Raw genomic sequence first — 276,645 nt, 5'->3', positions numbered from 1 at the left:
TATTTCACGCGTGTTTGGAAAATTCACGTCGCGCGAAAACAACCCTAAAGGAAAATTAAAATACGTTTCGATGGCCGTCGAAGTACGGTGAATATCGATCGTGAACAGTCGCGTACATTTCGAACAATTTCTCGGTGCTCGAGCGCTGCGCAACTTGGCTCTTTCCATGAGAAAAAATATATATATATATATATATATATATATATATATATATATATATATATATATATATATATATATATATATTTGTAAACGAATGTAAACGAATCACAAATCCTCGTTGATCGTCGAATAAAATTATCGATCAAATATCGCAGAAGAGCTTACCCGATTACCTTACCGACGATCGAGAACACATCGTTTCCAATTGAAGTTTCCGTTTAAAATTTTCCGCGCGTCGTGTACGCAATTACGATCGAGGATCGGTTCGATCGTATCGAACGTAGTGAAATTCGTTGTTTCGAAAGCGGTAATTGACCTGTCCAAGATGACGCCAGCTCCAGATCTATGCCCTCGTGTTTATCCAGAGGATCCAAGATGCACGGCGATTCTAGATCTTCCAGCGTGGCCGCGTGTACGTATTGCGAGGCCGCTATCGAGCACTCAGGAAGAGAAACAGAAAGAGGGATCGGCCGGGCGCGTATAGGTGGAGGAGGGCTCTTCGTGGCCGTTTCTAATGGGCAAGGATTTCCTTACACACAAAAGCCCAGCGAGGAGAGTGACTGATCGTCGCGGGCGCCGCGAATAAATTACGTGGCAGCCTATGCGGCTGCATAAATTAATTTCAGCCGGTCTGGCCATAAATATTCCCCCCTTCGAAATCATTCTCCCACCCCGGCGCTCGTCTAAGCGCGGCGTAGAGCGACGTTACCCCCGTCGCGTTGTAATTTACGTCGATACGCCCTGTAAATAGCCGTTCCCGCGTACGATCGGCTCTACGTATCCGCGATCGGGTCCTCCCGGGTCTCTATCGATCGGGAACGATCGACGCGTTTCCGATTCACAGCCACCTGGAACGATCGACCGCTTACTCCGCCCGTGATTCACGTCGGACGCAAGGTCGCCTCGAACGAACCGATAACTTCGATCCGGTAATTATTTACCGACGGCATTCGTTTCGTCTTCTCGCTTTCGATTTCGCAAAGTCTGCGTACGCGTAATTTACGACACACCTGAGATCGAGTATCAATAACGACGCGACTCGCTCCGCTATGTAAATACTTATCCCGTTTATTTGTTTTCGTTACGTTCGCGTAATAAAGACGTCCAACGTACGATGCATCGACGGAACTGGCTACTCGCCGGATAGTAACTTTCGATCACCGATTAACCGATTCTATCAACGATTCTCCTCGTGAAATATTCCTACGAACTGTCGTCTCGCCTTCTCCGAATATTTAACGCAACTTCTACGCGCTCATCGATCCGCTCGCGTACTCCAGAAACGTTAATAAGATCGTTGGCCGGTTCTTCATCGGTTTCATGGGATCTATTATTTTTGCGTTATCGATCGGGAACTAGGCGCATTCCTTTCCAGGGTGGAAGAATATAATTTGGACGAGACTCGTCGACGAAAACGGGCCGTCATTAATTTCCGCGTAACGATTCGCAGGGTGGCGGAACGCGAAGCTATTGTTAGCGGACAGATGCGGCGGATCGAGGGCCGGTGGTGCATTGCAATTCACCTTCGTCGTTCGTGCTTGAATGCGTCGTCATTATCGGTGCGTAATGACTGCATTGTAACGCCGTCAAACTTATTATCCGCTTTATTCGGTAACGCGGGTCCCGGGCGCAAGTCCATAAAACGTCGCTCGGAGGCGCCCGGCGGCCTGGTTTCGCGCGCCTTCGAATTTTCCAAACTTCTTCGCCATTTTCTGCTGCCATTGTACGCGCAGCTGCACCTGCTCCCACCCTGTAAGCATTTTGTGCTCTCGTGTGAAAGTTTTGAGCTGCCGCGAACGAAACGTGGAACAAGACACGAGAGAAAATAGGTCGGAGCAATTACGGCTCACAGCTGCGTATTTTTCGGAGACGGGCAAAATGTCTTATCCGAAGAAAAATTTTGATCGATGAACGCGAGATAAATAAATTAAGGGACAATGTTGTCCGACGGGAAACATAAATTTACGCGTATGTAAATTTTTTAAGTTTCTACTTCGTTTACTTCGGATCCCCTTGCGAAACGAAAGAAAGAAGAGAGAGAAAAGACATCCAATTGGGTACGCGTGAATTTGAACAAAATTTATTAGTTTACGTCGGTGTTGGAAGAATTCAAAACATGTATTATCTACAGTACGGGATCCAAACCGAGCAATGTCCAAAAGTACGAAAGATACATACATCGAAACGTAAGTTCGAGTCGGAGTACGTCATTCCTTAATTTGAACTCGCGTTCGAACCGTCGACTTCGTAACTGTTGCGAATAAATTCGACTCGCGCGTTTTCCGTGTCAGTTTCACGGTAATTTTCCTATTAAAATTCGTCTGGGACGACGAGAGGAGTTTCCACTCGGGACAAGTGTATTTAAACGATGAAAAGTCGGAATCGGGCCCCGTCGGGTGTCGTTTTCCATTCTCTGTTGACGCAGTGAGCTAACAAGTAGCCATTGTGAGCCCCGTGTCAAGATGCTACTTCACGGTGCGCTCCTGAACGGACCCTCTTCACAGACGGTTTCGCTCTTTCGTGCAGCTCACCAGATTCAATGTCTATATGCGTCAGTGATACTCACCGCGTAAAACACTTTTCACTCTCTTCGATCGTTACCTCGTTTCATTGCCAATCAAATTTTCCGCGATCCACGACCAAAGTTTGCTTCTCGACGACCAATACCGACCGAATCGCGACGAAAACGACGATATCGTTAAAAGCACCAAGAACAGGCCGAATTTTGCGTCGGTCCGATCGAACGACGGATCGTTGTATCGATTCAACTTTCGTTTGAACTTGCATTCGATTTTCGTTACGTAGAAGACGTTCTTTCTCGCGATATTCGGTGTAGCGTGGCACCCGTCGGGACGTGTTTGTTTTTTACTGAGTACCACTGATAGATTCTATGTATAGATCGCCGAAACACGCGTATATTTCGACACTCACACAGCCAGCGGGGATGCAGACCCACGGTGGTACCTCTGTGGGGTCCGAGCTTAACTTTACGATCTCTTGAAATCCCTTCGGGGCTTATGGGTCCCACTACGAGGCTAATAGAACCGAAATTATAACAGGCCGATGAGCATGCGTCGACTGCTCTTATTCCGCCCGGCTGACGGATCGAGGAAAAGACGTCAAGGGCCGAGAGGGGGGCAGTGAAATCGGGAACGGTGTTGTTCGACGGTCCAGGGAGCCGATTAAAGGATCTTTGGATACTTTTTAAGATCTTCTAAAACCAGCCTCACGGAATCTCGAAAACCAAACACCAGCACCGGCCGAAACTACGAAACACGATTTTTGATTAAATATAGAACACGTCGTTGATCACTCGAGGTGTCGAGCTGTTGGAGGTAAGTGCATCCAATCGCGACACTCCCGTGGAAATCGTTTACGGTTTAATAAATATTTTCCTTCCTTTTTTTTTCTCTACGCAATCACGTATCTTTTTACATTCGTTCTTATCGTCCTCGTAGAACGAATATGGATTCTCTTATAGTATTACCTCAGAAAGGTTCGAACACGATAAATGAAATCTTCGCCCGCAAATACAGATCGCGGAAATTCTCTCTGTTTTTCTTCGGGAAAGAGGATGTTCGAAAAAATTTGTAAACCACTGGTTCGTACAGTTAATTTCGAGCGATAGGGCAGACAAGAAACGTAGTAGAGCTCGGACACAAAGAATCGGGTCACGTGGAACAGCCAGATGCTCTTTTTCAGGATCGAAGACGATCTCGAGGATAGACGAAGGTTCTATCCGACAATGTTACGCGCCCGAACCGGCAAATATCGGCACAAAGAGACCGGGTCGACCTTATCTGTCATCGGCGATCGCTGATAGAGCTAATAGAACTGGACCGATGCTCGTTTTGAAATAATTACTCCCGCGTATCGTTCGACGATCTTTCTGAGCGGTTGCAGGTAGTTTCGTAAACAGGGCTCTTCTTTCTTGCCGAAACGGAGCCGACTGTCTTGAAAATCCTCTTTCTCGACGATATCCCGCTTAAAGAAAATTGTATTTCGTGTAAAACTTACTTACCGAGATGCACCGTAAATATTGACCGATTCTCGGTTACGTCGCTTTGACTCGTCGCTGTCTTCGATCGCGATGCACTCGCTTATTTTCGAGACTCGTGTCGAACGAACGTACAGTTTTCAAGGCTCAAACCGATGGAGATGGAAAAGAACGTTGAACGCAATGAAAATTTTTACTTTCGAGCCACGGTCCGTGACCTCCTCGACGTCAGATGTTTCTAATCGTCTCTGTCGATGATCGATCCAATTCCAAAGTAAGACGTTCTCTCGTCGCAGAGGATCCAACGGTTACGGGATAACGTGTAAGGATTCACGCACGTGAACGTATATAATATTTTCCTTTTATTACTTTAAATAACATCAACTTTACTCGATTACAGTTCGATCGTACATCGTGATCTTCTTACTTGTCTATCATGCCAACCCTTTCGTTTCGCTCTCATTCACACACATACGCAATAATACCAACCTCTCGTTCTCTCGCGTTCACTCTTTGCTTCTCTTAGCAATTTGTCTTAGTTAGTTGTGCAACGTTAGGCTTGTCCGCTAAAATACACGAATGAGAAGTACTCGGGGAAGAACTCTCGGTTATTAATAATCGTCCTTGCATCGTGAAACATTTTCCGCGTACAATAGTGTGTATGTGTATGTGTATGCGTGTGACTATGTATATCTCCTCTATTATCGTTCTTTTCGCACGTTTCCTTTGTTCCTGCTACTCTTCGTCCTTATTGCTGTCGCGGATAGACAATTTGTGCAAATGTTGGAAATTTCAATGCGGAACTCTCCGCGATTAACGGCAAATTGATCCCGTACTAGGACCGTTGACCCTTTTAAGAGGACCTGGAACTCTGAAAACTGTATTATGCGAACAATTAAATTTCATTCGTGGCGCTCCGTCTTGCTCGATCAACGATACGCTTCTTCGACGCAATTCGATCAAAACGACGACAAAGATCGATCGAAAGGAGCAACGTGATTACATTCGCGTTTACATTTTGCGACGACGACGAACGAAAAAAGGAAAAAGACGAACGATCGGTCTCCCGTAAAACTTGATCGTATAAAATGAGATAAAAAAATTGTCTCTACGCCTATGTGTGCATAATTCGCGGCAACGGCTCGATTTAAAACTGTGGAAACGACTCGTACGAATAATTGAAAGTACGGATAAAAGGTTGCGTTATTTTACAAATTGATATCCATCGTGGAGAAAAATGTACATCTGTACAGATCGAATGTACATTTAAATAAAATTGTATAATTGACCGCGTGTACGTTGCATAACTCGCGATAAAAGTTCGCTTTGTAAAAGCATAATTCGAGTCGAACGACAGTTGCTCGTTTATGGAAACCGCTCTTGGACAACGTAAATCGGTGAACGATATCGGTTGGAAAAAAAAAAAAGAAAAGGAAACGATGCACCGAAATTAAAACATTTCGATCGAGAATTCGTGCTCAACGCTGCGCACGAAAAGCCCAAGCTTGTTCCCTCTCGACGTTAAACAAACGTTCCAGGAGAGAAACGTACGTATCTTGTGTGTTTCAATCCGCGCTTGTGTGCATTTTTTCTAGAACGCGTGTGTGCAGCCCGATGGCGAAGAGTACGTGTATACTGTGGCGTACAAAGCATAGATTGTGCGTGAATCGAAACATTTTGGCTCGCGATCGTCCAACAGACTGCGGATGTCTCAAAGAGAACGTCGATACCGAGAAATACAGCGACGAAAACTATCCAATCTTTTTTTCCTACCGTTGCTCTCGTAGACGTTCTATGCAAACTGCAAGAAACAAATCATTTATCAAATTCCTATTAACAATCATATCTTCGTGCATATTTTGCTACTGCTTCAGATTACCGTGTATGTTTGTTGTTTCTTGGACTTTCCCCGTTCGACGAATAGTAAGTTCGAATATCGTAAGAATGATTGAAAATAAAAGTTGTCCGAGAGGCTGTAAATTGAATGGATCGCGGTTTTCTCGTATACCGTGTGGCGTGAACGTTCGGTGCTGCTAAGAGTGTCTCAGATGTGAATTCTATACAAAAGCGCATATCTCTCTCACACACACACACACATACACGCACACTCTCTCGCTCTCTCAACCTTTCTTTCACTCTCTAGTTCTTTGCTCGTTAGTTTCCTCCGCTTCTCGCTCTTTCCCTTTTTGCTTACCCTGTTTCGTCCCGAGGACTATTTCTAAAGGGAAATCCTTTCCCTCCTCAGCGTCCTAGATAAGAATCTTACAAGGCAATGTCGCAGCCAACGGACATCTGCGCGCGAGATGCCTCTTAAATAGAGAACCGATAACTCTTGCTTTTCTATCCCCACCAAACTCTGTTTTGTCAACTCTCGGTGTGATACCTATTTTTCCTTCTACTTTAACTCGCCGTTTCCTTCTCGCAATCGTTCTCTCTCTCTCTTTCATTCTTTCGCTCCCTTGCACTCCGGTCACACACTTTTCTCTGACACTCTCTCGTTTCTCGTTTTTACGTTTATGTACAGACTGCGAACTGCGATTAAATGATACCTTACTGGCTAACTTACGCTACGACAGTGTTCATCTTATACCGGGTGCGCGAGAATATCTTCGAGCACTCGCGTGTTCTTCGCGGTTTCAACAACAATTTTCAACGTTTCCGTGCAGATCGTTCGAAGGTTCGAAGAATCGTGATTGAATATCGAACGGTCCTTGCGTGTGTGATATTTCCGTACAGCGCGGCTTCTTTGACGCGTAGACCGAGAAAACGATTTTGTAAAAATTTATTGTACACCGTTCGCGCGTAAATAAAACTAACTCCACGTGTAAAGTTCAGACGTTATTCGTGGACGCCGATGTATTGTAACGTTCCGAACGTGTAAGCAACCGACAGCTAATAATAAATTCTCTCAGCTTCTTCTACTTATTACCAGCCAGCTATTTTTCAAATACCGGGGAAAGGATATCGCTTTTCGTCGGTACTAGAAAAAAAAAACTACTCTTTGCCATTTGGATCGATAATGTACATTGAATTCGCTTCCGGACACGGAATCCTCCGAGCGCCTCGAGCGAAGTAACGATTCGTAGATACGAACAGCTACGGTGCTCTCTGAAAAGGTGTTGCTGATTCTATTCGCGATGCAAAGATTGGCACCAGGCAATTGGTTGGCAGGAAACAGCTGCTCCGCCTACTACGCGCCGTTTCAGTCGAGCCAATTTGCATACCGTTCGAATCTACGCGCTTCTTCCCGCTCGCGAACCGATCGAAATTATTTTTCACCGAGAAATTGATTAAGGTGGTAATTTCCCTCTTGACGATGTCACGGGGCGTCCTTGCTACGAAACGAAGCCAATTCTCGACGCGAACTCTCGATCGATCTGTACGGAGATAGCTCGCGAATCGATGGTGAACCTGGTGTTTCGAACGAAGTGAATCCAGATTGGTTGCAAAGAAGGACCATTTTCTTTCGAACGAAATCGCGTGTGGAGTCGAGATCGATTCGCGATTCGCGAGCACCCGGCGCTCGTCTAAGACAAACGAGATTAACTTAATTTCCTCTCGAATGCGCGTGTACGTATATGTTTCATGTCTGTGTGTATGTATGTACGTGTGTGTATGTGTATTATCTACATATGTACACAGGACAAACACAGAAGCGTACGGTGTAAGAAGGTTGTGTGTAAAGAGCGTGTGTGGTTCGTTATAGCGACGTTAATTAATTAGCGGATGGCTCGAGATCTGTACACGCCTCGGGGATTGTTTCCGACTTTGTCCGCTTCTCGGTTGTTCCTCGGACAACGCATTGTTGCTCCCGAGAATGCTACGGGTTCGTCGACGTTAACTGACGTTACTTTTCTACACGTTGACGGACGCAACGAATTTCGATATTGTTAGTTTTCTTTAACTTTTCTTTGAAGGGGATGAATTTCACGGCACGGTCGCTCTGTTGTATTTTAATTCTTTTCCCTGGTTTATTTTACGAAAGATTACCTCGTACATTGCGTCAACAAATATTCTACGTTTGCAACAATTCCGAAAATATATTAAATCCTACACCAATAAAATGTCACAACTGTGCTCAGAGGGGTTAAAATCATCGATTCGTCGAGAAAACAAATTGGAGAAATTAACAAGGGAAGGAATCGTTTAATTCCTGGTAGAATTGTACGTAGAAATAATTTGTTTCTGTAAAAGACACCGAATAAGTTACCTTTACACGTTACGGATAAAAATTGAATATTTCGGTAGGCGAGTCTCCATCGATCCTTCTACCGGTTCGATGCGTTGTAAGTAGACAGGTCCGAGAATTTGGGGAGAGTTAACGTCGTCGTTGCAATCTCGTTACTTTCCAGATTCTTGGACGAACGCGTCCAAGGCGTTCGTAGAGCAAGTTCTCGAAGTTGGTGATGGCAAAATGAAAGCCAAAGACTCGAGAAGCGATCGACACTGCAAGACGATGTTCGCGGAAGCCGTCCAGGGTACACCGAGGCGTGAACAGTCCGAACCGACTACTGGTAACCGTAAATAACGTATGCGTCTTCTCTTATGCTCAGGGCCTAGGTACGGGCGTTAACGCTACGAGATTAGAAGGGGGATGATGAGTCGGTACCGCGAAAAATAGACACGGACGTGGCCGTGTTTCTGGAAGTGTACGAGCTCTGCCTTGTCGCGCGTAAGGCGATACGCGAAAAGAAAAATGCTAACATGTCTTTTGCTATTTCACCCGGAAGCGTCCTCCTCCTCCTCCCCTGGTGCCTCGATCTTCCCCGTTTCTCACCGAGCCCCGTACTCTGCTGCCGTATTTCCTTTGCGAGCGGGGGCAACGATTCTCGAGAGAGCACGGTTCTCGGATTCCACGCGAAAGTCGAGGTAGAACGGTCGCTTCGGTCAAGATACTTCCGACATTCCTCTTCGAAACGCTTCGCGGAAACGTCCCCGGGATCGTCGAGGATCGAGGATCCCGTTGAACCGTTCCGTCGAAACGTTTTCGTGATCGGACGTGTCGAATCGATGCCACGAGGATGTCGCGTCTCTCTTCGTCCCCTATCGTAAATTCGGTTCGATTCGAGGCGAGTTTTCCAGCGATACGATCGACCGTGAAACGTTTCGACGAGCTACGGATCGATCCCGATTCGCTAGGAAGAAAAACGGTTCTCTAATTACCTAGATATTCTGCCGAGTACGAGTGCAGGTCCTTTCGCGGGGAGGAACGTCTCCCTGCGAAGAGTCTCGGTGGTAGCTGGCGAACGGTTCGGTTGTTCCAAAGGATAATTCCGTGGCAGATCCTTACGAGTCGAAACGAGTCCTCCGTTAAGTTTTCTCTTGGTTCCTCTTGCCCTGACTGCCTGGGGCCCAGGGTCACAACGAATGATAATCGCCCAGCACGAGGCCGCTGTGATAACCTCCGTGCGACGTGGCCATTCCCATGGAACCCATACCTTGGTAAGCCCCCATTCCCATGCCGTTCATCGACATGGTGTTCATCGTGTTGACGCTCTGCATCGTGTTCGGGAGCATCGTCGACGGACCCATCGGACTCAACCCACCCACCGAAGGAGCTATGGCACCCATCTGCATCGACGTGGCCGTGTGCGGAAGCGACTTCTGGAGGTCGACGGAAGTCGGTGTACCGATCAGGTAGTCCTGGAATAGAAAACACCCGACTATTCGAACATCAAGACCGTTAAGAGCACGACGGTGATCGATAAAAGGCTTCCGATAATCGTAGTAGGTGTAGGCGGACCGGTGTTAAAAAGGTGACCGATTTCGTACGTTTCGTCGATACGTACTGATCCGGAACGTTTCGAACAAACCTTGCCAGAAATTACAATAGCCACCAAGTGTCCAACAGCTTGTTCTAAAATCTAGAAATCGCTTCGGAAGCTCGTGGACTTCGATCAGCAAAATCCCTCCACCAGGAGCGGAATCCCTCCACGCCGTACCAAATTACGCAAACGATTCACTATACCTGTGGACTATAGTACTGCATATAGTCCAACTGGCTCTTCTGCTGGGCGCAGCTGGGTGGTGGCGGCGGCAAGGTCGCCGTGGGATGTACCAAGCCGTGAGTACCGTGAGCACCGACCTGGAGATGATGTTGCAGCTGATGATGAAGGTTTCGCTTGTCGTCGCCGCTCTCGCTGCTGGTGTCGTGGTGTTGCATGTGGTGCGTCGGCGTGTGAGGATGGCTCAAGGTCGGCCCGTGGCCTTGGTGGTACGAGTGAGGACTGGAAACGGACACCGGGGGCGGAAGCTGGTACATGCCCGATGTTTGCTGGTGCTCCACCATCTGCTGTTGTTGCTGCTGTTGTTGGACCGCGCACGCCGAGGGTTGCTGTTGCTGTTGCTGTTGCTGACCCACCGCCTGCCTCTTCGCCTCGTCCCCGCTCTCGCTGCTCGAATCACCGAGTCCTCCGCCGTGGGACTTGTCCTCCCTCTGACCGCTGCGACAGAACGCGTTCAATACGTTTAATCCACGATGCTCCCATCGAATTCGAAACAACTTTGAATTAACAATTACATCGTACGCGATATTACCGAAGAGGGCCCGAAGAGGGCCCGACGAGAATCTTTAAACGCGACACCGTTATATTCGAACCACGCTTGCGTCTAACATCGGTCGGTTCGTCTCTCCAATCGCTCGACCGTAACGATCGACCTGAGAATCTCGTTGTCGCAAGCTCCGCTCTGTCCCTGACACTGGTTCGCGAGCCACTAAACGTACACCAGGAACGGTAAACACAAAACGCAATTACGAGAAGGAACTTTTACGATAATCCTCGGAGCGTTTTACCGTTCCTTATCGATCCGAGGTTCGTCCTCTCGTTACCGCTAACGATACGTGTGGGCCAGCCACGCGGCTGTATTCCAATTAATATACCGAGGCGATCGTCTGGGCGCAGCTTATTCGCACTTTCGTAATTCCTTGTATCCAACGGCCTGCGGTCCGTCGTATGCGCGGTCGGTCCGCGCGCACGGAACGAGCCTAATATAATTACGGAACGAAACACAGCAGCGCGCGCGCACCCGGCGGGACTCGCGCGCAGGCGCGAAGGTGATCGGCAGCGCCTCGAAGCGGAAGAGGATAGGGGCTCGGAATAATATCGGGTAAGATAATACCAGCGCCGATGCGTAAACTACCGAGAGAAGAGGGTACGCGTTACGTTGCGCTTCTACTTCGGTACTTGTGAATTAAGGGTGGACGCGAGCGTCGGGGAGGAACCGAGTAAAACCGACGGAAGAATAGGAATATAAAGCGGAGAAACGGGGGAGGAACGGGGGGGAGACACTCTCGGGCGTCTCGTAAACTCAATTTAGCGGGCTGGACCTCCTCGAAGTCGAAGCACGTGGGACCGGACGAAGGCCCCCGCGCCTCGCTCCCTCGCTCCCTCCCTCCCTCGCTCTCTGACCGCTCTCTGACCGCTCTCCGCCTCCTCCTCTACCCACCCGCCCCTCCCTCCCTCCCTCTCTCGGTCCACGTTCTGCGTCCAGGTACGAGCAATCGTTAAGCGCTTGTTTTACAAGTCGTTTAGACGTGCCCGCCGCGATACGGCACCGTCCGCCGCAAGTGCCGCGACACTTGTCTACGGGGTGTTTTCGAGAACCGGTCCTCTCCCACCCCCGTTCGCTCGACCCGAAACGCTACCGAGCTGATAACGGAGACGGACGCGATTCCTGCTCGTCCCTACCCTTTCGACCCGGAATACTCTCCCCGTACCCCGATTACGGCACGTGAAAGAACAATCCGGTAACTTGTTTCACCGGGTATCGTCCTCACGACGTTCTTACGATTCGAATTTCCAAATCTACGATTACAAATTATTTATTCGACGAATATTCTTCCTCGTTTCGCACCGCGATCTATAATATTCTAAACAGTTTCGTGCGTCACGGGACCGCTTCCTCGTAGGTTCGAAACTTCGCCGTCTACCGTGTAAAATTCGACGTCTTCTTTCAACGATGGTAACCGATCCACCAGCAACCGATAATGGAAGATCGGGGAAACGGTGCCTGGAAGGAAGAATCTCCTCCGAGCTCTGTCGCGAAATTATCGCTGCCAGGATCACACCAAGTGGCACCAAAAAAGGATCTCGAGAAAAAATCGACGACTCTCGCCGAGGGTGATCCTTCGAGAGAAAGGAGAAGGGGGGGGGGGGTGTGCGCGCGGGGGGAAGTGGGAGACTAGTCCCACCGAGGCAACGATAAATCCGTTCGGCAGGTGAAAATCTCGTTCCGGCGTTCAGCCCGGTTGCAGGGGAGTCCGTTCTCGTCCCGGGACAAGAATTATTTCCACGAGACGCGATGCAACAGATCCCACACGTGGAACGACGTAGTTCCGAGGCAAGGACAAGGTGGATAAGCTTGTTTCCACCGGTACTTTCCGCGCCACCCGTTGGATGCCAGGGTCCATAACCTCGACGAGGTGTCCCCAGGTATGCCTTATCCGAGCCGAGATCGCGCAGTAAATTTATCCGCGTTGCACCGCGGCCACGAAAGAACGGAATCTTTCGGGCATTATTATTTTCATTAGGATTTGTGACTCATCGCGCGTAGGAGACATTTATTCGGTGGACCCCGTTCACCGTGACACCTACCGCTCCGCCAACTTGGATCGACGTGTTCTATCTACCCCCACACACGCACACCGCCCTTGGAATTGTTCTCGGTGATAACAGTGGACGGAACATTGTTCCGACACACACCGGTGGTGGTCGTTCGGTGAACAAATCGATGCTAATTTTAAACCGTGCGATCCACTTGTCGCGATCGAATCGATTTTGCTTTATACTGGGTGGAACGGAATCTCTCCTGCGTTATCGTTACGCGATTATTAATTTTTTTGTATACTATCCCGGTTCGATGTACACGCGGCGGAAACCTTTTCGAGAGTATCCTCGATAGTCGTTCGCGACGTAAACAGTAAAAATAAAACGCGGTAAATTAATCTCTAATGTATTATATTTCGTAATTGAAACAAGCGAGGCCGTAATAGAAATTCCTTCGCCGTATTTTTAAGCGGAAAAATTTCAATTAACCACCGACGACGACCATCAATTCCGTAAGAACGTAAACAAACTTCAAGATCGAGAGGCGGATAATTTTTATCGCTCTTCTTCTTAATTATTTTCTCGTTTGAAAAATATGCGACACGATGCCAACGGCAACAACAACAACAACAACAACAACAACGCAACAACTGCAAAGTGGCCCGAAAAACGTGGTCTGCGATTTTATGGCATCGGCATGGCCGTCGGTTTAAACGGCGCGGAGATAATGATCGAAGGCGCGGCTCGTTTTATTAATCGGCCAGTTCGTAAATAAGCTTCGCTTCGAAATTCCATAGGGTACCCCCACTCGTGGCGAAGATCGATTCGTTCGCTCTCTCGGAAACTGAAAACGGCCAGAAACGGTTTCGACGTGGGACCGTCGTCGTGAGACAGATTCTATCTTACAAAACGAGAAACAACGTCCGAGATGCATCCTCAAAACTGCCTTCGAGCCACGGGATCCCCGAGCAGTGCAACCTTCCATGTTAAAACGAGTGATCTATGATAGTTGACCGTTCGAGTCGCGGCAACAAGTTGAAGCCCGTAGCGGGAAAATTATACGTATTTGGATAAAGAAACTAAAACCGAATTCCAAGTATTCGAACGTAACGCGACGCGACGCTGTTCGCAGTGGAGCTGTGGTCTCGCACGGATCCTTCATCGGGACGAATCGTCTCGTGGAATTCATTTGAGAAAAATGTGATTACCGAGTACCACAGCGACGAACCCTGACCCCGCTCGTTTGCGAGAGGGCGATATCGTGCGGTGGCTCGAATAAAGTGTGCGACAACGCAGGGGCGACAGAGCCGATATAATCCGATTTTACGAGGCGGCCACGAGAGAAAAAGATTCAAGGGGAAAGAGAACGAAGGGTGGGAGGGAGCGAGAGGGAGATCCTATCTCGACCCCGTGCTGCTCTCTCCCGGCCGATATAAACTTAGACGCGAATTAGTGGAATCGCGCAAGCCGATACCATCTCATTTCGGTCGCCGTGGCGAGCAACGCCATAGGAAATTTATCGGGAAATTAAATTACGAATTATGCTAATCTCGCCGGACGACCCTTCCCTCTGTCCGTCTACTCGACGCGCGAACGAAATACGCCGCGCGAACGCGGCGGTTGTCGTTCGACGTTGCTGTTCACGACAGAAACGATCGGCCGGGAGAATCGCTATGGTGCTCGACGCCGTCTTTTGTTTATAATGTATCCCGTAGGGTTTTCGTATTACACGCGAGATGTCGCGCGAAACAGCGCCACCCACCGCCACCTTCGGGATATCTCTCGTCGTCGGACGATGAAAGACGATGCCCTCGAATGTGGTGCAATAACATGAATTGCGACAAACTGTCCCGGTGCACGACACGTCTCGGGACGTTATTAATTTCCACGAACGCGTCGAACGATTCACGGACCGCGGGGCGTGGACGATTTCGTCTCGTTTCTTATTCCTCCCGTACGACGTTTATCGGCCGCGTGAATTTTTAGACGATGTTTCTTCCGGTTGGCGCGATTCTCGACGACGATCTTTCGCGATTCGCTCGATTACCAGCCAGTCGGAAAGGAATTTCGAGGGCGTCAGACGTAATGTCGCGTTTTCAACGATCGTCAGCGTGGCGTCTCGCGCGATCGCGAGCGCGAGCGCGAGAGACACGCGTGGAACATACACACCCGTAGATTCCTCTGCCTCGAGTCTGGAAGAGGGAGTGGGAGGGGAGGAGAGAGAGAGAGAGAGAGAGAGAGAGAGAGAGAGAGAGAGAGAAGCGGCCGGTGGAAAGCCGGCTAAAAGCCGAGCCAAGAGATCTGAGATTTCGGGCTTCTATTCTGGTCGGAGATGCGATCCGATTGCGCTCGTCGTCGCGTTAGAAACGCGAGACAATATTATTAGACTCGTTAGAAAAACGAGAAAAAGAAACGGAAACCCTGCGGCGTCGAAACGACTCCTCGCTATCGAGATCTTAATTGACGCTGGAGGCGAAAATTGTACGTCGATAAATATTGCGAAGAGAACGATTCAACTAACGTTACTCGACAACATACGTTTTAATTGTAATACTCCAAGGACTAAATCTTGGACAAAAAACACACTATACGCTACACGATCGTTTACTGTACAAAGTTAGCTACGTATATTGAATTCTGTAGCGCTCAAAAATTCCCTAATTTTCGTTTCGCTTAGAAACACAAAAGACTCATCGCAATAGTACCAAACCAGTTTACCTTCGAGGGCAAATCTTTTCTTAATCGGTCGCAAGTAATTCCGGAAAGTACACGGCGAACCCGAAGATGCAAACTTGACTTCCTCGTGGTACTTTCGTGAGATTATCTGCGAATTAAAGGGGCACGGGTATTATCCGTGAAAGAGGCCCGTTCCCTCGGAACAGAGGAGCCGATGGCTGCGGATTACCCGAGGCAGCCGAGAAGGCAGGAAGGCAAACTCCTCCGCGGACGAAGGGGCCCACGGACGTAGAGCAAATTGAAAATCGGTTGGCTAGTTTGTCGGGAAACGCAGAGAGGATTTTCCCAAGTATACCGTGGGCCCCTGTAGCTCGCGCAGCCTCCTCCCTTTCCTCTCTATCCAGTCTGCTCGGCAGGTGAGCACGTCGAGGAAGCGTAGAAGAAGGGACTTCGCCGGCAGCTGATTCCATAAGCAGATAGGAAAGAATTTCTTCGGCCTAAAATAATGGGGATGCAGCCTACCGTGTACACACCGCCTCTGTTTACAAACTTCGGCTCACCTCTCTCTCTACGGTCAAACCGAATGTCCAGCTTTTTTTTTCTTCTACCTGCCCCCTCCTCCTAACCTCCCCAGCTACTTCCCTACCGTCGAATCCGCTGGTCGCGCAATTTCACGGGAAAACTCTTCCCCCGTCGTTCCTTTCCCAACTTCTCCGGTGTCTGTTTCTCTCCGAGTGTATAAAAATAACAACGCGCGAGAAGCAACGTCTTCGAACGACCGGGAAACGGTTCCTCCTCCTCCCCCTCCCCCTCCCTCTCCCTCCTGAGCGCGAGTCACTGCTCGACATTGGAAACGACGAAGACCACGTGACTTTCGAAAGCAAATAGATCTTTCTCTTGGTCCCCACGGCCCGTTATATATTCGTTTCGCGATCTATCGATGTGATTCGCGACCCGTAGTTCGAGAAACGTTCATGTACGAAGCAGCTGTAATCTCGCGGCGTCGAGACCTCGCATTCCGTGGTTTCCGTAAAAGTAATCGATGGAAAAGATGGTCGCGAGTGTGTATCGTAAATTGGCGCTTCGGTTTCAGAGTTAACATTGCCCGTCGATCGAGCGGTAATTCACCATTATTAAGTACGCGATAGAGCGATAAAATCGCGGCAGGTAAACTCAGAAGTCTTTCGTCGAATCGCAGGACCAAAGCGTTAAAACGCTTTCGGTGTACCGGAATTCTTTAATCCGGATTACTTTGAACCTGCCACTCGGTAGTCTTCCTCGTCTATACGAGACCGCGTTACGCGAACCAACGAATCCGTCTGTCGTCTATTCTTCAGCTTCACATTTCACGAACGGAAATACCAGAGAAATTTTCATATCGCGCGTGAGAACTCGATCAACGATCGTGTCGACGATCGGTCGATCGATCGATCCGTTCGCGCGATACAGATTCAATCTAGCCGGAGATACGGTGGCGGAACACCCAACGCGCGTCCTTTATTTCATTAGAATATATGCAAATCGATCATCGACGCGACGAAGAATCCAGATAAGCCGAATCGGCGCTACTTGTCGGAAGATTTACGATAACCGAATTAACTTTTTTTTTTTTTTCGTAGAACTCGCGCGGATCGAGTCTTTCGCGGAAATAACCGTATCCGACGCCCGATTCCGTGTAAATCGAGTCGGCGGTGAACAACGTGCGATAATATTTCTCAAAAATAACTCGTGTCTTAACGTGCCGTTGACCACTCGGTAGCGTGTAATTTAACGAACGTTTCGGGCGACGATTCTAAATTCTCTCGACAACGTTTCAATACCCACGCGATAGAGAGGTTATTCAAACACGAGGATTCCTGTCGGTGAAAACATCGGAGACGCCGAATGTATTAATTTGTCTCGATCGGTGCCAAGCGACGGAAGGATCCTCAAAGCACCCTTATGTCCCCGATTGAACGTACTAATTCCAAGCTCGTCGTTCGAAACGGAATCCCCCGCGCCCGTTAAGATGAACGACGCGATAATTACGAAGGTAACACGGATAACGAAACGAAAGACGAATAGCCGGCAGAGTTCAAGCGGAAGAGTTATCGACCTCTAGGTGGCGGTTGCATCGAAGTCCGCGGCGCAAAATGAATGGCGCTTTTATCCGACGGATCGACTTGTTTCGACGGGAATAATCGCACGGAAGAATGCGCTTACAGGGTGGTTGCCAGAAAATCCACGTTTTCATGCCAAATTCTGCGCGGCGCGTAGTTTCTGCCCGTTGGAAGAAACGACGACAAACGTTCGATCGTAAATTTCGCCGAGGATCCAAGAACGCTCCTCGAAACCGCGCACGCGTGCATACCAGTTGGGCACCCCGATAGTTCATTAGACGCCGCCGACTGCATTACGAATATCATAAAGCTCCCTTTGATTTTCGTCCTCTCCCCACTCCGGAGATTTCCGCAAAAACCGCCCAGTCTTATTTAGAGATCACACACCAGCGATACGTATTACCATAAATTGGAAACGCGAGAGGCGAGCGCGCAGCCGGTGCACAGGACTCTCTCTCTCTCTCTCTCTCTCTCTCTCACTCACTCTTTCTCTCTCCGCTTCTAAGTTATTGGCCCTGGAAGAGAATAAATCCTGCCGCGGCTGCGATTCACACCAGAGCCACCTCTATTTGCACCGTCTTTTCTACAATCTATTAAAGCGACGGGGGCGCCACCCCGCGTTCTCCGTTATGACCGTATTTCTCGACGCTTCTATAAACCCGCGATCCTCGTAAAATGCGGCTAATACCGTGCAATAAAATTCGTGGTCAAGGACTGTTAGGATGAGTTACGCGCAAACAGGAACGACGCCGCGTTGCGCTCCCTTTGACTGCGATGCGTAACAAGCATATTTCGGACAACGCTCTTTCCGTTGTGACTCCCGCGTGAGACACGGCTCGTCGAAAACCTCCGTTCGTTTCTTTGGACATTTCGCGGGAAATACGAAGAGACGCGATACACGTACGCGATGTACCTAACCTGAAAAAAAGCGATCGTTCCTTGAGAAAAGAATCTATACCGAGTACGAAGGGTGTGAGTGTTCCTTCGTTGAAGAAAAATGATAAAGATTGAAAAAGTAAGAGATTTCGTTGCCACCGAGCTTTCGTAACGCGTCTTTCTGTTCGTCTATTTCCACAATTACCCGATGCGAACAAGTTAGCGCAAAACATATATCTTACAGTCTGAAACTTTAGCCCGTATAACGCGGGTCGTGCACGCGGGGAAGAGGTGCGCGGGCACCACAAAGTTCGAAGCTTCTTGGCGTACTTACATAAGCTTTGTGTCTCGAGCTGACGAGTAACTCGACACCGTTTAAGGGAACGTGTGCGTGTACCGTTGCATACGTAGGTACGTCATACGAAAATGCTTCCGCTGGCGGGATGCTACCACGAAAAAGAGGCGAAGAAAAAAGAACCGCGGTCGGATATAGACGTCGAACGCATTCAACCGAAGCGCACAACGGGCTACGGTTTCCGACCTTCGCTCGTGAAACGGACGCCAGTCGTCGAACACAGAAAAGTCTCACGAGTGGTTGTTCTGTAAACATGGCGTCCGATATCTCGACAAAGAGACGTCCGATGTAACGATGTCCACCGTTTTCAAACTTGCACAGGTCGTTGACTATTACCAAAGAACAAAGGAAACCGAATTTTCCCGAACCTTCCTCGCAACGATATTTCAGACGTCCACCCGGACGTTTACCCAAACGTATCGGCCAACAAGATTCTCGGACGTGTTCGTTTATCATTCGCGACCGCGTCCACCGTGCAACGTGATTAATATTTAATTATCGCGCGGGTGTTCCGTCAACCGAGTCATTCTAGACCGGTTGCCTCGGAGAATCGTGACCACCGCGAACCGAAACGACCGCCTCGACGAGAAATTCGGACGAGACGGTATCGAATACTCGGTTCGGACCGTTTCGGAATTGCCGCGATAAATTGCAATCGGTAGCTATTAAAATCACGGGAGCAGCGAGGTATTCTTGGACGAAGAAAAAGAAGGAAGATTGGCCGGCGTTGCTCCTAGGCGAAATGTCGTAACGAACAATGAAGTTCAAATGTTCCGTGCCACCAGCGCCGGTGAAACGATAAAAGGAGCTGCTAGAGAAGACTGCCAGTTTCCTCGTGCGTTTCGCGTCTTCCTCTGCGATTTACCGTTCTGGATCGTTTAAGTTTTACTGCGACGAGCGAGCGAGCGGGCGGACAACCTCGAGAGGAGGAGGGACAGATTTAATTCGTCTAGTAGGCCCGTTGTGCAACTAGACACGCGAAGATCCAAGGAAATCGTTCGACGATCTGCGACATGCAATTTCCTGCACCGACACACGCGTTTCCGTATCTCGTTCCCGGCGAGGGAAATTCGCCACGGCTCCCAAGGTCGAATTATCGTGAATTGTTTAACGCGCCAGCGCTCTCTCGTAAATCAAGTTTTAAGTCTCGTAATATCGTCGATTTATTCTCCACCGGATGCAGAACGCAGCTGTGAACGTTTTATTTTCCTCCCCGTCGAATTCACTTCCTCGCGATATGCACGTTCCACACTCGATTGGTTCCGAACCGTCTTCCCCTGTTCCCTTTTGTTTTTTTTTTCTGCCGTTTCTTTTCGACGAACAAGGTAATGTACAATTTTGAGGTCGTTTCGCCAAGATTTCGATTCGCGGAGAGTACTTTACCCATCGGAGTAACGAGCGAGTTATCGGGGTACGGTTTAAGATAACACGTGTCTCGATCAATCTCGATACCGAGAAACAATTATCGAACAGCTTCTCTGGTGCATTTTTTTCCGCTTCTCCCGAGCAACTGTACGTAAGATGAATCTTGAATCGAGAAAACCAATATTTCACCGCTGAGAAGGATCGAAATAAATCGATCGAAACGTTCGCCAGAGAACATTGCTACCGTTCGATAATTATTTCGCGCGAAGGAATGACTAAAATTGTTATTTCGCACGTGTTTCCACGTACGTCGGAATACGTGTTCCTCGATGTCGTCCCGTTCGGTTCAGCTCTTTAGATTCTCGAGCGAATTGTTCGGTACTCCCCGTACAAGGAAACGAAGTTCGTCCTGCGAGTCGTATGCACCGTGTGCATACGCACGCGGCCGAGTGGTGCATTCTGGGAATGCGTGCATGAATGAATGCCCCCTCTGTCGCCAGCGAGTCGACAGAAGAGAACGAGGGAAGCTCGAGGAAGGGAAAGAAGAAGACGAGATGGAAGAAGAACACGACGAAGAGGAGCGGACCGACCGCAGGAGGATTGTTCTTTTTCAAACGGCAGCAGCACCGGACGACCGACGCACGACGACGAGGCGGGCCCTTTTTGGCCCTTACGTGCCCATATGTGGCCCCCTTCTTCCCTCGGCCTGTCAGATTTGACGTGGTCTTCTTTAAAGCGGTTTTCACCGAGGGCCCTACCCGCCTTTTTTGTCCGCGTGTGCCCGAAAATGGCTGAGGCGACCCAACATGGCCGGCCCTTCTCTCTCTCTTCGGCGAAAAAGGGGTCGAACCGTCAGGGAGAGTCCTTTCCGTCCTCGTAGTACACATTCACCGAACTTCCACCGCGGTATCAACGCGTCTCTCTTTCTTTTTCTTTTTTTTTTCTCTCCAAACGCATCCTTTGTGCCGTTTGATAGCTCGAATTAAAAAGTATTATTCGCGACGCGTCCCTCTCCCTGAAGAAAATTCACTTAGCAATGACAGACTTCGATAGTATGGTCCTTCGAAGATGGTCTCTTATCGTCACCCAGCATTTTTTCGTAATAATTCTCTGAATTTCTCTATCCGTAGGATCTGTATCCTTTATCATTCCAAGAACAATCCATCGATTACCTTTATTCACCGGACTTGCTTCAAATAAATACTATTTAGACTCTCGATTTTATATAATATTTATCGGTGCGAATTTAACATTCTTCCTCGACACTTTTCAGGAATAATAAGTATACCTTTGGTTACTCGAACTATCCTGATTCTTACTATTGCAGAAACTTGGTTTCGATGCTCGGAGCGTTATCGAGTACAACTTCTCCACTCGAGTGATTTGCGTTCGCGGTAAGGAAAGAAACCCTCGGTGGATTATTTTATTTCTGGATCGAGGTTCGAGTTTTCAAGACAATTTGTAAAAATTATTACACGGCAAAAGACTGCCCCAGGGACCTTCCAAAGCAACGCCGGCCGCCTCGTGAAACGCAAGTTTATTGTACCCAATAACTTTGTGTTACGTAAAAGCTACACGTTAAATAGATCCGCGGACGGGAGCTTCGACTTTATCAATTCCTGGCAAGTGGATGACACAAAGCTACCTTGTTCAGCGGCTCGTACGTCGACGCGTAGCTGTCCGCCCGTTAGTATAAATAATTTAGATAGAAGTTAAGCGATTCTATTTTAATGAAATAATTTGTCGCGGTTCGGTATATTTTCCACGAACAAGGGACACAGGAGGGACAGGCTGGATTATTCGACCATGCGTTTCTGTGCACGAGGAAACTCAATCCGGTGAAACAATTGCGTGTAAATTTCAAGGGAATCGCAAGAACGCTATTGGTTCGTCTCCGGTGTACTCTTACGATCTCGTCGATAATTCCACGAACGATCGAATTGTCTGATTATTAGCTGAAATTTTCGGTCCCTTTTTCCGGTGTTGTATCGTACGCGAGAACGCTATTGGTTCATCTCTGGTGTACTCTTGCGATCTCGTCGGATCGGTTGCTCGGATAATTCCACGAACGATCGAATTGTCTGATTATTAGTTGAAATTTTCGGTCTCTTTTTCCCGCGTTGTATCGTACGCGAGGTTGCATCGCACGTGACCGTCGCTCGGTTACTTACGGATCGAAGGCTAGACGACAGGTGCTCTATTTCGAGTGAACGGTTCCTCGCGAATCGACGCAGCGACTTCCTCGAGAAACGCCCGTAACTCGTCGACGCAGAAATACCGTCGACCGATTGACGTTAAAGGTCGTCACGCGTCGAGTTTCCGCCGGATGGTCGTCGCGACGTCGCTCGTCGCGCGAGAACCTCGCTAAAACTCGACGACCGAGGCAAAGGACGAACGAAACCGGTGTATCGGCGACGCACGATCGTTGCGAAACAAACCGAGGACGAGAATTCGCGATCTCGTTCGAAGTGTCGTACGGAGCGTGGTTGTCGCGCCAGATCCTAAATCTGAATGAGAAATCGTGTCGCGTAGATGCGAGGCGCGGCCGAACGCGAATCCGTCAACCGGGTATAAACGCGTAAACCGTGAAAACCGGCTATTTATAAGCGCCGCGGGAGAGAATTCACGAAACCGCCGCGAGAAACGAATGAATGGAACGGTGGACCCGGTATACACCCATCGGAATTTCGGTTTCTTTGGATTACATCTGCCCGGTCGAAAATTCCACGAGACCGCCAGTATAACGTGATTCACCGGTGATAATTTTGTCGCCCGATTGCTCGCGATTTTCAAGCGTCGAGGCTACTGGCCCGGGGAAAACAAATTCAAAGTACAGACGGAACGAGTCGTATCACTCGACTCGCTCGTATATAGTTTTATTTTTATTTTTGACCGTTTGAGGTTCCGTCCGTTCCTTCTATTCTCGAGAGGCCTTTGTGGCCGCTGGACGACCGTAGATCGCAACCGTGTCCCTCCAACTGTCGCAGATTTTCCATCGCGAGATATCTCGCTCGCGTTGATTCGAACGATAAGTTTCTACGCACCGGATTCGAGCTACGAAATCATCCCCGTTACTAATCCCTTTTCGCCAATAAGAACCTACCAATCATCGTGAACTTACCTACGTATGACCTACCAATCATCGTGAACTTACCTACGTATGACCTACCAATCATTGCGAACTTACCTGCGTATGACCTACCAATCATCGTGAACTTACCTACGTATAACCTACCAATCATAAAGAACTTACCTACGTATGACCTACCAATCATCGTGAACTTACCTACGTATGCCCTACCAATCATCGTGAACTTACCTACGTATGACCTACCAATCATCGTGAACTTACCCACGTATGACCTACCAATCATCGTAACCTTACCTACGTATGACCTACCAATCATCGTGATCAACGACGACCTACCGATCACCTACAAAGAATTCTCAACCGATCGATAACAATACTCCGTGCAGAGAGAGGCGTTCAGTTGATCGCGATAGCGATTCTAGACACGGATTTTGCAATATCGCGAGGAACGTGTCGCGAATTCGCAGACGGGACGTTGAGAATCGCGACACGATGGGAAATGAGAATTCGGAAACCGGACGGGAATCACGGTGTACGAGAGAGTGCCGCGTCGGACGAACCGACGCGAAAGTCGCCTTTTTCGTGCAACGGTTCGTGAACGTTGGTAGAGCGTGCGAGAGACACACGGTGACGAGAGGAGATGGGTTCTCTGGTTTCAGATACGCAGAGCGCGTTGCCCAGACACCGTGCATGCTGTAACCGTAAACCAGGCAATGGTACGCGGGCAGTATTCGTAGCTATTTCGGGGACGTCGGCATCGCGAGAACGATTTCAACGAGTGTCTACACGCTTGACCCGAACGCATCTTTATTTGTGCAACGAAAATTCACCATCCTCGGCTTCCGGTCACCCTTCCCGATCGATTTCCACTTTTTCTATTTTTTCGAAACGAAAGTCGACCCTCGATACGCGGATCGATATCGAGTTCAAAGCTTCTTCTAAACATCGTCGTCGTGAACTTTCCTGGACAACGATAACGATTCTCGAGTCTCGCCTCTTGCGTTATCGTTCGATTACGTTTATATTTTACCGGTCCTGGTGAATAACGTAGATATCTCAAATCGGACAAATTGGTCCATCGTAGGTGTCGATAATTACACGTGTATATTGTAAAACAAATTTTACCGGATAACGACAATAATAGTAGCGGTAGGTCTTTGTTTCGCTAGAGTTGTACGCAATATGAACTGAAGGATTGAATGAAATATGATACATAGAAGTAGAGATTAAATATTCAGTTACGGTGTGCAAAAGCGAGGTGCAGCTATACTCGCAAATACGTACTTCGTATAAATTTCAATATTACGAACGGTATGAAAATTTCGATCGTTTTATAGCTACGAAACTGTTTGAAAACGGAATCGTATCTATCGAGTTTGCTACGTTACGATCTACGAGAATTATTCCTATCGCTAGTGTCCTAAACGTAAATAAATCCTACAACACCGAGTTACTACGTTCGCTTATCGTACGACTTTTTTATCGATCAGTCATGTATCGTAAATCCGTTCCCGTTAAAGAGTACCCAATTTGTATAGGTCATCCTCTGTTTACATCGAACGGCACAGCGACCCGTGATTCCTCGTTCAACGATCTTTCGCGTGAAATTGGATTCGTAGAGCTCGCGGCGCCAGGAGGAATTCCTGTACGAGCGCAAATATCGACGGTGTTTAGCGAACTTCGAAGAAACTCGACGTCACAGTCGAACGACAAACGCGTGGAGCCACGAAGATCGTGATTCATCCGCGCGCAGCGGGAGACGAGTGTCCGCGAGCGATCGCTAGCGAGCGCCAAGAGGAGAACAGGGCGAGGTCTTCGACTTTGATGGAAGTCGATCGGTATCAAAGCTCGACATCGACTTTGATGGAAATCGATCGCGATCGTCGACGTGTCGAGGAGTCGCTGCGTCGACCCACGCTACCGGCTGCGGCCAGCAGCCAGACCGGGCTATAACAGGCGAGAGGCGATTCGTCAGCGTTCTCCTCAAGCACGGGGATCCATCTTTTTGGCCCCGAGAGAGACTCTCCAGATGCATCCGTGTCGCAAAAACTAGCGCGCCAATCGTTTCCTTCAATTTTGAACCTATATTTTTTTCATATCCAGCTCTCGTTTCCTTCGTACGCGCTAGCTTCGTCTCCCGAATCGTCTTTACTTCCATCTACCTTTCTCTAAGCACATCTGCTTCACCACTCGTAACTTTTACACTCTTCTTATATTATATCCTTCCAGTTTTCTTCTCTTCCTCGTTGTTCACATTTTCATTGTTACGTCAACTGTTCCAATTCTTCACGTTTCGACTATTTGCGCCCCGAAAGTTCTTTTTTAACAAAATAATTGTCCAACCGCAGAACGGCGAGTTCGATGATCGAGTCGGGCGCCATGTTCACGTTGGTACTGACAAAAAGCTAGTTGAAGTAGCGCCATCCTCTTTGTCACCGTGTGGGTCTTCTAATATCCTTCCAGTTTTCTTCTCTTCCTCGTTCACTTGTTCATTGTTACGTCAACTGTTTCAATTCTTCACGTTTCGACTATTTGTGCCCCGAAAGTTCTTTTTTAACAAAATAATTGTCCAACCGCAGAACGGCGAGTTCGATGATCGAGTCGGGCGCCATGTCCACGTTGGTGCGCACAAAAGGCTAGGTGAAGTAGCGCCACCCTCTTTGTCACCGTGTGGGTCCCCTCGGTTTTCAGAAAGAGTCAATATTGGCGCAGCCACCCCCGTGTGTCCAACCCTTACCGAGAGACCGACAACCGCCCGTGCCCCCTACCGTAACGCCCTCTCGACACTGACTCCATTCCCTTTTTCCCCATCTGTCCTCCACATCCGGGAAGTGGCATCCCTTCCCGAAACCCTGGTCTCCATCCCCGAGCCGTGTCCACTCCAATCTCACGTGCCTCCATCTTTCCACTTCCACTCGACGAAACGAGTTAATTAAAGCCGAATAACGGACATTTAATACGACGACTACCTTTTTGTCCTATTCTGTATTTTTATCGATTTAGAGGTCAGAGTCGTGTCGTCGGTGTCTCGAATCGAAACGTACACCACGTAGTTTCCTTCTATCCTATCTCGTTCTATCTTTGAACAACCAAAATCGTCACCGGTGCCTTCTACGCGAGAAGAGTCCTCTTCCGCGGAGAACGATCATCGTTGTTCACGACTTGCGCGAGAACTCGACGAAACGCGCAAGAAACCATCGCGTGGAATCAATTACGTTTATTCAAGTGCGGATAGAATTCGTCAAAGAGCACGGTTTTTCAAAGTGTCGGTTTTTTTTTTCCAGAACGCTTCCACGCACCGAAATCGTCAATCCCGTTTCACAAAGCGTGTAAAGTTTCCACGCTGGAAACGATATCGCGGCGAGTATCACTTCGTTCTGAGACGACGTCGCTGTCGTAATACAAGAGATCGTTAAATTCAATTCACGGAAAACATTAACGGAACCGTGCGTGTCGTCAACAACACCGATAAAGCGTCACTGCGCGAATAAACGAAAGAGGTGGACCGTCTCTATCGCGTGTATCGCCAAATAGATAAATTAAACCCTTTTTTTTTCTTTTCTTGCGCGAGAAACTGTACCGAATAGTTCGATAACGTTTCTAAAAAAGCATACGTATTTTTTCCAACGTTTTGTAATTTTTGTATCGTCTGTTTAGCGACGCTAGATTTTTCTTTATAATTGTTCTCAAAGGATAGATATAATAAACGCGACTGATGTTTATCGCCGGCCACCGTCGCGCGGCGAGAAGAAATATGTACGTGGAAACAATCCTGAATATTTCGCAGAAGTATCCCCTTTGAAGACATTCCGCGGATGCTTCCACTTGATGTATGTTCATCGTTTAACCGCGACGCCACCTTTGGGTGACGATTACGACCTCCTAATTTTACGAGCTGTTCTCCTCGGTTGAATAATACCCCGTTTGCTTTGTATTAAAACGAGGAAATATTTTATTCGCCCAACTATCGCAATTGCGCAACATTTCTTTCGTGTAATATCTTCGCAACTTCGAAACTCTTCAATTTCTTTACGGGCTATTTTCGCGCATTTTTTTGAAGCTAGAATCGCGTATAAAATTTAACACACTGGAATGGTTGACGCAAGATGGAATATTTCTTTAAAAATATCCAACCGACGTTAAAGTCTGAATTTTAAAACGAGAAATCGGTTATCGCGGATTAACGTGATCGAGTGTGGCCACGAAAAGGGATCAGTTAATAATACACCGACGGATTAACGATCAGTTTCTAAGATTAAAGAGCGTTGAATGTTAATAACCCGTTATACGAACATTGTCCAAGTTACAAAAAGATTTTTCCAATAGCATCGATCGGATACGGGAGCCGTACCGATGAAATTTTAACGAACCTAGCGAGACACTGATCTCGAATTTTAAGGGAATATCGATGGAGATTAAGGGACGAATTCGCGTCCTCCATTTTCCCGGTTATTCCTCGGCCGGGTCTCGATTTATCGTCGAACGAAGACGAGGGTGTGCTGACAGTAACCAACGAGGGTGAGGCTGGGGCGAGTTTGTGTTGGAGTGGGTACATTAGCAATGTTTTGTTGACACTGGAGAACAACGACAGAGCCATTACTGAGCTCCGACCCCACCGACTATGCAGCACGGCTCCTCTTCGATCCATCGAACCAAGGAACCCTGCCACACGGTTGGCGAAGTGGATTAGCTAACCCTGCATTTCTATTTCCTGTTTCTCCGTCAGTATTCATCACTCTACAAAGTCATTCCGTCGATCGAAACTTTCGTAACAACGAAATTAAAAAGAACCTCTGTTTACAGTTTCCGTCCAGTCCTTCCAGAAGGAACTTTTTCTTTTTCAATGGACGTAAATGGACAGTCGTAGAATCTAAGATCGAAAATTTGACGGTCGAAATAAAATACACTTAAGAAAACCATGAAACGATCCCGGAGAATATTTCACGAAACTGGATTCAAGGGGGGACAGTGTATCGAGAGACTATTTCTGTGAATTACACAATCCGTAATAAAAGAATCGTAAAAGTGAGAACGAAATAGACAATACGTTAATTTAATTTACTGCTTGTTGCGGTGATAAAAAATTTGAACGGGGGCATCGAACGCTATGCGCGGTGTGTATTCGAAAAAGAACGAGACATCGAGTACCGAAGATCGAACGTATCGTGGTACGCATTAACGTAACAAATTTCTGTAATGTGGAACGTAGCATCGGTTTAAAGATAACGCGAAATATATATACATAGGCAGAGGTAAAAAAAAATATTATTATAAAATTAGAACACGATAACAGCGAATAAAAACTTACGTAAGACGAACGATCGTCGTTCGTAACAACAGACAATTTTCTTATTACGTTAACGATTATTACGAGTGACGATCATTTAGCTTACGTAAGTTTTTTGTACGATTATCGTGTTCTTAATATTGTACCGATACTCTGTTCCTTTTATCGATATATTTCGTTTCGTTGGTATTTCTTCCACGTCCATATAATTTTTCGTTAGAACACAAACGACCCAAAAAGCAAGCAGAAAAGTTTGAAAGGAACACGTCTGTATGGTACGTAAATTTTCTGTACAATTATCGTGTTCTTAATATCGTACCAATGTTCTGTTCCTTTTATCGATATATTTCGTTTCGTTGGTACTTCTTCCACGTCTATATAATTTTTAGTTAGAACACAAACGACCCCAAAAAGTAAGCTGAAGAGTTTCAAAGGAATGCGTCTGTATGGTACGTAAGTTTTTTGTACAATTATCGTGTTCTTAATATCGTACCGATACTCTGTTCCTTTTATCGATATATTTCGTTTCGTTGGTACTTCTTTCACGTCGATATAGTTTTTCGTTCGAACGCGAACGACCCAAAAAGCAGGCGGAAGAGTTTGGAAGGAACACGTCTGTGTGGCACGTAGGGACTCGACGGGCTCTTCCGGCTTTATTTATTTTTGGCGGCGCGATGTTGTTCTTAACCCTTCGGCCGGGCGAACTGGTTATGTGCTCTCGGGTGTTTCGAAGATTAGAAGCGTCTGAGGAGCGGCCTTCTCCTTCGCCCAACGAGATGATGATATTAGAGCCCGGGGGTATAATAAAGACGCTTTAAGCGACGTTTATAACAAGAACGCCTTTGCAACGAAAAAAAACACTGTCGCAGCACGTGCAGAGAGGAGAAGTTTATTTTTGTCTACGAGAAGCGAAGCCACACAATGCAACGAGACGCGTCCCGATACCTCTGTCCGACGTTTTATGCTCGGAAAACAGACGCATACGTTTCGAGACCTGTACCGGGACGATTTATTGCACACTTTTCGTGACGAAAACACCGACCTGAGATTCGACAGTTCCCTTTCCAAACGATAACGATGGTGATAAAACTATATTTAAAGACGGAGGAAAAAGAAGGGTGACCGACGACTCGAATACAAGGGCACAGAATTATTTCCCGCCAAGTATTTTATCCACTGCCTGCAACGGTCAACCGGTGACTCTCTCGCAGCGCCTATGCTCGACCCTTTTCGCTCGGTTGATACATTTCATTTGGTAAGATAAAAATTCAATCATCGCCACCCAAGTACCTTGAATTGTTGCAAATTTTTTAACGTCGAGTTCAAGTTCTCGCGTCGGTTCGTTTGGCAGCCCGAGCCGCGCTAAATTTAACACATCCGAGCGAATAATTTAAAGGGAGCTACGTATGCAGAAATTTTCGAAATACGTTAACTTATCCGTATACGCGATAAACGTTGATACGATTAATTAAAGTAGTTACCGCCGGTTGAAACCCGTAGTATACGATTAACCTGGGAGTCGGTTCATCGTTATTTCGTAATCGCGAGATACGGTAATTGGAATGCAACCTTGATCGAGGCACGACGATAAATTCACCGAAACGAAAATACAACACAGAGGTAGACGTTTCGAGGAATTAATGAGTAACACGTGCGCGCACCGAAAGTACCAGCGATGAAAAAAGTAACCGAAGCGGGCGGGCAGCGTTGCGCGATAAGAATTGCTTACTGTCGTGTCTAAACGGCACGATCTGCGCGGGTTGTTTACATTTCACGGTGCCTTCTAGTCCTTTGTTAGATAAAGCCTCGACTACCCTGCACGAGGTTCTTCGTCGCGAAATCACCGCTCGATACGAGAAGAATGCGTTCTACGTTCCGCAAATGCGATGGAACCGACCGATCGGCTTGCACGGTTAATCGTACTCTATCAATCGGAATCACAAATGCTCCTGTACGTTTAAAATAATATAAAGAAACTTTCTCGATGCCGATGTACACCAGACGCAAGATAGAAAATAAAAAAGAAAAATAAAAGACTCGTCCGTGGTGTACGAGTAGGTTGCATCTGTGATGTAAACAGGTTTTATTTTGGCGCAGGATATACCCTACGAGCGTAACAAGAACGAGGCCTTGGACATAGTTCTGCGATGCTGACCGAGAGGTTCTCTCGTAGGACAAAGTGAAAAGTTCCACACGTTTCGCGGAAAGTTCTTCCCGTAGCTTCGATGGCTTCTATGTAACAATGGTCTCGCGATCGCCATAGAAAACGAAGATCGCGTTTCGTGGGGATATACCCTTGAAAATACTATCGTCGCCAGTTTCGAGTCATTGTTACCTTCTCGACGTTGCTGTCGAAGGCAGAAAAACGTTCGCTCTGTCGCTTGGCAGCCACCGGTGTCCGATGACCGAACGTGCGCGCGAACCAGAGGCATGCGAAGGGAAGATAACAAAAAAAGATGCTGATTGCGAGATTTCTGGCGGCGCCGTCTGCCCGTTATCTTCGCCTCCTTTGTTCTATGCGACACACCTCGTCGTCCTCGGATGTCTTTCTGCGACGGACGAATCGGGAGGATGCGACTAACGTTCCTTGGGTATCGACGAACCGTTCGAAATCGACACGAGGATTTATTGTTACCGTAACGTGCACGTAGAATCGTTGCAACCGAAATACTCTCGAAAATCTAAGAAACTGTAATACTCATGGAAATGCAAACCGAAATATATCATCCTTGCAGAGTGTCTTTCTTTTTACGGATGTACGAAGAAAATAGATTGCATTGTGCCTTAGGTATCGACGAATCGTTGCAACCGAAATACTCTTGAAAATCTAAGAAACTGCAATACTCACAGATATGCAAATTGAAATGTATCGTCGTTGTAAAGTGTTTTTCTTACGGATATACGAAGAAAATAGATTGCATTGTGTTTTAGGTATCGACGAACCGTTCAAAATCGAACCGAAGATTTATAGTTACCGAAACGTGCACGTAGAATCATTGCAACCGAAATACTCTCGAAAATCTAAGAAACTGTAATACTCATGGAAATGCAAACTGAAATATATCATCCTTGCAGAGTGTCTTTCTTTTTACGGATGTACGAAGAAAATAGATTGCATTGTGCCTTAGGTATCGACGAATCGTTCGAAATTGAATCGAAGATTTATAGTTACCGAAACGTGCACGTAGAAACAACTCGTGAATCGTTGCAACCGAAATACTCTTGAAAATCTAAGAAACTGCAATACTCGTGGAAATACAAACCGAAATATATCGTCGTTGCAAAGTGTCTTCCTTCTTACATATGTACAAAGAAAATGGATTGCATTATCTCGGTAAATTCTCGTCTTGTAATAAATGACAAAAAAAAAACTCAAAATATCCCTCAACGTATATCTTTGAATATTCAAAGAGCGTTTAAAAATCCCGTAGCGACTTCTCGTTATGCACCGAGGGGTTTGAAGAACGTCGAGTTCTGAAATCGATAGCGCACGGTTTTCGCAAACCGTGAGAGTTGATTTGTCGAAGGTTATTGCCTTCCGCGGCAGAAGTTCCGAGTCACGCGAACCTTTGAATAAATCGTCTGTTCTTCGTCCGTGCGTTATGTATCGTGGCCTAAACGAGGCCGTTTAATCGTTCGATAAGAGCTCCCGCGGGAGAATACACCGTGTGCATCCTGGAGATCGACCTTTTTTGCTCGACACGGGACGCCCACGAGACGCCCCAGTCCCGTGGGGCCTGATACCGCTAACGTTTCCGCCCCTGCACGCGTGATCCAGCTTTAATTTACATCAGCTTGCGGACCGAATTACTCGCGCTGCCTGAAAGAGGAAGTCTGTTTAATTCGAGGTAGCATCGCCCGACAGAATTTTCAAATCTTGTTTAGTACGTTGTTCGAACCCGCGCGAGAGAAACTCGCAATTCAAGCTTCAAGCTTTGGCCAGGCTTTCAAGCTTTTCCTCGATTATCGACTCAAAGTACAGGGAGTACACTGAAGATCAGTTTTTGAACATCGTACACGTTCAGGATCGTCGAGATATGAATATTTCTCAGCGTACCTCGACAATTGTTCTCTGTCTGGTAACCTCAAACGGTTACACCCTGTGTAATTGACACTTTTTAAAATTCGACCAATTCCGATTCCCCGTTCACTAAACCACTCTCTCTGCTACCGATTGAGTTGTCCGAATCGTTCACGGAGATTTCCATCCCAAATCTAATATTCGAGAACGGCTATCGCCTCTAATATATCAATCGTGAGATGGCGCTGAGGGTTATCCGAGACGTTCGCGAACGTGGATTTATTAGGTTCGAATCGAGTAGATTTATAGCACCTGTGAGGCAGCAGGAATGTAATATTCCTCTAATGTTTGATATAGTGGATCGACCGTTCTCGGACTACGGTCACCAGACGAGCTGCGCGTATTTCTCGATAGAACACCGAACCGATGCTACCCGATTGTCTCGTTTAACTTTCGCGAAAATTTCTCGACAATTTCGTTTAAGGTACAACCATCACGAGCACTCGAAAAAAAATGACCAAGAAGGGAATAGCGGAACAACGATCGAATAATTCGGCTCGTTCGATATTTCGGTGCAAGGGGGTGGTGTACAACGAATTACGCCGAGGGAGAGCACGGGAGGGTGGTATGAATGCTTTGTGGGATTTCCTGTAATTAATATGCCGCGAATGATGCCATGCGTATCCACGATACCCCCAAAGCCATCGGATAGGACTATAGGAGCCACCACCGCGGTTCCCTTCCCACCCTCTGCCGCTTTCTCTGTTTCTCTCTGACCTTCTGTCTCCGTTCATGGGAATACACAGAAGCCATAAGAAATTCGATACGTTCCCCGTGGCGTGACACGGCTGTGTACCGGACTGGGCCTCGCCACGGTGGTGCTTCCCACTTCCTCCCTCGCGAAATTCTCTGCGAGGAGAAGCGCCGTCCGTCTATCCATCCTGGTCACCGATTCGCATCGATGGATTCACCGAAATCAAGGGACCCGGCGGTTCTTTCTTTCTTTTTTTTTTCTCTCTCTCTTTTCTTTCGAATATTTATGGTATCCGATGGATTCGAGAGTCTCCGTTACGCCGGGCGTCGAGTGTCGCTCGTTCGTCTCCGTCGCGCGTCGTTGAACGAGTTTCCCGAACCGGAAGTACCGATACCTCCTTAGAAACGATCGGTCCATCGAACAGGAATTCTTCTCGCTCGTCGTCAAACGGTTCACGAGGAATCGATTTCATCTCGGACAATGTTTCACGCCCGATCGTAAACGTCTCGAAGATCCAGCTTCGATTTATATTATCGATTCGCGGACAGATTAATACCAAATAGGAAATATACGACGAAACGTATGACGGTGTACAATTTTGGCAACACTCTGCTGCGTTACGTAACCGTACCTAAATCGATCGAAACGGTCGGGATTGTTAACTCTTTCCAGCCGAGAGTAACGAAGCTTCGACAGATCGTGTTACCTCGTCTCGAGTCGAAAATTGCGACCGAGAGGAGAACGAAAATTGATCAACGAACCGGGCACGACGTATCTGGGACGAAAAGTTCCGAAACTGTGTGGAAAAAATGTCCGAGATTGCGAGGAAAGGCATACACCACGCGATGCCAAAGACACGCGCGCGGAGCGTCTACGTTACGCAGTTATGAGGCCGTCTTCGAGTTTGCTCGGTTCGTTTCTAAAATCGGATATAGAGCAACGACCTTCCAAACAACATGAAACTCCTACGCCTGCGCCCTCCACGAATTCCGCGGATATCAACTCGGCCAACGACGATTAACTTCCAACAAGGCCACCCGCGAAAAAGAATATTATATATATATGTATATATATACATATATTATTGCAACGATGCTTGTATCACCATTGGCATTTCCAAAGCTTCCGAGATATCCGAGCAACGCTACCAGCGTCGCGTTCTTCGGTTATTACAAAACGTTACGTAACGAGTTGCTCTATAGTTTTTTTTTCGTAAGTTTCGAACGAAATTCTACTATTTTTAAATCTACGAATACGTCAAGCTGCGTTCAATTATAATTTGTACTATTAGATAATAGTAGTATTTAAATTAATAGTATAATTTGTAGTATTCTAGTATTGGAATATCCATAAGTAGTGACATTGCTACATCGAATTAAATATACATATAATACTTCAAGGTAAAGATTCCACTTCGCGAAGACTCTTGATAGAGAAATAAACGAAATTTATAAAATCTGTTAAATATTAAAATATGTCAACGTTCAGAGTGATACTTAACCACTTGGAAAACCGATTCGAATATAAAATTGAAGATTTCCATTGGGAACTTACGTCGCTCTACTCTTTCAACATTGCTTCGACTTGTGAATAGTAAAACTAATATAAAAAAAAATATTCGATCGTAAATTCGGTCACTTTTTGCTAACATAATATCAAAGAGTATCCAAGTGTTGCAAAGACGGTGGTGCAAACTTATGGGTACTCTTAATGTTTCGACACTTTTTCACGAGCATACTCTATCGGTCGAATTTTAGTTAACTCGCCAAGTGTAGCAATATCGAGGAGAAATAAAACAAATACCTGTGTTCTGCTGCCCGATCCCTTTGTCTCCGGTTCTTGAACCAGTTACTGACTTGCGTGGTGGTGAGGCCCGTACTCTCTGCCAGTTCTCGCTTCTCACGTGGTGACGGGTAAGGATTGGTGGCGTACCAATCCTTCAATACGCTCCTGGATTTCTCCTTGAAGCAGTAGGATGTTTCTTCGCCGTCCCAAATTGTTCTAGGCAGTGGAAACTTGCGCCGCACGCGATATTTCCCTGCAATTCGAATATCAAATCCGGTCAATTCAAACTCGGACAATCGCAAAAGTAAACTATACGCATCGTGGGCTAAGTAAGCGACAACTAACGAGCGTTAATCCCGCTAAAGAATTTCTCATTCGTTTTTTGCATTACTGTTAATCCTACCGTTTAGTAACATAATTATTTTTGTATTGCCATGGGAATCACATGTTGCTACCGTTAATTACAAACAATCGCGTCAAGGGTGGATTACGTGATTTACGTTAAAGACACTGAGGTTCTAAATTACCGCGCGGTATTTTTGAAACGGCACAACACGGTGCACGCAACAGACTCGATTTTATTTCTGTCGTTCGATCGCGCCACAAATATACCGTGCATTGTTTTGCGTTTCCCTCGAACGAACGAGCGCAACCGATTTCAATCGGTTCGGCCGGGGGAGGGAAGAAAAAAAAAAAGAAGAGTCGTATAAATAAAGATTATACACGCGAGAGCTTTCTAAAATAGTTGCGTGTTGCGGCTAAAAATAACAAATTCGAAAGAACTTGTCGGATACGTAAAGACAAATACATCTACCGCTGTTGACCGGCACGAAACGTTTTCGGTCCAGCTTTAAGATCATTACAGGAGAGCAAGCTACTATTTCGTTTCTCAGAACCTTATGCCTCTTTCAAACAGTCCGGAAATCTTCGTACGAGTCTCACCAGGCGACCAGGCGACCAGGTTTCTCTCTCTCTCTCTCTCTTTGCTCTCTGGTTTTAGCGCGTGAAGGATCGGATGACACGAATTGGTTCGCAAAAGTAAATGGAAAGATCTAATTAGAATGTCAGCTCGTTAAATTCGCCATCCTTCTGTTTACAACACGCGACAGAAATAAAACTGGCAGGGTTCGCGCGATATTGCGGCGCTCTAAACTTATTCCTTCATAAAATGTTTCCTTCTCCGCCATTATAATCGCCAATGAAACAGATCCAACGTTGTTACAACCTTCGCGCGCCGTTGACCGTATTTTTAACCCGCGTATCACCGATGTCAAGTAAAATTGACACACAGAGTCGACGGAAAAAAATAATAATAAATAAAACGTATTTAAAAATCGATTAAATAGCGATAACCGAAAACAGAGACGGGGGAAAGAATTGAAGCAACGTTTGACGCTTGATGTCTGCTATTAATGTAATATAGCTTGTATAGCGTGTAAAGCATTTTTGGAATTAAATTTTATTTCGGTTGGTCGTCCCAGTTCCGTCTCGTTTAATAATGAATCAAGGAAGACTATGTTTACAAATACTACTAAGTAGTGCATCCGCTATTAATCAATGTCGCAGTCGTACAAATGTAAATGCTTGTACGTTCCAAATGTTTTACTTGAAGTTAACAGCAACGATCACTAGCGACCAACATGGCGGCGAATACATCAAGACCTTAAAAATCTTATTCAAAGTATTAGGTACCACGTGAGATTAAAATGACAGCTAATCTATCTTCTTCAAACGGGATATTTTTCAAATTACTTTTCGATCGTATTGTTTATATTTTATGGGGTAATAAGCCACTTTGAATTTTAATTACATAGAAATGGATACTTTATCTCGGGCTGTGAGAAGCCATCGTTCTTCCGACACAGAGTTGAGCAAAATTTACCAAAGAACGAACGACTAATCTAAAACATTTTTATCCGGATAAAAAGTTGACCGTTATTCTCATTAGTTATTGAAAAAAAATTGTGCCCAATACTGGTCTAATGTGCAAAAGGTAAATGATACTAACCAACTGCACCAAGAGGCCTTCCTCTCAATCTCTCGGCCTCGATATAATGGGCCTTGAGCCAGAGGTTCTGCAGTTTTTGATGATTGTGCGGGTTGAACGTGTGACTCTCCAGGATCCTGTAGAGTTCCTTGAAATGGCCCCGGTGGAAGGCAACGATTGCTTTGGCTTTCAGGACGCTCTCGTGTCGGTGCAACCTGGTGCACGACGGAAGGGACCACAAGAACCTGCCAAGCCTCTCCACGGAGCCTGCCTGCTGGAGAACCTGGACAGACGACACCATCGCCTTGAAGACGATAGACAGGGGGGGCACACTGTTAGTCGGCAGAACTCATCCCGGTCTCCTCTTATTCTAGTGTATCTTGTATATGTTTTTTTGTTTAGTTCTAATATTCGATTACTTGTCTCTTGTTTGTCTTTTTTCGCGCGCGAAAAGGGCGTTTCGTAGGAAAATGAATTTGGTAAAAATCTACTATGAAAACCATTGTTTCACCTGTCAAAAATGATCATCTCGATCCACCCGTTGTTGACAACACTCGTATGCACTTTTCACGAGCCTCGGTATTATCGATGCAGGGCTCGTAACGCGTGAAAAACGACAAAACCAAAAGGGAAACGTTAAATTCTCGTTAAACGTAAGTATCGGACACGGTCGAGCAACAACATTACACGCTAACGCGATCGATACATACTTGATCGTTTATTACCTCCAAATTACCGAAAACGAGCCTCCATTAAATGCGACGATGGTATTAGACTCGCGCGCACCTGCCACGGTTACTTCTTCATTCGCGTCGCCGTATGCCATCTAGTTTTCGCGCGACCATTCTGACGAGCGATTAATCACGATGCGCGTGAAATCCTGGGCATAATGAGAAACGAGCCGCGTCGAAAGCCCAAGAGAAATGGACGACAGAGATCGTGATCGGACCTTAATGACGGTATACGAAGCTTTCGATTGCCCGACGACAAATCAACCCGACGTGTCGAGCGAACCGAAACGGTGCCTTCTGTCTCGTTCCATCGCTACTCGACTCTCGTTCCACTTAACTACGAGAACTCGAGAGGATCGATTTGTCTTCGCGCGAGTCTCTCGAAACAGGTAGCAAGGGAAACGATCGGCGGCACCCGGCGAACGTAGAAAAAAAATTACAGATAACGTTCTTTCTCGAACATTAAATCGACGGTTATTTCGGATGATACAAGACAACTAGCGCCCACGTCTCACGGGGTAATCGCGAATTAACGCCACACCATGGATGATTGGTCAAGTGACATCTCACGGATCGCCCGTATACTTTCACTTTTCGGACACGCTGCGCGAACCGAGGTTTGATTGTTTAATAACTGTAAATGTCAAGCGCGCGGGTATGCTTTTAAACGATGGTTTGAATTATTGGGAGGCGCGATCGTAAACGCGCTTTAGACCACTCTCTAAGCCTCCTTTCTTATTATGACTCGAGCGTAATTACCCGTTAAACGATTCCATTCCAAGCCGACGGCGCGGTAGTTTATCGAAAACGCAAAACGCTGTCGTAAATTACGGAGAATATCCATGTGACGTGGGCAAGGAGTTAAACGTCTAGCCGTATGTATAACGTACATATGGGAAACGTGTGCAAACGCGGACTCTCCTCGCGCATCCTTGCTTTTGCAACTCGTATCTCCAACCCTTCCGTTTGATTACGTTTATACTCCGGAAAAGTTAAAATTCCGATACCCGATTTTTTTTATTAATTAACGAAAACATGTGCGTACATGCGATTGTTCACCGATGAAACTTCTCTTACGAACATTTGTCGCAATTTTTTGCGTATATAACGTTTCGCGCTTGACGAACAAGGTCTCGTTTTACGGTGGCCAGAATAATATGTTCGAATCGAAAGAAAGAAATTCCGGCATACAGGCAGGACGTTCGACGCGAGGAGTGTAAACGTCGCACACAAAACAATTTATGGTCGCAGTAAAAACGCATGAACTCCATTAGCCGTGAGATACGCAAGTGAATCTTGGCGTGCGGTGCTGTACATTGTTGTGCACGATATCGCCGGGGTATAGACAATTTTAGGGCCAATTTCGTCATCGCGTTGCAAGGTGCATAAATTAATGTTAAGGATACTGTTAAGTATCTTGCGAACAGCCGTTCACGGTAGCTAAGAGGTTAAGTGGTGTTTCCAATATAATTTTTACCGACGCGGCACATATAACTCTTCCGTTAGTGGATGTAAACAGACACATACTCAAAAATTACGTTACTCGCGCCTAACTTATCAAATCGTAAGAAACGCGGTTGCTTCGCACCCTTCCGTCGGACAATGCTAACCAATACTGCGCGCGAAAATCGAGTCGACCAATCGCAAGTAAGAAGTGTGAGGATAATAGAAAATTTCAGGTCGAGTAGTTTCGGGTAATTTTATTAGAATGGGGTTAGGATCCTGAAAGTCCCTTGCTATACAAGATTACTCGGGCACCCAAAGCTCGCTAGATGCAAGACAGATTTTGTACGATCGAATCGGGCACTGAAACTTTTCACTCTCGAACAGTTTTCGAATTCTACATCTTATTCAACTCTTCGATAACATTTCACTTTACAACGTTTCGTAAAAGTTAAAGTTTCTGCACCTTCTTCCGTTACGGCAAATTTATTTTCGACAATTTTATCTTTCATCTATCTTTAATACTGGCATCGACTGCTGTTGGTAACCAATCGAGTAAGAGAATTATCGTTCACTCTCGTACCCAACTTTGAAAACGTAGCGCTGCGATCGTGTATGGGAAATGCATAATATTCTAATGCCCGTTCCGAGTAGCAGGAAACTTTCAGGACCCGACTCGACCCGAGTTGTGTTTCAAATTTTCGAATCGAATTCGAAAGTTTGAAAATTCTATGAAATTTTCCGATATTTTCACACCACGAGTCGCAATTACAACACAAAACGATTCAATTTTCATCGAATAATCGAACAATCATTGCTTGGAAAGCTTACCTCGCAAACGCAGGCAACTTGATCCTGCGTGAACCCAAAACTCGGAAGCTGTCCATTGCTACCGCTACCGCCGCCGCCGGCAGAGCTTGCGGGACTATCCTGGGGACTGTAGCTGGCTGGTCCTGTTCCAGGACCATACGTACTCGCTTCGATGGGTCCTGCTGAGTGTCCCGTAAGAGGCGTCGGCGTCCCTTGCGGACTATAATCGCCGGTCGAGCCCAAAACGTCCGCACCACCAGAAGAAGGTCCCATCGCGCCTCCGTTTCCGGTGGTTCCTCCGTAGGCCATCATCGCATCATTTCCGGGGCCCACGGCGGAGACCCCTTGCACACCGTTCCCTCCACCCTCCACCGTGAACCACTTCTTTGCTTCTTTGCACTTCGTTTCACTCACTGTTCTTCCTTACCACGCAATCGAATCCTCCTCGATCCCTCGCAAACAATCCCCGCACCGATCGTTCGGCCGACGGACGGGACCTAGTCCTATCGAGAATCGTTCCGACGGCGGATATTTAGCTGCGCGCGAGCGACTGGGTGAACCTAACTCGACGACGATCCTCATACCTCTCTCGGTCATCCACGGTACTGTTTCGCGCACGATTTCCTGCGAGGCATCTTCGAGTAAACCTACTTCTTGTCACGTCGAGTCAAAGTTCAGCGACGAAGTTCACGGCGAATGGTACTTTGGAAAACTGTTATCTCGATTTTCTAGTCGATCGTCGAAAGAATTGAGAACGCGGTTCGGTAAGTGGTCGTACACGCCTCGAAAGAGGAGAAAGCACAGGGGGCAAAAAGTATACGCCAACACGGGAACAACGAACGAGATTTCGTGATGGTGTAAACGCGTCGGAATATGCAGGAAGGAGATATTTTTAGGCCACCGCTGGTAGAGAGTTGCTGCAAGCTCGACTGCCGACGAACTCCGCACCGGGATGTTTCTCGTGTTACGAGAGGAAAAGAAAAGGTATATACCGTGAAATAATAAAATATCACTCCAGGTGCGGTTATTCTCTAATCTGCTTTCAGACTGGTACCACCAGCAGCCGGTGGACCGATTGCTACACAAACTCCGTCTCTCTTTCTCTCTCTCTCTCTCACTCTGTCCCTCGCCCCGCGTGCCGCGATTATCTTGCGTTACTGCCTCCGACTAGATCCGATTATGGCAAGTTTCTCTTAGAGCGCCAGGTGCGCCCTCCTTCAAGATTATTCTCCCTCTTTTCCCTTCGACTCGCGTCTTTTCTATCTCCTCGTGGCAGGTTGCACCGTGAAATCCACGGGCTCGTGTTTCCGCGGGCCGTGGTAGGTGTGTATTTATAGGCGCTTAGTATACTCGCGTACGAACGCGCACCGGCTATTATTAGGAGCGTGTTAAATAGTCCGTTTTCTCTGTCCCTCTCTCTCTTTCACCCTAGGTTCTTGCTGCTCTCGAGCCTCGAGAAAAACTTTTAAACTGTCGTCGACTCTGGAGAATCTCGATAGCACGCGACAACACACGATGCACTTGAACGATCGAATGCACTGTTTATCTCGCACCCGGAACACTCTTGTTGAACGACAGCACGCGACCCAATACCAACGGCCACACGCGAGATGGTACGTCGAGCAAAGAATCGACTCGTGGCATCGAGGACTGTTCGAAGAATGATAACGAAACGTCAGATTTGCACTCCCTCTCTCTCGTGACCGGGCGAAAGAGAGACGTTCTCCTACGCACGCACCAGAAGGGACTGCCGCTCCGGCGTGCTCCGAAACCGAGCCACTCTGTCATGCGCAGCTAAGCGCCGATTGGCCGAGGCGTGGCCCGGCTGACAGCTACCTGATGCGCGCAACCATTGGCTGCTGGGCATGGCCACGACCACCATCCCGGCTTGCTATTGGTCGAATCTTGCGCGGCGATAAATAAGCCTTATTACACCCCCAACTTGTACTCGTTTCTTTCTCTATTGCGAGTGTAGTTGGAGAGATGCGCAACCGAATCCGACAAATCCATCCCGAGACGGACGTGGGTCTTTCCCGTTGCTCGTTAAATTCTAGGATTGACCGACTACTTAATTGTCCTCTGTGAATATCTCGCGCGACGATGCACAACCGTGGAATTCGTCGGCGCATCGGATTGCGCATTCGACGAACTTCACTCGAATAGCCGTCGATACGTTACCAGCGATTTGGTAATCGATCCTTCGAGTCTATTCGTCCTAACGACTCGAATCGTTAAGATCGATCTGTTTTTTTTCTTTATTCTCAATACGGTCCATTTTTTCGCTCTAGAATAAAATGGCTCATCGTTCTGCATCCATACTCTGCGTACAGCATTTAAACGTAACAGTAATACATTGTCGTGAAACTTTATCCAACTTCGGATATTAAGTACTTGGGCTTTTATCTTTCTTCTTACCTGGAAGTATTCGTAAACATGCGAGCGTCGTAAATCGATTTTGCACCGTACCTACGTCGATATTAATAACTGTTCTTCAGTTACGCGACACGTAAATCGAAATGTGACGTTGTTGCTGTTGCAGTTTACACAATACCAACCGGCATAAAAAACGCATTTTACCAGGCATAATTCCAGAAGAATCGATAACCGTTTTCGATCGGTGTTCGGTACAGTTGACAATGTCAGTTACATAACCTCAAAAATCTACACCTTGAAACTACGTAGCTGCTATTATCGACGAGAACTCTCTTCAATTGGTCTACAGGATAAAAATCTTGCAAGACAAAAATCACCGAAGATTAGAATCAGTGCGTGCAACTGAAAAAACTAACAACCTTACGTAACCTCTAAACCGAACAGGATATTCTTTGAAATCGATATTGAATTAAAAAGATACTAAATTAAACGAAACATACTAAATCAGTTACAATGAGAACATACCCTACAAATAAATTTGACTTTACCACTATTATTATATACCGCATTTTTATTCGTAATTTTCAATGTAGTAATCTTTATGTTTTCAGTCATTTTTTTTGTGCCTTATTTATTCATTTTATTAGAATATAAAAGGGAGGGCACAAGAACGGACTAATAAACTTGAACGAAATATGTCACTAGATCATTTGCAGGATTTTTGACATGTATTTTTTCCAACACTTAGGTTAGAGGACGATCGTATGGCATAGTAGACAAAGAACATCTTGTTTTTTCAGACCGCAAGGACTTTTAGAAAAACAAGACCTTGCTCCTTAAAATAATGCGTGTCCGCCAGATTTTTCGGACAAAACGAGGATGTCGTTTGCTTTGCACAAGCCGTCTTTTTCTTTTTTGATTGACACGGGACACGTCTTCGGTGTAACCATGTGCGATCGTGAAAAACCCTTCTGTTCTTGTTTCGCCACTTCCGTGACTGGAGGACACTTTCGACAGTCAAAAAAAAATAATAACCGTCTATCTTGTCGATGGGAGCTGTCGGATATTCCTGGAAAAAGTTTCAGACAAGTGACTCCCTTGACATGTGCCGTATTGAAAATATTTTAGTTTACTTTTAAGTATTTTCACTGTGATTGTACTTTAAATATAAGCTGAAAGAATTAGTCCATATTCTAAGGGAACAATCGATCTTATTTCGCAGATTTTGTTCGACAAAGTACCGTACTACGATAAACGAGTAAACGTTAAAATAAAAATGCGTCCGTGAACGATTTTCACTGGACACGAAATCATTTCCGAATTCTAACGTGTCTCGGTAGCGACACTTTCATCGGAGTTCGAATCATTCCTATAAAATTGACACATTTCCAGCGGTTGTATGCGGTTCTCTCCGACGGGGTGCCACCCGCGGCGTCGCCATTCATCCTGGACACATGGCCGAAGCGGTTTGTGGTCCAGGAAGAAGTCGTTGACATCGTAATGTGACGTCTAGATGCTTACGGTTCGTCCCCTTTGAGCAACCGTGAAATCAACCATTCGATCTTCTCGATGACAACTCGCTCGAAAATATCTGATTAATAACTCGACGTTTAGGTCAAAAATCTCTGCCGTGTGCCATAGATATACGGTGTTTGTTATTACATCCGGATAAAAATTACACGGACGGTCATAAATAATTCGGTTACCCGATGAAAATAGAGAGCTTTCGAAGAGGTTAGGTTCCCGTATAGTACACAATTTAACCGGTCACTCGCAAGTTACGTGTCACTACTTACTAATAAAGCATTGGCCGTGCCATCTGCAAATTTGCTGGACGAACTACCATTGGAATCGACGTCAGAGAAGGATCGAAGATCGAAGTTTCTATCGAAGGCGAGATACTACGAGCGGTATTTCGAGCAACGGAGACACGAATTTTCGATGTCTCGCGGGACGAGCCGGAAGCCGGCGAAACGGGCACAAAGCGTCGCCATTGACATCGATTCCCATTGTCGTAGAGAGCGGCACGGAGACACGAGGAGAGAAAAAAATAAGACGAAAGGAGAACGCGGGGACGCGAAAGGACGGCGCGGTTGCGCAACAATGCGAAAACGCAAGAGAGCATCCGACGAAAAGCACCGTATCACGTTCCCATAAGTGGCGGAGCGCGGGGATCCCCGCAGAGACGTCCTCACGCTTTTCTCTCCCCGTCTCTCTTCGCCTTGTTCCCCTCTTGTCTACGGGGTATCCTCCTCCCTTTCTCACTCTTTTGGCAGCGCGTTCACCGTGTGCACGACGCATAAAGGGGCCGAGAGAAGAGGCGCCAGGTATATACGCGCGTACGAAATATTCCATGGTGACGGCACCCCGGGTATCCCGCCGCGAGACCTGAATAACCCATAATTGCACCTCCTGCTACCCCTCCATTCACGCGCGCGCCTCTGTCGTGCCTCGTTCATTGTACAAAGACATCTCGTAACTGCTCGCGAGACCCGGTTCACCGACCAACTTTGCCCATTTGATGTTCGTCGCTGGAATTGTTCGAACCAGTGTTTTCCAAAGTAGGGGTCGCGAACGAAAAATTCTTCACGTACGTCTATCTTCTATCGACGATCTACGAAGTAGAGGTAACTCGTGACCGGTAACGGGGTCTTCGACGACCCGTACCGACGTTCCACTGTCGATAAAATAAATAGGTTTTCGGAGACCCCGTTACTTTCTGCAAAATATAAACTAAAATTTTAACCGATATCGATATTAAAAGTAGCTGCTAGATTAAACGTACACGCGTGTGCCAGTATCTTCGAAGAAGTTGTATATACATACGTAGCACTTATTTCATTCAACGATACTAAATTTTACAAAACTGGTTTACAAAAAATTTTACTCGGAATCCCTGAAATCGGTTTATACCTAGTATCTGGGTGTAAGGTTCTCTTTTTTTTTCGACGTTATTTCAACGATGGAACCAGGACAGGAACCAATTGCCAGCAAACGAATTGTCATCGGGTACCACCTCCTGATTCTCGATAACGATCGGTACACGATTGTCCGTAAGACCAAAAATATCCTCCTCGTCGTATTTCCAGTTGTCTTGCCACTGATTGGAAAACGATTCGTGCAATTCGTCGTTGGAACGACTGTGCCTCTCGGTGGAATACGATCGATCCGATAAATTATTGAACGATTTATTATCCAGTTTCATGAACGTAGCCGTCTTGGCCAAGCAGTTCGACGGTGTACCGATAAACGTTAATTCCGTCGGCGATGCCGAATATTTGTCGTTGTTTTTGTTCGACTGCTCCTGTGTGCAAGGGTTGAGGACACGTTTGGACCCGTTGGACAAAGTCTTGTTATCATCCTTACCCTTGCACTTTTCCATCTTGTAGCTGTCTTTCTTGCACTCCTTCGTCTCTTTTTGTTCTCTTTCTAGCCTCTCCTTCACGGACTCCTCCGAAGACGCTGACTGCTTCTTATCTACAGTGGTACGATTAAAAATTGCATTTTACTATCACCACAGTTACAATACAATACAACCCTATTCCCTCTAAAAAATCAATATTTCATCGAACGTTGATCGCAATTAGATCCATGTACGTACTAAAAGCAAATTCATCGAGAATATCACAGAGACGAGTGTATCGAAATCGATGGTTCAAGTTTTGGGCGAGTGTGGATACAAATAAACATTTATCGTAGATCCTTGAATCTTTAACGGAAAATTATACGTTAATTGTGCCTAGCTAAAATTGAGACGATCAACTTTGAAACACTCTCGTATGTATCTTAACGAATCGTAGCTCGTTCTTCAATGGAACAAAAAGTATGAAATTGAAATTCTTACACGGAAGAACGTAAACGACATTACCTTTGCAGATCAGTTCCCTCTTCTTGGAACAGTCGGCGGATTTGCTCCCGGTTTGTTTGCAGGGAGTCGGGGTCTCCGGTTTCGATACGCTCCCGGTCGATTTGCACTCGTTCTCGACCTTGCGCGGTGTCCCGCACTTGTTTTCGGCCCGTTTGTACGATTTCTCGTTCTTACTCGGTGTCTTGCACATATTTTCGCAAACGTTCATCTTACTCTGTGCCTTGGACTTGTCCGCGGCCCTTTTGCACACAGTTTCCTCTCTCTTGGACATATTTTTGGTCTGTTTGCACGAGGTGTTCGTCTTGCTCGAGATTTTACGCATGTCCTCGATCCGTTTGCACGTGTTCCTCGTCTTACTCGGTGTACTGCACTTGTTTTCGGCCGGTTTGCACGAGGTGTTCGTCTTGCTCGTGGTCTTACATTTGTCCTCGCTCGGTTTGCACACGTTCTTCGTCTTACCCGGGGTCTTACATTCCTCTTTGGTCCGTTTGCACACGTTCCTCGTCTTACTCGGGGTCTTACATTCCTCTTTGGTCCGTTTGCACACGTTCCTCGTCTTACTCGGGGTCTTACATTCCTCTTTGGCCCGTTTGCACACGTTCCTCGTCTTACTCGGGGTCTTACACTTGTTTTCGGCCTCTTTCTTGCACTTGTTTCTCGAGGTTTTCCGATCCGGACACTTGGTGGACGATTCCTTCGAGTGGATTTCGTTCTTCCATCCAGGTGGCGGCGAGTCCTTGCTCCCGTAGTATCTGTTCTTGGACGGAGAGCCGAACAGGGTCTGCTTGGACTCGTTTCCTTGCAATCTCATACCGATCAGGGAGAATCCAAGTGTCGGTACAGATGAGAATCGTTTCGCGAAGTTCGATTGCTTCTCGCCGGCCGATTGGGTGTAATTTCGTCTTCCGTTGCATTTCGCGGACCTTTTCCCGCATACACGTTCCTCGGATTTTTCTCGACCGCAGGACTCCCTTCGTCTCGGTTTCGTGCAGATCTCCCGACCTTGATCCCTCTCGGCACAGGTGTTCCGTTCTTGTCTTTTGCAGGATCTTTCCCTCTGTCGATTGCAACTCCGTCGTTCCCCGTGGTCTCTTCGATCGTACCTAAAAATTTACAAACATCGTTAACACATCGTATGGTCCGTATGCGAGAAAAAGACTGGTGTTTACAATCGGTCGAGATCGCTAACAAAGATCGAAAACGGCCAATAGCGACGATGCGTCGCGTGGAAATTGTTAGATCGTAAATCGAAATAGTCTAGTAAATATTGGACATCTTCTAACGAACAGACAGTACATTTACCTTCGGACACTTTGCATCGATCGTTTTACAAAAACTTAACTCCGCAACGAACCAATAAACGAACAAGGTACCGTTCAAAGAACCCTAAGAATCCCTACCTATCTCTGTCGCAGGATCTCTCCCTGTTGCACCTGTTCGCGTAACATTTCCTCCGAGGTTCGTGTCGTTCCGATTCGTTCGACAGGCACGTGGGATCGAGTTTTCTCTTGGGCCTCCTGTTGTTCGTCTGTTTGTACTTTTGCTGGGATTGGGGACACTGAAACTTGTCGTAGTCGCAGTAGACCGGCGTCTGGAGTTCGGTACAACAGTGACGCTTGCAGTTCTTGGGTACCTTCTTGCACTTGGGTCTCGTCTCCTGTTCGCAACGTCTGTTCCTTTTGTTCGTTCGTGATTTCGTGCACACCGTTTTGCTTTCGGTCGTTTCGTCACGATCGTCGCATTCCTTCGGTGCCAATCTCCTCACACTGGTGCTGATACTCAACGCGGAGTTGTTGATAGCGTTTCGATCACGATGAGACGGTCTTCTCGTTAACGACGCGTTACCAGATGACGATCGTAACGCGACAAAGGGCGGAGAAGGACCTGGTGGTTTCCTCCCTCCGCCAGCGGAGTTCCCGGACATCGAGGATCCGTTGAAACTGGACCGTGCTCGAGACGCATCGCTTCCTCGGAATCCGAACCGCGTCGCGGCGTGGACCGACGACTCGACGCCAGGTCCGACCAAGGGACTCGACAACTCGAAAAGTGGCGTCTCAACCTTGTTGATCGTTTCGTCGACAACGTTCAGCGAATGTTTGGTCGGTTTGTTCTCGAAGAAGGACTCCCGCTTGTAAGGAGTTGGAGCTAAGGACGACACCGGTAAACTGTCGAGAATCTTCTCCCGCGTTTTGGGAGAAACTTGAGGATCGATCGTGAACGATGCTCCTTGCTTTTCGCTCGTTCTCGCGAGATACTCGCCACTGACAGGTTTCTCGTTCGCGATGGTACCTTCCTTGGATTTTCCAGCCTCGATCACCGTTTCTAAATATTCTTTAACGGACTTTTGGGTATTCTCGGTTGGACGAAAAGGGTATCGAGGGATCGGTTGCGCCCGACACTTCGTTCGAACCGTTTCGGGCTTCGAGATCGGTAAATACTTGACGTTCTCCATTTTCACGGGCATTGGGAGCAGTTTCTGCACCGTTGGTATCGTCTCGCTGTATTTCGCGACCCCTGCATCGTTGGACTCTTCGAGTTTCGCTTCGACGATGTTCGTGGATTCGAGATGCTCGATTTTCTTCGGTTCCTTGTTCTCGATCGATTTCGTCGTCAGTGACAATGTGTCTTCCATCGCGTATTGGAGTCCACTCGTAGTCTTCGGACGAATCGGGGCTCGATCGCGAGGTCTCGAAGCCTCGATCGTGGTCTTGGGTCGCGTTTCGCACAAGTCGTTTCTCGGGAGGACATCAAAGTCGTATCCCGAGGATTCACCGCCTGGCACGAACGCGAAATCCCCAGCCTGCTCGTTCCGTAACGTTTTGTAGCCCTTCAGCTTCCACTTGAGCGTTCTGGGCACAGGAGTACCGTCCAGCAGCGACACCAGGTTATCTTCTTGGAGAGGGTTCGGGATCCTTGGATGGTTCACCGAGGATGGCTTCAAGTCGAACGAGAAACCGTGTATCTTCGGGGATAGCGGCAATGATGAACCGATCCTGGACGCGTCGACTGTTTTCGAAACCTCCTCCATCGTTTCGTTCGGCGAGATCATCGACGAGGACACCATATCCTTCGAACATTTTTCCACGTCCTGGCATATCTCCTCTTTCGGTGTGAACTCGAAGAAATTCCAGAATCTACGAGAGGACACGGTGGTGTGCAGATGGGACGACAGCTGAAATAATTGGAAACAACGGGAGAAGGTTACGTTATCGAATCGAACACGGTACGAAAATTTTGTAAATGAACGGGAGAGAAGGGTAGAGTTGGAGAAGGGAAGAGTTGGAGAAGAGAAGAGTTAGAGAAGAGAAGAGTTAGAGGAGAGAAGAGTTAGAGAAGAGAAGAGTTAGAGAAGAGAAGAGTTAGAGAAGAGTTAAAGAAGAGTTAGAGAAGAGTTAGAGAAGAGAAGAGTTAGAGAAGAGAAGAGAAGAGTTAGAGAAGAGTTAGAGAAGAGTTAGAGAAGAGAAGAGAAGAGAAGAGTTAGAGAAGAGTTAGAGAAGAGTTAGAGAAGAGAAGAGAAGAGTTAGAGAAGAGGAGAGAAGAGTTAGAGAAGAGAAGAGTTAGAGAAGAGAAGAGTTAGAGAAGAGAAGAGTTAGAGAAGAGAAGAGTTACCTGAAGATTCTTCGAGGGTAAAACATAAGGGAGATCTTGCAATACCAATGTCCTAATTCCGTTCATTTTCCAGCGTGATCGCACCGGTTAACGTGTATCGGGGAAAGTACCGTGAATCGTAGAATTTTTCACTTAAAATTTTGAATTTACGACTATAATTTGGAACGCGCGCCGCAGACCGTAACGTCAATCTTGAGTTTTCATTTTGACGGGAAATGACAGAACATTTAGCCAAACAATCGGTGATCGGAGCTGATTCACGGCTCGTCGAAACAGTTGCGGATCGATTCGACGCGTCCATTGAAACGCGTTCACAGTTGTCGGGGTTTCGTTCGGACGACGAACAACGAATCAAAATTTAACAATTACACGATGCACAAATAACAACAAACATAGGACACGTAGATGCGCCAAAGTGCTGTTATTGCAGCGAACCTCGAAATCGGGGAATAATTTTTTTTATTTCCATACAGCCGAACGCACTTGTATATAATATTTGGACGGACGTTTATTCGGATAACACAGCGGGTACAATAAATATTTACCGGTTATTTAAACGATAACAGTGCCCGTGTCGCGTTGTATCGCACGATGGGCTCCTCGCAGCTTGGAACATCGTGCAACGAGCTTCATCGACGTCACTGTTGTCGTTCGTACAACGGATAAATGTTCATTCGTTTCCCTAAGTTGTTCGAATAATCGTTGCCTTACGTTCGATGACACGTGCAACGAAAACGAACAATTTCTTGTCTCCTTTAACGATCGACTTTATTCCCAATCGGTGGATTTACGAACATAGATCATTTTTTTTTCTCATGTGGATCGTGGATGTTAAAATGGTCGCTGGAAACATTGCGAAAGCTTCACACGGCGAACGTGACCCTGCGTTTGCGACCGGCTGACTTTTTCCCAGCGTTACGTTTGTTCTTCGGATAGGCGAGGTTCAGTCCCTGTAAAAAGTTTTCACGGTCCTTCCGTGGAAATCCTTCGCCAATTTCCGAACGATCTTCGGCTTGGGTCGGTTGCATCGCACCCCGAAAACGACGTTCGAGTTTTCCCTGTGAGGCCGGATCAAACGATTCTGCATCCTCGTGCGTGGATCCTGCGGCAATAGAACCTCCACGCAGCCGATCTCTTCTTTCGTTCCTGTCAGTTGCTCGTAGATCGATCGAAAAGGTTTCCATGGTTTGCCCGAGTTCGTGCTGTACGACTTCCGGTCGGACAACTGATTCCACGAGAACAAAGATCGTAACGAATATAAAGATCGAAGCATCGTTTAACCATTGCCTTGAACGTAATTACGCGCGCAAGATCGTTCAATCGGGTTGTTGATCATAGAATCGAAGTACCAACGAATAATTCCTCAAACTCGGAACCAAAGATCGGAACGACAACCCTCTGATTTTGTTCATGACCAGTTCGTTCGAGTCCCTTCTCTTTCCGTTCTTCGAAGAATTTCGTGCAAATATCTTCCGCAAAGCCGTGGTATCGTCGAGCGTGTTCCAACAGGGATATTCGAGTCGTCTACATTATCTCGACACGCTGGGAACGAAGAATTTTCACCGCGCGCGTGAATTGCGTTCCGAAAGACAAAGAACGGTGCCGGAACACGACGTGCAATCGATAGGGTTGTCGATCAAAAGTTTCTTCGACAAAGTGAAGTTGCTGTTCGGGTAAGGGAGCCACCGCTGGGATTATTATTTGTCGGTATTTTTCCGCGTACGAAGATTCGAAATATAATTCGTGGCTTTGGAATATCTACGAGACAATACTCGAGTGTTCAATTATTCGAACCAAGTGGAATTATTCCAACGATTCAAAGGTGTTAAATTATTCGAACGAAGTGGAATTATTCGAACGAAGGGAAATTATTCAAAGATTCAAAAGTGTTAAATTATTCGAACGAAGTGGAATTATTCGAACGATTCAAAGATGTTAAATTATTCGAACGAAGTGGAATTATTCGAACGATTCAAAGATGTTAAATTATTCGAACGAAGGGAAATTATTCAAAGATTCAAAGGTGTTAAATTATTCGAACGAAGGAAAATTATTCGAACGATTCAAAGATATTAAATTATTCGAACGATTCAAAGGGAACGAAGGTTTTTTTCGCTCGAGGAAAATTACAAAGTCTAAAATTGCTCGGAAAACCGCGTGTATTGTTCTTCGACGATAAAGATAAAAAAGGTACGATGCCGCTACGGTTTGTTAGCCGACTGGAAAACGGCGCGTGAATTCGGAAGTTCGGCTGCGCGATTTCGAGACCCGGTAACGAGCCAAGTTCCCGTCCCAGGCTCGATACCACCGACGAGTAATTTAAGTGCGCGTCTCTGCGCCTGATTGCATATCGCGGAACGTTGCTTCAGACGCGCGAGGATAATGTCTTAATGAGCGGAGCTCGATAGTTCTCGAAGCGCGGAGGGAACCGAAGTACTTACTTAGAGTACGATAGGGAGGAGAGAGGGTTGCGTTTCAGCGGTTTCGAAAGGTACTCGATTCAACGTTTAATCGAGTCGCGCACGAAAAGGTCCGCTCCTCGATGCTTTTTCGTCGTCTCGAGAGACGCAGTCGATTTTTACCAAATTCGTCTCGAAGTTACCGACACTTTGTTTCTTTCCATCGTGTACAAACCGTAGACCGATGTACACAACGGGAACGGATTACCAATCTCGACGTATTCTCGAAAAGAACTAGCCCCTCGCTCGTACGAATCAAAGGTATTCGATTCGAGGGAACGAACATTTTCCAAGCTCTCCTATGCTCGTTTTTTCGCGCGACTCGCGAAACGCAACGCGAAGAGGCCAGACCGAGTTCCATTGGAGCATGCTCCGTTCCGGAAATAAACGTCAACGGCGAACAGATCGATGATTCGCGTCCATGGAAACCGCGAATGGACCAATGCGAGGAGAGAATTCTCCTTTCCGGACAGGCGCATCCGCCTTATCGCTTTCGCGTCGCTAACGACGCGAAAGAAACGCGACGCGAAACGAACAACATTTATTCGAACGGGAACGCGAAACGGACAATATTTATTTCGATCGCGTCGACACGGTCCTCGGTTAACCGAGAAACATTCTACCGACCAGCGAAGACGTGCAAACGAAATATTTATATTTAGACACCGAATTGGTTAATATTTCTAAAATTCGTAACCGATGTGTTCGCTCGGGTAGAATTAATTTCTGGTAAATTCATTGCGCGCAATTACGAACGATTACGAGCAATCACGAACGGTGGTAACTGTCGAACTCGTTCCAAAGGCTGGAAACACACGCGAGAAGAGATACGAGGAGTATCGATGACCCTACGAATCTTTTTCAACGATTTCGATCGTCGAACTGCGCGTGTGCCGATAAAAGAGAAGAAGAATTCAAACGAGGAGGTGTAACGTACGCAACGCACCGGGGCGAAAGTTTCGCGGTCGTTTTGATTTTTTCGTTTAATCGATCCGAGCGGAAACCAAAAGGAGACACTTGTTTGTAAACGAGTTCCAGCTGTACGGATGCTCCTCGTGCACCGATTCGATTTTGTTTCGAGCTTACTGTCAGATCGGTCAGGTAGTCCGACTCCGTATTACGTTACCAGCAACGCTCGCTCGAGTGCATTCGCTCGCGTTGGTGGCTGCACGTCACCTGACTTTAACTTTGTTTAAAATTAATTAAGCCTGAGGTGTCGAGGGGGACTCGATCTCGCGACGTCCCGACGATACCGAAAAAGAGAACGTGCCAATTTTTCTTTCGTAGGTCGGAACCGTGCCGAAAAATATCGATCGAGGTAATCGCTCGTGGAATCGCAACGGAGAATGTAACATTATTTGTTACACGATATCGGAAGCTCGCGTTCGCGAATCATCGAGGCTCTCGACGTTCGCGAATATTTCGAGCGATCCAAGAGTTAGGATTTCGATCGCGAAGATTCGAGATGATCGAATTTACGCGCGACGATGAACATTCGAAGAACGAGATCGCTCGCGAAAGGCGGAACTGTTCTTAACGCTCTTCGACATCGAGTTCGTTCGTGGATTTCCTTATTGTTTGTATAATCGATAAATCCCACGTCGAGAGGAACGCGTACAGGATGCTTCGCGATGGAAAAAGCATTGTAATCTACTGCCGTTCGTGGGCGAGGTAGGTATCGAGCAAGAACCGGCAACGAGACACTCGGAAGATCGTAAATCTTCCGGTACGAGCGCGACTTCCGGTTTTCCTCTTTCGAAGGATCGTCGTTTCGTTGCTCCGTACGGAGAACCTTACGGGGAACTTTCGCGACTCGTTCTTAGAATACGTAATTACGCGAGTGATCTCGTACGGTATTTCCCGCTGAATCGAAAGCGAGAAACTATCGAGCGCGATTGTATCGTTAGTGAGCGTCTTCGACGAGATTCTCGACACTTGTAAAACCGTGTGTCTTTGTTGAAACGGTTGTGGTTAGGGGAACGAAAACAAGTGCGAGCACTGTTTAGGTATATCGTTTCAAAGTTTGCGAGAAGTATTGGAATACTTCTTGGACCGATGCAGCTTTTGAAAAGTCAAGACACGGAGGAGGGGGTTGTTATATTTTTGTGGATATTTTTCGGTCTTCTACCGTTTAAATAAACGTTCCATTTACTTTTCTCTTGTGTTCAACAATTCCATTATTCCACGTACGATTAAAGACTCTTTGTGTCTTTCGTCGACGACTTCAAGATTCGTCTTGGAAACGTTCTCTCGCGAAAATGAATCCGGAAGACTCTCGAGGACGATTTCATCGGACTCAGTTTCTAATAACTCGCTATATAGGATGTTGAAATACGACTTGGACCGATGCGGCCCTTGAGAAGTCATTGGATTTGGATATTTTTCGGTCGGTGTCGCGACTAGTCGGTCGTTCATCGCCATGCCTCGCCGTACGACTCTATTATCTTCTACTATTTAGATAAACGTTCTAGTTACTTTTCTCTCGTGTTCAACAATTCCATTATTCCACGTACGATTAAAATCGGTGTCTTTCGTCGACGAAGAGAGTCACTGTCTCAATTCGTCTTGGAAAGGTTCTCTCGCGAAAATGTTTCTAATAACTCGTTATACGATGTTGGAATACGACTTGGACCGATGTAGCTCTTGAGAAGTCATTGGACTTGGATATTTTTCGGTCGGTGTCGCCATGCCTTGCCACACGACTCAATTATCTTCTACTGTTTAGATAAACGTTCCGTTATACTTTTCTCTCGCAATTCTTCTATTTAATTTTCTCTTCACCGGTTCCATTATTCCGCGAGAAGAACGACGACGGGTACGCAGAACGAGACGCCGAAAGTAGGAGGCGAGGCGTCGCGCAGAGCCGAAAGTCGATGTTATTGCTCACGCGGTTCTCACAATGTGATCCTCGTGGCGGCGTCAAAGTGGCAATCGTGGTCCCGACGATGGTCAGACCCGCGGTGTGTCCGTGTACGCGTTTCGCGTATTGCGCGCTAGCTAGCCAGCTAGGCGATTTCGTGCGTTCTCTGCTATCCGAAACCGATGGGCGTTGCTCCATCGTAACGCGATACGTTTGTACTCTCCTGCGCGTATGTAAACGCGTACGCGAGGACCTCACGTACACGCACGTGTTTGCACACGATGCACGGTGAACACGAGCGCGCCAGCGAGCGAGCGAGCGAGCTAGCGAGCTAGCGAGCCAGGGAACGTCCCTCGAGCGTACCTCGTTGATAAGGGTAATACGCTTCGCGCGTATCGCTCGAGCACACGGATAGGTGCACGCGTGTCCAAATAATATTCGAATAAAAACGATACCGTTGCGGCGAGCGCGTACACGCGTGTAACGAGGGGACAACGTTACGCGCATCTCGAACGCGCTACGTTCTTATCTCGCGCCGGTAACGAGTCTTTCGAAATAACAAGATTATACCAATTTCCAACGCGCGCGAGTTTTTACCGCACGGTGAACCTGTTTCTCGCGGGTTTCCTAAGTAGACAATAACGAACGCCCTGGATGGTAAACTCTCCGGGGACGGATGTCCTAATCAGACGATTAACCAACCGAATTGACTTTGCTCCTCTTTTGAGATCTCTACTGTGAGAACTGTTTCATTTTTTTCGAATCGGGGAAACAATCGTCGGGTACACCGTGGCCAAAAATTCGGGGTGCATCGTTCGTACACGAGACACAGAACGTAGACAGGAAACGGTCTCTCGTCTCGGACGATCGTACGCGAAAACACTTTGTCCGCGAACGGGGGTAAACGCGGGTCGGTCGACTACCGTGAAGTGGCACTGGTGTCCCCCGAGGAGGGTTAAAAAGATATAAAGCTCGTCGGTGGGTTGACGGTCCCGCGGGGATATACGAGGCGATGGGACGGTGTTATTCCCCGCGACGATAGTTATTGCTTGTACAGCGACGAGTACGGCGAAATTCTTAGGTGGGAAATACGAGTACGGGGCACGGGGCACGGAACTATAAGAATAGAGGAAAAAGAATAATCCCGTCGTGGGAACGAATGGGAGGAGAAACAGAGAGAGAGGAAGAGCGAGAGCCGGACCGAGCGCGAGAGGAGGAGGAGGTGGACGGAGGTGGGAGACGAAGGAGAGTAGAGAGCCCTCGTGTCGATCCTATCGGAGCCCCGAATCTCGGAATTCGAATTTGTCCCCGTTATCTGCGGATTCCATCGTAATTGCTTATCTACGAGGCGCTTGCTCGCCGGGGCAGCCATATCCACCTACTTTATGCGACGCGATGCGTCGCCTCACGAGACACGCATGTATGCAACGTTCTCGCGTGTTTCCGTCACGCGAAACCTCCGGCCAGCTTCGTGGACGTTTATCGCCGGTAGGGAATCGTATACACGTCCCTCCTTTGTTTTTTCTTCGCCCGTGCCCGTGCAAGCGCGCGCCCTCGCCCTCGCCCTCGCTCTCGCCCGCGCCCTCGCCCGCGCCCTCGCCCGCGCCCTCGCCCGCGCCCGCGCACGCGGCGGGCATTCTTCGCGCTTTCTTCCTCGAGCAGTTCCGGTGGCGCCTTCCCACTGGCATTGTTTTGATACGGTATCCCCGGTTTCGCAGCCCCCTTCTGGTTCACGGTGAGAGTACACCGAGACTGGGTTCGATTCGGTCCAAAGTACGAACTTGACTCGTGGTGCATCATCTGGACTAATATCTACCGGTACGAGTTGGATTCTTTGGTATCGATCTCGGACTATTTCGGATTATAATTTTTAACATATATCGACTTGGAAAATAGTACGGTTTTCTCCGTAATATTGATCTTAGCTTCTAAACCTTAGAAGCTAAGTTTTGGATTCTCAATCTCTACCAGTGGGTCATCTATTCGATAAAATTAGTCCCGTGTACCCTGTTTTCTGGGTAATATTGATCTCAGTTTGTAAACACTAGAAGCTAAGCTTTGGATTCTCGATCTCTACCAACGAGTCATCTATTCGATAAAGTTAGCCCCGTGTATCTTATTTTCTGGGTAATAGTGATCTTAGTTTCTAAAGACTAGAATCTAAGCTTTGGATTCTCGATCTCTACCAACGAGTCATCTATTCGATAAAATTAGCCCCGTGTACCTTATTTTCTGGGTAATAGTGATCTTAGTTTGTAAACACTAGAAGCTAAGCTTTGGATTCTCGATCTCTACCAACGAGTCATCTATTCGATAAAATTATCCCCGTGTACCTTAGACCGCGCGTCGATGCGGGAGTTAAATGAATTCGTTTCGGTGATAATGAGGTCCGATACCGAGGTGTACGGTCCGCCTGGACCGATTTCGGAGGTAGACGGAGTCGAAATTGACCCGATAGACGGTAAGAACGATCGATAACCATTGCCCGTTACGGATAAATTGGCGAACGATCGAGGAAGTAGCCACGGTAGTTCGCACCCGTGGAAACTGTCCGTGTGTGGTCCTGGTTGTCCCTGTCCTTCTGTTTCATCGCTCGAGTCCCTCTCCTCGGAGCGCATCGCCAACGATGACGTTAGTAACCCGATATCACCGCCATCCACGGCCCGCAGACGGCTTCCATACAGATGTTCCAAAGGGAATAGGGCCGTACAGAGGTGGCGTACCATTATCCGTTTATGGAATGCCGTTTCGCATCCACCCCGCGGTCGACACCCATCGTCGACCATCGATAACGGTAATCGGTTTTGCTAGACGCGCGTCGAATCACCGACGATAGCGAACTACCAGCCTGCGGCCAAGTTTCGAGCCGCTGCGTACGATGTAACAGGATTTTTCAGTAATTATCGTATTATCTCGGGTAACCGGTGGATCGTGGAAGACGGTTGCTAGTCGGTCAAGCACGCGGAAGAACGCGTCCAGCGTCCACGGTTGAGGAGAAACTGTAGTTTCGCGGAACGAAATCGTCTTATTCGCGCAACAGGAGACTCGGTTGCTCGGTTGCTTACCAAACGGACTCTGGAAACTTTCGCTAATCGCCGCACCGATCCGTACATCGCGAACAGAGTCGTCCTGTAAGTGTCTTTCGACCTAGGTAGGTCTTTCGTTCGATCTCGAGAACGGTGTCACCCCTGTCGGTGTGTACACACGCCGGGGTTGGTGTTCGCAACTCGGTCGGTTGGTCTTCGAACGTCTCGAGGAACGCGTTCGGTCGAAAAACAGTTTGGATTTTCTTAGAAGGTGCGCACGGTGATCGATACGGGAACGAACCAGATAGAGATCGCGAGCACCTGTTTTAAACGGGCGAACAGACGAAAGTTTTGACCACCCTCGCGGGTGAATTTCAAGGAATCGTTGCGATTCTTGGTAGCGTGGAGGAATCACGAAGATAGAGAGTTGGGAGGGAGGGAGGGAAGAAGGCGGAGGAAAGGGGCAGACGGTAGACAAATGAGTCGGGCCGCGGGTCCCTGCGACTCGTTTAATCAAAGTTTGGGATGCGTGTTGCCTCGGTCCCGAACTAACTACGTCCGATCATGCTACGAGTTCGGCTAGAAAGCAGCCTTATTGTCTCGTACCGAACGCTCGCTCGCAGTTCCTGCGACGGACACGTTCGACCTTTAATGAAAATTCTACGCGCTCGCTCGCTCGCTCGCTCGCGCGAACGGGAGTAAGATCCCTGTACTTAGCCGGTTCGACGTCGGTCCCTGTCCTCCGGCCGTAGTCTCGTTTCTTTGAAAAAGTATCGAATGACAAGTAGGGTATACGCCTAAGCGATGATCTAATCGACTGGTTTCGTAGCGCGGCGCTCCGCCCCTCCGCGATAGGGACCACCACCGAAAGGGAACTTATTAAACTCGTTCGATCGTGGAATCGTAGACGCGGGCCCGCTCCGATCGAAACGAGCTGTAGATCGGCCCGATCCCTCTATCCGCGTTTCAGCCCGAGAAATCTAGGGCTCGTTCGCGCCTGTAGTTGTCGGCCGGTCGCGTTCACCGCGGCGTAATATCAATAATTACATACGGCCAGGCGCTTGAAATATCGGTTTCCTTCACCGCAAGAAAAGTTCAAAGAACTGCCACAATTTCGCAATCTATCTGTCGCAAAACCATGACCCCGTTTACCATAAATGACGCCACTGTCGAACGCCCGGCTGTTTCACACCTTCTTCCATTTGAATCGCCCCTGGATCCAAGGTGGACGAACCGATCGTCCGAGACCCGGGTTACAGGGGGGTTGGGGAGGGGGGCTCCGCGCGAACAGGACCGATACAATTGCGCGAGAAGCGGTGTAGCCGAGCGAGTAAACGCGCGGAAAGAGCGAAACCGGGGAGAACGAACGGAAGAAAAAGGAGAGAAGAGGGAAGAAAAAGGGGTGGCGGGGTGAAAAAAGAAACGCGCGGAGGAGAGGAAATAAAAGAAAGCGAGTAAGCGGGCAGAGGGGGGACTAGAGAGAAAGAGGTGGAGAGAATCGCGCTGTCTGGCCACTCTATAATTTGTCGGGGTGAGTTACCGCCCTTGTCTTTGCTTAGCGCTGGGCGTTCGTTCCGTTTGGTTCTCTCTCTGGTGATGCTATCGGCGCATACCTCGCTAGACAGGTGGCCACCCCGTGACACCCACACACCCGCCACGGGCACGCAACGACGTGCACCGGGCACACGCACCACGCCGTCTCCTGCCTCGTGAATCGTGCCGCGTCGCGTGCGTGCGTGCGTGAATGCGTGTAAAACGCTCCTTTCTCTCTCTTCCTCTCTCTCCCTCTCCGTTTCTCTTACCGTCTCGTCCTCTGTCGAAAAGTTATCACGTCGGACCGCCTGTTCCACACCCACGTATCCGCCGCGGGATAATGCTAATTTCGATGGATTAGAAGGACGCGACCCGTGGATCTCGATAACGGGCCGTCACTCTTACCGGATCGGTGGAAATTATGGGACGTCGCGGCAAGTGTGGGAAATCATGGCCAGTCGTCGTCAGTGAATCATTGTTCGTCACTTTTTCGAGACGGAGCAACGACGTCGCTGTTCGATCACGAGGATACGCGATCGCGTTCGGAGCGTATTCCAGTTTCACGATCTAGACTTTTAGTCGACGAAAGAGTCGTACGGAACGTTCCGGGAGTAAACAATCGAGCTTGCTTCGTGCTACCCGAACGGTGCGAATCTGGTCGTCGTTGTTATCGTTCGAATAGTAAACAGTAACTCAACGATGTACGAAACGGAAGAAAGTGTTTACGTATCGCAAGGGAAACGATGTCCTCGTTCTCGAGATCGGTAGTTCGAGCTTTAGCGATTGAAACCCCCTCCCGTGTTTAGGGCACTCCGTTCGGTGCGTTAACCCTGCGTTGCTTCCCAAAGCGTTGCGTTTCGAAGTTACCGGTGTTGGTTGGGGGTTCGAACTTGGAACAGTTTCGAGCCAAAGGGCACGAGGTCTTTCCTTCGTCGAAAGACGAGGGGTTTCCGTGTAATTTCCAGGGTTCGCGTCGACCTTTCGCGTTTCCAGGGAAACGGGTCCGCATCGATGGGGAAATTTATGCGCGTCCTGTGAACCACGTTCGATTCCATCCTCCCCCGATGAAAAACAACGGTATCTACGTCTCCGTTAAGGGGGCAGAGCGGCATTGAAAAATCGACAACAGGAGTGACGAGATCGAGGATGCCGTTTCTCGCGGGTCAGGTGTGCACCGTTGGCAGCATTGTTTTTTCGAGGTGACGAGGGGCGAGAAAGGGTCAGGTAAGACAGCGGGCACCACGCGGTGTCGTGTCAGTGGGGGGCCCCCGAAGAAGGGCCCCGATGCCCGCCCACATCGCGGCCAAGTGCCGGCGCCCTATCCGATCCCGAAATCCCCGATCTTTCGGCCACGATAAACCTCGGGCCCGGATATTTATTATTTGTAATTTACGTCGTGAGATCCGGCTCGTTAAGGGAACTCAGAGGCTAGAATGTTCACGTCCGCGAGACCGCCGCGTTATCACCGCTCGTTGATCGCTACCCTTGGAGAAAATCTATTTAGGCGTTCCATTATCGGTTGCGCGCGACAACTTCGTACCGAACGGTCCTCCTTCCAACCTCGGTCGGGAAACATTTGTAAACAAACCACTACCCCCTAACGGGTTCCTTGCGTTCGACGTGGATCAACCGCGCGGAACGCGGCCAGCTTACGAAACGGACCATGTGGTGCGACGATCGCTACTTCGAGGAAAACAAAATCTGTTCGTTCAGATACTTGTGAACAGATACTGTTCACCGATTGGTAAGTTGGCTGTCGAAACGGTCGAGGGGGAACGAGCTCCACCTATTACCACGATATCGCTTTGGATTACCAAGTGCGACCGATTCGACAATAACAAAATGAGTCCGATTTGAAACCGTGTCCACGTTTGGACTTGCAACGACCCTGTCGAACTGACTATCAACGGTGAACTGTAACGCGCGCGGTAACGGAGCGTCTACTTTCAATTCAATCGATCGATCGGGATCCGTTTCCATAGGTTAACGAGTATCACCCCGGTGATCGACGATTCACCGAAACTAGGCGAAAGCGAAACGAACCGATACGTACGGATCCTCGCGTCGATCGAAGGCATCGGCCGGCCGTGATTCACCGAATCGCTCCACTTACTCGGAGGCAACAAACGAGAGTATCTCCGAGGGGATCGTCGAACTTGGTTACGGAACGAAAGAGTCGAACGGAGAGACACGGACGAAAGAGGGAGCGAGAAAAAAAAGGGGCACCGAGACAAAAACGCGGAGACGAGGAGAGAACCGTGATGGAGGTGAAGAAGTTTGCCGAAGAGAAGAAGCAGAAGGAGACGGAGGTGGGGAGGGAGGGGAGGGAGCGAAAAAGAGAGAGGCACCGAGTAATTTAACACCGGAAGCGTCTTGAGCGTGACGCCACCCTGAAGGTGCAGGATACGCGTCGAGGATAGGTAGGTAGGAGGTGGGGCAAAGAAGGTGGAGGCGATGGCGATGGTGCAGCCAGTCGGTGGGAGTCGGTAGGTACTCGAGGCCGCCATGCAAGGCGAGCTTCCTTCGTGCGGCTCCTCCGTCTCGTTTCCTCCGTCTTCGTTCTTAGCGTGGTCTCCGTTGGTCCCGCGTGGTTCGCCGTCCTTCTCCGCGGGTGTCTTTCCCGCACCGTGTGTCCAGTCGAGCTTCCTTCGTGCTTCTATCTGCTTCCCTCTAGGGCCCGTCTAGAACCTTCTGTCTTTACCGTCGCGCGGACAGAGAAAGATAGATAGATAGATAACGAGAGAGAGAGAGAGAGAGAGAGACTTTGCTCCGCTCGATGCGTATGCCTTGCGGTGCCACCTCCTTTTTTTTCCCGAATACAGTTAGACAGATGCACGAAAAATACCTACGCCGCGTCTGGCTCGTCTTACAATTAGGGGAATAGGATGTCTGGCTCGATAACGAGTCTGACCCTTTGCGTCTCGTTTCCCTTGCGGAGTTTCGGGTCCGGTCGGACACTCTTTTCGTTTCTCCTGGACTTTTTCCAACGGACGCGTATCCCGATGTCGTCCACCAACGGTGGTTCGCGTTTACCTCGCGGCGAGGCTACCGTTGAGAGATTCCGAAAAGTAAACGTCCTAACGCTTCTCGGAGTTGCACCGTTAGATCGAACACCGATTTTTTCCACCTTCGACACGGTACTTTGTTCGTTTACCAAAGGGTAAAAATTTAAACCGATGGAATCGGTGTTTCTCTCGGAGGGCGGTTCTCTCGGAGGAGTCTTCGGCCGTGTGCTCGCAACGAGCTTCCTTCGTGAGACTTTTCCGTCTGCTCTGGACGTCCCGTTCTCGTCGTCCACTACCGGTCGTCTCTCTTTCTTTCTCTTTCTCTTTCTCTCTCTCTGTTTCTCCCTCTTTCTCGCTCTCCCACCTCTCACCGTCCCCTCCGCGGTGCGTCGTTGGCTGTCGGTGTGTGACCGATCTTACGTACTGCGGAGCATGTACACGGCTGGGATGTAAGTACGTACCTACCTACGCCCAAAGGGATTGAATTACCACCGCGAGCCCCTATGTGGCAACTCTCTTACTTAACCTACCGTCGGGAACTGTATCGACACATTTTTCTTCCACGGGGTGTCCCGCAAACGGACGCGGCCGTTGGAACGGCGGCAGCCTGTACCCAGCTCGAACCCCGGAGCGTGAATTTTAACGATCACCGTCGGGTTCCTTTCGATCCGCGACGTTGAGAGCTTAGACCGGATTCGCGACAGGTGCCTTCGATTTCGCGACGCGTTCATCGCGCCCGTGAGAACCCGACTTCTCGATCGAGGGACAGCCCGGTTCGATCGATCGCAACAGAATCGGCACCGGTCGCTCCACGAACCATTTTACCCGAACGAGACGGATTACCGGATCGTCTCTCGAGACTATTTTTCTAGATACAAATCGTACGTTTGGAATTCTTGCTCTAGATTCATCGAGAAGATATCCTCCTTTGAACTAACGTTGCTCTGGATACACGTTGCGCAATGTACGCGCAAAAGGACACCCAAAAAAGAGGAACGTGCACGAAATTTAGGTGACTAGCTCCGACTGACCCCGATCGTCCACTCATTCGAGTCCTGTTTTCATTTATCGATAGTCCAAGATTCCCAAAAATCTAGCCTTCCAAAAGTCTAGCCTTCCACAAGTCTAGCCTTCCAAAAGTCTAGCCTTCCAGAAATCTATCCTTCGAAAAATCACGGAGAAGAAACGAATCGATCCGCGACCACCAAGAATCACCGTCTCGAATCCACGTTAGGTGGTGCACAGCCAGAGTCCCCTAAAAACCGGGACATGTGCGAAACTAAGGTGACAGGACGGATGGTAGGCGTGCGTAAGGACAGACGTACACAGACGGCCGATGTCGATGGTGGCAAACTCGCGGAGGCACGGAGGAAGATGAGGTCGGAGGTAACCCGACACCTGGCCGCACCGAAGGTAACGTGAGAGCCCCTTTACCCGCCTCCGTTCCTTTTCCTACCACCTCTTCCAGCCTCCTCTCCGGCTGCTCGTCCTCCCGTGGCCACGATCCATCCTCCCGTAGACTCATCCGCGAACCGTGAATCCTCCGTAGGGACCGAACCCGCAACGCTCATCCTCTGTCTCCTTCTTACTCCGCGCGAGAGCCCCCGAGCCGGGAGGCGCGGGAGAACTCAATTATGTCCCACGGGATGAAGATTGTCGGCAGCCTTTTTCCAACGACGTGGGTACCTTTTATTCTCCCGGTTAATTAAGATCCGGAGCGTTTTGGGAAACGAAGAGACCGCTCGCGTATCACCGTAACGAGAGTAACGCGAATTTTACACCGAACCGACGGAACCACGATCCTTCCAAACGTATCGGGAACAGTGGAACGTGTCTCTTGCTCGGTATCGCTCGATGGAGACTTTCCTTCCACGTTGCGTTTGTTCGAAGTACGATTCGTTAAACTTTTACCGGGAGTGTAAAGACAATTTGTACAGCTTCGTTTGGAAACTATCGAAAGAACTCGCGAGTGTCGGTAAAGAATCGACGCGTGATCGATTCTTCTTTCCAGGTTGGGGAAACGATACGAAATCGTACACTTTTTTCTCGAACGTGCCAACGCGTCTCTGTAACGAACGGTCGCGTTACGAGTAGATCAAGGTAGACGTAAATCGCGTTAGAATCTCCATCCTGGTGTCCATTAACAATAAAACCATTAAACTCGGAGACCTTCAATTACGTTTTTCTATTCTGAAATTCCTTCCCAGGCTTCTTGCATCTTTCGCGAGCAATTAAAAGTTCGTAACGGCGTACGCGGCTAATTAAAACCCGAAGCCATTACGGGGCTCGCGGAAATAGCGAAGAACTTCAAGGTATGTATTCAATTTTGCTGTTTTGCCGCGGTTAAATGTTCATGCGTGCGCTCGCTACGCGACGGGGCAAGAAGCGAGCAGGAAGTATTTCGACGGTGTTTTGCAATAACGATTCGTGCCGCGAACGGATGAAAAGAAAAAAAAAAAAAAAACACGGAGAGGATGTTACGTTCCGCGACGATCGAAAATAATTCGAAACCTTTCCGGAGGATACCGTTGTTTAACCGCGACGAATTTGCGATACCGATCCACGTGGGATTGCCTTTCGATCGTGTAATTTAGATCGCGTTCTTGCTCCGAATCGTTGTTGCGAAGCATCCTCCATTTGTAAAATCGTTCTTGACTTATCGACCATAGGGTCCGACGGCCCCTTTTGTAATTACTTCGGTGGATAATTAAAACGGTCCCTCGACGCACCCCGGCCAAGTTTTGTGCACCGGTATCGCCGTCGGAGGGTGTATAATCGATACCGACATCGAGGGGTGTCCGTAACGGGAAACACCATGATCGTAACCCATCCCTTCTGCCGCCTCCGCGTATCATCCCCCTAAATACCCCGCACCCTTCGATAAACAACCGCGAAGCAACCTAGATACCTAACGACGGTCCCGGGTTTCGCATTAAAAAAATAACTAATTGGACCGACGAGATGTTCCATTGAATCGTTTCCACGACATTCAGAAATAATTAATCGTCCACTGGCTAACGAGGAGCACTGTTACGAGGTGTATATCGGATGTTCTAGACCGTGAAGCGAATAGATTATAATAATTCAGAACGAAGAATTCTGTTCACGATGGAAGAGTGTTTCCTAGCTGCAACTGGACCACTTTCGATATTTCTCGAAAACGACGCAAAGAAAGGAAGTTAACTTTGATTAAATTTTAACGTTAATTTCTTTCGACGTATTTTTTAATACGACTCGAAGAAAAGATTCGTGTCGAAACGTTCGTCGTAGCGTAGTTGAGAGATCTCGATTCGCGAGGCTTGTTGTTGTTTTTTTCTCGCGTTCGTACCCCAATGTGGTGTACGTTACACGTAATTAACCGTCCACGGCTATTTGTCAAGACACATTTTTCGCGAAGAAACGGTGATCGCTACCGACAAGCATTCCGAAAACCTATTATCGAACCCATCGCCTCTGGCCACGTGTTGATTCACGTGCGCATCGAGAAACGTGCGTAACGTCGTACTTCTCTGCGCGATACCAAAGAGGACACCGACGAAGGGATGGGTGCAAACAGCGGGGCGATGGTAACCAGCCAAGGGTGTCGCGTAACGAGATCATAGCACCAAGAGGGTAAACTCGTGCGATCCTATCTTCTCGTCGCTTCCGATTCTCTCCGATTCGTGGTTTGCAACGGGTCTAGGGAAAGACAACATTTTACCAACAACTTATCTCGCACACGATGAAACCTTCGAGTGTCCACGATCTCGATCGAAAGAAACAAAAAATTTTACAATCGCGTCGAGTCCTCTGATATCGAACGTTTCGACGTAGAACGGTTTTACTTGGATTTGTTTGAATCAATGCAACAATGATTTTAAGGGTGCCAGATGTCGATGTCAGTTTGAAGGAATGTTTCCATATTGGCGCGGAAAGGTTTGTTTTCCTGTTGGTTTTTCTTTCTAGTCAAGTTCCAAGTCGAGAGTCACGAAGACCACACGATGACATATCACTGTATACTTGTTTCTTCGGACTTTGTATTCTTATATCTACAAAAACTCTACTACTGGACACGCGAGATCCCTGTATATTATAATAAACTATATACTATAATCTAAACTTTACAACTGTCGTCGTTCACATCAAGACATATCACTGTATACTTGTTTCCTCGGACTTTGTATTCTTATATCTACAAAAACTCTACTACTGGACACGCGAGATCCCTGTATATTACAACAAACTATATACTATAATCTAAAGTTTACAACAGTATTCACTTTTGCTCTCGTTCGAAAAACGGCGACCTACTTTACCGCGAAACGAGCAAGGTTGTCCCGGTGCGTTTATTCTCGTTAAAAATCCGGAGACTCGGGATTCTTGTCACGGATTCTCGGATTTCGTTTGCGTCGTCCAACGACTTTCGATCGTTCCGCGCTATCGAACGACGCTACCGAATCGTTCGCTGAAAGTGCTCGGACGATTCTCAGGACGATCGACAAGGTTGGAGGAAAAAGAGCGGGCAGCTAGACGCGAGTATCGGGGGCACCAGACGATGTGGAAGAAGGGGCACCCGTCTCGAAATTGCACGTTCGAGCGCAACGAATGCGACGGCTGAGGTGGTCATGGTACCCTGCGCGGTACCATTCCTCCGTGGTAACTGGAGAACGGAGACAAGTATCAGTTACGAGGAAAACTTCCGTGCACGCATTAACGACGTCGTATGTCCTCGCGTACGACGTACGAGGGTCGCGGTGTGAACAGGTACAACAACAGGTCCGGGGGAAGATCTGGGTCGTGGCGTTCGGTTAAATGGCCGCTGAGCTAATTGCCCGGCATTACGCTCTCGCGGAATATACGAAAACGTACGTTTAGGGAAAACGAGACCCCGCTAGCCTGATCACCGATCGTGCCTCGTTGGATTTGCTCGTGAATGGACGATCAGATAACGCTTCGGATTTTGTGCTCCGAGTAGACCCATTGGAACATCGAACACGAGTCGGTGGAAAATAGATTGTAGCTCTGTTGCAAGGAATTTGAATAATTTTTACCGTTCGACGTACAAGAGTGTTCGATACCTGTCCGTCTACGCGTAACAACGACATCGTGCGAAGCCTGCGTAAAACCTGCACCGGATCGGTGTAAGAGATTCACAGCACGTGAACATTATCAACGACATTAACGGCACGTGGCGTTGGTGTATTATAGCCGATTTTGGTTTCGAATCCCGGTGATGCGCCTTTCGGGACGTATCAAAGGATAAAAGGGTGGCACAGGTCACGTGGAAGGGCGAGCGAACGAACGAACGCACGCGGATCATTACACGTATTAACGATCCCCTCGTTATCGCGTCTAAATGCATCTGGATCCTTTGGTTCGCACACGCGGTTCACGTCGCGGATCTGTACCTTTCTCACACATTCGTTTCTCGATTTTTTCGTTCACGAACTCCTTCAATCGCGGTGTTTCTCCGAAATTGTTCACGACGAACGAATCGTGTGATACGATACTTTTGTAAATTTTTTTCATCGAACAAACGTCGAAAACAACGCTCCCGGTGACATGGTTTTAGAATCAGCCTGTACAACGTCGAATTTGAAGCGTTCGGGGTCATCGTTATGGGTCCAGCGACTCAGGGGTCGTAGCTATTGGGTTCCACGACTCGGGGGTGGTCGCTGTCGCGTCTCACGACACGGGACTCGTCCCTGCCGGGTCCCATGAAACGGGAGTCGTCCCCATCGACTATGACCAACCATCGTTGCAACCCGATGATTGTTCGACAATTTGGGGACTCTCGATGTCGGGGGTACTTGACCGAAACGAATTTGCAACGAGAGGGGAACCGTTTCGCTGTGCTTCGATGTACCAAATTTCCTGTTTTTTTTTTTTAAAGAACTACGGATCCGTTCGTATCTGAAAATAAATTCGATCGATCGAATCACCGTTTATTGTTCCTAGGGAAAGATCAATGTATCGCGAAACTTCCGTGCAGCGGTCTTACGGTCGATTCGTGCGGAACGTGCTAAATTTAGCGACGATTCGTAGCTGGCGAACCGTTCGACGCGCGAACTCGAGCCTCGAGTACGAAAAATTGTCCGTGATGCGAGTCGGTCGGTTTTCCCGAAGAATGGAACTTTTGTCCCGAGGTACGAAAAAATCACGAGTCAAGGAGGGTTAAAGGGAGAAGTTACAACCCCGATTTAATTTCCAACGGTCGGCGACCAGGCTAGCCAATTTCCTCCGGAGCAGGCTCGCGGAGCGTTGGTAAATTGAAAATGGTAATTTCAGCCTACATTTCGCGCGTCGTTACGTGTCCCGCGGAATGACAAATCGCAGGACGATAATTCATCGTCGTTTTAACGCGGTCGCGCGTCGACCCGTTAGGAAATCGGCGACGTGGACGACGGTACGTCGTTGCTGCACCACCGTGCTCTCACCGTCTGGTAATTAACCCGGGTTTGCAGAAGGCCAATTCGTAATCTGAAATCCAATTTCCTAGTCGCGCGCGGACACGGGCCGGTGGCGTGCGTTGGCACCGCGCAGACCGAGGGATCACAATGGCCTCCCACGTATTTACGAGTTTATGGTCAGCATTATGGTCGCGTGACTTTGGGGACCGGTGCCGTTGGCATCCAGCAATGCATCGGTAATGAATCGAGCCGGCCGAGAGGCAATAGTCGTAAATAGCCGGCTACCTACTTACTCGGACCGCGAGAGAGGAACGAGGAGCTGGCAGAGGGACCCGTGGTAATTGTTTTGCCAACGTTTGGCTCCGTTGTTATTGCCGGTCATGAGACCACGAGGAGCCGTGAACCGGTGAACGAACCGAGCGTTCTGTCAGCGGTCTCGCACGAGAACTCGAGCACCGTGTTTCGTCGACGACTAGCGTGCAAACTTACGGTGATCGCGAGTACCAACGACTGGAAGGTTATCGGGGCTCGAATGGGACGAATTATAGTTGTTGGTGGTAGTATTCAAGAATCCAGGGTGCGTTATCGGTACAAAGATTATTCTTATGCTTTGCAACTATGCTACACAGCCCCGAGACGAATTACACGAGTTATTCCGCGAACTATCGGGATGTTGCCTCGTGCAAATGCGATTTATCGTACAAAGCTGGGAAATTTGTCATCTGGAAAGAGTTTCCCTCTACGCACGTTACGGTAGAACCTCTTTGTTCGAAGCTTCGTGTGCTCCACGATCGAGAGACATTTACACGAGGCTTAGATTTCGTTGCTAGTACAATCTCGATCGCGAGGTACCGCGCGTTCCTTACAGTTTGAGAAACACTGGTAACTTGTAAAGTTCACAGAGAATCGACCGGCTGATCCAGTTCGAGGAACGCGTATCGACGCGAGTCTCGCAGCGAAGTTCGCGACTTCGCGGGGGCACCGTATATTTCGAGGGTCCCCGTGAATTTCCGGTCGTATCTCGGCGTGATCTTCGCCGCGCGAGCGGGGAAGAGAGATTCCTCTCGATCCGGTCGAAGACTCGCGCGGGTAGACAACGCGTCAGGCGACGAAGGAGGTGGTCGATGAAAGAGGAGGGGGGTTGGGATGAACCTGGAGGGGAGACGCAGGGACGGCGAGAGTGGCGAGCGTCGAGAGAAACAGAAAAGAAACACGCTACACTCTATAAATACGAGCGGGTAATTGATTCAGTAATAACTAACTCAACCGAGCCAACGTGAGGCGTCCTCTCTCGCGCATTCCTCACCCTGTTCCCTTCTTCGTTTCCTCCTCGACCGGAACCCCTTCTTCCTCCTCTTTAGCTCTTCTCTTCTCTCTCTTACTTTTCTCTCTCTCTCTGTTTCTCTCTCTTCGACTGCATCGGGGTCTTGCGTGTTCCACGCATAAATATGTATGCCGGTAATAATATAAGCAACCGCGGTGGTGGTGCCTGTTTGGGGAGAGAGGCGCTTTCGTATCGCAGGACCCCGGGGTACCATACGTCACGCCCTTTTTCTCGCGCGCCACGACACCCGGTGTATCGATGCACACCGACCACGCCGTCCTGACCACACCGTCAACCGTCGTGATCGCTTTTGGATACCCGGATGTTTTCTTTTCCAGCGTTGCGTCACAGCCCGCGACTTCCGTCGGTTTCGGACCACGACGTCACCGACGATGCTCCCTCGACTCTTCGCGACGTTTATTTACGAGAGGAGAGGGGAATTGGTTCGACCTCTGCTGCCGACACCATTAATCCTAGAGAAACCGTCTACGAGATTTATACGTTTCACCGAGATTTACGATTCGGGGAAAGAATACCACCGATCTTGCTCATCGCGATCAAATTTTATTCGGCGTTGACCTCTTCCAGGATACCGGTTTCCGCGTTACTCGAGGTATCGGTGAATATTTGTAGCAAAATTCGACAATGTTGTAACCGTTGCATCGAGGATACCGGTTTCCGCGTTACTCGTGGTATCGGTGAGTATTTGAAGCAAAATTCGACAATGACGTAACCGTTGCATCGTCTCAACGCAGACGATCGTCGTTGGTTAATATTTCAAGAAACGGGCAAAAAACAACAATTTTCCAAAACGTTCGCTAAGAATTATTTCACAGCCAAGAAAACACTGTGTCCATTGGATCGATTTCGATACTCGTTTCTCGCGATATCGGTATTTGAAGAGAAATTCGACAACAAACGATCGTCACTGGTTAATATTTCAAGAAACGAGCAAGAAAAACAATTTTCCAAAACGTTCGCTAAGAATTATTTCACAGCCAAGAGAACACTCTGTCCATTGGATCGATTTCGCTACTCGTTTCTCGCGGTATTGGTGAGTATTTGAAACGAAATTCAACAACTACGTAACCGTTGCGTCGTTCCAACGCAGACGGTCGTCGTTGGTTAATATTTCAAGAATCGGGCAAGAAAAACAATCTTGGAAAACGTTCGCGAAGAATTATTTCACAAACACGAGAACACTCTGTTCATTGGATCGATTTCGATACTCGTTTCTCGCGGTATCGCTGAGTATTTGAAACGAAATTCGACAACGATGTAACCGTTGCATCGTCCCAAAGCAGACGGGTGTCACTGGTTAATATTTGAAGAAAAACAATCTTCGAAAAGGTTCGCGAATAATTATTTCACAGCGAAGAGAACACTGTCCGTTGTATCGATTTCGCTTCTCGTTTCTCGCGAAGGAACCGCGGCGGAGGGCAAGGGTCGCGTGGAACGCGTTCTCCGTCAGCAGCCATAATTCTATATCAGTTCGCGGGTTAACCGATAATTGCGTAACACCATTCATATTCCAGCCGGCGCGTATTAATTCCTGGCAACCGTAATTCTTCGGGCGCGCGGAGCCGTCTAGGTGAAACCACCCGTTCCCGGTGAGCCAGAGGTTAAGCCGAGAGGTGGCCAACAACCCCGGCGTTCCGTGCTCTCTCCGATCCTTATCTCTTATCCGTAAAGGAGGAACCGCGAAGAGGCCTTCCTAGGTGCCACCGTTCCACGTTACTCTCTGCCCGCACAATTAGAGATACAGGACGCTCGGTTATTATCCGTCGGCCGCGAAGCCATTGCAAATATGTTGCATATAGCTAACAAGACGCTGGCTCAGCCTTGATAAATGCCAGCCGGCGGGAACGCTATCAGGGGTGCCGCGTTTCTCCGCGCAGATTTTTCACGCGATTCTTCAACGCTCGGGAGAAAACCGGCAAGATGGGGGAATATAAATTTCAACTACCACGCTGGAGAACGTACAGTGGCCCTCTCTGTGGTCGAGTATTCTTCTTAAACCATTTACGCCTTGCTTTGAAAAAATGTTCCTTCACTCGATGGAACATTTTCGTTTCGCGGAGGACGACTTTTGTATGAGAAGTCTGCGAGGTAATCGTTTGCGACTCCGAAACGAATAATTCCGTTCTACGTGGTCGCTTCAACTTTCAAAAACGCGAAAACGAAACGCGAGAAGAGAAAATTTCACGAGAGACTTCTCGAGGATCGAATCTTTGCGTGTAAACTCGCGAGCTAGACTTTCCGACGGTTCGATTCTCGCGACAGCGTCGAGACGAGGATACGAGCGATTTCGCGAATGTTGTTAAAAAATATCAATTTCGAATCGCTTCGCCAACCGTTGCGACTCGTTGTTCGACAACGCCCAGAGAGCTCGTCGTTACATCGGAAGGGATTTACGAGGAACTGGTAGCAGTAATATCTGCCAAATGTATAATTAATGGTGAGCCGACAGACTGGTTCGAAAAATGCTGAAACTCGAGCTCCCATTGGGCGCGGTCGCTTCTGGGACGAGTGATTTCGTCGCCCCAGGGCCGGCCAGAGCATTTCGTGATCGATCCGCTGATCGATTGTTCTTCCTACCTGTTCCCGGTAATCGGAAAACCTACAGCGAATCCAGCGTACGCCTATCAATCGAGGAGGCGATGTTTGCCGTCTGGAAATCAATCTTCCAGTGGTTAGATTGAAAAAGGCTTACCCCGTCGGCTACCGAGCACTCGGAATGGCTGACCAATTATCGTCTATCGCGTCCGTGTCTCGTCTTTCGTAAGAGTAATTATTCACCGACTGATTCGCGACTCTGTGAATTAATTAATATCCGAACGATACTGTGCGACCCGTTTCTGTTAGATATCTGCCGTAATATTACATTCGATCGGCGTCGTTTGAAAAACTTTGTTTCTTCTCGAACGATAGGGACGTACTCCAGATCTAACCTAACCGGTTTCGAGCACAGAGTCGCGACAGTGAAACATCCGTCTGGGTGTGATTTAGAACCAAAGAGAAACGTCACAGAAATCCATCGGAGTATCGTGATATACGACGTTCGATAATTGCGATACGAAACGTCCTTTCTTCAACGATGAGAACTAGGTTGTGGAAACTGGAGATCGAAAGATCGGTTCTGGACAAAAATTGCGAGTCCCATTGGAGCGACATTTCGGTCGGTCTGACACCATATTCCCTTGAACACTGTATTTAGGGATATTCTCGTCTTCTATGTGCAGGGTGTAAGAAAGAAAGTACATTGGACGATTCTACTTGTTACTCTTCCCAACGACGAGAACATTGTTCAAAAGTTCGCGAGTATTTGGAGCGACGAAACCTTTCGAACGAAAGATTCGAAACTCCAAGTTGTTGATCGCGCTCACTGAACGCGTTAACCCGAGAGTCGTCTTTCCAGCTCCTCGCTGTACCGTTCGATCGATGGGAAACAGTGGCGGTTCGAAAAAGTGGATCGTCATCGAGAGCCGATAAGAAGGATCGAGTGGAAGCTCGTGGAAGACGGCCCTGGCTCGCGTATCCCGGAGGGAAGGAGAACGAGCAAAAGGGAGGAGGCAGAAGCGGACCTCACGGGCGAAACTGGTGTGGGGGCTAGGTGTTAAAACACGGTAATTAACAACGAAGAACGCCGCGGAGAACCGACGAGGACGAGAGAGACCACCTTCGGCCGCTCTCGGTGGCTACCAAGATTTACTGCCAAATGGCGGCGTATTTATGAACTACGCCTCGCGCAACCACACCGCAGGGACACGTATACAGGCGGCCCGGTCGGGGCTGTGTAATCACGCGCACGCACGAAGACAGGCTGGGCCCCGGCCGTAAGGGCCGCCGAGTGGAGTGCTAACCGGCCATCGATCATGTTTCGTGGATAGTTAGGAGCCATGAAACATTCATGCACGATCGACCACCCATCGCAGCCTTCGTCTTTGCGCTCGAACGGGCGAGCGCGAACGAGCGCGCGACCGAAACGCGTTCGTTTCTCCTCCCGTTCTCCACATTCGCGGGAGACAATTTTCCTCCTTCGTTTCTCCTCCAGTTGTCCACATTCGTGGGAGACAATTTTCCACGTTTGTTTCTCGTCCAGATGTCCACGTTCGTTTCTCGTCCAGTTGTCCACATTCACAGGAGACAATTTTCCTTTTAGTTTCTCGTCCAGTTGTCCACATTCGTGGGAGACAATTTTCCACGTTTGTTTCTCGTCCGGTTGTCCACGTTCGTTTCTCGTCCAGTTGTCCACATTCACAGGAGACAATTTTCCTTTTAGTTTCTCGTCCAGTTGTCCACATTCGCAGGAGGATACTTTTCCTCCTTCGTTTCTCGTCCAGTTGTCCACATTCACAGGAGACAATTTTCCTCCTTCGTTTCTCGTCCAGTTGTCCACATTCTCAGGAGACAATTTTCCTCCTTCGTTTCTCCTCCAGTTGTCCACATTCGTGGGAGGACAATTTTCCACGTTCGTTTCTCGTCCAGTTGTCCACGTTCGTTTCTCGTTCAGTTGTCCACATTCACGGAAGGACAATTTTCTTCTTTCGTTTCTCGTCCAGTTGTCCACATTCACAGGAGACAATTTTCCTCCTTCGTTTCTCGTCCAGTTGTCCACATTCTCAGGAGACAATTTTCCTCGTTCGTTTCTCGTCCAGTTGTCCACATTCTCAGGAGACAATTTTCCTCCTTCGTTTCTCCTCCAGTTGTCCACATTCGTGGGAGGACAATTTTCCACGTTCGTTTCTCGTCCAGATGTCCACGTTCGTTTCTCGTTCAGTTGTCCACATTCACGGAAGGACAATTTTCTTCTTTTGTTTCTCGTCCAGTTGTCCACATTCACAGGAGACAATTTTCTTCCTTCGTTTCTCGTCCAGTTGTCCACATTCTCAGGAGACAATTTTCCTCGTTCGTTTCTCGTCCAGTTGTCCACATTCTCAGGAGACAATTTTCCTCCTTCGTTTCTCCTCCAGTTGTCCACATTCGTGGGAGGACAATTTTCCACGTTCGTTTCTCGTCCAGATGTCCACGTTCGTTTCTCGTTCAGTTGTCCACATTCACGGAAGGACAATTTTCTTCTTTTGTTTCTCGTCCAGTTGTCCACATTCACAGGAGACAATTTTCTTCCTTCGTTTCTCGTCCAGTTGTCCACATTCTCAGGAGACAATTTCCCTCGTTTGTTTCTCGTCCAGTTGTCCACATTCGCAGGAGACAATTTTCCTCGTTCGTTTCTCGTCCAGTTGTCCACATTCGCGCGAGACAATTTTCCTCCTTCGTTTCTCGTCCAGTTGTCCACATTCGCGGGAGACAATTTTTCACGTTCGTTTCTCGCGAAAGCATCGAACGTACAAGTTTTCCAAACTTAACCCAGACCTAACCCAGTCATAACCCAGACCTAACCCAGTCCTAACCCAGACTTAACCCAGTCCTAACCCAGACTTAACTCAGACCTAACTCAAACCTAACCCAGACTCTACGTAAGTTGTCGTTTTTTAAGATTTAAAGAAGACCGTGAAATCGAAGAGATCTCTATCGTGAGAAAACCTAGGTGACCCCCGTACGGACTACCAGACGAAACGTTTTACCTAGCAACGCGATGTGTTCTGAAATCGTTCGGAAAGAATGCAAACGAAAGATTCGTTTCTTTTCTTAACAAGAGACGAGCGGCCCGTTAAGTGTTCGATAAGTAACGCGACGAGGCGAGTCGATCGGTAACCAGGGTGGAACGCTCGCGATAACTTCTCGTGGAAAAATCCTCCGCGAGGAGTACTCGCGTGGAAGAGGTCGGTCCTCTGTGTTCGCCGATCGTCGCGGAAACGAGGCGTGATCGACGATCGTTCGTTAGCGGAACAGACCCGGGCGATGTTAACTCCTTCGTACGGGGACGCGGGCCGCAAACGAGGCCTGTTTAGACGGCTGTAGGAGCGCCGACAGTACGATGGACGGCCGCGGAGAAAGGAAGGCACGGGGAACGAAACGGGAACGAGGGAAGGTGGAAAAAAGAGGGACAGAGAGGATCACGGCGGCGGCGGCGGCGGCGGCGGCGGCGGCGGCGGTGGTTGAGACGCGGGGTGGCGAGAAGGGAAGGGGGCACGTCAGACCCTTGGGCCGTCATAAACAATAGCGAGTAATTGATTCTCTAATAACTTAACGCGCCAGCACGAGGTGGCCACTAACAGCCTTAGGTAGACATAATGTATTATAGCCAGCAACAACTCGACTGCCACGGAGGAGGCTTCGACGAGCACGGCCTACGAGCGCCTACGAGATTTAAGGCTCCGTGCCGATAATAAAGCAGCCACCTTGGAAAATGGCAACAGCCGAGCCGTTGTGGTTTGCTGCCCGCGCGAGGAAACCCACCACCTTCGCTTCGCCCGAACGCGATATACGATCTTTCGCGGCGATCTTTCTTACCCGGTCCGGGCAAAAGTACCGATTTTGTCAAGGGAATATCTCGACGAGTCGCTGTTCCGTCGGATACGGAAATCGATGGGAGGGTGGGCTAACCGCCGGATCGGAACTCGTACACGCAACATTGTTCAAAATGATTCACCGAATTTCACGGCTGGGTATACCTCCAGGAATATTCAACGAGCAATTTCTTTCATTTTTTTTAATTTTTTTTTTACCTTGCTCGCGCGTTGCTCTTTTCCGTTTCGCATAACCCGTCGACCGTTGTGTATATTTGTGCGTGTAATTTGATACGCGACAGTGGCAGCCAACTACTTAAGGTAGATCCAAAAATTGTAAATTCTTTTTTTTTTCTGCGAAGGAACACTCAACACGAAGGATACACGGTACTTTAACGGATATTACTTTTCTCGGCACCGTTCCGGTTGGAAATACTCAATTTTTCGGTCTTTTTCCTCGGGTCGGTTAACAAATGTTTTTCCCGTAACGTATTCAAATTTCACGTTGATCGGTCGAATAACTTTCACCACGGTGTTCGAACGCGTCGAGAGTTCGGTTCCAAGTTCTACAACATTAACCATCCCGCGAATTATATTTTTATCGAGAGTTCAATTTTCGTAATACGTTGAATCCGTCCAATTACTTCGAACAGTGTATTAATTATAGTAGTCATCGATACCCGTGATAATTGGAACGCGGATGCTACAAAATTGAATTTCCGCGAATCTTTCGGCAGAATATTCGCAATTAATTGAGATTTAATTAACGCTAAACTGAAAATTAATAGTCAGATTACATCGCAGCGGTTGGTAAGAAAGAAAAACAATATTTCGAAGAGGGAATTCTCTTCGCGGAGGATAAAAACGAACCTGTCGAATCTTTGAATTTCGAACGAAAAATTCGCAAGGTCGTCTATTTTTCCAAGCGTACGCGGCGATAAAAGTTGACAAGTTTTTCAACGATTTTCCGTATATTCGAGAATCGATCGAAACGGGACACCCTGTAGCGACACGTGCGATATAAACGAAGCCGATGACAGGGAAAAGCGAGGAAAAATCCGTGGCGTGGCACGGAAAAGGAGGTTTCGTTGTATTCGAAATAGAAAGAGCCGGCTCGAAGCGTGGGGTTCCCGCACGGCGGTACGACGTGGCCTGTCATTAGGCTCGATATATCTCACACCGGCAACAACACATCGCAAACAAGAAATGACATCGAAGCCTCGGTTCTCGCGGCCATTAACGCGTCTGCGCGTACCTGCAACTTCGACGAACGCCTCCTCCAACCCTGCTCGACGCCAACCCCGCAGCAACTGGTACCTGGACAATTCGTGAGAAATCCCACGACACCGTCAACAACTCTCGCGCGCGATCTTTTATTAATAATAACGATAATGCTACGTGTCGCGCGTGGATGTAAACCAACGACCAAAGAAACGTGAAAGAAGATATAAAAAAAGATACCGAGAGTACACTTTCGATATCTTCAACGATCGTATCGAGACACGCTCTTAAAGAACCTTTTGTTTTAAACGAGATAGACAATTTTCGATGTTCGTCGATCCACTTTATCGTTTATATACGACGTACGCGCGGAAATACAGAATATTTGTCGCGCTCGGTTCGAGATGTTCGAGTATTACTTTCGAGAGATTGGTCGCTGAGTAAATTCGAAGTAACGAACCGGTTCACGGGCGCCCGGTTCTCGAGATAATTTAATTTGGAATATTTTCCTCCGGGTTAGCTCTGGTTGCACCGATAATTACCCCAGAAGCTCCACCCGTTTTCGCGAAGCCATCGACGTGCCCCCTGTTTCGCGAGTCTGACTTCCGCGCGGATCAATTTTTTTCATTTATCCGAACGCGCAAACGGACACGCGATCCCTTCTTCGGTACCGGTGGAACCATTCGCGACACCCTTTATGTCGAATCGACGCCATCGATTTCCTCCAGAAACTGCGAGTTCTTCCCTGAGTCTCCTACCAAAGACACCTTTACCCGAGGAGCGGGAGGGACAGAGGATTAACCGATATATTTAACGATAGCTCGTCAACAACTCGGCGAGTCTCGATAAATGGACCTTTCCGAATATATTTAAGAATAACTCGTCAACAATTCGGTGAGTCTCGATGAATGGACCTTTCCGAATATATTTAACGATAGCTCGTCAATAATTCGGTGAGTCTCGATGAATGAACCTTTCCGAATATATTTAACGATAGCTCGTCAACGACTCGGTGAGTCTCGATAAACGAACCTTTCCCAATTTTCGCGTACTTCTTCGCCCGAGGATTCGCGTCTCGATCGATAATCGCTTCGATCTCGATACTCGCAAGAATTTTCCGCCTAGTTTTGCCGCGACTATCGAGTTTCTACCGCAGTTGGTCGTGTATTTGAGCGATCGAGCGCAGACTCGCGTCCCTGCCACCGGAGCGATTCGACTCGTCGACGAGAGAGTTCCGTCCCGTAAACCGAATCGCGATGGCAACTTTCCGAACGAATTTCGCGTAGATTCCGGCGAATATCGTCCCGTCGTCGACGAGAACCTTTACCAGCCCGGTTCGAGCGCGTCGTTGTTCGCGTCTAACGCTTTTTGACAGTTCCCGAGGCAACGCCGCCATCGTGGTAACCACAAAGTTTCAATAAGGAGGCTCCGGATAAACCACTCGGAACCGGTATACGGCGTATACGCAAAGGCCGTGTAAAAGCGTTGCATGAGATAGCACCGTGGAACGCGAGCGCGCGAATAAGGTGTACGTCAACGTGACTAAAGAGGCCTCGTTACCATAATCGTCGACGCAGAAGGGGCCCCGGTGTATTCTTAAATCTGGCAAGCCAACACCTAAACACGGTCATCATCGGTTCGCGGTATAATAAGATCACACCGTGGCTGGGCCCCGAACGAGCCGCTCGTGACCCTCGTGCCTTGCGATATACTTACGGCACCTTTCTTTCGTCTCCCGCCAACCTCACCTTCCCCCCTACCCCAGCAACTACCTCCTCGCCGCACCCTCCCACGTCCCCGAGGGGAGAGAAAGGACGAACGAAGAAATTATCGGCGGTTTAAAGATGATTTTCTGCACGGTCGACGCCTCCCCGGCTGGCCCCTATACACATGTACTTTGTTGCCTCGTTATTAAGGCTATCTCCGAACGAATCACTGTAATACGCCCGTAATGTGCGACAATTCCGGTGATTTGTATCGCACCACGCGGAAGTTGCAACAGGTCGTCGTCGTCGTCGTCGTCGTCGTATCCACGTAACCGACGGGAATTTTCATCCACAAAGTGGTCACAGTCCGAACGATTTATTTAGAATCGTCCGTGTGCGAGCCTCGAACGAAAAACCGATACCGCGTCCCGTAACTTCGGCTCGAGCGTGGATACCTCGATAAACGTAATCACTCGGACGAGCTCTATAATCATCAGGTTCCTCCATCATATTTCTCTTTTTTTTTTTTGTGGATAATCTTCTTTTTTTCCAGCGACTTTTGGAACATTTTTCCCGACAACGACACGCTTTTCGAACCGTTGATCACGAATGTGTACATTCGTGAAAGAATTTTCGTTCTTCTCAATCGACGAGTATAGCTTGTCCCTGTGTAACGAAGATTCTTTCAGTAATTTTTCAATGTCGCGAAAGATGTTTTCGCGGTGTCGTTCGATGGGGTTGATCGCACCAACGGTTACGGTTCGTTAAGGTCACGGACGCGCGGTTTGCATTCGGATAATTTGGTTGTCACGAAATTTTACGAGCCGATCACCCGGTACCTGGTACTCGATACCCACGGCACGTCCCTCGAACGGCAGACGAGGACGGAGAAAGAAATTATCGGCGATTTAAAGCTGATTCTCTGATCGGTCGACGCCTCCTCGGCCGGGCATACACCGGGTATTCTGTAGCGTGGTTATTACGGTTATCACTTTCCAATCACTGTAATACGCTCTTAATGCGTGACGATTCGGATGATTTGTGTACCTCGTGGAAGGGGAGGGGAATCGGGTGATTCGCAAAACGCGAAATCGCGGCCCGCGACCGACCATAACTCCCTTTACAATTTTAACAATCGTAAATTGTAACCCATTCTCATTTGCAACGAATCTTACTATTTTTCGAGTTGGCGAAGATTAGAGTGTTCTTGCGTAGAAGAAGTGAATTCTTTGTACGATGTCTCGTGTTGCTTTTTCGACGAGAAAATTTGCAAAAAGGAAACGAATTGTTCCTAGAGGTTGCGTTTGGTAAAACGAGAAGAAGAGAGACGCATCGACTCGAGGGAACAACCGGAAACGCACAGCTTACAAAGATTCCTCCGAAGAACACAGTACAGAAGAAGTAAATTCTTTGTACGATGTCTCGTTTCACTTTTTCGACGAGAAAATTTGCAAAAAGGAAACGAATTGTTCCTAGAGGTGCGTTTGGTAAAACGAGAAGAGAGAACAACCGGAAACGCACAGCTTACAAAGATTCTCCCGAAGAACACAGTATGGATGAAGTAATTTCTTTATACAATATCTCGTTTCGCTTTTTCGATGAGAAAATTTGCAAAAAGGAAACGAATTGTTCCTAGAGGTTGCGTTTGGTAAAACGAGAAGAGAGAACAACCGGAAACGCACAGCTTACAGAAATTCCCCCGAAGAACACAACACAGAAGAAGTGAATTCTTTGTAAGATGTCTCGTGTTGCTTTTTCAACGAGAAAATTTTCAAAAACGAAACGATTTGTTTCTAAAGGTTGCGTTTGGTAAAACGAGAAGAGAGAACAACCGGAAACGCACAGCTTACAGAGATTCCCTCGAAGAGAACAGCCTCGATCCCTCGATCTTAACTCGTTGGCGATCTTTACCTTTGTTAACAAGGTGTCGTTGTCAGCATCCGTCACCACTAATAATCACCGGGCAAAGTTTGGTCCGTTGGAGAGTGAGCGGGGGAAGCCACGATGCTCGAGAATAGCGATGGGCTCAAGACGCGTCTCGAACGTTTCAAGTTTATTCGTGGTATACTCGACTGTGAAATTCTCCGAACAGTTCCAAGCTATCTCGAATCCGCGAGCTTTCCCGAACTCTGGAAACCTTTTCTGCGCGAAAACGTTCCGAGCGTCGATAAAATGTACGTCGAGTTTACGATCGACGAATAAGGAGAGCATCGTAACGTTCAGTCTCAAAACAACCTCACGGTTGCCAAATTCGGCGAGTAAGAGCACCATCGGGAATTTTTCTCACACTCGAGACCCTAGCGAAACAACGAAAGCGTCGCGAGTTTCGAGCGTGCCGAGATCCACGATGATTTTCAAACTCGAATAAACGGCGGACGATTCGTAGCTTTCGTATGACCGAATCGCTTGAAATCCCGCGACAGGGAGAATTGAATGCCCATCGCTAAGCACGCGGGGAAAGAAAGCAAGCGACGAAGAGGAAATAAGGAGACATCGAGCGCGGAAGGGTGGGGGAGAGGAGAGAAGAGAAGAGAAGGAGAGAAGACGAAGACGACGACGAAGACGACGAAGACGACGAAGAAGACGAAGACGACGACGACGACGACGACGACGACGACGAAGGAGAAGAAGAAGAAGAAGATCGAGCAACAAGATCTCACGAGGTATCTCGATAAATCCCTTTCGCTGGACAAATAACGACAAGGCTCATTACTATAAACACGTCTCGCGTGGTCTCTGCGTGTGGCACGTCGGGTTCTCTCCGTTCCCTCCGTGGCTATTTATTTTTATATCTACGTCGCTTTTTTTCGTTATTATATTATCCGTGTCATCCTTCCTAATCGTGGCCGAGCATGCCCGACATATTCGTCCGTGGCGCGGCGGCACGAAACGCGATAAACAATGCGAACGAGATCGAGTGTGGGACGCGGTGAGCGTTCGCGCTCGTGCTCGCGCTCGTGCTCGCGCACGATTTTTATTATCGTTCGCGCTGGTTCGGTGAATTTCACTCGTCGCGCTCAACGCCATCGCCATCGCCATCGTAACGCCGCGTACCGCCGATACCAAAGATTCGCTTTATACCGTCCGTAGGTGTGAATTAATTACAACGGTTGGCTTCGACTTTTATGGCAATCGGTCTACCTCGTGTCGCGGAAACATAACGTCGCGTTACATCGATGCTCGTTCCGTTTCATTTCATACGGCGATTAAAGGTCGCGTTACGTATCACCGCGACGAACCGTCTCTCGGGACTGCATCGTTACCGTATCAATACCGCGCAACGTTCTCGCGATCACGCGTGTCGTTCCCTTTCACATGGTTTTTCGTCAATTTTTCTTCCCTTCGAACGAAGAAACAGAGAACACTTACGTATTCCTTCGCTCGCTGTTTAATACTCGAGTGATACGAACCATCGAATAACGGATTGGAAGATACGGAAACGACGAAGAATGGAAATTCAAATTCGATACGAGAAATGTTTCAAAGGGTCGGTTCAGATCGATGTTACTTGAAAAAAAACGGAAAATTATATCGAAGAAAAGTGGAGTTCCAGGGACAACAGTGACGAAGCCTCGACGATAACTCTGCGCGCGCGCGAGCACCGACACCGATCGATATGTCAATTAATTTTCATAAGGTGATTCCCAGCCACGGCTCGTTTAAACGACCAGACGAGAGAGCGCCAGCGGGGCCGTCGTGCTCGATTTCCGATGCACCTGGTGCGAGCCGGGGTTTCACCTCCCTCGAATTTCTTACGGTCGAGAGCTTTCGTTTTTTCGAATTCTTTTCGTCGTGAATCTATCACGATATTTTCCCTCTCGTCGAAACAGAGATAAGAACGAGATGGTGTTTTTTATTCTTCGCATCGAAATAGAAACAGAGATACGAATGAGATGAGATAAGAACGAAATGGTGTTTTTTATTCTTTGCATCGAAATCGAAACAGAAAGAAGAATGAGATGGTATTTTTTACTCTTTGCATCGAAATCGAAACAGAGACAAGAACGAGATGGTGTTTTTACTCTTTGCATCGAAATAGAAACAGAAACAAGAACAAGATGGTGTTTTTTATTCTTTGCATCGACCGAAACAGAAACAAGAACGAGATGGTGTTTTTTGTTCTTTACATCGAAATCGAAACAGGGACAAGAACAAAATGGTGTTTTTACTCTTCACATCGAAATCGAAAAAGAAAGAAGAACAAGATGGTGTTTTCTACTTTTTACATCGACCAAAATAGAGACAAGAACAAGATGGTGTTTTTTACTCTTTACATCGATACCAAAACAGAGACAAGAACAAGATGGTGTTTTTTGTTCTTTACATCGAAACTGGGACAAGAAGAAGATGGTGTTTTTTACTCTTTACATCGAAACCAAAACAGAGACAAGAACGAGATGGTGTTTTTTATTCTTTACATCGAAATAGAAACAGAGACAAGGACAAGACGGTGTTTTTTACTCTTTGCATCGAAACCAAAACAGAGACAAGAACGAGACGGTGTTTTTTATTCTTTACATCGAAATAGAGACAGAGACAAGAACAAGACGGTGTTTTTTACTCTTTGCATCGAAATCGAAACAGAGACAAGAACGAGATAGTGTTTTTTACTCTCTACATCGACCGAAACAGAGACAAGAACGAGACCGAGTAAAATTTCATGTATAAAACCTCGCGTCCGCGATACACGTTCGTTTCATTCACGGTGTTAGGTGCGCGCGCGAAACGCCACCTGTAACGGGCCCGCGTCATCTCGCGCGATAGACGTACGCGGCCCGATATCTCGGATCAGCATCGTCTTCGGTTTTAATTACGGTGTTCGCGCCTGCTAAACAATTATCCCCGAACGTCGAGCGGCGAGCGGTTCCGTACGCGCGCCGGGATCGGTTTCTCCTTTTATTTTCCAGCGTGCGTACGTGGCTCTCGGCTCGACCGGCAAACAGAGGAGGAGGGGTAGCGAGGGGGTGGAAGAGGGGTGGGGAGGAGTCGGCGGATCGAGAGCCACGTCTCGTGTAATTTTCATCGAGTGGGTGGATACCCATTATTTCGCATTACAGACTCCTTACGGGGCACCGATCGTTCCGTCGAATCGCGGCCCCTATCGCGACTTCGCGTTACGTTCGCACGTCTTCCGCCTGTTAACGCTTTCTCGCGCCGCGACTTCAATCTTCTGCGCGACAGAGAGGAAACGAGGCGGATTTCGTTCGCGGCGCGCTCGGGTCGAGGGGCACGTCTCGCGCGAGTACGATCGGTTTCGAGTAATGCTTCACCGAGTCGTTACGGATACGTGTTACGATCGATAACGAGCAAATGACCTTGAGAATATGAAAAGGTAACCGGTAATTGGTCCGTTCCCGATATTTTCTTGTTACTTCTTCCTAACGAACTCCCCAACGACCTGTTTCGAAGAACTGGAAACAATGTCACGTTCGGAGAAACGCGTTCCGCTAGCGACGCGTGTTCCGATAACGCGATCGTTCGGTTCGTTTCCAGTACGAAACGCGCCGCTTTCATCGATCGTGTAACGAGTCCTTTCTGAACGATCGTCGACCAATAATTGAAAAATGTAATAAAGTGATAGCGAGGAAGCAACGAGTGAAGTAATCGATGGCATTGATAGGAAAAAATAGAAGCGAAATGCATGTCGCATAACCAAGCAACGAGTTTAAATTTCTACGATCGTAATTGGCAGCAGTTTGCGTCCCGCGAGACCTGTAATTTATTACGGAAGCTCGGAAAGTTTTTCACCCCTCTCTCTCTCTCTCTCTCTCTGTGTGTGTGTGTCTCTCGTTCTTTTATTGTTAGCAAATTTATTTATGGCGCGATTATCGCGGACGAATAGCGAGAAACGCGAACAGCGATTCTGTGGTCTCGTGATGCACCGGCGGCGCGCACCCAGGATGAAAAAACGGTTCCGGCCAGGCGCATGAAACACGCTGTAGAACGCGAGCGGCGTGGAAGACTGTAGTTAGCGACTATTAATATCATCGATCGGGATCGATAGTTGCCTGCGAGGCGTCATAATGATACGGTGGATCCAGCGGAGCCCCATCGATGCTCTTCCGATATGCCACGTACACGGTGGTACACCGTGCACAAGTGGCGCCACTAACGATCGAAAAGATCGTCTTCGGCGAATAAACTAACGATAACTTATTCGAAACCGGCCTCCTGATTATTATTCCGCTAATTGCTCGGACTAATTCGATATAATGATAGGGAGAACGCGCTTTCAAATCGCGTGGTCGATTACGGAACCTTGGCTCGTCAGCTTCTTAACGAAATTCTTTACGCGCCGAGACGATGTATACAATGAAACCACCATTAACCGCGCTAATAGGGAGACATCTCGGTACGAATAATAGAACACTCTCTCTGCCGGTGTAGATCCCTATATTATTCCGATAAAACTAACCTAAAGGTCACGAATTAATCCGAACGATTGTTATCTGCGAAAAGTGCGTAAAAATGTATAGGTATAAATGATAGGCACGAATATTTGAGTATGGAATACTCGATAACGATAATGACACGAACCGTGTCGATGGCATCGAATAGATTACGGAGAACCGATGACGAATTGTTCGTTAATTATGTGCATTGTTAATGTATTTTCACGGAGATGAATTTATTATTATTATTATTATTATTAGTTAACATTCCGGGAGTTAACTTTTCGTAAAAGTTTAATTTTCGTTCTGCTGAACTATGAAACGAAAATATGATTTTCCAACAGGTGTATAAAAACATAAAACGTGATAATATATATAACTTGAAACGTTATATGTCTAATGGTACCTATACTTTTTACTTTTTAAAGCAGTGTTTAAACTGCAAGCTTATACATTATCGTGCCACGGTAAAAACGTTTGAAATATAAATGCAATTGGCGAATATCATTTCAACGTAAAGTTCGTAAAAATAATAACGTGTTATAAATATCGGAGTAAAGTGTCGATTGTAAAAACATAACCCATAAGTGAAATGAAAACGTCTTGAAGAAATGTAAAAATGGCCATCGTACCTTAATGATTCGTATTGATTGAAGAGCAGATCTTGGAATGTAGTATGTATGTGTATATATCTGCACGATGACTTCTATGATAATTCCGCAGTGTTACTGCTGAAATTAAAGAAAGAATAATATGCAGAGATGCTAACTAAATGTAAAAAAAATTACTATTAATCGATGAAATATCATTTGAACGAATTATTCTTTTCTTACGTAAATTCTCCTGTAACGTTAACGTATAACACATTATTCTGTATAATCGATTCAATAATCATTTTCATTGTCTTCCTCAAAGGATGTTATTTGAAAACTAAATTCCACGTTGCACATTCACAGCCACAACCCGCCAATTCTACAATCGATTCGATTCGATTGTTACTTAACACATGTATCGATCAGTATTTGTTCGATTTTTTTTTATTTTATCGTACGTACTACATTGATAATTGTAACACGATTCAGGTTTGCCATGTTGTAAAAAAATATGATTTCCTTTTAGTTTTTGATTATAAATAATATTATATACGCAAGGATGAAGATTTTTATCTAGGGAATTTTCAGTCCACTTCACACTAATGCATCAAGCATGATTTCCGTTTTCGGCCATCTTGAACGGTTTAGTTCGTTATACGTACACGTAAGGTAATACAGCGCCCGTGGTCAATTTAATCGCGCAGACTCCGGAAAAATAATAAACAAAAGGAGCGATGGATCTTTTCCACTGAAGCTGCCCGATAATGTATCGTGTCGTGTCCCTGCTTGTTTGAGTGTTTTTACGCGTGAAACAGCACCGCGGGGTGAGTTTACGTAATAGAGGATTGCATACTGCCTCGGTAAGGTATTGCGTCATGTAAATAACCCTTTCGTTTGTATTCGTTGGAGTATTTGGTGCGTAAACTTGGAGAATTTTCAGGTTATATTGACAATCTACGATGGTTGTGCAGGAAGAGGGCTCTAATGCGTCCGGAATATTGTAAAAATTGTTCGGTTCCTACACTCAATTTTCTTTAACAAATTTATACGCGATGCACCTGATTTGAAAATTTCCTTTTTTTCCATTTCTCAAATACACCAATAAGTTTAAAGAATGCTAGTATGCGATTTAACGCATTTTCTCCGACACATTTGTTACGAATTTTCAGCCGCCCCTTCTATTGCTCCTATTTACGGTCGTATCGTAATGGTTACTACACAACTACTGATATTCTGTAACTGATAATTTCGTTCTGCATCTTAATGAGACTTACGAACGCGCTATTCGGGGTTTTTTTTTTTTTGAGGTAAGGTTTATCGTTCGCGATAACATAACGAAGTAGATTCAATTAAATACAAAATTTTTAAGTAATAGTGATCGAATAATATTACCATTGTTGAATGTTATTTTTGTATAATTGTTAGATCGATTCGAGTACAAATTATATGTAAAAAGTATCGATATATGTACAGTTTGTTCCATTCGCGTGCACAAAACTTTAGTGCTAATACGCGATACAAAGTCTTAATATAAATTTATTTTCAGTTACGAAATGACTGAAGGTGGCGCAACAAGAATTAAGCGCAATGGCGCACGTCTTTTCAAAAATCCTCCTCAACCGCATATGTGCATACAAGACTTTATACAGGTATGCTTATATTATACAAATGATAAATGAAAAATGAACATTTTTACTTTAAATACTGTGAGCGATTATATATTTTCTTAAGACACTTTGATCGGAGTCGGAGCTCAAAATTAGATACTTTGTTATTTTAGGGTTCCACACTCCCGTGTTACGTAAATGTTTTATCTTGGGAAAAGATAACAATGCCTTTGAAGCCTTCGTTACCTGTACCATTTTATGGAGGAATGAGGGTACGGCCACCGCGTACAAACGCAGAAGCTATTGTATTTGCAGTAATGACTAGTCCAGAATATCTTCAAATTAATGGAAAAAATGCTACAAATCCAGAGGTACTTTTAATACAGAATTGTAATACGTACAAGTAATTGCGAAAACTAATTTTCTGTATGACTCTATTTTTGCTACAGAAGCGTTCCTATTTAATAGAGCTTTTACTAGACTTTGTGGAAACAGTAAATACAGGCATGTTCTTCACGCGACAGTACACGATATTAAAGGACAGAGATATAACTGGTGAACTAAAAGATATTTGGAATGCGGTACAAGCGAGGCAAGATTTGGATCAACTTCCTCCGCAACAAGAAACTTGGATCGATGCTCAGCCACCTGTTCCCCAATATTCTCAACTTCAAGATCATCAACAAGAATATTCGTCGCAACCTCCACAATATCATACAAGTATAGCATATGGTAGGGCAATAAGTAACGAAGGTATGCATTTTGAAAGTTATGGTCATCAATCTCAGACTCCTATAATTCCTCAAAATGATCAGATGTACCAGTCTGGGCAAATAGTGTCACAACAATATCATGGAAACGTTCCTCGGATTACGCAAGATCGCTATAATGATAGAGACTGTGGTAGAGAAAACATAGTACAGAATATCCCTCAACAAAACTGCCCTGCATATCCAGCTAGGGAATGCCACTTACTATTACCCAGACGAATGGACACTCTGTATAGTTCTGTAGATTCGTATATACATCCTAACCCCAGTCTTAATTACGGTCCGCCTACAAATGCGAACATCAATCCGATTAGAAATACGAATTTAGCAACGCCTTTCCAGCCGCATTTCTTTTATCAAGAACGAGTAGATAATGTATTGAATTCTGAGATGCGCAGGGCGTGTGTACAGCCGGTTCTACAATATGAATCAGTGTCGTCACTTAACATTCAAACGACTCCGTCGATTAACAGAGATCTACAGAGATTAGATAGATCACATATGGCTTTCGTTCCAAAGAACAACGCGAGTAAGAGACAAGTAAATTCACCAACTCATTCCAAACAATCTTCCTGTACAAATTGTCAAAATAAAGATACATCCGATAACAGCACAAAACCGAAAAGTCCGGTTAAGGTTCTTCAACGAGAATTACCATTGAATAATCGACAAGACGTGAATCATCATGCGTTTACAGATAAAGTACCTACGGAGAAAGGTTCCGTTGAAGAGACGAAAAACGTGCAAGTCACGGATTTGGACGAAGAAGTTAAAAAAAATAATGATTCTGATGGTGATATACTTGACTCGTCTAGAAAACCAAACGATACTCGTATTCTAGATTCTGCATTGACAAGCATTGGACGAAATGTACCGAATTCTGTCGAAGATGTACCTCCTTCGGAGGAGAAGTTACAAGAAACGAAACACACGGATGTTCTAAATGGTAAACATTCGTCCGAACAAAAGTATCCAAAGTCAAAGGCTATTGTAATGAAAGGGAACAAGCATAAAGAGAATACGGAGAGTAATGGAACAATTCGTATCAGATTTGTTTCCGATCAGAAAAACGATAGTCCGAAACGTTCTCAAACAACGGTCAATAGCATTATCAAAAGCGTCTTCAAAATTCATCCTGGTATGTCTGGTGAAGAAACGTCGGGTAAACGGAAAACGAATGGACAGACTAAGGGTAATGTTAAAACGAACGGCGAGAACGAAGAACCGCAACAGGGGTACACGATATTAAAGAAATCGGACTCAATTACTCAGGAAGAGGTAATGAGCGAATTAGCTCAGATATCTATTCAAGACTGCAAAGAAGCGCCTAGTTTATAGCTGGTACAAAGTACCAGCTTAAAGCTAAGGAGCAATGCATTCAGTGTAAATAGATAGGACGTTAATCAATAAAGAAGTCAGGATGATGCAGACGCTAAGAGGGGGACTCGAAACCACAATACATCTGAAAATAATTGTACCAAAATATCAAGACGTGCTTTTGTTAACCGCCGTTTACTTTTCCGACGTATCCATTCGTCTTCCTTCACATAATTTTGACAAGACGGATCATAGTGAGAGTTTATTCAAGTAATAAAACCCAATAATTTAAGCATTGATAGAAGTGATAATATCTATTTTCTCTGTGTTCACGGATGACCGATATAAAGAAAGCTTCTGATGAAAGACATTAACACTATTAAGATCTTATGACTGGATTTTTCAGCAGTGTAATTGTCATTAGACCCTAAATAAGTGGAAAAGGGTGTTTGTCGTGATAATTGTCTTTGTACACAGTTACAAGCTAAGGCGACTGGACAAATATGCATATTTACTCGCCGAGGTCCGTCAATCAAGCGATTCTTGCTTCCAGTGATGCATATCGATAATCTTTGACTGAAATGAACTGATATTAACTACACAATAGTGATACGCTGTTCAAACGAGACTCTAGGACACTACCAACGTTCTTATGCTGGATGCACGAAAATAAATTGCAACTCACGATGTTGGATTTAATTAGATGTTGCTGGAAAAGGAAAACCAATTATTATGTCTTGAATTCAAGTAACGTACGTAGTCACACAAAATACCGAATCGTTCCCAGATATATAGACTAACCCGAGAAGACAGTTTCACGATGAAATAACGGCTGATCATCGCGTACTTACCTTCCTACAAAACAAAGGAATTACATATTGGAATTATACCGAGTGGCGCAAATTATAGAGTACTGTGAATCATAGTACGTATTAGATTTTCAGTGTAGCTTTTAAGAATCGTACTCGAGTCCTCGTCTTCGCGTCAGTGCTTCCGTACGAGAACATTTTCGTCTTCTTTATTTTCCATACTTGTGTAAGATCTCACGCGTAAAAGGGGACCTCGAATATCCATTTTAAGACTAACAAAAACAAAGACAAGTTTGTCCACTCGGTACACTCGTCGATTTTATCGCCGCATTCTAATGTATGCCATAGTTTGTTAGCTGCAAACAAAACACAACAACAAAACAAACGAATCATGATGACTGGGAAATCGTTATACAAACAATTTATTGATTGACCAGCTTTTTCTTATTGAATCACGCGTGCTGTTCCGCCGTAGCTTACAGCTTGCCTAAGAGGCTTTTGATGATTCACAAAAACAAAAAATAAAATAGTTCATTTTGTCATTGGTCTAGGATAATAGAGATTGTAACAGTCAATTAATCACCTTGGCTTAGTTCGTATCGTGCACGAATATCACTTCGGTGCATTAATTGTATCTAATTACCGCGAGGCCTCTGTAAATTCGACGTGCCGTTTTGCATTCTAAATGAAATACAAAGCATCGCTGCCCATAAAAAACGACATCGTCCTATCGATTCATTTGGCATTGTTAAACCGATGTCGTATCGTGCGTTCTTGCGTCGTGAATTGCATGCTTTACTATTTTAAAACAATATACCTCCGTGAATCATTTGCAGTCGATAAATAATTTAAAACAATTAAAAAAAGATACAAAAAAAGAAAAGCAAACAATACAAATGTCAGTGTGATCTGTCCATGCAACTGAGCCAATTATAACCTCAATACCCATTTCTGTTCTCCCGATTTTTAAGACACTATTGGCATTTTTATTTCTTGTTTAATGTATTCGAGGTGCTTTCGTTAGTAAGATTAAGATCTCAGCTCGTGAATAAATTAGTTATTATCAATACTTGGCGCCGGTGGGAAAGGACCAATCCGCAAGATCAGGGTGCGATCAAATGATTTCCAGATGTCTGGAAGTAACGAATAATTCCCAAAACGAGCTGGCTCTCGGGTGGAAAAAGAAATTGTATACTATCTTTTTTTTTGTTTACTCTCCCTTGCTCTTTTGCTCTTCGACACTGCGTGGAAAAAAAGGAAAGAAAGACACGGTCATTCGCAAAAATTATTACATACTGACAAACAATAATATGGTAATGAAACGTTTTCACCTTTTGCGGTTATACGCCGCACTTATATGTATGTACGTATTACACATAACAAGCTTTTCCCTTGTTTATTTCTTATATATACATATATACGGCAGAACTTAACAAAGCATTACTTTCATCATGCTTAATCGGAGAAGACACGAACAAATTCTCTATTTACCGTAATTAGTTTAGCAGTAAGTCTTAATCATGCAGCCAATTATCATTCCTAATTGTATTTCGTTTTATTTCTTTTCCTCTACCTTGTTCTATCGATTCAAAAGCGATATTTTTTTGTGTATAATAGAGTATGTATCTTCAAAGAGGAGCGGATTTGTATACGTGACTGAAATCGTTTCATGTCTCGGGCTGTTTAGTCGATTCTCTTTTAAATGCTCAAGCGACAAAACAAGTCGAAAATGTTAGGTTATCGATCCTGGGATCTTATTAATTTTATCGAATATTCTATTCCTCTTATTTTCTTTTATTTGAAACGCAGTTCTGAGCGGCTTGGCCCCTTCCTTTACCAACACATCCCCAAAGTCCCTCCTCTCATTATTGTTAATAATATGTATTCAGTATTCGCGTTATTTTAGATTCTTATTATTGTCAGGTATATTCTGGTTTATTATATCATTATTACCACGAACAATGTAATCTATTATTATTCTATAATACATGGTTTTTTCAAAGCTTGTCTAATTGTTCTTTATTTTTTTATAATTATACACGATGATCAAAGAATGTTTACGAATGTTCACTGAACACGCTCAGCGTGTACTGCAAACGTACATACTATAGGTAGGCGATCATCACGTGTCACTAACATACCGATTTCTTCTAAGCCATTACGATTTAAATCTGAAAGATGTTTCTGTTATTTGCACCTGTATAAGAGGAAATTATTTTGTAACGACTGATAAGAATTGTAAATCTGTAAACTTTAACAAACTTATAGTATATCCTTTCTTTCACTTACGAAGTACAATCTAAAAATGAATTTAATGGATGAATATTTTGATTCGAATCTTCGAAAGGATGTTTGATTGTGTTACCACGAGCGATACAGTGAATATGTAACCTACTTCAAATTATTACAAACATTTCCTTGTTTCTTGTAATTTCTATATATATTATACGTATTTATATTTTCACTATAATTAACTATTATTTAACGCTAGCGAATCGATTAATCGCGAAGTTATTACAAAGATAGAAGACGAAAGATTTCGTGGAACGGTCCATTTATGAAACCAAGAAACCTATTTGCAATGCGTCAGTATTTTTTCAATTACCACTAGTTTTGCATCGTTGTTTCAACTTTCTCGGCAATCATAATTCACTCAATAAAGAACTTATTCGATTATTATTTATAGAATACATGTATCGGTGACGTTGACTAACACTGTAACATCACACGATGTAACGCAAAATGGATTGGATACTTTCATTCATTGTCGGTTAAAAGTACATGCAACACGTGTACGGCGAACTAACACAACCGACGATGTCGCAAATTTGGTAGCTACTTTCACCAATGTACTGGCACCGTAAAGACAAGGATATCGGTACGACCTTAGCGCGAAAAGCAAGAGGACAGACAAGAAACTTTCGCTTTCAGCTCGTATGAAACCCAACGGTCACCGCGTTTATTTGACACGCGTTTTCGCCGACAAAACGATGAAGCTGTTGCACTCTATCGGTAATCGCAGTATTTACGAGCAAAATTCGACAGCGCGTTGTCAAACGGTGGGGCTTTCTCGCTCTATCGGTAAATACAATCAGCACCGAAAAGATATCAACCGATCTGCACGGTCTTAGAAAACCTCTTAAAACTTCTCGATGTTTATTAAACAAGTTCAGATTGCATTTTTGTGTAAATACTGACGAAGAAAATTGTACGTATGCGTAAAGAGAATTCGATTTCTCGTGACAGGTATTTTCCCGTGGGCTATTATTAACGAAAGTCGCACGAAGTATATCTGTCAATATCATCTGCTCATAAGATGTGTTACATTATTCATTTACACAATGTGTTCAACCTTCTCCTAATTGACTCTTTAGTAACACTTTGTTGTAAAATGGACACTTTGAACTTTTCAATGTTGGAGTTCATTGCACAATACGTATTAATATTTTTTTATCCATTGTGTAGTAATTGAGACGATACCGGTGTCTTATAGACGAAGCGAGAGTGAATGTTTACTCGAAATGTTCCAAACCAGATAATGCAAATACGCGTAGACGTGAAATATTTTAAGTATCCCAAGATTCTCCAGTATACTTGCGACAAAATGATGAGAAATTACTTTCGAAGAATACTATAATTAATGAAAATGACTTTCTTTTTTTAAATTGAAAACACGATGCACAAAATCTACACAAAAAGGCGCGAAAATAATCCAAAGCCAAGAATTCCTGTATCTGGTGCAAATTTTGTTGCCAAGGTCTAATGAGTGCTCTATGTGAACCGTTTCACACGCACGTTAGTTGCAAGAAGGAGGAAGGAGTAAGCGAAAGGTAGGAGACTCACCTTTCTCCAAAGATGTACGATAGAAACCAGTTTCTTTCCTTCCCTTGTACCATGCGTCACTGGTAAACTTGGAGATAACGGGGTCGGCATATTAGACTTTAAACTTGTAGAAAATAACGTTAAAACAGGGGTAAGTTAATTTTCCCAATTGCCTGGTAACGATGTCTGATGAGCTTAGCAATTCCTTTAGCAACGTAGCTTTCACAGCGAAGCGACGTCAGTTGTTGGTATAGTGCACTCGATGGCAGATGCACGTTCATAGTAGAAACCGAACTGTGGATTTTTTGTGCGAAAATGGAGAGAATCGAGCGCGTTAAGAACTATGAGGAAGAGGACGCGTATTTGACAGGTCAGTGTCCATTTTACCATAGTATTTTACCAGTTCAGTGAACCAGTTATCGTTTTTCTCAACGAACCGAAATCACCGTGACTGTTTTGTTCGTAAGAAACGGATTTGTGCAGTTCGTGGCAAACTTGAAAAAGAAGCAGTTACGAGATCTTGAGACGTTTGGAATTATACGCTGCACAAAATCTAGGGAAACTGATCGGACGTTGAGGATGAAAGAAATTTGGTGCATTTAATATCGGAATATTGTTCAAAATTTTAAATCGAATACTATTACTCACCGTTAACTTTAATCTGTTCGAACAGTCGCTTCCTCACTTTTCAGTAGTGAATTTAAATAAGAAAAATTTAAACAATGGCACTGAACATACCTAGACAAATTAAAATCATTTCTTGTAGCCTAAAAAAAGTACCTGAAGGAGGGATCAAACATTTATCGTATAAAATGCCTTGAATATTTTAAGCGATCTCTCGTTTAAAATACATAGAGAATTTTTTCATCCTTGAAGTTCTGACATTATTTCAAGGATTTAACAAGTGAAAGAGAGTGTCCGACCCGGATGTCTACTTCTGAAACAAGTCTTTTCTCTCAGCGTGTCTCGAGCAGTACGATCATGTTTTTGTATCGTATTCGTTCGATTTGAGTAAACGATGATTTTATATATACTTGAATCCGAGCCAGGTAGGTGCACGGATACAATAGTGAACATTTTGTAATGCTTCGGTGCTCCTTCTAATACTATGGAGCATGTTCACCGGAAGGTTTCACGATGCTCAGAGATTCTTCTTTATAATTCCACAACGCTTAGAAATCAACAGCCTTCGTAATCTTACCGGTATATTAAAAGTTTCGACATGTTTATGCAAATTGGATACTCGGTAAAAGTTTTAATTAAAGGATTGAATACGGTACCTTATCTTTCATCCAAACATTTAATACATTTTCTGAATTATTAAAAGATTTCAATTAATTTTTTGCAGTGGATGTGTAACAATTTAATAATTGATTAATTTAACAATACCGTATTACAGTCGTAACCGAATGGAATGTAAGTATCGGTTTTTATCAGTGCAATCCAATTCGGGTTCATTTTAACGGTACTTTCGGTATATAATAATTATTATCGTGCGTTACTTAGCATCTCGTTTCGCGTTTCTCAACGGATTGCTCATAGGTTCTAACCGTGCAGTGTCTAATGAAAGTGCGAATAGAAACGCGTGGCCTCGACTCACTTTCCACGCTGTTCTAGCTTCGAGTGCAGCGGCGTGCGCAGTGTCGAAAAGGAGATAGAACCAACGATGATCGCCAATCGTTGCAGGTTATTAGCACAGAGAAAAATTGAACGGAGGGATCGAAACGTATGTAGCTAGGTGAAAGCAGCTTCAATTTTTACGCAACAAACTCGGTGACATAATCCCGATGATTTAACTTTCTAGCACACGTGCGCAGAAAATCAATGATTTGAACCAGTTTTGGTCACTGCTTCCTTTTTTTTTTGGCAAATTTCAACCGTAAATCTCGGTAAAAGAAATATTATCATTCGATAGGATCGCACGACGCACGAAATACAATAGAGTTTGTTAAAATGTGCGATAAAAATAGAATATTTTTTAAAAATATTTCTTCAAAATAAAACTTTTTTCCCCGAATTTTCCACAGAATTATTCCCTATGGATCGACCTTTGATAAATCAGTATTCAGTGTATTCGATTCGTGAAGAGTAATTAACATTTTTTTATTTAATTTTCAATTGACAGCACGATCTTAACACCTCGAGACAAACTAATTCGAACGCAACTAGCGAAGGACGAATCCTTCGATGGCTCGTAACCACTTTTAATAGCTGCATTACGAACAATGGTTACGTGAAATCAACCTTTAATCTATTTTTCATCGTACCGGTAGTGCATCTAACACGTTTGGACACAATGCGTCCGATCGTGTCTTGTTACGGGCATCTGTTGATTCCCATATTCCTGTCGCGTCCACTGCACAGATGTATCCACTTTCGATGGTTCTGAATACCAAATGAATTTCGTCGTATCAAATCGCAAGATCACCCACACGTTGTACGTGCCATGTGTACGAGCTTGTTTCATAAATTCCACGTATCATAACGACTTCTGTGGAACAATACGCGAGACATCGAACGATACAATTCGTAATTGTACTAATTACTGTAAAGAAAGGTCCATGGTGCGAATGTGACAGATTCGATGGAAAGAATGAATCTGTATGCACGATCCAAGTGCTCTCGTCTATAGGATGGCAGGTGGAACGCGTAACCGTAGGACCCGATACTAACGATCCCTAACTTGCAAGACTCGATCCAGAGGTAACCAAACCTACGGAACCCGATACAGACCTGTGGGACCCAAATGCAGGCGATTCCCATGGGGCTAAATATAGACGATCTCGCAAGGTTCGAATTGTGGGTTCCGAGGGGTCCTAGAGGTCTCGATGAACGAATTTTGAAATATATTTTCAGGGCAGATAGCTGGACACTACTTCGTTTTACGAAAGGTTCATGGTCGCCACAATGGATGAATAGAGCCTAGAGATGGCTCAAAAATAAATATTCATGTATTCGAATTACATTTGCCGAATATTCGAATACAGAGAAATTCAACAAATAGTCCCAACCCTGCTCAAAAGTCACCTGTACGCGACTTCACGAGTTTGAGGTCATCTTTGTCGAGTCTTACGAGTCCCAAATTGTCTGTATCGAGTCTCGTGAGTTCCAGGTGGTCTGTACCTTGTCCCCTAATCACGTCTGTATTTTTCACCAGCTACGATGTGTATCGTTTCCGATAAGGAACGCATCTTCTGTAGAGTTGAAGCGATTCGAATATCCGCGAACGAAACGCCAAAACGCTGGCACCTGTTTTTCGGGTTGCACTGTATACACACCGATCGAAAGAATCCGGTTTGTCGAAGAGAAACATTTTGTTTCGGTCCTTCGGAGAAAACAGCGACTTGCACGTGGTACAATTCAACGGTACATGTCTTGTACGTGTTTACTCTTTCTAGATGTTGTGGAGGCGAGGCTACAAACGCTTCTCAAGGATGGTGGAAACACTTTTATGGACTTCGAGTGGTTGCAGCCGGAATTACCGTCCTTCTTCGACGAGAAGAAATTTCTTTTCGGTCAACGGATGTTCAACAATAACGTTTTCACTATGATGATCGCCAAGTTATGCGGATTGTTATGTTTGTTCGCTATACCGTCGATCAAGGATGTTTTATCGTTCACCAGACAGAGTGGTACCATGTGCGTTGCGTTTCGTCGATACGTGTCTACGATTCTGCACACTTGGGTTTGGTACAGCAAGACACCTGCTATACAGAAAGAGTAAGTGTAAACGAGCAGAAATTATATCGCGTGACTCGTTTCTTCCTCAAGTTGTACCGGCCTCGTACACGTTTAAATCGACGAAGCATATTTTCATTAACCAAACGTCTGTAATTTAAGTGTTTTCCAGCTGTTCCCTCGACTGTATATCACGACGTATGTTAAAATTATTAACGTGTAAATATTAGGCGTTAATACGTTCGTTCAGAATCCAGGGCCGACAAAGCACAGCTTCTAGGCAAACGAAAATAGAAGAAGTTCTCTTCGTACCCTGTATATTTAAGTCGATTTCTGACTCAGAAACGTGATATACGTTCGGAATAGAATTTCCTTTAAATAGATTCTATTCTTATTGCTTGCTGCTATTAATAGAAACACCATTTTCGAGACCTGCCAATCATTTCTTGTTGCCGGATTTACGATGTCTGAAATAATTTCGATATTGGCTATTTCGATCCCACCGGAGAGAAAGTTATATGGGCGTAGGAATGCGCCGAAAGTGACTCTAGATTTTCAAACGAGAAATGTCCTGGTGTGACAAAAATACACGGACGAGGAGAATCGATGAAGTCTCGTCGTTCATTGGCATTCGAGGAATCGCCGGGCGCGTGCAGATCCGATGTTTTCATCGATTTATTCCACCGTACTAGAGATACGTCCGAATAAACAATAACCCAAGTCTGGGAAAACCGGTAATTCTGCAGTTCGCGGAAATCTTGTCAAATCGTTACTACAGTGTAAACAAATTATACTAATTTCGTGTAGATTACCATTTTTAGTAAAAAATGTTTAAATAGTATTATGAAAAATGTATTTCTAACACTAAACATGTCCCTTCAAAATTGCGACTAATCGTTTCCTAAATTTATTTTTGCAAAACTCACATTTTTGTCTCAACCAGTGGCAATTACCTAGAGCAATCATAGAGCTGTTTTTCAGGCTGTCACAGGCTCGGTCCCGAACTGTGACAACTTGAGAACCAGGCAGTTATGAATACAGACAGTAGCCCATTAAAATATCACACCTTTGTTGGAAAATATTTCTCGTTTGTTGTCGATAAGTATGGACAAATGCTCGTTGGAAATTGTTTAATCGATTGGTATTGAAAATTCCATCGGACGTACGAGCATGGGAAGAGTAAGGGGAAGGGAAGCAGATCGCGTCTGGTGCGTCGAAGGAATTCAATTCGCGTCACGGTATAAATCGATCGTGAATCTTATGTTCGGTTTCCAACAAAGAATTTCTGTGAGGGTGACGTTTCTTGCAGGTTTTTCGACTCCCTGAGAATCGTGCGTAAAAAGCACTGCGTGGCGTTTCGCAGAAGCTCCGAAGCGGGTCTCAATCGCATCTCGCAGCTGGATATGGCGTTGACTCAGTTCGGATTCATAGGGTTCACCCTTCTCGGTGGCGACTACCTCGGGGTGAATAACAGTTCCGACGAACTCGAGGGGCTGATTCATTTCTGGCGCGTCGTCGGCAGCATGCTGGGAATGGAAGACAAGTTCGTATCCCGTAAAGCTAATTTCGTTCTCCGTTGCGACGCAAATTAAGTCAACGGAGCAACGAGAAACCCTCGTGCCCCGGACACATCGGTTTCTCAACTCTTAAGGAAATTAACTGTGAAAAAATTTCGTGGAAATTTTTTTCACGGGGAAAGTACTTTTTACATTAACGTTGATCCCAACGTTTGTAACGATTCGTACTTTGTACAGGTACAACATCTGCAATGGAAGTGTCGAAGAGACGCGTGCTCTTTGCAGACGACTTCTCGACGAAGTTTTCCTACCGGCGCTCGTCAACGACAACAAAGATTTCGATAAAATGGGACACCATTTGATAAAGTCTCTGTGGCCGATGAATCCATACATGGACCCGAGCGCCTTCATCGCGTTCACCCTCACGTTGGCGTCTTCGACCGCCACGAATAATAATCATTCGTTGAACACAGGTACGTGTCTCGTTACGAAACTGTTGCAATTTTAATACGTACAATGTCTAAACGAAAGAATATTTTCAGACACATCGGACATGCCGTTGTACAGCAAATTCATTTATAATCTTCAGCTACTGATCCACAAATACTTGCTACCGCCCGCGTATTGGTGGTCGTGGCTTTTCAGAGCGTACTTTAACGGACAAATGCGGTTGGCAATGTACTTGACGGAGAACCTGCCGTTCTTGGCGTTTTGGAATTTCGGCATAAAGAATTCTTACGTGAACATATACAGTTATCGTGTCATGTGAACTCGGAAGCACACACGTACGTGTTTCGTAGCAGTTACTTCATCGTAAATTTGTTACGGTACTTCATTCATTGCAAAGCGCATACAATCGAACGTAAAGTATTTGCGCAAACATATGACGTGGGACACGGACAGTGTGTTCGAACGAGTACTGTGTACTTTGCAACACACGTAACATTAATGACGTGGGAAATCGATGAGGGAAGGATTCGACAATTTTTTTTATTTTACTTGGTATTCTTATGCAACGACAAAGCTCAATTTAGATGATAAGGATAAACGCAATACCTGTTACATTTAAATCTTTAAGTACCTGCGGAGAGAATGAACTTACCAACGCGTGGAAGCTAGTTTTTAAGGCTGCGTCGTAATATATTTTTCTAACTGACGATCAACGTGTGTTTCGTGATTCAATGCTCGGGTGACTCAATGCTCAATTACTAGTGTCATGTACCTTATATTTTCACGATATTAAATTATCGATTATTGTTTACGTGTGAAATTAGTTTCGGAACAAAGACAATGTCCCATCGAACCGTTGCACCGTTCTCGTGTTAGTTTTCAAGAAAAATCCTTAAAACTGCCTAAACCCCTCCGCGGTTTCGTAATTTTAGAAGAGGCTGACTTGTACTCTCGCGTCATGGCGTCTGGTGAGTGTTCCATCAACAGCGAAACTGCAAAAATGCTTCGACGAAGATCACAAAGCTGGCCTTGAAATCTTTTCGCCGACATTCTTCAAACGGGACACGTCGGCGTCGGTTCAACATTACTCCCGAGCCAACGTAGCGCTGCGAGGCAAATGTGAGCGTTTAATTAAAAGATCGTCGTTAATCGAATCTCGGGTCAGCGCATCTGAAATGAGTCAAATCGGCGCAGTAGAACATTGAGCACAGAGTATCAATTAATCTTAGATACGTTCTACACACTTTGACATCGCGATAAACACGGCGACAACGAAACAAATGCGGCACGCGGCACAAAAACCTCTTGCAGCGCGATTAGCGCTCAAATGTCGCAGTTGGGATCGTTAAATTTTTTTTTCTCTTCTTCTTTTTCTTTTTTTTTTTTTTCTCTGGTTATGAACTCGCTACGAAATAGCGTACTTCAATTGCGGTCGCGAATCAACTAATTGCGGCTCAGCCTCGGGAAAACATGTTTTTCCTTCGGTTCGGACTTCCGGTCCAAATTATTCTCAATGTACAGTCACGACGATGGAACGACGACGTTATGCGTCCGTGACGGTCACACGATTCTTCGTCGTTCGCTAAATCGAGGAGTAAACAATGCAGTTCGAATCGTGGAATACTTTCTTTACCTCGAAGCAACAAACTTCACGAAGAGGTTATGTTTACACCGACGAAAAACGATTGGAGAATCGCCAATCCGAGCGACTTTATATCGTTACTCCGAAAGATACAACATGTTGCGGCCAGCAGTGTTTTTCAAATCGGAGGGGGCGCGAAAGAAAATTTTCTACGCAAAAAACGTGAACAACTTAGAAATATACCTCTATCGATACATCGATCATCGAAATTTGACAACCGTGGGAGCATAATTTTCTCGTACCGTTTTTAACCTCTTTGGAGATTAATCGCTTCGTATAAATTATCCATCGATCTTGTAACGATGTTACATCGTTGGGGAATTTAATTACGAATATTTTTCTTCGAACAATCCTTCATATCGAATAAAGAAAAACGCAATTAATAAGATCAAGTAGGACAAATTAAATTGGAACTGCTTAGAAGATATTTTCAGGTAAACGGAGAGCCTAGCACATAATCTCAGAAAGCGGCAATTATTGTTGAATGTCGAGCAACGAGAGCAGTCAGAGGAGCAACGTGGAATTTAAAAAGAATGCAAGACACCCGTGCAATTGTGGATGGGAAGTGAGATTCGGTTACGGTGTTGCAGTCACCTTGGCCATCTTCGAAGCTAAACGCTTCTTCATGTTGATCCTAGAAATATTCGCCGAATGGCAAATCATTCGATTCGCAGGTGGCCTACGACCCGTTGTATTTACTTTAGTAAACGTCAGCTTGGGTTTGCCGACTGCCCTGATAACTGAACGTAGTATACGCGCGTAAGTATTCATAGATTCGTGTCAATCGGTATTTCGAATTTCTACTATCTATACGAACACCTTACTGAGCACGTAAGGCCTGTCTGTCGTCTTCGTTGATCCCTAGATCGGTAACGATAGATCGATATACGATATCGGGTAGACATTAATTCAAAAAATATTTAATCCACTGTCACCTCGACGTATCAATTCAGAGATGAAACATCATCGAATCGTTGCGTCCTTGTTATCCGAACCGTCTTGTTCTCGGACACGTTCACACTAACGTCGTCCCGTGTCAGTGAAAGTGCGTATAACCGCGACCAATCTTTTTTCTCCAGACGGAAGGTGCCACGTTGCTGCGCGGAAACTAAACGCGTACTAAGATGCATGCTAATAATACTAGCGATCTGCGCGATAATGAATGCGGCCACTTTAGCCTCGATAGGATATCACATAAGCGTCAGGCAGGACACGCTGATCGACATTTTCAACAGCTCGATGCGCTTGTACGCGACCGCGGCCTCGTACAAATCTGCGATCGACGAGATACAATTTATATTTCAATGCTGCGGCCATACCTCCTACGTAGATTGGTTCCTCTTTGACTGGCAGGTGAATCCACGAATCAAGAAGGGTAACCCCGCAGCACGGTATAAAAGTGTGAAAAAACGTGAAATGCTCGTATTATAAAAACGTCACGAAATGGTGTTCCTTGGTCAGGGAGTGGATTACGCGTCCCGGGATGAAATGGCCCTCCAAGACCGGATATCCGACGAGAGGTACAGGGACCGCGGTGTTCCGTTCAGTTGTTGCAATTTACGTGCTATGTTACCTTGCGAGCACATGGAGATCCTGGACGAAGATGTTCGAACCATAAACACGAACGGCTGCGCAGAAGTCGTCAGTCCTATCCTCCTGAGGATCGTCATCGTGGGCTACGTTATGACGAGCACGTTGGTGATCATTCAAGTTTTCTTAGCCTACTTACTCACCAAGGTACGATACGGAGAGTCCTAATCGTCTTAGACTTCCCACATGCGCAAAAATGTCCGAAAATGTCAAGGGGCAATTTGGAGTCGAGAAATTGACTGCTCACACTCATTCTCGCTCGTTCTTTCACTCCTTGCATCAACATACCTTGATCCAGTGTTTTCCAAAGTAGGAGACCTCTAGGGACGGCTCCTTATAATCCGAGGAGGAACGTGAAAGATGAATCCATGCTCGTGAACCTATTTTAACCGTCGTTAAACTGTCTCGTAGTTTCTTTTATTTATACAGTCTCGATAAAACAGCTCGTACAATCTTGTCTATCTTTACAGATTATGCGCAAACTTTTATGTGGAGCGTGTCGTTTGTATCATCTTCCTGCGGCCTTCGCCAACGAATCCACCAGCGTATCGTTGGATGGTACAAGGTAAAGCGATCGACGTTCATACATAAATATATATTGTTCGCAGCGAAAATAGATATCGAGCTTCATAAATCAGTTGAGCAATTTCAATTAAAATCGAATATTCAATGCGACGGGTACGATAAGCGGCGCCGGATCATTGGGCGAGTGGTCTTCAACTCGTTGCGTTCGGTCCACGGATAAGATAATTTCCGTTAATACTCCGGTTGGCGCTTAACGTACCCTTGAAAACAATTAGAATGATAATACAAACAATCGTTATCGTTCTCAATTCAGTACGGATACGGAGAGACGGGATTCGAGCACATCCCCCTCGAACTGGGAGGCGCGACCCTCGCGGGAAACAAAGCGACCAGATAAACGTTACAGGAAAAAAATGAAATGGATGTCGTCGTCGAAACGCGTTTTCTCTAAAAATAAAGGCAGCGCAGAAGACGATTCAAATTCCTCTTCCACGGCGGTGGACTCGTCGCCAGCGAACATGTATTCCGATCGGCCGCGCGCGATTCTTGGAGCCGCAAAAATCAGACCGAGCACTCACGAGGAGCACACGATATCCAAGAAACGTAATTGCAACGAAGAGACGCGTTAAAGAAAGGAAGAAAAAAAATAGAAATCAATCGACACCGTTTACCGTATATCGGTTACCGTTTTCTCTTTTCCTATGCATCGGTACGATTACGCCTTACCGGCGTAAATCATCTTGCAATCGTTTTCCAGAATTTACTAGCATCTGAAAAGGAACGAGGATCCTGGGGTGTATGAAAACAAGTGTACGCTCAGAAACGTTTGATAGCGATCGTACGGAGGCATTATCTGCGGAATATCGATGAAGAAAAGCACTTAAATTCATTCAACGGAATACGATGCAAGACGAGTATAGAGTGACGCGATTTACGGATCCGCGATAAGAACAAAATTTTAAGCGCAACGATTAGAAATAAGCTGTGAGATCGAGGGAGACCCACGAGTGGTGGGGATCCGCGAATCTTGCGTTAGTAATTGAAGATCGTCCACGGGAGTGCAGTACGTTTCAAAGCACCGTGCAAAGCACATTAGCCGAGTCGATGAACGCAAGCCGCGGTTTCGCGTGTCTCGTTGTTTTTTAGTGAAAGGCAAGTTTGTAATGTTTTAACTTGCAGTTGATACAATATTTTTTTGTATACTTGGTATAATTTTAGTTTTGTAAGATTAGACTGTATCGTATGAATGCTAGAGGTTATGTTTGAAATTTTCGAAACTGTAATACGTATCGTTATTCAGGCACGTCTAATCGATTTTTAAAATATTTGATTCGAGCCGGGTTAAAGTAAAACACCAGCAACATTATCCAGATTGACTCGTCTTTTTTTTCATAACTTACACAACTTCGCGAATTAAAAATTAAACTGTTGGTACTTTAATTGCATCTAATACAAATTATTTTTTCTAAATTGATATTCGTAATATTCGAAATATCGTAAACCCGTTGTGAAACAATACTATTCTATAGCATAAATAAAAGAGATTAAAGTATATGTATTTTAGGATAGCAAAATGTAAATAAAATTAGGAATAGTATAATAAAAATCAGAAACCCCTTAATATTGATTTCTTTTTCTCTTGTTTGAGCGCACAAAGTTCCATGATCCTCAAACCGTACGTTCGGGAAACTTCGGAAGTGTCCGCCCGTACTTCGGCTCCATCTACCAGCGTTCGTGCATAGTCGGATGATATCGGCTCGATTCGGAGTAATAGCGCGCGTCCGGTTAGTTTGTGAGTATCGTCGAGTCTTAGTCGACGAGCGTTCGCGTGTCAGTTACGATCGCTGCAAGTGTCGCTTCTTTTTTTTCCTCGATACTCGGTCATCTGCCACTCCGTCGATAGCGTAGCATGTGCCCACCAGTTCACAGTCACGTATACGTTTACCTGCCGCACCACCAGCCCCATAATAAACTCGTCTCTTACGGCTACCGTTAGGGTTGCCGTGATATCGTGTTGGTTCGTACCCTTTTCTTGTAACAAAAACCGACAGCGCCATCGAGATTTGAGGTTTTCTCCACCCTCTTGAAGCGAGTGTCGACAGGCTGTAGCTCAAAGAAAGAATTCCATACGTGTGCAGTGATAGTATGATTTTTTCTTGGATATTTTAGTGAAGTTGTTCGGGATCGCCTGTACCGGGTGGGCGAATCACACGTGGTGAGTGTAGTGTGCACACGCGTCGCAACGTCGAGCCACGTATTTTCCGTCCCAATATATCGGTGCTGTACGATCGAACGGAGAAGGCAGAGATCGAAGGAGAAAAGGTAACAAACAACTTTAAAGGCGGTGCACGAAAAAGAACCGATCGAGTGAACGGTACGGAAAGATCGGGGACAAGATACGAAATTGCGAGAGCAGCCGAAGACCGAACAGTGAGAAGAGACGAGAACGCTAGGAGTAAAGAGAAAGACAGCGATAGAAATCTCATTTCGACGAGTAACTAGCCACGAGTAAGATGAGCTGCTGCACGAGTGCTCCGATTGTAACCCAGACCTGTGAGACGCTTCTGAGCAAGTGCGAAGTGCCGATCATCGACCTCGCTCACATGGGTAAGTCGAGAACTAACTTTAAAATTTGGTTCGCTGTTAACGGTCGACGATCAGCGACGCAACAGTACGTTAATAGCAACCCGTAAAACAATCGCGTATTGTCGCAAGATGTCGAAACTCGGGTCATGGAGATCAAACTTACGAAATTTACCGCAACACAAAACCGGTGTAGTTTGAAATTAATCGCGATCCTACGCACGTGGCGATGCGAGATGAGATATATGTAATTTTGCTCGACGCTTGAATGACTCGATATGATGACTTCACACGAAAGTTCATGGTTACATTGGTCGTCGATCAATCGACGTTGCGCGGTAAAAAGATCGACTTTAAAATAATGAATGCGTGGCATGTATCTATAATATATAAATATTTTCTTCCTTGTAGATCGGACAAGTTTTTTATAAGCGTTAAATGCCACCACAAGGAAATCGTGTGAACTTTGCCTTTATGGTAACGACCGACTTCGTGCGTTACTGAATTATTAGCGACGCTTTCTAAATATATATACATATATACACATATATATATATATGTATATGTATATATATAGTATATATACACTCTCACATAAATATATAATCGGCATGTTAAATATACATACGAAAGGCCAACGATTTTTGGTATCGATCCCTAGGTAAATAAATATATATGTATATATGTATTACGCACACACATCGTATGTTCGACACGACGATTATCACATAAAAAATGTGATCGCTGGACAGATAACTTGTTCGAATAACGATTCAAAGTGTAAGGAATTTTAAAGATTCAAGGGGTGACGCTTTTGCGGTTGCTTGGCAACGAGGCCAGGCGACTGGCCAGACAGACAAGCAAACCAGCAACAACAGCTTCGCCGTTTCACAGTCGGAGGCGCCTACCTCGGGTCCGACGATCCGTTGAGGTCAGAGCCCGTCTCACAAAGAAGGGCCCCTCCCTTGGCGCCCTCCTTGGTTCATATAGGGCAGTGTTTTTCAACCTTCTCGAAGCAGTAGAACATTTTTAATCGGAAAAATGGAACGTCTTATGTCAATATTGCCCCTTTTCCCTCTCGTGTGCGACTCAACTGATAATCTATTTTTTTTCTTTTTTTCATATGTACACTATCGTTTCATTATTGTACAATAATAATTTCGTAAGAAAAATAAATACAGATTACCTTCGTAGAAATTGGTGTAAATGTTAGCGATACGCTTGTGACTGATAGTGAAAACAGTAGTTGAGAATCACTGTTGTGGGGTGTCTCGTAATTCACCAGTTATCTGAACACAGTCTTTATAAAACAATATATTACTTGAAAATTTAGCGACCAAAAATTTAGATAAATTGGAGATACTTGTATCATAATCTATTCAATGGAAGTGTGGGATTGCTTTAATGTAATTTTGTACTGGGGTGTGTCTTTTTATAGGAAATTCCAATAAAGATGAAGACGTGATGCGATTGTGATTACACGTCAGAACTATATCGCATTAATCGTAGTTAGTGATTCATAGCTTGATAGAGCAATAACGATATCTATTGAGTCTATTTTTTTTCTTCGGTTTATTTGTTTGATTGGCAATTAATGCGAATAAAGACAAAACTTTCGAATGTTTAATAGGTGTGCGACTTACCATAATTTTTACTTTTCAACCTAAGAAGAAGAAAAGTATCGTAATCGTGAAAAATTTTTTTTTACGGATATTCTTTTTTTCTTCGCGTGTTTACATACATACGTATATATGTGTGTATGTCTGATAAAACGATCGCATCTAAACGGCTGAATGGATTTCAGTGAAACTTTATATTCGAGTTGATTCTCTTTATTAGATCTCGAGCAAAATCGATCCATGAATAATGATGCTTGCATCTTGTACTTTTTAATAAATTTTTTTGAAACGTGTATGCGTCTGGTAAAGAAAAAATTAAATACATAATTTGTCGTCTTAAATTACAATAATATTAAAGTAATATATCGAAAAGTATTGGCGGCGTATTCGCCTCCGTTAATTTACTTGTTCGTTCAGTGAATCGTTACTGTTTTATCGGTCACTTTCACGTGCATCGCTTCAGTTTTTCCGCACTTGAGGACTTAAAATGATAGTCAAACAACTTCTTGACACGAGGACGCGCGTTCAAACAACCCACCGACTTGCTAATATTGATAAAACACGTTGACCCGCGTGCAACCATCATGTTGTCAAACATAATATTGACAATATTCGGCTTGTGAATAGTATTCATCATGCAAGGACCCTTTAACGCTGACCAGCATTCTAACGAAGACGGTATTACCGAAGTCGTTGATTTCTATCCGCCGTTTGATTCTCAGGGTCGTACGTATAAGTTACCAATCGCGAAGGTTGGCCGGTAGGAACGTGCCTACCGTATATGCATCCACGTGTGCGTGTAGATGCATGAAACTCGTACAACGAGTCAAGCGAAATATCTCGTGCGTCTTTGTAGCTGTAACTGTGTTGGGTAATGATTTAAGCGCTCGTAGTGAACGCCGTCGAGAATAATGGATTGGCGTGTGCAATGCGAACGAAAAGACTGGCGCGTTTCAATCCACGGTTCAGCCCACGAAACGTATCTCCGTTTCTCGTTCCATCCTTCCTTTCGTGCGGTCCGGTTCAACCGTTTTCTTTCGTTTCTTTCGTCTCTTTCTGCCCCGCGCGTGTACATTTCGAGTCTGGGCGACAGGCCAACGACCACACGACTCGCGAACGGCAACACTGGCATCGACCAAAAGAGACTCCTATCGTTTTGAAAGCGTTCGCGATTGAGATCACAATCGACACGGAAATATCGTTACAATTGCACCGTTAGTCATCGATTATGTAAATCGTGGTTAGCGTGGTTAATTAAAATTCCTAAGTAATCACACTTAGTCATGGGTGATCTCTTTGTGTCATATATAATAGTATTGTTCGATGTGAATACACGTACCTTGGCACGCTCGTGTTTGGTAGTGACCACTTGTTGAACGCTCCTTCGTGCAACTTGTTGCAACGAGATTACAGGCAAACAGAGATTGCTCTTTAATTAAAGGAAACCCGCGTCGTGCAATTTTAACCCCGATCGCTCTTGGGGAAAAATATTTTTAGTCGCTTGTCGCCGAACGAAATTCTCCGTTGGACGTGTTTCACGCGTCACGACACCTCACTTTGTTCCGCTCTTTGTTCTCGATTCACATTCTCGATCTTACTTTCATTGCGGAAAGACAACTACACCTAGCAATTGTTACAACCCGAATCGGTAACCGTCACGACTTATCGCGGCCAACTTCCGACCTTCCTTGAAACGCTTCCTCCTCCTGACTGACTTAGCGACTTCCTGCCCACAGTTTATCTTACAATTGTATAATCGATGAGTGCGTCATACTTTCGGATCATATTCCCTATCCTTTATATATTTTAGAAAGTGACGAAAATCATTATCGATTCGACAATATACTATAAACATTGCCTTCTAAAAATCCGTTTCTAGAAGCATTCCTTCAAGCGTGGAAACGGTGCATTATTTTAAAGGTAATCTGAACATTACCGCGGTGCATAAAGTGCTTAACGAAACGATACCAATACAGATCGTTAAAAACGATCGTTTTATTCTCCGCGAGAGTGACAGCAGTGTCTCTGAAAACAAACAACGTGAGAATATTTTCATGTTATTACACTTGTCCTCCAAAGTGTGAAGTATTGTCCTTGACCAGAACCTCGTGTCATCGGAAACAATAAAAACATACGTGCGAGTCGTTTCGGTGTCTGTATTTACGTGTATTAAAACTACGAGCATCAGTTTAAGCTACGTTTCTCTAATAACGAATCCCGTATTAGTCGGACAATGGTCGAGGACTTGGTTTCATCCTCGAACATCGTCCATGCGGCTGCATTTCTTCGCGCGGGTGATAGTGTTGATCGCGGAAAAAAAAGTTACGCTACACCGTTCACTTTTCGCGTTGTGTGCCGTACAGTAGGCGCATTTGTTCCGTGTCGTGCATGCGTGTGCGCAAATGTACTTGTACAACGCTCTTCGCATATTTTTTTTCTGTCTGTCGCGTTTACACGTGCCTGTCCCCTGTGGCCACGATGTGCAACGATGCGAGTAAGTGAACACTTACACACGAGCCCGAGTACAGACCTTCGAACAACTAGAATTTTTCACTCGTACGTTACGCCGATGTAGCATTCAAATTAATTATTGGGTACATCGGTGGACTCCAGGAAAACGACTCTTTGTGCAATCGCACGTGCACCTTATTCGTATTGACGATTTTCCAAGAATCTTATACCGTCTCTAATTTTCTTGCAATATTAAGAGCGCAATGCTATTCAAGAATATTCATTTTTTTAACAACAGATTAATAGGACGGTTCTCACAGTTTCGTAATAGGTTCATTATGAATTTAAATAGTACAGAAATAAGCAATTACTTAGAGGTTCGGTAAAGATCTCTACCCGTATAGAGTCATTCGTTTATACCAGCACTGTTCAACCGACAACTCCTTGTAACATCTTTTTCTCTTTTAAATAATATAAACGTTACCTATTAGATAAAACTAAAATTAATCAAATTATATCTAAATTGTAACAACAAAGGTTTACTATCGTAGATACAAAAATTCTACTTACCTTCTTTTCTTTCTTCTACTGTACACCACTTACTGTGTCCCTTATAGAGAAATATACGTAAGAGATCGTATTGATCGCCTTTGTAATAAATGTATAAATAGATTGGTCTTTCGATATATGGAAAAGTTGGTAGTAGTGTTGTTCGCCGCCAAAACAATTCCAGCGAGCGGTTAATTATTCCACACCAATCATCACGAAAGAATTCGGTCGATAGTGTCGCGTCCGTAACGGGAAAGACACCGTGACGCGAGTTTCAAAACGTTTTTCACGGAAGCCTGTGGGCCCCCCTTCGTCGCTATTCCGACAACCGATATCTTCCACGATTTTTGAATTCTTTCTACTTCTGTCTGCGAACCGCAGCTTGATCCCCTTGAGGAGATCAGTCGTGTTGCGAGGTACAACATAGAACGTGTATCACGATACCGACGATAATAATAACGCGTGGCCACGCCACCGAATGCAGTTGCTTCTTGAGCGAGAGAGCGCTCCATTTTTTATTTGTGCTACATTTTCGGCTGTACTTTCAGGATTCGCAAGGTTTCCAACGTACAGCAACCTGTGGACACGAATCAAGTTGTGTAAATATTTTTACCTATGGTGCATATTATCACCTGCCCTAATTCGTAAACGTTGTAATGTATCAAAGTATATTTTCGCAAATTTTAGATCCAATTATTCTCTTTACTTTGATGTTTAAAGCGTTCTCCGTGGCGTAGAGAATATTTCGAGTGATCTTCGAGCGAATCGCTACCCTTATAGATTTCCTCTTACTGTCGCCATTTACATTAGCCACTCTGACGTACGAACTGATGTTCCAAATACGTATCCTCAAATATCCCAGTCACGCTATTTTGGCAGAAATAGTCACAATCGTTACGTCATAACACATGGAAATCATGGAGTACGAACGTTATCTAAACAAACTTCGTTCAAATTTCATTCCCCTAAATGGATATTTTCTCCGTGGTGCTCTGCACGTTGTGCTTTGTCCTTTACGCGGCCCTACGTAAGAACTAAGTTCGACACCCCTGGCACAGAACGTCATAGAGGCACGGAATGCGCACAGCGAGGAGACGCTGAGAGATCGGCATCTGGAGAAAACACGTAGGCAGCAGCAGTTGCAAAATTCATACTTGCGCAAGTATCGTTCACCACAGTCGCGACGGAATAACATTGTCGACTACAATTGTGTTCTGTGGATTTATTCCGATTGAATTGGAGTTGGACGTTATACGAAAATATTTATGTAGATTATCATTCGTCGTTTGTAACATTCGTGTTTCGTGCGATTAGTATTGTTTGAATTCTTGCGAATGAAAATTGAGAAATAAAGATAAAATAAGTAAAAGAAAAATAGATAACGCGATGTTTGTGAACATTTTAACAATTGTTCGCGAAAGAGAATTTTAACACTGAAAGGTAATTAAACATCTGATTTATAAAGAACTTACTTCTAGTAAGATAATCCATTTGAGATTCTTTTGGAATTGTTCAGCACTGATTTACCTTTTCGATCTTAATGCACTAGGTGCAAAGGTTTCGGTGTAATCAGAGCGATCCTCGCCACGAGACACTGACCATGAAAGCTCGTAAATCGAGGAAAAAACGAGGTCGTGCATAATCTTGCGTCTTCTTGGCTCATTTCGCGTGCAACAACGATAACACCATTGAAATCCTGAACGACAGTAGCCAATTTACTGGACGTGAACATCGCGAAACGAAATGGTAATGCGTTCGTTAAATTGGTAACAGAGCTAAAAATTGTGACGGACGAATTCAATTCCAAATGATTAATTTCTATCTCTCTGTTAACAAATATGTAGTTTGAATACAACTTTTTAACACGATCGTGAATCAAATAATGGCAATTTTTTGAAGTCGTAATCTGGATAAAAAATTTTTTCAATAAGAGTCCACTCTACTTTGAGTTCGATGACCGATGGATTCGGGAAGATGGCCGACCTGATTGCTTCCGGGGGAAATGATTCTTCTTAAAAGAGTACATATTCGTTTCAATGGGTCGCGTCACGTTTCAGCGACACAACGCGTGACGATAATTCAGCGAAGACAACGTGACAGAAACTTCTGCAGCACGATATCAAACGAGCTCTCAATTGTGAAGCCCGCTCCACAATATATTGCAAAAACGTGTTTTCCTTGTTGTAGTTGTTTCGAGTGGTGGTTAACTTTTACGAGGTTAAAACATTTTACCAATAATACAACTCGACATTAATGAAAATGTGTCTCACGATTCTTGATCATTCTACGTAACAACGTACTCGTACATTTGAAATCGCAATTTGGAATTCAATCAAGCCCCGTGTGTCACGTTACAGGCACATTTTTTTTTTTAAACAGGAAGTCTTCAATTCGTTCCTCTATTCAATTCTCATTTCCCTAATTATGTATTACAACGTGGTATATCATCAAAATTCCTCGCTTAAACCCCCCTTGTTTTCATCTAACAGACCGTTTTTACGTAATGCATCCGCAGAAGTACGGATGAAAGTACAACTATGAGCACGGTGAACAAGAGGCGAAAATTTGTCACGGCGAGGAAACAGGATTCGGTATTCGCGACAGAACCGCCGAAAGGTAGAGCTACCTGTCGACGTCACACAACGTGCCGAACAAAGTTTATTTTCACACGGTAGTCGCGTGTACCGTTATCATTTGTTGCGATCGGTTTTTACCGTCGTCGTCGCTTCATCGAAACTATTTTTTTTATTTCCTCTCGCGATGCCTGCCGAGAACGATCGAACCTTCAGATAAATCGAAGTGCTATTCTGCGATACAGTAAAATACGTAGAAAATCCCGCGGATATGAATATTTCATTTTCTCCCATAGAATGGAAACAAGCTTTACAAGACGGGAACGATTACGCAAGCAGTAACGCCACCGCGTGTCTCACGGGCAAAAGACGTAAACATTCGGCGCTTCGTACCGATGATTTATCGAATGTTTCGTAAATCGACGTATATCCTGATGACATACTTATCAACGCTATGTAAATACATGTCGCAGTCGAAATCGAGAGTTACTTCCGTGTTATTTGTCTTCTTTAATACGGAGTGTATACGTGTATTGTCACAACCCCGGGCGTGTGGTGTGCCTGTAGTTTGTCGTAGCACCGATAGAGGTCTTTGATTCTCACAAGCGCTTGCTTCTATTCTATTTTATTTCATACGTTTAAGGTAGGAACCGTCAATTATAGCTGTACCGAGTAGGACCGTGGTGATTTCGAGACTAAAGACACATCGTTTGTGTTTTCGTCGCTCCAGTTCTCTTTCACTTGTTCCCAGTCATTTCGCCTGCTCCGATCCGTAAATCTAATCTTAGGGCATAATTGGCGGGAGCGAGAGAAAGAGTCCAATAACGTTTACCGAGACGTTGGTACAGTATACACTTTGCAAAACAATTTACAGATTAAACGTTATTCGTGGAAACAGGTGTCGTTATGTTAGCAATGATGTGTACTAATCGTCCGTGTGCTTTCAATGTCTCATCATGTTTTTCGAGGAATTATGTATATCAGTCCTGTCCAGAGTTGCTCCTGGTGGCAAAGCAGTTTCCCCCACTCGGTGTATATTACCATAGTACACGAAGGTTAGCCGATGCCAAGTTATCTGTGCACGGCCGATATAAGCACAATGCAGTAGGTAAAAGAAGAGGAAATTGTGTAAAAGTTTCGTTCGTGGATAGAATTAAATAATCTATTTGATACGTACGATTGTAACATTAATAATAATGGTAGATTGACGATACAATTTTACGATTCGTTTAAATCGAGGTACGAGAGTAGAGAATCAAGAGGTACGGTAAATCGTTGTTTGGAAATTTAATATCGAATTGTTTCGTAATATCGTAAGATGTCAAGTCATTCCACAGTGTCGCGAATGGAGATCCCGTACCATCATCGGTCGAGTATCGACTTAAAACTGAGTTTCTAGGGTGCACATACGATCAGGAGAAAATTTTCGCTAGTTTCTCCTGGTACCGACAGTCTCGCCGATACTTTCGCCCGGTACATAACGATCGAATATACCGTTACCAAGCGGCTATAGGTTTTCATATGCCATTTGCCACCGTCCAAAGGAATAATGTGTTTTCATCGAAAGCTCGAAACATCGTTGAGGTCTACCTGAAACGAACAAGCCGCACGAACAGCACGATTCGTTGTCACGTTGCTGCTGATATGCACGCTCGATACATGTGTCGTATGCACTATAAGCGACACACTTTCGATTGCATTTACTTCACGAACTTCGAACCACTCAAATTGCACAAATGTGATGTAGGTTTGTGCGTATCGTGTAAGTGGAGATTTGCTATTTTTATTACTTTACTTCGGGGAAATCAAGCACCACTATTGTGCATATAAATAAATGCACAATATTTGAAAAAGCTACTACCTGCAGCGCTCAAGAGAAAATTTCACAAAGAAACGACTCTTTTTAGAGTTCTGAACTAGGAGACCCCTCTCGACTCGATACTTTGTAAAAAATCATAATCGAACACACGCATCGGTAATTCATTTGTTCATATTTTGTCCCGAACTGTTGTCAAATACACCGTACAGCCCCGAAAAAGAATGTTTCATAATTCTTCGGCAAATCACTCGAAGAAAGAAAAGACTGGCACCGTTACAAAACGTGTAACGCGTTTAATATGGAAATATTTACGTACGAACGTTGACGTATCTATAGATAACGAAGAACCATATGTTCCTCGATAATTCGCGAGAACTGTCACGATGAAATACGCTGCGTTCATTCGCCTTGGATTTGCTACTCGATCGTCGCAAAAACTCTTTGTTTTTTCGACTATTTTAAACACATTTGAACAGATCATCGAATTTGGACACTCTAGGTTCACGTATTTTATCTACTTGTTCACCCACCCTCTGTTTACTCGGCAAACGAAAACTGAACGATCGTTCTTAACGAGATTCATTCTGTCAGAAAATTTCGTCCTATAATTGTCGCCTGTATTACCGTATCATGGGACAAATTAAATCGCAAGACAAGGCGGTTCGATTCTCCTGTAAACCAATCGAAGCATCGGGATACCGTTTCTAACGTGTCGCGTCAAATCGGTCGGAAAACAGCGAACGTTACACCATCGTTTCGCAAATTATTCTCGTCTCGGTGTGATAAGTTACTACGTCGAAGAAGGAACGATAATATATCGTCGAAAGTTCGCAAAACGATTGTTTTAACAGTGCTTTTCTGCGCTCGTGTACTCGCAGTCCGCGCACCTTCACGTGAACAAAGAGTGAATCGGGTTCGAAGATGCTCGGTGACGGAAAGTTCGCCGTAAACTCGTGATGTTTGCGGTGGATTTCCATCGGAAGATTTACCGCGACGCGATCATCGGAAACGAAGGGGGAACGATTTACGACACCATGTGACAAAAGACCTTCGCCTTCGTCGACGCTAATCTTCGTCGAATCGATGCCATTCACGAGCTTCGCGTAAATTTTCTCGCTATTGACTAATTGATCGGTCTTAGTCACACCGCGTGTCCACTATTCAACCGATCGAGATCCAATCCGTTACCGGAAGCTTGGAAATTTCGCACTTAACGCGAACCGAGAACGTTATTACAAAACAGTTTCGGAATGCTCCACGAAACGTTAACCTAGAAGTGAAAATTTTGCGGACACGGTCCCCTAACTTCGCGCTCACGGAATTGCATAAGAAATGAGTCATAGTAATAACGCATCGCGCCTCGAAACTTCGAAATTATTTATGCATCTTTTACCCTGACTAAGCCGGTTCGAAACGGTGATTCTCATTTTTTATTCAACAGAATCAATTAGTCGTTACTTTTCAACGTCTGACAACAGAACCGCGTGTTTCATTGTTCTGCGTTTATCTTCGCTTTTCAACGGTGTGCGACAATCAGTTGCGCTACATCAGATTTTCGAGGAGCAATGCTCTTCGTTGAGGAGGAATAATTTGCCTTTTTATAGATCCGTTGTTTCGTTTAACCGGTTGCGGAATTATTTACCAGGTCGATTAATATGCCACGTTTGTTGAACTATTTCGCGGCGCGGAAGGTAACACGCTAACCTCATCTTTCAAGGATTCGATGAATCACGGTGGATGCAAATTTTTCGTGGTCGTTATCCTCGAACCGCTCCAATAAGGATTAGACATCTATCGGGCGTGTGTCCTTTCTGCTTGGAATATGTGAATAACAAGTAGGTGCGAGATTTGAAGGGCCTACATCGAAAATTCAACAAACCACGATATAGCTATGTAGAAATTTCTGAGCGATATTTTTTATCGTTCAAACACTTTGGAGTAAAAATACTCGGAGGAGCAAAGAACATGTAGGTAAATTCTATCGAGTAATTAAAAACACGCGTATCTGCTCAATTTATCTTCAAAAAATGTAAAGTCAAATGGTATGCAAACTTTAACCGAAGCAAGACACTTCTTATTAAATTTCAGTCGATACAAGAACTTAGGAAGCGGCGTAGTCGCGGCGTACGATTAAAGAGATTAAGAGAGAGGATTATCTAAAATTAAAAGTATTAATTCAACCAAGCGAATGAGATATCAATTAAACAATAAGATTCCCGATGTACCTCGCGTGGTCATTGAAAAGGTTAATCGGAGAGGAATTGATCAACGCTGCTTAAGAATTCTTAGGAAGTGCAAGATTAAATACGCAGTCGTAAAAATAAAGTACGATACGTAGCAATTAGTTTTCGATACACGGACTGACTGACGTGTAATCACCACTAAGTGATTAAGTACTTTTTATTAATGCAGTCTGTCTCGCGAAGTCTTAAGTCAATAATTGCAAGGTTTAATACACTGGATACACAAGGATCGATAAATGTGTGGCAAACATACCATTTTAATGCAACAGCGATCGATTTTTGCGTTCATCTTTTAAGTGAAATTTACAACCCCCTCCGATACTTTCTCTTTCGAAACGGCGCAACGATTTCGAATATCGTTTCTAAAAACAATCGCTCATAATTATCGTGACATTACGAGAGTATCTCGAGTAGTTACTAGTTTCCACTTCTCTGATATTGGCTCGATGCCCGACGGCGATACTTATCTTCGAGGACGTAGAAACGCAAAGAGGAGGAACCGTTCTCTCCCCTGTGTTCCCTCGCTCCCCACTACTATATCTCCGTCTTTGTCCCTTGTGGCATCGAGACGTCACGGAAATAGAGGAAACGTACCGGTCACCGCGGATCTTTATCTCGATTCCTCGTGTCGCGAAGTGAAATCAAGTTCTCACGGGCGAAAAACTTCCGAGAAAGCAATCGTTGCCGCGTACGTTGTAACGAGATCCGTCTGTGAGAAAGAAGAACCAACCCGAGTGCACCGTGCGTGTACCGCGATAACGTGCGTTATCAGCATCTGGCGAAAAACGAGAGCGACCGTCTAGGCTGCCCTTGCGCTTCGATGTATTATTTGGTAAAAATTATTATTCGATTTATCGCGTTCGTTATCGCGAAATATCGATAATAGCGGAAACATTACCAAGCTTCGTACGAGAACCGTCCCGTACGCTTATTTGTAACTAGTTGCCGATCCCGTCGAAACAGACGTAAATACGGTATTAAAATCATCATCCGGAAACACGATTTCTATTAATAATTGCCACGGAAACGGGACATTTACTCATCGTCCCTGCTGAAATACGCTCAGACACGCGCGTCGCAACGAAACTTTCCGCCGCATCGGAAAGTAATCGTTGGTCTGTTTCGGTTCGCCATCGAAGGAACAAAGAAATCACGGTGTACACGTGTGCGTAACCGAAGTCGAAACGAAAGAGATAAAAATCGCGTAAAATTCTTCGCCGCGCGCAAAATATGAAAATCATCGCCCGTAACTCGGCATACGTTTATCAACTTGTGAGTCATGTGCGCGCGTGTACGAAGAAAAATTACGAACGAAGGTAGTCATGCTACGACGACGTTGTCACATTTCGAAACACACGACCCAGACCTAAAAAAAAAAAAAAAAATTTTATCCTCCGTAACGTTCGAACGAACTTTCCGCGTCGTAACGTAAAAATTTGTCGAACAAGCGATCTCTCTCCACGACCTGGTCGCCGATCGATCGATATTGAGAAGATGAAACGCGCACGACGCCGAGTCGTTCGCCAAAGAGAAAAACCGTCGCATCGATTTACAATTCGCGTCCCGATAACGCCGTATCTATCAATGAATGTTCCATCAATGAAAGAAGTAATCGATATTCAAGCGGGGAGAGATTTCTCGGTATCGTGAACTCTCTGGAAAGAAAGCGATGTTATCGTAAATACGAGACCGTACGCCGGAGATATTCGAATATACGGTATTGCACGGAACAAGAAACACCAAGCTGCGGTACTCGAATGAGTTTCGAGTACTCGGACAACTCTACGACGTGCCTCCTTCGCGGCGGTCCTGTTTCTCTCTCACTCTTTCCGTTTTCTTCTTCCAGGGACTGAGAGATGTCCTCAGAAGGGTGTCGTGAAACAAGTGGCTTCGAAGCTGGTAAGGGCGCTGGCCGAGAAAGGACTGGCCTTGCTCGTCAACCACGGCATTCCGGAATGCAAGGTACGCATTTCCATCGATACTCGTTTCATATAATCGTTGGATCGAAGAGCGAGTCGAGTATTAAACGCCCTTGATCTCTCCAATGTGATAATTCGGTAAGGAGAGGAGGAGTAGAAAGAGGAGGGAGCCGTATTAAAAATTGGAGCTGTCCGAGCACTCGAACGAAACACTCCCCGGCGGAGTTTAAGGTCGACTTCAATATTACAACCGAGACGAGTATTTAAATATCGCGAGTAGCTAGAATTTTATTAGACGTCGCTCGACAAACGTCGATCAATTCGTTACTCGAAAGATTCTCAAATGATCGAGTCGTTCGATACACCGCTCGGAAAATACTGCGTACTCGAAATACTAATCGAAGAATTGAACACTTGAGAAAGTACATTCACGTATCGAGTACTCGAAGCGTTACTTTAACGTAACGAGTACTCAAACTGTTACTCGAATAGCACCAATACGCGAAATACAATACATTCGGTCAATCGAGTCACTGAAAGCGCTACGTGAACTTGGATCGACGGAACTCGACTTTGAGTTTCGCTCGACTCGAAGGATCAATCGAAACGGTCGTAGAAATTGTTCGATTCACGATAGTCTCCAATAGAGGGTCTTTTAACGCGGATAAATAAATTCCGTGTCGAGATTACCGTGTACTCGATCGTATTACATCCCGAGGGTGGGCTCACCTTGTAACGAAGCTCGCGTCCTCGGTTTTGTTACAAAATTACGATCTCGCGCGGAACCAGAATTAAAGGAGTCAAGGCAAAGAGATACAAATGAAAACCGTGTCGCGAGAAAGGTAAAGTTTGCGAGTCTCATCGCGGCCGGTGGTATGGAAAGGGAATCGTAAATTCGATCGTACCTCGATCACGAGGATATCGTTACGCGTCGCGATTGGTGACGAGTCACTCGAGGGATCGTTGATCGAATGTGTGGATTTTGCGGTGACCTTAGCAGCTCTCGAGCCCTCCTGTCGATGAAAAAAAGAAAACGTTATCGTAACCCGCGAGCGAGGGTTACGACACGATATATACACTCGGCTATAAACACACCCATCTATTTATCGTGTATCTTTACGCTACGGGTGCGCGTACGACGCGTGTGAATTCGTTTCGCGCATGCACGTTTACGCTGCATTCAATGACCGACATTCCAGAAATGGTGAACGCTTGAAAAGCTTTCTATTAACTCGTGAATTCCGAAATTATTACGACGAACGGCACGTTTCGGAAATAATACTCGGTACGTTGCAACTCTCTGTATCGTACAATGGGCATACGCGGTGAATATCTAGTGAAAGGTTGCCATAATTGGACCACTTTCGATAGTTTCTTCGGAAGTTATCACCATTCATGAACGAAAACTGAAGGTGTTCTTTACAGAATTCCCCGCGAGGGACTATAACCGCGAATAATTCGAGATAATTATCAAAGTTGTAAAGTACGTTTACCTCGGTTCGGTATTTTTTTTTTTTTTTAATGTAAGTTTCATTTCTTTCTAGAAACCGTAACCGAAACATTTGTATTCGTCGGTCGAGATCACTGTGACATTTTAAATAACTGGAGCGTAACAATTGTAACGTATCGTACAAGAGTATGAAGTAACTCACCGAAAGCGGTAAATTATTTTCGGCCCGGTACGAATTGACTTCTGGCCCACTGTGCACCGATCCAAATAAGGCAACTTTCCCCTATATACCGGAAACGTTAATAACCGACATATCGACCGTTCTTTTGTACGATTTCTCTCGATGTCTCCTCCAGAGAAACCGTGAAGACAAGCTGCCGGGGTAATTCCAAGACGTAACGTCGGGGAATTATCGTCGGTACATTTGTAATTCTTTATCAAACATTGCGTAAGAGGAATGCCTAACGACATCCGACGTTACACCACCGATAATACCCGACCAAGTCGATTCATTATTTCATAAGCTGTGCCACGTCTGTTACCTTCGGTGGAGCCTCTCTCTGTGAGCTCGTTTTCAGCGGCTGTTCGGTTTACGCTGACGTCACGATATATTCGTTATCAACCGTGTATACGGCTGAATGCGTCAATTGGCTGAAACGAACCGTCGCTTTTAATTATCTCAGCTCGAATCGAATTAAGAATTCCTCGACGGTGGGCGGGGGCGGAGGAAGAAGAGGAGGTTGGGGGGGGACGATCGGACACACGTGCGAAGACGCATTCGTACCGATGCTTTCGAACGAATTGGTTGAGCAATATAGTAACTCGTAGAAAACCATGATCGTACATAGATATTGGTCGACTGATCGGCTAGGGGTACTACGCGTACATAGCTGTAAATTATTTTTCTAACGCGAAAAAAGATTGTTTACTCGTTTAGAAAGTTAAAACTTCCTTTTCGCGTATTTTTGGCCCTGTATCTACGACTTGTTTTACCGGAAAAAATCCAGCCGATTTGACCGTCGGTTTAGGGATTCACCGCAACGCCGGTCGATAACGAAAGTGGTACGCATCACCGTAACGACAAATTCAAAGCGTTGCTATTTACTTGAATCTCGAGGATGTCACCTTGACAGGTGACACGTTTCTGATACCGAGCGGAGACGTTAATTACATAATGATTCGCACAATTAAAAACGCATTCAAATGCTCGGTCTCGATCGTTTCAATATTCCAGGAAAACGCACAAACTTTGTACCTCTTTCGTGAAACGTATTTCGATTCTGCGGGTTTATTTACAATGAAGGCTTCTTCTTTGCAAAGTCTTCGACGATTTTTCGAAGCGATTACCTTTTCCTGGAATTTGCTCAACGATTGTCCCACTTTAGGATTTCTATAAGTTGTAACGGGACAAACTCTTATGTATAGCAGTTTCTATCTCGCCTTTGAAGAAAAGTTTTCTATCCAAGAAAGCTATATCGCTTCGCGTTACTTTATACAATGAAAGTAGATAAAAATTATATCGCCCTCTGAAGTGTAACATATTGTGGTTATTTTATTGCTATTATCGATGCAATAAAAAGCATAAATATTACCTAATATCGTGCTACGCGATACACGGTTTAGGAAATACCGAGCGATTTATGTGAATAAACGAGTCCCTTTTGTATTGGTAGATATCGTCGATATTGAGAAAACCGTACTAAAAGTGCATTCAAATTTGTTTTGTTCGCAGATGAAAGCCGCTTACAGAGCTTTCGATGCGTTTTGCGAACTACCGGAGGAAACGCGAGCCAAATACGAGCGCAACACGTCGGACAACCACGGTTATCTGAAACCAGGACCATCCAAGTAATTTACTTGCATATTTATTTATCAAGTACATACATAAAGAAATTCTTAACCGAGTGAAAATACGTTTGAAATTAATTACTACTGAATTAATACCTACTGAAATCAAAATTCCTTGAAACTACTCAATGATCGAGACTATAGTGTTCATTCGTTGAGAGCTGGAGGCTCGCAACCGCCGTGTACCGTATAACGTAAAAGAGACACGATTTTCGAGCGATCGTTTCTCACAAGGAGAGAAAAACGAACCGCGACGAAGCTCCCCGCTCGCTTTCAGTCCCTCTGACACGTTCTCGCCTTCGCAGAGCAGAAATGGTGGAAAGTGTCCAGTCCTCGGTATACGGGCCAAATTCAGCTTCAAACAAATAAATATTATAGGCAAAAACTACGATCGTAAAGAGACTTAACCGTCCAGAGTAATACCATGGATAATATCGCGAAAATTAAGAGTTCCCCCCCACCCCAAAATAAAACAAAAAATGATAAATTAGTCAATACCTTGTTTCAAGCGCCTCTGATTAAATAAGAGATCATCGATTAAATTATTAGATCGAGATCCGTGATTAGATGTTTAGGGATTAAGTTCTTCGGACGGCTTCAATTATTGAGTTTTCCATTTTAAATAGACATACCGACGAGAAAGAGGCACGTCATCTTTTCAATGTGACAGGAAGCGGTGGAATTCTTCCGGACAACGAGGTGCCTAGTTTCAGATCGGCGGTCGACGAACTCTCCCGAGATTTCAAGCAACTGTCTGCCATGCTTCTAACTGTAATGTCATTTTATCTGCGTGATATAAGTCGACGCGAGAAATTTGAAGATCGTTTCGATCACCTTGTAACGATGTAGACTCAGCTGATGTTTGATGTAGAAGCCAGTTCTGTATCATTATTCGCTCGCGTTTTTCACGGAGAGTCTGTAAGAAGACTTCATGTATTTGGTTATTCGGAGAGTACGTAAATATTTAAAATTGTCTGGTTTCTACGTCGCGTAAAATATTTTCGTAAAAATTTCGGTATTTAAAGTCGTTTACAAACAAGTTTGTCGTTAATGTGAAATTTGTCGAGGTGCATCGAAGAAAACGTATATTACAATGATATATGTAGGTCTGTGACAAGACAGGAGCGTGCCTTTGGACATTCTTAAAAGTAACGTGCATAAAAAATTGTTTTCGACGACCATGAGTGTCTCCAAGGCACCGTATCTCACTTTTGTCCTAAACACCAAAATATCTATGATGAACGACCCTGGTCACATGATAAACTTAAGTTCTATAAAACAAAATATCCAAACAGATTTGGTAATAACTACCATCTGCTATTTCTTTCTAAATAACGTCACGTAATATTACATGTATTTAGTATTTCAAATACTTTTTAAATATGTTCTTCTCCGTCAATGATCATGATGATTCGGAAGTTTTTGAAATGGTTGTTTAATAAAGTAAGCAGCTTTAACTATAAGTAACTCTACAAATCAATCTATTCGACAATTGACTAACACGATTGGTTTCTTCGGTTGCTTTACCGCCGGCGATATGTACTGTAAAGTAAAAATACGGGCCAATTTATGTGATGTATGTCTTATAGGCTCTATCCGTGGGCCTAGAGCAATCACCTGATTTCCTGCTGTCGAAGCATTCGCATATGCTGGGACCCGGTAACGAATCGACCCTTCGTCTCCTTTACTATCCACCTCTTGCTGCACCAATGCCAGGACTAGCTCGTTATGGCGCCCATTGTGACTATGGTACTTTCACTCTACTGGCACAGGTACGTATATTCGCGTATAATTTTATCAAAAGAGAAAGATCAATTGAAATCACTCACTGGTTGGTTACATTGAAAGTTTAAAATCAAGTTTCAATGTTTACGAGATATAAGAACACTTCTCTGTTATTCTTAGCAGAAGCTTTGAACAGTGCAAACTACAAGAACCTAAACCTTTCAAGTCCTCAAAGATTTCATCCTAAATTTTTAAAAGTGGAAGCACCGTGGAATTATACTTAAAGCTAGAATAATTTATATAAAATATAAGCATGATCTATTTTATAATTGTTACTAGGATTGTGAAGGAGGTTTGGAAATACAAACTCCATATGGAGAACGTTGGGGAAGAGTTGGCCATCTTCCAGGTGCTATTTTGGTGAACACCGGCGACATTTTAGCAAATTGGACCAACAATCAGCTTCCAGCTTTGAGACATCGTGTTGTTGTCCCAGAACACTGTGGTCGAGGTCGTCATTCCATTGCCTTCTTTGTGCACCCAGATAATAATACTCTCATCGAGCCTTTGGATACAAAGATCGCAAAATCTAATCAAGAACCGGCACCGTGTCGTCTACAGAAAAAGAAACGCGGCGTCCTAACAGCCTATCAGCATTTGCAACGTCGTCTTCGAGAAACTTATGCCTCTTAACATTATTAAGACAATTACATTTTTCTTCTCGAGAGCGATCCTGGTAACATTACTATTGATCGCTAAACATGTTCACTAAAGAAGCAGACAATTCTGAATATTGCAACAACGTGATAAATTTATCTGAGATATTACTCGACTTATATCAAAACTAATGAGCAGATAAGGAACGACATAGTCGACCATTAATTGTACAATGATGGTCTTCATTTCCTTTTCAAACACAAAAAATTCCATTGGTAAATGTAAAAATTGCGATGTTGCATCACAAAGGCAATAATAAAGAAATTTGTACTTACATTTTGTAAAAAAAACGGCATTTTGTACGAGTGATTTAGTTTCCCAATTATGAAAAAGAAGATAGAATGTTGAATCGTGTGTTTGTTTTATTTCGTATTGGATGTATATTATCTCATAACCTTCTAAATACAACCGTATCGACTTAATATCCAGGATCCCAGGTGATCGTTTGAGGCATTTTTACTAGTTTATAACAAATAAGGGTATCCCCAGGTTTAAATACTATGGTTGGATCTTCAAATCTAATACCGCATTCGACATTAATTTTTATCGTTGACACCTCGTTTTTCAAATGTCTCATTGACACTACTTTTCCTATTAAGAAAATTATTCAGATATTATAGATTTTTGATTGAAAATAAATGAAACATGCACATACTATATATGTAAGTATTATTTTGATGTCACTGAAGAAGTAAATAAAATGAAAAATAAAAAATAAAGATTTCAAGAGAGAAAACTATTGTACAAATTTAATATACTAATTGATTAATAGTCTAATGTATTAACTGTTATTATTTAATTACCTGTATAGATAATTTCCTCTCTCCTTATTACATCATAGATTGCAGATTTTTGGAGAACACCTTGCAAGCAACAACAACCTGCAACATTTACTTTTTTCTTTTCATCAGTAACCTGAAACATTTCCTGTACTTTTGCTTCACCTATATTTAAAAAGAGAAAAGAGTTAACAATAGACGTTTTCACAGGTATGCTTAAATCATTTCTTTTCTTATATTTACTATACCTAATACTTCTTTGAAATCAACTTTAGGTAATCTATTATTAATTTCTTCTTTAATGTTATCGAAAAGTTTATATATAACATTATGCTGTCGGAGAGATATGCCTTTTTTCTTGGCCTCTTCTTTTAAATTATTTAATACACCTACGTTAAAGTGATAAATAATTGCTGAAAATACATAAATAGTTTAAAACAATCTGTAATAGTATGTATCACATTTTTCCAAAATACTAAAGTACCATTAAATATTTCTGCGAATTCCAAATCTGATTTAGTAACATGTCCAACACTATAATGGACAACATTCAAACGACAGATATTGTCTTCTTTGTACGTGTCAAACATATCTAATATGGCTTCAACACTTCCCGCTACATCACCTTTTATAATAACATTCAGTACAGGAACTGTATTATTGTTGTTGTTTGTATCAGTTTGAGATTCTAGTAGGTTCAGATTTAACGTTGTGAGCGGTCGATATATTTTTCCATATTCTTGCTTTAGTGCTAACACAGCTTTGTATTCCTACAATTAAGAAAATAGATACACTTTAATTGTATAAACAACTGACATCATTTGTATATAAACCTCATGTATCTTTAACTTATTACCTCAAGATATTTTTCATTTTTCTTGTTAGCAGCTGCTTGATGCTCCTCAGATAAGATCTTATTTTGTTCATTTTCTCTAAATCTTAGAACCATTTGTAACTCTCGTTCGTTTTCAACTTCTAATATCTCATCTCCTACTTTGGGTAACTTTTTCCATCCAATGATCTGTACCGCTTCTGATGGTTTAGCTTCCAGAACTGGACGACCAAACTCATTAAACATAGCTCTTACTTTTGCTGATGCAAGTCCAGACACTATTAAAAAAGAATACATCAGTAAACATTGGTTTAACAAGTGTTGTCTTAAAAAAATTAATATATAATTACATTTTACCTATCAAGCAACCTTTCCTTAATGTACCGCGCTGAATTAAAGCTGTTACTAATTTTCCACGACCAATGTGACATGCACATTCAATCGCAACACCCTCCACTAGTCCTACAGGATCTCCTTGCAAACCTAATAATTCAGCTTGTAAAACTATAGCTTCAGTTAAATCTTGTAAATTAATTCTGTTTAAAGCAGATATGTTAATACACTGTACATTGCCACCAAGTTCTTCAACTACAATACCATTTTGTGCGAGCATATTTTGTGTTCGTTTCTAAAATAAAATTATAAAATTAAATATTTATTATTTTTAAGTTACATGAAAATGAAATTTTCATATCAAAGGATACTTACAATATCAGCATTAGGTTTATCAATTTTATTAATAGCCACAACAATTGGAACATTTGCATCATTTGCCATTTCTATGCTTTGCAAAGTTTGATCCTTAACACCATCATCAGCTGCAACTACTAATAGTACAATATCTGTAATATGTGCACCTCTGAATCTCATAGATGAAAAAGCAGCATGTCCAGGAGTATCCAAAAATGTTATTTTTTCTCCAGACTTTAACATCACTAAAACAACGATATTAATAACAAGTGATAATACTATACTCCTTTGTTACAAATTTTTAACTGTTATTTTTATTATATTCAACATTATTTTGTCCATAATTTATATAAAAAAATTTTAAATTGTACTTGCACACTTCATCATAATTTTATTTCAATTAACATTTTATAAAATTTTATTTAAATTTAATTGAAAATTTTTATTTCAATTTTATTTAAATTTTTATGAAAATATATAACTATCAATATATTGATATAAAGTACTTTTAAGCATTGGTTTAGTACCAACCATTAAAGGCACCTATATGTTGTGTAATTCCACCAAATTCTGTCTCCACAACCGATGTACTACGCAAAGCATCTAGCAAAGTGGTTTTGCCATGATCAACATGACCCATGACTGTTACCACTGGGGATCGTCTTACTAACACAGATTCATCAGGTGGAGGGCTACATAGAATTTGGTAATGTAATAACAAAAAATTATGTTTGTATTTATGATTTAAAAATGTTAACTCCACATTACCGTTTAACGATATTCTTATATTTTGGTTCTTTTATGACTTGTTTATTTGGTTGTAAAACATATTTCACTTTTGCACCTAATATTTTGGCAACATTATGAATTAGATTCACACTTTCTAAATTACTAGTGTCCATATAATTTTCTCCACTACGTAAGTGTTGAAGAGCATCTAAAACATTATTAACATCTCTTTTGAGAGAATCTGCTAATTCTTTTACTGTCATGCTTTCCCATACCTCTGCTGTGGGTGAAACACTTTTAGTTAACGTTTTCTTTACTGGTTGATTCTTTCTCTTTAATAATTCTTTCTTTATAAATACTTTTAATTCCTAAAATAATTTAACATTTTTTACCCATGGAAATATATTAGCTATTTGATATATATTTAAATACATTGAAGTTATACCGGTGTTTTCATAATAGTATCTTTCTTTAAAAATGCAGGTGTGGTATGATAGCAGTGACATTGAATGTTTGGTGTACAAAACATCTGGAAGATATGATTTAAAGTTTGTTCGTACCATACACTGTCTACCAAACAGAGTTTTAGAAAACTGTAAATAAATTATACTCATTAAGCAGTTGTAACACAAAATTCATTTAAGATTGTATGAAACTGATGTACCGTGTCTACAAACAAATTTACAAAATTAAATAAATGTCATTCATTAGCAGTTTAAAATACATTAATTTATAAAAACAAATCTTTGAAACAATACACATCAAACTTTATATTTATCATTATTATATCGACATTACAGTACAAGAGTTATGTTTACTGAATAATACTGCTATTGAATTAAAAAGTATTTTACATAAAAATATAAATTCAATGCACTACATAATCAAAGCATAATATTAATACTGGAAATATCTACATAACAACTTACTTAGGTTGTGATAATGACCTGATCATGAAAGTAGCCATATTTATTTCTTTGTGCCTTTAAAATTCACTAAAAATATAAGCACAATGTATTATTAATCTTTTTCTATTTTTTAAATATTAAGCTGCTATAATAAAGCTATACGCAGAGGCTTATTAATTTGTTCAATTTAAGGGCATCAATTAGAATTGACCAAACACATTCTCTTTTCCTTCTTAATAAAGTTGACCTATGAGCCTTGATAACTCGTAGCTGGTTAACTGGCGATTCTCGAACCATATGTGGCTCCCTTCTCCACTTGCCTTCGCTAAGAAATCTCTACTGTTTGGCACTAATATTGCAAGGTGCATGAAGTGATAATTAAGTAATGGGGGAATAGAACAACTGATGATGGGAACATGTAATTCGTGACGAGAGTGACAGAAAAGTTACTCCTATCGTATAGTCTACGACTATAATCTGGTGCATGATGTCGTTGGCACTACAGCTTCATATATAATATAGATATATTCTATCCTGCTTCCAGTTTATTTACTGAATATCTATCATTACGTTTTGAGAGTAAATTCTGATATATATAATATAAGCAGGAAAAAGAACAAAGCGATTCATATTACTTGAAACAAATTTATTAAAATACATTAGAATTGAATATATATTTTTAAATTTTATTAAAATATTAAAATTTTTATACATTTTCTATGCTACAATATTATACTTATTCTTATATTTTAGGGAACTGTTCTAGGTTTACAGTCGAGTAACTTCATACAGTGTTCCCATCTTAAGTGTGCAAAAAAACTTTACCTTAAATGTAAAATTTTATTCTTACTATTAGAGAAGATCCTTTTTCGCGATACGTCATTCGATCGCTAGTACTGTGTATGTTGTATAATATGATTCGAGTTCAAATACCGTATAAAATACAATACTAAGAATAGATCAAACTTTTTTATTTTTCACTTTTTTTACGTACAATTCTTTTTAACATTTTCGTGACATTTTTCTGATTAAAATAGAACCAAACATTACATAATTTGGGTACTTTTTGACGAACAATCTTTTGTCGAATAGAAGATTTAGGAGATTTAGGAGATCCGTAAAATGCTGTAACTGTAGTCGAATGAAAACGGGTGACGTAAAACATCAGTTTCATGAAAATCAAAATAAAAAAAATATTTAGCAGAATTTGTATAAAATATCAACCGTACAAGGAAAACTGACGAAAACCTTACCAATATATGTGTAGAACGTCATAAATAATCTAAGCATATTGTTTTTAATTTTTGAGAAAGATTTTGACTTGATATTCATCACGTGAGATTGAAGCTACACTCAATTAGTTTAATAAGATCTCTAAAAGAATTTTAAATGTGGAGAAATCGCAGTCTAGAAATAAATTCAGACGATGAGATTATTATCTAGGACTTAGATCTATAGCCTATCAGACCAAACAAATGTTTCCCACTCCAAGGATCTTATTTAACTTGTTGAGCAATACATTCATAATACAACAATTCTGTTTGGCCTGTACCACTTTGTTAGGACCCCGCTAGAATTTGACATCCCTACATTGGCTATGTACGTTTTGTTTTCGGTTGTACATGCGCACAAAATGCAGCCTTCTGCCAACACAACCTTCGATATCGATATTTTGTAAAGTGAGACGTAAAAACAGTGATGTTGATACTCGAAGTTGTTTCAAATCGAGAGTTTACTATGACCCCTTTCGGTGAATTTGTACTATTTACTTTTAGCGATGCGTATATGTGTCATTACGAAGGCAATTAAGCAGTGATGTGGAAATATTTGAAGCTGCAAGTATATACAAACTTTAAGGTTAAATTTCAATTTGTTGAGTATAAGACGATTTATTGACATTTACTATTTTGAACCTACAAAAATACAAGAAAACATGTCAGACAGTATGGAACGGGATAAACCTGAATTATTAACAGCCAAAGAAAAAGAAGAAGAAGAAATGAAACGGGAGCTTCTAGGTAATTGAATATGCTCTGAATATTGTCAACTGCATAAATTCTGCATAAATTCTTCTTTTTAGGAACATTATTAATTTATTTAATTATAATTTTAATTTCCCAGCAATATCGATATATCAACTTACTTTTAATATAAGTTTAAATACTATTTCGATAAAAGCTATTTTATTCCTTTGAAGCATAATGAATTATTTTTTGATTTTCTTTCTCAAATGGTTATTTATCTTACAGATATGAAAATGTATGAGACATGGTATACATACAAGGATATGAAAGAAATCTTAGGTTTCATTAATGAATCAAAGGATATGGCAAATATGGGCAATGATGAAAAACATGTACAGGAGGTTAGTTTATTGTTAATTAACAGTTACTTTATTAATTCTGTTTAATATTTTATATATTAGAAATTAGAGTTGAATATAGTTTTATAATGTATTAATATATATGATTTTATTATAAACATTATATGATGTTATGATTTTCAGGAATTATTACAGTCTTCTAATATAGAGACCTCAGAAGTGATGCCCAAGACAAATTTAGCACAAAAATTGGAAATACAAGAATATAGTGATACATCTAGAGTCATACATCCATATAGATCTAATCATACATCACCCATATTTGATCAAATATCCACTCATAGCCATAGCAGCCCGGAACCAACAGCTTCAAGTGCTGAATCAAGAAACTCTACATACAGGGGCAAAAACTTGGACAGTGACAACATGTTTGATAGATTACATGATACTCTAGATATGAGAGATAGTTATTCTCAGAACATGAACAGATATGTTTCATTAAAATTAAAAAACTCCTTGCAAGACTCTCATAGTATACGTAATGCGGAGACAAAGATGGACGTACACTCTGAATGTGATCAAAAATTGGATCGATGGCAAATTAATCCACTCGATGCATATGCTAGTGAAAATGATGTGCCTTTGCAACAACCAGAACGACCTTTAGTGCAAGATCGAATGCCATTTAGATTATGCAAAGATGTACAAACATCTGAAACACTTGAGAAATTACTGCTGGCATTGAATATTCATTTAAAACAAACAGCAGAATTGTGGCATAGTTGGCATCGTACTGCTGATTCTAAGTTTCAGTGGGGGTCACCCATTCAGGTGGGTACCTCCATACAATCCATTTCTTACAGATCATATCGTTGATGGATTTCAGGAAATATTCTGCTTTTTGCATACATATGTTAAATGTTCTCAGTACGACATTGTGCCATGGAAAATTAATGTTGAATTGTATTCACACGCAATAATCAAGTCTTTGTTTTATGTATTGAAATTAAATTCAAACTATTCATATTTTTGACTTAGAAGATTTTGACTATGTTTTTCTACAATTAAAAATATGTAATCATTTATTTATATACAATTTTTTTTGCATAAATAGTATTTAATGTTGTCTTCTACAATTAACGAATATGATATTTGTTATTAAATTTAACATACATACATTATACGTAGCTTCACTGTCAAAGTTTTTTATATAAGTATGAATTTTGTTAAAAATAAAGTAATTCGAAAAAAAATTAATACTTTATATACAAATAATTGAGCCTTGTTATCTATGTTTCTTATGAAAGTTGTAAAAATTGCATTTATACAAACACATGTATACATAAATGTTTATTTAGAAACAGTAATTAAAACTGTAAGCTACAAACAATTTTTGAATAAATCGTATTTCTGTAAAAAAAAGAGAATAGTTGTCCATTTCATTCTATCTAATATAATTCTAATCCTTCTTTCAACATTTCTATAGGTGGGACATGCTAAAAGTAGTTCGGACAAAAAAGCATTAACAAACATTAAGACTGAAGAGAATCAAATGGAATGTACAAACAAATATAACAATGAACGACCTAATAAACGTAAATCGACTGTGGTTTTTTTTACTTCTAATGCAACACATTCCAGCAGTGACGAAGATGAAAAAATAGTTAAAAAAAAGAAAACCCAGCCTTATGAAGAGTTAAGCAAAATATTACGTTCTCACAAAGGGACATGTGTTACAACAAGCGAACAAAATAAATATTCTGATAATACTAACAATATTAGCAGAAATTTTGATAATATGGAAACTAAGAATTTGCAAATGGAGCATAAAAAAAAAGAATGTTTGTCACCTGAATTACTTCCTATATATTCAAGAAAGATTTCCCCTCCAAATCCTAGAAGATATATTAATAATAAGAAAAAGTATAATGTTAATATTCCTACCAAAAGTGTAACAGCACATAATATCAATGTGGAACAAAGTGCCATAAATTTAGTGCCCAAAGAGAAAAATGATATTCTCACTGATGAAGAAATTCTTGTAGAATTAGAGAAAGATAATACTAATGTCACTATTAAAACAATGTCAAAGAATACTGAAATTAAACCACTACCAGTGAAAAGTCTTTCACGTAGAATAAAAAATGAATGTATGATTTTGGAAAAAATTCAAATTGAAAAACAGAAAAAAATAGAAATTATAAAGGAAGAAACTCAGAAAAGGGAAAAAGAAGAAAAAAGAAAAAGGGAAGAGTTTTATAGAAAACAAATAGAAGAAAAACAAAACAAGGAAAAACAACAAGAAGAAAAAGAAAAATCCAGAGAAAAAAAAAGTGAAAAATGGAATAGTGTAGTAGATATGAAGTTTCGGAAAAAAAGTGGTGAAAAATGTAGAGAAAAATTATGTGGTTTACGCGAACAAAATGAAAACAAGATGTTTGAAATCACAGAGGAAAATAACTTGTTTCAGGTAATGAATTTTTATGAATTTACTCTAATGATATATTTTAACAATGTCTATGTATTTCATGTATTATTCTTTTTTCATAGAATAACAGTACTTTAGTAACTAAGAAAACGGAAAGTGTAAAAGATAATATAACAAATAATATAAGTTGTCCCATTTGTAATCAGTCTTTTCCAAGTGATAAAATAGAAACACATGCGGCGGAATGTGAACAATATACAACAGATAATGAAGATGAAAATAATGCTAATTTGTTTGAAAGTAAGATAACATCAATATGTGTCAACAGTGAAGTTTTTGAATGTGGTGTTTGCTTAATATACAGAACAACTAATCATGCACATTACGAAGAACATGTTAATAATTGTCAACAAACACGTCTTGAAGAATCGTTTCCTGGTAAGAATTTTTATATATTTTCTTCAGTGGTTTCTACAAGCTAGAATTTTTTTGATTGAAAGTATTGAGTTTGTATACTATTCACAAATTAACAGTAACATCTTTTTCAGAATATACAAGTACTGAAATTGATAATATTCTTAACTCACCTGTCCGTTGTTATCGACCAATTAGTGAACAAATTGATTCAGACATAGATTATAGGAGACAATTTTCATCAAACAGTAGAACACAAATACATTCCAGTAAAAAGAGGAAACATTAATAAATACTGTTTCTATCTTTAAATAGCTGATGGTGTATATATGTATTTATAAGTTGATAACAAAACTACATAGAAAGGATGGAAACGTATAATAAACAAATTCTTAATTTTTCAAACTAAATGAAAGCAAAAAAAATCAGGTTATAATTTCAGATCAATATCTTTTACATTTATTGTAACATTCCACATATCGTGAGCGTTTGTCTATATTATTTTATTACAAAGATATTTATTCCTTTACATTAAAATTAAAATAATTCTCATTATTTTTATGTAAATTATACTAAAACGAGAATTATAAAGGAATATTCTTGATATATTGTACAATGAAAATTAATTTAAAAATGCGCACAGTAAATCAACTGATTTAACAAATCATAAGTTTATATTAAATAATACACATGTGTTTATAAAAATTAAACATATAATTGTACTAAGCATTTAATTTCAATTATTGTAAGTCTTAAATTTGTACTGTATAATAGAATGTATTTTTATAGAAATAGGTGTTCTTGTTTATGAATAAAATACTATATTTATATGTTTTATTTTATTTATCCTGAATTACGTATAAATTATTAAAATTACAAATTGTAACAATTCACAATAACTTAAATCATATAATTTTTATATAATAAATATTTACATATTTTTTAATTCATTAGATAAAAACACTTAGACTGTTACCAAAGTTATAAACCTAAATTACTTTATTTCTAACTGATATGGCAATAAAATATTTAATATATATAGTATAAATCTACATCATATCATATTAAGTCTTATTTATTGATGTAAATGCATTATAAAAACTAAAATTATAGAAACAAAATTATTGTATATTATTAAACTGCACTATCTTGAAACAAATACTATGAAAATTTATCAGTTACTATTAATTGTAATTTTAATTAATGACATTGTATTATCTATAACCTTATGTGGTCCATGGATAGGTATTTTAAATAATTTCAATGAAACTTTTGTCAAATTTGTTTAATCAATAGCAATGTTATTAATGTAAATTCATATATAATCCTCTGATTTAGGTAAAATTACAATTGATAAGTTTGACCATGGTAAGCTTAATCTAACTAACAATGTAAAATTTAATAGTTTTTAATAACGTAATATTTTTACAGAAATTAAATTTCCTGCAACTGTACCAGGAGGAATTTATACAGATTTAAGCAAAGCAAATATTATACCAAATAATTTTATTGGAAGTAATGATGTTAACAACCGTTGGGTTGGTAATCAATCAGTTACTTATACTAAAAATTTTTATGGTAATTAAATAAATTTTTCTTATATTTTTTAATGTAAAATTTTAATATCTTTATACAAAGCAATTTCTATGTTAAAAAAAAAAAACGTTTAAAATAAAATTAATTGCAGTAAATAATACCTTGCTAAGTGCTCCTAAGGTGATACTGGTTTTTCATGGTTTAGATACATTTGCTACAATCTTTTTAAATGATCAAGAAATTGGGAAAGCATCAAATATGTTTTTACGATACACATTTGATGTTACAAAGCACTTGAAAGTAAGCAACTAACATCCTTAAATATCAGAAGTAAAATTACTTGTTGATATTACTCTTTCAGGAGGAGAATTTATTAACAGTCTTCTTTTCTTCTGCTGTTAAAGAAGCTAATACTTTATATAATGAACAAGCATTGAAATACATTGTTCCTCCAGTATGTGTTCCAGTCACTTACAAAGGAGAATGTCATGTTAATCATATAAGAAAAATGCAAGCAAGTTTTTCATGGGATTGGGGTCCAGCCTTTCCTTCAATGGGCATTTGGTACTTCATCATTTTTTCATAAAATTTGTCTTATCATTTAGCACATGTTAATGGAAATATATTTTAGGAAAAGTGTAGAATTAATTCCAATAAATGAAATTTTTATCGCGGATATTACCACAGATGTTTTTAAAGAAGAGAATTTCTGGAATATTACAGTAACAATATTTCTTGATGTTACATTGCATAAAAATGATGAACCTACACCTTGCCACATTTCGTCTGTCCTCTATGTTAACAAAGAATTAAGTATTAGTAATTTCAGTACTCTTGCTTTAAAGGCAAAGGATACTTATGTGAGAACATCTATCTGCCTCAAAATACCCATGGTATGTCAGTAATATTTAAGCACAATAATGTATATAAATTGTTAACTAAAGTATATTTTCAACCAAAAAATCATATTTTGCATTATAGAATCTTGTACATAAATGGTGGCCAAATGGTTATGGCAATCAAATTCTTTATTCATTGACTGTAACTGTAGCCACATCTAATAATGTTGAGCAAAAATTAGTGCGTATTGGTTTTAGAACTGTAGAACTTGTACAAAACTCTCTTAAGGAGGGATTAAGTTTTTATTTTAGAATAAATGGCATTCCAATATTTGCAAAAGGTAGCAACTTCATCCCAGCTAGCATTTTTCCTGAATTAAGTGCTAAGACAGATACAATTAAACATTTACTAACATCAGCTAAAGAAGCAAATATGAACATGCTTAGAGTTTGGGGTGGTGGTGTTTATGAATCTGAATTATTTTATAATATGGCTGATGAATATGGAATTATGATTTGGCAAGATTTTATGTTTGCATGTGGAATGTATCCCACTACAGATACATTCCTTGATTCAGTCAAGAAAGAAATTGTACAAAACGTACAAAGATTAAAAAATCATCCCAGTATTATTCTTTGGGCTGGAAACAATGAAAATGAAGCAGCTTTGTATGGTAATTGGTATGGGACTGGTACTGCACAAATATACAGAAGCGACTATATTAAACTTTATATAGATTTGATAAAAAAAGAAGTAGAACAATTGGATTCTACCCGTCCTTTTGTAGTATCTAGTCCTAGTAATGGATTATACACAAAACGGTATAACTATATTGGGGAAGATCCATATTCAAAGTTATATGGAGATGGTAAAATATATTTTTTTAATTTAAATATTTTAATAATATTGATTTAACAAAATGTTGTTTTAGTTCATTACTACAATTACTTCAGTAATGGATGGGATATGCACCAATATCCACGTACACGATTTGCATCCGAGTATGGATTTCAATCGATACCATCAATTAACACTATATTACCCGTTACAGAAACAATTGCTGATTTGAACTTAGATAGTAATTTCATGAATCATCGTCAACATTTACCATTAGGAACTGCATTTCTAAAGAGTCTTATTTCAAAGAATTTTAAAATTCCTGAAATTCAAAACAGTGTGAAAGATTTTATCAATTTAATATATTTAAGTCAAATCAATCAAGCTGTCTCTGTAAAGTTACAAACAGAATTTTATCGTCAATCTATGTCTACATTAAATGAAATTGGAGAAGGAATGACAATGGGTGCTTTATATTGGCAATTAAATGATGTTTGGCAAGCTCCGTCATGGTCTTCTATAGGTAATTAACTAAACAAAAACACAAAATAATTATTATCATTGCATGCTTGTAATAAAATACCACTAAAAATAAAATTATATATTTAAATTTACTTCAATATTACTAATCATACTATTTTTTTCCAGATTATGCTGGACAGTGGAAAATGCTACATTATTATGCTAAAGACTTTTTTGCACCCATTATAGTCACGTATTATGTTGCAGGGACTGATCTTGCAATTTATATTGTTTCTGACAAGTTATATACAATAATGAATACTACTTTAGAAGTAAATCTTTATACATGGAGTAATATGAAGCCTGTACAATCACATATTCACTACAATATAACTATAGTAAGAATATAATAAAAATATATACATAGATTATATTCATAGAAAAAGGAGAAATGCTTTTATATAATCTATTTATTATTAATATTTCTCCAGAAAGCAAATGCAGTAACTACCATTCATGATGACATGCTCAAACATTCATGGATCTTAAATTCTAGATTACTTGATGAATGTCAGTTTAATATCACTGCAAAATTCAATTGCATTACAACACTTACCTTAAGAGATAAAACTGGATCTCAGATAGCACCAACAAATTATATATATCCAACTAATGCATTCAAAACTATTGTCTTGCCAATTGCAACTATCTCTGTGAATATACATTTAAATCTGCAAAAATAACCAAAAAACATTAAATGTTCTTGTTTAATACAAAATATTTTATTTTAGGTAAAAATGAACGATAATCACTTACCTGGAATATATTCCAATTATCCAGATATTGAATTTGAATTAATGACAAACAATATAGCACTTTTTGTATGGTTGGAAATTGATAATATTTGTGGTCGTTTTTCGGAAAATGGTTTCCATATGTTTGAAAGTAAAAAACAGATAATTTTTTATACATGCGAAGTAGTAACACCTAAAGTGTTCAGGGAGAAGCTAAAAATTACAACACTTTCGGATATTTATAATCCAATCAAAGAGGGTGCAGATTATATTGTAATTAATTAAATTTTCTCAATTAAATACGTCTATTCAATGCTTAATAGTTTATAATTCAATTTCACATGTTCCTTTGTAAAAAATATTTGTCATGGTGTAAATAAAGTTCAAATCCAATAAGAAGGACGAGTATGATAAAAATTATGCTAACTGTTAACAACATTAAATTTGTCATATTACGCGAATTAAAAATATTATCCTTACATTAAAAGAATAAATTATTACCAAGTTTATTGATCATTCTTTAGATACACAAAAAATTTTCTTTTAAAACAAGATCTACTATTAATAATACTGAAGTTAGTTAGTATGTTACATAAAATATGAAACAAGGTTTATTTTTTATTAATTTTAAAAATACAAACAAGGTGTTCGTGAAATATCTTATGAGGAACTGAGGGTATCAAAAAAATGTTCTTAACAAAAGTTGTTTAGTAGGGGCTAAGCGGGACGTTACATAGTATACAAGAAGCTTATTATTTTTCAAATATTTTGTGTAAATTTTAGACTTATGGAACAAAAATTTTGAGTTTAATGCTGTTTTACATTACAAGCTTCATTTAACACATTTGTAAAATGTTATCACTTAGCAGAAACTACTATAGCATTAAATATAGCACATATTTATATTAAATAAATATAAATTAATATAGCATTAAACTTAAAATTATATGTACATACATATAATATATACATGCATTTTATCTATATCAACGTTTAATCTCAGAATACGTGGATATAACTTCTTCTGAAGGCGAGTGAAGATAACGACGACTTAAATTAATTGCTACCATAATACAACATAGTAATAAAGGCCCAAAAATTGCACCTTCTATTCCTAAACAAAAGATTCCACCTACTATGGAAAGACCTGTAAGATATGGATGTCCACCACTAAAATAAAAAATGTTACATAAGTTAAGTTAAAATTAATAATAAAAAAAGATTAAGATTCAAAGATATTTTGATTTGAATTTAAATAATCATTATACCCTTTGATTTCTTTGTAAAATTCCGTTACAACAATGTTGTAGGGAAGAAAATGGAACATGAAGAATAGAATAGCCATCATGGGTCCACGACTAAACCAGAGTTCTAATGTAGCTGGGATACAAGCAAAGTATGCGTCCAAAAATGGTAAAGCCCCAAATATTGTTGCAAAAGTTGTTGGTAAATAGACAATTTTTACTTGAAACATATTGTGTATAAACCATGTCCACATGCCAAAGAAAGAAGCAAGTTTAAATGTTGCAGCAAATACACCAATCACTGCTTCTTGTAAGTCCACAGCAAACCTATAAAAAGGTAAAGTAATAGATTTTTCTAATATATTCATTATTTGACAATATTATTTAATTCTTTCAATTTCACATACCCCTCAATATGAAGAGTGCTTGTTAACAAAAGAATAAAGTTTATGTACAAGCTTATATTATAATCCTATAATATATACTAATATGAAATTAAAAAATTTACCTATGACAACTAATGGGACTGAATACAGTAATCAACTCAACAGGTTTATAACTCTTATTACTAGAACTGAGAAGATAAAAGAGTGTTGTGAAAAACACCACCTAAAATAAAACAAAATTTTTACTATTAAAAGTATATTAAATATTTTAAAAATAAATGTTTCTTTTGCTATTATTTACCAAACTGAGAGTAAAATTAAGTACTGCTGATCCACTCATGAGTACAATATACAATAATTCTGTGAGAATTGTCAGTATCACAAACATGTTGCCTGTAACGATATTCCAAATGGAATCTAATACTGACATAAAGGTTCCAATATTTTCTCGTATAAAGTTTTGTATGCTGGTCATATTAAATAATTCTATATACAAGAAAAGAGATGTAAAACATAATTGAATACATTTTTGTAAAAGTTGTATTCAAATTTGTTAATTTAAAGTGGGTATAAGATCTTACGTAAAGGTGTTTTTCCAAAGCTTTCTTTGACACTTTCCAATACTGAATAGGCTGCTGTAACATCTACAACAGTGCCAATTTGATCAGAATTTTCATTAGATGTCATCCATGCTTGATAAAGCCTATCCCAAAGTTCCAAAATTTTCTTTTCTGTATGTTCAGACTTTGCAGGATCTAAATCTTTTAATAAACCTTTTACCTATGACACATTATATGTTATTACAGAAAAATATTTTACAATTACAAAAATATTTACTTCTAATTTAAAAATATATGCATCTTACTCCATCAGAAATAGCACTTCGTCCATATGTATAAATATTATTTAACACACTATTAATTGAATCTTCCCACTGGTCTGGTAGCCAATCAATGCCCGAATCACTCATTAAAGACGAATCAAGTATTTCCCCCGTAATTTGGATAAGATACATAGTTTCTCTACAAACCTATTAGATATTGTAATAATTCATAATGATAATTAATGAACGTTTAGAAGATTGTTTAGAACATATGTTTATGAGATATTTAATTTACCTGTATTGTTATAAAAATAGATGCACAAGTAGTAAATATAAGCAGTCCAAAAATCACAGCAATTGTTGCCACTGCATCAACTGAAGCTTTAAGTGCTTTTGTCAATCTTTCATCGATCATAATTCCAACTTTGAATAAACCTCTGACATTAGCTGGTAAAAGGGCTTGGTGTCGTTCTGTACACCATGTCTTTATAACTTGCATAATAATATTGCATTGATTTTTTATCATTTTCCATAATCCAAAATAATTACCAAGTTGTTTGATAATATAAAAAGCTGTAGAAATCATTAAAATATATATTATCCACTTCTGTTTCCACAAAAGCATGCCAATGCAAGCATAGAATGCTCCATACATATATTTATCAGTATCAACTTTTTCATTTTCTATATTTACAGATATTCCTAATTCAGTTTTTAGACTTCTTAAAAGATAACGATCGCGTAATGTCATATAGCTACTAGAGGGTTCATTATTTGCAGATTGTAATTTGTGACGTTTTGGATGCAAATTAGCATCATCATCCAGTGACATTGATTTTCTATATACTTTTGTATTAAACTTAGAAATGGCTTTTGTGGTTTGCTTATCTACATCTCCTGCCTGAGTATCTGTAACTTCTTCATTAACCGCATCTTTTACAGATTTTTCACTTTTTAATTGAGGTAATGTATCCTCCTGGACATTAGTGATTAAGTTATTTGTTAATGCAAAACATGTTGCTTCCATGAATGTCATATATTTGCCTTCAAATTCTTTATTTTCCATTATAAGTATTACTTCATAAATAAATCCTACTAGGCATAATATTTGCAATGTTATAAACACAGGAACTTGGTAAGCCCCCAATATGTTAGAAAGATATAAACTAATTATGAACCATATAACAAACGAGGTATAATAAAAATTAATACAATTATGCGGTGTCCAATAAATATACAATACAGATAAATATGCAATAAGTAAAACAGCAATCTGCAATAATAACAAATGTACACAACATTAATATATCAATATTATATAGGCATAAATATATAAAGTTAATATTTAGAAGTTAAAATATCTAATAATTACCGTATAAATATTGCATGTTGTTATAAAAAATTCAAAAATGGTATTGAAACTCATACATATCCTCCATATGAGACAACTTAGTATAGTAGGTGTATAATAATATAAACCAACAACCAACGTTCTCAATAAAAATATACCAGCAACATATTTAACGTGTCTCCATAGAAATGATCCTAAACTATCAATGATATTGTTCAGTATTTGTATAGGTAATAGTGTTAAATTTATAATCAGTGGTGTACGAGATGCTTCTGTTTTATCAAACCACGATTGTACAACAGTAGTCAATGAATATTTGAAGGGGAATAAAACAGAACCGCATAAAAGAGCCCATATCAAGGATTTTATGAAGGGACTTAATATAATATACAGTCCATAACCAGCCGCCAAAACAAGGCTTAAAAGAAAGAGTGCCAGAGCATTGTAAATGCTTTGCTTTAAAGCTTTTTCGTGAGCTGCACTAAAGCCTGACAGCATTTTAAAGAGGTTATCCATTGGCAATCGCGTACTATCCATCGAGTATACGTAATCGACTTCCCTTTGGTGCGCTTACTATTTAATTTTGAATTTTCCTGGCATATCACATCTTACTAATAAGATGTAAAAGTATTAAAAAAATTATACTTGTTTAAAATTAATACGAATTAAGAAGTAAATACGAATGAGTCATAAATACGGATAATGTTATGCAGATGGGGTGTTTTACGCGAAACCCCGTGCTGCATATTGCACACACTACCATGTATGACTGAGGTCTATTGAGAAGAAGAGAAAGTGAAATGATTGATACTGGAGTAGATAATTTGGTGTAGTAGATACTTGAAAATTATCTCATTTTAAAGTATATTGTGTAAAATAACAAATAACAAAACAGCTTATATATATAGAAATTATTTCAAATTACTTAAATCAATATAATATTGAAAATTGTTCTTACCTAAATATTATTCATAATTAGGTATTTAAACACATATAAAATATAGAATTTCAAAAATAATAGGAGTTCTAGTACAAGTTTAAAATGAAAAGAGTTTATTTATCATTGATCAAAAACTATACACCTTAAGTATATAAATGAATACATAAATGTAAACACATGCTGGAGATACAAATCTAGCGAAATAATCCCGAGATTTTCGGAAGGTTGATAAAATGTCAAAAGTATCATAGTACGCTCCAAATGTTTTATACAGTCTTAACCACCTCCGAATTGAATTACTCGAAAGCACAAGCGTTCTATCGCGCATTTTTTTTTTTCATTTATAAATATGGAGATTATCGAAACGCGTTTCATGAGACAAAGGCATTTGTCACTTGTAATAATTAAAAGTAAATGTAAATGCTTCCCTTGCATGTACTTCTATATGCCATATATGTCTTCTTACATTTTTTCTTTCTGTTTTCTTCAACTTATTTTCGCATGTTCAGTTACTATGTTTCTGATTTCACTGAACTTAAAAGGTCAGCATCGACACGTAACAGTTAAAAATATTTGATTTAGTGAAAATTCATTGTAATGTATGTGCGTGCACGGATACGTTTGTTACGTCCGTAATTTTTTGCAAATTTATGGAAATAGACCTAACATCACTAATCACAGTGTTTTCATCACAATTACGTATTACGTTGAATATTAGAAATACAGTTTGAAATATTACGCGATATTAATTAAGCAGATACGAATACTTACTTCGTTCTTCGTAAAACCTACTGAACATTCGTTTCTTTTCTTAACACTCATTAATAAATGATGTTAATACATTTAAAAAAACGAGCTTCTTAACGGATACCATTAACACGTTTGAAAGAACTGTCTATGTGAAATAATTTGAAAGAAATACGCTCGCTTACATTTTTTTAAATATTTATCGCATTCGCACCATGAAAGTTAGTTAACGTTAATAATGTGGCCGTCAATAGTAGTTTTTAAATTCTATAATTCATCTTAAATCACACTCGAAAGCAGTAGCCTATATTGCAATAAATTTTCTGTCAAATCATTCAAAGTATTATTCCAGGTGTGGTCATCTTATAAGGGGAGGCAACAATTTAAACGAATACTTTTTGAACAGAACCGAGTTCAAAATCTAGAAGCAAATAAGTAATAAGAACGTTCTAGAATATTTGAAATTCTTGGTCAATTACCTAAAACAAAAATTATTATAAAATTGTTCATAGTAGACCTGTCGTATATTCAAGATAAACAATTTTGGTTACTCAAGCTCAATTCTCTAATCATAAAGATCCTCTCGGTTATAGTCTTATCAGGTGTCCTGACTCTTACCACATATACATCATGGATGTGACCGGGCCCTTTCTTTGTTACTCCTTTAAATAATGAAGAGATGAAATAGGATGATAGGGGGTGCTGCTCAGTGGCCTTAACGACCATAATTTTTTGTCCGGACCGTAGATTTGTATTATACACTATGTAGTGAATTTCACAGAAACTTTGTATAATAATGACTGGTGAGAAACCTCTGATATTCTAGGATTTCTTTATACTCATTGATCTCAATTTTGGAGTTGGTTTTATTCAAAAAATGCTCGTTCTAGTCGTGACTTTTTCCACTTAGTTAATTAAATAAACTTAACGCGTCAAAGAAACAAGTACAAGTATTTCGCTCAGAACACCGACAATCTTATTCTTTAACATTCGCTGCAATCATTCGTCGTTTCGCTACTGCATCGTATCATCCAAATTTTAAGTAAAACACGTGGTGATTCCTGAATTTCAAATTGGACGAGATATACTTTAGTGCCATCGTCTGACAATAAGCTCAATTATGAGGAGAACGTGCGTCTGGTTATTATTCGTATGTGTGTGGATATTCTCACGTATCAAGCGTATACAATAAATTACAGTTTTTTTTATTTAAACGACGTACTAGGCCTAGGTAAAACAGTATTTCGATCATACTAAAAATATTTCGAAAAATCTATTTCATTTAATAATGACAACGGAAAGTTCTCAATAAATTTGTAAAGAAATGTATGGATTCGATAAAAATTGATTTCAAAATTGTATATAATTTATTTGATGTATGAAATTAAGCGGAATACATTTTTTAAAACATGTATGATTCATTGCTCGAAGTACTATTTTACCGAACAGCTAAGCTGACTTGAAAGATTCTAGCACGCATTTGCATTTCGAACACTTAATCATTGAAGGAATCGAGAATTAAAAAATAATTATACTGACTTTTTTTCAAACGTAGTTTCAAAAATGACGGCAAATTGGTTTGTTTACAGATTGAGTTAGTAAGAAATGAAAGTATGATAAATATAAATTTTCCTTTTATAACAGCGTACGGTTATTATGTAGTAATAATAAATATAATGAAGCAGTGCACATAAATCAAGCGTATATATAACGATTCCTGTGGATATGTTTTCAGTTCATTTTTTGTCAAATATTTAATACAAAAAAATTCTTTTTGACTGATCCCCCCTGATTATTTTTGATGAATCCTTTAAAAATTTCACAACTGTTCATTTGTGATGTGAGATCTTTATTTTTTACAGTTATACAAGAGACACAGAGAGAGAGAGAGAGAGAGAGAGAGAGAGAGAGAGAGAGAGAGAGAGAGAGAGAGAGATATTTATCAATCTTATGAATGCTATGATTTTTCAGTTGTAATCACTGTAATTAAAAATTTCAGTACGATCACAATTATGCAGAACTGTTCAAAAACTTTAATTTGAATGAAAATTAAATTTTATCTTCGCAGAACGAAAAGTATGAAAAGTAATAATACTTAATAAATTTTAATTTTGCGAAATATGAAAATTTACGAAAAATGTGCGAGGTATAATTTTAATAATTAAAATAATCATGGTCTGTGGCACAAATTCTAAGTAGATATGTTATTTTCTTTGGAGAAGTGAACTCTAAATGCAACAACATCAAAAGTAAATCTACCAGAATCGTTAAGACGATTTATCTAAAAGAAAAGAATAAATAAAATATTCTCTGTTTGTGTGCACCTCAAACACAAAAGAATAAAGAATATAATCGAACTATATATAAATTTGTTGGAAAGACGCGCAATGATCTATGTGATAAAAGTACTGGTTTATAAATTACATGATTAATTATTTCAAAACACATTAAAAGTACAATGAAAAATATGTTACAATGACAAGTCAATGCAGCTTGTAGATAACTGTGTAAATAATATTTAACCATACACAGTTTGAAAGCTAATTGAAAAAATATTATTATTATACTTTACCTTGGAAAATTTAAAGAACCCTGTGATATTTCTCAAAAATTGAGACAAATATAGAAAAATGATTATAGTTTTAACAAAACATTTGTAATTGTATCTCTTAAACTATCTCAAGGCTTTTCACAATTCCTGTTAATGAATACTGGGCGGCTTATATTACTGTACATTAGGGTGGTCCTTAGCTATAAATGGTCGCAATTTTTTTGACAAAACCTCTCAGAATAATTCCAATATACACAACAATAACTTCTATAAAGTATTAGCTTAATCGGATAGTGATAAAACATACTGTACAGTCCTTAAAATTTAACATGTAAAACTACATATGTGCAGGTCTAATGTTTCACCAAGACTTATACCAAAGTTATTCATTTACCCGGTAACTTTATTATTTTCTCATCTACTGGTACATCGCGAATTTTTCACGGCTTCCTGTTGCAAAAGTCATTTTAGAGTGCAATTTTCAGAAATTTAATTTAGATAATGATTTTTTTTATCTACAAACCCGTCAACCTTATTGGATAATTTCTGGTAAAAGCTATTAAAATCGAATACGCCCTTTGTTCGAAGGGGTAGTAAAAAATTGTTTACATACTAGTAGGTGCACAAGTAAAAATTAATATTAGACACGTAAGTGGATAAATTTGGTATACTATTTAGAACAGATTCGCGCTTATACACACACTGTTACGTATAAAATTTCAAGGTCTGTGCGACACATTTTCTTGTTATCTAATTGAGTTTATATTTTACAAGATTTATTTTTATATATACTAGAACTATTCTCAGAGGTCTTAAACAAAATTCCGAGGTCAAAAAATAAGGACCACCCTACTGTACACACAAAAGTGTACATAAATGTTGCCAAGAGATAGGTAATCTCACAGCACTAACGAACATTTATTACATAAAATGAAAATTGCTCAGTCCTAATTGATGTTTTGTTTTTTCTTTTTTTTTTTAATGTTAGTATAACTTAAGTCAATAAAAGTATCTTATTCACCTACATTTGGAAAATGAATCGCATTAGATACATACGTTTCCGCGTATGTATATCAGATACATTATTGTATATTAAGTACGTACGCGGAAACGTATGTATTTTTTTTCTTTTATAGAACACAAACGCACTAAAATTTGTCCATTTAGATCTTGAACGTATAACTGAATTTCCATCTTGTTATCTTAAAGAATCACACAGTTACACATAAACTTAGTCCTGTATTGTATGCTTCTACGGTAAAAGCACCATTCAAAAACATGTACAGAATTAGTTGTTCTTCGTTTGTAATTGCACAATCATTTGCAGATCGACAATGGTCTTTTCCAACATTTCAAGCCAAGAGACATTAGTTAATGAACATCGTAATTGATTCGTACAATTGTTAGCTGTTACGGTGTCAATTAAACTCGGCGATATTGTACTGATACTCGTCGGAATATTTTCTGCTTCAATGTTACTCTTGTGTCTTGATATGGTTTTGTCATCTCCAGAATCAGAGGAGGTCATGTCATTTACTTCTGTTTTGTCTTTTTCTTCGACTTCTATGTCAGAAACATTTTTTTGATCATTAAGTTCTGTGATTGGTAGATGAAATTCCTTATCAGTTGTTTCGCCGTCTTCGTTGACAGTAAACTTACGTTTCTTCGATGGAGCTTCTGTTTCCGGTTGATTGGATTCTTTCACTTTAATGGTTCTGGTTCGAGATAATAGCGTTTCTAAAGCTGGTAGCAAACTAGATGGTGGTTTTAATCTTGTACTGCTACTATAGACAAGGGCTAGTGCTCTTAAATCTCCAGTTAATCTATGTGCAGATGCTTGAATATCAACTGCTTCCACCATTGCAACCATGGAACTAACTAAGTTATCAATAAGTAAACAAGTTTGTTCAGTTAACACGTGATTAGCAAGTTTGGGAAAAAAGGTCTTAAGAAAGGCATGAATTGCCGGTACTCCTAACGATGATCTTTCATCTAGTAACACAGCATCTACATAATCCACTGTGTAGGAAGAGCATAGAAGTGACGCAATATGTTTTCTATCTATGTGTGTAGCAGCATGAACATCTAACCATAACCTAGGGAACAATGCTAAGTGTAATGGAACACCTGCAATTAAATATGTTTGTTACAAAATATGTTAGCCATCATAAACTTTAAATGGCAAATGGTATTTACCTTCAAATCCTAACATAGCACTTAAATTGACTAGTGTGTCCGTCATACAATCATTATTGATTGCTAATCTACACATTACGTCAATGAGTTCGTGATATGGTAAATAAAACTCAAGCAAAGCACTATCATATTCCGGATCCACTCCTTTTGATGCTTCTAATTGAGAATGTGGTACTGCCATTTGAACCATCGGGCGAGCAGGCCGAGTAGGCATCTTCCCTGAAGGAGTAGATCTTCTTGGAAGATATGGACCAGGTGGAACTGCAGCGTGAGATTCTTGAAGAGCTGCATGGCAATGTGAGAGCAATGGTGCTAAAATTAATATAGCTTCAGCAGGAACAAGCATGACAAGTTCTTTCAAAAGATCTATAGCAAGATTTCGCATGTCCGGAGGATTGTATGTATTTAATAACGTTGCTAATTTTCGAAGAATATCCGGCCATTCTTTACAATTGGCCAATATATTTCTTGCATCAGGTCCTTCTCTGGCAGTTCGAATACACCGTACCAATTCGACAATAATGGCTATTAATTCAGCTAAGTCTCCAGCAACATGGCATGCTGTGGCTTCATGATACATGATATGTAACATATGAAATGCTTCCAAAGCCATACTCAATCCTCCATTATACACAACATACAGACGATCATCATCTGATTCAATGAGGATACTGTAAAATATTGTAAATATACGCTTATATATTAATATATATTGCTAGTAATGTTAATAACAATTAAAAGAACTTTTATTAAAGATTATACCGGAATGCCGAGATGAGTGTAGCCCAACATGATCGTCCGTCCAATCCCTGTAAATACGAAGACAGTGTTCCTCTTCTGAATGATGCAATTTCAGATTCTTCTTGTTCTGTTTGATCAGGATGCCTTGCAACTAATAACTGCATTAGTTTAAAAAGTTCATCCACAGCCTATAAAATATTTAAATGCTATATTCCACTCATGTATTAAAATAGACAAGTCATTCTCTATATATGATTACTATACATAAACTAGGACAAACATAAATAAACACATATGCCATAAATAAGTATAAATCTTACAGTTGAATACTGTGTAGGATGAGGTGTAATGTTTTTGAATGCCCATTGAATATTCTGATGTGCAGCTAATTGTCTTGTAAAGGTGCGCGATTGTTGACAGCAAAGTCGTAACAAACCATAATAAGCAGGTAACATTACTCTATTAAATAATACCACATCCTGATCCTCATGGTCGGCTCTAAAAACATGTAAAATTTAAAAAGCTCATACAATTACTGCAGATATATTAATGGGAATAATACTTACAATATATAGTTAAATGCAATATTTTTAGTTATATGTGGATTATGAAGTATAAGGGCAACATTTTCTGGACAATCTGAGCAAACATGATACCAAAATAGTAGTACAGCTTGCTTATTATGATGCACTGGAATGCTAGGCTCAGAAAGTTTTGGGTGAAATAATGTCCATAAATCATTCAAATATTGTCCAAACTGAAAATATATATTTTATAGTAATGTAATTATATCGTGCATATTATACTGTACCTACCATCAATTTTTCCGTCTTGGAAACAACGCAATATGTGAGTAATGCAAAATAGGCAGTGAGTTTCATTGTACCGTGAGTCTGTATATCAATATAATGTCTTGCGGGTTGCAATAATCTTAAAAGTGCTGTGTATATTTGATGCAGGATTAAAGTAGCTTCTGGTGATAGTTGTAATTCCCTAGATGTAGTGCATCCCAAACCTAATCGGTGAGCACTGCGATAACCCTGTCTGAAATGAGTTGAGGGAACCAATGATACAAGAAGAAAAGCAGCTGCAGAACGAACTCTTTGATTTGAATGTTCCAACAAGAAATGTTGTAACCATGTATCTAATCCTTGTAACACCCAAGCATGTGCAAGCTTGCTTCTTGTTACAGCTAAAGCTAGCCATTCCAATGCTCCATGAGGCGCAACTCTAGCTGCTTCCCACACTCTACCCAAAATCAGTTGAGTCATACAAGGTAATCCACTTGGTCCTGAACTCTCCGTTAATAATGTTAAAAGTTTGAAAAATGGTTGGCACACATCTGTATGTTTTGTTATAGCTTGGAATATCATTGTTACAATATGTATAGCTAATCTATCATTCCAGCGACATAAAGATTGAATTAAGTTTCGTGTCTGATTGAGATTAATGACATCTCGTGTTTGTTGATATAAAAAGGGAAATCCTTTGCCCCCTGCTACAGCGCTAAGATCGGCAGGCGACAAAGCCAATCTGTGATCGGGTCCCCTGCTACGTTCAACCAAAGTTGCTATCAAAGTAATCATTTTATCTAAAGAGGCAGGTCTCAATTTTTCTGTTGGCATAGCAACAATCTCTTCTTCCTCTTCTTCTTCACTAACTGCATCAACGAATTCATGTGTCTTGTGCCCAAGATAAAAATTCACCATAGTTGATATGGCTTGTACTCTTATTAAGAAAAGTGTTTCTTCTTCACCCATTTTACTAAATTCATATAAAAAACTAAAGTATTCAGTAAGATGTTTCAAATGTTGTTTTGCATGTTCCATGAGGGACAAGAGCATTCTTACGAATCTTGTTACGCATGACCGTGTGCCGACAGTATTTATATCGTTCTCTTCATCACAAAGAAGATACAAAGGTGCCTGAGTAGCGCGCAATCGTTGTATAACATGAATACATAGCCGTTGAAACATCTGTCTTACCATTTGATTAGGGCACTTGACTAGAATTTGAATTGGCCACCATGAATCTCCAGCCATCCTTTCAAGGAATCTAGCACATGCACCGGCTGAACTGTTAAATTGTTTTGTTAACAGTTCTACCCACTGTACCATAGTTGGCTTTTCCTTAGCATGGATAAAAGTTTCCATAAAAAATGATGTTGAAAGGTCTGCAGACATTTCTGTTATATCCGGTTGTACAGAAAGTAATGTTTGAGGTATGTAGCCACATATTTGCCACATAAATGTGAAATATGTATGTTCAAATATATTTTTATCTTGTAAAAAGTGCATATTATCCTGCCATATCCAATCTTCAAGTTCTTTATTCAGTTCTAAAGGTGGTAGTTTATTAGTGTTTTTATGAATTAATGAAGAAGGTTGCCGCCCATTTGGACTAGACACAGTAGCCTCTTCCTCTTTTATTTGATCTCCAGAATCGGCGCACCACTCATAGAAAAGCATATAAGCGGAATTCGTTTTTTCAAAACTGAAATCCATGAATTTGTCTGTAACTGAATCGTAAGTTTTACTCGTCATTTCCCCACCAAAACATTCTGCTGCTATTTGATTTGGATCAAATGGTTTAACTTCAGCATCATTGAATAAGAACCATTTGTCTTTATTAGGAGATGTGCGATCCCTAATGAAACTATAATAATGTCCACCATCAGCTGTACCAGTATGAACTGTTACACCTATTAAATCATATTGATAATACTCCTTTTCATCTTCTTCAATATCATTATCTACTCCTGCTTGGCAATCACCTTCGATTTTTTTCTTTTCCGATGCTTTCTTCTCTTCTTGATAATGTTGGGGCATAAGTTTTTTCTCAACATAACCGGACATGTCTAATCTTAGTGGAAAACTAAAATGTGTATTTACTTTTTCTTTTAACATGGTTCCCATATTAAATGTATATCGCATTGTATTAAAACATAATATATGTGGTAACTTCTTAAAACATGCTCTTTTTTCTGCTCTTGCTTTTTTACCACATTGTGAACATGTATACATGTTATCTCCTTCTAAGGTATCTTTGACTGTAACTTCGTCTAAACTTTCATAAAGATTTCTCATGTCAGCTACCTGACAGCGTACTGTATAAAATTCTTCAAGTGTCCTGCTTACATGTTCACAATCTAATGATACAACATTATTAGATATTACACCACAAAATAGTGTTTTTACCAAATTCTTTAAATCTGTTGTCATCTCTTCTAATTTAGATACAAGATCTATAAAGAACTCAGCCATGTCTTTCTGTTCTCCAGTATTAAGAGGCTCGTGATTCATAGTATATACCCGACAGAAACTTCGAGGATTGTATGCTTTTCTTTCAGACTCTAAAAGATAGGCAAACATTCTCTGTAGTTCCCTCAATGTAAGTTGATGTTTATTTGCTCTATTACAATCGGCACCTAATATAGAGACACGTGCTTGTGGCATCATATACAAATGCTGCATACAGCTAGCCATGTAACAAGTTGCACCTAAATTTGTCAAGCCTACATATCCACAATCAGAACGTCCATCTTCGTGTGGCCAATAATCCCATGGATAGGGAGAATGAGGACCAGGTTTATGTTGAGCTAACAGTTTTTCATGAAGAATTCTGTAATTATCAGGAGCAGATTTTACAAGTTCAACTAAAAGATCAAAAGCTGCTGACCTGGAGACTTGACTTTTACACTTTGGAACATGTTTTGATCGAGAATTTGGTAAAGCAAATAAAAAATCAAATACTTCGTGTAATAAGTTTTGCCCAATTTTTCCTTGTTTACAAGGTGGATTGTGAGTCATAATGTTACAAGTAAGATTTAATAATCCAACTAATCCATCATCTTCCACAGTGTTATGACGTGTCTCTAGATGTTCTCTATTTAAAACAGAATCAATCACTCTTATTGCCAAAGCCTCAAGATCTATTGTTAAATTAGAATCATCTGAACCTTCTTTGATAGCTTCTTCTGGAAGTGAATCAACTAATCGGCAAACAAGCCAAAAGTAATCTCTGCAAGCAGGTCCATATGGTTCTTTTCCATCATCAAGCACTGAATGCAGATGTAGTGGTAATTCTGGTTTTCTATGAGAAGGTTGCATTGCTTCTGCGATCACAAGATGTTCCAATAACGTATTTAGCATTGGAACTATCAAACTGGGAATATCTGAATTGTCTTCTTCAGATCCTGTAGTACCCAAACATAATCTGTATAATGCTGTACAGACTTCTCTTCTCACTGCTGGCTCAGGGTCTTCCAAAACTAATCTTCGTAACCAAGTTTTTCCAAATGGCTCTGATGATGAAAAGAGATATTGCCTAACCATTTCATCGCTATGTACCCAACAAACTAGTAGAGCCATAGTATAATGTATAACTTGTGATCTTCCAAAAAGTCCTGTTTTGTAATGATTCGGGTCTCTAGGCAAAGATGCTTCGTTTAATATACTCGTTACTCGAGACATGACAGCATCGACATTCATCATCAAAAGCATCGCTTCACTCAATTTAGGTACAAGCAACTTGTCTGCTTTACTTCGTTTTTTCTCTTCTTTAACAACACCCAAGTGACATAGTTGCTTTAATAAACTTGCGAGACAGTCCTGCTGCCACTCGCTACCGTCTCCCTGTTCCAAGCACCCGGACATAAAAATATCAAACAAATGACGCAAGCCGCCATGCTGAACAAACAATGCAGCCCACGCGACATCTTTTTCTTTGTCTTCGTGATTATCATCTGCATCACCTCCGCCCTCGTGAGTAGCTGTAGAGGATGTAGAACTCACAGTAGAAGGCTGACTCGTAGTACTACGTCTACTTAAAGATTCTACTATATATAAAGAATACATCAATTTTTGAGGGCTAGCAGGATCTAACAATTCTGGTAGAATTGTTTCTCCTAACTTTTGGAAACCTCTTAGTAAAGTTGGACTTGTTGGTAATAGTGTTAATGTATCCCAAACTCTTCTTGAAAGTACTTGAGCTTTTGTATGAGGGATTTCTTGTCCTCCTTTAACAACTGTTTTCATAGCACTCAATGTTCTCATCAATGTAAATAATTGTTCAAAATATTGTGGTCGTAATAACAATAATGTTGGTAAAGATTCTCGAGGAGGAGGTGGCAAAAGAGATGGTGAGTCTATGTCACGTTTATTACATCTACCTGTTCCATTACTCCGACCAGCACCAGGAGAAATGAACACTAGTTGGCCATCTTTAAAGCCCATTTCTTGCAATGTCTTTTCATCAAAATCGATAGTTAACTCCTGGCCCTGTGTAATCATTCTAATTGGCCCATCAGTAAGTAGGGATCCTAGGACTGATCCATTATTCTGATTTGAACTTGTAGTAGATGATGACTTTTCTTGATTATTCTGTGTATCGTCCCACCACTTAGCAACTTCTGCTCTTAAATCAGCAACATAATCGGTACTGAGGAGAGTAAAGCTCGTTTTTTCAGGAATTCCAGCAGGTTGTACGAATATTCTTAATTGTTGCCCCTTTTCTAAAGTATTCATAGCTACATGACTACCAGCACCTCTACCTTCCAATACCCAGCGACGTAAATGATATGCGTACCGCTTTCGAAATGCTTCTAAATGTGTCCTCAACAGTAACAAAGCTCTTTGTATGCAACGTAAACTAGCTTCTTCGTTCGTTTCTAAATCAGCACTAGCTGCAGCAAGGTGAGTCATACACTGTGAAACAAATTCTGCTTCTTGTGTCAGTTGTCTGGACATATAATACCCATTTAAGTATTGTATAGCCGCCATACTGACGTCAGTACTTTTAGCTTTTAACGCAATTCTCCATAGGAAATCCATACCAACTGAATCCACATCTCTTAAAGGCCTATCCAAATGTGCAGCAGCTAAACGAGCCAAATTACACAATTGTTGGAAAAGACTAAGGCCAGTCATACTGATAGTTTCGGGTGGTAAGCTTGGTAATTTGCGCATACATAAGTGCTTAAGAGTATCCATTCCAAGAGCATGTTGTTCTGTTGACTTTGCTTGACTAAGCAACCAACTAAAAAGTTCATCAGCACAGGTTGGATCTTGTGATAGACACTGCCATAATATATCTACTTGTTCAAGGCTTAGGCGAAAACAATCAGGTGAACCCAAAGGCGAAAAAATTGAAGATAAAAACTGTAATCTAACTTGTATTTCTGTTTGATGAGAATACAAACTATTTTTTGGCCCTGTACTAGTATATGTCTTTAGATTATTAAAAAAGTGTTTCATCATTCCACGTTCACGATCCGCCCATGTCGTTATCGTATGTGCATCCATTGCGCCAAATTGTTGAAAACTGGCAAGTAATTTAGGTAACAGTCTTAGAGATACAACTACAGAACGGTTGGTTGCAAGATTTTCTAAACAACCTTCTATGAACTTCATAGGTATTAATCGGTCAACATTGAAACAAAGAAGATTACATAATGCTTTTTCAGCTTCCAAAGCTAAACCTTCTCCTAATTGACCAATTTTATCATCTTGAAGCAAATCCCATAACAAAGTACTTCCAGGTTTACATACAGTGTCTAAGTTAAATTGAGAACTAACTCGTGTAACTGTTTGACGAACACTCCTTACTTGTGGGGGACGACAAACGGACCGTCTGATCGCCATTGTTGGATGGGAATGATGTGGATGATAAGCTTGCATTTGTATAGCTGTTAAATGACGTGCCGCTAATTGAGCTAATTCTTCTTCACAACCACTCTCTTCTCCATCAAAATCTGCCATATTCTTTTCACTTTTATTTGATATTCTACTACTATAAGATCCTTCTTCATCTGAAAGCATTTCATCTAAACCTGATGGTAAAAACGTCGGTCCAGTCGCATGTACTAAACCAGCAAGTTCGGATATAACAGCACTAGGTCCATCCGCTGCAGCGAGAACACCGGCTACGTCACTATCGTCTTCATCGTGTGAAGTGTCTGCAGAATCTGGAGCCCGATCTACGTTATGTCCTACTAACGACATGTACTTATTTTTATTAGCTCTTCTTAGTAGTGCTGCCGTCGTTGGAACTTGTTGATCACTTGGATCTAAAGCCATTGCCTGCTGTTTTACGCGATCTAGTGCATCAACACCTTTTGGCTCATCTAAAGACGTTAATCCATTCGTATCCAAAGTATTGTGTAAAACGTCCTCTGCTCTATTTTTCATATCCAACATTAAATCTTTAGTTTTCATACCATTGTCTTGATTAACAATGTCTTCGAATGTTTTATCCACAGTAACTAAAGAACGTTTTTGTGGTTTTTTCCGTTTCCTTAAGACTTTCCTCTTTTTCTTTTCAATTGCAACTGTTTCTTCTGCATTAGATTTTTCTGTATCTGCTTCTGCATCCGAACCACTTTGTTTTTCTTTTATATCGTCTTGTATGGTACATGTTGGATCTTTCAGTGGTTCAGCATTACATTCAGATTTTTCTAATGCAGAACCTTCTGCTTCATTTAAGCCTGTCTGTACAACTGCTGCACCCACACTTTTTGCTTTGAAAGGACCTATTAATATTTATATCTTAATTTATATAATATTTAAAGACAAAAAAACATGGTTTTTATAGATAACATACCTTCTCCATCACTGCTATCACCTCTTGCCTGTTTTCTTGGTGAAGGTCCTTCGGATGGAGCAGGACTAGGTTCTTCTTCATCTTCATCTGGACTGCTTCCATCCATTCCACTAGGATCACTAGTACTACTACCACCAACACCACTAGTGCCTCTTAAAATTTCTCTATTTTTTATAGTTAAACCTCTTGGATAACCTGAACCACCTGCTGTCCAAATAAATTTGATCAAAGCAGATGCCAGGAATAAACTTTGTTCTGTATGGTCCTTTGGTTCTAATTTGCCTAACAAGGAGTATAAATGTAGAACTGGAGTTGGAGCCAAATGTTTTACTAAGGGTGCCAATAAATCATATACTGGACGTCCACAGTGTTTCAATTGTGCAGCTTGCCACATAGTATCCATGTCTGAAGATGCAATTCTACCTTCCATAGCTAAGAAACTTAATACAATGTGACTCTGTTTAATAACCTCTACATGCAAATTTGGTCCAAATATGTGAGCTATTATATTATTTTCTGTTAACCAAGCAGCCAATGCATGGCCCACTTGTTCCACTTCAGCGACAGTTTCACTATTGCAAAGTTCATTGAATGCAGTGATATGAGCATTTATCTGAGCTATTCCTGCTAGTCTCATAGTTAAAGTTGTACTGGTAAAATATTTAAATGCTAGGTCCAATCCATCACGATCAAAACTTGGCAAAACAGCATCAATGGGGTCCTTTACAGCACTCCACATGAAATCTAGATTTAAATAGTGACAAGTTTACAATAAACAAAATATATTTACAACAAATATATTTACATTAAAATACTAACATCTTATTTATTGCAAAATTTACCTGCCATTGTTCTGACTGCAGGTGTGCGTAATTCTTTGTCTCCTAAGCGACACATATATTTCATAACACGACTGCGCAAAGGTATGAAAAGCTGAATAACACTGCCATAATTTAACCAGAGTTTCAAATTACAAATCACTGCAACCATGGAGTGTGCAAGACTAACAGGCAAAGTGTTTTCCATATCAAAACAAGCTGACATTAAATTGAAGCCACCTTGATGACAAAATATAGAAACTGCTCTAATTAAAGGAGCTGGTACTTCTGGATCATGAGGCTCACAATATCCCCCTTCATCCTTTAAAAGCAATGAAAAATAATGCATAACAATGTAATAAAAAGCATATAGATTTTATTCATAGTAATAAATAATGTAATGTTACTTTTATTGGAGCTAAAGGATTTATAGCACCACCATGTTTCATTGCAATATAAAGGGGAAAATTTAATAAAAATATTTTTGAAAGAAGATGGAATAATTTTTCTCTATCTTGTTGAGACCAATTTTGTTTTGTTTGCATTTCTGTTTGTGCAAAATCTGAATCATCAGCCTTTCCTTCGTCTGTTTTTACTTCTTCTTCTTTTTCATCTTTAAGTGGTGCTTTCCCAATATTTGTCTGCTGTCCATTTTGTTGTATAATTTGTAACTGTTGTAATGTGCATAATACAACACTTTGTGTTAATCGTATAAATCGATCAAAATTTTTTATTTCTCGATAACAGCACATGCATTGCCTAAAATGATAAAAAAAAAGATAATATTTTCAAGTTAAAACTTAAGAACTTCTGTTAAACATCTATATAAATTTATTTCAATTTTTAGAAAATGAATATGAAATCAGACCTTTGCACCCATTGATTAACATAATGCAATGTTATGTCCACATCCGAAATACAAAGAGTGGCCAATCCATCTTGTTCCTTTGATGATCTTTCATCATCTAAATATAAATTAGAAATTAGAAAAGAAAAGACATTTGAATGTAAATACAATGAATATTTTTTGAATCCAATATTTTATCATCTACTGTAGACTACTTAGTACGTCGTACAATTTCAATATTAATTACGACTTTTAATAGTACAATATAATAAAATCTTGCTGTATTTTAGTATTCAAATATTAAAATATGTATGTTCATGCATCAGTTAATACAATAAGCTTTAAAACTGTACATAAGTGGTAAGGTTATACATTATAATGCTATAAACGAAACATTACAGCAAACAAATTACATGGAAGTATAAATTCAATATTTTTTTATGCGATATGTTAACCTTAGCTCATTTGTACTAAATATTTAGTTGACGACGCGAAAGCAAAAGTTTGCAACATGCAACAGAGTGTAATAGGTTAACATGAAAGATATTGTATATATTTTGCTTACAAGAGAGCAGAAGGTCGTGAAAGTCAACACACACATCGCACATGGTTTTCTCTCTTTAGCCTCTGAAAGGCTTTTAATCACGTCAAGTTCATCACTCAATTTCACCACCGTCCATCCCAAAAGTTGGTAATATTATTAAACATTTGTATTCTTGATTATCCTCAACAGTTGATTAATTCGTTAGTCACCATATTGCTTTTTTACGCAGCTGCGTTCACTTGCCGCTTACTTCAGATGAGCACAGTGAATATCTTTTTATTTCTCCAAATTCTTTTGTATCTACATAAAATGATATAATAATGACAAAGAATTTAACGTAATTATCTCAATCCACAATTACACTCATTCAAATAATGTCCTAAAAATGTTTGATCTACTGTTTATCAATATGAATGTCATTATGACAGAAGACAGCTGATCGCCGCCATATTTTATCGAAATAATGTGATATTTTAAATATTCGTACGAGCTCTTTAAACAGTAATGGCATTATGAACAAAGGAATTATTTACTTATTAAATAAAAATAGTAAAAATAAAATATTCATTCTTTACACAATTATTTGTGAATCATATAGATTTTTTGCTTTTTATAACTATAAGAATATCATATTTTTATCATTTAAAATGAATATACTATATAATTCATGTCTACCGAAATAACAAAAGAAGTACCTTTGTGCCATTGAAAGTTAATATATGACATTAGAAATCATTTACATAAACCTAATGATTAAAATTGATTAAAAATTACAATGTATTATTAATTGTTATTAATAAGGCTGAAATATTAACTAACAAATAGTATATTGTATAAAAATAGGTAATTAATTTTTTTGATGATAAGAAAACCTTATTAAAATTCATTAAATTGTGGAATTTAGATCGTAACGTTAGAGATTTAATATAATATAAAAATGATATTTGTTTTATAGTATATTTTATTTTGTTTGTATAAATTAAGTATAGCCAACGAATTGAAAACAGATTTCTTTCTGTGGAACAAATACTTTTGATGAATTGGAAAAATAGATCTGTAATAATCTTTTTAAAAGTACAACTACAATCTCTTAGGTTTTTGATACAATTCTTAATTGTTAAAATATTATATCAACTTTTAAATGAAAATATGATAACATGAATATTAATAATGTTCTTTAATGAAAATATTAACATTATTTCAATATGTACGGTCCTGATGAAAGTAGTAGAACCCAGTGCTTGTAGCGCCAGTTGTCCAGAACTATGATAAACAAACTTAATCTTGAAGGAAGCACATCTTGTGAGATTTCATAGAAGAGTAACTTACGTATGAAGTTATTGACGCATGTGACGGATCACAGGGTGTCGATAAGTGCCATATCAAAAAGAATATACATAAGCAAACAATCAAAATGGGTAGCACGGATAAAGCCATGATCACGGGATTTATTTGCAGGCTTTGTAGTAAGATGAACCGTTTCGTGATCCACATATATGGTGAAGAGGGTGAAAGAATGAAACTTGCCGAAAAAATAAATGCCTATCTTCCAATTACGGTAAAATCATTACCCATTTTTAAACATTTAAAAATTTCCCTTGTTGATATAATTTTTTATTAAATTTTCATGTGTTGCATTAGATATTATATACAACTTGTTAAAGTTTCATCTTATTTAAATTACATTCGTTGATTCTTTCTTTTATATTTTATATTTATAGCTGAAAATTGTGACGTATCATTCAACAGTAGTAATTGTATAACAGTAAAATATCACACGACAGTGATTTCATTATGCACATGTAAAATATTGTATTAAAATCATTACATTATTTTAAAAAAAATTAACTATTGAAGTGTTGGTACTTTGAATTCATTAACCAAATAAAGTTGTCAAGTCTTCTTCTAAAGAAATTCTATTTAGAAAATGTAAATATTATTTTATATTATATGATAGAGATAATATTAATAAATATATTTACATTTAGTTTGGATACATAAAATTTTATCCTTTTGTCATACAGGTAAATATGAATGATCCATTACCAAAAACGGCATGTCTACATTGTATTGAACGACTAGAAGCTCATCATGAATTAATGGAGCAATTTATGTTTGCTAAACGAAGGTTAACTACTGAGAATAAGTCATCGACAGTAGCGTCATCATCTGCACAAACTGTTGATACTGCACCAGCATCTAGCACACCCCCGTGTTGACATATAGAATTGAAAGCAGACTTTCTCGCTCAATACTATTAAACATTTTCTGTATCTAACTTGTCTCGTTACTTTAGTAATTTATTACTAGAAAAACATAAAACTGTTGAACAAAAAAACAGATATAAAGCAAATCAATTTATTTGGGAATTTATAAAACTATCAGATTAATTTACTTGTCTTGAATATTTATGAATATTTTTAATTTACATAATTTGCCACAAATTGTTTAATTTTTGTATTAATTGTCTTAATCAATTATTATTGACATGATAATCCTACAAAATTTATACATTTCTTCTTCATATAACATAATGAAGTATTCATAGAAAATAATGAAATGTCACCTATTTTTTTCTTGCCTGGTAAAGAGCGATAATGAAATGAAATATATTTATATAAATAATGCTTCAGACATAAATACATTTGGGCATACGCAATAACGTTAAAATAATTGAATTTATATTTTATGCATTCTGTATTATTTCCATTAGAAAATATTTTAGACATTTTTTAACGGTCCTTGATACTATTGTACCTTCAACACATCCATGTTATTGGTGTACAAAGATAAATAAAGTAGATAGGTGTATTCAAGTAATTTCATAGACTATTAGATAATATCACATGAAGTAATCGAATGTAGAAACAAAAAAAAAGCTTTAGTTAACAAAGTTTTTACTAGCACTATGTATCATATACACAAGATTGCCAATATTATTGTACATTATATTATTCATATTCTATTCATAATTCAATATCAAAGTTAAAATACCATAACATCACATGTATATGATACAAAGTATGATAACAAGAATATTTGCATAATTGTATTGTATTAACATATATTATTGTGCAAAGTTTAACAAAATTTTAATGTTCACTTTTAAATTGCAATATAATAAATATTTTATAAAATTTGTAAACATAAAATTTTAATTAATTGCTATACTTTACACTTTATTGTCATATTTAAAACCTAAAATCTTAACTATGACACAAGGGTAAATGACTACTATAATTTGTTAAGATAAGATTTATTTCTTAACAATATTTCCTAACACAATTAAACATTATGTGGAACAATATTACTGATTGGCGACACATTGTGCTTACTATATGTATGTATTATCTCACATGTAATTCATGATTTACAGAGAAAAAATTTGTTTATAGAAGGCAAGGATGGGTTCGTCACTCAAACATTATTTTTATACATTTTTAGAGATTTTAATATTATCCATGAAGTATTACTTTCTTTGTTTTGCGTTTTTAAATATGCTATGAATTATCACTTAAGTAAAGATATAAATTTGTTGTATCTGTGACTAAATATACATACAAAATGTCTATGCATAGAACCAATATTGTAAAATCTACTGCTAACATCAGTATCATAATGCTTTTTCATTGATATACTATTTAAATGTAGTGCGCAGACAAGAATAAAACAATGATAAATGATAATGATATAACAGACTTGTGTATATTCAATACCTGCTTAGAACAGGTATATTTATTTTGTTTAGTCTGCAAGAGAATAAAAGTCATTTTACCTAAAACTATGTACTGGAACTTGTATATACAATTAATAATATTGCAACACTATTATGAAGAAGAATGTAATCTATGTTTTGACCATTTTGAAAAGTGTAACTAAAATATTGCAAAACATGTAACACTTCAGTAAAATTTTATAAAACAAAACTGTTTTATAATATAACAAGAACTAGAATCCTATTATTGACTATATCCTATTATCTATTATCTTGCACCTTGTCAAACTTTTTTTGTACTTAACTGCTCATAAACACCTATTACTCTCATTAATTTTGGAGATGAAAATTGCTAAAATAAAATACTTTTATATATTTTCGTTGTAACTTTACTACATTGTGTTAGAAAAAATTAAGTACAAACAAAATTATAACATAAAAATTATTGTTTAATTATTTCAACTTTCATGGAATTTAATAGTTTGTTTTTTGTTTACTATTTCATCAAATTCATCAAATTCATAAATCTTACAATGAGTGTCGACACACATCCTATGAACTTCTTAAGACAAATGTACAGCATGTTTTACTGCAAGACTTCTGAAACCATTATACAATAATATGCGCAGCAATATCCATGTGCGATAAACAACTACAGAAATCTGATTTATGAGTGCCTTAATATACACACACACACACAGTGTAAAATATGTACAAAGATTTGTGGAGCCCAACTCCTAATTTTCTTTTCTCTTTCCTGCAATCAGTGTGTGACCATGTTGTTTAATATCTTAAAGCACGTTCACGACTGATCTTTTATAAAAAATATATAATATATATCTATATAAAATTTCATTCTCTTTTCAGCCAACATGTCTTCGTACAAATTTAGTTCCATTTAGGGTATTTGATTTCAATTTCTGCAACTTGTTCCTTAAATTTAACTTTTTTGTTTTCTTTTTATTTATTAATACCTGGGGCACTTTGACACCCAAATACAAATATAAATGCATCTTTGACCAATTACCATATATGATGACGAACGTCTAATACCTATTGTATGATTAAAGCACAATGGCAGCAATTTTTCAGATATAATGCAAAAGGCTATAAACTGATGAATTCTGTTGAGCTGCATTCATGACAATTGCATAGTCAAGAAACCGATTCTATGCATTTTGTCAGGAAATTTATTTTCAATTACGAGTGTGATTGTTAATTACAATAAACTTTAGTGTTTCGTATTTTAGAACAACTATAATACGATATTTTATTCATGTAAATTATGTACATAAATTAAAGTTATTCCTTTTTTAGAAGTTAAAAATTGTGCTATATCTCACATGCGCTGTCAATGTACAATCATTCGTTCATTTCGCAAATTGTTAACGTACAAACGAACATTGCCTTTAATATGATAATTTTCTTATTACTTTAAAGTCCACATCAAATTGTAACGTTTTATTTAAATAAAAAATTTAAATCGTAAGGACACTACGATACTATTTACGTACATACGTATATTGCAAACCACTATTCATTACTAATTCTAATATATACAAAATTTTCTATCCTAGGAAATACATGATGGTTGTTGCACTCGCGTGTGTAATGATGTCTTTATTTTATCGTCCTGAAAACAGCTCAACCGCCAACGGTGCTACAAGCTATGATCGAAACGGAAATGATAGACGGCTTAGACAATTATTTGTTCCCAAGATGTCTTTATAATAACATACTATCGGTAACGTTTTTCTCAGCCTTTTCTTAAAAAAGAAGAATGAACGATGAAATGATCATCAAGTTCGATAATTTGTACTTTGCATCTGAGCAGGTGAAATGACAAATTGAGGATAAAAATTTTTAACAGTCATATTACGTTCTTGACAAAACAATATACAACACAAAGCATATATGAATATATATTTTCATTCTGATAAATGTTCCTCCTTTATACTAAATCTTATATCTATATCTACAATTTATATTAGTGGGGGAAAAGTTACCTAAGCGATGTTAGGTAGGTAAAAATTGTCATGAAGTCTGCTGTGATTGCAGGGTGTCCATATAATGATACTATTCTATTATCTCCCAGTATTGTATAAAATTTTTCTTTAGCGCAGATTAAGTGAAATAGGATGTTTCAAGACAGCTCATCACGAACAGGCCTGTTGCATTTCTGCTTTAGCTGCCTTTATAGCTAAAAGCAAATTGGATTACTTCAATTGGATACTTTAATAAATAAAATTAATTTTATATAAAAATGCCTAGTCATTAATAAATTTTATGATTTTGTGATATAAGTTTTCATTATATATAACTCATGAAATAATTACCTTCCCGTTCTCTTCTCCTTAATTTTTTTCTGCGTCTTTCAATAGCGGCGAGTTCAACTTTTACAGCATTGTACGTTTTACGCAATTCAGCTAATTTTTGTTGTAATACAGCTATCCTTTGACTTCCATCCAATTCGGGATCTGTAATATAAAAATATCAAATCTGCTTCTATAAAGAATATAACGAAATAAAAAAAAGTGTAAGTTTTACCTAATTCCACATAAAAATTATATTTCGTAGGCCGTGGTGATCTTGATGAGTAATTACTAAGATCAGCAACGGTAGTAGCAATATTCGTATGATTTACAGGTGTCGAGTTAACTCCACATAAATTGGAACCTTCACTTGTATCATCGCTGTCGCTACCAGCGCCATGTCTACCATGTCTACCACTATGCCTTCCTGTTTTTTTAGAAGTATTCTTATCGCATTCTGAATGTTTTCTACTTCTTTTACGTTTTTTAGGAGATTGTGCTTCTTCAACAGATCGTTTCGCTGGTGGTTTCAACATTCTATCTGCTGAGTTTCCTTCAACATTTGGTAATGTATCATCTTCACTGAATCCAGGACCTTTACCACCACTATCATTGTCTGCTTCAGAACTATCACGATTAAGTTTCATATTATCCTCAGAAGTTGGCGATGAACCACCTGTTCTTTCTTCTCTAGGAGACCCAGAAATATTGGAAATACTAGAGTCTGGTGTAGTTGGTGGAGTATTATCCATTACAGGTGCTGCTTCATTGCTTTCTCGTCTTTGTGCAGGCATTAGTGCAGGTAAATGTTGATGATGTGATTGTTGCCTAACACCACCTAGAGTAGGATTTTGTTGCATTGGTAAAGAAACTGGAACAGATGTTTCTACAGTCTTTGGCAGTGCCATACTCAAAGTAACCACAGTACTACTGGTTGTACTTTGGCCTGAAGTAGGTGCACTTGCAAAAGGCATTTCCATGAGTACTATACTACTTTCTGATGTTTCAACTTTTGGAGGAGAACAAGATGGACCAGCATTTATTTGTTCAATACTTTCAGAAATGGGTGCTGGCGAACCTGGTATTTCTTCTTCACATAGCAAGGAATTAATTGCTTCTCCTTCTTCATCCGCTTTTACAATAGGTATGCTTTCAGTTTTACATTCAGTAACACACTCTTGTTGTTGGTGCTTTAAATGCTGCATAGACTTTTGTGTTTGTAATTTTGAATACCTCTCCTGTGAATCTTGAAGTTTATCCAATTCTGCTCTTAATTTAACATCAAAATTTGATGGTGTTTTTACATCTTGTGGTTCTCCATTATCAATTACAAGCCTCTGCTCAGAATCACTACTGTCTGCAGAATCTAGTATATCTTGATTAACTATCTTTTTACGTTTGTCTTTTTCCTTCTCTTTAAAATCATGTTCTTTAAATTCATCTTCTAATTTTTTAGATTCCTCATTTTCCATGTGTTTCCATTCTTCTTCTTCACTTTCCTGTATATTTTTATGTTCTGTTTTTGTTTCAACAAATTTCTTCAATTCAACTTCCTTTTTTAGTTTAAGTTGTTGAAGTTCTTCCTCTTTTTGCTTAATTACCACGCGCATTATTTCCCTACACTGCTCTTCATTATTTATAATAATTTCTTCCTCTTCCCGCTTTTTATTCTCAATTTCTATCTTAGGCCCATTTTGATCTTCTTTATTCTTTTGTACAACTATAGTGTCTAACTTTTTAGGAATTTCTTTTAAAGGTTTCCATACAACATCAGAAATTTCATCATCTTTTTTAGTATCTTTTGTTTTATTGCGAAAAGCCATTGCAGCTGAAAGTTTTTCTTCTATTGTAGATGTAGCTGGCAGTCGAGTACTAATTGGTGCTGGAACTGCTACAACTGGAGATAAGACTGGTGTAATGTCTAATAATTTTGTATCAAGTGATTTTAATTCTGGAGATTGTCTATGTAACGGAGACAGTTTAACGTTTTGTTTTTGATCCATTGGCATTTCAGATTTGTTTGAAACTGTTGATAAGTCTTCCCTTACAGATTCAGTTTGTGGATTTGAATCCTCTTTATTTGATTCTAATGAATCATTCATGTCACTGGCAGGAAACATTTCTTGCTGATAAGTAAATAGGTTTTCTTGTTCTGCTTCTGAAACTTCAGCCTCTGATATTATCAAGCGATCTTCCGAATCATCATGAGTACCATCATCATCCCCAGGTAAATCACTAAATAAAAGATCTATGCCGTTAGTTATCTTACCAGTTTCTTCAATAATAGGTGGTGGTTTTACTTGATTAAACGATGGTGGCTCACAAAGTTTATCAAATGCTTCTTCATAGGTCGTTGATGATGTAGATTGTAATGATTTATGAGTAGACTGATTTTCTGTAATATCATCAATTCTTTTACTAAATAATTTCTTTGCTTTCTTTCGTGAATCGTTATCTATTTCTGGCTTAACTTCTTTTATAACTGGTGACACAATCATTTTTTGTTTCTTTTTAGGACTTTTTGGTTCTTCTTCAAAGACTCTCTTTTTCAATTTATCTTTTTCTCCACTGGTGTCTCGTTTATTTCGTACTTCAAATTCAAACGGCTCTGGTTCTTTAAATTCATAAATATCTTCCGTATTTTCTACTGTTTTAGACTCAGAAGTTGTTTCTAATTTTGATGGTTCCAAATTTTTCTCCAATTTTGGTGAAACTAAAGCAATGTTTTCTTTTTCTTCTAGTTTTATTTCATCTTCTGGATCGGGTTCAACTCGGACAAGTTCTAATTTCACAGCTTTATCAAAACCTTTTAATTCGGATCGTATTTGATTTAAATCGAAATCCCGACCTTTAGGTTGTTCTTCGTCACTATCTGGTTCAGATTTTATACCTTGAGATTTACCAATTGCTCTTCTTAAACGTCTACCTCTACGTGGTTCCTCCAAATTATCTTTATCTTCTTCACCCTCACTAGTTTCATCAGGTTTTATTCTATCTTCTGCTCTACATTTTGCTTCTCTACGCTTTCTGTCATCAGTACCCTTAGATTTGGTTCTTGCTTGTTCTGGTTCTGTGGTATCAGAATCATATGCCTCACTATCTTCAGTTTCTGATGCAACTGATATATCTGTATGTCCAGACATTCTTCTAGTGCGCCTCCGATGTTCAATACCAGATACATCAGTATTTCTTGTTGTTCGTGTCTGTCTATTATTTGCTGGTGTAGCTGGACTTTTAGTTCTAGAACTGGAACTTGTAACAGACAGTGGAGTTGTAGATCTAGCTGGTTGGGACGTTTCCTTATCTTTTTCCTCTTTCTTTACTTCCTTTATTGATGTCGAAGGAGCAACTGTTGTTGTTGGAGCTACACTTTGTGCTCGTCGACGGCTTTGAGATGTACTTGAACTCGTGTTAGAAACAATTTTCGACGATTTGTTTACATTATTAGATAAATTCGTACTGGGAGTTTGGGGTCGTGAAGTAGCTTTAATGCGTTTCACTCTACCTTGAGCTTGTGTAAAATTCTGTGCTATTCTTGAAGCTTTAATCCATTCATCGTACCTTGTATTCCATCCAGTATAATGAACAAGATACAATGGTCCTGTGCCATCCTTTTCCTTGTCAATAACTTTTGCTTCATAAGTTACTTTAGATTCATGAGTAGGTCCATAATATACTTTTAGTCTATCACCTAATTCTACAGGACCTTTGTAGCAAGGTGCAGACTCTGCTAATTGTTCATCAGAACGTGATTTCTCTGCTTCATATTCTTTTCGCTTCCTTCCTCTTCTTTTTAATTCCTCATCTGTTAAACGTCTTTGTTTAGTTAAAACTTTTCTTTCTGATTCTCTAGATGGAGTTCGTGTTTCTCTAATTTCAGAAGATGTTTTACTTTTTACAGTGTCATCTTTAGATTTAGATCTTGTTTTAGTAGCTTCTTCCTCTTTCATTTTATCATCCCTTTTTTCCTGCTTCTTAGGCTCATTTTTCTTCTTATCAATAACTTTCCTTTTTGGATCTTCTTTACTTTTAGACTTACCCCTATTTTGTAGTGCTAAAGACGTTGAAATTTTTTGAGATTTTTCACTGCTAGATGATTCTGCTTCACCTTCTATATTCACATCACTTTCCTGTCCACTACCGCTTTCTTCAAAATCATCCTTTTTCTTAATTTTTACAATTTCTTCTTCTTTTACCAATTCCTTTTTAACTTCTTTTTTCTCTTTTTTTTCATCTTCCATCACTTTTTTATCGTCTTCTTCCTTTTCGTTTTTAACGACCGATACTTGCGGTGGCACAGGTGTATTTCTGTCTTTATCTCTAATCAGACTTCTACCAGGACGTTGTTTACGTATAGCACCCCTTGGATGGTTTACCATAGTACAACCTAATTTTCTATAAAAATCTTCAAAGGAGTGTAAGAATTTCTTATAAGCCTGTTTAACCAAATTGTGCGTAGAAGGTGAATTTTGCATAGTAAAACTCAAACGACGCGTTATTAATTTCCATTGATTTTGATTTGTGACACGATTATAACCACCCAATTTATAAACAGCTCGAAATAACCTATACAAATCTATGTCCTCGGATCCAATCATTGGACAATTATTAATAGGTGTTCCACGATCATCCATGAATTTGTATAGTTGTGCCACAAAATGATCTTTTTCTTCGCGTGGTTCATCATCTGAACTCTGCAAATCAGCAATAATATAAATTATTATATAGTAAATTGAATTTATTTATAATGAAGTTCACAAAGAAAATCTTACATCTGAATCAAGTTCTCCATCAGAATCACTGTTTCCACTTGATACAGAATGTCCAAAAAGAGAATCCCTATCCCAATGGGGAGGCAACTCATTCTTCTCTAAAAATAGCAATGCCTTCTCTACTGCAACCTTCAATGTGCTATTCTCAACTTTGTTGACAAGTTCTTTCGTGAATTCAGTTGCTTCTTTCTTCGGAACTGTATAACTAAATGCGCAAAAAAAAAGTAGTGATATAATAAAAAAATAATTAAATAAATAATAGTATAAAAGGCAACTTTTTATACATACTTATTTAACTTGTGATTTTATATGTAAAACATATTGTGTTTTAACAAAATTAATAAAATTCTAGCTATCTTAGGTTAATATTTTTTCATTTCTAATACTATACCTAATACTACAATTAATATAGATATCTACTAAATATTAATAAGTATTTGTTAGTTAACTGTTAAACTCAATGTAAACTTACTATCGCGCATCCTTAAATGATCGCACAAGATAATCATCTCTCACTCGAATTCTCACAGTGTCTTGAGCAGTCGGTGCAACCACTAATCCAGGGAACCAATTATCTTTTTTCTTTTTATCTCCAAGTTCCACACATACAACCCGTCCAATTTCAGGTTCTGTCTCCATTCCTTCTTTTCCCACCCCACTAGAACCTGAGTCACGAGTTCCTCGTGGAGGGCTATCTTCATCATCACTACTTTCATCTCTACAATACCAATTATTGTTGCAATTAACAACTCAAATTATTTTATGGTACTACACTGAATATAAGATTTCACAATACTCACTGTGCTTGTCTAGATCGCCGCCCTCTTCTACCTCCAATTACTGGATTCCCAAAATGTTCTGGATGTGTCAAAGGAAGTTGATCCAATGTTTCACTCTCTGCAAAATGCCGTCCACTCTTTAAACAAAGCGCAGTTCTCCTTAATGTTGTAATATCTCCATCATCAAATACAACAGTATATTGACTACAATCTTGTATTTTAGTGATTGTAGCTTCCACAAATTCTTTTCGATCTCCATGTCTGGCTTCGACAGATGCACCTACTCTTAAAGTTCCTTTTATCTGATCATCGGCAACAGTTGCAGTACCTAAACCTTGTTTATAAGTCACTCTGCATTTTACTGATCGTACCACTTTCCGAATTTTTGCTTCGCAGAAGGCACCCTTGTATTTAGCACTAACCTCCGTACCCACTGATAGGTACGGTGGATCGTCTCCCTGTAACAAAAAAATATATATAGAATATATGTAGCTTTTGTTACAAAATTTTTCTTTATGACATACTTCCATGTTATCATTATATACCCATTTCTTCTTCACAAGAAGAAATATGTACAAAAGAAAATTGTAATGTTCTCTTATATATGTTCACAATATTAACAATAACACAATATTAATAAAGCTTTAGGACATTATTATGTCTTTTTGTTTTATCTCTTAATGTTTTATTTCAATCTGACACATTATTATTTGACTTTGCACTGGAAATGTATTGGATTTTGTGTCAACTGATATTATCGAAAAAAAACACGGATAATGAAGCATCACAAAGGCCATAAAAATGCCAGCTGCCTTGCTTTGATGAACTATTGTTTATGTAGGCGGTCATGCCTCGCAGGTACAGAAGATTAATTCCGAATCGAAGTATCCTACGATAAACAAGGACGTTCGTACGAAAGTATTTCGTTGAAATAAAACTCATACTTTGACATCTTAACCACGTTTTCAAAACGGAGTCCACTACGTTCATGACAGCCTGTCGAATTCTCAGACATCAGGTAATAGATGTAACCTCGAAGGTACTTTAGGTGAAACATTCGTCCGAAGAAAATAACCTGCGAAAGCGTTGTAACTACATAACAAAAGCACGGATTTTACTTTCTCGATGCACACGACAGAGAGAGAAAAAAAAGATAACTCAAGTATACAATCTTTGCGCACTTGTTTCTACGTCAACTTTTCTCCCGCCTGTTTCCTTACCAGCATCTTCTAGCGCTCCACGATCCCCATATAAATAATCTTAAGACACTGGCACGTGCGAAACATTAAAATCGAGTTTGTATTATTTCGTCAAAAGTAATAACACAAGAAAGATCACGTAGGCACAGAAGTTGACCCCCTTCGCGAAACCAACACTTCACGGCCCGAATGCGTACAAGCTCCTGTTCCCTGCCCATTTCCACCCCGACGCAACTTGTCAGCTAGCCACTCGACTCCTATTGGACGATGTCTTTGCACTCTCTGAAAACAACCGAGCAAAGATACGAAATTAAAAATATTACCCTATTGTTGAATTATCGATGATTTTGACAAACATATAATTATATAAATGAAATACGATTTTTCAATACGATTTAGAAATAAATAAATATCTATTTCACGTGAAAATTAAAAGTATAAAGGGACCGCACTGCGCATACTACAGGGACGTATCAATGTTAACGACATTGCGATTTGGGTGGTCGCTTCTTCTAAACATTCAGAGAGAAGTGTAAGTACTTGTAGTCTCGATACTAACAACAAACAATATACTTTCATTATTAAATTTAATGTGTACGTACCACGTGACTGTTCAAAAAAAAAAAAGAAAGGAAAGAAAGAAATTTACGTGAGCACTCGTTTATAAAACAAAACATTACTTTAAAATCAATATTTTTGTAAAATAATTGTACGACGTATTTTACAGAGCGTTATATAATTTCTATACTGCAAAGAGATTGGTTACAACTTTTGCAGATAAGATATGAATAAAAAATAATATTACAATAGGAATTTAAATAGCATTCATACATATATGCGTGAAAAAATATTACATGTTGAATTTTAATTCTTATTTCAGTAGTACGTTTTAAATGTTTGCATTAATTTTAAATAAAGTTTTTGTTTATTGTAATATATAATATTCGCTGTACTTGTAATATGCATACACAGATGAATATAAAATCAACTTATTATACATTATATGTACATACATATATGATACAAATTATATTGCCATCTGAAAAATTGTCACATATGTAATTCGATTTGTCAAAAAAAAGACAGTGAAGAGTTAATAGAATGATTTCTATAAACGAAATTTAAATAAAATCTTTAATAACTCGTATAAAAAGTTATCCTTTAATAAATGTTCAATTATATATTCAAACAATAATAATTAATTTTTGTAATAAAACTAATACAGTTATAAATAAATTTGTATAGACCTTTTGATAGAATATGTAAATCAAATTGACAACAGGATTTAATCACAGTCTCGATGGTTAATGGAATGTTTGTTGACAGAATCATATTTGTTATTTGCCATGTGCCTTTATACGCTCCTGCTTATGGTCGTCTGCTGTGACGCGGAACAAAATGGCGTCGAGTAATGAAGTGCCGGTAGAAATCAACCAAAGTAGCATGTGCACAGCGGAAAATTCAGTAAGTTTTATCGGATTATTTTTATAGAAGTAGAGGGAAAACATCTTAATGATGTCTTCAATGTATCGATATTATTGCAAAGAGTAAATGATACCTTTTAAAGTTATGAAGAAGAAAAATGTTAGAATGTCGTTTGTCATAATAGTTTTCACTATGAATGAGGATCTTAGCAACAGATTGATCGGATCAGTCTTATTTCGTTCATTTTTTCTTATTATGTCTTTCAAAAATAACTTTTAATTGTTATAAGTTATTTTGTAACATTATCACAAAAAAATTGAGCCGTATTCAATTCCGTGTATGTACTACTCATCATACGATGATACAAAAATATGTGTGAGTGTGAAGAATCTCGACTGGTCATTCGATCTTAAACAGACGCCATTCGTTTTGGCGGGCACGTGTACATTTCTCCGGTGTCGGCGTAAAAGACCATTTTCTACGAACATTCCGAAATTTTGAATTTTCCATTGCCGATGAATAACATTGTAAATAATGTTTAGTAATAATTCTTATTACATTTAGATGAAAAGAGAATTATATCTCTTCATTCGAGATAATAATTATACATCACGTGTTTGTAGATAATTGTAGGTTCTTTTCCCATATATGTAAAACAGTTATTTTTAATATTTCATAATAAATTTTTAAATAATGTTTATACTTTAATTAAGAATAACAACCCTTACCTATGAATAAATGACAGTGTAAATACAATTTGATCTAGTTTTAATTCGAAAATCTTAGTATAGTTAGAACCTACTTTGCAATACTTTTAGTTTTATGTATAGAAATTCATTGTTATTATTAATAATTTTTATTTACTGCATTATTACAGACATCAAAAATGGAGTCCATGGAAGTAACAGAGACTACTCTTGCATCAAACAAAGATACAACTCCATCATCTTGTAAGGAATCTGTTTCTGTGGATGATATGACATCACGAGATTATTATTTTGACTCGTATGCTCATTATGGAATTCATGAAGAAATGCTAAAGGATGAAGTGCGCACTGTGACGTATCGTAATTCCATGTACCATAATAAACACCTTTTTAAAGGAAAAACTGTTCTTGACATTGGTTGTGGAACTGGTATACTTTCAATGTTTGCTGCTAAAGCTGGTGCAGCTAAAGTTATTGGTATTGAATGTTCTAATATTGTTGAATATGCAGAAAAGATTGTAGAAGCAAATCAGTTGTCAAATGTCATAACAATACTTAAAGGAAAAGTTGAAGAAGTTTCATTGCCTGACGGTATAGAAAAAGTTGACATAATTATTTCTGAATGGATGGGGTATTGTTTGTTTTATGAATCAATGTTAGACACAGTGCTCTTTGCTAGAGACAAATGGCTTCGTGAAGATGGAATGTTATTTCCTGACAAGGCAACTCTATTTATTTGTGGCATTGAAGACAGACAATATAAAGATGAGAAGATTAACTGGTGGGATGATGTATACGGATTTGATATGAGTAGTATAAGAAAAGTAGCAATCAGCGAACCTCTAGTGGATGTTGTGGACCCAAAACAAGTTGTTACAAATGCATGTCTAATCAAGGAAGTTGATTTATACACAGTAACCAAGGCTGATTTGGAATTTTCCTCGCCATTTACCCTACAAGTTCGTAGAAATGACTATGTTCAAGCACTAGTTACATTCTTCAACATCGAATTCACCAAGTGCCATAAACGTATTGGCTTTAGTACAGCACCAGAAGTACAGTACACTCATTGGAAACAAACTGTGTTCTACTTTGATGAATACATGACAGTTAAAAAGGGAGAAGAAATATATGGTGTTTTTTCAATGAAACCTAATGCAAGGAATTACAGAGATCTGGATTTCAGCATTGAACTGGACTTTAAAGGGGAATTGTGCCAAGTACATGAAACTAATACTTATCGTATGCGCTGATAACTATCGGATGATTCATCTTCTTTCTTTTATTTTCATGGATCATAAAACTGTAATCAAATAGAAGATCAGAACTTTAATTATTATTGAATTATATTAGATAATTTAATAATGTTTAATAGTATGGTACAAAAGGTGGCATGAATTATTTGACTAATTTTAATCTTTAACTCTAAGAAAGTTAGAGTCTTCTTGTTTAAGAATTAATAAAACATTCAGAATCTTTGTTAATTTCATTTATGATTGCAATGCAACTTATAGTAAAAGAATAAGATTGATATACAACTTAATCGCAGATAAAGTATATTTTCAAAACATTACTTTATGTAAGAATATATAATGTTTGATAATTTCAAATTTTTACATTCTTTTGTGACTGTATTATATTACACATTTTAATTTCTTGTTTTCTTATATTGCTAAACTATTAAGTCATTAGTGGTTTAATATTATTGATACAAAATTTGTCAATTTTTTCAGAAAATACATTTATTGCTTATCACATTTTTGTACCGTATTTTTAAAACAAAATTTTTATTCTAATTCATAGTATATTCAATATATGTATTACCATATTCCTGAGAATATTTTGAAACTGCTCATTTACATTATGTATGACAAGTGGAAATGTTTAATATTATATTTTGTTAATTTGGTAGTAAATTGAAACTTATTTTTAGTACCACTTATTTTATCAGCACCTTCCTAGAAATGTGCTTGATATCAGTGATATTTGTCATTTGCTAATTTTTCATTAATAAAATATTGATATTAACTTAATTTTTATACATAACATTTAAGTTACTAATATTGTTGTTATAACAAAAATTCATACAACATATTCAACCATTTTTATAACCTTCTCATAAAACGTAATGAATTTCTAACATATGCTTAGTTTAATATCCAGTAAAATAAATTGTGCATAAAAAAATTACATTTTAATATTGCTTCAAATTGCATTATCAAATCTGTTTACAGTAAATGTAAATGTGTAGTCAACTTTAGGTATCCTTCCACACTTTTCTAAATTGTCAATTACAATAATGTTGAAAATTATTTAATTAATCATTAAAATTCTAACAATTGCGAATATAGATATGTGCTCCATACTTGCACAGATAATGATCTGTTTTCCAAAGCATCAAAATTTTAATTTGTATCATATTCTAAATAAGCAATGGTGTTTGTTTCGAGTATGCATGTAAATAAAAAAATTACATAGATACAATTAATTGACATCTTTGGTTTAGTTTAGTTCTAACTAGTGTTAGTTTTACAATATTAAATTTTATACTGTAAAATCTATTTTCCATACAGACATCAGTCAATAAGATACAGTATTTTAATGTTTTTTTCCTTTTTTTTTTAATTTAGTACTAATACTTTGATTGCAAGACAGTTTATTTAATAAAAATATTCATTAAGTTGAAAAACCAAAATATAAACTTATATATGCGTGAAATACATTTAAAATGAAGGTACTCCCTCGCAACATTGTAGAGATTAACTGCAGGATTTAGTATAACACAGAAAAATATGCTTTAATTGAAGTGGTATGTAGTATGTCAAAATATATTACCAAATTTGGGGCAAATAATTGTCTAATATCAATTTATATTAGGAATAATGAAATCAAAAAAAGTAATCAGCATGAACAAAATTTGATACAATGAATTTTATACTTAGTTACTGCCTGTATATACCAATTTCTCTTAAAGTAAGGAAAACGTTCGTTCGTTAAAAAAAAACTGCAATTCTTTATGACCATCTTATATACCAATAAAATTAATACATTTGCTACAAATATATATCATGTTTATTAAATAACTATGAAAAGAAAGAAAATTTTATTTATCTTTCTTCTCATACATAGTCAAACCCTAAAAAATAAAGGAGTCACTACTATTTAAATACTTATCATTAATCACAAAATATGTTTTAGTAAAGTTTTGTACAATTGACCAAATAATGGAGCATTATTAATATATGTAAAGCAACACCTTCACTTTTTAAGCCTTTGTTTATGCAATGTTACTGTCTTGGCTATATATTTAATTTCAGATATTCTGTATAAAATGCTTCAAATACTAATAAGCAATACATGAGTATCATTAAAAAAATATGAAAGTATCATGTAGCTAAACCTTTTAAACAATTTGCTAATTTTTGTGTTTTGTAATCAGTTCTTAATTGTATAAAATTCACCAAAACATTTCGATCCAATGTTGCCTGTAATAATAAAAATTCATGAACAAATAATTGTCTTATAATTAAGTTAAAAAGTTAAGAATTATGTTTAAATCATTAAGGAATTATAATATCTATAATATATAACATACCAATTGATCACCTGTACAAACTTGTTTCAAGTTTTCTGGTTTAACTAGTAATAAATTACATAAAGCATGTAAAGTATCAAACAAGGAAGTAACAAGATCAACTTCAAGCTCCTTGACACATTTACGGTATTCGTTCATGTCACATATTGCACACATAGCACCAGCGGAATTAAATTGAAATTGTTGTAGATGATCATAAATAACTTTGTGAAATCGAACTCCCAATTCTGTTAGGGCATTATTTAAATTTTTTCCATCTAATGTATTTCGAATGTGTCGAATCATTCCAGTGACATATTGAACTACTGTTAAACACGCTGGAGTACTCAAAGTATCAACATCAGTTTCAGGTTTAAAATCGGTCTTACGTTGCTCGTTTTGTAGGTACACTTTTACCCAACCAACAATAGCATTTATACTTCTATCTAATCCTGTTTCTAGTTTCATTTCAATTTGATCTAATGCAACTTTTTTCTTCAACATACAATCTCCATGTTTTGGCGTGGATCTACAAAAAAAAAATATATTTAAAGTATATATCTTATTACTAGTATTTTTATAAAATAGACAAAAGTGAATTTTACGTGATAAGGGGTATAAGACTGTCGTTAAACTGTTCTTCTAGAAGACGTACAATTGCATTACACTGACGTACAACATTGAAAAAGTGTATCTCAGGTTGAGTTCGACTTTCCGGAATCGGTACACTTTGTAAACCTAATTCTAATGCATAATCAACATGTTCACTTATTAGATATTGCAGTAATATTTCCAAAATTTGAAGCGCGTTTATCGGTATTTCATCGGGTTTTGATAACAATTGACATCTTTGAAATGCCAGTTTACTTTTTTGTAATAAAGCAATTGCAAGTTCTTCAGATAGAAACGTCTCTCCGCCATAATTTTCAATCTGAGCAATATTTATGTTAGTTCTTGCACCTAGAACTGCTTGTAAATCTCTCCGTAATTCTTGGAAGCCACCAGTTTGTAGCTGCTTTTTTTGATGGTTTTTAGATTCATAATATTCAATGAGAAGAGCTGCTGATTTTTCCCGTAATGCTTTTGTTTCAGTGCTAAAATAAATGTATATATTAGTTCCTTATACTATAAATATATTCATTATTGCATGAACTTACATAATATAAGTATCCAAATATTTTTGAAATATATTTCTAGTGAGTTTTACAAGGTATGTACCATCAGTACCCATATTAAATATTTTTAATTCTGTAGATAATTTTACAGTCCTAGTGTACAAATCATATAAGTTCCTGAGGTACTTATCAGGATCAGTTTTATCCGCTAATTTAGCAACTGCATACTTTTGAAGTCTTAAATGATAGATATTTAACACAAACTTTGCCATCACCTGTTCAGGATTTGTAAATACTTGTTGCATTAATTTATGATACTTTGTACACATAGGTATCACATCTTGAAAAACATCTTTTCCACCAAATGAACCCATCTGACTTTGTTCTATAAATGCATCAATGCACTGAGAATATCCTTTGAAATGAGCTAAAACAGACGCTAATTCTCTCATACGATTAGCATCTTCTCTATTATGTGCCCTAACAAATTCTTCTATTAGGTTTCTTTCAATTTCATCATATTTAACAGAAATTTTTTTCTTGGCATGTTCAAATTTCTCAGAAGGTAGTTCTTGTGAAATAAGATGGAGTTTTTGTATCACATCTGCTGCTTCATCTAGCTGTTATAAAATGGAGAAGAATCTTAATTTTTGTGAAATTTAATATTCATTGTAATTACACAAATATATATGAAACAGGCATTTATACCGATGACTTATCTGTAAAGATTGGATCTGTCAAAGGTCCAGGACTTAAAAAATCTGAGAAATGTCTCATCAATTTTTGAGCCTCAACAGCTCTGGCTCTTGGTGTGTTAACACTTTCCAACTGATCTCCTAGATGTAAAACTTTAGTAGCAACAAAATTTATTCTTTCATCTAATTGATGAAACAAATCGATTGAATGTTTATTTCTTTCTTGTAATTCAAGAATTTCGAGCATATGTCTTGCTTCCTCATCTTTTAATGCTGCTTCAAGCTTATCACATTTTTTCTGTTGACGTTCTTGTAGAATTTGTAAATCTTTTATTGCTTGGAGAAATGTCTCATGCACTATCATGGGATCAAAAAATGTTTTTCCACCATCTTTCGTTGTATCATTAACTGTTCTCCAAGCGAGTCTTTCAACAAATTCTTCAGGATCAAACGGATCCTGCAAAAAAATAGCACAATATTAAATGTTATTATTGCATTTATAAATTAATGAAACAAATATAATTGATTTAACTTAATAATTTATCTATAATTTACCTGTTCTAATTCCTTCATATATTGTTGCATCATTTTTACGAAATTTGAATGACAGTTGTAAGGTTATAATATCTTTGATTAATCTTGCTATAAAATAAACAATTACTGAATGAATGATCAAAAATTACATAATAAGACACCAATTTTGTTAAAAAGTTACTATCAATCTTTATTAGGATTTATACATTTAAGAAAAATTAGTTTTTCTACGATTGTTTGACAACTTGTATAACACGTCTTCTACTTCATATTTGGTATTACCAAATGAGGACCGATCTATACGAAATATTAATGACAAGAATTATTGTATAATATTACCTCACAGTATATGTTTAACAATACTAAAAAGGATTTTTATATATATATATATATATATATATATATATATTTATTTATTCATACACACACAGATATATACACACACACACACATATAATACAAGGATTGGCAAATGATTTACTACATACACATGTTTTTTTATTCTTGTAATTATACATCTAGTTGTTACATACATCCTTGTTATAAAGATCTCTATAGATTTCACTTTGTTAATTGATATAACAAATTAATAGTATTATAGTAGAAACTCGACGTAGTTTTGAAATACACTTATTTTGTTTTCATAAAAACTTTTTTTTTAACAATACAAAAACGAGATTAATAGTAATTGTAATATCGGTTTTTTGTACAAAATATGTTTTTTCTTCTTTTTAATAAAAATCAGAATAATATATGGTATATAAAATCGTTTTGGTATTATCATTGCATATTATGAAATTCCACTAAAATAATCTAATTTATTAGATATCCTTTAATTAACTAGATTATAGGAAAGTAAAAACATTAAAATAACAAGTATGTAATATAAAATAATATTAACTATTTTGAACAGTAAAGAACCGATACAAAAGAGAATGTTTAGCTAAATTTTTAATCTTACAAATTCTTATGAAACAAACAGCTTTATGAATATGTGCTTATTTTGTAGAAACAAGATAGAAGATATCGAATATTTATCAAGCGCTCGAACACTTATCAAACGACACAATGTATTTATAATAGGCGAACGACGTTACGAACATCGCAAGTAGCACAAGTTTTTAAAAAACTTATGTAACTCTTACAGAAGTTACCAGATGGAACATGTGTAACGTTTTTAATTATCCTTGTACACATAGGTATGCTATTTGCGTTCTGTGTATTAGTGTTGAAATATTTATTAATATAATGTTATTAAATTACACTAATGAGCACTGAAAAAGGAGGGAGGCAACAACGACGGTATGTTTCAGTACGTTATTAATCTAATTCCTGTTTATCACAAGAAAAAGTTTGGAATAAAATATGGAAAATGTCTGGGTAGTACAAAGAGTAAGAATGACTCCCTTCTAAGACAAAAAAAAAACATTCAATTATACATGTTATAATTACGCTAAAAATAAGGTGCTTATCTTTATAACCACGATACACAATATTATTTAATTTACTTCATAAACTCGAATTGCCGTTACACGCGTAAAATCAATGACTTTTGATGCTAATTCGACAATATTTCTAAGGTCGATTTTTGCACTAGATATTAGCGAGTGAGTAATTATGTTCTCCTTTCTTGGAAAAAAAGATAGAACAAAAGTTATTTTATTCAACTCTACATTAGAGTTGGTGGTCCATAATTGATAATGCTTCACATCTCATTTTTTCAAATAATATTAACTGAAACTTCCATGATCTTTTATATTTCTTCTGGTAATGTTTTTTTTAAGCAGTATAAAACTGCTACCATAAGATGTCCTTCTGTAAATAAAAAATGTGCCATTATTGTATAAGCAAAAGTGCATTATGTTAAATTTTTAATAGTTGTATTTTTGAAGTTAAGAATCTTCATTAACAAATAAGAAGAAAAAAACGCATACTTTGGTTACAGAGATGTAAAATAATATTTCTCAGCAGCACCCAGATTTAGAGGGTTCAATTGGACGTCCATGCTCTATTTTCACTTTATTTGCTGGATCACTATTCCCACTTGATGGAGGACCCACTCTAAGTTTTATTTCTGCAGCCATTGTCATAAAAGCCTGTTCTACATTCATTGCATTTTTTGCTGATGTTTCCAAGAATGGAATTCCAAGCTGATCTGCATATTCCTATTAATAAAACAATTCATACTTAGTTCTAACAGTGGCTTATTTCAAAACAGTTATCCTACCTTTGCTGTTGTGTAATCAACTACTTTTTTAGTATGAACATCACATTTATTGCCAACCAATAGCTTATTAACATTGTCACAGGCATAACGATCAATTTCTTCAAGCCACTGTTTAACATTGTTGAAAGTTTCTTGATCTGTGCAGTCGTAAACAACAATAATACCATGTGCACCTCTGTAATAAGAACTTGTAATTGTTCTGAATCGTTCTTGACCTGCAGTATCCCAAATTTGCAGTTTTATTGTTTTTCCATCTAAGTCAATTGTTCTTATCTTGAAATCTACACCAATAGTACTGATATAACTTTCTGTGTACGTGTCATCAGCAAAACGGAGTAGAAGACATGATTTTCCAACTCCTGAATCTCCAATTAAGAGCAATTTAAACAGGTAATCACTGTAAACAAATTTATTTTGAATAAATCACTTGTAACTGCGTATTAATCGCTATAAAATAACATTATATTTATTCATCAATGCATTATAATATTATACATTAAACCATAGATTTAATCTTTGTACATTTAAATATTTTGTTTGTAAAAAAATTATGAGCCATAAAAATAGTTTGAAAATTTTTAGAATTACTTTTAAATTATGTAATACTAAATAAATAGATGTATTGAGTTATGATGTTATGATAAATAGATGTATTGAGAATTAGTGATGAATATTATATGATGCTAATATAATACATAACAAAACAATTATGATATATAATAAATTAAAATATCAGCAGAACATGTTAATAACAATACAAAAGTATAAAAAAGGTTATTAGATATATATCAAAGTTTATTTTATTAAATGTTTGTTTTATAATTCATCTTCATAGAAATAACACTTTGTGACATTACCCTCAATAAAAATGTAATATATATTACATACTTTCATAATAATTTCATATAATACAATTCATTATATTTATTTATTTATTTATATATATATATATAATGTGTATATATACATATATACAATTCATTTTATGTGTGAATATATATATATATATATACGTGTGTGTGTGTGTGCGCGCGCGCGCGTGTGTATACGCACATATTATATATATATATATAACTTGGTGCGATTAAACTTTAGCTAATATATCTCAAGCAAATAATGAACTTTGTCTTAACCCTTCTAAAATTATTTAAAGATCAAATTTAAATTTATTTTTACAGACTTTCTATAGAAATTGTATAAATTTTATGAATTTAAGTTCAGTAATTAATCAATAGAGATTAAGAAATACGTTTTGATGAATTCAGAATCAAGAAAGCACAACAGAGAATGAATTTCTGAAATATGGCTAGTGAATATAGATAGGTATGTAAAGAGTGGGGGAGGGGGGAAGGTGAATCTGTCAGACAGTAGGAGTTAAACAGAGCTTCTCTACATTAACTAAACAATATGCAGATGAAATTGATTAATCCCCTTTGAATATAATCATTGTTGGAGTTGCAATTGAATCAATTATGTTTCACGAAGTGAACATTCCTAGATACACTTATGTCTGCGCAAAAAGAAGTTTACTCACTATTCGGGATTCATTGTGGACATGCTATGCTCAAAACACGCTCACTGATGTCGTGTACTGTTGTCGCAGAAATCTACGAGGGAGACACAAACCGTTGAAATCAGTTATGTGATGGCACGAATTCACAGATCACGTTCTTCAATATGAAAGAGCTGTAACAATGGCGGTCACGGTAACTCCTCCCAAACCAGCGAATGAGACGTCCACCATTGACGTAATGCCAGAATGGCAGCAGGTGCTGTTTCACTCCCTCTACATGACGGGACTGGAGTAATTCAGACAAAATCACGTCTATATACTTATACTTCAGGTCTTATCTTTTCCATACCTTGATATCTTGTTTCTTTTAGATTCCTTCTTTTATAGCTATATTTTTCGTTTATATATCCTTATTACATATTTACAGCATTGTGAATAAATACAATCTTAAGAGTTTTATAAAAAAAACATATGACATGTTTATTTCATGAAATTCATGTATTGAACATTGTGTATTTAATACACGTATTATATAGTATAGGGTATTTACATATAAGAATACAAACTATTTTCTTCGAAAGCAGCAACGTACCTCATGTTACGTAAAGGATTTCACTAAACTTTAAAATACCTAAGGAATATTTTTTCTTTTTGTTTAGTAAACTAGGAGAAAATACTTTATAATATTATTTGTAAGATACCCTGTTGTTCTCTGTATGAATCTGAAACCACGTCCTAAAGTTACATTCTCATGGAACTACTTTTATTTAATGGCGTATTTAAATTATTTTTTAGTAAATCTGTACGTTTGGTGGCATATGTGTATGCATGAGACAAAAATTGCTTGTCATTTGAATTCTGCAAAGTTTCAAAATGCTTAAAAACATTTGTTTGTAATAAATCATTTTTGCGTAACAAAAATAAATATTGAAATATTTAATGCAATATTAGCCTGATATGGTAGTATAAATTACCAACTTTTAACGCTGATTGTGTACGTGTATATATATTCCTAAACCTACCTAATCTTTAACTGGAACAGGTTTTTATTAAAAGTGTATGTATATACAGATATAAATAGTAAAAATTCAATTATTTTTAATTATTTTACATTAATATACCACTATTTATAAACCAATCAAAATAGAATTATTGTTTTTTTCTATTGAAAATATTCAAACGATTCTGTATATATGTGTTTATGAAAACAAAATCGTTAACGTTATATGCAGTATTATCTTCAATTAGAGTACAAATGTGTCAGCTGTCAATTTTGACAGTACAGTTGGGTGCAAAACGTTCTGTTACAATAAAATTTGTTTTGTCAAAAATTATTTGAATTTTGCACTGTTAAAAAAATATATATATGTGTATATATATGTGTGTGTGTGTGTATATATATATATATATACACATATAAATTGTGTATATACGCACATTTAGTAATTCTATTATTTTGTTGCAAAAACACCATTGTTACATGATATTTGTTAGTGCTTGTTGACTTTTTACTAATATAATTGATTGTATATATGTATTTGGTTACCTGTTTACTTTCAGTGTATTCTTTATTAATTCATTTAGATGCAAAATGTTAGTATACATTATTTATGAGAAATAATTTTTATAACAAAATATTACACTAAACTTGTTCTTCTTTCATTTAGTGGAAATTGTTGATAAATTTACTGCTGGTAGTAACAGTGTAAATAATTTTCATTAATGTCGTCCACATTTCTCAATAGTGGATCTCCACCTGAATTGTTTTTCCAAAGTGTAAATGGATGTAAACTAAAACTCGTTGATAAAAGTGCAAAAGCTAAAAATGTTATGAAATTTGTTTTATATAAAGACACATGTTTGAATATCAATGTGACTCTCCTTTTAATGTTTACAACATTGTTCCTATGGAAAGCATTTAATATTTTAGTACCATTCATTGTTTCTGTATTAGTTTTGGTATTACAGTTCATTCATTTTATTACTTCTGTGAATAAAGGTTTGTTGAATTATTACATTTTATAAACATATTTGAATTTTATTAATATTTTCTTTTTGTAGATACATTAATAGTGATAGAATTTGTTGGTATATATACTAATGGAAAAAGAATATTTTCTGGTTTAAGCTCATGCGCATTTGTACCTTGGGATACAGTTGTAGATGTATTTATTAATGAAGTTATAACAGGAGTAAGTATTAAGAAACATAACTGACATTAAGAAACTTGTATTATATAAATGGAATTTTACCTATTTTTTTAGCAAAAAGTATTGTACTACCTTACTATTACAGTAAAGGAATCATTTGGTGGAAAGGATTCAATAAAATTAATTCCTTTATTCCAAGAGTTAATACCTGAAAGACGATGCCTGGAATATATGTACGAAAGACTAGCTGGATTGATTGGATCCAACGAAGGGAAAATCCAGTTTTAACAGTGCCAAGTTCATACTGGTTATGCCATAAGAACAACATATATAAATTTATTTTTAGATATCATCGCACGACTAGGTAAAAATTATTAGTGATAAATTGTTATTAATGTTATAGATTTTATAATCTATACTTACAGAAACGTAAAGCAATTTTACTTTGCAAAAGAATTAATGAAAATAATTAGAAGAATTATAAAAAATCAACCGCGCCAGGGGCAACAATTTAGTACAAGTCATCTTTTAGTTACTTACAGTATCCTTTTTTCTGAATTCAACATATTTATTAAAATATTTTACTTTCTAAGACTATGATAAGTATAATAATTGAGTATTAAATTTTATGTCAATTTCAAACACTGTTTATATTTTGTTATAATTTTCTTAACTGTAGTGTACAATAATATAGATCATACATCATGGACTCGACAAGACAAAATGTTTGCACTAATGAAGTTTAAAGAACGGTCTGTTGCAGCATTTTCTCATGCTTTTGTTCTTACCATAAAAATAATGTTTTCTTTGGAAAGTGTAGAACACAATGTAAAATATGTGGTAACATCTTCTGATCAGTCCTTAATTCAAAGTGATAAAAATGAAATGCATTCTGCAAAAAATAATCTGCCAGAACAAAACAAGCAATCTAATAATGTACAAGAAGAGGTATTAGAATCAGAAAGTAAACATATTCATTTAGATAATAATTTGGAAGTCAATAATTTAACAAAAACATTTACAAACAAAGAATTGATAAAACAAACAGCAAATCATGAAAATTCAAATAAGTTTACAAATAGTTCAAAGTTTGACTTATCTTTACTGCCTAATGTATCATCTGAAAGTAATAAAAAACTTTCTAATAAAATAAAAGTAAGTAAGTGTTTAAGACACTCTACTGTAAAATTGCAAAAGAAAAATAAGAATCAGAGTATAAGTAATACAAATTCAATATTATTAAGTAATATTGCAAACAAAGATGAAGAAAATGATGTGATTACTAATCTATCAAGAGATTCAAACTGTTTAGAAAAGGGAAATATTAAAGATAAAAATGATAATAAATTATTTGAAATAGATGAATATGCTAATGAGAACGATTTTACTGAATACAAAGACAATTTTGTATCAAATATTAATAAAACATCAGAGGATGATAATATTGTTGATGCTATCAATGCAGATTCCATTAATTTACCATATCAATACCTGATAGAAAGAGAAATAGAAGATGCAAAACGTAAGATGTCAAACTTTGATGTTTCATTAAATGAAACTAGGAAACGTAGATCGGAAGAAGTAGATGAAAAACATTCCACAAATTCTGTGGAACTACTCACAGATGTTTCAAAAACTGAAGAAATATCTTGCCTTAAAAAAAGGAAACATATATCTGATAATATAGCATCACGATCTTCTGATATTACAGATTTAGTAATGGAAGGATTAATGTTTACAATTCGACAAGGACAAGATACTGTAGCAGTTATAGAACAAAAAACTAAATTAGAGGTAGATGAGGTGCTGGAAAATTCTGAGAAAATTGAAACAAAAAAAGGAGAAAAATGTTTACGAAATTCTAGTTTGCTTGGGTTAGAAAATTTAATAACAATGATTGAATTTCCAAAACAAACTGAAACTGAATATAAATGTGAAAATACAATTAAGCCTGAATTAGAACAAGTACCATGGCAGTCTTCTTCAACTAGTCGAAGATTTAGTAATGAGAATAAAGAGCACAATGTTGCAAATAAAGGTCAATATATGGATATGTATGACTATAAATACGATGAAAATGTGAAAATAATTGAGAATGGAGATGTAGTGTATGAAGAAGAGGAAGATATTATACCAGAAGCATTACAAGATGAAATTTTTCAGCCTTCATTACTTGATTTTAAGGAACGAGATAAAACTGAAAATAAATTAAAGGTCCTATCTTTATTAATGGATAATACTGACCCTGAAGAATCAATTAAATTTGAAACAACAAAAACTGAAATTAATCCTCTGATCAAAAAAGATTTTGTATCAAAGATCTGTTTAAAAAATAATTGTTCAAATAATAATTCTCTCACGAAGTCAGAAGAATTACCTATAAAATGCACTACGGATGAAACACGTAACTCACAGCATAATATAAATATGAAACATAAATACACATTTGATAATACTAGAAAATGTAAAACAAATGTTCCAATAATAATTTCAAATGAAATTATCAATGAAGATCAAATACCAGCAACATTACAAAAAATACTTGGAAAAAGGTCACCAATGAAACATACTTCTTCAAATAATAAAAATGAAACAAATGTTGACAGTACTGAAGTTCATAAAATTCAATCCCATCAGGCAGAAAATACTTCTAGTACACAGTTAAAAGGGAAAAGTTTAGATTGTAATTCATTTAAAAGTACTCAGTATCTAAATTCCCAGATACCTGTACATACAAATAATGAAATACACAGTAAAAGTACATCATCTGAAGCATTAAAAGTGGAGCTAAAAGATGTTAGTATTTTAGAAAATAATTTAAAACTAAACGAGGACGGATTACATAGCAAAATTGTTAACATTGATAAAACAGAACAATTATTACCAAATGAAATGCGAGATATTACAAACGAATTTTATAAAGATCTTTCACATACTAAAAAAGGAAAGAATTTGTCCAATCAAAAGGATTTAAGATCAAGAAGACAAACTCTAAATATGTTAGCAAATACCAATCTTGGTGAAACACATATAGAAATAATGAAATTCTTTCACGATATCACAAGAGGTGCCAAGGTTGTTGTAAGACGTATGAGTACAAAAAGCATTCATAATATAATAGAGAAAAGTTCCTCTTTAGCAACATGCATGCAATAAGAATTTTTTAAATGAAAGTTAACAAATAATTTGCATAAAATTGTTGCATTATTTATCTTTAATTCAATTTATAGTTTAATATTAAGTAATGAATGGTATGCTTAAAACTTCTTGTACATTTAATTCATTAAATACTACTAACAAATAAATATGTAACACTACTTTGAATATTTTATTACTTAAGATATAAATTTAACCTTTTAACAGTTTATTCATTTCACACGTTTTTTCACGTTCAACTTGTTTCAAGACAGCTTTTAAATTATCTAATTTGTTCACAATATTTTGTAATTTGCAATCTAAATGTTCAAAACATATTTCTTTTTCTTTAATATTTATGTTAAAGTGTACATGTTCTGAAATTGCTGATTTATCCACTATATTTAATTTTTGAAACACTTTCATCATCTGTAAAACATATATGAATGTTTTATGAAAAAATATTGTATCTATATTACCCTTTACTGAATAAAAAATGTATAACTTAAGGAATCACTTAAAATTGTATATAAAATATTTAGTAAGAATGTTAAATATGAAAGTATTATGCATTTGTTAAGAATAATAATTACATGCATATCACTGTTAAGTTGAATAGATTCTTTTAATTGATTGGAGCATCGTAATGGATATCGCTCTCTAGCATCACATAATTTAAAAAGTGCGTCTTCACATTGTTGTTCAAGATTATCTAAAACAGAAATTTGCGTTAATATGTTTCTTTTACCTTCGTATATTATTATACTCACTCATTTTTGACAATGTTTAACTTATACAATATTTTACTTCAATATTATGTTCCGTTTGTTTAAACATAAATTATTTAAGTGCATAATGACAAATTCTTAATTTACACGTTTGTGGCAATTACAGCGACATCTCTGTATTTACTACAAAAAAATACGAAAAGTAACAGGCTGTCCTCAAAATTTTTAATAGCACCACAAATGAGGTATAGTGTAGGCCTAGTAACCAAAGGAAGAATGTGTTACACTACAGAAGTATTTTGAAAATATTCGAAAATACTAAATATCTCACCTGTAGTACTGTTTTACTAAGAAGACCATACTCTGCGAGTATTTAAAATTTATGGGTATACAGTGTAAAAGAGACAAGATGTCATAGAATAAGCATTTCGTTTTACGAGAGTAGAGCAGTCACTGTAACTAGTGCCACACAGTCTGAAATACCGACCTGGTAAAATAGTATTTCTGAAGCGACTTCTTAATCGAACGATGATTCTAAGAACCGAACTATCCAGTCGGTAAAAATAGTAACTGTACAGGGATGAGTTGAACCATACAATGTAACAAGAATATTGTTTCTCTTATAGAAAAGTAAATAAATTTCAAGAAAGATACAAATTGAATATTGAATGACAAATTATTTCTTTTAGTGTAACCAAAATTTAGTTTATTTTTCTTTTAAACGGAATAATTATAAATTTTTTAATTTATTTATCATTCTACTTAGTATTTCTATTTCCCATGATCTATTTTATAAAATTAAAATTACCTTTTAAGATAGTTCAATCCGTGCACTGCTAGATAACTAATGATATAATCATTTCATTGTCTATTTTCTTTATAAATGGATTATCAATTCAAGGATTAAACTATTATTATTTATAAAATAGATAATTTAGATTTTAGAGAATAAATTCAGTAGCTGAACTTATTCATTCTTCTCTTATGTGACATGAATCACTCTTTCACGTGCCCAGAGAGAATCTCTTTAGTCTGCTACGTCTTTAATTATGTGTTTTATAGTTCTTACGCATCTGAGGTAATGTCTCTAAACACAACAAGATTTAATAAAGGATTAAAGATCAACCATAGAATTTCCATTACAAAATTGTAGTAAATACTATAACAAAGCAGAAGAGTGCAATGTATGAAGTAATCTTTGGTTGAACAAGAATTCCAAGTGCACAAAACAATTAATAAGAAATATAAATTGTATTTGAATTGAAACATGAATAAGCAAATCTTATAAAAGATAAAGGTGTTGAATTATAATATACTAGGAAGGAACATTGAAATTAATAATAAATAATTAATAATTATATGTTGGTATTTTTATGTCAATATGCTATTGCAAATAGCTTTCATACCTTTATTATTGTAAAGGCAAAATTATAGAAAAATACCTGTTTTCTACAGCTTAAAAGAAGTTTTTAATAATAATTTTAATATTATTTATTAGTGTAGTTAATTATGCGACATTTTTAAATTTGTAACCTGAATTTGTGAATCAGTTATACTAATAAAAAACATTGAAATTACGCGTAGACGAAGAGGTACTTATGTGGTTGATTATAAACGAAAATCCACCTAATCATACCAAAATTTGTCGAATTGGCGATGAAATAAAATTAAGTGGCTAACGGAAACCTATAATATCGACATTTTCCGCCCGCGTGGCAGTTATTTAGTCTTACCCTTGCTGACATTGACAGAGATGTGCATTTTGCCATATACGATTCACCGCCATTAAAGTCGTGAATGCCGTTATCTACACCGGCAAGAAACAGTTACATAAAAGTAGTTTTCCTTTTTTCTCAGTACCATTAGTCTTGAGATGAAGAAGCACTGAAAGAGTTTTGACAGTTTTTTAAGAACTAACGTTTAAATTCAAAGCTAAGCTTTCAAAATATTGATAGTCGACAAGTTAAATAATGGGATATTTGAAGTCTGTAGGCACCGTAATTATATATGTCGGTCTTTTCTTAGCTGTCATTACTTTTTTGCCAGGTTTACCTCCAGAAACAGAGTTTTCTGAATACAGGTACAATATTTAATTCCTTCTGTAACAATAAAGTTTAAAGTGTACAAAATAAGTAACTATGTTTCATATAAAATATTTCAGTATAAGGGTTCCTACCGATTCACAGGATCGGTTTGATATAATAAATCGACTACAGGGAGCAGAAGTTTTATTTTCTGGAGAAATCAAAGGTCCAGAAAGTTTTGCTTCATTTAATGGAGAAATATATACCGGTTTACGTGGAGGTTATGTCGTAAAAATTGAAGAAAATCGTATTGTACCGATCGTAAAATTTGGTAAAAAATGTGGTATGTAAAAATTGTTAAAAAATTATTGAAATTTTATGATATTTTTGACTTGTCTATGTAAATATTATTTAAGAATATAAAAAAATAGGTTTACATTTGAAATGGTTTATCTCCTTTAAGTTAGTTATTAATATATATTAGTAATATCATATATATTTTAAATACAATGTCTTTTTCAGATGGTTTGTGGCAAGAAGAGAAATGTGGTAGACCTTTGGGTTTGAAGTTCAATAATAAAGGAGAATTATTTGTAACTGATGCTTATTATGGTATTTTTAAAGTCGATATTAATACTCGACAATACATAAATATAGTTAATAGTTCTGTACCTATTGATGGGAAAATTCCAAGAATTGTTAATGCTTTGGACATTGCAAAGAATGGAGACATTTATTGGACAGATTCAAGTACAGATTTTCCACTTCATGATGGAATTTATTCATTTTTAGCTAATCCATCTGGAAGGTAAGAATTTCAAATTTGAAGTGCTTGTTCAGATATATACAAACATTTATTTACAGACTTATTCGATATAATGCTGCAACAAAAAAGAATGAAGTGTTAGTACAAAATATGGGATTTGGAAATGGAATTTTATTAAGTGATGATGAAAGTTTTGTGATTGTAGCAGAAAGTCTTCATTCACGTATTATTAAGTACCATTTGAAAGGTTCAAAAGCTGGTCAACAAGAAATCTTTGCAGAAGCTTTACCTGGTTTACCAGATAATATACATAGTGATGGACAAGGAGGTTTCCTAGTATCTTTGTTTGCATATGTAGACGCTCTACATCCTTTCTTACCTCAATCTCTTATGCCACATCCATATATACGAAAAATGTTGGTCAGATTACTGTATTTGATAGAAGCACCATTTAAATTATTAGAGGATGTTTATCCAAATTATTATGCAGAGACAGTTTTGTATTTAGTAGGATCATTTGATACATTAAGATTTTGTGTTACAAAAGGAACATCAATAGTACTGAGAATGGATAAGGGAGGAAATGTTTTAGATGCTTTATATTCAATGGATGGAAAAGTTAGGGTAACAAGCTCTGCCTATATACATAATAAATATTTGTGGCTTGGTTCTCCTTGGACCGAATATATCATGAGAGTTCCATTAAAGCAAGCATTTCCAGATTTAAAAGACAGCACAAATTCTGGAAATATAAAAGAGCAGACAAGAGATGAACGACTTCCCACAGTTAGAAAGATGTCAAATGTGAAGAATGAAGTAAAACCTACATATACTAAATCGCCTGTTCGGGAAACTACTCCAAAGCCTACAACTATAACAACTCCAAAACTAGCTACTAAAATACCAACAACACAAAAGCCAGTCATAGTTGCAACAACCCAAAAGCCAGTTATAGATGCAACAACACAAAAGCCAGTCACAGTTGCAACAGCACAAAAGTCAGTCACAGATACAACAACACCTAAGTTAATCACAGAAAAGCCAGTTGCAGACGCGACAACGCCAAAGCCAGTTATAGTTGCAACAACACAAAAGCCAGCCATAGTTATAACAACACAAAAGCCAGTTGCAGATGCAACAACACCTAAGTTAACCACAGAAAAACCAATTGCAGATGTAACAATACTAAAGCCAGTTGCACAAAAATCTACAACAAATTCGCATTCTACTACTATCACTCCCAAACCACTTTCACCCTCATTACCTACTTCAAAAACGTTAACAAAGGAAATCAAAACAGATGATTCGAAAGAAGTTAAGGAAGATAATATAAAGGTGATTAAAAAAGCTAATTTGAAAACGTCAACAAAGGGAATTAAAGAGGATAATTTGAAGGAAGATAAGAAAAATAATATAAAGGAGATTAAAAAAGATAATTCTGATTTGAACATTAATGCAAAGATATCAAATGTAAAAACTAAATCATCAGAAAAAGATAAAGCAAGAATAAAATCAGAACCTGATGAATCTCTGAAAAATAATGTTCAAAAAACTCAATCTGAAAAATCTAAACCAGTAGAAAAAAAAATTGATTCTACTAAGAAATAAGAAATGCTCCAATTTTAATGAAGATATTGGTTCAAGTTTGAATTTAAACTTGATTGTATTCCATTACATACTACAAGTTCTACATATTCCAAACATATCGTCATAATTGTTTAGAATTTACATATTTTTTAACATCCATACATTTCACTACTTTAATGATACAGAATTTTCTTTTTATTTACGTTTTCTTAATAGAGTTTCATAAAATGATATAAGACTATTTTATTTTGTTGTAATTTACATATTTATGATTTAAAAAATTAGAAAAATTATTGGACTATCATTTAGATTTGTACATAAAGTTGAAAATACTGTTGTTTTTCCAAATATTCCTATATAATGCAATACTTATACTAGCATTACATATTTAGTATATATACTTTATAAATATAAATTATAAATTTATATTTTATAAATTATAAATTCATTTATTATTTTTATACTTTATAAATTATAAATTTATATTTTATGAATATAAATTAATTCTGTTGTATACTATGTATTATATATATGAGAGAATTAATTTATATTTAAATTCAACACACCCACACACACACACACACAAATTATATATATAAATATAAAATGTGTGTATTTTGTAAATTCAAATTTTATTCAATTGTACAACAAAGATGAAGTTGAAATTGAAAAAGATATTTTGTTATAGATAGACTTGTTGTTTTCATATTACCGAATTAACATTCCAAAAAAAGATTGTATAATAGAGTAAGGTTAAATATTAAATTGATTAAATTATATAAATAAGGTAATTTATATAAGATTAAATCTGTTTGTAAAACTGAAGTCATTCCCTTATGTAATTAAAATTATTTGATGTAATCATAAAAATAATATGAATCTTCCATTAAATTTTTCATTTTTATTTTTGTATGTGATCTATTTTTCTACTTGAAACATATTAAACATTTGTATACGTATATACATATACATATATATATATATATATATATCTTATATAAAGATATAATGTATGTATATAATATATTTATTGTTTATGCAAAAAAGAAAATTAGAATAGTTTCTACAAAATGCAAACAAATCTATATTCATACTTTAATTATAGTTTTTCTTTGACTAAACAATACTTAAGCAAATTAATTTTGTGCGTGGTGGTATACAGTGATGTTCTTAATTTTATATGAAAGTTGGTAAAGGTTGTATAAATGGTATAAAAATAAACTACTTATATTAAATATTGCTTCTTTACTATTTCATACATATCTAGAATAAAGTTTTTTAATTTGTATTTTTATAAAAACTTTAAAAGCTTTAAGTACATATTTGACACTGCAGAAAATGTTAATAGTAGTATAAACAAGCTGTACAAATATATGCTAATTTTTAATTAATTTAAAGTTTAGAATGCATACATAAAATAAAACAACTGCAGGAAGTATCTTCAAATATTAAATCGTTGTTGTATAAACACAGGCAATATGGATTTCATTTTTTCAGATAAACTTTGTTGAACTTTCCAATACATTGTGGAATGTATAACAAAATGCCAAAATCCATTTCTCTTAAGTTGGGCTTGTTTTTGTGCATTCAATAAACATTTTTGATAATTTAAAATTTCTTTGTTCTTTAACATTAACTTTAATGAATCTTCTTTTACTGTAGCAAAACCAAGTTTCACTAACTCCTCTCCAATTCTTATGTGTTCCTACATAAACTCAATATAAGTTTGTAAACAGAAAATGTGGTCAAAAGTTAATAATTTTTTTTACCTGATTCTGTTGTGACATAGTAACTATACAATCTATGTATTCTTTTTCCTTAGTTAAAGGTACGAAATTGATTTCTTTTCCCCTAACAATTGTTTGCAACCAACTAATACCTAAAAATACATATTATTTAATGGATTGTATTTATGGATATTTTATTAGTACTTACCATTACTTGTTACATTAATTCCAGCTATTTTCACTGGTAAATACTTTAAATTACTCAGTCGAGGTAGGGGTATTAATGGCTTGTGATCAACCATAAGAAGTGCTTCAGAATTGGGTTCTACATATATCAAAGTACCTTGAAGTGGAACTTTCTTGTATAAAAAATGAGACGGTATACTGGATGGTTTTCTAAATTTAGTAAACTAAAAAGTAATAACAAAGAATATAAGATGCAGAATTAAATAAAACACATTATCAATGTGTATTATACATACAGGTCTAATTCGGTACAGTGCAATAGCTAAACTTATACTAGTAATGCCATAACTGAAAACCTAAAATAAAAAACATACATAAATATAAATTCGTGTAAAAAAAATATAGGTTAGAACGTACCACAATAGTTTTGATATTATTTTCACTAAATCTTATGAATCTTTCCAAAATATTTGGATTTTTTTCTAACATCTTCTTTGTTAATTAATTTTCCGTTTAAGTAACAAAACACTACTTGTTAACACCTGTAAACAGTTCAAGTAAAAAATACCTTACTGAATATCAGATATCCAAGAATTTGATCAATATTATTATACAAATTTTCAAAATTATTAAAAATTTACAATAATTAATAAGTTTTTATATTTAGAATTTATCTTCGCAAATTCAATCCATTTTCAATTAAATTTAAAAAAGAAATAATTATTGCATTGTAATTATATATCTTTCATAACAAAATATTCGTTTTATAAACACGAAGCACTAATTTATACTGTAACACAAATATTTCAAATATTTAGTTTCTATTTTACGTTATATATAAAATTGTATAAAAATACGTAATAAACAATATTTGCACATATCTAAAAATAAACCGGTAGAGGTAAAAGAAATGAAGCGATAATGTATATAAACTTATATTGCATTAAACTACGCGTATTATAATAATTTAAAATTATCGTAATAATTAAATTTTGAATTTTTACATGAATATTTTGATTTACTTGTGCTTCACTTTCATCAATCCATTTCACACGTGCCGATGTGTGTGCGTCAGTGCACGCTGACATCACAGTCAAGGTGACAAGCAAAGGTATTAAAAAGATCGCTTACAGTCCCTTTAACAAATATAGTACATAAAACTTTGTAGTGTGCAGTCAATATTTTACAAGGAACTATTCGAAGAATAGCTAACAAATACATTGTAAATATGTTTCGTGATGGTCAATATTTGGAAGTAATAAAGGTATCTCGATCAACAGCTGTCAACAGCTGTTAATAGACGATCCTGCATCTACATAAGTAAAATAGAAGCTGTATTCGTAGGCTTCAGATAATTGTTTAGCTACGGCTGTAGTTACCGTTCAAGAGAAGACCATGAAAATTAAAAAGAAAAAAGTTTTGACTAATAAGTGGCTTGATCTTGAGGATTGGGCAGCTCTGTATAAAATTTTGGAGAAAGCGATTTTACGTAACGTTCGAAAGGAAGGATTATCTCCAAATTCTGAAAAATGCAAGGGAAAAAAATCTACCCGACAATTGGAAGTCACGTAAGCAGTATAATATTTCGTTCCTTAATGTAACTGTTTTTAGCACCAATCGGATCGTATGTATTTCTTTACGAAATAAACGTATATGTACGTTGGGTGAAATAAGTATTTATTATAATAATTCTCAACATTATGTTCAAAAATGAGTATTACATAAAGTTTAATTATTGTCCTTAAAATATTGCATTATAATTAAAAATATACATAAAAAATTCATATTATTATGTTCAGTACTTTTCCTCTTAATGAATAGTATACTAATATTGTGAATACTTTGTAGAGATCAAATTAATAGTAATATCAGAAGTTCTATTATTATTATTATATTTAAACAGATGTTTTTATAAATCATAGATATACGTTCGAACCATCAGAAAGCGTAAAAGATGTTACATCATTACCTACGATCAGAGTAAATGTATCTCCCGCGAAAAAAAAATCGGGAAAGACGGAATTGTCGGAATCACTGTTAGAGAAAGAAGTTCGCGATCGAATGTTACAAAAAGCTCAAAGTTACATTTCCGATTCTATACACCAAAAAGATAGTATCAATACTTTACCAAAGAAATTGGAAAATCATGACATTGTTACGAAGGTATCGAACGATATGAAAAATGATAGAGCCAAAAGATATTTACAGCTTGAAAATTTAGAGAATGCCACGTTGGAGGAGTATGTTCCGGATACACCTGTTACAAAAAAATTATGCACACATTTGAAATATATACCAAGTAGAAAGAGTACATTGGAACGAATCCAAGTATCTTCGAACGAGTACTCCCCGTCGATATCGGATAATAAATGCGTAGCAGAAGTTGTTCGATATATTCCAAATTCTGTGGATTCCTCAAAAGTATCTTATGAAACGTACGAACCTAGCGCGATTACCATTGTAGATCTTCCCGAGGAATACGTTCCCAATTCGAAGGGAATTAAAGCTGCTGTTGAAGAATATCAACCAGATTTTACTAGTAAATCGATGAAATTCGATGATAGTTACGTGCCGTCAAGTGTGCATTTAATTAATAAAAATTCGAAAAAATCAACAGAAAGACTTAAAAAAGTACAAGTAGAAAAACATTCGTCGCAACAAAAAGAGACATTAACTAAGAGGAATGTAGACCTATTTATCTGAGACATAATTTGATAGTGCACATCAAATAAGATATATAAATCAGTATATAATATTATTCCTAACAAACAGAAAATAGAAATATTTTTTAATTTTAGTATAACATGGTTTAATACCATGTTGTTGTACAATAAATATAATTTGAATAAAAAAGGGATGTATTTTCAGTACAAATATTTTGTTATTAATACTAAAAATTGATTTATCAATACATCAATTAATTATCAGCGATCATTGTCTTCATTTTCTGAAACTGGATCATCAACTAAATTTTTTATCAGCTCAAATTTGTGTTCTACACTTTCTTGTTTATCATCTTGTTGTTCATCATCTATTTGATTAAGTTCTTCATCATCTGTATCATCATCTGCTCCAGGATGAGCAGGAACTTTGTGAGTTGGACTACTGGGTGTCTGCATTGTACCTGGTTTTTGCCACATTTTTTGTGATTCCTGTAATTTACAATTAAATATAAGTAATTATTTTCATATTATTTTTGAGTTTTACAAGTAAGACTCATCTTACCTTCATACCACTAACTTTCTCCATGTAATAATCATAAACAAATTTAGCCATATGAGGCATATCTTCAATTTCCATTGGCGAAGCAGATGGAATAGCATCATTGAGTCTATCGGTAGGATAACGTTCTTGTGGAAGGAGCTGCAGTTTTAATGGACGCAGCATTAATTGATCGAATGCGGGCGTCAATTCAAAACAGTTTTTAAACAGGGACACTCTAGCGAAAACATAAAGGCCAAGACGTGCTCTTGACATTGCTACCACCAAACGTCGTGCATCCCGCAAGTGACCCACGGCACGCGTCTTTACAAGAGAGAGTAATATGTAATCATTTTGTTGACCTTGATATTTGTCAACCGTTGTTACTTTATTAGGTCGACCTATTAAAGGATTACTGGCACATCTTATATTTATTACGTCTCTAATTAAGTGTTTTTGTCCATTATAAGTGGTCAATATACTAATCTTATCAGCTGGGTAACCAAGGAGACGCATATACATAAACACAGCCACGCAATATTCAGCTTCAGCAAGATTTTGATAGAAGTAAGCACTAGGCTCGCTTTCACCCACTCCATTGAAATCTTCAACATTGATAAGTTGAAAGTCATACAGATATCCAGCATTTGCCACTAGGTATTCTGGACTGCGTTCCACATGTGCGAGATTGCCTAATTTTTTGTATCGCCAATTGTAAAGATTACAAATACTGGGTCTAGCACGACCTTGACCATCAAGATCAACTGTGGGTACGCCCAATCGAACAAATCTTGCAAAAAGTGATTGTTCCATGTTCGAATATTTTTGAAAAGCCATATTTTTAATAACTGGTGGTAACTGATGGTGATCTCCTATCATTATCCAACGTTTCAGTCTATTGTATCCATCTTGTGGATTCTGTAGTAACAATGGTATAAAGGTTTCTATCTCTAAAATTTGAGCAGATTCCTCCATAAGTATGTTATCATATTTAAAACCCATGTCTACGAGCTCGCGTCTTTTAAGCGCAGCATGAGTACAAGTCATAGCAATTACCTTTGCTTCTTTAACTAATAAATATTTTGACCTATCTAAACCAGATCGTAATAATTCAAAAGCTCTAAACTCTTCTAATTGTGCAAAGATCCTCTCTATATAGCTGCAAGATAAATAGTAAAAATTGAATGGAAATATATGTAATATATAAATATTATATAAAGTTATTATATATAAATTTATCATAGAAAGTTATTTATTTAATATGAATTTACCGAAAACAACTATGTGCTATTTCCAGATCTTCCTCAAACATATTACATTTAAATAATGGCTGTGGTGCATTGTCAAAGAATTTATGAAATGGAAATTCTTCATCGACTATAAAAGCAGGAGGTGAACTGTTTCCTGCACCCTGTCTTTGTTTAATTCTAGATTCGAAACGTTCCCATCTTGTCAATATTTGATACATAAAAAAGTGTCCTGCTGTTTCACATGTGTATGCTACATCACCTTTTACATTTAAAGATTCCTGACAACGTACAAGTATTTCTTCTATATACATATACGAAGCATATAATCAGGTAATATATGTATGTATAGATGTAAGAGATTACAAACCTGTAGTCTTTGAACTTCCATTAGAAGATCTAGACGCTTAGCTAAGACATAGTTAACTCTACCATATCTACTGAAATCTTTTTCGGTTTCTAATGCTTCCTCTCCATGACCAAGACGTAGCAGATGTCTCTCATCAATATCGAGTGCCATAATCTTTTCAAAAAGCTGATTGAGTGCTTGATTAGAGTGTGTAACTATAAGTGTTCTTTGATTGGGGAAGTTATGATAAAGATTGGAAATAATCTGCACAGCAACGTCCGTTTTGCCAGTACCAGGTGGACCTACAACAAGTGTCAATCCTGGTTGCATACCAGCACGAATGGCTTCGACTTGCGTTGGCGTAAAAGGAATCTGGTTTCTGAAATAAAATTATCTACAATATCAGAGCAATACTTAACATTTATTTTATTAATAATGATTAAATATTTACTTTTTTGGTTCGTTGGCTTTGTAAGGGCCTCGACTAGGTGGTACATGTGGTTCAACTTTGATCATTTTCTTTATTGGTTCATTATCATGTTTAGCAAGAACATCTTCAAATGTTAATCGGAAAGGCCGCACTAACTTTTTCTCATTGTCGGTAACAACTTGGATCTCATATTGAGGAAAACTGCCTTTTAAGTGATCTATGTCAAGAAATGTATCATTGAAATCCATAGTTGCGATTTCATTTGGCATTCTATATACAGAAATAAAAGAAGTAATGAATGTATAAAATATGTATAATACAATGATAAGATTTTTTTATTTGGAACAAAGCATTTTATTTATTTACCTAGAATAACGAGCCGCACCCGGGTCACCATAACCAAGAATTATATCATGAAGCCAATCAGGGACAACGCATTCTGTATTCATAAGCTCTCTGATCGTTTCCAGAACTGCTTTAAAGTTATTCTCTTTTGGCTTGCGTCTCATTATAATGTTAAATCCTTCATATACATCCTCGCCACCGTGACTAGCATTGTCCATGTCGATTCGATACTGATTGGAATCTAGCCAGACTCTATATGTTCGAGTATCTCCAGGTAAGATTGGTCGTGGTTCAGGACCATCTTCAATAACTCTACCATTTGAGTCTAGCATACCTTCAACCTCACATCCTCGAACGGTTGTTAGACCAACTTGTGGAACGAAAGGTAATTTGTGACTATATTTGGTACCTGTAGACAAACAAGCACATTGAATCAATTGTTTAAACTAACATTGTCATCAAAATTAACTCTATATTACTTCATTTGTATATCATACCAATTGGGTTTTGAGGTTTGACTGTAATGAGAAAACAGACGTCGTGTTTTCGGAGGTTCTCCCATTCAGATTTAATTTCTTTACGGACACTTAAATTTATCGTAACATCAGCACGTACTCTGGATGGTCTTTTCTCACCAATATTAGGCTTTGCCACTTCAACTACAGCAAACTGAGAGATAGGTTGCGCCATTCTAGCCCAACCACCGAAATAAACACCACCATCTTCAGCCCGCCTAAATGAAACAAATAAAAGATCCATTAATACGCACTACATAACAACTTGAATTTATTAAAAGAAAATTGGCTTACCAAGGGCTCAATCTGCTTACAGCATCCTCAATGTCCTGGCGTATCTCATCTACGAACGATTAATGTCATCATTCATAATATTAATTATGATTAATTTTTAAGATTGATGATTAACGATTATAATTGATTTATACATACAGGTCGACTCTAGCCGGAAAAGATTAAAATTTCTTAGTAAGTAATCGTGCAGAGTAAGGAACTGCAAATTCAATTTTGGTAGAGCTAAACAGCCTTCGCCAGAAAAGTATTCTGTTGGCACAATACTTTCATTCCAGATGATCTCTTCTGTCGGATAAAGTGGCATTTCATTGAGTTCTTCCAGTTGAGAAGCTCTACGCTCGTGACGCGAAATCTATAATTTAATTTTTACGTTACTATTATATTGATAATACTTTTTGTTCTGCGTTGCAAAGATCTCTTTATCATGATTTTGTTCGTTTACCAAAAGTTCTTGAAGGAATACTATATCGTATCGGTACCAATTCTCATCCTTTTCTCGTTCCTCTGATGGTACCAAGCTAAGATAGCTCGCGATGGATCTCAGTTTTTCTCGGCTGAAAAGCAGACAGGCCAACGATTTGTATGTGATTGATGAAAAACGACGATAGAGCGATGAAAATATTATGAAATATTACCTAAGCGAGCCAAAATGTTTATAAAGTGCTTCCCTTGTGTCGACACTTGCTACGTTTGTCAATGCGAAACTCCGTAAGTCCGGAAATTTCGCGAATACTGCTTTCTGTGCAAAATTTGAATTTTTTTCTCAATTTATGCATTCGATATTTTTTCGGCTTGCACGAGCGTTTTGGTAATGTATAAAACCGGAAGCGTGGTTTTTGTATATACGATTCGATTTAATTAGACACATATTTACAAAAAATAGCACGTGTAGAACACGAGATATAACATTCTATTTTTAGTTTCAAATTTTATTTTGACGAGGGATTCTGAATTATAAGGAGCTGTTCGAGAAGAAAAGCTTATGAGCTTACTAATTTAGCAAATATATATTATATTTTATACTTGAAGAGAAGTGATCTTGGTATAGTGTAACTGCGTCATATCGTGATCTGTTAGAGGATCGCCGCTTTCCTCGTTAATTTCGAATCTGGCGTAAAATTTCAGCATTTCCAGCAACTGCAAAAAAGAGAACAGATAGAATTATTAAAGGATATTTACGTGTTATCATTTATTTTGTGCGTCAAGTTTTTTGTTGAGTATGTAAAACCTTGAAAGTTAGGAACAGAAGATTCACATTCTCGTTGATTATGTTAATCGCTGTTTGAAAACGATTTTCATTGTTATTATTTATATCCTACGGTCGTTGGTTGATCTGGTGTGTTGTATTGTATTTGCTTAATTCATCCTTGTAACATAATTTTTATGTGCTTCTATCACTAATTAATCAACGATCATAATTTTTCCATTTACTATTATATGTATTCGCTTCGTTCGTCGGGTCTTTTTATTTTTATTGTAGCAAGACTCTTGAGAAAAATTAATTAAACACCAAGACGTTAATCGTTCCATGTTGCAAAAATATTACACAAAAGCCACCAAAAATTACAGTAAAAATATATCAGTATATCTATCTATTAACTATTATTCCGGATATCTCGTTTTGAAGTAAACTGAATGTTATCAAACAAGGCTGACAATCGATTGGTGCGAATAATTGAGGATACGTCAGGTGTGACGAAAGTTTTACCTCAATGAAAGATTTAACGGGTCTATACCCGAGTTTAGCCAAGTTTAGATTTCAAGATTGGGTGCATTATTGGCAGCAAGTAGAAACTAGAAAAACATATTGTGCGGTTAGATTTTGATTGTTTTACATTTTCTTTGAAATTGTTTTTTAACCCATATTCAATTAAAGAAATATAATTAATTATATTTAATTAAAGACTATAACAATATATTATTTGTAAATATACTAGACAAACGTAATTTACTGCAGATAAAGTATTTCTGTTAAGCTAAGGCCAACGATATAGGTAAATAAAATAATTATTTTTTATTTTCCATTTAATATTACCTACTTTTTCTATGAGGCAAACGAAAAAGAAATAATAGATAAGGAATGAAAGACAGTGTTTCATAGATAAATCTGACTCGTTTCACTAAAAAGACGATCGAATTATTATCAAGAGTTACCTGAAAGAAATAATTTTATGAATCTTCATTTCAGTATTACTACTGATTATCGCCTTGTCACTGGAAAGTCTAACTGTGACTGGTTTACAAAGTTCACATTGTATTTATCAAATACAAATAGTATTACTGAAATATTATATGCTTAGATCAAAATGAAAATAATAACTACTTGAAATAATATTTAGTTACTTGAACATTTATTGTTTTAAATACGTACAGTAACTTAAATACATTGAAGAAGTGCAAATGTTTATTTACTATTATAACTAATTTCTTGAAGATACTCTAATGGTATTCACTACTGCTCTTGTTCGAGTCTCTTTGACTCAAAATGATAACAAATATGAAAAGAGAGAAATAAAAATAAAAATTCAGTAGAAGCAGGATGTTATAAAAAGAAGACTAAAGAGACTCTCCATAAAATTTATGTTTATAACTGACTAAAAATCTTTTCAGACTGAAAAGGCTCAAATATGACAAGGTTGATTAAACGAAAGTTTAAATATAATTTCTATCGGCGCATTAGGATGAACATTGAACGTTCTCCTGTCGAAAAGACGTAAGTTGTAACATGACCATGCTAAACCATAAGGTACAAATGCGGCAATGGGAATAAAGGATCATGCTATGTCTAACAGAGATGCCAGATTTGACATTGCAAGTCACAGAAAGCCATAGTGAATTTCCCCTACCACTCCATACTAATGAACGAATCGCATGTACAGTCAGTATCAAAAAATTGGCCGTACTACACAACTGCATGGTCACCGCTAATGGAAAAGGGATCCCTTCTTAAGCGTACCTGATGCGCGAGGAGAGAAGCGCATTATATACGACGGGTGTGCATTTGTATAGTGCGGTCAGGTTTTCTTGATACCAAGTATACATTAGTTATCCGAAATGCTGAGCTCACAGTCATGCGATTCGTGCTTAGTTGTGCGGTGGTGGGGGAAATTTACTGTGGGTCCTTGTGACTCGTGATGTCGAATCTGGCATCACTGCCTGTGACTCCCTGTGACTCGCCATGTCGAATCTGGTATCACTGATCTCCGACCGAGTAACTCATTGATGCTCCATCTACGGTTGTTTCAGTTCCACGCGTAACGCAAGTGTGTCAACGTGTATATCTGTTTGTCGCTTCTTCGTCGACGTTCGTATCTACAAAGGAACGTTTGTTCGAAAGAGCACGAAAGGTGATCGAACTGAACTGGCGATCAAAGAAAGTGACTCTTATCGTAGCGTACGCTTCAAAACATACATTCATCACTTTCCCAACGATTCTTTATAACTTGAGGATGAAAGTGACAAAAATAAATTTTTCTCCAAATTCTTTCCTAGGGTACTGAATATGGAAAAACTTGGAAACTCAGGATAGAATCAAAGATAGTTATATACAGTGACGTGTTTTCTTGACGTTGTTTTATCGGGCAAATATTTTATTTCGTGTATAAACAAAGCTTGTTTCGGTTTGCTGCTATCGGAAGTAAAACAAGATAAGAAATAGTTCAATTCTTCCTAGAGTGAAGATTGTAAAGTTTTCATTGAATTGCGCGAAAACAAGTTTTTTTTTTCACAGAGGATGAAGAAAGAAGAAATGTGGTAAGGTAGAACGAGAGATAATGTTGTTGGACGTGAGATATAACAAGTGCCTGGGCACGTTGCAACCCAAAGGTGCGTAGCCTCTGTATCGCTTTGTCTATCTTCACGATCGAATTTTGTCTATGTTTTTAAACATTTGCCAATGAAGTCGATAATCTATTCATAATTATATTAAAATTTTTCGTGTACTACAATTTTGTCATAGAAAATACATGGCTGCAAAGTATGTTGTATATAATAAGAGCAAAGAATTGTTTTTGATATTATAATATTAAACGATTATCACAAAATACGTCTGATTCCATATGAAAACTGTTATAAATCATCTATTCACATTCAAATCATACGTCACAAACAACCCACAATATCCGTGCGAACACTTAAAATTTCCTAAATTAATTACCGTCAATGAAACACTATACGCTTCTTGCGTTTTAACGAAGAAACGAGAAATGTTTTGCATTGGAATACCAATGGCGTTACATTAAGTTTGGTAAATCGTAAACTTATTTCTTCCTTTGTGTTGACGTAGCTGATAGATGAGAAGCGTCAAAGAAAAGAGCAAAAACAAAAAAAATATAAAGGAATCATAGATATATGTTACGAGCGTTAGATAACGTTATCTCTGTTGATTTACGCATTTCATACTATGAATTTCCTAGTCGAAATTTCCATAAAAGCGTCTCAAATACAAGTATGCTGCAAATTTGAAGCTGAATATATTAACCTAATCTCTATTATGTACACTGTACGAATTTTTATTTTATATTTAGAAGATGTATATATTCAAATTGAATGACATTACATTTAGCAATGAGTTATGCACAGTACTTGTGGACACTTACAAGGAAGTAAATTCTTTGAATTTATAATTTCTACTCGGTGTTAATTATTTCTGTTTTATTTATTAAATTCCAACGATTTATTACTTACATACATGCAAAATAGTAGGTAGAATTAATACATGTCAATAAATTTAGTTTTTCTATGCTATTTGAAACACATTCAAACAATTGAGACAAACAGAGTTCTGCGAAATAAACCGAGATGCTCTAATTGAACTATATAGTTTACATCGAGTGTTTGATATGCATACTACGTATGTACTTGATTTGTCATGTATGCTCGATGTAAATGAATTGGTGTATCATGTTGGATACTATACCTTTAAAAAAGGCGTATCAAAATAACACGTTTATTAAACGCCTTTGCAGCATTCTAAACACTCGTGTACTTTAAAAAAACAGCTGAAGCAAGTTTAGGTTTGTTCGTTTTTGGTTTCTAACGGCCATAAATGCGTACTTGTGGGAAAATATAAACTTGGAGAGTAGAGGAAACATGAACTTTTGTGGAACTTTTCATTGATAAGCAAATATTATTACTAATGGACGGGAGAAAGTATTGCATCACTTCTCGATAACAAACACAATTTTCTGCAATAAGTACTATCTTATCACGGAAAAAATTTATCTTCTTCAGAAATACAGTGTTTATTTTTATTTTATTTCTCTGCTTTCAAAATCTTTGTTATCATCTATTCAAACATTTTTCACTTTTGCTTTCAATGTTTCATTCTATATAACTGCAAGTCAATGTATTATTAAAACAGAGTGTATTTATTTATCTCATAAAAATGCAAACATACATAACCGTCCTCCTTAAATCTCTTCATCAGCATCATTTTTTGAGTTTACGATTAAACCTATAGCACTTCGTATACCTCTGAAGTTAAATATATCAATTTTCTTTTAAGCCGGAAAACAATATGGGTATTATGGGTTTTTGTCAATAATATTCAGTCTCGTATAGTTGTTAGTTTTGCTACTTAGATATCGCAGGAAAGATAATATATTGGGAATCGGCCCTTCCACAATCGTACTGAGACGCGAAATCTCATGCAAACCTCATGTGTATTTTATTGCCGATGGGAAACAATAGTCGTCAGATGTGTCCTCAGTATTGTGCAATTGGAAGTGTACACGTGTGTCCCTTCAAATAGAAATATCAGATACTTTAATCTCGCTTTAATCTCTATTTACGTGTATATACGTGGAATTTGTAGCAAGAGCCATTGAATATTACGCGTGGAAAAATTGACGAAAGTGAATCATAGCGTTCATTCAGTAATACCCTAATTTAATCACTAATTTAATTTTGATGCCCCCCCCCCCCCCCGTTAACTTTACAATTGAACGTGTACGATTAAACGGTCACTCTTTCAGGATTACTATGGATATGTTTATTCGCGTGGACGATTGCATCGAGCCATGCGATTGACGTCAACTGTTGTCCCAATGGATCTATATGGTTACATTCGGTGAACTGTTCCGATGGCATGAAAATTCAACTTACATGTCCGTACGGTAGTTATCTGATCGATCCGGATGAATCCGTGAATGACAACTTCACTATAGTCCACAAATATAACAAGACTTGGCTTGAAACAGAAATGAGCAACGAGACAATCCCATCAAACAAGTAAACGTTGCATTTTAGCGCCTTTAATCATAAGTTCATAAAGACAATAGATACTTCACATTCCGAAGGTCAGATCCTAAAGCCAACCGAGTGTTACGTACATATATTTAAACTCATCATTGATTATAGCGAGACATTGGTTGTAACGACGAAATTTTGATGATCCTCCTGTGCTCGTTATAACTAAGTTCGATTATATTTAGTACATTATTACTCAAGAAGAACGAATCCAATGACGGTATGGATAGTTCGAGTGACAGAGTAGCCATTTCACAAATAAAAAAGTTCCAAATTTGTAAGAGAAAAAGTTCACCAGTTTGATCGATCCTTCCTTACCAATTTCAAGAGTAGAGTGTTCTCTTGTGCTACTTAAGTTCTTTTTTTATACTGTTTTGAATGTTCGAGTCAAAATCTTGTGTATAATTCAAAAATAGCCCAGTAAATAGCCAAGCTGTAGACAGTAGTCATTTTAGATTCTTTAGAACACCAGAATGTACCATAATGTGACTAAGGATAAAAGAATTCGTGCGTCAGTAACTTGAAAACATTTAATCCTACTACATATTCAGGTTTTGCGTGGCGAATCGAACAAACGCTAGCTCCCAGGCCGCTTTAGTGTGCTTCGAAAGTGAAAACTACAGTAGTTCGACAATATGGAGGAACACGTTATTCTGTTCTCTCAGCATCATATCAGCTGTATTTTTAATCGCCACCCTGGCAGTATACGTTTTGCTCCCAGAATTAAGAGAAATTCAAGATAAAGCGATGATAGCTGTGGTCACATCATTGGCCATCAGCTACATTGTCCTTTCGATACAAAATTTGAGACCGCAGGAAAAGGGAGATTACATCATATGTATTTCTTTAGGTACGAGACGTTAATACGAACACCACTTTAGGTATTTTTTTTTTTTTTGTTTTCATATCATCGATACAATAAAAATTAACACTCTATTGTTCCTCCTAGGATTCCTTTTATATTTTGGTTTCGTATCCGTATTCTTCTGGCTAAATATCGTATCTTTCAATATATGGAGAACAGTCTGGTAAGTGAATCGAAAATATCTTTAAAAACAATTTCCCAAATTCTTGTCTCTTTTACGACTCTATTTGTTTTTATAGGTTTAAGAATTTCGTAATCAAAGATAAACCACTCTTTATTATTTATTGTCTTTATGGATGGGGTGGACCAATATGTTTTTTGCTAATAACTTTGATCGTTCACCATACAGAAGGAGAACATCTGAAACCTGGCTTCGGTGTGCAAAACTGTTGGTTCAGTGGTGAGGATTTACATCGACCAATCGATTATCTAACCAGTTTCCATTACAATGCACATGTGCATTCAAATTTGATTTGAAGAATTACACAGAATTCACAGTGTCGATACTTTATTTTCCAGGTCCTACACAATTGTGGGCGTACTTTTATGGACCGATTGCTATTTTATTATCACTAAATATTATCTATCTGGGATTAACTGGTTGGCGACTGTGGCATCAGTATCGCGACTACAGTGGGAACAAGTTACGGGCATTGCGATTTAAATGCATGCTTTATATCAAACTGATATTTGTCATGGGTATTACTTGGATCTTCGAAGTGCTATCGTACGCCGAAGACTCCAAAAATAATTTTTGGTACTTATATATTTGTTCTTCTTTTTAGAAAATTAACTGCAACTCCCTCTCCCAATAAAATCAACAGAAAGGAATTTATTTTTCCAATATCTATAAATTAATTTAATAAATTGTTTATGTTTAGGATTCCGACGGACATTCTGAATGCGTTACAAGGTCTCGTAATATTCCTCTTATTGGTTGCCACGCGTAAACGAGTCAGAAAGCTATTAGCAAAAAAGAGACCTTGCGGGATCGCCTTTCCAAAATCTTGGGCAGCCTACGAGGACGAAGAATGCGAAGATGTGCTTCCTGAGGAAATAGAATTGTCGCAACAAGGGTAGTTTTCATTATTTTGGATGAAACACAAAGAGTCTACGTCTCCCTACCTTTATTACTTATCGGAAAATTAAGGAAACGACATGCCATTTCTAATACAAACAGTGTCGTGAACATCGTATCGATCACGATGTGTTTAGCTAATTTAAAAGATTGCAATGGAAATAAAAAGTGTCGTGAATTAACTCTAAATATCAGTAACTGTATATATTTCACTCTGATAGTATAGACGTTCACGGCATAAAAAGGTTGACACCATGTGTTTCAGTTTTATAACATAAAGATTAAGTGTGAAATATTTGATGATACAATCTAAAATGCTCCTCTAAATTATGATCATTTAATTCTTCTCAATTATATACTTTAGGAAACTTTTCTGTTCTTCTGTTCTAATTTTATAGAATTGTAAGTGTTGTTAATGTTTTCAAAACTTTATTAAAACTTCTTTGGCCTACATTCTGTACTTTATGAAGATAAGTGTCTATTGAATTATTGACAAAATAAGCTTTCAGTGAGGTGCCATTTCAAAGAAATCAACTACCTATGATGAAAATGCATCTGTAACTTTTGTGGATCGAAATCCTAGCTTATTAAGAGTAGGATGAATGGCATTATTCGTCTGAAATTCTAATTTACTTATAAGTCCTAAAGGTTCATCTTTTCGAAACTTCTCTCCTTGTTTCGATGATCTCGGTGATCAGACTGATATGAATCATAGCACAAACTCACTGAATTCAGCTCGAAGGATCATGTCGTGAAAATACCGTAGTTCAACTCGAAACGTCAGTAATTGTATATGTATATTTCGTTCTTGATAGTACAATTACTCGGTATAATCTTGTATCGCGAATCTGTTAAATGAACTATTAAAAACATCGAGTCTCGATATATTCTCGGTTAAATTATTAGAAATTTTATTCTTTATTTGAGCGCTCGAAATTAAATGTTAAATGTTTGTTGATTACAAAAAATATAATCTCAACGTGGGCGTGCTAATACGAAGAAAATGAATAAATTTACCAATTGATTGTTCATGGAGGTGCAAAGTTTGGCCAATAAGAGCTACTGTCCGTACTTTGTAATAGAAGTCGTCACCTATGAGGGAATTATTAATTAAATTCGATTTGGTCTGCCCGTCCAAGTCAGTATCTGTTGTGCAGATGTGATATAAATTTATGATACTGGCAAACGACTATTACGCAAAATTTTGAGGAGCGTGGCATTGAAGAGAGTCCTTAATCCGTCCAACAGGGTGGCCTTCGAGTTCAACTGTAGTCAAACTTAAAAAGATTCAGAAAGAAAACATGCCGCCCGCCTTGAACGGTTGCGTTCAATAGAAAGCACTAAAGGATGTTCGATCCATAAAGCAAAACAATATAGGCTGACAATCTAATGTACAATTTCTAAATTTATATATACCTTTGTACTTAGTATATATTATAATTATAATATAATATAATATAATACATCTGATTAATCTTGGAAGTATTTTTACGACTAATGGAAATTTAGAAGCCTTACTAAATGTATTACGCTTAGAATATAAATAATTATTTTAATGGTAATTTCCTCAAAACATATAGTACAAAAATTGACAATGACTAGTTGTCATGTACTTATAATTTTGGGTTTACAGGACAATAAATGTCCTCTGAGAAGCACTATAAAGGTAATTATTAACTTCATTGAGAAATGTTATCTGCTGTATCACTTTGTATCGAATCATCCAACGGTAAGAAACAAATTTTCTATTTTTTGACGAATACAAAGAACTATATTTATCAAAGTAACGTAGTTCTAGGAAATCATACAACATCGTCACTAAACGTTACCTGGAAACTTTACACATTTGCCTAATTTTTAGAAATGTAAATAAAAACAGTAAGAATTTCTATGTCTATGGACGGCATCAATTGATTAATGATAACCAAAGTAAATAAAATCTAGTAAACATCATGCCAAATATTCACGATTGTTCGTAAGGTAGATTATATCGATCTGAAGAACTAGCTGAAGAATTTTTTATGTGGTGTTTCATTCGATTACGTTCATGCAAACTCCAATGATTCATTACGGTGATTCCACAAAATCATTTTTTTCCTCTAGGGAAACACGCGTGTTCGAACTTTCATTAGAGTTAACTGACGTGGCATTGCTCACAATTACGATTCATTAGATAAAAGAAAGATGTATGCACGTATATTTTGAAAAAAAGAAAAGAACTGATCAAACTGTTAATTTCTGATGATAAATCATTCTCATTGTATGGTACCATACCATACCATCACAATAATCATTGAAAAAATTTCAATTTATTTTTAATGCTCGATCGAATCATCAATTCTTAAGTTTCGTAACGAACGATTACAGCTTTAACAAATTTTAATGTCAAAAAAATTCCACTGACTAAAGTTTTCTCGGTTAGAAGTTTTGTAGTTCAAAATCGGTTATATATGTACATTTTAGTAGAAACTGATCGAATTTTCTAAGTACTGGCCAGGAGAAACAATTTAACGATAACCGATTCATTTAAATACGTAGAGTTCAGACACACAAAAGATTGGAGCGAAACGGTGACGATAAATACTGCTCCAGAACTAAGTTTCTCGTTTACGTAGGAACTGTTACAGTAATTAAACAAAGCAATGTGCTCAAGTAATTGAGTAGTCGGTTCAACGAAGATGCGAGAACAGTTGAAGGGAACAATGTATTAAATGACTACTATGCCCATGTTCCTATGAGTAATGCTCATCACAAGCTTGCACAGTCACACAATAATGAGAGTTTCCATTGTCGTGCGACACACGAACGTAATGCAGCTCTTTGTGCACGCTGAACGCGTGGAGTAACATGTTACTAATCGATATTTTAGTAACACAAGCGTTTTACAGCAAGAAGCGCAAAAGTTATTTCTGCGCAACACCGATTTGTGAAAAGTAAAATTCTTTGTAATCTATAGGAATTTATGTTCAGTTACAAGTAGAATTTTATATTTAAAATTTCGTTAAATTTATTCATAGAACATTTCTTGGTTTGTAACTTATAAGTGATTATGATTATCTGATTTGTTCATCAATTGTTCGATTGCCTCTTTATAAAATATTTAGGTTCCAACGGACAACTTGTTGTGTATAAATAAGCATGTAGCATGCCCAAAAATAGTAGTAAATAAAAGGTTTTGTATAAAATGAGAATGTGTGAATACTAGTCGGATTAAACAGTAATTAAACGTTTCATTGCACGAGTCGTGACGACCGTCGACAGTAGAAGAAATCTATTTTTGCTACAAAGTGGTTAAGCAAGTCCCACATTCCATTCTTCGTTTTAACCCTTTAGGTGTTGCAGACGTTTATAAACGTTCAATCGGTCCGCTGTATGCGGTGAACGCCTATACGCGTTCAATTCATTTACGATACGACTTAAAAAAGAACAATACTTTCAAGAAAGATAGTTATAAAATGCAAATAATTATCATAATTTTTATCAGTGCCATTTTTGTAGTATAAACAAGAGGTATATGTATAAACATACAAGACTGAAGATAGGAACATAAATTTCGCGGTATTTATCGTAAATATATGGTTGTAATCAAAGCAACAGTGAAAAAAGAAACAGAAGGTTAAAAGCAAGGTGACAGGTTAAAGACAAACCGATTGCGCAATATATGTATGTATGCCTATGTACATGTAAAAAAATTGTGACATAAATATATGTAAGTAGCAAATCAGTGGCAAATTAGTCGCATAAATCCGCAATATATATACTAACAGACACAAACACGTGTAGAAAACGTGGAATGATTCGTTCGTGAAGCTTTTTCTTTAATCCGGTGTGTAATACATTTAGCTGATATATCACAAAACTTAAATTTCAGAAAGACATTTTATGTGTCCATCCTAATATGTATCATCGTCGGATAAGCTAAAATTACTCGAGAATAACTGAGACACGACGGCAATCGGAGGAAGACAAAGATTAGTATGGAGTAAATGAGAAAGGTAAGGATGGTCGAGAAGAGGAGGAAGGAGGTAGGGGAAAGGATGGGACAGCATGGGGGGGGGGGAGGTGGAATGAACAGGCAAACGAGTGAAGGAAGGAGGAACGATGAGAGAGTGAGTGAATGAGCGAGAGAGAAAGAGACAGAGAGAGAGAGAAAGAGAGAAAGAGGGGAGAAGGAGGGGGAAAATGCAACAGAGAATAGGAATGGGATGTGATGGCGGCGGGTATGGCAGGGGTAGGTTTCGTTAGGCGAGCAACCCGCTGGCGGCATTGGCAGGTATGGCGATGAACACACGGGAAGTCCATCGTTGCGTTGCAATGAACGAGTGAATATAACAACGCCCTCGAGGTAGCCCTGGCGGTCACGAAATCGATTACGAGGAACGCTAACTCGGCCGCAAAGAAAGCCGTGTGAACGCGTACCAATGCACGGAAGCAGTGATAAGAATGCGAACGGTGCTGATTCGATGACATGTATCGTCTCGCGAGCGTGCTAATCGTCGTTGTCGTTGGTTCACTGGGGAAGAATCATCCCCGAACGGTGACCGCGAGCACCGACGGGAAAACGAATTTAATCAGCGTTGCAAAGTGTTGCGAGCCCAAGGAGCTTCTTGTTGACGACACGTGCACGCCATTGACGGAAACGAATGAGACGGAGTGGCTACCGGAATTCGTGGAGGAAAAGGTGAACGGTATCTCAAGAAGTAGACCGGTCAAGCTGAATTTTCAGTTGAAAATTGGAAGACCTAAATGTCAATCTAACGAGCACCAATGGAATGTATACCATTATCGAACCGGGGAAGATCGATTAGCAATATTGACGACCGGTGTATTGCGACACTACACCACCGATCTAACAAAGAGAATGAACGAGAACAGAGGTGTTTATGGATTCGATCCTACAGAATTAATGAACGAGGATGATCTTGACACGATATCCATCCATTATGACTATTCATTCGGGCACTACTGCACTGACAAGGCAATTTTGAGTAGAGATCGACTGGTAGCGACGTACGCTATGATTTGTGTACCCGATGTAGTTGTCACATGGGCCGATACAAATTATTTGATGAGACACGCGATTGATCCTGCCTTTCATGCGATATCGATAGCCAGTTACCTGGTTGTTGCAGTTGTCTATTTTGTATTGCCACAATTGCGTGATCTTGTGGGAAATATGATAACCAGTATGACTTTGTGCCTTATAGCCGGCCAGTGTGCCTCTATGGTCAGAATATTTACGGAGTTCGGCAATCACATCAGTTTTATGGTTGCTGGTACGATAAGCAAGATAAATGTTTATTTTTAATTTGATAATAAATCGAACAGAGCAAGTTGTATTAAAACTTCATTTGGAATATTTTTAATTAAGAAAGTTTTACAGCACTTAGATGCAACACTTTTATGCAAAAATTTATATTTTTTCAGATACCGTAATGTATGTCTCGCTGCTTGCTGCATTTTTCTGGCTCAACGCCTTAAGCTATTATGTGTGGAGCACTTTTCGTTCACGTAACGTATTTTTACGGGTTACCGACGGCCGAAAATATTGTTACTATTCCACGTATGTTTGGAGCTCAACAATTTGTATAGCAGGCACAGCGATTTTTGCACATTTTGCTTTAGAGACTAGTAAACCCATTGTTGGCGGAACAATTTATCCGCCTCAAGAAACGATCGGCTGGCTCGGAATTTCTGTATTATTTACATCTATTGCGCTTACGATATTGGTCGATTTAAGTTTCGTGCTAACGACCGCGAATAGAATTAAACGGATGAGCACGTACGGTCGCATTCATCACAAAATGAAATATAGCTTCAGAATGTTCGTTTTCTTATTTGCGCTAATGAGCATCGGATGGCTCTCGCTGTTGATGTCAAGACTGAATTACGACATACTTGTATATTGTCATATTGTTATTAATCTGTTTGTAGCAGTTTCAATACTATATGTTTGCGTATTTGGTCAAAGAAGAGTTACATTTTTGCTGGGAAAAACATGCAATTGCTGTAATTCGAGAGAAAATATCGAAGGACTTGATTGGGGCGAAGAAATGACCGCTATTAACGCGGGATATTAAAAACATTTAAAAACTTGAAGCATTTTGAAATAAACGTTAAACGAGGTCGAAAATTATGAATTACGCCAAGTTCTGTTCGAAATGAAACGTTAGGCTATATAAATCTAAAAGCATGTCTCATGACAACATGAATAAGTGTATAACAAAATATATCAACAATTGTGTAAACAGTATTACATACATTGCAAAATTAATGAATATGTGATCTGTGAAAGTGAAACAGATAACTATAAATTTTAATGTAAATGACACTTGAGTAGATTGAGATATTTGTACATAATAATATTTACCTGCAAGGAGTTGTAAAAGTTTAAATGCTGAATCATTTTAGTAAATATGATACAATATAATTAACTTCAACTATTTTCAGACATAAAAATTTTAATCTATGTATTTTAAATATTCACAACATATTTAATGTTGATGATTGTTTGTGCCTTGAAAGAATATTACTTTTGCCTTATTAAAATGTACACTTAATCATGAAATATTTACTGAATTCGTAACATAAAATACATATACATACATAGCATTTCATGAATAATTTGTCACACCTGTCATTGTTTTAGTAAGAATTGTATCTTTTAAATAATTTGTTATTTTAAAAATATTCATGTAGTATTTATATTTGTATAGAGATATAACTTTTGTACAGAAGATGTATCACCTTCAATAAACTAATCTCAACATACTCTTAAAATATATCAGTTTGCCATTTCCACTTTTTTTTGTTTTCTATTTACTCAATAAAATTTTATAGTGTAACTTACCTGTCCAAACAATCCACCTTCAGTACGGCATAATAAATTAGATAACTGACATCGTACCACCAAGTGACAATCATCCATAACAGTATTGAAAAATCGTCTAGTTGGTAATAATGCTTCCAAATCTATTACTAGTTCAAGAAATCTTTCACAGTATCGCACCTTATCTGGTAAAAGTGGTCCTGTTGAAAAATAAATATTACATTAAAATATTACATTGGGAAAAATGTTTTTAACTCATTATTTTATTGCTTTACCATCTTCTGAAACTGTTTCCAATATTGTCATAAACTTAATCATTAGTCTGTGTAAAAATTTACGTTCCCATTCCAGCTTCTCTTTACATTCAGGATTGTCCTTCTTTCTTATAACTTTCCAATATTTCCTCCATTTTGGATATTTTCTAAATTCTAATTCTCTACGTCCTTGCTGCAGTGAAATCCACATAGACAATGACACTAATCTTTTTACTTCTTCTCGAACTAATAATACTTCCATAGAATTAAAACAATGATTTAAAAATACAATTAATGCTGTCTGTTCTTTTAAGTCAAAATCCATTATGCTATCCTCAAGACATGCTTCTAAAACATTTTGAAAGAACTCGGGAAAATGCTCTGGGTTCTTTTCAAATGCTTCCCAAACTTGGACACGTTCACGAAATTTTTCATTGACCATTACAACAATGGACATAGTGTGAGCACGAGTTGCACTATTTGCATTATAGTTTGGCCACAGAAAGTTTTCTAGATATTGACTAAACTCTAGCATCATGATTCTTCGAATAGAGAATTTAGATGCACAGATTTCTTGAACATAAATGTCTTCTACTATTTGAGTGTTAAATGGAAGATGTGAATCTGTTGTGTGTGGTGCCCAATATTTATTTGCAAGCTGCAACAAAAATGGAATAAGTGTGTATATTTTTATTTTATTCTAAGAAAAAAACATACTCTTGTACTAACAATTTATCTACACAACAAAATAATGTATTTATTAATAATAGATACCTGAGTTATTCGATCAGCATTGATCTGTTCGACTGTCGGAGCAGGATTATTGCTTTTGACAATTGTACCGTTTTGATTTTCCATGTTAATTTCGTAATATCCACAAAATAACCTAACTTAATTTCATACAGTATAAAGGTTAAGATTGAAAATTAGACATTACGATACACATGGTCACCAAACAACAAAAATTTTGACCACGGAAAGTATATTTACAATTATTTTGCATAATTTATTTCATTTGATTTTCTACATAAACTCGTATTCGTTTTAGACAATCTATTCACTATTGACTTTTATTAAATATCAACCTCGAATGATTTTATACAATTCTTCACATTTTCAAAGTGCATACTTCTACTGCTGTTTATTGGTCGTAACAAAGCTCCAATCATTCGCATTGGTTAAAAGGAAAGACGATTGCCACTTGTATTTGAAATTAAAAAATCAAATGTGATTGGATAAATATATATTACAATTAATTATTGTCGTATTTTATAATCATGATAAAACTGATGAATAAGAACAGGAGGGAGTAACTTGTATCTTGTTTTTCTCATTCTCAAATACGGCAAGTATTTATTTATTTCTCATCATAGCATATTTCTTTATTTTATGAATTAAAGTATTCAAAAACCAACGGCCATGTTCTTTACAAATGTGAAAGATGTAAGCAATAATTTGAATTGAATTCTTTCATATTAAATTGTATCGGTAAAGTGGCTGTATACAGTTTTAACTCATATTTATAACATTTAACCTCGATTAGCTATTTTATAAGAGATATATAAAAGTATTTTCTTTTTTTAAAGATATTTTGATACATTGTCATAATTTTGAATATTTTAAACATAAATGTTATGTTTTACTCAAGTTTTTATTTAATTTTTTTTTAATTGTGTTTTGACAATTAGTAAATGTATTATATGCTAACAGTTCCTGGTGCTGCGATAAAAAATTATTAAGTGAGTTAACACAATTGAACATAATGTCAAATTCTAGAAAAACAAAAAAGAGACATGCTAACGAACAAATAGATGTTAATGTTAAAAGAATGAAGACATCAACAGATGATGATAAAAATACAGAGAACAATATTGTAGTTGCAAGCAATAAAGTACTTGTGGATATTTCTGAACAATTATTATTATTAGAACATAATTTAGCTATTGAGTTAGGAAAAATTACATTTCGATTGCCTGTAGAGTATGTTTATAGTCCACTTGAATATGCATTTGATATACATGCTATGTATGTAAAGAAGTATTGCACTACTACTAAGAAGATATTGTTTCTTGGTATGAATCCTGGTCCCTGGGGTATGTCTCAAACTGGTATTCCATTTGGAGAAATAAATATGGTTCGTGATTGGTTGAAAATTTGTGGACCAGTCGGAAAACCCATTAAAGAGCAACCAAATAGAAAAGTAACTGGATTTCAATGTACACGCAGTGAAATTAGTGGAAAAAGATTATGGGGTTTTTTCCAAGAATTATGTGGAAATCCTGAAAAGTTCTTTGAACATGCATATTTGCATAACTATTGTCCTATTGCACTGATGGACAAAAAGGGCAGGAACATCACACCAGCAGAAATAAAGGCAATATGAGTTTCCTTATAAATGTATTCACATATTAAATATTAAATATTTCTAGGGGCCAGAACTGCAGAGATTGCATTTTTCTTGCGATAAGGCTTTGGCAGATGCAATTCGACTTTTAAAAGTTGAAATTGTCATTGGTATTGGTGGATATGCAGAAAAACGAGCATTACTTGTAGTCCAGTCTTCTAACTTGCATGTCAAGGTAATCATAAATATTTATAAATAAAACAAGAGAGTAGTTAATTTAGGGTCTGATAAATGTTTATAGATTATTTTATCACATTTTTAGGTTTTATGTTTACCTCATCCAAGTCCACGAGCTGTAAATAATAAAAATTGGAGTGAAAAAGCAAAACAGAAATTAAGTGAATTTGGACTGCTCGAATGCTTTACCAATGGAATACAAAAAATGAAAGAGGAACACTGTAACAAAGAAACCTCTAATGGTGAAAATGTATTTTGAAAATGAAATATTTTATTATGCTTCTTGTGTGTGTTATAATTTAAAAAATTATTAAATTTATATACAACTAAACACAATTTCAAAATTGAAAAGTATCGTAAAAAAAAAACAAAACACAATGAATACTTTGGCTTGGATGGATGTTGCATTACAAAAAGCAAATGATTCATTAAAAGTAGGTGAAGTTCCAGTTGGCTGTTTATTTGTATACAATAACAAAGTCATTGCTATAGGCAACAATACAGTTAATGAAACACGTAATGCAACTCGACATGCAGAAATAAATTGTATAGACCAAGTTTTACAATTTTGTAAAGAAACAAATTTAAACTATAAAACTGTGTTTCCTAATATTGACGTCATTGTTACTGTAGAACCATGCATAATGTGTACATCAGCATTATATCAATTACAAGTACATAATATTGTGTTTGGTTGTGCAAATGACCGTTTCGGTGGATGCATTAGTGTGTTTGAAGTACCTAAAATTTATAACTCAAAAACAAAAATAATAGGTGGTGTGAAAGGTGATGTAGCAATGTCTTTGTTGAAAAAGTTTTATAAAGGTACAAATCCAAATGCACCTGAGTTAAAAATGAAAAAGAATTTGAAACCAAAAGAATGTCCAAACGAGTCCAAAGAGAGTATATAGTTTTTAATAATTTTGATTTTTTTTTTTCTTCAATTTTCTGAATTATTGGGAAAAGAATTAAAATTTTTATTTTAGTACAATATGAATGACATGGTATTTAAATAATAAGTTGTATAACAAAAGTTCCCTTGTAAGAATGAATGAACACTGCCAATAATGCATGTGCAAATGTTTCAATATATTATTATTGCTGTTTGTTTAGTAATTATTTATGAACATGTAATGGTTTTTTGTAATAAATTTTTAAAAGAAAATTTTAGCTTTTAATGATAAGTACTAAAATTAAAAATATTTTACTTATGAACACCATGAGTGATCCAGCTCACATTTGCCTTGGTACCATCTCACTAGTAACTGATTTCTTAATGTATAATCTTTTAGCACCATATTTTTTATCTGGAAATAAGAATCAATTCTTACATAAGCACATTAAGAAAAAACAATATTTATTAGAGAGAAACCTACTATAGACGGTGGAAAGACTCTATGGAAATCCATTTTATTTTGATGTTCAAAATAACTTTGAGACAAAATATGTTTAATTTCAGGTGTGAAACACGGCTTACAAAGCTGACACTCTACCCGAAAGCAATCATTGCATTTTGTGCAAAGTTCTGGTAGTACCATCAAATTTTTATCAGCTACAATCATTTCTTCCTCCATCTTACTCCTAAAATAAAAGCAAAAAATAGAATCACATCATAATGTGATTAAAACATTAACAGTTCAACTTTAATATCAGATTTATTATAATCAACAATGACCTTATTTTCAAGGAATCTTTTTTAACTCTTTGTCCAATACCAACTAATGCGAATAAATTGTATAAAACCTGCTCATAAAGCAATTGATTTTGTGGATAATGTGCAGAGGACAAATTCGGAGACATATTTGCTTCCATAGTGTAAACGTTTAAATCTTCGTCAAGAGCAAAGTCAAATCTAACTAATTCAAAGAAATTTCTTCCATTTCCAAAACGTTTCACGGTTTTTTTAATATGATCTTCTTTTAGCAATGTAATTTCTTTTATCGCTTCGTGCGCAGCATGCCAGACCTTTGCAGGATTTTTTCCCTGCGATTTTACGTACGCGTCAAAAGTATCTTTCATTGAAAATCCCAATTTGGTATAATAATGTTTCAAGGATGGAACATTCCAAATTGGCAAGTAATCATCGCCGACTACGTACTTATCCAAAACATCCGGAGTAAACGGATAATATTTGATAGGGCAAAATCTAAATAAGACATCGCCTTTATACGCGTATACTCTAAGAGGATCAATGGATGTGATTACAGTGTATACTCCAATATCAAATTTATAACCGTCGATAAGAAATGGCCGCTGTATAAATTCTTGCAAGAAAGACCCTGTTACTGTCAAATTTATGTCGGCCGTGGTTTTGACGCTAATACCCCGATGATCGTTAGATTTCTGCACGAAAATCTTCTGGGGATGGTCATTAGCATATTGTAAGAATTTTTCACGTTGTTCCGGTAGTTTGAATGCTGGAAGTATATATCGACCTTCCGTCGTTGACAAATCTACTTTATTCGTGATATATCCACAACCGGGAAAATGATTAACACGCTGATGAACTTCCAATTTATTTAAGGTAGAGGATAATGTTCTAAATGGGTAATCATGTGCCCACAATAAGTCCCAATTTGAATCATTATCGCTTCGATTAAAACCTAATCGCTCTAGTACAGCAAGTACGTGTTTTAAATATCCAGTATCGTTATTTTTCGCATATATCCAATACAACGGTTTCTTTTCTTCTATTTTAATTACATTTGTATGTACTGCTATTAAATTTTCTTTATAATATAGAAAAAGAAAGAGCAAACAGTATAAAAGTGTTGGACACACTACAAAATATAGAAATATTCGTAACACCGTTTTTACTTTTAAACTCATAATTTTAGTGTAGACCATACGATTGGAATCCTGTAAATGTAGATGATACATTTAAAAGAAATGTTTATTATAAGTTAATGTAATAGTTGTATAAATAATTAACAAACTTTACGAACCCATTTCTCGTCTTCTTTTTCCTGTTTTTTCTTCTGTGACATGATTGACCATATGTCTCTAATATCATTTGTCGATGTACCTACTATGAAGCACGGTATATTTGTGTTTAGAACGTTAAGTTGCAACCAACGAAAGTACCGTTGTAACTTTCTCCGTTATACTGCTCATTGTTCAAGTGGGGCGTACGTACAAAAACCGGTTTTTATTCATAGATTGCTTAATGTGTCCTCCTTCCTTGAACTATTTATAACAATATTAGTAAACAATCAATACAAAAATGATAGATGTAAAAGCTATTTTTTTATAATAATTACTCAAATAATTTTTTAATTTGACGAATGGACCTGTAAGTATTTTTTACAACCAAATCTATATACATTTATAAGCAGTACATATTACTGCATTTCTAATTTCACTGTTTAAAACATTATTGTTACCGGTTGATTGCCGTTAATAAATCTAAAGAAAATCGGTTACTAATTGGTAAATCAGACATTCGAGTACCTGATGAGATTGATTATATCAGAAGCACTAAAATACATAAATCTATTTTGGCACTAAATATATAGCAAAACTATATTTTGCAATATATTGATTTCATATTCAAAATTATTTAAAAAGTGGCGGAAATTACTTACAGTGCGCTGCTGCGCATAGTGTCGCGCTGTAACTTAATGGCGTTTCCTGTCTTTTGTGTTGTTGAGTCGGTACAGCGAATATCTTTCTGACGAAGCAATGGGTTTTCAAAATATTTGGTACTCGCATCCGCGAAAATATGGACAAGGGTCTAGATCTTGGTAAATATAATTACTTAACATTTTATTATATAATAAAGAAATACATTTGTATCGTAAAATTACACGAAATATATTCGACCGCGTGTTACCAAAATTTACGTTTTTATAATAACGGTATAATTTTGTAATAATCGTAATAATTATTTCAAGCAGTTTAAAAACAATCATCACGTCAATTTTGTCTGTATATGTATATTAACTGACATTTTTTAACCAAATAAAATATATTTCTACGTGATATAAATTATAACCTTAAAATTATATTATTGTGAACTTACTCTAAATGTTACCAATTTATTATTTTCTCATTTTTTTTTAATGGTTTTAATTATACGTATTATTTACAAACAATTTATTTTACAGTCGTGCTTGTGCAAATAGGCATGGATTGATTCGTAAATACGGTTTAAATATTTGTCGACAGTGCTTTAGAGAATATGCTGCTGATATTGGTTTTAAAAAGGTATAGTACTACATTTGTTATATTTTTATATTTTTACATATGTAAATAGCAATTAATTTTTTAATATTAATATTTCCTTTTTTATTTTTGCAGCTGGATTGATGGAAATACATTATAATATAACATTTCACCGAAAAACTAAATTCAAATTTTATCTATACATGAAAACCCTTTAATGTGATGTCTCATAATGTTAAAATTTAAGCTTTTCATTAAATACTGGTTTATGTAAATGAATATAAAAACAAAAATAAATTAGATTGTATCCAACTCAATCATGAATTAAAGAGAAAAATCACTTGATTTATAATACATATCTTTGTGCTATACATATCATTTTCTCAAATATTAATATAAGATGCAAGGAAAATTATTTTCCTTATATTCTATTTAGACTCCCAACTTAGAAAACGTTCTAAATTCTATTTCAAGTTAAGCACTGAATTACCCTAGACTGCATCAATCGATAAGAAAATTACCGTCGTAACCTAAGAAACATGCTATTCAAATAATCAAAATTTTGCTATGAAGACCTGTAACAAATGTCCCTAAGTGATATACACAATGTAAGAAAAATCTGTCTTTCTTATTAGTCATTAATTTATGTGATACAAAACCTTTTTAAAACATTCTGATCAATAAATGTAAATTTCATCCCAGAGTATTTTCTCTAACTCTAATATAGTTTAATTTTCAATGAAATATAGTATGAACCATATATGTTGTGATGTTTATTATAAATATTAAATTTTTATATTTTATTGTATACAATTTGTAATATACTATTCTATAAATTTGATCTATTTAATGTATTTTAAAAAGGGTTTACTATTTTTTTCAAATTTTGTAAGTAGATTAAAATCTTCATCTTGGATCAAGAAATTTCTTTTTGGAAATTTTTCTATTATATTTAAGCAATTCTTTTGCATTTAATTAGGTTAACAAAGGGTTAAGTTTTTCGTGTAATATGTAACTCTAGAAGTTACTAGAATTGTAAGTATTAAAGGTGTCCAAAAAGGTTAGGACCAAACTTATACTGCATATTATTAAGACCAAGTATATGAAAAAAGTTCTTGTAACAATTTAATTGCACGATAATTTTTACTATCTTCAATGTTTTTAATAAGAATTAGTGACCATTTTATTGTAATTTGTTTCATCTTTATAATATTTCAATTTTACACTTCATACACGTTTCGTTTATTTGTCAATGAATTGAAGCGCAATCTTTCACGTTTCTCGGTCTTCATTTGTTTTTAGAGGTTCCTCACAATAAAAAAATAGGGATATTAATGATTTACAATTTCAACTGTGAAACGTTTTCCAGACTGAATTCTAGTAACTTTATTTATTTCAAATGAACTCAACGTTCACTTAATTTTATATTGCTATATACCAGATATAGATATATTCGCCATGTAAGAATTAAACTTCGGATTGCTGTCAGCGTAAAATTTAAAATTATTTAAGAGCCCCATTTTCTTAGCACTTTGCTTTAAATTATTTTTTAATATATTTAAGTAGGTCCATTTATCCACTATATACAAACGACATAGAAGACGATAAATAAACTGTACTTCTATTGTTTCCAAACATTGGATAGAATGTAATTGGGAATTCACTGATTTTACAGTGTTACCAATAGTGTATGATTCTTCCGACTGAATTGCTCTGTATATAACGATATTTGTTTGTTATATTAACAATTACTTTTTGTTATATATTATATAAAGAAGCATTAAACTATACGTATATATATTTTAATAATTTATTACAATCTTCGCATCTTAAGAGTGAAAATTGGCTGAATCCTTAATAGCACGATTTTAAATAACAGTATGTCATTACAGGATACGATATACAATATATTATTTATGAATCCAATTAAGTATGGCACATCATGCATCCTGAATTCAGTAAGTAACATATTTTTATACTCGGAAAATAGCGTTTATAACAAAAATATTTATTTTTTAAATGACATTAATGTCCACGTCATTATAACCTTTTACATGTATGTATAAAGCGAAAAATTGTAGAGAATGAAACATTTACACACCACGCGCATGCGTGAAATAATTACCTGTTAATAGGTACACATAATTATGTAATATTGCACTAGTTAAAACAGTACATTGTGTTACAATCAGTTTAGTAATAGGTTGCTCAATAAGTTTTATCGACCTTTTTCGAACGATAAAACTTATTGAACAACTTAGTATTCTATGATAATTTTGTATAAAGGAAACTTACCTTTTGGGTTATAATGTATATTGATAGATAAGTAATATTATCTTGATAGTTGTATTTTATCATAGATGCAGTATTTGCTAAGACCTCAGGCAAATGAAATAAAAATGCCACCGTCAGTACCTTTATGGAAATTAGTTGCAGCCACAGGACCATATGTAAGACTTGCTGCTCTTAGTGGAACAACAGCTGTCATTATTAGTGCTTGTGGCTTTCATAGTAAGTCAAGTGTTTTTCTTTTATATGTTTAATATAAAAAGAATGTTTAAAAACCATCTACAACTTGGCATTAGAAGAGAAATGCACACATGCGCGTGCGCGCACATGTGCACACACACTTTTTATACAAGATAAAATTTTATATTTTAATCGTCATTTCAAAGAAATGGTTTACTATGAAGTACATTTTTGAAATCAGGATTTCCACTATATTACTTAAATCTATCAAATAATTTTCAATTCTTTATGGTTTCAGAGCTGCAAGAAGAAAACACATCAGAACGTGAAAAACAAATTTTTGCAACTGCAAGTCATTATCATTTTATCCACACTTTAGCAATATTAGGTTTACCTCTTTGCAGAGCACGTTTTTGTGTATGTTTTATTTTAATGTAATATGAAGAATATTGTGACTTGATAATTATTATTATATTTATTATGTTATTTAGGCTGCATTATTCCATCTTTCTGGAATAGTACTGTTTTGTGGAACTTGCTACTATTCTGCATTTACACGTGATAAACAGTTTAATAAGCTAACACGAGTAGGAGGAGTGTGTTTCATCTTAGGATGGATGTGTATGTGCATTTAAATTTTTAAGAGACATGGCTGTGTAAAAAAGAAAAAAACAACAGAATGGTGTAAATTAAAACTGAAATCTGTAATTCCTACATTATGCATAAAAATAACTATTTTTGTTAATATTCCTTTGGCTTGAAATAAAGAATTTTGTAATTTGAAATCATTTTCAATACGTTTGCGTGTCACTTACGAAATGTATCGATTAGGACAAATACTTCGCTGGCAAACACTTTCGTGTTTACATTTATTTAAGACTATTAAAGAAACAAAATTTGATTTGAATAAAAGTAAAACTCGTTTATACTAATGGATCGATATAAATATAACTTTTGTTTATAATATTACTGAAATAGGTTTAGATATTTTATACCATTATGCATTATACCTTGCATTTCTAAGTCTCCATCCCTTGAATATTTCGTTTTAACAATGATTTTTTGTTTCTCGATAAATTATGTATACACCATCAGCTGTAGTATTCGTATTAGAAATGTAATGTAAAAATATAAGTATAACCTGCTTTTATGTTATCGTAAAATTATATAAAATTACGAAGTATAAGAATATTGTGATGATTAAATAAATTTCGCGGTGTAAGGCTAAAACAAAAATTATTGTAACGGATCGGACGATAAAACTTTGAGTCAACGTTGTAGTCTTATTTTAAAAATCAATTAAGAGTGATAACTAGTACACACGAACGTAATTGTTAATTCGTCAATTAACTCTTATGTATATAAAATAAAAAATCAAAAAATGATGTATATATATTGATCATTTCAAGCAATAGTACACAATATAAATGTAAAACAAATAGTCGCGTTTTAATTTTTTTCTCTACTTTTGATCAATTCATATGCTCACAATTTTCGTTTAGAATCACATTTCTACAGAGATATAAGAAAGTAATGTACCTTGTATAATCCATTTGATACATCAGCTTCGCTGACTTTATATCCATTCTATTTCATATTATACATTTGTCGTACATTTTTCATAAATAGATACTTTGCCTGTAAGTAAGTGGATATAAGAATTTTCTTCGATTCACATATTATTACGATGACTCGGTCTGGCGATGTTGGCTGCACTTTTACACAGCTAAGTAAAGTATTAATTGGACTATCTTACCTAGAATAAAAATATCAAGTAAGTTTAATTGGTGATACATCGAATAAACTTAAATATAGGAGTGTTGTATGTCAGTTCGCATAGTGCTCGCAGACGCTGTAAATTAAGCAGCGAACACAAGAGATCGATTATGAAACTAAAATGGTCATTAAACACGCTATTATATTCGAAGTTATTGTTTGTTTTTTTTTTTTTATGGTGATGAAATATGAGCCATTTCGTTTTGTAGCGCACAGTCATTTACTGATTTTGGCTCGTGACGTCTCTGCGAATTGTGAGGCATGAGATTGGCGATTCATGGTGGTGCTAAATGCACCACTGATATAAAATTTATTTATACTTATACCTAGTAAACGTTCCCTCAAACTAAATTATATTTAATTAGTATAGAGTTTCATAGCAGTATCATTTTCTTGTTACTATTATATAAAGTATTTATATAGACTTGCGTATATTAAACTATATTTACAACTTTTATTAATTATTGTAACACATCAAAGATAAGTTTCCTAGAACAAGGCTGCTCCCACACTACCTGGTTCATAATACCATAAGAGGAAACTCATACAGTAGGGCTAACATCATCTTTGCACTTTTTCTGGTAAAATATATCACAATCCAAATTTATAAATAAAAGGATAAACATCAAATTAGGATTTATTTAAATGAATTGTCGCTAAAATCAAGAAAAGATAATCTTCGAAAAAACTCGTATAAAGTGCAAAACTGCGATTACTGAGATTTGAACCAAACGCAGTTAATTTTTCTTTTAATATTTTAAATGTTGTTTGGATAATTGGTCTCAACCTGGACAATGCAATAGCAAAAGAGCAAATGGCGCGCCAGTTTTCCATCCATTTCTAGGAAAGGTGGAATGAGTGTTGTCCTTCTTGTGCAGCTATTCGCAACTTTTCCCGCATAATTTCTAAAGTTGTATAATCGGGCAGTTTTAAGTAATTAACGCAAGTCATTACAGATGGTAGGAAATCGTCCGTTTTCATAGATGGATCGAAAGTTTTTCGCACTATTGTTAACGGTGGCGTTAAGCTCTTAAAACCTGCGAAAGAAGGTACAATTTAATTTTATAATGTATTTTATTTTATTTACGATACGTGAACACGTAATATTAAATATTTACCTCCAACTGGTAATCGCGGTGAACCTGTGACAAATTGAATGAATTGCCTTTGCTCTTCACTGTTGTATTTTGACATAACTTCAAACAGAAAACGTATCGCACGGGAATCTGGTGTGTAACCGTGATCAGTCCTACAGCATTCTGAAAGCGTTTTTACGTCCCACTGTCCACCTGTTTGTGCATGACCGCAAAACACAGCTTCAAGTTCTTCCGGAAAGAATAGTCTTAATTGTGATGGCGGGAATACAGACTCGAAGCCTTCCCGAAATGCTTCCATTTGTCTAAAGACACCTTCGTACAAGAACCAATGTACTACCAACTGAAAATTAAATTTTAATTAGTATAAAATTTACCATATAAAAAAAAATTCAATATTCGGATAAAATATTTCAATATAATAATTAGAAATACCTTAATGTACTGATCCAGATTATAAATAGTAACAGATATCTCGCTTCCACCTTTTCTTAATTCGATGTTTTCATAACCAGGTAATTCAAAAACAAGACCAAGATCCGAAATTGGACAACCATCTAAATTTAGTGAATCTATTAGTTGCGCTTTTTCGTGTGGCCTTAATGTTTGATCTTTTTCAATCGTTTCTTTTTGTCTAACAATTTCTTGTAATCTACTAAGAGTTCGATGTACATCAGGACACACATATGCTAAATCGGTTAACGTTAATGTATGCTCTTCTCCTAATAACCAACGATAGAAAGTTAAACTGAATGGTAAATCCAGCTGCAAAAAATCATAAAAAGTATCGTTTTAATGTTATTGTAAATGTATTTAATTTAATTAATACATGAAAAAATTATACCATTCTTGAATCGTATATCGCTTTTGCCATAAATTTTCCAAGGAATTTTAGCTTTGTTTTAAGTTTTGCAAGATGGGATACTTTAGTATTCCATGAAATCGGCATTGTGAAAAGTCCGTGCGACAGATTAACATATCCTGTTTCAGATGCACTTGAACTTCCATGCCAAAGATCAAGATCAGCACGCTGTAATTCCCGAGAGACTAGAGCATAAAATTCTAAAGTTGGGCCAAGACCGGTACCAACCTGCGAAATAGAATTTATAAAATATTGTAAAATTATATACAGATAATAGATACCTATAATAAAAAACCAACCTCGTTAACATATTGCACTTCAAGTAAGGCTTTGCTAGATGCTAAATCTTGTATAACTTGTTCCGCTTGTTTAAGAATATCAGTTCTTGAGATAGTTCGTTTCCTTCGTTCTAAACGTGGAGTAACGCGTTCTTGACTATCCGATCCCGATAATTCTGGTGCAGAATCCAAGAGGCGTTGTAAAGCTCTATCTCGATCAAATGATGTTGCATAAAGCAACAATTGTCTTGTTTCAAATGGAAACAGGAATGGACTGTAAACATTTAGAAATACATTTAATTTACAAAATTTATATTAACAAATTTCAATTGTGCATTTTGAAATACTAACCAGACTGTAGCGATTTGTTGTAGCCATAAAGGTAAGTTTCCCGTCATGATCACCAAAGGATCTTGTAGTTGTCTATTCGCTTTCGCAGCTATTTTATTATTAATAAAGTCTTGAGGGGAAAGTAGGCTTACACTCTTTAAATGAGGAAATAAAATACCCCAATGACGATTTAATGTGTGTAAAAGACGTAGTAGGCACAAACCGTCTAATGAAGCATCAGTAATGGTAACTGAGGGTGGCAAAGTGGGAGACAAGTAAGGATCGAGTGGACATCGTTGTGAAGGGACTATTCCTTCAAGCCACAAACTATCCTCTTTTCGTTTTGAACTGATCTTTGTACTCTTTCCTTTACCTTTACGGCTGCTACCCTGTGAACTTGAACCTGGTTTTGGTGATGTTGCAGTTTCTTCCTCTGGTACAGGCCTAAATATAAAAGAATATGAGTAGAATTTAGAACAAAAGTATTTACATTTTTAAAAAGTATTTGAATTTGTCGTAAAGTAAATCAATCAAATAAGATACCTGTAATAAATTGTGTGAGTTTGTACCCATACAGCATCGTGACCAAGTGGTGGTTCACCATCAGCTTCTGCTTCAGAATGATCAATTCCAGAACAACCGAACTGTCTGACAGCTTGATAAACAGTCATATTAAAAGGCAGAACTTCGTCCCCAATTAAGAATTGGAGTTTGTGCTTTGCCGATCCTTGACTTATAACCACCGCTGCCTGCACGTTTAAGTAGATTTAAAACATTGTTCGTACTGTGCGATTGCTTTGAAAAGGAAATAAATTCAAACACGTACCAAAGTGTCATCTATATCGTCTTCACTATTATCATCGTCACTAACCATAGATTCTGCTTCCCGGATTCTACCATATCCACGAACCATTAAATAACGTTCAATTGCTTGTACTAATGCGAGAGGATCTATCTTGACAGTACCACCTTTCCACTGCTTTAAATTGTTACACTCTGGATGTCGTTGGAGATTACACTATAAAATAATAAGAAGTCAAATATGAAAAATGTACACTGGAACGTACCAATACATTGTCCATAAATTTCAAAAAAAAATTTTATAGTACCTTAAGTTGATGTGTATTGAAGAACTTGAGAGCACTAGTACCTCCACGACCAGCACCAGACCCTGCTGGTAAATCATGAACTTTCACAGGAAATTGTTCCAACTGGGCAACACAACTGTTTAGTTTTGTTACCAGAGCACCAAAAGCTCCAGGATTAAGATCCATGATATTGCTGCTCTGCTGCATCTGAAAAAAATGTATACAAACATTTTATAGGAGGAAAAAATATTCAAATATAATAAGTTTATTTTACTTACAGTTGATTCTGCAAATAATTTCCAGAACATACGAAGGCGATCATAACGATTACCAGGAGCATCTGTAGTAGTGAGGTAGTTGAGTAGAGCTTTAATAAGACCACTATAATTCATTTCAAATGGAGATATGTCACTTTCAAGTACTATATCTCGTAATTCAGTAAGCGCCGATAACATTTCATCCAATTCCTATTAGTATATTGTTAATTATTATTTTAATCATAACAGTAGAAAAATTGATAGCACATTAGAAATATGTGAATTTTTAAGAATTATAGGCAACCATTAATATATGTATATACTTACATTTGATTGTAACCGTTGTATAGCAGCAGTAAGTCTTGAAAGAACTGTCATTGCAGGATGTGTGCAGGGTGCATTATCTTGGTATCGTGCCAAGAACTGAGCAGCCTGCTCACGTACCCATGCTTTAGCTTTATCACGATTACCTCCCGTTAAACTCGAATTACTTGGTGGTTTCGATAAACTCGTCGATGAACTTGAATCTCGCTTATCATTAGTAGAATTTGAAGACGATGATTTTCGACCCCATCTAGCAGGATTAAGATTTCCTAAGAAACGATTATTTTTACTAGCGAAACCAGTAAAAAGTGATTCGGGTTGTTGAGTTTGTTGTGGCGTTGTACCACCTAGTCTGGAAAATCTACCCTTCTTGTTTTGCCGTTTCCTTTTTAGAACATCCCCGATTCTCCTAATAAATTGTTCAAATTAACATGTATTATAATTTTTATGCAATTTTTCTAAGTTTTTCTATGGCATACTTACAAATGAGCACTTTGTGGTGTGGTTACATCATCTATTGTGGAATTTAATTCATTTCTAGTGTGTGTTTCCATTGACGCAGAAAGATTTGGTTTCAACTGACATGTTGCAATTGTACCAAACAATATGTTACCATTTGTCGACGGAGAAGCAATTGGAGATGTGGCATTACTAGAAGACAACATTGTGGCGGAAGAAAGTGATGTATTCGACGGACCTGGTTGTGGAGTCGGTAATGATGTACCTAGAAAATAACAAAACATACAATCGTTAAATTGTAATTTGTAATAAAATAATAATATTTTGATGTATAAATAATTATAACTGCGAGTTCAATAAATTACCAGAAGGACACTTGGGTGGTGAAACACCAAGAGGTACTTCAGGATCAGCTAGTTGACGTATTTGATGTAGTACACCTTCACGATGGAAATGAACCCCAAAAACTTGTGGTAGCCTTTTCATTAATATACTTGCCATCTGCAGAGCTCCGATAACAATTCGTAAATCTTGGGATGCCAGCATGCCCGCTATGTGTGATGATACTACTTGGTTCTTCAAGACATCCTAGATAAACAACAAAATAAATGAAAGATTAAGAAATAAAAGTTTTAAATAATAATAGTTGTATGTATTTTATTAATACTTACCTTAAGTAAATCGGTTGAAGCATAATAAACCATACGTAAAAGAGCTCGAAGACATTTACATTTCACAGCAGGACCAGCAGAACTACTATAGACTTCGTACAGAACAGAGAATAAAGTTCGGATAAAAGACACCAGCCATTCATTTGTCTCAATTACTGGAGGTACAACATCCATGCTGAAAAAAATGTATAGTGAAGTATATATTTAAGTGTAATTGAATTTATTTAAAAAATAAACAAATTTTTACCTTGATAAACAAGTAGGACTTTTGCCTTCTGTGGGATGAGTATTTACTCTACGAAAAATGCTTCGTGCTACTCCAATGTCTTCATTGATTTGTTTCATCACAGTCAAATCTATTGTATAGGTTCGTCCTAAAGAGGAAAGACAAATTTCATCCTCACCATTCTGAAATGCCATCTGCAAAAGACATTTCCATTATATTAATTATATTGCATTATTTATAACTTTTAATGAATTCATAACAATAATAATACCTCAATAATTCTAGAATCGATAGTACTAAATGGATGACAACAATGCCTTTCATCACGCCACTCCCAATGAACGTTTTCTTGTTGATTACTGGTCCTTTCAAGTAGACTATTTACACTAAATATACCATCTGTTGGTAGCGGAGGCATGAGTTCCTCGATCAAACAAGTGATTTCAAACCACTCTTGCGGAGAACGCGGCACTAACTCTACATCTTCCGTTTTCACTTCCAATGATCCAGTTAAAAGATAACTTAGCGTGAAAGCTATATTTTGTTGCAGAAGCAGCTGTGCCAAGTCAGGACAGCGATTTGATATCACAGAGAGCATACGTAACACTGTTATGAAATTACCAATGCTGTTGACAGGTGGTGTAATCATAAGCTAAAATATGAAAAAGTATGTATATTATTCGTTACTAAATCATAGTAGTTGGTACTTCTCCAGAATATTAAAATATAAATATCATTCATACCAGTTGTTGTAAGTTTTGAAGGAGTTCTGCATTGATAATTTTATGTAAAGTTACAGGATCATGTTGAAAACTCTCAACTAAACGACTAAATGCTTGGCAAACACACTCAACACTTTTTTTATCCTGATTTGTTAGTCTGCTCGTCAATAAAGGTAAACTATCGACCACCAAATGAAAATCATCAGGATGGAGATTTTGACAACAATTTGCTGTAATTGTTAATGCAGCCCGCTGAGCCGTAATATTGAAAAAATCAACAAATTTTAAACAAGCTGATACTCCTCCCTAAAAAAAAATATAAATTAGTTTGTAAATGTATTCGTTTTAAATCACATATTTCATGTACAATTTTCATGCCATAAATTAATGATGTGTACATCAGACTTCAAGCATTCAGCATGCCTTTTAAGGGGAATATTGCTCGCTTAATGCAGCTCCATCTTCTTCGCAGTCTGCTTCAGTTGTCAAGCGACTGAAACACTAGATGACATAACTGCAGCTATGTCACAACCTAAACTCAACAAGCCGCTATGAAATAAGAATGCTCTATCAATAGCTCGGCAATATTTATAATTTGTTCCATGAGTTAATAACTTATTTTAAACTTTAAATTACCATCAACAAGATCGGTTCATACGCCTTGTTGCATTTAAATTAGTCGCGCCAATGCAATTGGTAGCACAATGATTTTGTACACTTATGTCGCGCAACTGTAATAGTTTCATTTAGCGTTTCAGTCGTGCAACAACTAGAAGCTTGCCGAAAAGAAGGCTAACGCCAAGCAAGTCACATTACCTTTAATTGATGAAAATCTATGTAACTCATTGTACTTACCGCATGTAGGATAGTTTTACTATGTCTACGTGATAGCATGGCTAATGCTGTTAAACATTGTTCTGCCACATCCATACATTCAATAGATTCCAGTTTTTGTAAGAACACTGGAACAGCATCAACCACAACTGTTGACGATCGAGGTAAAGCTTCCATCATGTAAGTAAGAGCACGACATGCATGTGTCATTATTACAAAATTGTGTTCTATTCCAAGTAAATTAATTAAAGCTGCAACCACTTGTTTCACTGGAAAACCAGTCAATGTGTCTTCGTTTCCCATAACCAGAATTTCACCCATTCCAATAACAGCTTGTAGCTGTTCTCCTTCATCATCAACAGCTTGTAAACCAGCCAAGAGCTGTTGTGCCTTAGCAGCTAAAATTATCAAATTATCTTATAAAAATGTTGTAAATCATATGTGTTTAATCAAATTTAAAAATAAAATTTTACATATAAATACGAAAGGAAGAGTAATTACCAGAACTTGCGCCCATACTCCTGTTTAATAAATGTTGCATTCGTGATCCTAATGCACCAAAGACATGAGGCGGTAAGCCTCTAGCTTCCAGTAATGCTTGCAATCTTCCAACTTCACCATCATCACTTTCACTATCTCCTGTAGTAGCTGACATTCCAGATGGTCCTCCACTTGCTAATTAAGTAAATGAAAATATAGATTTTATAGTTATAGCAAATACATAATATTCAAAGTACTATAAAAATAAAATTTCTAAAAGAATCTACCAGTGGCAGATGTAGCTGTAGATGCTGATTCGTCTTCACCTGTTGTAGTCACTAATTGGTTCCCAGGAACTGTAGATGAGACTGATGTAGGTGTAGCACTATTGGTTACTGATTCAGTTCCTGACATTACACTTCCTACTCCTCCAGAACCACCTTCTATCACTGCTTTCCTTGCACGTGACGAAGAGCGGTGTCTAAACCAAAAAAATGTATATTATTTAAGTACAATAATAATTAATATATAACTAATTATCATTTGTAATACACAAAATAATTACCTGGAGCTTGAACAAGTGCCCGTTGTTGAGTCTTTTTTATGATGCTTTCCTGAAGTTTTGTTATTAGTTGGCAGTTCTTTAGATTGCTCACTGGAGAATTTTGCGCGAGGACGTAATATATGCTTGTGCGTAGGATGAGGGTGTGTAGGGTTGGCAGCAGCGGTGGCAGACACAGGTGGATTGGCAGTGGCTGTTGTTGTGATGCCACTAGTGCCTGCCCCGTCATGTGCCAACGCCCCCCCACCACTCTCCACAGAATTACTGGCTGTGTTACCCACTCTGATGCTGGACTTCACACCCAAAACTGGACTACTTGCGCTGCTACTCGCGCAAGTTGCACCACCGTGAGATTTTGACCCTAAAATATTGAAATATGTCATCATTATAATAGTCAAATGAAATATGATTTTAATACTAGCAGTAGTTTTTAGATTTTTTTAACTTCATTATTATTAATGTTCATTGCCGCTTTTAGTAATAAGGAAGAGAACTCTAACATAGATATGTAATGCTTCTAGTGCACACTAAATAAATTTTATTCACACTATTAATTATAATATTATTGTTGTGCATGATTATAAGAATCAAACATTCTTAAAAGTTCAAAGTCAATAATAAATATATTATGAATTTTAAATACAATATTTACATTGTTCTTAGTGCAATCTACAACCTATTCAAGCATGTATTTTCTTAAATGTATTTATATTAATTGCATACATATTCATATATTAAGTATGTTGAAACATACATTTCTCTGTTAAATCTAGAAAGATGTAGAGTACATGCTTTTATTAATTTCTAAAAGTTGTTTCATAGATTCTGTTAAATAAACGTTTTATATTTATAACAATGTAAACAAAATATGGAAATGTAAGTGTTGTAGCATTGGAAATTGGTAATGTTACATTTATAATAATAATAATAATAATAAACAATGTTCCATCGTTAGAACAAAATGATAAATAATGGACGTTATTGTCAATCTCAGTTCTGAAAAATCAAATGTATAAAAATATAAGCAATAGTTCATTGTACATTAAAATGATGTCATCAGTATTTAATTGCACATCACTACTTATTACTGAGTTTATGGCTGTATTTTAACAATTATAGAAAGTCTAAAATTTATAAAATAGAATTTCAAAGTATTATTTAATGAAGTATTAAAACATTCAAATAATGTGTCCAAAATATACTTGTCACATCGATTTATTGAATACTACATAATAAATGGTTTTATGCTATTACAGAAAAATATTATGAATAATATTCATGTAATAATATTATTTTCATATATTTTTCTTACTTATATTTAAAATTTTGTACACCTTTATATAGCGTTCATCAGTATATTCCTGTCTTTTTTCTTTACAAAATGTGTGTACCAAATATGTACACTTCTGGACAAACAGATAGCACACATGTCATATGCTATCATCAAGTTTTCAGAGATATATTCAAAATTCTCTAAATACGATGAATGGTGTATCAACATGATCTTGTAGTAATATATAAATAATTGTCAACTGAAACTTTGCTGTTCTTCCTGATATTTATCAACAAAAGTCTTAAAGTACACATATAAGTTTTTATTTAAATTTCTTAGTCTTTTTGAATTTTGAGTTGCACAAACATAGTGTTTTATAGACAATTGCAGGAAAAAATTGAACAGAGAGAAAATTTAAACAATTTTAGAAAATCTATGAAAAAAGGCTGAAAAGTTGTTTAAAATTAATTGAAAGATATGAATAATTATGTACAAAGGACAGTAGGCATCTCCTCATGATTTTTACTTGTGAAACACCTGCCATTTTTCATGTTATATCAAACTTGTGTCTCATATTATGTGAAATTTTTCTAAAATCTAGGATTGAAACTATTCCTAAAAACAATCATCGTATGCTCCAGATGTGTGAAAGGATTATATGACAAAAATTGAAATGGAAACCTGCATTGAAAATAAAACATACGGAAGATTGTATCATTTTGCAAAATGACTTGTACTGTGGGGGAAAAAAAAATGGTGAAGAATTATATCATTTTTCAGAGATTATATTGCAAACAAGAAAAGATTCAATCTGGATGGTCCAGACTATCCATTATCTATCCAAATAGATGGAGGGAGTAAAAAATAATGCTTCAGATGGGTATTTGCTATAATGAAAAGACTGATATTGTGTATATTGAAGGCCAAATGAGTCCCACCACTTATTGTAATTTAATACAACGACAAATTAGGAAGTATGCAGTATGCAGTATACATTGCTGATAGTAATTACATTTTTCAACGAGACTAAAATTAAAATATTAATGAATTAAAAGTGTGTTTTAAAGAAGAATGGAATAAATTATCACAAGATTATATTTGTGGCTAGTGATAAATAAATAGTAAACTGTGACTTTTGCTAATAAATATTATATTACTAAAAGGTAATATTTATATACCATTCATTGAATTTGCACAATTTTGAATCTAGTCTTGAGAACTTAAGGGTAGCACCCATATGCTATTTCTTTGTCCAGAAATGTTTTTATTGCACAACATTACTATAAATAAACTGTGTTTGTCTTACATGAACTATATTTACCTTATGTGTAAATTTAATATTATTTTAGTAAAGATTTCATAATTCATTTATAGGAGTTCAAACATCATGTTGACAAATATTTGCTGTTTACAAAGCTTCAGAAACTTCATAAAATGTTTGCATACATCTCATGCAGACATGTAATTTCATTTATAAATATTATTGAATAATACATAATTTTATACTAATAATGTAATCAAATATCTGGTACACATTGAAATTATAAATTATACCTGTGGATAATTTAATGGTATATCATAATATTCTAATTACATATTACATTATTCTCTGCATATATCTTCAAACCTCATAAAGTATTTTCAAATCATAATATATCATTTTCAATTAATAATCAAAATGGTAATAAATGATAAGTGTTTGAACTTATATGTACTTTTACCATATGAAATTTCAGATGGCGTAAACATGTATAATTACATTAGAACCATATTTACTATATGTCTGGAGAAATAATGTCATGCATAAATCAAATTTGACACAAACAATTTGACCTGATATTAAGTACAATACTTGTATATGGATATGAGGGAATCAATTTAGAGAGCAGATTTATAGTGAATTTGTATTCATTTAAAGACATCTACTCATGGATTTTAGAGAAAATAAGGGGAAGAAAATGTAGTACGAAGTGTGTACTCCTTAGGCTTACCTTCTTGATGATACGTTTGTGTTGATATTGGAAAAAGTGCTTTGACAGCAGACACAAATCCTTCCAGACATTCGCTCATCCTCAGGCCTAATGATACAGTCTGATCTATGACTCTTATTTTGGTAATACTTTTTTTCTTTAATTTTAAGATACTTGTGAATCAAAACCTAATTTTACTACCCTATTCTTTAACCTACTACTTCAATAAATGAAGGTTGCAAAACACGTAGTTATGACATATGACCATGGGTTCTTTTTAACTGACCATGGCACTAAATTAAGCATAGTGCTAAATTAATGTGACATTATTGTATAGAATCTGTATGTCAAATTGAAACATTGTCTTGTTGTCCCTGTTTGTTAAAAATGATGTCTAGAATTACTATTGTTGTGTAAATTGTTTATAAAAGATTATACATAATTATGTATGAGTAGAATTATTTATTTCATTTTAATTCATTTACCTTGAACTATATTAAAGAATAATTTTATTTTTTCAGAATCATTTAAAATTATTAACATTTAAAATATTTTAAAAATAATTTTGTGGTTATTATTTAAAAAAAAATATATATATATATATATATATATATATATATATATATACACACACACATATACACATTATTATTATTATTGATCAAGAACATATTTTTTATTATAAATAAAATTACCAAATAGTAGCAAAAATAAATTTCAGAGAAAAATTTATTATATTACAAGCAATGCATTAAATAAGTAATAATCATCACATTCTTGTTAATTGTTCAAATAATGAAATTTAGTAAATTAATAAACTCTTAATACAAAAATTTGTAGTAGCTGTAAATATTATACAAAATCATAGTTTTATTGATTTTTAAAACATAAAGATATTACATTTAAATTAAAACTTGTTAATTCTTTAAAAATTAAATGCTAATTTCATTAATTTTTACACAAAAATAAATATATATAATTGATTGTAATTGGTGTAGAATATTTCTTTTAGTGATTTATGTTAATGAGTTGTTTATTCTTTATTGTTATTTTTATGATTTTTAATTTTATATAGATTATTTAATGTTATAGAGATTATTAAGACAAATGTATTAAAAGATTTAACATTGGTTCAACCAATTTTTTAATTGCATTATCTGTTCACTCAAATCACACATCACATCATCATTGCAACCAACACTTTTTAAAGAACAAAATAAATTAACTAACCTCTTCCTCTTGATGTGGATGGATGACTAGTAACTGGTGTAGCACTTGATGTTGGTACCAAGTCGTTATAGGTCAATTCTTCTCTGTTACTGTAGCCACTGGATAGTGATAAATCAAAACTATTATGTCCTTGTGATACAGCTTGTGGATTTTGTGGTGTTCGAGAACGAGTTCTTGAAGCAATACAGTCAATAGTTTTTAAATTTAACTCTGGTAAACTTGTTCTTGCTGCACTACGAACTCTTGAATTATTTCCACTGATATTATAACTTGATTGCTGAACTTTATGTTGGGGCCTCCAATCAGTATCTGAAAAAAATGAGTAATATATATTTTAACACGACAATTAAAATAAATTTTTAAAAATAATAATATAAAAATTACATTTTCCTCCTTTGGTCTCAATGTAACTTTATAAAGGATTTAGTATAAAATACTTATTTTTGATACACTGAAATTCTAATAGCTTATTACATGTAATTGTATGTAATTTTTAAGGAAAACAAAAACTATATGGGACAAGCTTAATAAAATGTTATTTGTAATTAAAGATATCAATTATTTGCTTACACATAATTTCATATTATTTTTACAGATATAATTACCTAGATATGATTCTAAGCCACTGCCATGACTTTTACGTTCACCTCTTGTTCTATTCTCTGTTTTAAATGAATCAGTCAAATGTTTATACGAGGAAGTATTATTAAAAACTTCAGACGATTGTGGGTTATCAATAGTTTCTCTACGCTTTTTTTCTTCTACAGTGAGCGGAATAGAACCAGTACTCTGTCGTTTTCTATAACCACTGCTACCACTGCTAGAACTATTCCCTCTAAGCTTAGAGGTGTCTGGTAAAGCATCGGCCGTCTCTACAGACCCCCCTGATGACAACTGATCTTGTTGATCTGCCATAGATTAATCGACTCATGCCACTATTCTGTCTGCAAAAAAAAAACAAGATAACAAATTTCACTAATTGCTTCATATAAGATAAAATTAATTTTAGAACTATACAATATAATTATTCTTAAAAGAATGTTTTAATTTTAAAATAATTAAAATTTTTGTATTATATACATTATGTAATAACAAAACTATATTGTACAAAGGGGACTTAATGTTAAAGTATAGTACACATAATTACAGTTTTAATATGTATTTTAAAATTCAATTATCCAATAATGTGAAATAAACTAAAGTAGAAAAATAGAATATCCTTATATTAGTATACAAAACAAATATGTAAATTCACTCGTTCCAAATTTCTTTGTGTAAATGTGGATAATAATGTAATTAATGTTTTTACTTTTAATTAATACCATTATGTAAATATATAATCAACATAATAACGAATATTTGATAAAAATATGTTTGTTACATAAAGGTATATATCTAGATTCACAAAATTTGAATGTTTTTTCAAATTCTTACAAAAGTAAACTAGTACCAGCTTTCGAACAATGTATTGAAAACAAACAAAAAAATTATACTCCAATTCTGACAAACTTGATGAAAAAGAAACCACTTTTACGGTTAGATACGTTAGATCAATGCGCACTCAGATAAGAGGAGCGTAACTAAATAATACAGCAGAGGCGATGCGCAATTAATGTTTTCCTCTACGGTGAAAGAGATAGTAACGAACCCAAGAATCATAACAAACACTACAACGAAGTTCGTTTATAATATCGTAGGCAATGCAAAATTGTGCCGTTGACATCATACAACCCCTTCCACAAACGCTACGATTACTCGGTTGCAACAAGGCCACGAATAGACTCGGTATATCGAAAGGATACAACGGAAGGCGTAAATAATTATAACAAAGAGACTCGTAAGTGAGCAAGCCACCATTTGCTTGCGAACAAGTAATGGAGGACGAGTTCTTTCTCCATCTCTTTCTTTCTTTCGCTTCTCCACTCTCGTCACCGTGTGACCTCAGGTTGAGGTCCTCGAAAAAGAGAATCCCACTTGGGTATGCAGGTTCTTGAGGGGGGAGGGGAGGGGGAGGGGAGAGAAAAAAACAGTTACCGATAAGATTACCTGAATGTCGGAAAAACATGCCCAAGGCATTGCGAGGAAAATGTCTTCTCGCTGATGATTTTTAGAAGCACAACGTTTCTCGTTACATGCGACAGAGAAATGGATTCACGCGCACGCACGTACGTTGGTGGTGAACGGCTATGTGCACAGGCACACACCAAAAAACGCACCGAACGCACTGCCGAGGCACACTGAAGCAAATCAGCGGAATGCGACGGCTATCGGGATCGGGTTGGTTAGAATTGGGAAGCTGGAGGACGCTCCGCCCCCATCGGGAAACGTCACACAGTCAACGTAGGTGCGTTCTAAAACTCGGTACCCGCGTGGAGCAAAATCACGTTTCATAACGCAGCAGCAGACGCAAAACCGGCGCGAATAGCCATCTTGCTGCAGTTTTTTTTTCAAACTCTTACTTTCTCTTCGTCTACAGTGTAAAATTAGCCGCAAACAATTGCTCGGATATTAATGATAAAGTTTTAAATATGTAATTATGGTTCATTACCAGAACATTCTTTGATTAATGTATTTATACGTCAATTACGCGATATTGCATACTAGATCGAACACATTGTATTCAACATCGTGCAATGTTACAACATGCGTAGATAAATTTTTGTTATCGCGCTTTTCACGTTTGCGTAACTAAATTAGCAAATAAAAATGTGGAAACTTTGAAACGATTTTTTCAGCATTAAAATAAATATAATTATCAATTAATAGTTGTAATTTATTTAAGATGTATGAACACGTAAAAATGAACATTATGTTTGAATCGTAGTATCTAAAATAATATAAGTCGTTACTGCCCCTATCACATATTTCTTTTCATTGTGTACATTCACTATTTTTAATGTATATTATTGATGTCGATTTTTAAATAAATAAATTTAAGTACATGAAGAATAAAATAAAACATCTCACATTATATTGACTAAAATTCTTGTAAATTTTTTTAAAGGTATATCAGTTATTTCACATGTATAAAACGATGTTTACTGATAATACATTAGATGACAGCTGTAAAACTAATAATAATTATCTTGAAATTAGATACAAAAATAATTATCAAACAACTGTAGAACAGTTTTAGATATCATATTACTTTTGAATCTTCTATGAAAATACGTAAACTTCACAATTACGATGTCGTAATAGACGTTGAGGTAGTTCCATTGTTTGATTGTGACAAGTATGTATACACTGACCACGATTGGTTGAAAACCTCATTTGGTAGTGCCCAATTGGCCGATAAACTGAGGTATTTCTCAAGCTGTGTCAAAACAGCTTGTGATAAATGATATATCTGTTAGCCAATCAATCAAACCAATTTTAAGCACATGCATTAAACACATTATAATTATTAGTTGTTTCTTGATCTTCATTTTTATTTATGGACATACACTTACCGAAAAAGGGAGCTCCTCCCTGGAAGTTAGACTCCAGTTACGCAATGCGATGTGCGAGAGGACACGTGAAAATACAGACTATGCTGTCAAGTCGATTGGAGCGTCGTCTGCTACGATATCTCGACCAAGGATTATACACGATGCAGGTTGTTTCGGTCGATTCAACCAAAGCACGTGTGTTCCTTTATGTAGCCAAAATGTAATGCCTTTTGGATGGTGATTGGCCGATGTTTGCCATTCGTCCTTTATAAACCAATCAGTGACAAAACTAATGTTATGATTTCATCTCATAAAAAGGTGACCTGTGGTATAGAATGTTCTTTTATAAATAAACAACAAAAGTAGATATCATGATTCAAACACAAAATAAGTAAAATAAGCCTTTCAAATAACAAACAATTAATTTTATTTTCAACTTTTATCCATCATTATTGAAATATTATACTATTTTATTTACATTGTGAGAGTAAAAGTACAAATAAAAATATTTTTATTTCATTTGTTCGCTATTCAGGTCAAATTATTTTATTTTTTATTTCTCATGTTACATTTGGAAAACAGCTTTGTATTTAGTTTGGCGTCCCTGTTTAAAATAATATTTCAAATATTTCTTGAATTTAATACTTTTTAAGCATTAGGATAAATCTTTATTTTGTAGGAAATATAATGGAATTAATAAGAATAGAAATCATAATTCAAGAAGTTAAGTATAAACATATAATTTTTATAGAAATATAGAGAATATATAACCTATTTCTTAAGAAGAAGATAACCACAAGTTTATCATATTAAAACAATTTGATAGATTTTATTATAAGTGTTAAATAAAATAATTTTCTCTTAATGTCTTTCTATTTATTTTTAATAAGAGAAACCGATATCGTGTTTCTTGTACATTTATAAGAAAATTTAATAATTATTTCTCACTAATACCATATAGTAATTGTTTCAATGATTCTTCATTTATAGTTTGTAAAGTATTTGTAACAGTATTTTCACTACTGAAGCTTTGTTCCATATTCGTATTAGTTATACCGATTTCCATATCATGTGTTGTACTTTTAAAGTTACTATAAGGTTTGAGAACATCTTTTTTTTGTGTTGGAGATGATACCCGTAAATGTTTCATTTCAGCAGTAGGGGAAGATAATCCATTTTCAAGTGGAGATATTATTAGTGAAAAGAAATCATTTGTATCTTCTTGAAGGGATTTTTCATTTTTTGAATATATTTTTCTAGAAGTTTCAAGTGGTTCTTTAAATATAGTGCTATCAGGAATGTTAGATTTCCATATATTTCTTATTTCTCCATTTTCATCATTTATTCCTATATATTCTTCTAATTTTTGCTCTTTGCTTTGAGTTACTTGTGTTTTGCCAATATTTGATTCTTTTGTTAGAAGATGTTGACCCTGAGTATTTATTATCAGTACGTACTTGTTTTCCTCATTATTTATAATATTTAGCATTGGTTGATCCTTTCCTAAAGGATCTTTTTGAATTTTACATGAATCATTATTAAAATCTTGTGCATTTGATAAATGTATTGAATGTTGATCCAAATTACTTGTTTGTTGTGTATGTCCCATTTGTTGTGCTGGACATTTGTGAGTCCTTTGACTTACCTGTAGTAATAAATAATTAATGAAATGGTAACGATATTAGTCGTATAATTTAGGTATACCTTATATCTGAAACTTTTTCCACATATTGTACATTTATAAGGCATTGCACCTGTATGAATTCTACGATGAACCAGGTATGAAACACGTTGACGAAAACATTTTCCTAAAATACAAATATTATTTAAAATGTTTCAATTATTTCATATTACTCAATTGTTTTCTTATTATACACGAAGAATTATAATCTTTAGTATTACACATAATTTGAATCGATATTACACAAAATAGAAATTTGTGGATTCTCTTGATATTTGTACTACTATTAGAATAGCTTCCATGTACAAGCTTTATTTGTATAATATAAATAATCACAAAAAATTATTATACATACATTGCAGAAACAGAACAATCCATGTTAAATTGTTAGTAGCAACTGAAAACAAAACATGCATTACTCTAAAATGTTTAGAGTGTTTATTCAATAAAATTTTTATAAAAATTCACATACCACAAGTTTCACATGCAAAAGGTTTTTCTCCTGTATGAATTCGTTCATGGTTGTGCAAAGTAGACAGTTCTTTAAATGACCTGCCACAAGTTGCACATGTATGTGGTTTATCATCCTTATGATATAATCTATGTTTATGATATGATTGTTGAAATGTGAATGTTTTATTACATATGTTACATTTATAAGGCATTTCTCCTGAATGCAATCGTTTATGTTTTTTTAAAAAATATTTTGTTGTAAACATTTTACTGCATACATCGCATTCCCATTGCTTAGCTTCGTGTGTTTTTAAATGCTGTATTACATGTTGTTCCTAGAATAATAAATGTATCTTATTTTTTTTTATTAATTTGGAAAAATTTAGTTACCTTTTTAAATGTTTTACCGCATGTAGGACAATTATATTTATTTTCATTAAATATAAGTTCTACTTGTCCACCTTTAGCTAAGGAACCTAAAAATATATTTTTGTTAACATGTATTAAGTTATATAGGTTTAATGTAATATAAATAAATTACCCAGATTATATCCCATATGTGCTACTCTCATGTGAACCATTAAACTACCCCTCATTTTAAATACTTTTGAGCACAAATGACACGAATAATCTTTAAGAAAGTTTTCAGGAATGACATTCAAATCTTTTTCATTGATCATATGTACTAACTGTTTGTGTAAAAGTAGAATATTATAGTCAGGGAGATGAAAACCACATATATTACAACGTTCAGTCTTTTCTTTTGTAGATAACGTTTTAAAAAGTTTTAACTGAGATAATGTCTGCCCATCTTTCAGGTTTTCATTTTGATTTTCATTGCATGTAGTAGATGAATCATCTTGTATATCTTTTTCATTATTATACTTATCCAGTGACGTATTAGTACTAGTTGTAATATTTGGAAATTTACTCAGTGTTGTCACTTGTTCATTGTAGTTTTGTTTATTGTTACATAGCTCTTTGCTTTCTATATATTTTTCCAGTGTACTTATATTCTCATTTGTAGAAGTTTGTTGTTCACAGTGCTGATCTTGAATCCAATGTTTAAAAGTATGAATATTTTCATGTTCTTTTTGAGTATAATTTTGTACCAAATTTACATGCTTAATATTGCCAGTTGTATAATACTGTGTGGCATAGTTTAATTTTATTGTACCTTGTAATATTTGTTGAGAATCTTTATCTACTTTTGATATTCTTTCATTCTCAGGAATCTCATGAATTCTGTTTACTCCTTCATTGTCACAAATTGAATCTGTTAAAAATGAAATTTGAGGTGCATGGTTCAAAGGTAAATTTTGATCTTGAATACAAATCCCTGAATTTAAAATTGAAACTTCATCTTTTGTAGTTTGTAAATTATTACAGGATTTTAAATTGTTTTGGATATTCAAGTTATTTTCTAAAACTTTATTCTCGTCAGTAACTAGTACCTTAGATATATTCCAATCTTGAAGAGAAGCATTTTGTAGATTATGTATTGTGTGTGGATTATTATTACTAGTAACAATATTTGTGTGCTTTGATAATTCCATTGCATTATTATCATTTAAAATAATAGTGTGACTGAGCAAATGAATTGTCAATTTATCAATACCAAGTAATACTTCGTTACACACAGGACACGTAAGAGGTCGAGTTGCTACACTTATTAATCCTGTTCGCAATGCATCCAATGTTAAGAAACCTGGTTGTGAGCACAAAGGGCACGCTAGGAGTCGTGCACACATATTTTTTACCAATTTTTTTTTTTGTAATATACTTCACACAAAACCTTAATTATTTACTTATATTGTAACTTCATGTTATTTTTTTTTTACAAAGCACCACAATCATATTAGCAGTATTTAATAACAACAGAAAATGACATAAGTAATAAATATGTTTTCTTTATTTGTTTTGTACCGATAAAAATGAAATTTTTATATGAACTTGATATTAACTGTTGAAGTATAGAGTTTACAAGGTACGTGTTTAAATTAACTGGTCAGTTTAAATTTAACATTGTCGTCTATAATGTTATTGGGGTTATGCTTGAACTTGACCCAATAGCACAAATTAGAGATTAAAATCGAACCTCACATGTCAATAATTAAAAGTAAGCTTAACAAAGAAAAATATTTCTCTTTTGAAACACACAGAATAGAACAAAGTTTCACATGCGAAATTCTATTTATAGAATGAGGATTTCAGATATTTATCCGGGATTCCTTTGATTCTATGTGGAGTGTAGGTGACGATCTTGAAGGTATATTTAGACAAAGGGCGGGACATTTAAGAAGAAAGTTTGGGAGAAATAGAAATACGTTTATTAAATAAAAATGGAATTAAATTCATCAATATATAAAAAATAAAAACATTATAAAAATTATATGACAATTGTTTTTATATTGGACACTTGTATGGTGCTCCTTTTTTACAACAGTATTCCCTCCCAGCAGACAGATTTGTATTAATCCACTCACTTCTACAGTTCTTAATAAATAAGTAAGCCTATTACAAAAGAACATTGATTTATATAAAAATATATAGTGCATCTTTCATGGATTAAATTTTTGATTATTGTATTAAAACAATATGATAACACTTACTCTTTCTTTATAGCAGTCACGTTCTATTGAATTACATAGTATTGTAGAACTATTTGGAAGATATTTAACAATCTGTAATAAATTTGTATAAATTTTGCAAATTCAAATTCATAAAATAAAACAGTAAAATAAAACATACATATATTTCTATAAATTAACTTACAGTATTCAGACATTTATGTGTACAAAGCTTTTTTCCACTTGGAGTACATGGAAATACTCCAGATTGATCATGGATAAGAGTAGGATTCTCTGTAGGTACTTTACTACCCTTCTTAAATTGTCCATTTAAAAAAATTCCACAGGTACAACTAAATGAAGATTGAGTAGTTGCAATGTCAAATGTATCATTCAATATTTTTAATTTGATTTGATCCGCAAATACAGTTGAGAAACAAAAAACTAATAATAAATATATGATATACATTTTCTTCTGTAAAAAAGAAAATATTTTGAAGTAATAAATGATAAAATTATTAGAATTATTATAGAATCTAAACACAATTATAATACTGTATTAATTTTAAGTATAAAATATTTATTATTTATTTTGTAAATAATTTAATTTTACTTACATCAATCAAGTTAAATGAATTTCTTGTAAGAACTTAATGGAAATTAGTAAGAGACTGCAGGTTTTATTAAGGATATGTCACTTTGTTGTGTCAGCTAATAAAATAGGTCAGAATATACATGCATAATAAGCAATATTTCATAACATTGCAATGGTGCAATCACGTTTTGTAGAAAGAAATTTACTTCATCCTTTATTCGTGTAATATACGTACAATCTTAAAATATAAACATATACATCTAGTAAAGAAAGTGTTTCCTTCTTATAATAGTAATCACATTTATGGGATAGTGTGTCCATCGTGTTTCATGACTTTTTTTATGAGTTTTGCTTCTCCTTTTAAAACTATCTTCTCTTCATTTGCAATACAAATATATTCACATTTAATGATTTTTCTTAGAGAAATAATTTGCACTCTTATTTCTATTTTCTCCCCTGCGTAACATGGCTTTGGAAATATAAGATTTTGTTCAATTACTATTGTACCTGGCCCAGGTACTTTTGTACCAATTACTCCTGATACTAAGCCATTAAGAAAAGCACCATGGACAAGGTTGTTCGAGGAACCCATATGTACTGAATTGTAATCATCGGTTAATTTAGCAAAATTTAATATGTCATTATTTGTAATTGTTTTGAAAACTGATATTTCATTTGTAGTTTTTATATTCTTAAAACTGTTTGATGAATTTGTTAAGTCAGAAGCTCCTGTACAATACTTTTTTAAAAATTTTAAAAATGATTTTGTCAGCTTCATTTTATTTTTAATGTAAACTGTTCTATACAATATTTGATTTTATCATTTAATTATACAAATATTAATGAATAACAAGATATGCATTAGGTTAAATTACTAACTCATGTATTTTATATACTTTCAGTTCCAACTTTCTCTTTAAAATGATCGTTCAAAAATATTGTTGCTAAATTTTGAATGCGATTATTTTTATGCTTTGTGAGATCATTGATTCTTTCAAGTATTTCAGTTGTTACTTGACCTTTAGATTCAGATGTCATTAAAAATATTAAACTAGTAATTGTTGAAAGTATGATATCTTCATCTTGTGAAAAGAGTAAGGATGTTAATAATTGAATGCCATGATTACGTAAAATATACAACTTATTTATTGGATCTAAAATGTAATTATAATTTAATTTATTATATAGCCATTATTTTAAAAAAATTGACCTATCTCTTCATTGAAACAAGTATGTACTTACCAGTGCATAGATTACAAATACCTCCTGCTGCAAAACGTAATAACTTTATATTATCTTCTGATAAAGTATGAAGAAACAAATCAATTATTTGAAGTTGTCTTATATATCCATAATTAATAGGATCATAAGCAAAATTAGCAAGGTTAGCTAATACTTGTTCTCTTGCGTCTACGAAAAGAATTTACGGTATTAATTTTAATTACGAATAATCTTATAACTTTTTTACACATTTTACCTCTTGATTTAGTAGTTTTAAATTCTGTAGCTAAAAGTTTTAAAAAATCATAACGATCGATAGCATTTTTTCCAGTGCGCTTTATTAATTTTTCCTTATTAGTGAACATTAGTAAATAAACTTTTTTATTGTATTATTCAAAACATGACATCACTATCGTTTCTGTTCAATATTTCTGTAATTATTTCAATTTATTTTTAATATTCCTCAAATACCACTTTAAAATAGTAATTTAATGGAGAAAATCACATAAAGGAGTGCTTTAATTTTTTTTTTATTGTTACATTACAGACAGGACATGTTAATTTTAAAGCGCACCATAGAGCCAGTTAATTAACTAATGGAGGATAGATTATCCAGATGTAACACTCATAAGATAACTCTCTTCGTATTTTATGAAACGATTCAGTACCTAGATTATAGTCGATGACCGGATATTAGATTCAATCAAAATTAATCTTATTGGTAGAAAAACTATTTTGGGTTTTATACTTGTTAAACGAAACCAATCGGCATCCTGATACTCGTATCGAACATACTGTGCGTTCAAGCGCATATTTGAACGTACCATTGCTCAATCCACTCTTATGCAAGTCGAATCGTTGGTGTGGAAGTCATGGTTAACACGTAGCCGGCGTTTAACGTGTCTTAGCCTCCTAGCCTAGGCATAGTGATTTGGTAATTTGTTGCGGGCTGCTTGATTTGCAACGTGTCGAATGGAAACAAATGCTAATATGTTTATGACAAATGTTTATTAAAAAGTAACGGAAATATTTCCCATTACGTTTCTAAAATTAAAAAAAATATGTTGCCAAATAGACCATCCACGACAAATGCCAGAAAAGATATGTTCCCTGATAAGAAAGTGACTTCTAAGCAAATGAAAAGTTCCACGTTAACGAACGCTGCCGGTCTTAGTTCTCTCATTACTTTTACTGTGTTGCTACTTGCTTGGATCTCAGGATTTGCTTCTCGGCTATTTGCAGTAATACGTTACGAAAGTATCATACATGAATTTGACCCTTGGTACGTACTTTTACACGTTATAATTAATTCACGCATGTTTATTGATAATCTAATTTAATAGTTTTCTATTTCGAATAAAAAAATATAATTTTATTGTTGTTTAAGTAGAACAGTTTCGTTTGGTACTTACAAACATACTCTAAGTAATATAGAAATAACAAACTGCAAAAGAAAATTTGTTTAATATAGGTTTAACTACAGAGCAACTGCATATATGGTACAACATGGATTTTATAATTTTTTAAATTGGTTTGATGAAAGAGCTTGGTATCCATTGGGCCGTATTGTGGGTGGAACTGTTTATCCTGGTTTAATGATTACATCTGGTTCAATACACTATATATTACATTCTTTAAATATCCCAGTGCATATAAGAGACATTTGTGTATTCTTAGCTCCAATTTTTAGTGGCCTTACTGCCATTTCTACGTACTTATTAACGAAAGAAATATGGAGTGCTGGAGCTGGTTTATTTGCAGCATGCTTTATTGCAATTGTACCTGGTTACATTTCAAGATCTGTAGCAGGAAGTTACGATAATGAAGGCATTGCCATTTTTGCACTGCAAATTACATATTATCTTTGGGTTAAATCAGTTAAAACTGGCTCTATTTTTTGGGCTTCTATGACCGCTCTGTCCTACTTTTATATGGTATCCGCATGGGGTGGTTATGTTTTTATCATTAATCTAATTCCATTCCATGTTTTTGCATTACTGGTTATGAATCGATTTAGCAATCGTCTTTTTACAAGTTACACCACATTCTATATTTTGGGACTTTTGCTAAGTATGCAAATACCATTTGTTGGTTTTCAACCAATAAGAACATCTGAACACATGGCTGCAGGAGGTGTGTTTGGTTTATTAATTTTTGTGGCAACTCTCAGGTATATTAATCATATGTATTTATAATATCACTGTATAAAATACTTCAATATAACATTTTGTTTTGTTATTTATAGGTACTTAAGAACTGTACTTACTAAATCTGAGATGAAATACTTTGGAGGAGTAGTTGCAGTCACAGCTGGTATTCTCTTGCTGATTTTGATTTTCTTAACTTATGCTGGTATTGTTGCCCCTTGGAGTGGAAGATTTTATTCACTATGGGATACTGGCTATGCAAAAATACACATTCCAATAATAGCATCTGTTTCTGAACATCAACCCACAACATGGTTTAGCTTCTTCTTTGATTTGCACATTCTTGTTACAACATTTCCTGTTGGCCTTTGGTATTGCATTAAACATATTAATGATGAACGCGTTTTTGGTAAAGTTTTCTGATAAAAGTTATCTATTATTTAAATAAAGGTATTTAAGTATACTACTCATTATGATTACTTTACAGTTATATTATATGCTATAAGTGCTGTTTATTTTGCTGGAGTAATGGTGAGGCTAATGCTTACTCTGGCTCCAGTTGTTTGTATGCTTGCTGGTGTTGCATTCAGTGATCTTCTTGAATTATTCTTTAAAGAAGAAGACAGCGAAAGAAATGATCGTAGTAGTAATGGAAGTGAAGAAGAAAGTGAAGAAGAAAGAGAAAGGAGTCCAGGTAGAGCATTATATGATAAAGCTGGTAAACTACGTAGAATGAAACATGAGAGACCTACAGGGAATGACGATGGACTAGGTGTTAATCTTCGAAATGGAGTTGTCATTGGAGCATTTATGTTGATGATGATGTTTACTTTACATTGTACTTGGATAACAAGTAACGCATATTCTAGTCCTTCAATTGTTTTGTCATCATATAGTAATGACGGTGGTAGAGCTATACTTGATGATTTCAGAGAAGCTTATTATTGGTTAGCACAAAATACACCCACTGACGCCAGAGTTATGAGTTGGTGGGATTATGGTTATCAAATTGCTGGAATGGCTAACAGGTATATACTGTTAAAGTAATATGTGTATCTAAACTAAAACAATGTAATAATATTCTTTTTCTTAAATTTAGAACTACACTTGTGGACAATAATACTTGGAATAATTCCCATATAGCTCTGGTTGGAAAAGCAATGAGCTCAAATGAAAGTGCTGCCTACGAAATCATGACGTCTTTAGATGCAGACTACGTATTAGTTATTTTTGGAGGAATGATTGGATATTCCGGAGATGATGTTAATAAGTTCCTTTGGATGGTACGAATTGCTGAAGGTGAACATCCACAAGACATTCGGGAAAGTGATTATTTTTCTGAAAAGGGAGAATTTCGTGTGGATTCTGAAGGTTCACCTACTCTCTTCAATTCGTTAATGTATAAATTATGTTATTATCGATTTGGAGAAGTTAAGATTGATTATCGATCACCTTTTGGTTATGATCGTACACGTAATGCAGAAATAGGGAATAAAAATTTCCAATTAACATATTTGGAAGAAGCTTACACAACTGAACACTGGCTTGTTAGGATTTACAGGTAATATATCTGAATGAAAAGTATGGAGTTTGTATATCGTAAATCATATATCTTTTCATCAACAAATAATTTTACAGGGTGAAAAAACCAAATGAGTTTAATAGACCTAGTATTCCAATATCTAAACGAGTTATTGCACATAATACCAATTCATATGTCAGTAAAAAGGTGAGTATTTCATTACTTTCTATAGTGATACAAAATATATAAATTTTTAGTCTTTGGATTTTCTATCGTATCGTTTCTCGTTTCTTACAATATACATTGCATGATCAGGAAACGTAGTTGAAGTTGTGGGGGGTTGGATATTAATGTTTCAGACATCACGTCGCAAGAAAGGTTACATAAAAGGCCGGCCAACTGTTATTAAAGGACAGAAACCTCAACGAAGAACTACAAAACAAACATTTATTATCTAATTCATAACAGTTTTCAAATACAACTTTTGTAATAAAAAAGAAATTACCGTCCCTTGGGTCTACCACAAACTATACCTCAAACTAAGAATTTATTATCATTACAAATTGAATCAATTGAAATATAAAATAAACAAAGAATTTCCAATATTTCACATAATTGAAAAAATTGTTTTATAAGTATAACATAAAAGAGGGGAATCATATCTTTAATATCATTTACCGAACTACATTTATTTTTTGTTGGATTTCCTAAGATTATTACAAATTGTCCATGTATGATTGTTCTACATATCGTTCAGGCAAAATATAATTTCTATATGATTACAGTGTACGATGCATTTAATCTTATAAAGAAACCATATAATGTTTGTGTTATTTATGAATCAAGCAAATTATATCTTTAAATTCTTCTGTACTTAACCATCCTCTAATTCTTTATTCATTTTTTTATCAATTGTATTATATGTTTGTTTTCAAGTGCATTATAAATATACGCAAGTATACTTTAAATTCTCAAATAAGAAATTTCATTAGAAAAATTATGATTAATTTATAAACTTCTGTTATGTCTGTGTAATGCATATTAAACTTTAATATATAAAATTCACTAGTCAAAGTGAATCAAAATATTTATTTAATATCAAGCAGGTGAAATTAGAGGGATTGAATGTGTTATATGTATACAGTTTATTGCATAATATCTTGTTGAATATTTGTAATAAGAACTGTCATGTAAAAGTATTGTATTATTCAAAATTTTACTTTTATTTTTTGCATAAAATCTAAACATGTAAAGAATCCAATTTTATACAATAGAAATATGTTTGTAAATGTATTAGATATATTTTGGTTTCATAATCTGTTAATTATTCATCACTCTTGGGCTTTTTCTGGATGATAATATATTTTGTATTTTTCATTTTGATTGAGTTGAATAATTTATACCCTACATAAACTACTCTAAAATATGCTCTTTATTTGTGATATGTACATAACACAAACATGGTTACTGATGTTAGTGAATAGATGTGTTTATAAGATTACAAAATTATATCTGAGCAATGTTAAGTACACAAAGTAGTTGAGCACATGATTATTGTGTATATTTAATTATAAAAAAATAAGGAAAAAAATATAAATGAAATAAAGTTGTAATACATATCATTGAATGCTGTATCCTATCTTTTGTATGAAAGCATGTAATTAGACCAAAAATACTATATTATAAATTTCTATATAACAATGAAGATGATAAATTAATATTAAAACCTAGAATAGGTAATTCTATCAATGAATTATTCTCTAAATATACAAATATTTTCTAGACATTAAATTTAGCTTTAATATGTTCACTTCTAGTGTCAATTTACTTTTTACATAAATATTTGTTATACAATATATGTTGCACGGTACAACGCGATACAACACGATAAACTTATTTATACGAATTACATAGTAAATAAAGAAATTATTAATATTTTATAATATTCGAATTCAAATAGCTTTAGACAAAATAAGTTGTGTACCAAATTATAAATGATTTAAAACACGTAATCAACATTTATTTCCAAAAGAACAAAAATATACAAATCAACAGGTGGTGTTTGGCCATATGTTTCAATACGAATAGGTTATAGTCTTTTAAATGTCAAAATCAGCTGATCAATGGTAACAATTTTTCAAGGTTACTAGGCTTGATAATTATTTTAATTTTTTTTATGTTTGCCTATTAATTAAATGTATTTTGTATAAATATTTATTAATAGTTGAGTAATTGAATATTAGTTTATTTAAATTCTTAGAAATAATAAAACTAAGTATAATAATATTGTTTGGTATAGAGCAATATGTATATAGAATAAAAGTTACTTTAAATATAATTTGACATACATTATCATTGTATTATTATTTTGTATGTAATTCAGTTTATAATGCATTATTGATCATTTAATTTTTCATTTTTCTATAAATAATACATTTAGAGATATTTTATAACACGTGTGTATAATTTTTATTTTTTTTTTCCTGAAAGTATTACATAAATTATTTTGTTAAATATATTAATTGTCTATGAAGTTATCATACATCATGTATTAGTTTCTCCGTCTTTAAATTAAAAAAAAAAACTCAATTGATATTGCTGACAAAAAATAAACTTCTCGAATAATAAATTACTCTTTACTGTTTGCTAAAATTACACGATATATATTATTTACAACTAATTTTTTACGTATTTTTATAAGCTTCGTATCAATCATAATGGTTATGATTTAAATACACACACACACACACACACACACATATTGAAATTCCAGTACTTATTGTGTTATACAATTTTTGGAAAATAGTTAATTTCATAAAATAATTAATAAATTATTCTATGAATCTTATACAATTTCAAAACGTTATTATATAAAAGAATTATAAAATTATGTAAATCAAATATAATTGTCCAAATACGATACATCAACATTTCGAGTCACTTTAAAGAAGGTATACGTTCAAATTGAAGAAATTAAATTTTATATGTCGTTCTAACTTTTCTTTATTCGTATTTATATATTTTGTAACAGGGTGAATAAAAACAAAGTAAATGGGACTCGTGTACATATTACATATATAAATCAAGTAAAAGGTTATGTCAAAATGAATAACGAAGGACAATCTAATCGTTCCTGATAAGAATATTCAAAATTGTGTAAGGGTACATTTTTGTATAGTATCGTACAAAGTTAGTTAATATTTAGAACGGACATAAACTATTTTTATATCGAATTCAAAGTGACAATACAGTGAATTCAAAGATTTTTCGCATCAGAAACTGTTCGTGTGTGCAGTGTCCGCCATTTTGCTTTCCTTACATCTGACATGTCTTTCTAATGTTATTATCGATGAATGTTGGAATTTGTGCGTGAATCTTCAATCTTGTTGGAGTGTATCTTCCAAGAAAAAGGTCGGATTGCTCCTGATTGGACAACAACCTCCATTACTATTGGAAGTAAATTACATTGTCCCAACCTCGATTAAACTAAACGAAACATTGAGTACATAAAGGAAACTTCGTGAGCGTATCCGTGAATAGTTTACCCTTGTTAATGGGTGCAAATATGCGGCAAAACTCATTGGATGAGTTTTCCTGACTGTATTGTTGAAACTTGATTACAGTATTTTACACAGTGTCTTATTGTCTATATAAGGAGTGAACATAACCAAACAGTGTTGATAGCCAACATCGTGTACTGATGTCAACACTGAAGATAAAAAGCTTATTAATATGGCTTTGACTTGTCAGAGATTACTAGAACTCCTAGAGTTAATATTCAATGTTTTGGTGTCACATACAATGCAGTTATTCAAAGATGTGTAGGATATGTTTGATGTGAACTGCTATGCGAGGCAAAGATTGTTTTCATCCTGATCTAGCCATGGACTAAGTTCACGCTTACTGCTTGAATCAGGAGACATTAGTAATTATCTCATACATATTATGTATAGAAATATAGAAATCTAAACATAGAGTGATACATAGTTTTAATTGATATAGATGTTGACTGTTAAAGTATTATTTGCACTTTTAGATAATAGAGTAAATTTTATTATCATTTAAATATACAAATCCTTTGTAAAGCGATGCTACAAAATTTGATACTAGATAATAAATAGTGAATTTTAATCTTTTTCTTAAAGCAGAATCCATGACAAAACTAAGTTTTGTACATATGCACATACATGTAAATAAGGAATAGTCTGGTGCATGTTACATTAATGTTTTCAAATACAAATAGTGCACATGACTATTTTATAATTTATTATATATTGTACAAATGTTCATTTTATTAGTTACATTGCCTTAATGAATATAAATATCAATATTTCCGAGGCAATTACAAAAACCAAACTGTGATATAATACAATAAAAATAATTTTTTATTTTTTTATTCTCAGTATTATGAGTTGAAAAATAGTACTGTCTGGACTTGGATCTTGGCACATGGCGTGAACTAAGTTTTATCTAGATAGGAAGAAAGTTGATTTGGAGGGTTTGAGAATGCAGGTAGAACAGGAGACAAAAGAAGCGGTAATCAATGAAGGTCCCTATATCCGAAAACTCAAACATGGACAATAAATTGAAGTTTTCGGATCGCTTGAAGGCTTTACTAAAAACTGAGGCTCGTCAAGATGTCGATCCATATATTTTTAGTGAACCAGAGCCATTTACTACAGCAGGAGGGAGAAATGTTACAATAGTTTCACCTAAAAATCCTAAAGTAATGCAAAGTTGTAAAAATATTAAGTCTAAAGGAAAGTGTATGAAACAGAGAATAAGAATAACACCTGTATCAGATACAGAATACAAAGCTATAGAAGATCGTGCTATAGAATTAGATGTCGACACTAGTGCTGGTGGTGGTGGCGGTGGTAGTGGTGATGGTGAAAATATAGATTATAAAATTGCAAAAGCAATTCAACATAAACAACGTTGCATTGAGAATTTACAAAGATTAAAATGTAGAAGGCAAAGCCGGGACCATACCCTATTGTATTATCCTAAAGCAGGAGATGAGATATCGGATAGTGATTCTAGTGGAGACGAAATGACAGTTTATCAACGCTACTGGTTTTCAGGAGAAACTAGTACAGCATTAAATCGTTCTACACGCCTTTCTCAATTGCGTTCTCAACTAAGGCGACGATTAATTCAATTACACAAAAGTGGGACAGACTCTGAAGCCTTATTGCGTGATAGAGCTAAATGTTTATTGGAAGCTGCTTACAAAGATCCTGCAACTACTGCAAGAGCTTTGAGTGATTCTCCAAGTACAAGTAAAGTGGTAGATGGACCACTTTTGGTTGGTGGACTTTGCGGAGCTGAAGGGTGTCAGCAGATATCTTTGCCCTGTACTCGTCATTGTTCTCGTCACATTATGTTAAATGGAGATCAACTTTTATTTGAACATTGCACTGCCAAGTTTAGTGATAATACACAATGTTGTATTCCTGTGTTTGATGTTGCACACGAATTACCTCTTTGTCCAGAGCATGCAAGGAAAAGGGATAACTACCATCGTAAAGCCCAAGAGTCTAAACCAAAGAAAGCTCGCAAGAAACCAGCATCTCCAACAATTCCTAGGCCTAAACCAAAATCCAGGCCAAAGAAACGTAAGCGGCCTCCCACAACCAAACTTGAGACTAAGGGTCCTACCTTAGTACATGAAGAGAGTCAATATTTGAGTCAAATAAACTCTAGTGAAAATCAGATAAAAACTTTGAACAATTTGAATACTGTAGCGCAAGGAAGTTCGCATTCTTCTAATTTAAATTTAGGATTAGGACTTGGTCTTGGAGGAGGACTTAAGGTGGATCTGGGAGATCACGAAGTGTTTCCTTCTCTAGATTCTGCGGAGCATGATTTTGGCAATGTGCTCAACAATTTACCAGCCGATGCTTTTAATGACTTATTCATTGGTAATTACACTTATAATTTCTATAATATATTTTAGTGTCAATTTATATTTATTTTTACAAATTCAATTATTTCATTGATTAATTGCGAATGAACCTGTAAATTAAATTAGGACTTAGTATATTGTGTAAAATACATTTCATAACTTTATGTAAGTTATACAAGATGTTTGCAGTTTGAAATACTAGAATAGTGCAAGATCTATTACCTTTTTTATAGAAAGCAGAAATGGAGAATATGAACCATCGAGAGAAGAAGAGGAGGAATTAGAACGAGCATTAGAGGCAGTAGATAAGGATGTACGAAATTTGGAAAGAATGGGGCAAACGCATGGACTCTTAGAGCCAGCTTTACTGGCTCAACTTATGTCAGATATTGCTTCGTAGCCCCGTCTATTCTAATAATATAATAATTTGAAAATGAGTTCGCGTGTGTTCCTTATAATATAGAAAGAAATACTGTTTGTGTCTGTGCTGCTAAATGCAAGATTATGTTATTAACTTTCATTACATAGCTATACAAGTCCAAGGTAATAGCAGGGATTGACATACAGAAAGTAAAAAGAAATAGTAAAGTTATTAATTTAGTATAAACATCATTGGGTACAACATCATACAATAGTTAAATTTATATGTAATAGATCATATCTCTTGTAAATGCTGAAAATTATTTCTGACAAATAATCTTAAAAAGATCATAATATTATCTTGTTTTAAAAATTCAATTACTACTTTGTAATTATAATAGCATGATAGTGTCTTTTTAATTGTGAAAGGCATGCATATTTAACAAAGAAGTTAAAAAAATTGAAAACAGTCTTGTAAAATACTTATAACATATTTGAATTTCAGTCAGAGTACATAAATTGATATTTATTTATGATTCTGCTATTTAATTCTGATATAAATTGAGAACATAACTTGTTCAAACAAATTCGTCAATATATTATTTGCATTAATAATAATTTTTATTTTGTTTCTAAGTACTCTGACATATCTGCAAGGCATTCATAAATAGGTCCTAAAATATAATGAAATGACTGTCATGAAATTTAATTTTTAATCAAATATTAAAAATTAATGAATATATATGTATTTCATATCAATATTTGGTTTGTAGTTTCATCTTCATCTATCATAATCGAAATGGATTAAAGAAGCATCAGTAATAATTTTATTAAAATATGGAACTCCTGCAAGTTATATAAAAGTTACAATATGTTTTAAATAAGATTGAAAATTTTTCATTTATTGTCTGAATCAAGGATTAAGTATAAGCACCATGTTCAATGCATGTTTTCATAAGAATGTAACTTAGTTTTTGTTCTGACAAAAGTTAAAATTGTTTTAACAAGTTACTTTTCATTGAAAAACTTTGTGCATAGAATACAGATGCACGGGCACATGACTGAACTTAAAAAACTACATGTACACATAAATAGTCATATTCATTTTCATCATCTATCTGCTGTAACAATATATGCAAATAATCGCGAATAATCTTACTGAAATATGCATAATTATCATTATCATCATGTTCTTCATTTTGTAATATAATCATGTAGGCAAATGTTCAGTGATAGATAGCTGTAACATACAATTAAAAATTCAAATTAATAAGTGCCGAAATAGTTTCATTTTTGATATTTTTAGTAACTATAATATGTTTACATTTCTTTTGCAGCCTATATGAAAAGATGACACGCTGTGCGTTATTTTATTATCCGAAATAACAATATTATAAAGTAAGGATTAAGAAAATGTTAATAAGGCACAGATTCTGAGAGTAAAACTAGATTACTCTTGTCAATCATAAGGACAGTTGGGTTACTTACTGCCATTTGACATTTAAAATATCGCAATATAGCTATAGTGTTGGTACTAGTGTTGTCTGTGTAAATGTAATATTTCAAAATGTACACAATATACTTCAGATTATCATAATTTTAATACATATCGTAATTGAGGTTTAATGAAAAGTACGTCAAATCACTTTGTAGATTATAAATAAGTGTCATTAAAGTAAAACAACAAGAAATGCATTTTACATGTAACACCAAGATTGTACAGATTTTTGTGAGATCTAGTTTTTATTATCAAAGTTTCTGTGCCAAATATAAGTAACGAGGTATGAATTTTTGTACCTCATACATGCGTGTCATTTATTCACACATAATAGGTCGCAAAGAAGTATACCTTGAATAATGAATGTTTTAGCTAAATGTAAACCATCACAAATGAACAGTAAATTTGCTACTTGTAAATGAATACAAAAACAATATAATTTACAATTTAACCCATATTGGGATTAAATTAATGTCATATATATATATATATATATATATATACACATATATGTATGTGTGATATTAATTAATTGTTATTATATATAATGGTAGTAAGTAGGTACAGTTACTATTTATAAAAGAACAATGCAGAATTTAATCGTGGAACAAATGCATTGCTTCAAATGTACCTATATGTGTATCTCCTTGTAAAATATCAGCATTAGTACTCATTATTAGGCATTACCAATTATAATAAGCATATTTTTTACATTGTCTTATTGTACTCAGTTTATCCACCCTAATCACGTGTCCCTTAAAACAGTTTTTTTGAATACATGTGTCTATATTTTATGATAGTTTATATAATAAAAAGTTCAATCAGTATTATGAATAATGTCAAATAGTTTTCCATAATTTGGTTCTATGATCTAAATTTACAATATTTTCTACCATATAATATTAAATTAAAAGTATGAATATAATACTTTTTTAATCATCAATATATTTATGATTTACATATAAACAAACATGACTTCTAAAAGATCTAATATAGACACGTATATTCAATTATTTGATTGTTATCAATCCATATTAATATTAAATAATTAAACGAATAAAACAAACTTGAAACACCAATCAATGATTAATTTCTGTTCCATTTATTTTTGTATTTTACTTTAACAAACGTGCATAATAAATAAAAATACTAATTTTTATTTATAAATATTTATTACATTTTATAATATACCTATTTGTATAACTTCTTACGTGCATGTTCTCTTTACACGAGTAACAAATACTTCAATTATACTACTTGATGAGTGTCCGATTATTTACCGAATTATACTACTTATATTATGTACTCCGGCTTTTATGCACATATGGATTGATAGTACTCGATGTAATTAGATATTTAATGACACAATGAATTGTATTGTTTGCTGATTATTTGTACTATTTCTATTTGTATATATGTATTATGAATGCATGTTTTGCAAATAGTATTGACTAGTAAACTATTATATCGAATTAGATATATCCAATAAGTGATACAAATCAGTTTGCATACAGTATTCGGTAAGTAGTACAAATTTATAATAACAATATTCAAGTACAATTTTCTTTATAAAAACAAACTTTAATATTGAATTATAATTTTTTTTCATATACATTGAGTATAATAAAAAGGTAGTAAAATTATTTTCCACTACTAATAATATATTTATTCTACAAATTTATAATATTCTGAGAAAATATTTTACGTGTTTTATTAATTGTTTTCAAAACATGTAAAAGATTGAGAAAACATGATCCTTTGAATTAAAAGAGTAAAAGAAATTTGTCATAATTGTATAGAAATATATTTTAAAATATAATGTATAATGAATTACAATACTTTTCAATGTAATTTTTCTCAAATTAAAATAATGACATATAACAGATTAATTTAACATTGTTGATATCGAATATGTGTCTGTATTTTTATTTTTTTGACGCTTAATTTCTCTAATAAGCCATCGTTTTCTTGCTTCTTCATGGACAGTTTGATAAGTATTTGGTGAGACATTATTTATTTTAATTGGAAAATCTAGGGCCATTTTAAATTCAGATTGAAATAGTGGGAGACTTCGAACTTTCATTCTTTTATCCTTCAATATGAAATATAGGAATATGATGTTAATGTTGAGCAATAACAGTAAATAAATGCAGAATAGTTGTATGAAGACAATTTCTTACAGACACTCACAGAATCTGATATAACTTTTGTACTTCTCTTTTCATAAATTCTTCCATCAGATAATTGAATTTTATCAAGTTTCTCGTCCTCAACTGGTATCAACATTAGATCATAATGAGCTTTGTTGTCTCCTAGAATTCCTACTCTGATTCCTAATTCATGTAACTTATCTTCTTCAATAAGAAGAGCATTTTGCAGATAAAGAATTCGTTCATCACTTGAATCACCTCCCATACCTGCAGATGATAATATAACAGTCTTTTTATTTGAAAAATATATATATAAAGAAATAACACACCTAAAGATAGAAGACGATAATCGCAATTTGAGAATATTAGTTCTTCTATTAAAGGAGAATTTCTTAATAATTTTCTTTTTTCTTGTAGTTTATGACCATACAGTATTTTAATATCATCCGTTAATATATCTTGCATGATTTGACTAGAACTACGCCTTTCTGCTATGTTATATGAATCAGTTCTAAATAATCTGTGTAATTCGATTTCTAAAAAGAATATTTTTTTCTGTATTGAAGTAAAATTGTCAGTGTTAGTTTTAAAGTACATTATATAGTGTTTTCCTTGGTAAACAAACTCACCAATTAAAGTAAAATATTTACGTTGTAAAGCTATCCAAACAACACGATGTGCCATACAAATTAATACTTCAAACATTCTTAAACCTTTTTCTCCTTGTGATTGAATTATGGATATTGTTCCTTTTTTTCCACCAGACATATGATGATATTGAATGCTATCTTGGCAACCTACTATTAAATCAGCATATTCTCTACCTAAAACACAACGAAGATTTTGCAGATTATCTGCAAATCTAGACCTATAGCTTTTGGCTAAAGGGTTTGGTGCTTTCTTCATAGTAGCTGCACGTTTTTCCATTAGTTCTTCCCATATAGTAACATAATATTGAAAATAAATTATTACAGCTCTTAAGAAGCGGTCCATAGCTGGCAAATGAAATAAATTTACAAATTGTGGACTAATAGGTGTTGCTAGTAAAAACATTACAAGATCTTTTATGTCTTGTAAAATAATAACATTTGGTTCATTTGGAGATATTTTTCGTAAATATTGTCTTCTAAATCTTATCTGAAATAATATGTAATTAAATAATAAAGATATTTATATAGGCTACTGTAATTGTTTCTTTTTTTTTCTATTGTTCACCTTTTCACGCTGACTTAAAGTTTCATGAAAGTTTAAAATCAAAAATGCATGTAGACAGTAGACCTTTGAACCATGAACAGAATCAGATTGTTGTTCATGTCTTTTAACGTGTTCAGCCTCCGAATTTTGTACCCTATGTATAAAGGTGAAAAGAAATAATAATTCAACTGTACATACTTTTTACTTTATTTTTGTACAATAAAAATTGAATTTAATATTATTTACATAAAAATATAAAATAATATCTTCGTTGTTTAAGAATATTATTACCCAAATAAATGTAATCCATCAGTAATGTCATCCCAAACAAAATGTTTATCTTCCATATTGAAATAGTAAAATTATATACATGTCATTTAGAATATTCAAGTTAATAAAAAATGTCAAGTTAACCAGTTATGAAATAAAAGTCAAGAGTCAAATCATAGCTTGATTTGTTCTGTTCAATTATTGATTATACATTTGTGTGTATTTATATATCATCCAACACCATTATCACATTAAGTCTATGGAAAGAACCATACCTTTTATCATGAATACATATACTTTAAATATATTATGTTGAATATACTATTTATTATTAAAATTTATTGATTTGTTTGAACAATGAATTTATAAAAATATTAAATGTACATCTGTACAAATATATCATACATATATTAACAGTCATTTTAACTAAAGCTATTTAAACAGTAAATTTAACTAATTTTATTAGGGTAATAAGATTCTCAAAGTTATAATTGTTTTTGAATCAAATTTTATTTACATTAAATATATTATTCATTTGTATCATTGATTTTCTCTTCAAAGAAACAATGTTTAGGAAGAGAATCCAAAATTGGTTGATCTTCTGGAAATATTGCTTCAACAGGCATAGTCCAAATATGTTTGTTAAATTTAATTTTATCATCGTTGTTAGTAGACCAATGATTTATAATACATCTAACTTTCACTTCTTCGCAATTATTGATTTTGACAGTGACATAAAATTGTTTATTTTGAATTGATAAGTCAGGTCCAGATATAGGCTTTTCTGGAAGGGTTATCGAGTCTTCAGGAACAATTATACCTGCTTTACGAAAAGTTACTTTGATATGCCATTTTTCTATGGTCCATGGTGTAAACATAGACATTGATACCAATAAATAATAAGAAGATAATTTTGATATTGTTCTTTCTACATATTTAGAACTGTATATATTACTTTGTTTTACAATTTTTGGATCATTCATTAGATACTTTTCAATATTTTCGGGAGTTGCATATACAGCCATCTTTGGTAATAAAAGATTGATGTATCCCATTTCAGAATTCACTGTCACCTTCTGACCTTTGACACCAACATTTTTTACAGATTGCAATAAAATTAAATTGATAAGTGACTGTTTTCTGCTAACTGTATTTTCTACAAGATCATAAATGAAATATCTATGCTTTAGCTGTGGCACCTTTTGGTTCTTTTTATGCAATGGGACAGGATATCTTCTTTTTAAGATGTATGTATTCTGAAATAAGAAATTGTTTACTAATGAATAACATTCTATAAACGTAAAAATGTTCATTTATTAATATTCTGTGTTAGTAGATGATTTGTTTGTATTAATGTTTATTATTGTAAGCTTAATAACACCAAAAAAAATCATTACCCGACTTTGTTGTGCCAATAAATCAATCTGATTACAGAGAAGCATTGTCGATTGTGCTTTTAAAGGATTTATAGACATTCTCGCGTATTTTAGTATATTCATTACTTTACTAAATATGTTTAACTATAAAATATTTGACTGATGCATAAACGGCAACAGGAGCAGTGTGAAGTTAAGAGGTTACAATTCATGCATAGATGTCTCTTAATCATTTCGTTTTAGGGGCATACAAAAATGCAATATTCCCCTCAAACGGCAAGAATTAAAGGAAATGTGAAAATATATAACTTGAAGCTCGTAACTAGAGATAATAATCGAATCGTGAGAAAAACAAATATTATAAATGTATTGTTACATTTGATCTCAAAGGAATATTATAAAATTTCTTAAGGTTAGTAGATATCTTTATTTACTTTTATATGTATTAAATCAAGTAATATGATTTGGGGCTTGTTTTGTAATGATTTATGAGCGAAGCACATTATGTTTAAGAAAAGTAAACAATTATTAACAAAAAAAATGAGTTCACCATCTGATGAGATTTTAAAACAAGCTATTATGGAAATTAAAGAACCAGTATTATTTCAACGAATGTTACAAGATATAACAGGTGCATATACCTGGAAATTGTTGGAATGGAATTTGGTTGAACTAGCTGAAAAATTCGGAAATTGTAAGTTACCATTCCGAGTTGGTTATAATAAATCTATGGTAAATTATTATTTGTTTTACGTATTTGTTTGTCAACTGATGCCCAATGTAAATGTTAACCAGTTTCAGAACTTTGTTTTTAGGGTCCACAATGGGAGGTAAATTGTCCAATGATTTTAATGACACTGTCAGAGTTCATTCGGAATGTAGATCTCGATAAAAATGAAGAAAAATGGTATTATTTTGACTATAAGCATATGCAAGAGTGGTTTAAAGATAAACCAGAAATAATAAATTCAGTGAGCTGGGAGAGATTTGGTTTTGATAAGACAGGATCTGATTCTACTCTTTGGATTGGAAACAAAGGTGCTCACACAAATTGCCATCAAGATTCTTATGGTTGTAATTTAGTAGCACAAATACATGGAAGGTTAGTTCTATTTAATTTAATTTTTATTTATATTCACAAATATTTATTATTTTTTCCATACTAATATAATATTTGTTTTAGAAAACAATGGTTATTATTTCCCCCAAGTTCAAGTAATTTTCTGCAACCAACAAGGGTTCCTTACGAGGAATCAACAGTATATAGTAAATATAATTTTTTCTGTCCTACAAATGAAGACAAGATAAGTATATTAAAAATTCAGTACAAACCAAAATTAATAACACTCGAACAAGGAGATGTATTATTAGTACCTGCTGGTTGGTGGCATTACGTTGAATCGTTAGATTTTTCTGTCAGCGTGAATACATGGCTACCAGTGGTAACAGATAACATATCACGAGTTAAAGAAGCTGTTGTTAACTTAATAGTAGCCAGAATTGGTAAAACTTTCCACAACACATCCGAGGGAGGTCACTGCAGTTTATCTTATTGTATGGAACTGGTAATGTATTTTAGAATATATGCAAATATTACAAGCAGTAAGACTGTCCTTTTACACCAGTTAAAATTAATTTATTCAACAGTTGAGTGTTGCTCTTAAAGAATGTGAAAATACGGAATCATCTTACGAAAGAATCAAGTACACCACATGGACAGCAGAAGATTTAGCAGCACAGTATCCAGTTTATGTGAAACTTCTTTCTGAACTCGAAACTACAGAATTAGAAGAATTTTTAAAAACAAAGAGAGAAAGATTTTTTGAGAGCAGTATCGAATCGTTAACAGGTGACTCGTCCGAAACTGACATTAATGTTCGGAACACTTTTTCTTCGAGTCAACAATTGTCCGAAGATATTGTTAATGCTCTTTGTCATCCTGATGTTGTTAATAAAGTGGTAGATTTGCTTCTATCATCGTAAATGTGTATATTTAATTTTATTATAAATTGCACACGAACCAATGTATTTATATTTTCTTAATTGTTAATAGTTTTATAAATAATGAAAAGGAGGATATAAAAATATGAACATTACAAGCTATTACAATCATTAATTATTAATCATGTACCATTATTAAGCAGTAAATATTTGAAGTTTAATTTTGGCGTCAGTGTTGTTTGTTTAACGTCAATGCTGTTTGATATAGGTTAATTTCGTTTGACAAGTTGGGAAAGTTTCGCGTCCCATCGTTGTATACTTGTGTAATTAAAATTATTATCAGTGATACTTTTTCATGTAAATTACAATGGGTTTGTTAACAGTACTTAAAAAATTGAAACAAAAGGAAAAAGAAATGCGCATTTTAATGCTGTACGTATTCATTTCTCCACCTTGTAATAATTTTAAGGTTAGAAACGAATGCTGTCACTTTCGTTGAAATGACACATTGTACATTAGAAGTATAATTTTCTATCAAACGATTTATCGATTGTGTTTATGAAATTCATATTTATATTTTAATAAATATAATGTAATATTAAATAATATTATGTTTTGAATATTTTATAAATGTTATTTATACATGTTTCATAGAGGTTTGGACAATGCTGGTAAAACGACCGTTTTGAAAAGGATGAATGGAGAACCAATCGACACGATATCACCGACCCTTGGTTTTAATATCAAAACTTTAGAACATCGTGGATATAAACTTAATATATGGGATGTTGGTGGTCAAAAATCATTGCGTTCTTATTGGAGAAATTATTTCGAATCTACGGATGGACTTGTTTGGGTAATCGACAGCGCAGATAGAAGAAGGTTGGAAGACTGTAAAACAGAATTATATAAACTTTTGCAAGAAGAAAGGTTAGAGGGTGCGAGTCTTCTAATATTTGCCAATAAGCAAGATTTACCCGGAGCACTGTCAGCATCGGATATTGCAGAAATGTTGGAACTGCCTAATATTAAAACGCATCATTGGCAAATATATAAATGTTCAGCAGTTACAGGAGAAAATCTCGTGGAAGGAATAAATTGGATCGTCGATGATATTTCTGCAAGAATATTTTATATAGACTAATACTAAGGGACTGTATTAAAATGTATAACCAATGTTCTTGCTAGTGTTGTAATTTTTTACTTTATTTATTTTCCATGTCTTAGAAAGCAGAATTACGATACTACTGTTTTTTTTACTTAACGAATTATCGTTTGAATGTCGCAAAAACGCAATAAACTCATAATATTTCTTAATATTTTGATTTACATTAATTCGAAGGCAGATATTAATTGAACTAACAAATATATTTTTCTCCTTTCATGGTTTTTCCTTTAATTCCTTTACTTTTGCCTTCTTTTCCTTTTTAATCCTTCCACTTTAGTTCCCTTCTTCTTCTTTTTACGTTCTTCTGTTGGAAGTTTTGTATCTGGATATTGCGCCGTGTAAACTGATTTTAATAATTCTTGGTCCACAGTATTCCTTGTTCCGATAAATTCACTCATAATTGCATCTACTAAAGACTCGGAGAGTTTTAGTCGAAAGCGCTTCAAATATTCCATAAATCTTTCTGTAAAGAGAAACTTGGTAATTTTTTACTTGTCGTCGACCAACGGTTGTGGTTTTCAAGAAATTTTTACGCGAGAGTGTAGACTATATAAAATTAATCGATTTATATTTTATTTAATCGTTAAAATTCGAAACCTCTGCCGGTAGACGTTACGGCGAAGAAAGTTTATAATTGTTAAACACGATACCAACGATACTCGATCGTGAGGATCAATGAGGGAGACTGTTAGAATTGTAAAAGTAGTACTTCGTTAGCGTGACAATCGATAGGAATGACACTTGGAATTGAACTTTACATCTTAAAAATTATTTATATTTATCATCGTATTAATGGTAACAACCGATTAACTTTCGTAATTTTTACTCACTGTCAAACGTATTGATTTTCACGACTCGGTGGTTGTTACTATTGGCTCCTATGATCTGGAGGTCAGATCTAGTTCAATTAGCAGGATTATCAGTGATATTTTGTAGATATTTCTTACCGTTAAGATGTTTACCTAATCGCATGTTCATAAATGTTGTATCAATCGTACGTATATACCTCTTGAAACGAGTTCATCGGTCAGCGACAGTACGAAGTGACCGAAGTTTCTGCGCTGTTGACTCTTCTTCGGTCTCATTGCTTCGAAGTTCGCTCTCTTGAAAAGTAACGCTTTCGCGTCTGGACCCTGTATCTCGTAGTTACCGAGTATACCTCCCAGTACAACTTTGAGCCATGGTCTGCCGTTTTCGATCGCATTCAATTCCTGTACTACATTCTTATTCGCCCAAACGTCCGTAAGGTCCAGAACGCGTAACTGACTATCGGGAGATCTTTGCGGAGTGACCGTTTGGACAAGAACGAATGCACCATCTGCTTTCAAAGGGTTGTTACCTAAATATATCTCTTCCAGTACTTTGTTTCTCGTCAAACCTCTGGCGATGGACGAGGCGTCTTCGTCGCAAAATCGATTTCCTACGAACAGTTAGAAAATTCGACGAGGACACCAAAACTATTTCACGGTACGAACGACATTTAGTTCACGTATCCGATCATCAAATATTTTCGCTCGAAGGAGTAGGCAATTGGCGTATTACCGCTCAGATTTAACTTTTTCAGTGGCGTAGAATGCGAGGACAATAGTTGACGAAGATAGGGGACGCATTCTTTGTCCAATGCGTTCCACGATAAGTCGAGCTCGAGCAAAGTCTGTTTGCTTTCGATCCCTCTGCTAAGTTTCCTCCAAGTTTCCGCGGTGTACAGGGAATTCCACGCCAGCTTTAAAATCTTCAACGTCTCCGAACTCGAGATCAATTGTTGCAGAGCGTCGCTGCACGATTCGTTCAAACGGTTATCGTTCAACGAAAGACTCTCGAGGCCGCTGTCGTCGTTGACAGCGGTAGCGACACGATCGAGGCCCTCGTTGCCAATGTTGCAACCAGTGAGCTCCAACGTGGTCAACCCTGTACTTGTCGCTATCCCGGTTTCAAGTCTCGCGGCGCCCTTCGAGCCGATCCGACATCCCGAAAGCAACAAGGTGTCCACGCAGCCGTTTCTTACGAGCAAATCGTTCAGGTGGTAACAAGCGTCCTCGGATAACCAGTTCCCCTGCAACAACGAGAACGCTTTCTCGATACATCGGTACTTGCTACCGATTTCTTTCGAACGAACGCAAGTGTCGCGAAATATATGGCCTACCGTAAGATCGATAATCCGAACCATGGTGTTCTCTATCAGAGCTTCGCAGAGGGGTCTGATAACCCGTGGATCCAATCCGTAATACCGCAGATCGATCTTATTGGACAACATCATCTCCCTCAAGCCCTTTATCGGCTGGACATTCGATTTTTCCGCCAGATCGAAGAACTTGGTCGCGCCACCGTCGTCGGGGTAAACGGTTCGATGCTCGCGAACGGTCCAAAATGCAGGCACCAGGCCAGGATCGTCCGGTACCGGGTACAACGTGTAAAGATTGTGCAACTTCAATTGGGAGTCGCTGATGTCTATGTCTTTGAGACAAGGGTGGATCGAACTTTCCGTGGACGATACCGTGGAAACGACCGACACATCCTCCGGTGTGATCAACGTCTCTTCGGAGACGTTCTTTTCTTTCTTTATTTGCGAAAGCGAAATGGATTTCGATGAAGCATTTATTGTCAAGGGGACGGTCCGATACTTTGGAACGAAGAAATCGAATCAACGGTTCGTCGTCGTTTTTTTCCTTTTCTTTTTCTATCAACCAATTACTGGCACCGAGCGAACAAATTAGTGGAGAAGTTTTCGCAAATTTCAAAAATTACGAAAATGGCACCGCTCTACTCGTAAATATTCTCTATCTTAAGTCGGCGTTTCTTATTGGCACGGAGCGAATAAATTAGTAGAGAAGTTTTCGCAAATTTCAAAAATTACGAAAATGGCACCGCTCTCCTCGCAAATATTCTCTATCTTAAGTCGACGTTCGAGATTCTAGATCGATATGGACGAATATTTTTTCCGTAAAATATTTCGACTTTAAGTTTCCGAGACTGGGTAACTTTGGAGATATCGTTGAATTTTTATCTCAGAGCGATTCTTTCAAGATGATACTTCGTTAATCGATCCTTCCGAGTGGAAATTACCAGACTGTCCCCTCTTGATCAAGCTCACCGAAACGGAATTACATCGGACAATATTTGGAGCATCCCTCTCTTTTTTGCCGCGATTCTCCCCGCTTTTCTATCCCAGATCTGTGTCATAATGATCTCGAATATATCTATCTTCTCCGAGTCATTGTCTTTTATATTTGTCTCCTCGATTTCGTCCGGGACGTCCTCCAGTGTTTCCTCCTCGTAGCCTTCGTCTTCGTAATACGTGGACCATTTCTTGTAATCCGTGGATCGCGACGTATCCGTAGCGTTGTCGGTATCGTCCGTATTCTGAAACGTGAACTAAGAGTTACCTCGTAACCTCGAGTAGATCGTTAGATTCACCTCTAAGTCCTCCATTCTTGCGTTTCCGGTAACCTACAATTTTCCGTATCTTCGCTCGAACGTTCCGAACGGACTCGAACCTATTGAAGCAAAAACGCGATACAGTTTACCAAAGTTTGAACCGAAGACTCGTGTTCTGGGAGAGACCGAGGAGACTCGATTCTCATCGTTGCCTTAAAGAAACGAGAAAAGGAGAAATCCGTCTGGATGATTTACGGAAAAAAAGAAAGCTGTTTGAAATGGACGCGTGTAACAGTATCGCTTAAAAAAAAAGAAAAGAGAGAAAAGAATTGCCTTGAATCGTGGGAAATCGTGTTCGTGTATTATTATTTTTCGCGTTCCAAGTGTTTTTTGAACTCAAGTGTTCTCGAACGTACCCTGAATCCACGAACGGATAGCGACGATTTAAAAAGAAGGTACGTTCCGTCTCGTGAAACGTGTTCGATTTCCTTCGAAGTGGGGTTTCCACGGTGTCTCTACGGTCGTCCAGCATCCATTGGCGTTTAAACGCGTCATATTTGTTCCCCGTGCGGTGGTTGGCTCGCGGCAACCTTGGTTCCTTGCTTGTTCAAGGCATCCCATTTACGCGGCGGCGCGACGCGATGTCGGTTCACACGGGCCTTATTCGGCCTCTGGTAGGGCTGACTCATTTACCGGGTATTCGTCAAGTGGCTCTTCTGGACCATTGTATTGTAATTTCGACAGATCGTTCATTCAACGGTCACGCGGGTATACGCGGCACGTGTCCCGTGGTCAAGATCGGCCCCGATGGTCGTCGTCTATCGTCGTTGTCTCGACCACGAAATTGCCCACACGGTGCCTTCTTTGTTAATCTCGGACACGCTTTCGATGATAACGGACAGTGCATTATCCACCATGAAACGATCAATTGAAAAATCCGTGGTCCCGGTTTACCGACGATGAAATCCGAATGCATTCGGAGCGGACGCTTCAGGATAGAATCGTTGTTCGGTCAGCGTCGAATCGATCGAATTATCGCGCAGAGAGACGAACGATGAGCTAATCAATTACATCGATTTCTCTACCGATACGTAAATACGGGAACAACGAGAAGACGTTTGTTAGGTACAGTAATCAAATCGGTTTGTATTTACGAGAAAACTTGTCGAAACTCGCGTACCTTTTCGCGAGAACCCTAAGAAGTTTACTTACTTTACTCACTTTCCAGTGTCTCGCGCTCTGAAAAGAAAGTAAACGGTATCGAGAGCATTGGA

The 276,645-nt window shown here is 37.4% G+C and overlaps 41 protein-coding genes and 1 long non-coding RNA gene across 94 annotated transcripts; 21 read left to right on the top strand and 21 right to left on the bottom strand.

The window, feature by feature from the left end:
- Positions 1-9,380: 9,380 nt before the first annotated feature.
- Positions 9,381-41,697, bottom strand: So (SIX homeobox 1 protein sine oculis). Of its 3 annotated transcripts, none has more exons than XM_076309332.1 (5): positions 40,007-41,697; positions 37,023-37,305; positions 35,033-35,267; positions 10,128-10,602; positions 9,381-9,802 (listed from the first exon to the last, which is right to left on the bottom strand). In XM_076309332.1, the coding sequence occupies exons 1-5, from the start codon at positions 40,295-40,297 to the stop codon at positions 9,518-9,520; spliced, it is 1,569 nt and encodes a 522-aa protein (XP_076165447.1). In that variant the 5' UTR covers positions 40,298-41,697; the 3' UTR covers positions 9,381-9,517. The 3 variants fall into 3 exon arrangements, with proteins under 3 accessions (XP_076165447.1, XP_076165449.1, XP_076165448.1); XM_076309334.1 differs by having other exon boundaries at positions 10,245-10,602; XM_076309333.1 differs by having other exon boundaries at positions 37,023-37,284.
- A 3,088-nt stretch (positions 41,698-44,785) lies between these two features.
- LOC143146159 (uncharacterized) lies at positions 44,786-49,901 on the bottom strand. Its single transcript, XM_076310172.1, has 7 exons — positions 49,819-49,901; positions 47,627-49,408; positions 46,227-47,329; positions 45,320-45,835; positions 45,272-45,278; positions 44,953-45,035; positions 44,786-44,889 (listed from the first exon to the last, which is right to left on the bottom strand). Exons 1-7 carry the CDS (start codon positions 49,899-49,901, stop codon positions 44,786-44,788), a joined length of 3,678 nt encoding a protein of 1,225 aa, XP_076166287.1.
- Positions 49,902-50,649: 748 nt separating this feature from the next.
- On the bottom strand, positions 50,650-87,075 carry LOC143145927 (uncharacterized). Its single transcript, XM_076309775.1, has 3 exons — positions 86,994-87,075; positions 86,793-86,891; positions 50,650-51,060 (listed from the first exon to the last, which is right to left on the bottom strand). The coding sequence occupies exon 3, from the start codon at positions 51,017-51,019 to the stop codon at positions 50,699-50,701; it is 321 nt and encodes a 106-aa protein (XP_076165890.1). The 5' UTR covers positions 51,020-51,060; positions 86,793-86,891; positions 86,994-87,075; the 3' UTR covers positions 50,650-50,698.
- A 367-nt stretch (positions 87,076-87,442) lies between these two features.
- On the top strand, positions 87,443-93,263 carry LOC143145897 (uncharacterized). Of its 4 annotated transcripts, XM_076309689.1 has the most exons (5): positions 87,496-87,577; positions 87,923-88,060; positions 88,300-88,402; positions 88,534-88,731; positions 88,810-93,263. In XM_076309689.1, exons 2-5 carry the CDS (start codon positions 88,017-88,019, stop codon positions 90,466-90,468), a joined length of 2,004 nt encoding a protein of 667 aa, XP_076165804.1. In that variant the 5' UTR covers positions 87,496-87,577; positions 87,923-88,016; the 3' UTR covers positions 90,469-93,263. The 4 variants fall into 4 exon arrangements, with proteins under 4 accessions (XP_076165805.1, XP_076165806.1, XP_076165804.1 ...); XM_076309690.1 differs by lacking the exon at positions 87,923-88,060 and having other exon boundaries at positions 87,443-87,577; XM_076309691.1 differs by lacking the exon at positions 87,923-88,060 and having other exon boundaries at positions 87,489-87,613.
- Positions 90,551-103,796, top strand: LOC143146158 (uncharacterized). Its single transcript, XM_076310171.1, has 7 exons — positions 90,551-90,717; positions 92,514-92,548; positions 98,468-98,798; positions 100,066-100,299; positions 100,511-100,746; positions 100,816-101,025; positions 103,552-103,796. Exons 1-7 carry the CDS (start codon positions 90,551-90,553, stop codon positions 103,794-103,796), a joined length of 1,458 nt encoding a protein of 485 aa, XP_076166286.1.
- Positions 103,713-105,109, top strand: LOC143146157 (uncharacterized). The gene is made up of 3 exons (XM_076310170.1): positions 103,713-104,102; positions 104,426-104,520; positions 104,794-105,109. Exons 1-3 carry the CDS (start codon positions 103,809-103,811, stop codon positions 105,107-105,109), a joined length of 705 nt encoding a protein of 234 aa, XP_076166285.1. The 5' UTR covers positions 103,713-103,808.
- A 446-nt stretch (positions 105,110-105,555) lies between these two features.
- Positions 105,556-126,735, top strand: LOC143146216 (uncharacterized). Of its 3 annotated transcripts, none has more exons than XM_076310309.1 (7): positions 105,556-105,632; positions 106,650-107,087; positions 120,164-120,279; positions 123,419-123,534; positions 124,161-124,305; positions 125,124-125,306; positions 125,599-126,735. In XM_076310309.1, the coding sequence occupies exons 2-7, from the start codon at positions 106,994-106,996 to the stop codon at positions 125,950-125,952; spliced, it is 1,008 nt and encodes a 335-aa protein (XP_076166424.1). In that variant the 5' UTR covers positions 105,556-105,632; positions 106,650-106,993; the 3' UTR covers positions 125,953-126,735. The 3 variants fall into 3 exon arrangements, with proteins under 3 accessions (XP_076166424.1, XP_076166423.1, XP_076166421.1); XM_076310308.1 differs by lacking the exon at positions 105,556-105,632 and adding an exon at positions 105,689-106,272; XM_076310306.1 differs by lacking the exon at positions 105,556-105,632 and adding an exon at positions 106,288-106,497.
- LOC143146217 (uncharacterized) lies at positions 114,326-119,144 on the top strand. Of its 3 annotated transcripts, none has more exons than XM_076310311.1 (2): positions 114,326-118,041; positions 118,587-119,144. In XM_076310311.1, exon 2 carries the CDS (start codon positions 118,764-118,766, stop codon positions 119,118-119,120), a length of 357 nt encoding a protein of 118 aa, XP_076166426.1. In that variant the 5' UTR covers positions 114,326-118,041; positions 118,587-118,763; the 3' UTR covers positions 119,121-119,144. The 3 variants fall into 2 exon arrangements, with proteins under 3 accessions (XP_076166426.1, XP_076166427.1, XP_076166425.1); XM_076310310.1 differs by having other exon boundaries at positions 115,011-115,097; positions 118,163-119,144.
- Mif2 (mitochondrial translation initiation factor 2) lies at positions 124,245-130,354 on the bottom strand. Of its 6 annotated transcripts, XM_076310301.1 has the most exons (15): positions 129,936-130,354; positions 129,452-129,599; positions 129,046-129,374; positions 128,809-128,969; positions 128,296-128,522; positions 127,945-128,215; positions 127,612-127,865; positions 127,240-127,525; positions 127,004-127,168; positions 126,780-126,920; positions 126,252-126,567; positions 125,152-126,165; positions 125,036-125,076; positions 124,369-124,450; positions 124,245-124,303 (listed from the first exon to the last, which is right to left on the bottom strand). In XM_076310301.1, the coding sequence occupies exons 1-11, from the start codon at positions 129,971-129,973 to the stop codon at positions 126,395-126,397; spliced, it is 2,193 nt and encodes a 730-aa protein (XP_076166416.1). In that variant the 5' UTR covers positions 129,974-130,354; the 3' UTR covers positions 124,245-124,303; positions 124,369-124,450; positions 125,036-125,076; positions 125,152-126,165; positions 126,252-126,394. The 6 variants fall into 6 exon arrangements, with proteins under 6 accessions (XP_076166416.1, XP_076166418.1, XP_076166417.1 ...); XM_076310303.1 differs by lacking the exon at positions 124,245-124,303 and having other exon boundaries at positions 124,908-125,076; XM_076310302.1 differs by lacking the exons at positions 124,245-124,303; positions 124,369-124,450 and adding an exon at positions 124,458-124,750 and having other exon boundaries at positions 124,908-125,076.
- Positions 130,355-130,884: 530 nt separating this feature from the next.
- On the bottom strand, positions 130,885-131,425 carry LOC143146218 (uncharacterized). The gene is made up of 2 exons (XR_012991854.1): positions 131,168-131,425; positions 130,885-131,045 (listed from the first exon to the last, which is right to left on the bottom strand). It is a non-coding gene; the product is annotated as an uncharacterized LOC143146218 (long non-coding RNA).
- On the top strand, positions 131,282-141,311 carry Beta-man (beta-mannosidase). The gene is made up of 16 exons (XM_076310313.1): positions 131,282-131,932; positions 132,164-132,279; positions 132,421-133,068; positions 133,724-134,707; positions 134,788-135,103; positions 136,418-136,447; positions 136,511-136,657; positions 136,767-136,915; positions 136,977-137,179; positions 137,247-137,508; positions 137,597-138,323; positions 138,387-138,815; positions 138,941-139,152; positions 139,246-139,467; positions 139,546-139,821; positions 140,552-141,311. The coding sequence occupies exons 1-16, from the start codon at positions 131,848-131,850 to the stop codon at positions 140,564-140,566; spliced, it is 4,821 nt and encodes a 1,606-aa protein (XP_076166428.1). The 5' UTR covers positions 131,282-131,847; the 3' UTR covers positions 140,567-141,311.
- Positions 140,015-144,107, bottom strand: LOC143146213 (transmembrane protein 245). 2 transcript variants are annotated; one of them, XM_076310298.1, is made up of 9 exons: positions 143,374-144,107; positions 142,297-143,274; positions 142,044-142,208; positions 141,760-141,958; positions 141,480-141,664; positions 141,301-141,401; positions 141,200-141,217; positions 140,817-141,119; positions 140,015-140,718 (listed from the first exon to the last, which is right to left on the bottom strand). In XM_076310298.1, the coding sequence occupies exons 1-9, from the start codon at positions 143,887-143,889 to the stop codon at positions 140,535-140,537; spliced, it is 2,649 nt and encodes an 882-aa protein (XP_076166413.1). In that variant the 5' UTR covers positions 143,890-144,107; the 3' UTR covers positions 140,015-140,534. The 2 variants fall into 2 exon arrangements, with proteins under 2 accessions (XP_076166413.1, XP_076166414.1); XM_076310299.1 differs by lacking the exon at positions 141,200-141,217 and having other exon boundaries at positions 140,016-140,718.
- A 275-nt stretch (positions 144,108-144,382) lies between these two features.
- Puf (ubiquitinyl hydrolase 1 puf) lies at positions 144,383-160,620 on the bottom strand. 2 transcript variants are annotated; one of them, XM_076308793.1, is made up of 12 exons: positions 160,357-160,620; positions 159,813-159,909; positions 159,352-159,703; positions 158,969-159,266; positions 158,127-158,870; positions 151,343-158,055; positions 151,094-151,284; positions 150,848-151,025; positions 150,549-150,715; positions 149,787-150,457; positions 149,250-149,717; positions 144,383-149,153 (listed from the first exon to the last, which is right to left on the bottom strand). In XM_076308793.1, the coding sequence occupies exons 1-12, from the start codon at positions 160,397-160,399 to the stop codon at positions 148,879-148,881; spliced, it is 10,197 nt and encodes a 3,398-aa protein (XP_076164908.1). In that variant the 5' UTR covers positions 160,400-160,620; the 3' UTR covers positions 144,383-148,878. The 2 variants fall into 2 exon arrangements, with proteins under 2 accessions (XP_076164908.1, XP_076164907.1); XM_076308792.1 differs by having other exon boundaries at positions 144,383-149,717; positions 160,357-160,619.
- Positions 160,621-161,611: 991 nt separating this feature from the next.
- LOC143145412 (uncharacterized) lies at positions 161,612-163,423 on the top strand. Its single transcript, XM_076308760.1, has 2 exons — positions 161,612-161,893; positions 162,360-163,423. The coding sequence occupies exons 1-2, from the start codon at positions 161,750-161,752 to the stop codon at positions 162,552-162,554; spliced, it is 339 nt and encodes a 112-aa protein (XP_076164875.1). The 5' UTR covers positions 161,612-161,749; the 3' UTR covers positions 162,555-163,423.
- Positions 163,424-165,280: 1,857 nt separating this feature from the next.
- On the bottom strand, positions 165,281-173,348 carry Htk (AT-rich interaction domain hat-trick). The gene is made up of 7 exons (XM_076308759.1): positions 173,134-173,348; positions 171,935-172,371; positions 171,607-171,852; positions 171,135-171,339; positions 166,598-171,056; positions 166,387-166,527; positions 165,281-166,250 (listed from the first exon to the last, which is right to left on the bottom strand). The coding sequence occupies exons 1-7, from the start codon at positions 173,137-173,139 to the stop codon at positions 166,207-166,209; spliced, it is 5,538 nt and encodes a 1,845-aa protein (XP_076164874.1). The 5' UTR covers positions 173,140-173,348; the 3' UTR covers positions 165,281-166,206.
- Positions 173,349-173,607: 259 nt separating this feature from the next.
- Art1 (arginine methyltransferase 1) lies at positions 173,608-176,826 on the top strand. Of its 2 annotated transcripts, none has more exons than XM_076309195.1 (3): positions 173,608-173,644; positions 174,439-174,576; positions 175,415-176,826. In XM_076309195.1, the coding sequence occupies exons 2-3, from the start codon at positions 174,511-174,513 to the stop codon at positions 176,495-176,497; spliced, it is 1,149 nt and encodes a 382-aa protein (XP_076165310.1). In that variant the 5' UTR covers positions 173,608-173,644; positions 174,439-174,510; the 3' UTR covers positions 176,498-176,826. The 2 variants fall into 2 exon arrangements, with proteins under 2 accessions (XP_076165310.1, XP_076165309.1); XM_076309194.1 differs by lacking the exon at positions 173,608-173,644 and adding an exon at positions 173,667-173,761.
- A 142-nt stretch (positions 176,827-176,968) lies between these two features.
- Sec10 (Exocyst complex component Sec10) lies at positions 176,969-181,438 on the bottom strand. The gene is made up of 6 exons (XM_076309193.1): positions 181,184-181,438; positions 180,642-181,085; positions 179,976-180,553; positions 179,424-179,912; positions 178,840-179,347; positions 176,969-178,729 (listed from the first exon to the last, which is right to left on the bottom strand). The coding sequence occupies exons 1-6, from the start codon at positions 181,214-181,216 to the stop codon at positions 178,631-178,633; spliced, it is 2,151 nt and encodes a 716-aa protein (XP_076165308.1). The 5' UTR covers positions 181,217-181,438; the 3' UTR covers positions 176,969-178,630.
- A 657-nt stretch (positions 181,439-182,095) lies between these two features.
- On the bottom strand, positions 182,096-185,176 carry Rab1 (RAS oncogene family member Rab1). Its single transcript, XM_076309641.1, has 4 exons — positions 184,924-185,176; positions 183,390-183,786; positions 183,097-183,327; positions 182,096-182,977 (listed from the first exon to the last, which is right to left on the bottom strand). Exons 1-3 carry the CDS (start codon positions 184,944-184,946, stop codon positions 183,127-183,129), a joined length of 621 nt encoding a protein of 206 aa, XP_076165756.1. The 5' UTR covers positions 184,947-185,176; the 3' UTR covers positions 182,096-182,977; positions 183,097-183,126.
- A 535-nt stretch (positions 185,177-185,711) lies between these two features.
- LOC143145751 (uncharacterized) lies at positions 185,712-190,369 on the top strand. 2 transcript variants are annotated; one of them, XM_076309441.1, is made up of 5 exons: positions 185,712-185,959; positions 186,964-187,094; positions 187,167-187,416; positions 187,478-187,593; positions 187,747-190,369. In XM_076309441.1, the coding sequence occupies exons 3-5, from the start codon at positions 187,271-187,273 to the stop codon at positions 190,206-190,208; spliced, it is 2,724 nt and encodes a 907-aa protein (XP_076165556.1). In that variant the 5' UTR covers positions 185,712-185,959; positions 186,964-187,094; positions 187,167-187,270; the 3' UTR covers positions 190,209-190,369. The 2 variants fall into 2 exon arrangements, with proteins under 2 accessions (XP_076165556.1, XP_076165557.1); XM_076309442.1 differs by lacking the exon at positions 185,712-185,959 and having other exon boundaries at positions 186,916-187,094; positions 187,198-187,416.
- LOC143145761 (uncharacterized) lies at positions 190,368-192,898 on the bottom strand. 8 transcript variants are annotated; one of them, XM_076309464.1, is made up of 6 exons: positions 192,649-192,739; positions 191,724-192,002; positions 191,247-191,485; positions 190,958-191,173; positions 190,781-190,899; positions 190,368-190,616 (listed from the first exon to the last, which is right to left on the bottom strand). In XM_076309464.1, exons 4-6 carry the CDS (start codon positions 190,959-190,961, stop codon positions 190,401-190,403), a joined length of 339 nt encoding a protein of 112 aa, XP_076165579.1. In that variant the 5' UTR covers positions 190,962-191,173; positions 191,247-191,485; positions 191,724-192,002; positions 192,649-192,739; the 3' UTR covers positions 190,368-190,400. The 8 variants fall into 8 exon arrangements, with proteins under 8 accessions (XP_076165579.1, XP_076165581.1, XP_076165585.1 ...); XM_076309466.1 differs by having other exon boundaries at positions 191,247-191,402; XM_076309470.1 differs by having other exon boundaries at positions 190,958-191,485.
- LOC143145752 (adipocyte plasma membrane-associated protein Hemomucin) lies at positions 192,616-195,568 on the top strand. The gene is made up of 4 exons (XM_076309443.1): positions 192,616-192,995; positions 193,077-193,282; positions 193,462-193,747; positions 193,804-195,568. The coding sequence occupies exons 1-4, from the start codon at positions 192,886-192,888 to the stop codon at positions 195,311-195,313; spliced, it is 2,112 nt and encodes a 703-aa protein (XP_076165558.1). The 5' UTR covers positions 192,616-192,885; the 3' UTR covers positions 195,314-195,568.
- Positions 195,569-196,528: 960 nt separating this feature from the next.
- On the bottom strand, positions 196,529-198,516 carry LOC143145758 (protein C3orf33). Of its 4 annotated transcripts, none has more exons than XM_076309460.1 (6): positions 198,228-198,509; positions 197,623-197,747; positions 197,502-197,561; positions 197,228-197,429; positions 197,062-197,171; positions 196,529-196,997 (listed from the first exon to the last, which is right to left on the bottom strand). In XM_076309460.1, the coding sequence occupies exons 2-6, from the start codon at positions 197,692-197,694 to the stop codon at positions 196,734-196,736; spliced, it is 708 nt and encodes a 235-aa protein (XP_076165575.1). In that variant the 5' UTR covers positions 197,695-197,747; positions 198,228-198,509; the 3' UTR covers positions 196,529-196,733. The 4 variants fall into 4 exon arrangements, with proteins under 4 accessions (XP_076165575.1, XP_076165574.1, XP_076165573.1 ...); XM_076309459.1 differs by having other exon boundaries at positions 198,210-198,325; XM_076309458.1 differs by lacking the exon at positions 197,623-197,747 and having other exon boundaries at positions 198,210-198,516.
- On the top strand, positions 198,162-200,096 carry LOC143145756 (uncharacterized). 3 transcript variants are annotated; one of them, XM_076309452.1, is made up of 4 exons: positions 198,172-198,316; positions 198,374-198,469; positions 198,550-198,773; positions 199,128-200,096. In XM_076309452.1, exons 2-4 carry the CDS (start codon positions 198,434-198,436, stop codon positions 199,906-199,908), a joined length of 1,041 nt encoding a protein of 346 aa, XP_076165567.1. In that variant the 5' UTR covers positions 198,172-198,316; positions 198,374-198,433; the 3' UTR covers positions 199,909-200,096. The 3 variants fall into 3 exon arrangements, with proteins under 3 accessions (XP_076165569.1, XP_076165567.1, XP_076165570.1); XM_076309454.1 differs by lacking the exon at positions 198,374-198,469 and having other exon boundaries at positions 198,162-198,316; positions 198,486-198,773; positions 199,128-200,095; XM_076309455.1 differs by having other exon boundaries at positions 198,257-198,469; positions 198,535-198,773; positions 199,128-200,095.
- Positions 199,973-219,978, bottom strand: LOC143145750 (RNA helicase aquarius). Of its 4 annotated transcripts, XM_076309437.1 has the most exons (15): positions 219,636-219,978; positions 218,883-219,519; positions 218,629-218,807; positions 204,610-204,723; positions 204,222-204,325; positions 204,029-204,140; positions 203,725-203,938; positions 203,587-203,635; positions 203,275-203,510; positions 202,799-203,186; positions 202,454-202,702; positions 202,024-202,381; positions 201,678-201,934; positions 200,431-201,565; positions 199,973-200,357 (listed from the first exon to the last, which is right to left on the bottom strand). In XM_076309437.1, exons 1-15 carry the CDS (start codon positions 219,717-219,719, stop codon positions 200,130-200,132), a joined length of 4,344 nt encoding a protein of 1,447 aa, XP_076165552.1. In that variant the 5' UTR covers positions 219,720-219,978; the 3' UTR covers positions 199,973-200,129. The 4 variants fall into 4 exon arrangements, with proteins under 4 accessions (XP_076165552.1, XP_076165554.1, XP_076165553.1 ...); XM_076309439.1 differs by lacking the exons at positions 218,629-218,807; positions 218,883-219,519; positions 219,636-219,978 and adding an exon at positions 209,243-209,254; XM_076309438.1 differs by lacking the exons at positions 218,629-218,807; positions 218,883-219,519; positions 219,636-219,978 and adding an exon at positions 207,743-207,822.
- LOC143145755 (putative G-protein coupled receptor Mth-like 1) lies at positions 206,675-212,028 on the top strand. Of its 5 annotated transcripts, none has more exons than XM_076309449.1 (8): positions 206,682-206,933; positions 207,317-207,411; positions 209,562-209,817; positions 210,387-210,685; positions 210,785-210,863; positions 210,940-211,100; positions 211,220-211,457; positions 211,582-212,028. In XM_076309449.1, exons 2-8 carry the CDS (start codon positions 207,360-207,362, stop codon positions 211,778-211,780), a joined length of 1,284 nt encoding a protein of 427 aa, XP_076165564.1. In that variant the 5' UTR covers positions 206,682-206,933; positions 207,317-207,359; the 3' UTR covers positions 211,781-212,028. The 5 variants fall into 5 exon arrangements, with proteins under 5 accessions (XP_076165566.1, XP_076165564.1, XP_076165565.1 ...); XM_076309450.1 differs by having other exon boundaries at positions 206,682-206,980; XM_076309448.1 differs by having other exon boundaries at positions 206,683-206,933; positions 207,079-207,411.
- Positions 216,038-218,213, top strand: Mthl5 (G-protein coupled receptor Mth-like 5). Its single transcript, XM_076309446.1, has 2 exons — positions 216,038-217,054; positions 217,206-218,213. Exons 1-2 carry the CDS (start codon positions 216,247-216,249, stop codon positions 217,856-217,858), a joined length of 1,461 nt encoding a protein of 486 aa, XP_076165561.1. The 5' UTR covers positions 216,038-216,246; the 3' UTR covers positions 217,859-218,213.
- A 38-nt stretch (positions 219,979-220,016) lies between the features above and the next one.
- Smug (Single-strand-selective monofunctional uracil-DNA glycosylase) lies at positions 220,017-221,724 on the top strand. 2 transcript variants are annotated; one of them, XM_076309457.1, is made up of 4 exons: positions 220,017-220,206; positions 220,572-221,235; positions 221,291-221,440; positions 221,528-221,724. In XM_076309457.1, exons 2-4 carry the CDS (start codon positions 220,624-220,626, stop codon positions 221,699-221,701), a joined length of 936 nt encoding a protein of 311 aa, XP_076165572.1. In that variant the 5' UTR covers positions 220,017-220,206; positions 220,572-220,623; the 3' UTR covers positions 221,702-221,724. The 2 variants fall into 2 exon arrangements, with proteins under 2 accessions (XP_076165572.1, XP_076165571.1); XM_076309456.1 differs by lacking the exon at positions 220,017-220,206 and having other exon boundaries at positions 220,448-221,235.
- A 66-nt stretch (positions 221,725-221,790) lies between these two features.
- LOC143145759 (tRNA-specific adenosine deaminase 2) lies at positions 221,791-222,587 on the top strand. Its single transcript, XM_076309462.1, has one exon. It carries the CDS (start codon positions 221,820-221,822, stop codon positions 222,351-222,353), a length of 534 nt encoding a protein of 177 aa, XP_076165577.1. The 5' UTR covers positions 221,791-221,819; the 3' UTR covers positions 222,354-222,587.
- Ttll15 (tubulin tyrosine ligase-like 15) lies at positions 222,511-225,173 on the bottom strand. The gene is made up of 5 exons (XM_076309445.1): positions 225,027-225,173; positions 224,388-224,628; positions 223,118-224,301; positions 222,819-223,023; positions 222,511-222,749 (listed from the first exon to the last, which is right to left on the bottom strand). The coding sequence occupies exons 2-5, from the start codon at positions 224,427-224,429 to the stop codon at positions 222,651-222,653; spliced, it is 1,530 nt and encodes a 509-aa protein (XP_076165560.1). The 5' UTR covers positions 224,430-224,628; positions 225,027-225,173; the 3' UTR covers positions 222,511-222,650.
- On the top strand, positions 225,030-225,923 carry Rps29 (ribosomal protein S29). 2 transcript variants are annotated; one of them, XM_076309471.1, is made up of 3 exons: positions 225,030-225,185; positions 225,549-225,648; positions 225,742-225,923. In XM_076309471.1, the coding sequence occupies exons 1-3, from the start codon at positions 225,124-225,126 to the stop codon at positions 225,748-225,750; spliced, it is 171 nt and encodes a 56-aa protein (XP_076165586.1). In that variant the 5' UTR covers positions 225,030-225,123; the 3' UTR covers positions 225,751-225,923. The 2 variants fall into 2 exon arrangements, with proteins under 2 accessions (XP_076165586.1, XP_076165588.1); XM_076309473.1 differs by lacking the exon at positions 225,742-225,923 and having other exon boundaries at positions 225,549-225,654.
- A 1,380-nt stretch (positions 225,924-227,303) lies between these two features.
- Positions 227,304-229,460, top strand: LOC143145726 (transmembrane protein 256 homolog). Its single transcript, XM_076309386.1, has 4 exons — positions 227,304-227,564; positions 227,967-228,117; positions 228,374-228,492; positions 228,567-229,460. The coding sequence occupies exons 1-4, from the start codon at positions 227,487-227,489 to the stop codon at positions 228,708-228,710; spliced, it is 492 nt and encodes a 163-aa protein (XP_076165501.1). The 5' UTR covers positions 227,304-227,486; the 3' UTR covers positions 228,711-229,460.
- A 57-nt stretch (positions 229,461-229,517) lies between these two features.
- On the bottom strand, positions 229,518-244,778 carry Ctrip (E3 ubiquitin-protein ligase ctrip). Its single transcript, XM_076309358.1, has 25 exons — positions 244,558-244,778; positions 243,117-243,455; positions 242,512-242,820; positions 241,303-241,389; positions 238,042-238,399; positions 237,764-237,957; positions 237,498-237,671; positions 237,018-237,394; positions 236,184-236,468; positions 235,712-236,092; positions 235,462-235,634; positions 235,215-235,389; positions 234,909-235,131; positions 234,568-234,808; positions 234,088-234,493; positions 233,782-233,970; positions 233,525-233,710; positions 233,242-233,433; positions 232,959-233,164; positions 232,437-232,859; positions 232,107-232,359; positions 231,790-232,035; positions 231,381-231,710; positions 230,970-231,288; positions 229,518-230,888 (listed from the first exon to the last, which is right to left on the bottom strand). Exons 2-25 carry the CDS (start codon positions 243,424-243,426, stop codon positions 230,692-230,694), a joined length of 6,234 nt encoding a protein of 2,077 aa, XP_076165473.1. The 5' UTR covers positions 243,427-243,455; positions 244,558-244,778; the 3' UTR covers positions 229,518-230,691.
- Positions 244,779-246,778: 2,000 nt separating this feature from the next.
- Positions 246,779-250,302, bottom strand: LOC143145719 (uncharacterized). Of its 2 annotated transcripts, XM_076309366.1 has the most exons (6): positions 249,254-250,302; positions 248,618-249,127; positions 248,467-248,552; positions 248,096-248,411; positions 247,647-247,750; positions 246,779-247,587 (listed from the first exon to the last, which is right to left on the bottom strand). In XM_076309366.1, exons 1-6 carry the CDS (start codon positions 249,825-249,827, stop codon positions 246,880-246,882), a joined length of 2,298 nt encoding a protein of 765 aa, XP_076165481.1. In that variant the 5' UTR covers positions 249,828-250,302; the 3' UTR covers positions 246,779-246,879. The 2 variants fall into 2 exon arrangements, with proteins under 2 accessions (XP_076165481.1, XP_076165480.1); XM_076309365.1 differs by having other exon boundaries at positions 248,618-250,302.
- Positions 250,303-250,389: 87 nt separating this feature from the next.
- On the bottom strand, positions 250,390-253,578 carry LOC143145725 (follicle cell protein 3C-1). Of its 6 annotated transcripts, none has more exons than XM_076309384.1 (4): positions 252,484-252,494; positions 250,852-251,121; positions 250,689-250,760; positions 250,390-250,590 (listed from the first exon to the last, which is right to left on the bottom strand). In XM_076309384.1, exons 2-4 carry the CDS (start codon positions 251,113-251,115, stop codon positions 250,483-250,485), a joined length of 444 nt encoding a protein of 147 aa, XP_076165499.1. In that variant the 5' UTR covers positions 251,116-251,121; positions 252,484-252,494; the 3' UTR covers positions 250,390-250,482. The 6 variants fall into 6 exon arrangements, with proteins under 6 accessions (XP_076165499.1, XP_076165497.1, XP_076165500.1 ...); XM_076309382.1 differs by lacking the exon at positions 252,484-252,494 and adding an exon at positions 251,264-251,401; XM_076309385.1 differs by lacking the exons at positions 250,390-250,590; positions 250,689-250,760 and adding exons at positions 252,719-252,893; positions 252,968-253,130 and having other exon boundaries at positions 250,902-251,121; positions 252,484-252,651.
- Positions 251,539-252,105, bottom strand: LOC143145727 (hydroxyacyl-thioester dehydratase type 2, mitochondrial-like). Its single transcript, XM_076309387.1, has one exon. The coding sequence runs from the start codon at positions 252,017-252,019 to the stop codon at positions 251,543-251,545; it is 477 nt and encodes a 158-aa protein (XP_076165502.1). The 5' UTR covers positions 252,020-252,105; the 3' UTR covers positions 251,539-251,542.
- Positions 253,332-256,640, top strand: Stt3b (catalytic subunit 3B of the oligosaccharyltransferase complex). Of its 3 annotated transcripts, none has more exons than XM_076309362.1 (7): positions 253,332-253,744; positions 253,934-254,632; positions 254,708-255,018; positions 255,097-255,637; positions 255,709-256,170; positions 256,248-256,338; positions 256,491-256,640. In XM_076309362.1, exons 1-7 carry the CDS (start codon positions 253,524-253,526, stop codon positions 256,587-256,589), a joined length of 2,424 nt encoding a protein of 807 aa, XP_076165477.1. In that variant the 5' UTR covers positions 253,332-253,523; the 3' UTR covers positions 256,590-256,640. The 3 variants fall into 3 exon arrangements, with proteins under 3 accessions (XP_076165477.1, XP_076165479.1, XP_076165478.1); XM_076309364.1 differs by having other exon boundaries at positions 256,462-256,640; XM_076309363.1 differs by having other exon boundaries at positions 256,456-256,640.
- A 2,518-nt stretch (positions 256,641-259,158) lies between these two features.
- On the top strand, positions 259,159-262,855 carry L(3)l1231 (zf-C3Hc3H domain-containing lethal (3) L1231). The gene is made up of 3 exons (XM_076309367.1): positions 259,159-260,056; positions 260,535-262,055; positions 262,273-262,855. The coding sequence occupies exons 2-3, from the start codon at positions 260,675-260,677 to the stop codon at positions 262,437-262,439; spliced, it is 1,548 nt and encodes a 515-aa protein (XP_076165482.1). The 5' UTR covers positions 259,159-260,056; positions 260,535-260,674; the 3' UTR covers positions 262,440-262,855.
- Positions 262,856-265,782: 2,927 nt separating this feature from the next.
- LOC143145721 (protein phosphatase 1 regulatory subunit 36) lies at positions 265,783-267,594 on the bottom strand. 2 transcript variants are annotated; one of them, XM_076309369.1, is made up of 6 exons: positions 267,533-267,594; positions 267,263-267,395; positions 266,677-267,184; positions 266,377-266,583; positions 266,088-266,314; positions 265,783-265,989 (listed from the first exon to the last, which is right to left on the bottom strand). In XM_076309369.1, the coding sequence occupies exons 1-6, from the start codon at positions 267,586-267,588 to the stop codon at positions 265,783-265,785; spliced, it is 1,338 nt and encodes a 445-aa protein (XP_076165484.1). In that variant the 5' UTR covers positions 267,589-267,594. The 2 variants fall into 2 exon arrangements, with proteins under 2 accessions (XP_076165484.1, XP_076165485.1); XM_076309370.1 differs by lacking the exon at positions 266,377-266,583.
- Positions 267,595-267,928: 334 nt separating this feature from the next.
- On the bottom strand, positions 267,929-271,301 carry Mrpl9 (mitochondrial ribosomal protein L9). Of its 2 annotated transcripts, none has more exons than XM_076309375.1 (2): positions 271,019-271,301; positions 267,929-268,767 (listed from the first exon to the last, which is right to left on the bottom strand). In XM_076309375.1, exons 1-2 carry the CDS (start codon positions 271,019-271,021, stop codon positions 268,039-268,041), a joined length of 732 nt encoding a protein of 243 aa, XP_076165490.1. In that variant the 5' UTR covers positions 271,022-271,301; the 3' UTR covers positions 267,929-268,038. The 2 variants fall into 2 exon arrangements, with proteins under 2 accessions (XP_076165490.1, XP_076165489.1); XM_076309374.1 differs by lacking the exon at positions 271,019-271,301 and adding an exon at positions 268,909-269,237.
- Hspbap1 (HSPB1 associated protein 1) lies at positions 268,941-270,875 on the top strand. 3 transcript variants are annotated; one of them, XM_076309371.1, is made up of 5 exons: positions 268,941-269,299; positions 269,401-269,619; positions 269,703-269,989; positions 270,071-270,452; positions 270,535-270,875. In XM_076309371.1, the coding sequence occupies exons 2-5, from the start codon at positions 269,428-269,430 to the stop codon at positions 270,868-270,870; spliced, it is 1,197 nt and encodes a 398-aa protein (XP_076165486.1). In that variant the 5' UTR covers positions 268,941-269,299; positions 269,401-269,427; the 3' UTR covers positions 270,871-270,875. The 3 variants fall into 3 exon arrangements, with proteins under 3 accessions (XP_076165486.1, XP_076165487.1, XP_076165488.1); XM_076309372.1 differs by lacking the exon at positions 268,941-269,299 and having other exon boundaries at positions 269,441-269,581; XM_076309373.1 differs by lacking the exon at positions 268,941-269,299 and having other exon boundaries at positions 269,451-269,581; positions 269,683-269,989.
- On the top strand, positions 270,597-272,008 carry Arl2 (ADP ribosylation factor-like 2). 2 transcript variants are annotated; one of them, XM_076309378.1, is made up of 2 exons: positions 270,597-270,736; positions 271,483-272,008. In XM_076309378.1, exon 2 carries the CDS (start codon positions 271,523-271,525, stop codon positions 271,970-271,972), a length of 450 nt encoding a protein of 149 aa, XP_076165493.1. In that variant the 5' UTR covers positions 270,597-270,736; positions 271,483-271,522; the 3' UTR covers positions 271,973-272,008. The 2 variants fall into 2 exon arrangements, with proteins under 2 accessions (XP_076165493.1, XP_076165491.1); XM_076309376.1 differs by lacking the exon at positions 270,597-270,736 and adding an exon at positions 271,083-271,260.
- Positions 272,009-272,232: 224 nt separating this feature from the next.
- On the bottom strand, positions 272,233-275,577 carry LOC143146156 (uncharacterized). Its single transcript, XM_076310169.1, has 8 exons — positions 275,521-275,577; positions 275,411-275,443; positions 275,102-275,356; positions 274,851-274,907; positions 274,140-274,616; positions 273,539-274,049; positions 273,003-273,416; positions 272,233-272,459 (listed from the first exon to the last, which is right to left on the bottom strand). Exons 1-8 carry the CDS (start codon positions 275,575-275,577, stop codon positions 272,233-272,235), a joined length of 2,031 nt encoding a protein of 676 aa, XP_076166284.1.
- Positions 275,578-276,645: the final 1,068 nt, after the last annotated feature.

Source organism: Ptiloglossa arizonensis, chromosome 4 (assembly GCF_051014685.1).
Source record: "Ptiloglossa arizonensis isolate GNS036 chromosome 4, iyPtiAriz1_principal, whole genome shotgun sequence".
Taxonomy (NCBI): Eukaryota; Metazoa; Arthropoda; class Insecta; order Hymenoptera; family Colletidae; genus Ptiloglossa; species Ptiloglossa arizonensis.
The sequence above is the reverse complement of the archived record's forward strand: the minus strand, read 5'-3'. Positions and strand labels throughout refer to the sequence as shown.

Bases quoted from the DNA above. Each gene is read 5' to 3' on its own strand.
- Art1 (XM_076309195.1), top strand. From the start codon at position 174,511: ATGGCGTCGAGTAATGAAGTGCCGGTAGAAATCAACCAAAGTAGCATG. The intron at 174,577-175,414 runs GTAAGTTTTATC...GCATTATTACAG, and splicing joins TGTGCACAGCGGAAAATTCA to ACATCAAAAATGGAGTCCAT.
- Puf (XM_076308792.1), bottom strand. From the start codon at position 160,399: ATGTGCGATGTGTGTGTTGACTTTCACGACCTTCTGCTCTCTT. The intron at 151,285-151,342 runs GTAGGTACAGTA...ATATATTTTCAG, and splicing joins CCAAGACGGAAAAATTGATG to TTTGGACAATATTTGAATGA. The intron at 150,716-150,847 runs GTAAGATTTATA...AATATTTTATAG, and splicing joins ATCCTACACAGTATTCAACT to GCTGTGGATGAACTTTTTAA.
- Beta-man (XM_076310313.1), top strand. From the start codon at position 131,848: ATGTCAGACAGTATGGAACGGGATAAACCTGAATTATTAACAGCCAAA. The intron at 134,708-134,787 runs GTAATGAATTTT...CTTTTTTCATAG, and splicing joins AGGAAAATAACTTGTTTCAG to AATAACAGTACTTTAGTAAC. The intron at 139,468-139,545 runs GTGAATATACAT...ATTTTATTTTAG, and splicing joins TGCCAATTGCAACTATCTCT to GTAAAAATGAACGATAATCA.
- Arl2 (XM_076309376.1), top strand. From the start codon at position 271,196: ATGGGTTTGTTAACAGTACTTAAAAAATTGAAACAAAAGGAAAAAGAA. The intron at 271,261-271,482 runs GTACGTATTCAT...CATGTTTCATAG, and splicing joins GAAATGCGCATTTTAATGCT to AGGTTTGGACAATGCTGGTA.
- LOC143145750 (XM_076309437.1), bottom strand. From the start codon at position 219,719: ATGGAAAATCAAAACGGTACAATTGTCAAAAGCAATAATCCTGCTCCG. The intron at 203,511-203,586 runs GTAAGCCAATTT...TGTTTCATTTAG, and splicing joins GTAAGCAGATTGAGCCCTTG to GCGGGCTGAAGATGGTGGTG. The intron at 203,187-203,274 runs GTATGATATACA...GTTTGTCTACAG, and splicing joins CAAACCTCAAAACCCAATTG to GTACCAAATATAGTCACAAA.
- LOC143145726 (XM_076309386.1), top strand. From the start codon at position 227,487: ATGTCATTACAGGATACGATATACAATATATTATTTATGAATCCAATT. The intron at 228,118-228,373 runs GTAAGTCAAGTG...TTATGGTTTCAG, and splicing joins TAGTGCTTGTGGCTTTCATA to AGCTGCAAGAAGAAAACACA. The intron at 228,493-228,566 runs GTATGTTTTATT...TATGTTATTTAG, and splicing joins TTTGCAGAGCACGTTTTTGT to GCTGCATTATTCCATCTTTC.
- Hspbap1 (XM_076309371.1), top strand. From the start codon at position 269,428: ATGAGTTCACCATCTGATGAGATTTTAAAACAAGCTATTATGGAAATT. The intron at 269,620-269,702 runs GTAAATTATTAT...CTTTGTTTTTAG, and splicing joins TTGGTTATAATAAATCTATG to GGTCCACAATGGGAGGTAAA. The intron at 269,990-270,070 runs GTTAGTTCTATT...TATTTGTTTTAG, and splicing joins GTAGCACAAATACATGGAAG to AAAACAATGGTTATTATTTC.
- LOC143146157 (XM_076310170.1), top strand. From the start codon at position 103,809: ATGGTGTTCCTTGGTCAGGGAGTGGATTACGCGTCCCGGGATGAAATG. The intron at 104,103-104,425 runs GTACGATACGGA...CTATCTTTACAG, and splicing joins TAGCCTACTTACTCACCAAG to ATTATGCGCAAACTTTTATG. The intron at 104,521-104,793 runs GTAAAGCGATCG...TTCTCAATTCAG, and splicing joins GTATCGTTGGATGGTACAAG to TACGGATACGGAGAGACGGG.
- LOC143145725 (XM_076309381.1), bottom strand. From the start codon at position 252,827: ATGTTCACTAATAAGGAAAAATTAATAAAGCGCACTGGAAAAAATGCT. The intron at 252,652-252,718 runs GTAAAATGTGTA...TTCTTTTCGTAG, and splicing joins TAAAACTACTAAATCAAGAG to ACGCAAGAGAACAAGTATTA. The intron at 252,396-252,483 runs GTAAGTACATAC...ATTACATTTTAG, and splicing joins TATTTGTAATCTATGCACTG to ATCCAATAAATAAGTTGTAT.
- LOC143146159 (XM_076310172.1), bottom strand. From the start codon at position 49,901: ATGAACGGAATTAGGACATTGGTATTGCAAGATCTCCCTTATGTTTTA. The intron at 49,409-49,818 runs TAACTCTTCTCT...CCGTTGTTTCCA, and splicing joins CAGGTAACTCTTCTCTTCTC to ATTATTTCAGCTGTCGTCCC. The intron at 47,330-47,626 runs GTAGGGATTCTT...GTAAATTTTTAG, and splicing joins AGATCCTGCGACAGAGATAG to GTACGATCGAAGAGACCACG.
- LOC143145721 (XM_076309369.1), bottom strand. From the start codon at position 267,588: ATGGAAGATAAACATTTTGTTTGGGATGACATTACTGATGGATTACAT. The intron at 266,315-266,376 runs GTGTGTTATTTC...TATCATCTGCAG, and splicing joins TTATCGTCTTCTATCTTTAG to GTATGGGAGGTGATTCAAGT. The intron at 265,990-266,087 runs GTGAGTGTCTGT...TTCATATTGAAG, and splicing joins CAAAAGTTATATCAGATTCT to GATAAAAGAATGAAAGTTCG.
- LOC143146213 (XM_076310298.1), bottom strand. From the start codon at position 143,889: ATGGATAGTACGCGATTGCCAATGGATAACCTCTTTAAAATGCTGTCA. The intron at 143,275-143,373 runs GTAATTATTAGA...TTATTATTGCAG, and splicing joins CAACATGCAATATTTATACG to ATTGCTGTTTTACTTATTGC. The intron at 141,402-141,479 runs GTAAATAATAGC...GTTTTATTTTAG, and splicing joins TTAATTTTACTCTCAGTTTG to GTGGTGTTTTTCACAACACT.
- Ttll15 (XM_076309445.1), bottom strand. From the start codon at position 224,429: ATGTCACAGAAGAAAAAACAGGAAAAAGAAGACGAGAAATGG. The intron at 223,024-223,117 runs GTCATTGTTGAT...CTTTTATTTTAG, and splicing joins AAAGATTCCTTGAAAATAAG to GAGTAAGATGGAGGAAGAAA. The intron at 222,750-222,818 runs GTAGGTTTCTCT...TCTTATTTCCAG, and splicing joins GAGTCTTTCCACCGTCTATA to ATAAAAAATATGGTGCTAAA.
- LOC143145758 (XM_076309458.1), bottom strand. From the start codon at position 198,293: ATGTCAGCGTGCACTGACGCACACACATCGGCACGTGTGAAATGGATT. The intron at 197,430-197,501 runs GTATGTATAATA...ATTACTTTTTAG, and splicing joins CACTGTACCGAATTAGACCT to TTTACTAAATTTAGAAAACC. The intron at 197,172-197,227 runs GTAAGTACTAAT...ATGTATTTTTAG, and splicing joins AATTAATGTAACAAGTAATG to GTATTAGTTGGTTGCAAACA.
- Ctrip (XM_076309358.1), bottom strand. From the start codon at position 243,426: ATGGCAGATCAACAAGATCAGTTGTCATCAGGGGGGTCTGTAGAGACG. The intron at 233,165-233,241 runs GTACGTGTTTGA...TTAAACGTGCAG, and splicing joins ACGATATAGATGACACTTTG to GCAGCGGTGGTTATAAGTCA. The intron at 231,711-231,789 runs GTATAATTTTTT...GATTTTTTGCAG, and splicing joins CGATATACGATTCAAGAATG to CTGGATTTACCATTCAGTTT.
- LOC143145412 (XM_076308760.1), top strand. From the start codon at position 161,750: ATGGGTAGCACGGATAAAGCCATGATCACGGGATTTATTTGCAGGCTT. The intron at 161,894-162,359 runs GTAAAATCATTA...TTTGTCATACAG, and splicing joins ATGCCTATCTTCCAATTACG to GTAAATATGAATGATCCATT.
- LOC143145761 (XM_076309463.1), bottom strand. From the start codon at position 192,676: ATGCACATCTCTGTCAATGTCAGCAAGG. The intron at 190,900-192,648 runs GTAAGACTAAAT...TTTCTGTTTTAG, and splicing joins CTCTGTCAATGTCAGCAAGG to ATAATCTTGAACAACAATGT. The intron at 190,617-190,780 runs GTAATTATTATT...TATGTTTTACAG, and splicing joins AACTTAACAGTGATATGCAT to ATGATGAAAGTGTTTCAAAA.
- LOC143145727 (XM_076309387.1), bottom strand. From the start codon at position 252,019: ATGAAGCTGACAAAATCATTTTTAAAATTTTTAAAAAAGTATTGTACA.
- So (XM_076309332.1), bottom strand. From the start codon at position 40,297: ATGATGGCCTACGGAGGAACCACCGGAAACGGAGGCGCGATGGGACCT. The intron at 35,268-37,022 runs GTTAGTATCATT...TTCGAATTGCAG, and splicing joins AAGGCCTCTTGGTGCAGTTG to GGAAATATCGCGTGCGGCGC. The intron at 10,603-35,032 runs GTATTTGTTTTA...GTTCTGTCGCAG, and splicing joins GATCGGGCAGCAGAACACAG to CGGTCAGAGGGAGGACAAGT.
- LOC143146216 (XM_076310309.1), top strand. From the start codon at position 106,994: ATGAGCTGCTGCACGAGTGCTCCGATTGTAACCCAGACCTGTGAGACG. The intron at 120,280-123,418 runs GTACGCATTTCC...TTTTGTTCGCAG, and splicing joins ACGGCATTCCGGAATGCAAG to ATGAAAGCCGCTTACAGAGC. The intron at 124,306-125,123 runs GTAATGTCATTT...TATGTCTTATAG, and splicing joins TGTCTGCCATGCTTCTAACT to GCTCTATCCGTGGGCCTAGA.
- LOC143146158 (XM_076310171.1), top strand. From the start codon at position 90,551: ATGATGCAGACGCTAAGAGGGGGACTCGAAACCACAATACATCTGAAA. The intron at 92,549-98,467 runs ATACTGACAAAC...GTACGTGTTTAC, and splicing joins TCATTCGCAAAAATTATTAC to TCTTTCTAGATGTTGTGGAG. The intron at 100,300-100,510 runs GTTCGTATCCCG...TACTTTGTACAG, and splicing joins ATGCTGGGAATGGAAGACAA to GTACAACATCTGCAATGGAA.
- LOC143145752 (XM_076309443.1), top strand. From the start codon at position 192,886: ATGGGATATTTGAAGTCTGTAGGCACCGTAATTATATATGTCGGTCTT. The intron at 193,283-193,461 runs GTATGTAAAAAT...TGTCTTTTTCAG, and splicing joins AAAATTTGGTAAAAAATGTG to ATGGTTTGTGGCAAGAAGAG. The intron at 193,748-193,803 runs GTAAGAATTTCA...ATTTATTTACAG, and splicing joins TTAGCTAATCCATCTGGAAG to ACTTATTCGATATAATGCTG.
- LOC143145759 (XM_076309462.1), top strand. From the start codon at position 221,820: ATGAATACTTTGGCTTGGATGGATGTTGCATTACAAAAAGCAAATGAT.
- Mthl5 (XM_076309446.1), top strand. From the start codon at position 216,247: ATGTATCGTCTCGCGAGCGTGCTAATCGTCGTTGTCGTTGGTTCACTG. The intron at 217,055-217,205 runs GTACGATAAGCA...ATATTTTTTCAG, and splicing joins CATCAGTTTTATGGTTGCTG to ATACCGTAATGTATGTCTCG.
- LOC143145756 (XM_076309452.1), top strand. From the start codon at position 198,434: ATGTTTCGTGATGGTCAATATTTGGAAGTAATAAAG. The intron at 198,470-198,549 runs GTATCTCGATCA...CTGTATTCGTAG, and splicing joins AATATTTGGAAGTAATAAAG to GCTTCAGATAATTGTTTAGC. The intron at 198,774-199,127 runs GTAAGCAGTATA...TATAAATCATAG, and splicing joins ACCCGACAATTGGAAGTCAC to ATATACGTTCGAACCATCAG.
- Smug (XM_076309457.1), top strand. From the start codon at position 220,624: ATGTCAAATTCTAGAAAAACAAAAAAGAGACATGCTAACGAACAAATA. The intron at 221,236-221,290 runs GCAATATGAGTT...AAATATTTCTAG, and splicing joins TCACACCAGCAGAAATAAAG to GGGCCAGAACTGCAGAGATT. The intron at 221,441-221,527 runs GTAATCATAAAT...TCACATTTTTAG, and splicing joins CTTCTAACTTGCATGTCAAG to GTTTTATGTTTACCTCATCC.
- Rps29 (XM_076309471.1), top strand. From the start codon at position 225,124: ATGGGTTTTCAAAATATTTGGTACTCGCATCCGCGAAAATATGGACAA. The intron at 225,186-225,548 runs GTAAATATAATT...TTTATTTTACAG, and splicing joins GGACAAGGGTCTAGATCTTG to TCGTGCTTGTGCAAATAGGC.
- LOC143146217 (XM_076310311.1), top strand. From the start codon at position 118,764: ATGCCCGACGGCGATACTTATCTTCGAGGACGTAGAAACGCAAAGAGG.
- LOC143146156 (XM_076310169.1), bottom strand. From the start codon at position 275,577: ATGAGAATCGAGTCTCCTCGGTCTCTCCCAGAACACGAGTCTTCGGTT. The intron at 274,050-274,139 runs GTAGGCCATATA...TCGTTGTTGCAG, and splicing joins TTCGGATTATCGATCTTACG to GGGAACTGGTTATCCGAGGA. The intron at 272,460-273,002 runs GTATATACGTAC...TTCTCTTTACAG, and splicing joins CGATGAACTCGTTTCAAGAG to AAAGATTTATGGAATATTTG.
- Mif2 (XM_076310301.1), bottom strand. From the start codon at position 129,973: ATGGCTACTTTCATGATCAGGTCATTATCACAACCTAA. The intron at 128,523-128,808 runs GTTGGTACTAAA...TCGTTGTTTTAG, and splicing joins ACATATAGGTGCCTTTAATG to TGATGTTAAAGTCTGGAGAA. The intron at 126,568-126,779 runs GTAATTAAATAA...TTTTCTTAATAG, and splicing joins AGAGGAAATTATCTATACAG to GAAAAGTAGTGTCAATGAGA.
- LOC143145719 (XM_076309365.1), bottom strand. From the start codon at position 249,827: ATGTGTGCACGACTCCTAGCGTGCCCTTTGTGCTCACAACCAGGTTTC. The intron at 248,553-248,617 runs GTAATTTATTTA...ATATATTTTTAG, and splicing joins ACATATGGGATATAATCTGG to GTTCCTTAGCTAAAGGTGGA. The intron at 247,588-247,646 runs GTATACCTAAAT...TTATTACTACAG, and splicing joins GAAAAAGTTTCAGATATAAG to GTAAGTCAAAGGACTCACAA.
- LOC143145755 (XM_076309449.1), top strand. From the start codon at position 207,360: ATGTTGTTGGACGTGAGATATAACAAGTGCCTGGGCACGTTGCAACCC. The intron at 210,686-210,784 runs GTACGAGACGTT...TGTTCCTCCTAG, and splicing joins CATCATATGTATTTCTTTAG to GATTCCTTTTATATTTTGGT. The intron at 211,101-211,219 runs GTGAGGATTTAC...TTTATTTTCCAG, and splicing joins GCAAAACTGTTGGTTCAGTG to GTCCTACACAATTGTGGGCG.
- Mrpl9 (XM_076309374.1), bottom strand. From the start codon at position 269,010: ATGAATATACTAAAATACGCGAGAATGTCTATAAATCCTTTAAAAGCA. The intron at 268,768-268,908 runs GTAATGATTTTT...TTCTTATTTCAG, and splicing joins TATTGGCACAACAAAGTCGG to AATACATACATCTTAAAAAG.
- Sec10 (XM_076309193.1), bottom strand. From the start codon at position 181,216: ATGATGCAACAATATATGAAGGAATTAGAACAG. The intron at 181,086-181,183 runs GTAAATTATAGA...ATTTTTTTGCAG, and splicing joins ATATGAAGGAATTAGAACAG to GATCCGTTTGATCCTGAAGA. The intron at 179,913-179,975 runs GTAAGTTCATGC...CATTTATTTTAG, and splicing joins TATTTGGATACTTATATTAT to CACTGAAACAAAAGCATTAC.
- Htk (XM_076308759.1), bottom strand. The intron at 171,057-171,134 runs GTAAGATTTTCT...GCTGATTTGCAG, and splicing joins ATGGAGAACTTGATTCAGAT to AGTTCAGATGATGAACCACG. The intron at 166,251-166,386 runs GTAATTATTTCA...ATTTGCTTTTAG, and splicing joins AAGGAGAAGAGAACGGGAAG to CTATAAAGGCAGCTAAAGCA.
- LOC143145897 (XM_076309689.1), top strand. From the start codon at position 88,017: ATGAGACTTACGAACGCGCTATTCGGGGTTTTTTTTTTTTTGAG. The intron at 88,061-88,299 runs GTAAGGTTTATC...ATTTATTTTCAG, and splicing joins GGGGTTTTTTTTTTTTTGAG to TTACGAAATGACTGAAGGTG. The intron at 88,732-88,809 runs GTACTTTTAATA...TTTTTGCTACAG, and splicing joins AAAATGCTACAAATCCAGAG to AAGCGTTCCTATTTAATAGA.
- Stt3b (XM_076309362.1), top strand. From the start codon at position 253,524: ATGTTGCCAAATAGACCATCCACGACAAATGCCAGAAAAGATATGTTC. The intron at 254,633-254,707 runs GTATATTAATCA...TGTTATTTATAG, and splicing joins ATTTTTGTGGCAACTCTCAG to GTACTTAAGAACTGTACTTA. The intron at 255,019-255,096 runs GTAAAGTTTTCT...ATTACTTTACAG, and splicing joins TAATGATGAACGCGTTTTTG to TTATATTATATGCTATAAGT.
- Rab1 (XM_076309641.1), bottom strand. From the start codon at position 184,946: ATGTCCACAATGAATCCCGAATA. The intron at 183,787-184,923 runs GTGAGTAAACTT...ATTTGTTTACAG, and splicing joins TCCACAATGAATCCCGAATA to TGATTACCTGTTTAAATTGC. The intron at 183,328-183,389 runs GTAGGATAACTG...TTTTATTAATAG, and splicing joins TTGATTACACAACAGCAAAG to GAATATGCAGATCAGCTTGG.
- LOC143145751 (XM_076309441.1), top strand. From the start codon at position 187,271: ATGCCTGGAATATATGTACGAAAGACTAGCTGGATTGATTGGATCCAA. The intron at 187,417-187,477 runs GTAAAAATTATT...CTATACTTACAG, and splicing joins AGATATCATCGCACGACTAG to AAACGTAAAGCAATTTTACT. The intron at 187,594-187,746 runs GTATCCTTTTTT...ACAATAATATAG, and splicing joins TCATCTTTTAGTTACTTACA to ATCATACATCATGGACTCGA.
- LOC143145927 (XM_076309775.1), bottom strand. From the start codon at position 51,019: ATGGAAACCTTTTCGATCGATCTACGAGCAACTGACAGGAACGAAAGA.